This window comes from Carcharodon carcharias, chromosome 4 (genome assembly GCF_017639515.1).
Source record: "Carcharodon carcharias isolate sCarCar2 chromosome 4, sCarCar2.pri, whole genome shotgun sequence".
Classification (NCBI taxonomy): Eukaryota; Metazoa; Chordata; class Chondrichthyes; order Lamniformes; family Lamnidae; genus Carcharodon; species Carcharodon carcharias.
In genome coordinates, this window is record NC_054470.1 from 76,184,023 (window position 1) to 76,472,380 (window position 288,358).

Here is a 288,358-nt window from a genome sequence, read left to right on the forward strand (position 1 = left end):
CTTCCTGGCACCCGGGTGCATGAGTCAGTAGAGGCAAAAATAATTACTCTATAAGACCAAGAGCCCTACCCTCCTACTCCCTTGGTAAAGGGAAGGCAGGTGGAATATTTTTTGTGCAACTTCTGGGGCTATGAATAAAATTTTAAAGCAAATTCTACAAAGGCTCCCTACCTCTCCAAAGATGTTCCCTGACTATCCAAAGACATACACCAAGTTCAGATCTGCTCTTACCAGGCCTACTTTGCACACTTCGAGCTCCACACTCTGAGCTCCCAAATCAGACTAGAGTGGAGACAGCTGATGGGTTAAATGGCCAGCTGCCTCCGTTAAGCACGCACGTGTGAAACCCTCATTCCTGCCCATGCACAAATGGGAAGTGCCATGTTCAGGGGCAGAACTTGTGTTTTTAGGGGTTCTGCTATTTCCGCCATGCTGGAGAAGTTCTCTGCCATGGCAAAAATCCGGGCCCCTATCTTGGTATGGTAGCTTGCATGTGTGCACCTAACAAACACTGGCAGAGTAGGTAGATTATGACATCAATAATGGTGCAATGCTGGTTTGACACCAGCATTACCAAATTCAAAAGCCATGTTCCAGCTAATGCCCTCTCTTCACCCAGAGCTTGAGCATGTGTTCAACAGCATAAAGGAGCCTCCCACCAGCGCTGATTAAAGGGATCATGAACTACATGCACGCTAGTTGTTGAATAGTTTCCATTGGCTGCTGACACAATTCTACAGATTTTGGGAGGGTTTCCATATTTGTCTAAATCTTCGATAACCAGCAGGAAGTTGCCTAGTTGCTGCTGTGTTTCTTAGTTTGAAGGCTTGTGCTGAAACAAATTGGCACTGGATAGGCCTTCCTCTTAGAATTGAGTGTTACCAGGAGAATGAAGAGACATCATGCAGAATAGAACAAGCTACTAGAAGAGGGAGGCGGAGAAGGGGGAGAAGCAGGAGGCATATGAGTGTTTTAAGGGAGAAATTGCCTTTCCTGAACTTCAGTGAGGAACAATGCTTGAGAAGCCTTTACTTTACAGAAGAGATTATGTCTGAACTGTTGCAGCTACAACTGCAACATCAAAGCAGGGCAAGGACCCCATTGTCTGTGGCTGTCAAGGTGTCTGTGGCTGAGACAGAGAATTATTTTGTGAATACCATCATTAATTGCTTCAGCACCAGTGACCATGTCCTCAGAAATGTCCCTTCCCATGACGATTAGCATTGTTTCCTCCATGGGTATTAAAACAGGTTGAGCAGAAGTGTTTTTACTCCATTTGTGCTTTGCTGCTGCCTGTTATTTTGCACCACCTTCTCTTGAAAGAATTAGTGCAATATGTCAGTGAGTATCCTGCAATATGTTTTAGTAATGTGGCTGTCATGGTTGAATAGCTGCCAGATGAGCTGTGAGCAGTGATTGCAAGGCTTGCAACAGTACTAAGTATGTGAGGGTGAGTAGAGCATATGAATGGTAGAGTTGAGTTTTGGTTGATAAAAATTTTTGGTAGATGAGTGATGGGGGTAGAATGAGTGAGACTAGTGGTGTAGGATATGGCATTTGAAGATGAGATCATTCTCCTTGCCAACTTTTGGGAGATATTAACCTTCATCCTCCATTGCATCCATATTCAACAAGCCACACTCCAGGCATTGACCTCCCTCTCTATTTTTTCTCACTGCCTCTGACCATGTGCCTTGTTGCAGCCACAATGTACCTTTCCTTTTAGAAGTGTACCGCCAGACACTCATGACATCAACCCTCCCCCCGCCATACCCATACTAATGCATGCAGCCAATGATGAACAATGTGGGTGGTGCTGACTGCAAACCAAAATCATTTAAACAGCAGGCAGTACATTTGTGCTGCCTGTAATGCTATGAATGGCTGTGGCTAAATTGCGCACTATGATTCCTACACCTTATATCTTCTCCCTCATTGGTTAATATTTAAGTGTCTCTTTTTTTAATTTCATTATTCATAGGCGATAAGCCACCTAATTATTTAAGAGCTTCCTACATATTTAATTTTCTCTCGAATCTCATTCCAATTTTAAAAAATGACCTATTCTTATTACAACAAAATAAAGATTAAGCGATACAACTATTGCAACACTCCTCACTCAGGTTCAGAATAAGAAGAAGGTGTTGATATCAGTTGCTTTGAATGCTGCGAATTATGAGGTAAATGGATTATCATACAACACTAGGATATCAGTGGCGGAGAGATTACCTGTATAAATCAGCAGCTCCATTTACAGGGCAGTACTATAGAGATGCTTGTTTCTTGGTTCAATTTAAAGGGTTCTATACTAACATGTATTCCGCCATCAGTCCTACTTGTGTTATACACTCAGGTTTAACTTTTTTGTTATTTATTTATTCTAATTCAACCTGCCATTACAGCAATTCATAACAGCAAACTTCAAAATAAAGAATGTATTTGTGTTTTGAGGAGCGGTGGATGGGGTTGTAGCGGTAGTGAGGAGGGAGCTAGTGATTGGAAGCTGGAGGGGACTAAATTAGGGGAAGCTAACTTGGGAATTATGGAAGCTGAAACAGACCTGGAGAAATTGAGGTAACGGGGACAATACAACCTTGTTCAGAAGGTAATGGTTAACTGTGTCAAGATGTGTACACATGGGGCAGAATTTTCTGGATGGCAGGGGACGGAGCGGCCGCAGACCCAATCGCCGCTCGCGAACAGCTTTGCACTGCCATTTTACGCAGGCGGGCCAATTAAGGCCCGCCCAGTGTACTTCATGACTCCCATGCATAGTGGGAGTGAGCAGGCGGCTGCGGGCGTGCTCAGCTCGCCTGGTCCAATGGTGACCTGACAGCCTGTGTAAAGGAAGGCCTGGCAGCCTTGGAAAGGCTGCTCGCAATGGCTGGGTGAAGGGCTCTGCAGAGGGGTAATGGAGGTGACGCAAGTCCGGCAGGTAGGCCAATGGAACAGGCCAGGCCGAAGGTAGACCATCGGGACAGGCCAGGCCGGAGGGTAGGGCATGGGCCAGTGTGCCCCTCGTTTTTCCGATGACTGCCTAGCTGCCCTCCTCGAGGAGGTGACAGCATGGCGGGAGGTGCTGGTTCCCCAGGAGGGGAAGAAGAGGCCTCCTGGGAGGAGGTAGCAGAGGTGTTAGGCTCCCACGACGTGGTGTGGCACACCTGGATCCAATGTCGCAGGTGCTTCAGTGACTTGTTGGCTCTGGAAAGGTGAGGACAATATTGGCATTGGTCACTTAACCCAGCAAGCCGGCTTTCTCCCCTGCTGCACCCTCCCCCCAATTTTGAGTGTGGTGACTGCATTGAATCATTGATGGCATGTGTCCTTTGTTGGGTGGGCCAGCAGATATTGCCCATGCCGAAGACAGCCTGAGAGGGTGATGAAGGGAATGTATTGTCCCTACAGCATGTGTTACACTGAGACCCACATGACTGGTGTGAGGGCAACCTGGAGGAGCTGCACCTAGGCGCTGTGTTTGAACTGCAGGAAGTGTCCAAGTTAGGGTGATGACATGCTGGGAGAGGAGCTTCAAGGTGGCGTGGCAGCGATTAATCTGCTGCCCTTTGCACTCCACGCACTTGTGCCTCCTTGCTATGCAAGGATATACCATGTGGTGCCTAATGTGATGTAGGCAGCATGTGGCCAAGGGGGTGGTGGGGGAAGTGGGGAACAGGCCTGCCATCTTTGTGGTGAGTGTTTAGCAGCAGCAGGGTGAGGAAACACTGGAGCCCTGAAATGTTCCACTCTGGCTGGGGTGGGCCGTCTGCGAAGAGAGTCCGTCTACAATTTGCACAAATCAATACTCTTCTCTCATTTTCAGGAGAAGAATGGTCATAATGTTGCAGAGCGTATGAGAGCTGCTGGCAGCCAGGTGCAGTTAGCCATTCTCAGCCGGTTTGAGCAGGAGGCATTGGATTCAGAGAGGTGCCATGTTCCCAACATGGCTTGACCATTGCTTATGGAAGGATGAGCACATAATGATCTGGAGGACAGGGAGGCACATTGTCATTGCCTCCACGTTAACTGATCCAATGTCCTTGTTCTTCCTTTCAGCATCAGTGGAGCAGGGCCGGGAGGAGGAGGCACAGGGACCCCCTCTCACACCTGAGGGCCCTGAAGTCTCATCAGCATCACATCATTTCTGCCAGGCAGGCACCAGTGCAGATACTAGCACTTCAGTGGGACGTGGAATATCAGCTAATGTCCCAGGGCACAGGGTTAAGGGCACTTCACAGTCTCTGGAGGAGCTGGCAGAGACAGAGAGTGCCCATGGCGCCAGCAGTTGGAGGACTGCAGGGAGCCAGGCACATGCTCAGTCAGTGGCTGATGATGTGCCTCTGGAGTCATCCGCAATGCAGCAAGTACAGGAAATGCGGCCGGGTGTATGGGAGCATCTGAGCAAGTTACATGAGGCTATGCTTGGCTTGGTCTCCATGGTGGAGGAGTCCATGCATACGATCACAGAAGCAATGAGCCACATGCCTGAGCACCATGCTTCCTCCATGGAGAGAGTGGCGACTCTCGTGGAGAGGCTCCTCCAGGAGACCCATCAGGACTTCCTGCGGATGCACTCTGGTCAGCAAACCCTCACATCAGCATTGACCTCAGCTGGTCAGTGCCAATGGGGGAGATGGTCTGGGCACCAAATTTCCCAGCTCGGTGCCCATCCATCCATGGTGAGCTGGGAGGTCCGAAGTGACCTTACATCAGCGCAGCAGCTGGCATCTCTGCGTGCAACTTTCAGGGCACTCCGAATGAGGGCGGCAGCTGCTCCACCCCTCTCCCAGTGACCGCAGCATCCGGTAAGGCTGTGCCGACTGGGGAGATGCCAGCTGTGGAACTGGCGGCTCCCTCCCAGACGGGGCCAACACAGGCTCCATGGGCCAGAGGACGACCGCCAAGGTCATCGAGGCCAACAGGAGAGCAGAGTAAGCAGGCTGTCGCAGATGCCACTCTGAGTGATGCAGCAGCACCAAGACGTAGCACCCGAAAGTGTAAACATAAGGCACCTTCGGCACACCAAGGGTTTATTACTGGTCCTTTTGTGTTGGCCTGAGATGGGGTCTTTATGATTGGCTTTGAATTGGAACAACATTGTCATTTTTTTGGCTTAAGTTTCTTTGCTTGTGATATTAAATTCAGACATGTGACCATAGCTGAGGATGGCCCTTTTCTTCCACATGTGCATGGTTTCCAAAAATGTTAGGAGTGCTTTGGGGGACCTTTAGTTTTATTAACAAGGCCCTTAGTTACTGTGAGGACTTTGTTTAATGTCTTATCCAGAACTTGGCACTTCTGACAGTGCAACACTCCCACAGTACTGCACTGAAGTATGCTTTCAATGAATTAATTGTATGTTTATAATCATATTTGCATCTTATTGGTTTTTTTGAGTATTTTGGAAAAGGAACTGCATAGTTAGTAATGAGAGATGTATAGGTTATGCTGGGTAGGCAGAATGTGGAACTGAGGCCACAATCAGATCAGCCGTGATCTTATTGAATGATGAGCAGGCTCGAGGCGCTGAATAGCCTATTCCCTCTCCTAATTTGTATGTTAGTATGTAAGTACTGCTAAAGAGCAGGGTCCTTACTATTAGCACGGCGTAAAAATTCAGCCCAACTGATCCTGCCAGTGATTATGCTCGATACAAGCCTCCTCCCATCCCTCTTCACCTAACCTGAACAGAATAATCTTCTTTTCCTTTCTCCCTCAATGGGCAGAATTTTCTGCCTGCCAGGCGGGTGAGCCTGATCCAATCTCCGGCGGGCGGGGAGCTGATCCCTGTCGGAAAAGCGGGCTCCGTCGCCATTTTACGTGGGCTGGCCAGTTAAGAGCGCATATCTCCCTGAGGCTAAGTGCTGCCTCAGGGAGACCGCTGACTGTTTTAAAAACATTAAAAATAGATTTAAAAAGCCCTTAACATGTCTCCCTCATGAGATGGGACACGTTTATAAATTACTCTAAAACTTTATTAAACTTTTAAAATCCCTACATGAAACCTCATCCCACTGGAGGATAAGGTTTCATGTTTTTTCTAGTTCCTGCTGGGGCTCCTGGCTGATCGGAGGCATGCCTGCACACGCCTGGTCCTGGACTTACCTCCAATGGGGGGAAAATTCTGCCCTTGAGAGAGTACACTCGTGACCCCAGTGAGCCCTCTTATCCTGCCCATGGATGAGGTTTATACAAATGTGTCCTACGCGCCTGCCTGTTGTGCCCGTACACTGACCCGAAGATTGCATGGGCACCAAAAAATAGGCTTCAATTGGTGAGTCAAGGGTCTTAAGTGGCCCATTAATTAATGGCGTGCCTGTAGTGGATATCATCACACGCCCGTCCAATGAAATATTGTGATGGCGCATGGTGACCACTGGACGCTCGCCCGACGTCACCGCGTGTCATTTTACACGCAGATGTGCAGGGCCTGCCCCTGCATGCCAACGGGAAAATTCTGGCCATGGTCTAGTTTGAGTCTCCACTGTAAAACTGAGGAATTGTTGCATTTTCTGATTTGCTATTCTCAGGATGAGACATTAAACTGTGCTCCAGGTGGATTTTAAAGACCCTACGGTAATATTTTTAGGTTCTCCTGGAATCCTGATGAACATTCTTCCTGCAATGAACAAAACAACATCAAATATTAATGAATTCATCATATATTTAATTACAGTTTATGCAGTCTTGTGCTGTGCAAACTGTTTACCTACAAATTCACAGTTCAAACTGACTCATTATATGTAACTGCTTTGAAATATTTCTGTGATGTAAAAAAATGTTTTGTAATTATAAGTGGCTTTTGAGTTTCTGCATCCACTAGATTGCTACAGGTGCAAATAGGTGTCAAGTTCACAAGCAGAAAAAAAAGTACCCGGAGTTTGGATAATGTTAGTCCGTCAAGTCTTTTTAAAACGTGAAGGTACCATCGAGGTAGGTCTTTGGTTCCTCTGAGTTAAGCATCATCAATTCTCTTGGTTTTGCTTCAAGCATAATGTTGTCAGGAATTAGAACCCATTGTTTCCTTTTGAGACTGTAGAGGATGAAGTTCATTGGATTCATTGCATCACCCACCGGAGTACATGACTTCTGTTTTGCTGAGCCAAGAAGATGTAGGCTCCTTTATTCAGCAAATAAACCCTCAAAGAATTGTACCACTACTGAGAGCAGCAGGTTGAGACAGAGATTTCTTGAGGGTTCCCATGCTTTTATCAGTTTATGTAGCTCCATTTGTTTTATGTGTGTCAGCCAAGGCTCAGTGGTAGCACTCTCAGGCCAATTATCCACTGCCTAACGTGAACTTGAGTCATGCTCCATCTTACTGAACAGAATTGTGGATCTTTTCTGTTCATACAATGTCTTTTAAGTAAGCAGTTATTATCAATAGAGAGAATAATGGATACTACTGCTATGTACAAATTTGGAGTGTCTACCTGCCCCATGTTGCAGAGTCTTCTAGCTATCCAGACAAGGTGACCCTCCATTCATAGACTCCATTTGTCCTTCTTTTGGTGTGAGGGGCTTATTCACACAAAAGGTAATTAAAATCTGGAACTGTCTACCCCAAAAAGCTGTTGAGACTAGCTCAATTAAAAATTTCAAAACTGAAGTTAATAGATTTTTGTTAGGCAGGGGCATTAAGGCTTAGGAACCAATGTGGGTAAATGGAATTAAGATACAAATCAGCCTTGATCTAATTGAATGGTGAAACCAATTCCAGAGACTGAAGGCCAGGACCTAACCCTGTTCCTATGTTCTGATTCAGGCATGAATATTAACATTGAGTCAGGCTCACACCCTGACTTTCAGGATAGCCGCTGAACTACTTTAAGGGCTTAAATATCTCTCTTGTTCCTTAATATTTATATATAATTAGTGGGCACCTAGTTACTTTATTCAAGGAACTGTAAATCTACAAATAAAATGTTGGTTACGCAGTTTATGTGAAATTATGTTTAGAAACCACTTTAATCTTCAATGGATGTATATCAAATTTCTGTGACTATTCTTTAAATGGAGGTGTTAACCTATTTATTTAATTGTTTTGTAATGCTATTTTGCTTTTAGATTCCAGCAGTTGCCTTAACTGTGGGAGGCATGTTTTCAATTCCAGGGGTGGTGGAAGCTCATTGTCTATTACCTGAGGGAGTACTGATGCTGACATTTGAAATTAATGTTACTTACATAGCTAGATGTCAAAATCAACACTTCTGCTGGCAGATCTGCAGTGGGTCTTTGCTTTTTTTGAAACACATTATTTTCAGAGAGTAATTGCCAACTTAGTTTTACTTTGTTGCTGGTCTTTGGTTATTTTTTGCAGATTTTGTACTGCCTCATTCCCTTTGCCTAGTTCTGAATTTCTTTGGGTTTTCCATGAATTTCTACTTGTACCTCTTTATCTTGAATGAAAGAAACAGCTTGCATTTATCTAACATTTTTCATGTTTTCAGAACACCATAGAGCACTTCACAGACAATTAAATAATTTTCAAATGTAGTCACTGCTTTAATGTAATAAATGTGGCAGCCAATTTGCACTCAGCAAGGTTCCATAAACAGCATGGAATAAATGACATAATAATCTGTTTTTAGCTGTTGATTGAGGGATAAGTATTGGGCAGGACAGCAGGAGATTTGCTTTCTCTTCGTTGAATACTGGGGTCCCTTATATCCACCTGAAAGGGTAGATGGTGCCTTTATTTAAATGTAATCTGAAAGACAACACGTCTGACAATGTAGCACACCCACAGTACTGTACTGCATTGGACTGTTAGTTTACAGGCTCAACTCACCAGATTATGGTCTAAACCTAAAACTTTCTGACTCAGACACAAGATTGCCCACACTGAATCAAAGCTAACACCTAGGTGAAATAGAGTAACTGGAATTCTTCAAATGAATAGTAAAAGTCAGGACAAGCATACAGCTTTAAATGTAACATGAGTAAATTACAGTTTGTAAACTCAAAATGCATTTGCTATAAATGCAAAATTAAACTGTTGACAACAAAAGCTATTATTTAATAATTACCAAACTCAAATAGTCAGCTAGAGATCTGTTTTTTTTTAATTCTTTGCCAACTTCCTCATTGTCTGAAGGCACTCACTCCCTGCTAAGGTATAGTTTACCTCATGCTGCGTACCTTCCAGTTCTTCCCCAAATATCCATTGTTCATGATCCCTGTTAATGAGTGTTGGCAGACTATTCTAACATGGAACAGAGGGCAGATGGCAAAAGTTCATTCTGTTCATACCTGATGTCCAACCACACTCACTTGTAGCAAAGATCTCTGTACAGTAATCAGGAATTTGAACTCTGGCCAATTTTCTATAACCTAACATGGGCACTGAAGTCAACTGCAATGACCCTAAAATCACCACAGCTGACATCATCTTAGCACAAACTGGAACTGAATGTGAAACTTTTATTGTTCTGCATTGCTCAGCTATCCAATAGATAAATTACTGAGCCATTAGGGCTCCTGTTTATTTTTACAGCCAAGGATGATAAGCAGGTTATATCATCTCAATCTATTTATGTATTGATTTAATTATTATTTTACTGATCTAAATTATCCATCTTTAGAATGTTTCACTATATAAGGTTTTGTTCTTAACCCTTCAACTTCTAATGATACAAATGGAATTTGGTTAATCTCAGCTCTAAATTCTGTCTACCTCAAATATCTGAACAATGCAGCATTGAGCTGTCACTTTGAAGTCATGGTGATAGGGATGGGAAGTAGTCAGCTCCCTGGAAGCTATTCTGCCATTAAAAAGGAACATTCTTGACACATCACACAATGCCAAGTTAAATATAGAAGAGGATTAGAGGGCCACTGTTTTCAGTCATGTCGAATAAGATTATACACTTGAAATGGAATGTTGCATGACCTTTTGGTGCATTGTTCGCCTCTGTCTCTATTTAAATGTTAGACAATTGTCTTCCTTTTGACAAGCTGTTCTGCTTTAGGCAAGTTAAACAGGAAGAGATGTATGCACTTCATAAAGGAGGAGCTGCTATAAAAGAGGACATGGTACCTGGTAAACAAAGTGAGACAAAATCATTCCTTTCTCTGTCTCAGTTTGTATTGACTTCGGGCCAACTTGGGCAGTATGCGCTACAAAAGCATTCAAAAATTTCTTACGTTGAAGTGGAAATTCTTGATGCTCAGACAAAGAAGCAGATTTGTGTCCTGGAAAAAGTAAGTGATTTTCTTTTTTAATTGCCTGGGCTACAGTGAGCCTTACTGGTACTTTACTAGACCTGCCTGTCAGGGAATTAGTGTGCTGATATGACATTGGGTGATTTCAAAAATACATCTTGGGTGTTAATGAGCAATGTCAGCAATGAGGAACATTAGGACTTAAAGAACAGCATTGGATATTAAATAATAGTTTGAATCAGACAAGGATGCTTGTTGATTGTGAAGTAATGATAACAGTATTTATATTGGACTTTGCTCATGGTGGAGATAAAAATAGTGAGGTAAAAATTTGTATTGGTAAAAAGCCAATCAAAATGATCTAACATCACAAAAGTGGACATGTGGAACACAATGTGGAAGAGGCAGTATATGCACAACAGTTTGCATCTGCCTTGGTGGCCTCAACAGGAACCTAATTCTAGCCCAGCTTCTAGCTTTGTTAAAGTGATGGGAGTCCCTCTTGTTCATGGCCCAGGGCTCCAATCAAACATAGGCCAAGTTTTTTCCTATGGTGTGCGGGCTGGGCGGGAGCGGGCAGGGGTGTGCACGGAGCCGATTGCTGCCTGCGATCGGCTGCACACCACCATTTTACGTGGGCGGGCCAATTAAGGTAATGTGCAGCCAATAGCATTCAGTGCTACCTGTGTGGGCAGAGAGAGGAGGGAGAGTTGGGGCTTGCGCTTTTTCGTGCATGCATGCAAAAGAGCGCAGCAATCTCCCTAAGTCATGGAGCTGCCTCAGGGGGATTGAATGTATAACAAAATAAAGGCAGAATCAAATGAAAAATGTATTCAAACATGTCCCCTCATGTCACATGAGTTGGTACATGTTTGTAAAGGTGGGAAAATATATTTACTTATTTTATAAAAGATTCAGGAAACCTCACCCCGCCCGTGGATGAGGTTTCCTGAGAAACGCGAAGACCGCTTGGGCTTCTCACCTGCCCGCCAACCTTAAGGTTGGACGGGCAGCATTCTTAAGGACTTTAATTAATTTCTTAATGGTCTTAATAGGCCCTTAACATTTCAGCGGGCGCACAGCCGACTCCGGTGTGTGCCCGCAAAATGAAGTATTGCGATGGCACAGGACGCACGCCCGATGTCAACGTGCGTCATTTTAAGTGTTGGCGTGTTGGGCCCGCACTCACATGCTGACCGGAATATTCTGCCCATAAACTTTAGATTTCCTTATTAAGCCCTTAACTGTTAATTGACATGAAACTAAGTTGACACTATATGCTGTCTAAAAAACACCCTGAGACCCCAGCATATGAGCACTTAACTGAGTCTCTAGAATTTCACAGTCTGTTATTTGAGTGAAGACGCTAATTTATTTCTTCTATAAAATTAGCAGGAAAGAAATTTCAGCTGAACATTTGAGCACTGATAAGCTGATATATCACAGGGTAATATTCCAACCTTTAAGTTACATTGTTACTTTATTTTTCATGTAATCAGTTTCACACCTATCTTGATAAAAGCAAAATACTGCAGATGCTGGAAATCTAAAATAAACACAGAAAATTCTGGAAGAACTCAGCAGGCCTGACAATATCTGTGCAGAGAGAAACAGAGTTAATGTTTTGAGTCCATATGACTTCTTCAGAGCTAAAGAGATGTAGAAATGCAGATAAAAAGTAAAAAATGTAGATAAAAGTAGAAATTCTACTTCTCTTTAGCTATGAAGAGGAGTCATACAGACTTGAAACTTTGGACAGGATTTTCCCCCCGTTGGGGGCAAAGTTCATGGGCAGGCGTGCAGAGGCGCGTTTCCGATCAGCGCCCTCAATCGGCGTGCGGCGCCATTTTAAGTGCGCAGGCCAATTAAGGCCCGCCCAATGCGACGTCCTTACAGAAGTGCTGTGCGCTCCCTGTGTGGACGAGGGGGAATCCCAAAATTGAGAGTGCTCTCTTTCACACATGCACACGAAAGAGCGCACTCATCTCCCTGAGGCTAAGTACTGCATCAGGGAGATCAGCTGTTTGTGACAGAAATTAAAAATAGAAAAAAAAAATTCCTGACATGACCCCTCATGTGACACTGTCACATGAGTTGGGACATGTCCATAATTTTAACAAAAACTTTATTAAAATTTTTAAACCCTACATGAAACCTCATCCCGCCCGTGGATGAGGTTTCATTTTTTTTCTAATTCCCACCGGGACTCCTGCCTGCCTGCCAACCTTAAGGTTGGACAGGCAGGTCCATTAATTGGTTTAATTACTCTGTCAATGGCCTCAATTGGCCATTGACAGGTCGGCAGGCACACAGCTGATTTTGCTGCATCCCTGCCTACCGGAAAATTTAAATGGGGCGTGGTGACTTTGGGGGTTCTGCCCGTTATCACCACGCGTTATTTTACGCATCAGTGAGTGGGCCCCACCTCCTGCTCACCGACAAGAAAATCCTGCCCAGTAACGCTGTTTCTCTCTCCACAGATGCTGCCAGACCTGAGTTTTCCAGCAGTTTCTGTTTTTATTTCACATCTAACTATATGTGTAGTGGACAGATACATACTAAGTAATAAACCTTTAAAGCTTTAAAGGCCCATTTTAATTGCTTAGGTTAGATTATATAGGAATATAGACCAAATTTATCTAATTTCTTTAGGTTGTTTTGAATTTTAGCAAAAGGGAAGATGCTGGAAAAAGAATGGTGCAAAAGAGTTGCACCATGAAATGGTTTCAGAAAAATAACATTTCTCCTGGTTTGAAAAAATTGGTAATTGAAATCCTGAAGAAGTGTCATTGTAGAACTTACTATGTGAGCAACAACTAAAGATTGTTTTGCCCGGCTGGAGAATCTAGAACTAGAGGGTTTTGTTTCAGGAAAACGTTTCGATCATTTAAGACTGAAATGAGGATGTTTTTTTTTAACTCAGGGAGTTTTGAATCTTTTGAATTCTCTACCCCAGAGAGCTGTGGATGCTCAGTCGTTCAGTATATTCACGACGGAAATAGCTTTTTGGGTCTCTAGGGGAAATCAAGGGATATGTGGATTGGACAGGAAGGTGGAGTTGGAGTTAAAGATCAGCCATGGACTTATTAAATAGTGGAGCAGGCTTGTATTTCTTATGTTGTTATGTTCATACATGAGTCCAATATCTTTTCACGCTCCAACCCTGGAGCTTGCCCGCTTATTGATGCAATCTTGGCTTTTTTTAACAGCACACCCATTATCTTGTCCCTTTCTTTTGCTGGGCATTTATTCATTCTATTGATAGGGTTTTTTATAAATACCTTTCCACTGCTTCACTGAAGAGAAGAATGAAAGAGGGTAGTGCAGTTGAGGTTATGCACAGTGACTTTCAAAAGGTGTTTGGTAAAGCTCTTCAACAGCACCTTCAAGAGCCATGACAATGACTACCTAAAGAACAAGTTCCACCACCTGCTAGTTCCCCTCCAAGTCACACACCATCCTGACCTGGAAATATACTGTTGTTTCTTCATCATCGCTGGATCAAAATCCTGGTACTCCTTACCTGAAAGCAGCGTGGGTGTACGAATACCACACAGATACAATGGTTCAACAAACTGGCTCACCGCTACCTTCTAAAGAATGATTAGTTATGGGCAAGAAATTCTGACCTTCCTGGTGATGCCAATATCCCATGAATGATTGAAAACAATTTGTTGCAGCATCATGCCTGTTTTCAGGCTACAACGTCACAGCAAGCTTTTTTGTTGTGATTGCAAATGCCTACTTCTTTGCCCTCTATTACAACAGAGATTAAACTTCAAAAGTATTTCATTGGCTATAAAATCCTTTGGGTGCCCTGAAATTGTGTAAGCTGCTATAAAAAAATCTAGTTCCTTTTTTGCCCCTTAACTTGTACAATTTAAATCCTGACAGACGAGTAAATGAAATGCATGTGCCAAAAAAGCTGGATCCTTTAACTTAGGTATTGGCGTCTATTGTCATCCCTAGAGTGCTGGCCTTGCAAAGTCAGCACAGAGCAATTGGTATGAAACCTCCTTGGTTAATATGTTAGATACACTAAATGACTAACTTTGCTTAGCCATCGGGGACATGAGTAATACATATGAAGAGGTGATTTTGGGTGATCAGGAGGAAGGCAGATGGTGTGAGCCCATTGACTGCACATTGGATACAACTTTCCTGGTCAAGCCTCAAAGAGTAGGGGTTAAATAGAGTTACCCAAACTGGCAAAAGGTGGGAAGCGGTTTCCCATAAGACTCAGTGCTTGCTCCACAGTGGTTCACCATGTACATAAATAATTTGGACTTAGGAATCAGAAATACTCCTGAGGTCCCCATCACAGATGTCATTCTCCAGTCAATTTGATAGACTCTACATGATATCAAGAAATGGCTGAAGGCACTGGATGCGGAAAGGCTATGAGCCCTGACAATATTCTGTCAATAGTACCGAAGACTTGTGACCTAGAACTGACCATGCACCTAGCCAAGCTGTTCCAGTACAGCTACAACACTGCATCTACCTGGCAATGTGGAAAATTGCCCCAGATATGTCCTGTTCAAAGAAAGCGTGACCATTCCAACACAGCCAATTACAGTCCCATCAGTCCTCCCTTGACCATCAGCAAAGTGATAGACGGCATCAGCGACAGGGATATCAAATGACACCTACTCAGTAATAACTTGTTCACTAAGGCTCAGTTTGGGTTCTGCCAGGGCCACTCAGCTCCTGACCTCATTACAGCCTTAGTCCAAACATGGACAAAAGCACTGAACTCAAGAGGTGAAGTGAGAGTGACTGCCCTTGACTTCAAGGCAGCTTTTGACTGAGTTTGGCATCAAGGAGCCCTAGCAGAACTGTAGTCAATGGGAATCAGGGGGAAAACTCCCCACTGTTTGGAGTCATACCAAAACAAAGGAAGGTGGTTGTGGTTGTTGGAAATCAATCATCTCTGTCCCAGAACATCACTGCAGGAATTCCTCAGGATAATTTCCTAGGCTCAACCTTCTCCAGATGTTTCATCTTTGACTTCTCTCCATCATAAGGTCAGAAGGGAGGATGTTCCCTGAAGACTGCACAATGTTCAGCACTATTTGCAACTCATCAGATACTGAAGCAATCCATGTCCATATATAGCATGACCTGAACAACATTCAAATTTGGGCTGATAAGTGGCAATTAACAATCACACTGCACAAGTTCCTGGAAATGACCATCTCCAACAAGAGAGAAACTAACCATCATCCTTAACCTTAAATTACTATCACTGAATCCCTCACTGTCAACATCCCAGGGATTATGGTTGACCAGAAACTGAACTGGACCAGCCATATAAATACTGTGGTTACAAAAGCAGGTCAGAAGCTGGGAATTCTGTGGAGAGTAATGCACCTCCTGATTCCCCAAAGCTTGTCCACCATCTAAAAGGCACAAGTCAAAAGTGTGATAGAATACTCTCCACTTTACTGGATGAGTGCAACTCCAATAACACTCATGAAGCTTGACACCGTCCAGGACAAAGCAGCCCGCTTGATTGGCACCCTATCCACCCACTTAAACACTCACTCCCTCCATTACTGATGCACAGTGGCTGCAGTGTGTATCAAATACAAGATGCACTGCAGCCACACACAAAGTCTCATTTGACAGCACCTTCCTAACCCACGACCACTACCATCTAGGACAAGGGCAGCAGTCACATGGGAACACCACCGCATGGAAGTTCCCCTCCAAGCTCCTCACCATCCTGACTTGGAAATATAGCGCCATTCCTTCACTGTCGCTGGGTCAAAATCCTGGAACTTGCTCCCTAACAGCACTGTGGGTACACCTACACCACATGGATTGCAGCGGTTCAAGAAGCCAGTTCGCCACCAGCATTCCAAGGGCAATTAGGGATGGGCAATAAATACTGGCCTATAGCTAGCGACACCCACATCTCATTAAAAAAAGTCACAATTTGCTGAAGACACCTATCTGGAGGGTATTGTTAATACTGAGGAGGACTGTGACAAACTACAAGGAGACATTAATAAATTTGCAGAATGATCCTTTTAATGGCAATCGATTTTGTGATAGAAAAGTACGGCTGATGCATTTTGGTAGGATACATAAGTATATATATTTCTTTTTCTCCTTGGAAAATAAGATGCTGAAAGGGTTAGAGGAGAAGAGAAGTCCTTATACACTAATCACACAAAATAGTGGCACAGGTTAATAAAGCCATATAAAAGGTGGACAAAGTGCTCGTAGCCATTTTTAGGAGCAAAGAATTGAAAAGCAGATATATAACTTGTACACTGGACTTTCTCCAGTCCAGAACTCTGAATTCTGGAAACACCAGTTATCTGGAATTCTTTTCAACAGGCCCCACAACTCACAGATTTGCCATTCACCATGGATCCTGGACCTAAGCAGCAAGAGGTAGATGGGGGTGAGTTCAAAGCACTCCTTAACTTTAGAAAGCACTTTTCTGAGTGAGTCCCGCATGTTTGTGCGCAGGCAGAGTCAGGCAAGGGTAACTCATTGACTGACTAATCTGGCTGGAGTGGAGGAAAAGCCAGGAGAATATCTCATTGAACCAGAAAGGTGGGAAGTGGCTTCAAACTTTGCTGTGCTTCTGCTCCTTCCTGCCTGTTGTACAGACTCCTTACCCCAGCTTGGGCAACTCTACTTCACAGGCACTGGCAACTAGACCAAAGAGCAGATGAGAGAGGCTGAATACAGTGTATGTGTGTGTGTATGGAGGGGGCAGAGGGGTGGGATAGGAGGGGGATGTAGGAGAGAGGCATTATGGCATTATAGTGTGTGTGTGTGTGTGTGTGTGTGTGTGTGTGTGTGTGAGTGTGTGTGGGGATATGGGAAGGGGATGTAGGAGAGGCATTACAGTGTGTGTGGGAGGTGGGGATTACTCTGTATGTATGCGTGTGTGTTTGTGTGTGTGTTGGGGGTGGGGAGGAGCAGGGAGAGGAGCTATTTACAATATGTGTGCATGGCCAGGATTTTTTTGCTTGTCAGGTGAGCGCACGCCAGACCTGAACGAGCATAAAATGACGCGCGATGATGCCAGGTGAGCATCCCTACGTCATCGCACACTCGCGTGATATTTCGGTCGGCGGGCGCAAGTGGCAGTCAGCAGCATGCCTACCGACAATTAATAGGCCTATTAGGGCCATTAACGCACCTATTAAATTAAATTTTTCACCACTCGTCCAACCTTATGGTTGGAGGGCAGGCAAAAAGGCTAAGCAGCCTTTGAACATTGTAGGAAACCTCATCCATGGGCAGGTTCCAAAAGAAATTAAAAATTAAATAAAAATTTTAACATTTCATTAATAACATGTCCCTGCTCATGTGACAGAGTCGCATGAGGGGACATGTTTTTTAATGTTTTAAAATTCTTTATTTTTGTTTTTTTAGATCTTCAGCTCCCTGAGGCAGCTCTCTGTGCTTCAGGGAGCTTTTATTCCATACTCGCCCTCCTTCCCCCCCAACCCGGAGGGAACGATCCCTGCAGAATGCCGACAGGGCGGGGTGAAGGGAAGGTGTGTTTGGTGGTGGCATCATGCTGAAGTTGGCAGAAATGGCGGAGGATGAACCTTTGAATGTGGAGGCTGGTGGGGTGATAAGTGAGTTCAAGGGGAACCCTACCATGGTTCTGGGTGGGAGAGGAAGGTGTAAGGCTGGAAGCATGAGAAATGGGCTGGACACTGTTGAGAGCCCTGTCAGCCACTGTAGTTGGAAAACCTCAGTTAAGGAAGAAGGAAGACATTTCAGAAGAACTGTTTTGAAAAGTGGCATCATCAGAACATGTGCAAAGGAGGCGAAGGAACTGAGAGAATGGCATGGAGCCCTTACAGGAAGCGGGGTGTTAGGAGCTGTAGTCGAGGTAGCTGTGGGAGTTGGTAGACACCCTGGTCCACTCCTCCATCACCCCCTACACCTCAACCCCTTCCCATGGCACCTTCCTATGCAATCGCAGAAGGTGCAACACCTGTCCCTTTACTTCCCCCTCCTCACCATCCAAGGGCCCAAACAGTCCTTTCAAGTGAAGCAGCATTTCACTTGTACTTCCCTCAATTTAGTCTACTGCATTCGCTGCTCCCAATGCGGTCTCCTCTACATTGGAGAGACCAAACGCAGACTGAGTGACCGCTTTGCGGAACACCTTCGGTCTGTCTGCAAGCATGACCCAGACCTCCCTGTCACTTGCCATTTCAACACTCCACCCTGCTCTCATGCCCATATGGCCATCCTTGGCCTGCTGCAATGTTCCAGTGAGGCTCAATGCAAACTGGAGGAACAGCACCTCATCTTCCGATTAAGCACTTTACAGCCTTCTGGAATTAACATTTGAGTTCAACAAATTCGGATCATTAACTCTCTCCTCCAATCCCACCCCCTTTCCGATCCCCCTTTTTTTCTAATAATTTATATATGTTTTTAATATATTTTTCTTTTCCCACCTATTTCTATTATTATTTAAAATTTTATTTCCATTCATTGTCTTATCTCCACCTTTTAGCCTATTCCAATCCCTTCCCCCTACCCCACCCCTACTAGGGCTATCTGTCACTTGCTCATCCTGCTTTCTACCCTTAATATCACCATTAGCACATCCTTTAGCTAATATCACCACCGTCAACACCCCTTTGTTCTTTTGTCTTGGCATCTTTGGCAATCTCCTCTTTGCCTCCACCTATCACTGGCCCTCTATCCAGCTCTTACCTGTCCCACCCCCTCAAACAGCTTATACTTCGCCTCGTTTCTATTTTTCCTTAGTTCTGATGAAGAGTCATACGGACTCGAAACGTTAACTGTTTTGCTCTCCGCAGATGCTGTCAGACCACATGATAATGATGGCCATCTTGCCTTACCTGCAAAAAAGCATTAAGAAAGGCAGGGGAAAGGCAGATCAATAGAGAAGCATTTTGAAACGGCCTCAACTCAGGGAAAGACAAAAAAAGGCATCTAATAACAGCTTCTGATCTGCTGTAAAGCAACTAGGCAGCTTAAAGTGCCACACCAGCAGAACAGAAGTAAGAAACCTTCTCTCCTCCCTGTAAACCCTAATTCCAACTACTAAGCTCACCTGTTAAAGCAACATCTGGGAATTCAACAGTGGAAGCCATCATAGCTACAAAGACAACCCTACAACCTCAAGGCCTTCACTTCAGACAAAGCAACATCTCAACTTCAAAACATTTCGGCCTGCACTGAGTATGCCCTAACCTTGATTTACATTTATAAGTATTGTTTGACCTTCAATTTTAACTAATATTTGTGTGTGTATTTGTTAGTAACTTTATCTTTCCTGAGTTAACTTCCAGAGCAATAGAGTGAAAAGCAACTTCTTTCTTTTTTGGGGAAACACCTTTAAAGTGCCCAAAACATTGGTCCAGGTGCAAAAAAAAAGATTAAAAAGGTTGGTACCAGGACTGTAAAATTATACCTATCAGGAAAAATTAAACAGGCTGTGTTTGGGGGGCTTTCATTCTTTCATTCTTTAGAAATGATTTGCTGGGGGCTTTAAGATTTTCACCGGAATCTTATGGCGCTATTGCGGTGGGGATGGGGTCTAAAATATGGTGAGCCATTCTAAACTCTATTGGGCAGAATTCTGCCCTTGATGGGGGCCCCACCGGCTTGGTAGTGGGCAGGCAGCTGATCGCCATTGCCGAAATGGGCGCCACCTTAATTGGCCTGCCCAGCGGGCCGCCCAGCGGGAAGCGCTATGCACTTCCTAAGCGGGCAGGGGAGGATTCCCCAACTGCCAGAATGCGGTCTTTCACGCATGCGCATGAAAGAGCGCACATGTCCCTGAGACTAAGTGCTGCCTCAGGGAGAGCGCTGACAGTGTTTGAAAGTTTAAAAATAGAAAAATAAAAAATTATTAACATGCCCCCCCTCATATGACAATGTCACACGAGATGGGGCATGTTAATAAATATCACAGAAACTTCATTAAAATTTTTTAAAACCGACATGAAACCTCATCCTGCCGGTGGATGAGGTTTCATGTTTTCTCAGAAGCCCGCCGGGGCTGCTGGTCTGTCCACCAACCTTAAGGTTGGACGGGCAGGGCCTTTAATTAATTTAACTACCCTGCAATGGCCTCAATCGCGCTGTCTCCCCGCCTTCCTGAATATTTAAATGGGACGGGATGACATCTGGGTTCCCCGAATGGGCCCCACCCCCAACTCGCCGATGGAAAAATTCAGCCCGTTCAGTTTAGCAGGAACATGAAATCTCACTGCCATAAAATTCCACCCTATGAAACAACTTGATGACACAGACTGGAGAAAATGTTTCCACTGTGTGGGAGATTAAAATGAAAGGCCATAAGTATACGATAGTAACAAATCTAGCAGTGAATTAAGGACAAAGCTCTTTATCCACAGATTAGTTAGAATGTGGAACTGGTCACCACATGAAACAGTTAAGAAAAGCAGCAAGACTCCACTTAAAGAAAAGCTGAATAAACACATGGGGCTAAGTTTTGCCGCCGGCGAGCAGGGGATGGGGCCCACTCACCGACGCATAAAATTTCACAGGATGACGCAGAACCCCCAATGTCATCCCACCCCATTTAAATTTTCAGGAAGGCGGGGGTGCGGCAAAATCATCTGCAGGCCCGCCGACCTGTCAATGGCCAATTGAGGCCATTGACAGGGTCATTGATGCAATTAAAGGACCTGCCCGTCCAACCTTAAGGTTGTCGAGTTGGCCAGGAGCCCCAGCGGGAACTAGAAAAAACATGAAACCTCATCCACCAGCGAGATGAGGTTTCATGTAGGGATTTAAAAACTTTAATAAAGTTTTAGTGTAATTTATAACCATGTCCCATCTCATGAGGAGGACGTGTCAAGGGCTTTTTTTTTCTATTTTTAATATTTTTAAAACTGTCAGCGATCTCCCTGAAGCAGCACTTAGTAAAATGGCGGCGGGGCCCACTTCTCCCCGCCTGCCAGAGATTGGGTCAGGCTCACCCGCCTGGCAGGCAGAAAATTCTGCCCATTGAGGGAGAAAGGAATAGAAGATTATTCTGTTCAGGTTAGGTGAAGAGGGATGGGAGGAGGCTTGTATCGAGCATAATCACTGGCAGGATCAGTTGGGCTGAATTTTTATGCCGTGCTAATAGTAAGGACCCTGCTCTTTAGCAGTACTTACATACTAACATACAAATTAGGAGAGGGAATAGGCTATTCAGCCCTTCAAGCCTGCTTGCCATTCAATAAGATCACGCGGATCTGATTGTGGCCTCAGTTCCACATTCTGCCTACCCCGCATAACCTATACATCTCTCATTACTAACTATGCAGTTCCTTTTCCAAAATACTCAAAAAACCTAATAAGATGCAAATATGATTATGAACATACAATTAATTCATTGTGCAGTACTGTGGGAGTGTTGCACTGTCAGAAGTGCCAAGTTCTGGATAAGACATTAAACAAAGTCCTCATCTGCACTTTCAGGTGGATCTAAAAATCTCTTCCCACTGTCTTGAACTATATTTATCTCTCAACCAACATCACCAACAATGTGTTATTTATCTCATTGATGTTTGTGGGAGTTTGCTGTTTGCAAATTGGTTGCTACATTTCCTACATTACAACAGTGACTATAGATATTGGCTGTAAAGTACTTTGAAACAGCCTGAGGTAATGAAAGGTTCCATTTTAATGCAAGGTCATTTATTCCTTCTTAATATGAAAAGGATTTGTGAAACAAGTTCACAACTCGGAATTTACCAAAGATTGGTTGTGTTGTTAGAGTGAAGATAATCTGTTTTATGATTATGAAATGGCCAGTCAAGAACAAGTGAAATAATTATTTGGAAAGACAAGAAATGTTTGGAAACTGAATTGAAAACAGAAAATGCCCAAAATGACATCAGGTCTCTCAATTAATGACAGTAAAAAGACAGGTGGATGTTTTAATTGGAATTCCTTCATTAGTACTCGGATCAGTTGTATTTTCAACATTTTCTGTTCCAAAATTAAATAATGACGTACTTAAAGAGTAAAATTCTTAATGACTTTTACCTGGATGGACCCTGATATTTAATGAAGATAAACTGTGTGTTTTCCCAGTTAAGTGTCAATTCCAGAATCAGAGAACCTTGAGCATTTGAAATAAAATTGAGGAGCAATCAGTGCTGAAGTACATCAGGAAGCAATTGATGAACATAGCGTGAATGTAGATGTAGGTTATCAAAGACTCTGTAGATTCTGTTTCTCCTGAAATGCATGGGTTGTGCCACATATGGATTATGGAATGTAAGCGTTGAACAAAGTGACTGATAATATACAATATGCTAGCGTAAAGAATAATTGAAATAAATAGCATTGATGCATTTAAGGGTAAGCCAGATTGCATGTGGGGCAAAAGGGAAAAAGAGGGAATGCCGGTAGGAATAACTGAGAAAGGAAAGAGTAGACTTCAGTGGAGCTTAAACACCAGTAGAGATCAGTTGGGCCAATTAGTCTGTTTCTGTGCTGTAGACTCAGTCTAACTTCTGGTCTCCACACGTTCGTACCCTGGAAGATGCATTTGGGGACCCCTCAGAAGTCCCAAGGACACTATGGGAGTAGCCTGGGAAATTTCAAATTACAATAGTAAATTCCCTTGTGTCTGTAACCATGTGAAACTCTGAGTTAAAGTCGAAGACTTGTCCCAGATTTGCACTAAGTGCAGTAGCAGACATGAAAAACGTTGTTTTACCTGCCGGCCGCAATGACGAGTTTTTGTGCCACACCGTCCCATTTCTGGCATGTCCTGCCTCATTAATTATGCATTCACTGGAAACGCTACAGATCACTGGCAGGTGGCCTCTGATTCGCCAACCCCTCTGTAGCCTTTAGTAATCTGGACACCGTATTTAAAGGACGCTCCTGCACAGAGCTGGCTGTCTCTGAGGGATTGGAAGCTGCTGGAAAGCCATGGCTGCCAAAGGGAAGAATTTAGCGACGCCTACCCCGGGTGCCTGCTGGGTGCAGTGGAGGCCTGTCCTGAAATCCTCTACTCCCACTCTGGGCAAAGACTAGCAAGCAAGGTCATCAATCCAGCATGGGAGGCGGTGGCAGCCGTGGTCAGCAGCAATGCCCTACAAAAGAGGAAAACTGCCCAGTGCCGAAAGAGGATGAATGATCTCCTCCGTTCCGCCAGGGTGAGTCATTCTTCTCTTCACTCTCAACTGACACACTCAGAAACCCACCAAACATCCACAGGGCCCTCACTCACTGCCAGTTCAAGGGACATCATTCACTTTCTCACACCTTCATCTGCCCTGTGGATTGTGTCCTCATCCCATCCAAGGCAGCACTCACCATTCACCTATACCAGGCATCCTTACCATGTGGCCTGGCAGGCATCCCACTTACGCACTCTCCATTTGTCTTCATGAAGGACAAACTGGCACACAACTTGAAGGGAGAGGTTGCAGACTGGTGGAGGAATGCCTTACATCACGGCCCTCACAGACTTTGAAAATAGACTCAGATAGCTGGCCAGTGATGATCTAGACCATTCCTGTGTTGACAGTGAGGTCAGCAGCGCTCAACCAACTGAGCATCCAACAGTGCAGCATCCATCAGGCAACCATGCTGTGAGTAACATGTCCCGTTTCACATGCCACTGCCATGCACTACTTATCTCTCTCTGCTTTCGCAGTCACATTTGGGAAGAAGCCGAAGAGGTCCACGACCCAGGTCCTTGACTCAAGGCTGGAAGACATGGAAGAAGAATCTGATGACACCCTAACTGAAGACCCATCACAGCACTCACCATACTCTCCGCCAGTGCAGAGATATTTACTTCGGTGGGACTTAGTCCTAGTGCAGCCTCAGGGGCAAAATCTGGTGAGCACACTACACTATCCGATCCACAGCAGGTGGTGGCAGGGACTTCAGAAGACTGCTGGAGGCTAGAAATCTGCTGAGTTCGAGTCAGATGACTCAAGCCCCTGGACTTGGTCATAACTCAGTTGCTGGAACTGCAGAGACAAGCTTGGAAACATCAGGAAGGGAAGTCCGCTGCACTCCTAAGATTGCAATGCACGATGGCGGAGTCCGTCTGCCCTCAGTCTGAGGTGATAGCGCTGGCATGCCAATGCACCAAGGTCAACACTGGTAGGATGGCAGCTGCCATGGTGACCTTGGTCCAGGGCATTGGCCTTGCATTGCTGCATGGGCTGAAGTCCATTGCTGACACCATAGTTAGCCTCCAACAGTGTCAACACGAGAGGAGTACAGGGCAGCTCGATCTCACTCCAGCTTCCCATTCTCCTCAAGGAGTCAGCCAGGAGCCATCGGGAAACCATAGGGAGGAGATTCAGCAGGTGCACATCCCTGGGACATCCACCAGGGTGACTCCGGGTGCGTCTGGCTGATCCAAATCCTCTCTTTCTGTTACCCCCACAGTTCCAGCTCAACAGGCTGAGGTGGGTGGAGCTGGCCCACAGCAGGATGCCCAAAGCAGGCTGGGGCCCTTGTAGAGGGTGTTGGTGTGTGTCGGCTTCACATCTGTCTTCTGAGCGGTCCGAATCGCTCCTACTCCCTAGGCTCTAGACCTTGGACTTATTTGGGGGTTGTGACAAAGTGCAGCAGACAATTGGTTTTGGTGCAAGAAAAAAAAACTGGGGTTACTGAAGTCACAAATGAACTTATATGATTAGGATTACACTGAGATTATACAGACCTACAAAGTATACTTAGTTAAGAATGGGGAACACATGGCATAATGAGGGAAAATCATGCTACTAATTCCCTTACCCTTGTCCCACCCCCAAAACCCAACTAAATTGAACTAGGAGAGGTCAGGGATCATGCTCACCAACCAGGGTTCCTTGACAGTTCAAAATCTAGCCAGGTAAGCCGATTGCAGTTTTGGGGTATGCTCTTTGTGTCCTCTGGGACCTGCCGTCCCCACATGGTCCTGGTCTGTGGAATCTGCGAAGGTTCTTCAGTTGGGTGGAGGGCGCGGTTATAGGTGATTGAACTTCATGGAGGGCTGCAGTTGCGGCCTTGTTGTCTTCGGTTGAGCCTGCCACCCAATGCCCCTCGCCATGATGTTGCCTGCGGGCCTGCAAACCTCCAGATCTCCTTCCTCCGCTTGGCTCAGCTATCTCTCCCTGCTTAAACTCTGCTTCAACCGCTCCAAGACTGCTCACCCTCCTCCCTTCATAACTGGTGGCCCAGTTATACTATTTTTCGAATTTCTTATCCGAATCCAAATCAAGGTTAGTTCTTTGTCTGATTTTGGTGGGATTCCCCAGGTGATTGTTGTCTCGTTGTTTTTAATGGACTAGCATGATGTTTATCATTGTCTTCCTGGCCCCGTAACTAGTCTTGAACTGCAAGCCATTGTAAATGTGGAGTATTGATAGGTTCGCATAATTGCATTGATTGCCGCCTTCCTGCCTTAGTAGTTAGTAGCGATTATTTATGCAAGATTTTGATGGGCTTTAGTTTCGTGTAAGATGAAGTCTTTCTCTGGGTTGATTGTTTTAAAGGGAAGAATGTGTATTCTGTCTCCTCTCGTCCTAGCCTCCTGTTTGCAGGGTTCTACACTTAACCCAGCAGTTGGGTCCTCTGCCATAAAAATCCAAAAGTGATATCCTTGTTGATGATATGAAAAATGTAGTAATTTTGAGAACCCTTCAGCCCTCCAGGTCTTGGCCCTTCAGAAGAGCCCCACCAAGGTCATCACAGATGGATCTTAGCAGTCAGCAGGCTGCCTCCACCTCCGTTGTGGAAGACGGGGGAGCAAAAGATGTGGTGGCAGGGTTAGGAATAGTAAGGAGATGTGGCTGCACAGATTTAGCTAACATTTTGAAGGAACCTTTGGAAAGAATAAGCAAATGACATTCACAAGGATGTAGAGCAGACTTTACACAGGTCACTCCCTTAATGAAGATTTTTGGAACTCTAATTCTCTGAAAAATACATCAACTTTTTACATGAGATCAAACGTCCAATTCTAACTGTTCAGGAAATTAAATAATGCAATAAGAAATTGATGCCATCGTATCCTGAGCTTTGTAAAATACTAAATATAGCATGAGTAGCACATAGAAGTGGGCTTTAGTCAGCCTCCTAAGTGAATATACAAATCATATCACATCACTGGTGCTTTATCTATAATATTTATATTCCCTGAACTGAAAAACGAGTTGCTTTAGACCAAGAAAGGTAACTGGAATTCTTTTGACCATTCCCTTTTCATTATGCTTTATTTGATAAAAATCTGTGACCTTTAATTCCATTTGTATTCCTGCAAACAAGTGTAGTAAAACAGTTCAACACAAGTGCTAAATTATTGCAGAATAAGATAACTTTAAATGTTTGATAGCTGAAGAAGACACGTTATATTCAAGATAAGTTAAATCTGTTAGCTTTAGAAAATGGAAAACCATTTAGTTTCAGGCAATTAGTCCTTAATGATTGAATGTATGACATAACATCAAAGAGCTTTGAAAATATCATACATGCTCTTCCTTGTTTTAGCAAAGTCACAATGACAATCCCTGTAATTTTGGTTTCTGCTACTACAATGCTAGTTATGAGTCATGAAGGTAGAATAACACACATCACTATGCTGACCATGCAAGAAATAGAGAGCTCTGGAATCATGGTTGTGTCATGAGAAAATTGAATCTATTTTCAGCCTTTTTATCATGATTGCCAGCAATAATGATCCTGTAAGGACTCCATCCCATTCTCTCAGTTCCTTCGCCTCCGTCGCATCTGTTCCGATGATGCTACATTCAAAAACAGTTCCTCTGACATGTCCTCCTTCTTCCTTAACCGAGGTTTTCCACCCACGGTCGTTGACAGGGCCCTCAACCGTGTCCGGCCCATCTCCCGCGCATCCGCCCTCACGCCGTCTCCTCCCTCCCAGAAACATGATAGGGTCCCCCTTGTCCTCACTTATCACCCCACCAGCCTCTGCGTTCAAAGGATCATCCTCCGCCATTTCCGCCAACTCCAGCATGATGCCACCACCAAACACATCTTCCCTTCACCCCCCTTATCAGCATTCCGTAGGGATCGCTCCCTCCGGGACACCCTGGTCCACTCCTCCATCACCCCCTACTCCTCAACCCCCTCCTATGGCACCACCCCATGCCCACGCAAAAGATGCAACACCTGCCCCTTCACTTCCTCTCTCCTCACCGTCCAAGGACCCAAACACTCCTTTCAAGTGAAGCAGCATTTCACTTGCATTTCCCCCAACTTAGTCTACTGCATTCGTTGCTCCCAATGTGGTCTCCTCTACACTGGAGAGACCAAACGTAAACTGGGCGACCGCTTTGCAGAACACCTGCGGTCTGTCCGCAAGAATGACCCAAACCTCCCTGTCGCTTGCCATTTTAACACTCCACCCTGCTCTCTTGCCCACATGTCTGTCCTTGGCTTGCTGCATTGTTCCAGTGAAGCCCAGCGCAAACTGGAGGAACAACACTTCATCTTACGACTAGGGACTTTACAGCCTTCCAGATTGAATATTGAATTCAACAACTTTAGGTCGTGAGCTCCCTCCCCCATCCCCACCCCCTTTCTGTTTCCCCCTTCCTTTTTTTTCCAATAAATTATAAAGATTTTCCTTTTCCCACCTATTTCCATTATAAAAAAAAAAACCACTAGAACTATACCTTGAGTGCCCTACCATCCATTCTTAATTAGCACATTCGTTTAGATAATATCACCAACTTTAACTTTAACACCTATGTGTTCTATTGTACTATTGTCGTTGACATCTTTTGATGATCTGCTTCTATCACTGCTTGTTTGTCCCTACAACCACATCCCCCCCCTCCACCTCTCTGTCTCTCTATCTCTCCGCCCCCCACACACACACCTTAAACCAGCTTATATTTCAACTCTTTCTTGGACTCGAACTCAAGTTCTGTCGAAGGGTCATGAGGACTCAAAACGTCAACTCTTTTCTTCTCCGCCGATGCTGCCAGACCTGCTGAGTTTTTCCAGGTAATTCTGTTTCTATAATGATCCCTTCATTACTTTCCGACTTTCACAAGAACACAAGAATTAAGAATAGGCGTAGGTCAATGCTGCTCGATTCGATAAGATCATTGCTTCAACTCCACTTTCCTGTCTGTCTTGTTGATCAAAAATTCATGTAACTCAGCTTTGAATATATTGAATGCCCCAGCCTCCACTGCTCTATGTAAAGGGAATTCCATAGACTAACAACCCTCCGAGAGAAAAAATTGCCCTCATCTCAGTTTAAGTCTTTAAACTCTGTCCCCTATGTCTACTTTCCCCCACATACTCTCAGCATCTATTCTATCAAGTGCCTTCAGGATCTTTTATGTTTCAATAGGGTCACTTCTGATCCTTCGAAACTCTAATAGATATAGGCCCAACCTGCTCAACCTTTCCTTTAAGTTAATCCCTTCATCCCAGGAATCTGTCAAGTGAACCTTCTCTGAACTGCTTCTCATGCAATTATATCCTTTCTTGAGTAAGACTTGACTTTTCCAACTCTCAGGCTTTTCCAAGTCTCAGGCTTTGGTTTAACAGTTGCACTCCTCTCAGTTCCACTTCAAACTTGAGCTCAAAATCTAGACTGACAGCCTGGTGCAATATTGAATGAGTACTGCACTGATCAAGGCATATTTTTCAAATGGGTCAAGTGGCCTCATTCTGTGCTGTAACCATCCATTGATTGCATGATTATAAATAAGACATTAAACCAATAACCTTCTCAGCGCTCTCAGATGAACATAAAAGGTTCTATGGCAGTAATCAAAGAACGGCAGGAAAGGTCTTCCTAGTGTCTTGGCCAATATTTAACCCTCAAACCAACATCAACGAAACAGTTATTTTTTTTAGGTGTTTATGGGATCTTGCTGCACACAAATTGACTGCTGTGTTCACAACATTACCACAGTGACTACATTTCAAAATTTCCAAAGGTATACATAGATGCAAGTTCCCTTTTTCTCTTTCACTCTCTTCACCAGAATTCTGACCTCCACTCTATATAATCCTTGCCTCTTCAAAGTACCTACTTTTTTCAGCCCGATTCTTGCTGACAAATTAATTCGCATTTCAGTTTTAAAATTAATCCATGGATTCACCTCACCTCACCTCTGCAGTCTTCTCCAATCCTAAATTCCAGCATGTGTTCTGGTATCTTTTGCAGCCAAGCTCATTTTCACCTTTGGTAGCAAACTATTAACCAGCCACAAAATATCAACAAACTACTGAAAGTGGTAGCATTTGTACACCTAGATGGACATTGTCAGATTACTTTCTCTGAATCTTTCAATTCTGAGATCATTGTTGCTCTATTATCTGTGATTATTGTTGCCACTGCTTTGCCTTGTGACCTTGTTCCCTACTTTCAGAGGACTCCTCACCTCCATACCTTTGACCATAGCTTGGGTTCCCAACCATTTTTCTCTTTACCACTATAGGTAATTTGAGGCATTTTTAATGTTGAAAGCACAGCATGAATACAAGTCTCAAAAAATATATATTTACATAGCATATTTCAAGGCTTAAAATGTTGCAAGCTGTTTCACAGTTGGGGTCCAGAACTAAGTAGAGCTATGTGCATAATGATTAAGAAACATGTTGAAAGCAAAATCAAACATTTTAGATCAATTGAATAATTTAATCCAAATTACATAGGTTTGATTGTGAAAGATAAACCAATGTAACGGTTTCATTGATAGCAAGACAAAATAAAAGCAAATCTATACATTATATACTTACAAGAAGGATATCTATCTGTGAACTATTAACCAGCCACAAAATATGAACAAATTACTGAAAGTGGTAGCATTTGTACACCTAGATGGACATTGTCAGATTACTTTCTCTGAATCTTTCAATTCTGAGATCATTGTGCAGTCATTCTCATAGTTCACATGCTGCTCCACCAATAGATGGCAATGTTACTCCATATATACTTCATGTTCACTGGAAAGTGGGTGGCATTTCATTTCTTATTAATATAAGAATTTTATGGGGTTATAAACATGAGATTCATAGGAGACATGTCTCCAAACTAGCCATAATTCTTTATGCGAATTCTTTGATGCTTTTTAAACTGACAACGCACCCAAAGCTTAGCTTTGATCTGCAGAATTCTGACAATCTGATCTAAACCATGACCTAAATCTTCCGAAGAAGCGGTAATCATTGTCGGATCACCGTTCTGCTTGAACATTCCTCCGATTCAATGCTGCTACACATTTCTTTTGAGACTTTCCGAGCCCAGCTTTCCCAGAAACGTGGATTACACCGTCTCTCAGAGTTCCATCACACAGGAGTAGAGTTGAGAGGAAGAAAGTTCACACCCACTTTTTATGGCACTTGCTGTCATATGTTAGGTTTAATGGTTCATTTTGAAGGCTAATGAATGGATGGGTGGATGAATGAATGAATAGGAAAGGAAGATAGGGTGAGTAGTTCAGTGAGGTAGGTAGGTATGTGGACAGGGTGGGTGAGGTGGATAAGTGGGTAGGGGGTAAGCAGGTAAGGTGATAGATGGCTGAGGCAGAAGGTGGGTGAGGTGGTAGGCATGGGAGTGGCAGATGGGTGAGGTAGAATTCGGGTGTGCGGGGTAGTCAGGTTGATCGGGGGGTAGTCAGGTGATTGAAGGGGTGTTGGGCCTGGTCGGGGGTGTCGTTAGTTGGTCGGAGGTGGTAGTTGGGTGGTTGGGGGCTATCAGGGAGCTCAGTGGGGGTTAGTTGGGTTGGATCAGGAAGATAGTCAGGGATCAATATGAGTGATTGGGGGATCAGTTCTGCAGCTATCCAAGAGTTAGACTAGGCTTTAATCTGTATAGTATTTCCTGAATAACTATTCAGATAAGAACATCGGAACTGTCCAAAGTCTCCGACTCTACCTCAGAGTCAGAGACATTCGCGGAAGGTCCCAAGGAGCAGCAGAATTGTCCATCAAAAGTTGGAACTTCCCAGGCAATTCCCCCATAGGTCTGCGTGTCAGGGCTTCCTCTGGGTCACAGAATCACAGTGCCGAAGAGGCCCTTCGGCTCATTGAGTCCGCACCAACGCGTGAGAAACACCTGACCTACCTACCTAATCTCATTTACCAGCACTTGGCCCATAGCTTTGAATGTTATGACAAGCCAAGTGCTCATCCAGGTACTTCTTAAAAGATGTGAGGCAACCCGCCTCCACCACCCACCCAGGCAGCGCATTCCAGACAGTCATCGCCATCTGGGTAAAAAAGTTTTCCCTCACACCCTTCTAAACCTCCTGCCCCTCACCTTGAACATGTGTCCCCTCATGACTGACACTTTAACTAAGGGGAACAGCTGCTCCCTATCCACCCTGTCCTTGCCCCTCATAATCTTGTACAACTCAATCAGGTTGCCCCTCAGTCTTCTCTGCTCCAATGAAAACAACCCAAGTCTATCCAACCTCTCTTCATAACTTAAATGTTTCATCCCAGGCAACATCCTGGTGAATCTCGTCTGCACCCCCTCCAGTGCAATCACATCCTTCCTATAATGTGGCGACCAGAACTACATACAGTACTCCAGCTGTGGCCTCACCAAGGTTCTATACAACTCCAACATGACCTCCCTACTTTTGTATTCTATGCCTCAATTGATAAAGGCAAGTGTCCCAAATACGTTTTTCACCATCCCACTAACATGCCCCTCCGCCTTCAGAGATCTATGGACACACACGCCAAGGTCCCTTTGTTCCCCAGAACATCCTAGTGTCATGCCGTTCATTGAATACTTCCTTATCAAATTACTCCTTCCAAAGTGTATCACCTCACATTTTGCAGGGTTAAATTCCACCTGCCTCTTATCTGCCTGTAGCCCAAAACACTCAACCTCAATGTTAACCACCTGGCCAATCTTTGTGTCATCCACCAATGTACTAATCCTACCCCCTACATAGTCACTTATGTTGTTTATATAAATGACGAATAATAGGGGACCCAGCACAGATCCCTGTGCTACGTCAATGGACACGGGCTTCTAGTCACTAAAGCAGCCTTCTGTCATTCTGTCATCACCCTCTGTCTCCTACAATAAGCCAATTATGAATCCACCTTATTAAATTACCCTGTATCCCATGTGCATTTGCCTCCTTTAAATGTCTCTCATATGGGACCTTGTCAAAGGTTTTGCTGAAATCCATATAAACTACATCAACTGCACTACCCTCATCTACACACCTGATCACCTCCTCAAAAAATTCAATCAAATTTGTTAGGCATGACCTCTCTCTGACAAAGACATGCTGACTATCCCTGATCAAACCTTGCCTCTCCAAGTGGAGATAAATTCTCTCCTTCAGAATTTTCTCCAATAGTTTCCTGACCACTGACGTGAGACTCACTGGCCTGTAGTTCCCTGGCTTATGTCTACAACCCTTCTTAAATAGCAGAGCCACATTAGCTGTTCTCCAGTCCTCTGGCACCTCCCGTGACCAGAGAGGAATTAAAAATTTGGGTCAGAGCCCCTGCGATCTCGTCCCTTGCCTCCCTCAGCAGTTTGGGACACAAATCATTTGGACCTGGACATTTGTCCACTTTTAAGCCTGCTGACACCTCCAATACCTTGTCACTCTCTATATCAATTTGCTCAAGAACCTCGCAATCCCTTTCCCCAAGTTCCATACCTTCATCCTCATTCTCTTGGGTGAAGACGGATGTGAATTATTTTTCCAACACTCTACCAATGTCCTCTGGCTCCACCCATAGATTGCCCCCTTGGTCCCTAATGGGCCCTACTCTTCCCCTGGTTATCCTCTTCCCATTGATATACTTATAGATCATCTTGGATTTTTCCTACTTTTACCAGCCAGAGCTTTCTCATATTGCCTCTTTGCTCCCTGAATTGCCTCCTTAAGCTCCACTCTGCACTTTCTGTTCTCCACTAATGCCTCCACTGATTTGCTCCCCTTGTATCTGTTAAAAGCCTCTCTTTTCCTTCTCATTGTATCCTGAATATCTCTGGTCATCCATGGTTCTCCAGGTTTGTTACTCCTTCCTGTCACCCTACAGGGAACAAGTTGAGCCTGTACCCTCCCCATTTTCCTTTTGAACACCACCCCCCCCCCCCCCCCCCAACTGCTCTTCTGTAGATTTCCCCACAAGTAGCTGTTCCCAGTCTACTTTGGCCAGACCCTGCCTTATTTTACTAAAATCCACTCTCCCCCAATCTAAGGCATTTTTTTGCAACTTGTCTATTTCTTTGTCCACAACAAACTTAAATTGTATGATGTTGTGGTCGCTATCACTCTTCTCAGCAAGGTCGTCCCCCTATTGCAGCGGCAGGTCGTACGGCACATCTCAAGCTACAATAATGCACAACACCCTTGGTGGACTATAATGCAGTGCTTCATCGCACCCATCGAGGCACTGGAACCTAATTTTTAAGATGCCTGTAGTTTGCTCCACCAAAGTACCAAAGTCCGGGTCATGGCATTAGCCTTGTTTTACCATTGCTCTGCTGCAGTCTGAGGCCGCCGCTTGGGTGTCATCAGCCACGTCCTCTGAAGATCCACCCTTGCAGTCCCTCTGAACCATGAAAGATGTCAGGGATCTGAGACCTGTAAAGGATGCAGGAGTCATGGGCGCTCCCTGGGAATTGCATGCAGATCTGTAGGATGTGTTTGTGGGGTTTGCACACAGCCAAACATTCAGTGAGTGAAAGCCCATGCAATTAACATGGTTGAGTGCTTGATGCCATGGAGATCTAAGTGCCACATGAGTGCAGTTGATGGCACCCTGCATTTGTGGAAAACCAGGGATCTGTGCAAATCCAAGTGCTCTTGCTTCCGAGCTTTCCTGATCCCAGGTGAAACGTACAAAGTTCTGTGCTTTTGTGAAGATGGCATCTGTGACCTCCTGTATACACTTGTGTCTGGAAGCTTGCGTGATCCCACATAGGTCACCTGTGGAGCCCTGGAAGGAGCAACTGGCGTAAGAATTGAGCATCACAGCCACTTTCATGGCCTCTGGCAGTGGATGCCCTCCACGTTCCCTTGGAGTCAAATCCTGCATATGTGTCCAACCAGTTCCGTGCGCAGTCTTCTGTGACACTGGTTCTCAGTCATCTGCAGGAATGACAAGCGCTGTCTATAGGCCCTGGGTCTAGCGAAGTGCCTACGAGTAATGGATCTTTGTGGATCTGCAGCAGCGTGAGCGGCAGGCCCTGCTGCCCCTTCACAGAGGTGCTTCTCCTTTTGCTAAGCCAGGTGCCTCTGTCACTTTCTTCTTCTTCTTCTCTGCTCCTTGTAAGCCATGAGGCATACCATTAAATCAGGCTCCTTGATATTGATGTTCTCCTCCTGCAGGATCAAAGAGAGAGATTAAGTCTGAAGACCCCTTCATACATGCAGGAGAGTGCTACCCACCACTTGGATGGCCAGTGAGAAGTGCACCCATTGGTTGTCTGAAACCCGACCAACCTCCACATCACTCCACTTGACCAATTGGCTACAGCTTCTGTCACTGGACTTCATGCTGTGCTCTCAGCTCAGACACAGGCATTCTCCTAACTCACACTGCAAGGCTGTGCTGTTAGCTTGAACCATGGGGGGATACTGGTCTAAACCTTAATAAAGACATTGCAAGAGGCTGTGAGCACCTCCCCCAGTGACTACACCATGATCACCTTTTGCAAGTGGATTCTATATCTTGCCCAGTTGGCCAATTGTTCTGCTGCCCCCTAAAAAGCATGTTAATTTGCACTCTGCAATGGTGCTGCCCTCAGGGTTCTTATTTGAGGTGCCCGCCATGCTAGGGTTGGTGTCAAGGTTGCCTGAGAGTGACGTGTCAGGCTTGCCTAGGACAGAAAGGGCAAATGGAGTGCAGCTGAGCTAACTGAGTGAAGACTTGGGCCAGGATTTTCTCTTTGGTGGGGGGAGCGGGGGGAGCGGGTGAGGGAGCGGGAGCTGGTGCGGGGGGGCATGGACCCGATCGCTGCCTGCAATCGAGTCCGCTCCGTCATTTTGATCCGGCATGGGTGGATCAATTAAGGCCTGCCCAGCGTATTTGCCGACTCCTGCAGATAGTGGGAGTGTGCGGGTGGCAGCGGGCATGCACAGACCATCAGATCTTATGATGACCTGGCAGTCTATTTAAAAGAGGGCCTTGCAGCCTTTTAAGCTGCTCACAATGGCCATTCTAGGCCGCACCAGACGGTTTCGGGTGTGCAGGCCAGGCTGGAGGGAAGGCCAGAGGAGTAGGCCAGGCTGGAGGGAAGGCCAGAGGAGCAGGGCAGGCTGCAGGGTAGGCCAGTGGGGGGTCAATGTGAGCCTCATTTTTCTGATGATTGCCTTGCTACCCTCCTTGAAGAGGTGGCAGCATGGCAGGAAGTGTTGGTTCCCCAGGATGGGAGGAGGAGGACCCCCCACATGACCAAACATGCCTGCAAGGAGGTGGCGGAGGTGGTGAGCCCCCGCGATGTGGTGTGGCGTACCTGTTTTTTTAATTATTTCTTATCTTGATCCAAATCAAGGCAGTTCTTTGTTTGATTTTGGTAGGCTTCCCCAGGTGATTGTTGTCTTGTTGTTTTTAATGGGATTGCATGATGTTTATCATTGTCTTCCTGCCCCCGTAACTGGTCTTGAACTGAAAGCCACTGTATGTGTGGAATATTGATGGGTTTGCATAATTGCATTGATTGTAGTCTTCCTGCCCCTTTGGTTAGTAGTGATTATTTATGCAAGAATTTGATGGGCTTTAGTTTTGTGTTGATTGTTTTAAAGGGAAGAATGTGTATTCTGTCTCCTCTCATTGTCTGGTTTCAGGTAAAAGTCTAAAAGTCATATCCTTGTTGATGATATGAGAAATGTGGGAATTTTGAGAACCCTTCAGGATCAAAGCATCCTGGGTCTCCCTGCCTCCTTGGAGTAGCCCCAGGTCAGTGTCTACCCCCCTCAGCATTTCCCTGTGCATGCTCATTCTCGGAATCACTGCTGGACTCATCGTGTGCAGCCGCGGAAGCTGCGTCAATGTCTTCATCGTCCACTGCGTCCCCCCTTTCCACCGCAATATTGTGAGCCTCTGCAATTGTCCAATAGGTTTGAGGTTCCCTCAGCTTTTTTGGATGAGAGTGGGGAATGCAGGGTGGGTGAGCAAACTGACCATGGCACCGTGGTACAGGAAGCCATCCAAGTGGGGCAGCAAAAAGGAGCATTGTGGTAGTGGGAACATTATAGTGAGGGCGATTGACACTGTTCTCTGTAGCAAAGAACGAGAACCCAGAAGGCTGTGTTACCTGCCCGGTGTCAGGGTTCAGGACATCTGCTCAGGGCTGGACAGGAAGTTGCAGTGGGAGGGGGAGGATCCAGTGGTCGTGCTCCCTGTAGTGACCAATGACAAATGCAGGATAAGGATGGATGCTCTGCATAGTTAGTGTGAGGAGCTAGGCACCAAATTAAGAAGCAGAACCTCAAAGGCTATAATTTCTGGACTATTACCTGTGCCACATGCAAATTGGCATAGGACAAATAAGATTAGAGAAATGAATGCATGGCTCAAAGACTGGTGTAGGAGAAGTGATTTCTCGTTTGTGCAGCAATAGCTCCAGCACTGGGGAAAGTGGGGTCTGTGCCTTTGGGACGTTCTACACCTGAACCATGCTGGAGCTGGTGTCCTTGTGAGCCTCAAAACTAGCGAAGCAAAAAGGGTTTTAAACTGTATAGTGGGGCCAAGAGATCAAATTTGGGAAGATGTGGTAAACCAAAGAGTAGAGACAAAGCAAGAGAGAAAGGTATTAATATGGGAAATGATAGACAGATTGTGACAGAACATATGGACAAGGAGCAGGAGTGGGCCATTCAGTCCCTCGACCCTGCTCCGTCATTTAATAAGATCATGGTTGACCTGATGGTAACCTCAAATCAACATCCCGCCTACCCCCGGTAACCTATCGCCCCCTAGCTTATCAAGAATCTCTCCACCAATGTCTTAAAAATATTCAAAGGCCTGAATATTGCCGTCAGTGTGCGGGGGCGGGCCTGAAGGCTGACACACAAAATGATGCAAGGTGACATCAGGCGTGCATCCCGACATCAGCGCATGTCATTTTGATCTTTCGTTCGGCGGGCGTGCACCGGAGGCAGCTGCGCGCCCGCTGAACTGTCAAAGGCCTGTTAAGGCCACTAAGAAAGTAATTTAGATAATTAACAGTGTTTCCCGTCCAACCTTAAGCTTGGTGGGCAGGCGAAGTGCTCAAGCGGCCTTCACGTTTTTCAGGAATCCTCATCCATGGGCAGGATGAGTTTTCCTGAAAATTTCATAAAATTATTAATTAATTTTTGCACAATTCATAAACATGTCCCAGCTCATGTGACACTGTCACATGAGGGGACAAGTCTAAATAATTTTTAACTTTATTATTTATAAATTTTTATTATGTGCTTTATCTCCTTGAGACAGCTCAGTGTCTCAGGGAAATTTCTAAGATCTTTTGCGCACATATGCGAAAGAACGCAGGCCCCGACTCTCCTTCCTCCCTCCACCCGCACAGGTAGCGCTGAGCACTACCGGCCGTGCATCACTCTGGGTGGGCCTTAATTGGCCTGCCCACATAAAATGGCGGCATGCAGCTGATCGCAGGCGGCACTTGGCTCCACGCCCGCCTCTGCCCAATCCCACCCAGCCCGTCCGACACAGGTAAGTTTCTGGCCAACAACTCTGCTTCCACTGCCTTTTCAGGAAGACAGTTCCAAAAACTCACAACCCTTTGAGAGAAAAAAATTCACCTCATCTCCATTTTAAATGAATGACCCCTTATTTTTTAAACAGTGACCCTTAATTATAGATTCTCTCACAAGAGGGAACATCCTCACCACAACCACCCTGTCAAGACCCCTCAGGATTTTATATGTTTCATTCAAATCAAAGGTACAAAGAGTGCAATTCTAGAACAAATCAGCAGAAAAGGCTAAATGCTACAAAATAATAAAAAGACAAAGCTAAAGGCTCTGTATCTAAACGCATCTAGAGTTCAACACAAAACAGGTTAACTGATAAAGCAAATAGAAATAAATAATTACAATCTGATAGCCATTACAGAGATATGGCTACAGGATAACATAGATTGGGACCTAAATATTTAAGGGTACATGACATTTAGGAAGGACAGGAAATATGGAAAAGGTGGAGGGGTGCCTCTGTGAATTAATGATGGTATTAGCACATTAGAGAGGGATGACCTAAGTTCAAGAAACCAGGATGTGGAAGCAGTTTGGGTTGAGATGAGAAATGATGGAGGCAAGCAGTCACTTGTGGGAGTGGTGTACAGGCCCTCTAATTGTAACTACACCGCAGGACAATGTACAGAAGAAGAGATAATGGGAGCTTGTCAGAAAGGTACGGCAACAATCATGGGGGATTTTAATTTACATATAGACTGGAAAATCAAAGTGGCAAAGGTAGCGTAGATGAAGAGTTCAAGGATGTTTTTAAAATAGTTTCTTAGAACAGCATGTTCTGGAACCAACCAGAGAGCAGGCTATACTAGGTCTGGTATTGAGCAATGAGAAAGGATTAATTGATAACCTCTTAGTGAAGGCACCCCTAGATAGCAGCGATCATAATATTATTGAATTTTACATTTGGTTAACTAAACAAGTTAAAGACAGTCTCAAACTTAAAGAAAAAGCATATAATTACACAAAGATAGGTCGCAGGTCCGAAGATTGGAAAGAATATAAAGAACAGCAAAGAAGACAAAAAGGTTAATTAGGAGAGAAAAATTAGAGTACGAGAGAAAATTAGCTAGTAATATAAAGATGGATAATAAGACTTTCTATAGATATATAAATAAGAAAAGAGTTAACAAAGAGAGCATTGGTCCTATAGAAGGTGCACTTGGGGAATTGATAGTGGAAGATAGGGAGATGGCAGATGAATTAAACAAGCATTTTGCTTTGGTCTTCACTATAGAGGACACAACATCTCGGAAATAGCTGTAAATCGGGAAATGGAAGGGAGGGAGGAACTCGGGGAAAAAATACAATCACCAGGGAAGTGGTATTGAGCAAATTGTTGGGGCTGTGAACTGACATATCCTCGGGTCTGGATGGACTTCACCCCAAGATCTTGAAAGAAGTGACTAATGGGGTAGTTGATGCACTGGTTTTAATTTTCCAAAATTCCCTAGATTTGGAAAGGTCCAATTACATTGGAAAATAACAAATGTAACTCCTTTATTCAAAAAGAGAGGGAGACAGAATGCAGAAAACTACAGGCCAGTTAGCTTAACTGATAAAACAAATAGAAATAAATAAGTGCGATCTGATAACCATTACAGAGACATGGCTACAGGATGACATTGATTGGGACCTGAATATTGAAGGGTATATGTCATTTAGGAAGGACAAGAAGTTAGGAAAAGGTGTTGTGGTGGTTCTGTGAATTAATGATGGTATTAGCACAAAAGAGAGGGATGACCTAAGTTCAGGAAACCAGGATGTAGAAGCAGTTTGCGTTGAGATGAAAAATGACAAAGGCAGGAAGTCACTTGTAAGATTGGTGTACAGGCCCCCTAATTGTAACTACACCGTAGGACAGAGTATAAAAGAAAAGATAATAGGAGCTTGTCAGAAAAGTACGGCAAATCAGAAGGGCAAAGGTAGCAGAGATGCGGAGTTCATAGAATGTCATAGGGAAAATGTTAGATGCTATTATTAAAGATGTTATAGCAGAGCACTTAGAAAAATTCAAGGGAATCAGGAAGAGTCGACATGGTTTTGTGAAAGGGAGATCATGATTAACCAATTTGTTGGAGTTCTTTGAAGGAGTCACATGTGCTGTGGATAAAGGGGAACTGGTGGACGTACTGTACTTAGATTTCCAGAAGGCATTTGATAAAGTGCCACATCAAGGGTCATTGCGGAAAATAAATGCTCATGGTATAGGGGTTAACATATTGGTGTGGATAGAAGATTGGCTAGCTAACAGGAAACAGAGAGTAGGCATAAATGGGTCTTTTTTGGTTGGCAGGAGCTGCCACAGGGATCACTGCTGGGGCCTGAATTTTTTATAGTTTATATAAATGACCTGGATGAAGGGACCGAAGGAATGGTTGCTAAATTTGCTGACAACACAAAGATAGTTAGGAAAGTAAATTGTGAAAGCAGACTTGCAAAATGACATAGATGGATTAAGTGTTTGGGCAAAGACCTGGCACATGCAGTGTAATGTGGGCAAATGTGAAATTGTTTATTTTGGCAGGAAGAATAAAAAAGAAGCTTATTATCTAAATGGTGAGAGACTGTAGAACTCTGAGATTCAGAGCGATTTGCATGTCCTAGTGCATGAATCACAAAAGGCCAAAATGCAGGTACGGCAAGTAATTAGGAAAGCTAATAGAATGTTATAATTTATTGTAAGGAGAATTGATTGCATAAGTAGGGAGGTTATACTTCAGTTGTACAGGGCATTAGTGAGACCGCATCTGGAGTACTGTGTACAGTATTGGTCTCCTTATCTAAGGAAAGATGTAAATGCGTTGGAAGCAGTTCAGAGAAGGTTTACTAAACTAACACCAGGAATGGGCGGGTTGTCTTATGGGGCAAGGTCAGACAGGTCAGGCTTGTAACCACTGGAATTTAGAAGAGTAAGAGGAGACTTGATTGAAACCTTTAAGATCCTGAGGGACCTTGACAGGATGGAAGTGGAGAGGATGTTTCATCTCATGGGAGAATCTAGAACAAGGGGTCACTGTTTGAAAATAAAGGGTCACTCATTTAAGACAGAGATGAGGAGAATTTTTTTCTCTCAGAGGATAGTGAGTCTTCGGAACTCTCTTTCTCAAAAAGCAGTGGAAGGGACAAAATGGCGATGGCGCAAATCTGGGATAATTCCACCCAGAATCTTTACAGTGCAGAATGGGGCCATTCAGCCCATCAAGTCTGCGCTGGTTCTCTGAAAGAGCATTCTACCTATTCCCACTCCCCTGCCTTATCCCTGTTAGCTTGCACATTCTTTCTTTCAGATAGCCATCTTTTTGAATACCTCAATTGAACCTGCCTCCACCACCCTCTCAGGAAGTTCATTCCAGATTCCAGCCACCCTCTGGGTGAAAAAAATTTTCTTCACACCACTTTTACTCCTTTTGTCAATTATCTAGGATCTGTACCCTCTAGTTCTTGACGCCCCCTTGAGTGGGAGCAGTTTCTCACTATTTACCCTGTCCATACCCCTCAAGAACTTGAATACCTCTATCAAGTCTCCTCTCAGCCTCTTTTTTCTAAGGAAAACAGTCCCAATTTATTCGCATATCTGTAGTTCTTTTTCCCTGGAATCATTCTTGTGAATCTTCTCTGTACTCTCTCTAGTGCCTTCACATCCTTCCTCAAGTATGGCGCCCAGAACTGGATGTAGTACTGCAGATGAGGCTAACTAGTGTCTTATACAAGTTCAACATGGCCTCCTTACTCTTGAACTCAATGCCCCTATTAATAAAGCCTAAGACACTATATGCTTTATTAACTACTTCCTCAACATGCCCTGCTATCTTCAATTACTTATGTACATATACACTGAGATTCCTCTGTTTCTGAACCTTCTTTAGAGTTTCTCCCTTTACTTTATACTGGCTATCCACATCCTTCCTGCCAAAATGAATTGCTTCACACTTCCCTGCATTGAACTTTATCTGCCAATTATCTACCCAATCCATCAACATGTCTATCTTTGTGAAGTTCAACACTATCCTGATCAGAGTTGACCATGTTTCCAATCTTCATATCGTCTGCAAATTTTGAAATCATGCCCTGAACACCACAGTCTAGATCATTAATATATATGAGGAAGAGCAAGGGTCCCTGAGGAACTCCATTACAAACTTTCCTCCAATCTGAAAAGCATCCACTGCTCTTTGTCTCCTGTCACCTAGCCAATTTCTTATCCAAGTACATCCCTTCTCTTTTATTCCATGAGCTAGAATTTTGCTCACAAGTCTGTGGTGTGGCAATGTATCAAATGCCTTTTGAAAATCCATAAACGCCACAACAACAGAATTGCCCTTACCAACATACTCTGTCAGCTCCTCAAAAAGTTAGTTTAACCTGATTTTCTCATAATGAATCCATGCTGGCTTTCCATAATTATCCTGCATTTGTCTAAGATTTTTTTATTCATTCATGGCATTGCTGGTTAGGGCAGCATTTATTGCCTATCCCTAGTTGCCCTTGAGAAGGTGGTGCTGAGCTGCCTTCTTGGACAGCTGCATCCACGTGGTGTAGGTACACACACAGTGCTGTTAGGGAGGGAGTCCCAGGACTTTGACCCAACAACAGGGAAGGAACGGGGATATATTTGCTAGTCAGGATGTTAAGTGGCTTGGAGGGGAAATTCCAGGTGGTGGTGTTCCTTTGTGCCTGCTGCCCTTGTCCTTCTAGACAGTCGTGGTTAATGATTTGTTAGGTGCTGTTTAAAGAGACTTGGTGAGTTTCTGCAGTGCACCTTGTACATGGTACACTCTGCTGCCACTGTGCATCAGTAGTGGAGGGAGTGAATGTTTGTGAATGGGGTGTCAATCAAGCTGGCTGCTTTGTCCTGGATGGTGTCAAGCTTTTTGAGTGTTGTTGGAGCTGCACTCATCCAGGCAAGTGGAGTGTATCCCATCACACTATTGACTTATGCCTTGTGATTGGTGGGCAGGCTCTGGGGAGTCAGGAGTTGAGTTACTCACCACAGGATTCCTAGCCTCTGATTGCTCTTGCAGCCGCAATATTTATATGGCTAGCCTAGTTCAGTTTCTGGTCAATGGTAACCCCAGGTTGTTGATAGCCAATTAGTGATTATTGATTTTGTTCTGAACTATAGGGCCCTTCGATCCAGCCACTCAGGGCCCTCATGCCCCATGCCAAGCTCTTCCCTTCCACCCACCCCCTCAGATCTCGCATGCCTCCTATGTCAAGCTGTGCCCTTCCACTCACCCCACGTCCACTCATGTTCCTTATGCCAAGCCCTGGCATTTCCATGCCCATTGACACTTTCTAAAACCAATGAACACCATAGTGTAAATTGTGTGTGTTTAAAAAAAAGCTTTAAAAATCTGTAATCTTTGATCACTTTCTCCTATGCTTGAAAAAAGTCTGGCCAAGCTGATAATAGTGTCATTCATGTAGACCATTTGAAGTTTCACAAACCACAAACACTTGAAGCCATTTACTTATGTCAACAAACATTGTGAATTGACCACCGAGATCAGATAACCTGAACTGTCAATTAAAGAATGTTTCCTCCGTGGAACAAGTGTTCTGATATTCTAATAGATGTCTGTGCTCTCAGCCAAGTGTATATAATGAGGCTTGGCTCATTATGTGCACTGGGGTGGGGCATGAGGTGGCATGGATAGGGAATTGGGAGTATTTGGAGGGTGAGGGGGTGTGAGGAGTGAAGGCTGGTGGGCCTTTGTGTTTCTTTTTCACTAACAAAATCTCACGGCAGCGAGGAGAGTCTTTTAAACAGCTCACCTCTGCATTCAGCAGCCCCTGTGATGCCTCTGCACTTCTTCCCAGGTCAGTTGGCCCAATTCTAGCCCACACCCGATACCCAGCAATACCTTGGTAGGCACTTTCTCCCAAGGTGGGGGGTTGCCGAGCCAGTACTTTTCCCAACTCCACATACCCACCTTGAGGATGAAAATCCTGGCCACTTTCTCTGTGTCCACTCAGTCAAAATCTTTCATTATTTTAAAAATCTCTGTTAAGTCACTCCCCAATTTTACCTTTTGAAGAGAAAAGGATTCCAGCCTGCCACTCATTTCTTGATAGGTATAACCATGCATTTCTGGCATCATCCTGCCACATTTTGTTGACAAGCATCCAAAATCAATTTGCACCAACACAAAAATGCCAGTACCACTTGTGTAAATATTGAGTATAAACAGTTTTTTGTTTTAAACAGTAGATATCAGAACGTCGTAAGAATTTCTCCTCCCCACATTCACATTCTTGATAATTGTCTAACTGAAATAAAAGGACTGCCGTTACTTGAAGTATATAGCTGTCAATGAATCAGTGGCATTATAATCTTTTATGAAAAAGCGTTACCTTTATTTGTGATAATCAAGAAGCTTGACATGCAAAGCTACAATGGTGCAACTGATAACATAGTAAAGCACTTATAGACTACTGTATGTATATTGTTCATAATGGAAAGTGACAAATACTTTCTCATGCTCATGTAGTTGCTCTTCCAGACTTTTAGAATGAATAAAATGATACATATGGCATCACTGTAAATCGACAAAGGAAAAATCATCTATTCGTACCTGGTCATAAGCATCATTAGTCAGAGTATTAGTAATTAATGGTGCAGGCAGAACAAGAATGACTCATAAACATGATTAATTTAGATGGCTTTGGGTGAACTGAGGTAGGATAATGCATGATTAATTCTTCACAGAGCTCTGTGTTTTGATGCATTTATTCCCCCAAGTGAAGCAATGCTATAATACACCTCACATATGTGGAAATAAAAATCATATCCCAAAGATGGCCCTCAGCTGTTTGTTTCTAACAGGTGAGTAAGGCATTTTTTGCAATTAAATGCTAAGGTCTCCCCTAACACTCAGTGTTTTAAACTGGGAAATGAATATTAAATAGTGCAGTGTGAAGTTCTGTCATCAGAAATGATTCCCACTGCTCCTTGTTGATTATTTATCAAAGTTCATCAACAGTCCATTTTAATTTGATTATGACATGTTTTTATTTTAAGAAGAAAAATCATCAAACATCTCTGGTCAGCTTGTGAAATGTTCATTGGATGGACGTTGAAGGGGAATTAGGAATAGTTAAAGAAAGTATGTAAAGGAATTAAGATTATTCTCTGTTGCAGTTTCTAACCTGAAATTTGTCACCGACATTCAATGAAGAAACAGTAGCTTATTGTCACAGGAGAAATAACAATTCCATCAAAAGAAAGATCATAAAATCAGGATCATGATTGGGAGCCCTTTTAAAAATCAGAAAGCAATTTAGTCGATGTTTTATTTCTGTTTGTTTAAATAGTAAGCAGTATCAGGAAAAGGAAGACTGTTATTTGAAAGCATCATTGAGCCTGACAACATGAGAGAGTCGAGTTATTGCAAAACACCTGATATTCTTGGTTCATTTCAGCCATCAGTGCCTTTCCTCGCTCTGTACCTGACTTCCTGCCCTGAAGTTAAGAGCACAAAATCTTATACCTAAAAATAAATTTAGACAAAACAACAAGTTGCATTCATAGGCCTGAATTTTTCAGTTGGCGGGCAGGCTCGGCGGGAGTGGGCTGGCGGGGGTGGGGATGGAGCCAACCGCCACCTGCAATCGGCTCCGCACCGCCATTTTACGAGGGCAGACCAATTAAGGCCCACCCAGCGTAAGATGCGAGCCATGCCTCAGAGAGATTGAAGGGCTTTTGAAATTATTAAATAAATGGATTAAAAATTTAATCAAACATGTCCCCTCATGTGACTGTCATTTGAGATGGGGTATGTTGTGATATTTCAGAAAAATTATTTATTTAATTAATGAAAGCTTTAGGAAACCTCATCCCGCTTGTGGATGAGGTTTCCTAAAAAACGTGAAGGTCGACAACCTTAACATTGGACGGGCAGCATTAACAATTACATTAATTACTTCCTAAATGGCTGTAAAAGGCCTTTTAAATATTGGCAGGCGCGTAGCCGACTCTGGCGCGCACCCGCCAAGCGAAACATTGTGAAACAGCACAATGACGTCAGAACGTACACCCAACATCATCGTGCATCATTTTACATGCCGGTGTGTCAAGCCCGCCCCGGCATGCTGACTGAAAAATCCTGCCCATAGAAAAACATCGCAAAGTGTTTTCATAGATGTCTAAATAGAAAATATCAGTTTTTGAGCTGAAGAAGGAGATATTAGGATAGGTGGAAAAAAGCTTGATTAAAGAGGTAGATTTTCAGGGGGTCTTAAGAGGCAAGGAGGTGGAGAAACAGAAAGGAATTCCTGAGTGTGGGACTAGGTGCCAATGGTTGGGTGATTGGGATGCTTGATGAAGGGGCCCTTTCTGGGGGTGCACTCTAATTTCTTGCTGCCACAAGGTTAAACTGGAGTCGGAGCTGAGAGAAAGGAGGAAGACCTCCTTGAGAAGCTGGCCGTTGGAACCCATGCCTGTTGCTGCGCTGTAACAGGGAAATGTCAGAGTCACTGGCTTAACATCACAGTCGCTGCATTTCAACATCAACACACAGGAATGTGAAATCTGGAATGAAGGCAACCGTTAAAGAGGCACATGTGCTGCATATATGGCATTCCATCAGTGGAGGCCTGTCATGTGCTTTCCAGAATTGGCATTCATAACGGGCCAAAGGGCATCCAGTCATTAATCCTGAGCAACTTATTGTCAATTAGTATGCCAGATCAGAGTTTGGAGCACTGAGCTAGGACAGGTAGCATATGTCATTTAAACCTTCTCCAAGCACTGTGGGATTGAGATGTTAGGTCTCAGGGATGGCATCTTGGTCACCTCGATGTGTGTATTAGTGCCTCGGCTACAAGGCTACATCACCCAGAAGGTCAGTAGGGCCGAAGCCACTGTAGACCATTACAGTTACTTTTGGTTCAAGAACTTCATTATTCTCACCCATTATTCATTAACCTATTCAGTCTATCATGTCAGACAGAAGGACAAAACAATTATGGATTCAGAACCCATTGTTGCTTTTTGAGGGTTCTAATCCAATGGAGGAGATGAAGAAGGGACAGGCAATGCCAAGCACAGCTCCAGGAATAGGTCCTGCCTGAGATCCAGGATGCAGGGAAACCACAGCAAGAAAATGAGGATCAGACCCAGAACACAGAAGCAACTCGCCAGGCCTAGTGTATACCGAAGAAGACTCTCCTATTTACAAATGAGTGAGAGACAATGCCATACATGTCTGTGCTTATCTTAAACTCTGGTAGATCACATCTGCCACATTCTTAGTATGGACCTAATGCCCCGTGGAGTGGGAGGCTATCCCCTGCAGTGAGTTTAAAGGTGATTGCAGTGCTCAATTTCTTTGATCCACAGGGAACCTATGCAGCATCTCGCAGTCAGCAAAACATAGGTGCATAAAGGAGATCACAGATGCTCTCTGTAGCAAGGCACATCAGTATGTGAGGTATGATAGCCAGGCTGTGAGATTCAATGGCTTCCCAAGAGTGCAGGGTGTACCCATGTGGCTTTAAGGGCTCCATGGCAGCAGCCCCTGATGTTTATCAACCGTAAAGGCTATTATTCCATCAATGTTCACATGGTGTATGATCATCAGAATCACATAATTCCCCTTTGAGCCAGATACCCTGGGAGTTGCCATGATTCATACATCCTGAGTCACTCCCAGGTGCCCCAGATATTCGAGGGGCCTGAGTGTCCACATAGATGATTCCTGGGGATTAGTGCTACCCACTGCAATGCTGGCTCATGGTACTTATGTGTTGTCCTCAGAGTGCTTCGGAGAAGAGGTACAACGTAGCTCACAGTTCCGTAATCAAGCAGACCATTGGCATTCTGAAGATGCGCTTCCGATGTTTGGACTGTTCAGGTGACACACTGTAGTACACTCCTGCCAGGGTGTCCCGCATCATCGTGGTGTGTTGTGCCCTTTACAACCTGGTGTTGCAATGAGATGATCCCTTGCCAGGGAGTGAAATAGAGGAGGATCAGAGCTCCTCAGAGGATGAAGACCAGGAGATTCAGGAACCTGAAAAGGATAATGAGGCACAGAACAAAGCCATCGAGGAAGCAAGATGTGGAAGATGTGCCCATGCCACTTTAATTGCTACCAGATTCCAAGAGGAGTAAAGTGAAGGCAATGAGGGATGGCCACATTTCTCCTGGTCCTGAATGCCATTCCATTGCATTGAAAAAGATATCCAACCAGTCAGATCGAGGACAGGTTCAATACTCAGACTTAGACATTCCAGCCTCATAATTGACCAGGCCATGGTCTCTTAGAAGGTTAGCGGTGCACTCTGTATGTGCTTGTTCTCAGAAATGAGAGTCTACACTACAGCAAGAACACTGCGGCAACTCATTTGAAGCAGACTTCACCACTTTAATGAGAAACTACAGTGGCCAGTGAGTGAGGACATGTTTGGGGATTTCCTCCCCCCATCCAGCTATTGTCCTTTGGCTCTACCACTGAGGCGACACAACTGCTGCTAATCATTCAAGGTTGCTGAGCTACCCTTACACAATGGTTTATCATCAGGAAGCAGGGTTGCAAGTGCTTTAACTGCACACTTCCAACAAGGATTTCAATTCATCTTTCATACGTCACACAAGGTTGTCAAAACTATCTTGGGTAAGGTTGACATCACAGGAATGTGAATCTCACAGAAGGACACTATCACGGAGTGGGAGGATGGCTAAACATCAAAATAACAGGATTCCAATGTACATTATCACAGCGCCTTCAGTTGACCAAGCCATTCACATAAACATCAAATGTACTTACAAATGTGCAATATTTTTACAGTGATGTAACACCCATGACCCAAAAGTGATTTCAATATTTTGTAACTTATCTAACCCTACCACTACGCCTGAGTGCAGCTCTGACATCTGCAGCAGAGGTGGAGGCAGCCTGCTAACTGTTACATCCTGATGTCTGTGATAGCCTTGGCGGATGTCCTCTGATAAGGCTCTCCTCCTGAGATTGAGCAGTTGGAGTGGATGGGGTCACAGACAGAGAGGACTCTGAGAGGCTGGATACCCTTGGAGCGTTCTGAGTGGAGGGCCCCAGGGTGCCTGGCTGATGCTTATCCTCCCTGTGGTGCCCAAGGGCCCCTCTCTGACTCTTGGTGCAGCTGGAGGGAGGTCAAGGTACATTGTCCCCCTCTCATGTAGGCATTGATGGTGTCCACAGTGCATGTGGCCATGGAGTCCAGGGCCGAGTGCAAATCCAGCAAAGCCTGCTGGACCAAGATGTCTGTGGTGGTCACCAACCTTCCCATGGTGACCTCAAGGTGTTTGCATTTCAGAGCCATGACATCAGACAGAACATGGACAAACTCCTCAACCCTTCGTTCTCATCGACTCAGTGACTGCTGCATCTCTGCTTGATGCTCTGCTGTCTGTTGTTGCACCTCCAGCATTCAGTTGGTGGCAGCTCACAGAGGCTCATCATCTGACACCTATTCAGTGGCTGGCTTGGATCCATCAGCCCTCCGAGTGCTTGAGACCTGGGCTGTCACTGCCTCTGAATGCTGGGGGTACGTGTCAGTGAGGTGTTTTCCAGCAGGTAATCCTGAGCCTAATCTAGAGCTATGACCTGTCATTAAGCTATTAATGAATATAATGTTTTGGAAAATATTTTTCTTTTTAAAATAGAGGTTTAGTCTGTGGGTGTGCATTAATTGGATTAAAGTCAGCTAGCCTGAGTGCTTTGATGTGTACTAGTTTTGACATGTAAGAGAGATAGCGTGTATTTGCATTTTTTGAATAGAGCATTCAAGAAGTGGGGTGAAAACTTGATGTTTTTCTAGCAGCTACCAAGAAATATGTTTATATTACTAATAAAATTGGTACTATGAAAGGTGAGACAATGAGAATTTGAATTCAATCAGTGATGGTAGATATAGCTTCAGCAGTTTTCGGGTGTGCAGAGCAGAGGCAAAGCGAGAGCAAAAGACAGCTGTAAGCCTCCAATTGGTCCAACTGGCTCCACAGTGAAAAGAACCTAATTTTGAATTTGTAAGGTGAAAATGATTTGCCTGGTATCTGGTTAAGTCACTGTTGCTGTTGCCTTAATGGACATTAGTTTGGGAATTTGTTATAAGTTATGATAGTAGTAATTTAAAGCCATGTGTACATATTTTAACCTGTGCAAATTAATAAAATGTTTCAATTAGTTTAAAGTAAAGCCTCGAGAACTGGTGGTCTGATTCCTGAATTTAGAGTCGCATCTCAAATATAACACCTAAAATTATAAGTTATGACAGTTGTTTAAAATTTCCCTCTGGAAATTTTTTAATAACTCTTGCTTTACCAACTGCATCAGTCATAGCTGACACACCAAGGTGTGTGTCTCTGTGCTGGTGGAGGATGCAGCTGAGCGCAGTGACGGTCCTTCCTTGGTGGCTCCTTCAGCTTTCTCATCCAAGGTGGTCCGAGGACTGGGGCTTTTGTTGGTCATCCTTGTCGGCCTCGATCTGCTGGTGCCTAAAAGAGAGAGAAGAGAGTCTTGGTTCATGAGCAGACAGATAACAAGACTGCATGTGACTCACTATGAATGTCAGGATGTGATGAGTTCAATGAGGTATGATCCATTCCAGGCTGCTGGGACAATCTGATCTTCTCTTCCCCACCGGAGTGATCCCTATCCACCCAGCCAGCTCGGCAGCATCCTCCTTGAACTGCATGAGGGGAACGATGTTGGCTGTCCCTCCCCCGGTCTGGGATCTTTCTCAGCTGTTACGTGCCAGCTTGCCCTGGATGAAGACAAAAGAAAGGAACATGAAGAAAAGGGATGGAGCAGAGGTTGGGAAAGATGCATGCCCCCAGTGTGTGTAGTGAACCCTCCCCAAAAGAGGCTGAGGATGGAGTGAGTAGCATGATAGATGAGACGGGGGTGATGTGAAAGTTTCTATGAGATGATCAGTGGTGATATGTGTCCACTGTTAATGGTTGTGTTAGATCCCTGAAGAGTACATGATGCCATGATGAGAGTTTAATATTGGAGGGAGCTGAAGGATGACTTAGCCTGGTAGAATGGATTAGATCATTCATTCTCTTTCTGCACTGGATGGCATTTTGGGTGCAGTGGCCAGCTGTGCTGACCTGCTCTGCTATGGCCTCCCAGGCCAGAGAGGTGAGGCTGGTACACTTCCTGGAGCTGTACCTGGGATAAAGCACATCCCTATGCTCCCGCACTCCTCTTATCAAGGCCTGGAGGGCATCAAGGTAGAAGTGGGGTGCAGCCTTCTTCCTGCGGCTTGCTGCCTTCTCTCTTTGGTCACCAAACATCTCAATACATCTCCTGAAACTGGGTGGGCTGGAGAGAGTAAGATGCGTGTGCTTCAGGTGGCATTTAAATATAGCACCTTGACCTTTGACCCCATCAGGTAATGGTGGGCCGGACGAATCAGCTCCTGACCACCAAGTGATTCAGAGAGATACTCGCCTGTGCATACTTAATAAGCTTCCAAGCGCAAAACCGGACACCATTTACTGCCATTCCAAGCAATGGGAAATGCGCTGCGAAACCCTCCCGCCACCGCATTTAGTTTCAGGAACATTGAGGGATTCAAAGCTAAAGTAAATCAGTGAGAACAGCAGTCATGAGTGAGTGGCACTTGGTTGCAAAATCGAATATCAGCAGCTTAGCTGAGGTTTATGGAGGGTGAAGGACAGAATTCATTAAAATGTTAAAAAGCCTTTACATATCTCATAATAAACATATGATTTTAATTCATGAGGTGTTGAATAGATTTATCAGTTACTGGTTGTCTGTTTCACCACGATTTGCTTTTTTGCAAACCTTCAATAAAGCCATCTCATTCACTATTAGCTTTACATGTCATCCAAATAACATTCTTTTTAAAATTACTATTTCTTGCAATATAATAAAAAGCTATAATGATAAATAATAAACTTGTCTGTTGAAATTACAATTATTATCAATAAGTATCAGATTCAAAGGAAGCCACTTGACACAGAATTGCTTCGGAGGCTCCGTGGAGTCCTTGAAGTCCCTATCACCCATCATGCTGCAAACAGTAGGCAGCTTCACCTGCAAGATTCAGTGTATCGAGTTCTTGAGGGTCTCATCAAAGCAGGAGGACCTGGAAGCACACTTAGGGTAAAAGATTTCCTGAATAAACAAACATGTTGAAAATTGCCTGCAAAGAAACAAGTGAGAGCCAGAGTGAAGATACCCCTTCACCTAAAAGCAGCTGATGGTCTCAGCTCCACAAAGAAACTGTTTTCACAACTTCAGTATGATCTTCATTGTCCCAGTTGTCCACCAAAGGCACCAAATAAGAGATTCTGAAAGCAGGTGAAGTTGTTCAATGAAGTTGAGAATGAAGAGGTTTTGGAGGAAACAGGGCCAAAAGCTAATCTCTTGCTTCATATTTTACAGATCCTCCCTTCGTTTACGATTGCAGATATAAAGCACAAGTTTCACAAAGCTTGTAAGTAACACTTTGGCTCTCTGATAGTTAAAAGGTGATTATGCAGTTATAGTCCAATAGACTCATAAGTGCAAGTAGAGACCATGCTTGAATAGATTACACAATAAAATGAAAGCCACAGAATGGTCTTGGAACAGAACTAAATGCAGAAGTCCTCATAAGCGTAAAGTTTTGATGGCTGACAATACACTTTAGGATGAACTAATAAGAGAGACAAATCAGAGGAAATTAGATAGTTGGTGAAAATTTGGAGTTTGTCCTCCAGATAAAGGGGCAACCAGACTTGTCATATAGGTGGATTTGTACTGAAGAGGTCCATGCAGGTGGGACTTACAAGGCTAAAGTGAAGCTAGTTGCTCGGGATTTCAAAGACCGACTGGAAAATACAGATCTTAGAGCAGACTTTCCCACAGCTAGTAATACAATCTTGAAAATCTTTTTAGATTTTTCGCCACATATGCATGGGAGTATATATCAATCGACATAAAACCCATCTTTTTGTAGGGAAATACTCTTCAGAGAGAAGTGTTTTTAAAACGACCCAAAGAGGTAGAAGGAAAACTATAGAAACTAAACAAATGCATCTGTGGCCTAAATGATGCTTCCAGGATGTGGTAATTTTCGGTAAAGTTGTTTTTGCTGAAAATAAGTTGTCTTTAACTAAAAGTCCATCTTGCAATGTTTTATTGCTACCAGAAAGGAAAACTTTAAGGTATCCATGTGATGAATGTTGATCACTTCTTATGGGATGGTACTGCAGAATTTGAGAAATGTGCTATTAATAAAGTTAGAATAAAATTGAAAGCTTGGCATGGTTTCGATATTAAGCAGAGTAGGTCTGGAATAACTTTAAATCAACAATCTTAGTTAAAGAGTGTTACTCACATTCCGATTAATCATACTTGGTCATCCTAGAAAGATGATGTCATATCTAAAGAAGAGACAGAGCAATTGCAAAGCTGGATTGGTCTGCTGAACTGTTTGGGCACTCAGACTGAATTTTACGCTCTCCTGCTGATGGGTTTGCAGGCAGGTGGGGGGGTGGTGAGCATAAAATTCCTCGGATGGACTTCCCACCATGTTCCTGCCCGCCCCAGCCTCTCTGCAATTTTATGCTGGGCCAAACGAGGCCTCAGACTTTGCCTCCGCCATTGCCTTATTTGAGGCCCTTCAGTGGATAATTATTGACCACTTAAGGACCATTTCCTACCCAGCCTCAATTTTTAGGTTGGTAGTTGGAGTTCCCATGCACCTCCATCTAACTTCAGGTGCCCCCTCCACCCACTTAACATCCAGTAGCCTCAGGACCTCCCACTTCCCCTGGCCTCTGCCAACACCCCAATCACCACCTTCCACCCCTCCAGGCCTCCCCTATCTTCATCACTCTGAGACTTCCAAAACTTACCTGTTCCTAACAACCCAGGGCTTAGACTAAGGGGGCTGCATGTACTGCAGCTTCTGGTGCTGCATGGACTAGAAAGCTGCTGATCAATCATATTGGCTGACAGCTCTATGAGGCAGGACTTCCTCTCGAGTGAGGGGCAGACTTCCTGCCTGCAGCCAATGAACGCTATTTGGAGTGTGAACTTGCTGCAGGGCAGACAGTGTCGGTGGGTGTGTGTTCCCCATCAACTCTTTGAATGGCGGGAAGGAAATCCCCACTATCCTAAAAATCCTGGCTCATGTTTTCAGGGGCCAGAATATAACGTTCATTGTGCAGGCACGCGCCCGACCCAACTGAGAGTAAAATTACTTGTGATGACGTCGGGCGAGTGTCCCGACATCATTGTGCACTCACGCGATATTTTAGTCAGCGGGGGTGCGCAGGAGACTATTAAGGCCATTAAAGATTTAAATAAATGTCATTTTTCGCTGCCTGTCCAGCCTTATGGTTGGCGGGCAGCCAAAAAGGCCAAGCGGCCTTTGCACTTTTTAGGGAACCTCATCCGCTGGTGGGATAAGGTTTCCAACAGCAATTAAAAATGAAAGAAAAATGTTAACATTTCATTAAGAACATGTTCCTGCTCATGCGATAGAATCACATGACGGGACATGTTTTATAACAAAGAACAAATAACAAAGAAAAGGACAGCACAGGAACAGGCCCTTCAGTCCTCCAAGCCTGCGCCGATCATATTGCCTGTCAACTAAAACATTTTGTACTTCCGGGGTCCGTATCCCTCTATTCCCATCCTATTCATGTATTTTTCAAGCTGCCTCTTAAAAGAACAAAAAAGAGAAAAGATCTTAAAACTCTTTATTTTTAATGTTCTAAACTCTTCATCTCCCTGCGGCAGCTCTGTGCCTGAGCGAGGTTTTCCAGTGCTCACCCACGCACATGTGCAGAGTTGCACTCTCACCCTCCTCCCACCCCACCCCCATCGACATAGTATGTGTTTCATGCTGGGTGGGTCTTAATTGGTGGAAAGAATGGAAATTTTAAAAATGAAATGAGCTGATGCCATTCATCGGCTGTCTGACCATTTTACAAAAATAAATTCACATTTGAAGAAATTGTTAACATCCTAGAGAGGGAATCTCACAATGAAACATGCTTTAACAGCATATAGAGAGTTTATTTTAATTTGTTTTGAAAATTTGCCTATGCATCTAAACTCTAATTTCTATTTAAAGAGAGAGAAGGGAATTGGTTAAATGTATAGTAATTGTGCTTAATTGCAGGCAGGTGTTGGGCATTAAGTGGGCATTCGCTTGTGCCCCTGTAAATACACTCAGCATCTGGTGCTGTGGGTTGTGGGGTGGGGTGGGTTGTGGGTGGGTCAGAGGACCTCCTCTTGGGCAGCTCCTGCGCCTGGCCATTAACAGGTCCAGGCAGTGGGCAGTCAAGGAGTCATTTGCCTGACTGCATGCCTCTCTTCCACAGCTACATCCATGCCTGGTATCTCTGAAGAGGGAGAATGCGGTGTCCACTGATATGCTTGAAGCCTTCCACGATCGTTGGGTCCTGGAGTGGGGGGTGTGGAGGTGATTGGGGGGTGGGTGGCAGGAGTGCAGCATCACCCCCAGGAAGTCACATTTGAATTTAAATTGATAAGTTGCCTTTAAGGTCTTTTTTCATTACAGTGGCTTAATAGTCAAATGTCCCTTTCCCCTTTCACTTGGGGCATGTAATTGGTTTCTGGATGCCAAAGAGAGATATAAATACACTCAGGCTGCAGTGGTGGTTGTTGGGTTAGGAGATGTAATTTGTAACTCTATAAATGCTTATAGAAAAGTACAAATGTTGACTCAAGTTCTATCCTTCACCACCTTATTTTCCGATCTATAACAATGACATTGTGATATTGCGATTTCAGATTTCAGAGTCAGAGTCATAGGGACACGGTTTTGAGCCCATCCCTCAGGGTAAGGAAAAGAGGTGGGTCAGGAGACAGAAACAGCCTCACCAGTTGGTGTGTCAGTACCGCAGTTGCATCCTGCCTCCAGCCATTTCTGTGGAGGTGGGATGGGGGAGATGGCAGGACTACCGACTCACATGCGGATAGTTACTGATCCAGCTCTTTAAGAGCCTATAGGGGTCAATTAAAATAGGCTGATTGGGATTTTCCAGGCAACCTCCAGGTTCCCGTAGGGGGTGGTGGCCAGCTTAGGCACCTGGAAACCGCTTCCTGGTGGTTCCACCCACGCCACAGTGTTAGCCTTTAAGAACCATTGTTTAATTTAAAATATAAAAAAAAATGGAGAGAGGGCATCTTGAAGGGCCTCAAACTTTATTTCAGGCTACTCCTCCTTTCAAGCTGAAAGACCTCTGATTGGCCTTCCAGGTTCGAGAGACCATCTCCAAGTCAATTAAGGGGGCAACCCCATGAAAATCACAAGAAGTGACTTTCCCATGTCCCCTCTGAAGCAGGTGTCAAGCCCAGGAAACAGTCCCGACCTCTGATTCCCATCCTCAGAGAGAAAATCCTGATCATAGAGTCAATACAACACAGAAGTAGCCCATTTGGTCTATGAGTCCATGCCTGTTCTCTACAGAGAACATTCAGGACAACATTCAGGCATGGGCTGACAAGTGGCAAGTAACATTCATGCCACACAAGTGCCAGGCAATGACCATCTCCAACAAGAGAGATTCAAACCACCTGCCCTTGACATTCAATGACATTACCATCATGGAGTCCCCCACTATCAACATCCTAGGGGTGACCTTTGACCAGAAATTGAACCGGACTAGCCATATAAATACTCTGGCTACAAGAGCAGGTCAGAGGCTAGGAATTCTGCGGTGACTAACTCACCCCTTGTTGCCCCAAAACCTGTCCACAAGGTCTAGTCACCACACTTTAGGAAGAATGCCCTCTCTCCAATTTTTAGTACCTTAAATTAAACAATATTCTCTGTTGAACAATCCATTCAGTCCCAACCCCTCATTCTATCCACAAAACCCCGCAAGTTTATTTCCCTCAAATGTCTAACCAATTTTGTTTTGAAATGATTTATCTTCTCTGCTTCAATCATCCTTCTAGGCAGTGAGTTCCAGGTCATTACCAATCACTACATAAAAAAGCCTTCCTCACATTCCTCCTGTGTCTCTTGCCCAAAATCTCAAATCTGTGTTCCCCAGTTGTTGTACCATCAGCTAAATGGAAGAACTTTTTTGTCTCCCTTATCTAAGCCTGTCATAATCTTGTAAAGCTCGATCAAATCTCTCCTCAGCCTCCTTTGCTCCAAGAGCAATACCAGTTTCTCCTGACTTAACCTTGAAACTAAATTCCCTCTTCCTTCGAACCATTCAGATGAATCTCCTTTGCACCCTCTGAAGCACCTTCATTATTCATACACTGTGGTGACTAGAATTAATAGACAGGTTTTGGGAAGACAAGAAGTGAGTTAGTCACCACAGAATTCCCAGCCCTGACCTGCTCTTGTAGCCACAGTATTTATATAGCTGGTTCAGTTCAGTTACTGGTCAATGGTAATGCCCAGAATGTGGATAGTGGGGGATTCTGTGATTATAATATCATTGAATGTCAAGGAGAGATCATTAGAGTCTCTCTTGTTGGAGATAGTCATTGCTTGGCATTTGTGTAGCATGAACGTTCCTTGCCACTTATCAACCCAAGCCTGAATGTCGCCCAGGTCTTGCTGCATATGGACACAGACTGCTTCAGGATTTGAGGATTCGAGAATGGTGCTGAACATTGTACAGTGAATATCCCCACTTTTGACCTTATAAGAGAGGAAGTTCATTGGTGAAGCATTTGGAGATGGTTGGGCCTAGGACACTAGGAACTCCTGCAGCCATGTCCTGGGGCTGAGATGATTGACCTCCTCAACTTTGAGCTAGGTATGACTCCAACTAGTGAGGAGTTTTCCCCCTAATCCCCATTAACTCCAATTTTGCTAGGGCTCCTTGATGCCACACTCGGTCAAATGCTGCCTTGGTATCGAAAGCAGTCACTCTCATCTCACCTCTTGTCCATGTTTGTTCCAAGGCTGTAATGAGGTCAGGTGCTGAGTGGCCCTGGCGGAACCCTAAATGATCACCAATGAGCAGGTTGTTGCTAAGCAAGTGCCATTTAATAGCACTGTTGATGACCCCTTCCATCACTTTACTGATGATCAAAAGTGGACTGATGGGGCAATAATTGGCTGGGCTTGATGTTTCATGCTTTTTGTATAGAGGACAAATCCAGGCAATTTTTCACATTTCTGGGTAGAGGCCAATATTGTAGATGTACCGGAACAGCTTGGCTAAGGGTTCAGCTAGTTCTAGAGAACAAATCTTTAGTACTATTGCTGGAATGTTGTCAGGACCCATAGCCTTTGCAATATCCAGTGCTTTCAGCTGTTTCTTGATATCACGTGGAGTGAATTGAATTGTCTGAAGACTGGCATCTGTGATGCTGGGGACCTCAGGAGGAGGCTGTGATGGATTATCCACTTGGCACTTCTGGCTGAAGATTCTAGCAAATGCTTCAATCTGATGTGCAGGCTTTCCCCATCATTGAGGATGGTGATATTTGTGGAGCCTCCTCCTCCAGTGAGTTGTTTAACTGTCCACCACCATTCACGACTGGATGTGGCAGGACTGCAGAGCTTAGATCTGATCTGTTGGTTGTGGGATCTCTTAGCTCTATCACATGCTGCTTTCACTAACTGGCATGAAAGTAGTCCTGTGATGGAGCTTCACCAGGTTGATACCTCATTTTTAGGTGCTGCTCTTGACATGCCCTCCTGCACTCATCATTCAACCAGGTTGATTCCCCAGCTTGATGGTGATCAGAGAGTGGAGATATGCCAGGCCATGAGGTTACGGATTGTAGTTGATTACAATTCTGCTGCAAATGATGACGCACAGCACCTTATGGATGCCCAACTCAGTTTTAATTTGCTACATCTATTCAAAAGCTATCCCATTTAGCACAGTGGTAGTGCACACAACACATTGGAGAGTATCCTCATTGTGAAGACAGGACTTTGTCTCCATAAGGACTGTGCAGTAGGCACTCTTACCAAAACTGCCAATGACAGGTGCTTCTTTGACAGGTAGATTGGTGAGGATGAGATCAAGTAGTTTCTTTCCTTCTTGTTGGTTCCCTCATCACCTGTCTTAGACCTAATCTAGCAACTATGTCCTTCAGGACTCTGGCAGCTCGGTCGTTAGTGGTGCTACCAAGCCACTCTTGATGATGGACATTGAAGCCCCCACCCAGAGTACATTCTGTGCCCTTGTCACCCTCAGAGCCCTTCTTCCAATTGGTATTCAACATGGAGGAGTGATGATTCATGAGCTGAGGGGCAGGGCAGTAGCTGGTAGTCAGCAGATTTTCTTGCCCATGCTTGAACTGATGCCATAAAACTTCATGGGGTCCAGAGTCAATATTCAGGACTCTCAGAGCAACTCTCTCCCAATGGTATACCACTGTGCCACCACCTCTGCTGGATCTATCTTGCTGGTGGGGAAGGACATGGTGATGGTAGTGTCTTGACATGTAAGGTATGATTCGGTGAGTATGATAAGTCAGGCTGGTGCTTGACCAGCCTGTGGGACAGCTCTCCCAGTTTTAATACAAAGACTCCAGATGTTATTCAGGAGGACTTTGCAAGGCCAACTGGGCCAGGTTTGCCTAGGCCAATGCAGGGTGTTCTGTCTAGTTTCATTCCTTTTTGTAGCCTTTGTACTGGGTTGATACAATTGAGCGGCTTGCTAGGCCATTTCAGGGGGCATTTAAGAGTCAACAACATGGCTGTGGGTCTGGAGCCAAGTGTAGGCTGGGCCAGGTAAGAACAGTGGATTTCCTTCCCTAAAGGACATTAGTGAATCAGATGGGTTTTTACGACAATTGACAATGGTTCCATGGTCCCCATTAGACTAGTTTTTAATTCCAGATCTATTAACTGATTTTAAATTCTACCAGCTACTGTGGTGGGATTTGAACACTGTTACAGTCCTTGGCCAGACCCCGGGATGTGGGAGGGAGGTCTAGTTATAGACCAATAACATTTTGTTTCAAGTAGTAAATGGTTGAGATTTAAAATACCTGCTTTTGGAATAAAGCCACATGATTTCATGGGTTTTGACCAAACAAAAGCACAATTTACTAAACAAGCTTAAAAAGATAAAACAGTTTATAATACCTAACGTTCAGAGCAAGCATGAGGTACATGTGAATTAATAGTCAAACTGTGTTGAACACAGCACACTACAGAAGCAACAAAAGAGAGGTTCAGTGAATTTCTCGAGAAATCACCCAGACATTAGTCCCGCTGTGAGTCAACCAATCTCAAAGAAACTTTGTCTTCTTCATGAGGCTTTTCAATCTCCACCTTTGAAGATCCTTCCTTGGAATTCTCTCCAAATATCTCTCCCACTCAGAAGGCTTTAACAATGGCCCACCTCACAGGGTTTCAAGCTCACCTTCTGAGGTTCACCCTGGATTCCCAAAATGACTCAACACTGGTTCACAAGCACACTTTCAGACCTATGGCCATGCTTCAAAGGGGTGCCTTTGCCTCCAACAACCCACAGTATGGAGTCAGTCTGCGAATTGCAACTCTTTCTTTAATTCAGAGTCAATTTCTTTGCTCCCTTCTTTTAATTTACTGACAGGGCCCAACCCTGCCCCTGTCTCTGTGACACTTCTTGGCTAGCAGACTGCATCAAACTGACTCCCTGAGAAGAGTTGTTCACTGACCCTTGAAGTGCTCTGGGGACCTATCAAAATACTCCCAGAGAGCCCCACTCTTGTTACTGGGCAGGAACCAACGTAACCAGAATTGAAACATCCTGTACCTTTGAATGTTACAATTTCCAGATCAATGGATTTCATGATAACCTCCAGGGCATTAACCTGGACCACAGGATCACTAGCCCAGTGACATTACCGCTACATCACTGCAATGTCAATCCTCTGCCTGTGGGTGCCCTCAGGCTTGCCATTTGCTTCATTAAATGGTCAGATTTCATCATATTTTCATGCCACTTTGACCTCCGTTGCACAGCCACCTCCTCTGAATAGTGGAGATTCTGGCAACACTGCAAAATTACTTTGCTCTTGGAAAATTACTGCTAATTGCCATTTAACAAACTTAATTCATTCACTGCCACTGCCAAGTGGGTTGCCATCACTGCACAAAAATCTGCCTTTGGGAAAAGGAGGAGGAGGCAGGAATATGTTGGGGACCTGGCATGACACATTTTTCCCTGATTTTCAAGGGCCTGGTTAAATACCCCCAGTTTCTCTCTATTTGCCTTATCTGTTCCCTTATTGCACTGAAAACTTCAATTGAATTATCCTTTACCCTTCTAAATTCCAGGGATTGCAACCTTGGTTTGTGTAATTTTTCCTTGTAATTTAACCCCTGAAGGCCTGGTAGCATTCTGGTAAACATACACTGCACTCCCTAAGGCCAATGTGCCCTTCCTAAGGTGTGGTGCCCAGAACTGCTCACAGTTCTTCACATGTGATCTAATCAGGGCTTTGTATAGCTGAAGCATAACTTCTAACCCCATAGTATTCTACTTCTCTAGACATAAAGGCCAACGTTGCATCAGCTGTTTTGATTATTTCTTGTACCTGATCATGCAATGTAATTGAAAATGCTCTGCAGCTGTGTTGTTTGTCTGTTTCATAAATTATTGATACCTCTTGATCATGAGGTGGTTTATTTAATGGCCTGTTCAATTTCCCTCTTTGAATTTTTGATTTTTTTTTTCACTTTTATTCTTTGTGCTATTTAAAGAACAGAACCAGTGGTTTGTGGCTCTGAATCAGTTGGTTTACGTCTTTTATGGTGCTTTATTAAAACAGTGTAATGTTCAGCAATGTAATTTGGTAGAGGCACTCACTGGTTTGTTGAGTGAGAAGCAGCATGATCGTCTCATCTCACTGTCTCTGCACTTTACATGTCATTGTAAATGCACTGAATTATATTCAACCATCATTACTAAAGAGCACTAAAGGGGATCTTCCATCCTTATTTTTTTACTCTTTTCTCCCCGAGGCAGCTCTGTGCCTCAGGGAAAATCTAAAGTGTGCACTCGCACCCAAGTGCGAAGTTCACGCTCGCCCTGCTCACACTCCCTACCCCCCCACTAACCCGCAGTCCTGAGCACTGTCGCTCATGTTTCACACTGGGTGAGCCTTAATTGGCCCACCAGCGTGAAATCACCTTGCGGCCTCAATTGCAGGCAGCGGTCAGGAAGCCAACCACCCCTGCCCACCCCCGCTGAGCCCACCCGACAAGGGTGAAATTCTGCCTGTTGTACATTGTAAATGACTGTTTGAACAAGTAATGAAGTGTTGATCTAATCTTAAATGAAGATCTTCCTTCATTTGCTAGTTGAAAGTGTTGACAAATTAATTTATGGAAGTTATTGGGTGAATGCTTTGTGAAACACCTTGGTTCTGTCCACAAGCATGACCCTGAGCTTCAAGGAGCCAGTAATTTTAATTCTCTACCTTGCTCTTGTTACTACCGGGATGGCAGGATGTGTGAATTATCGAGCCCCAATACTCCACAGGCTGTACCATTAATTTACATGTTTAATTTTCTCACCAAAATGGCCAATTGTGTACCTATACTTTTAGTGCCCATAAGGAAAGAGACTCTGACCAGGCTTCTTTCAAAAACTCAGAGTGATTAATTTATTTTTTAAACAAGACTTCTTTTAAAATGTTGCAAGTACTCATTAACACAGTTGTAATCGGGAAGTATAACTATCTATCTCTTCCTAAAGACTTTCCCCCAGCACACACACACACAAACACACAGACAAACAAAGGACAGACAGATAGAGTCTCCAGAGATGGGCTTTGGAAGGTAGGCATTATAAAATAAAGGGTAAAGTCCGCAGGATCTTGATGCTGTCGACTTGGAGTTCTCTTGTGTGCAGACAGGCTACTGATCCCAGTGGATGCCTGGAAGTTCTCACCACTGGTCTCAGCTTTGCAGGTCCAAATGCAGACTATTTACACTCTGATGAGGGTTCTCTGGCTACAGGTTGATAGCCACACATTATTTGAGGCAAGGTAGAGAGAGGGGGCCAGTCAAGGTAGCCTTCTTTCTCAGCTTGTTCTCCAACAAGACTCCCTTCAAAACAAGCAGGTTCACAACTTAAGTTTTTTCTTCTCTCTCCCATGTGATTGTCTTGTCTCTCTGCTTTTCATTAATTAAAGTTCTTTGCAGTTCAACACAAACAAAGTACCATATAGTTCAGGTGAATTTTTGGAAGAGGCCTGCTTGTTTATACTTCCAAGGTGAACTTATGACCTTTTAAGAGAAATCCCAGGTTAGCACCCACATGTCCAAATCATGCCAAATCCTTCCATTTTGTGAAAAAAAACTTCAGTCTTGAGATGTATGATTCTAATACTCTCACGCTGACATCGTTGTCCTTGGCCTGCTGCACTGTTCCAATGAAGCTCAACATAAGCTTCAGGAACAACACCTCATCTTTTGATTAAGCACTTAACCGCATTGTGGACTCAACGTTGAGTTCAACAATTTCAGGCTATAATTTATGCTCCATTTTGTTTCCCTTTTTTTGGTTGTTTTATTTCTTTTCTTTCGGTTAGCAGCACACCTGCCCTAGGCACACTTTTTGTTTCTTTGTTTCTTTTCTTGCCCCATCATCATTCCCTTGGGCCCTGGAAGATTTAACTTTTCTGTCAGTCAATCTTTCTGTCTTCCACTCTATCGTAGACCTTCCTTTTGTCCTCACCCCTTGCTCAAAGCCAGTTACAAATCTAACTTTTCTCAGTTCTGATGAAAGGTCACAAACCTGGAATGTTAACTCTGTTTCTCTCCACAGATGCTGCCGTAACCTGCTGAGTATTTCCAGAATTATCAGTTTTTATTTAAGTTATGCACTAATTGACTGGCCGAATACTGCTCTCAGGCAAGAGGAGGATAGCTCTAGTTTAGTGCGAGTGCTCTCTCTGCGGAATCAGAAAGTTATGAGTTCATGTTCAACTTCAGAGACTTGAGTATGTAATCTAGGCTGTTACTTTAGCTGTCATCTTTTCAGTAAAATGTTAAATGATATCTTCCTCCTCAGGTGCATGTAAAAGATCCTACGACACTATTGTAAATAAAACAGAGCAGGGGAGTTCTTCCTGCTGTCCTAACTAATACTTATCATTCAGCCAAACTCACTAAAGCAGATTACCTGGTCTTTATCTCTTTGTTGTTTATAGGACTTTGCTGTGCACAAATTGACAACCATGTTTTTTTACATTACAACAGTGACTAAACTTCAAAAGTACTCTACTGGTTGTAAAGTTGCTTTATAAAAGCAAGTCATTCTTTCTACATTTGTTATTTTCTTTCATGTTGAACCTCAATATAAAAGTAGAAAAAAATACAAATAAAGTGCCTTTTCAGCAGTCAGGCATTACTTTGGAAAAAAATGTATTGATTAATGACAAAGAAAGAAGATTGTAGAATAAATGGTTCTTGCACTGGAAGACATTGGCCTTGAAATTGCACTGGAGGACATTAACCCAGTCTTGATTTGAAATTCTTTTTCAATTACATTAATAATAGAATAAACAAATAAAATAACTAGGTAAGCATGTCTGCTAAAACAGCAGTGGAAAATTTTGGGGGAATGAATTAACATTCAGATGCTGGTATCACACAGCCACGATTACTTGCTAAGTAGAATATTTTTCTTATCCCACAATATTAATGGTTAGCTCCGTGAGAAAAGGTAATGGGTAAATGGTCTAAATCAATGCGTCGTGAATTTCATAAGGCCTGCCAGAAACATTGGGCACGATTTTTACCTCGTCGGGCGGGCACGGCTGGCGGGCCTGGGAGCAGATGCAAAGCCATGCGCCGCTCGCGATTGGGCTCCGACATTGATTCCAAGCTGGCTGGGGTGGGGGCGAGAGGAGGGCAATCGCAGATGTTTGCGCATGCGTGCGGATGTGTGCACTGAAAGCTCCCTGAATAACAGAGCTGTCTCAGGGAGCTGAAGATTTTTAAAAATGCAAATAAAGATTTTACAAATGTTAAAAACACGTCCCCTCATGTGACTCTGTCACGTGAGCAGGGACATGTTATAAATGATATTTCAACATTTTAATTTTATTTTTAATTCCTGTTGGAAACCTCATCCCGCCTATGGATGAGGTTTCATAAAAAATCTAAAGGCCGTCTGGCCCCTAGGAAGGGGCAAAAAATATAATCAGAAGAGTGCAGCAGAAATCATAACCAGAATAAGCAATAATGGAAAAAAGTTAAAGTTTAAGGCTCTTTACCTGAATGCACACAGCATTTGCAACAAGATGGATGAGTTGATGGCACAAATAAAAAAAAAATGGATATGACTTGATGGCTATTACAGAGACGTGGTTGCAGGGTGACCAAGACAGAGAACTCAAAATTCAAGGGTGTTCGACATTCTGGAATAATAGGCAATGAGAAAAAGGAGGTGGGGTAGCTTTGTTAATGAAGGAAGGTATCAGTGCGGTGGTCAGTAGTGACACTGGTGCAATGGATCGTGATGTGGAATCAGTTTGGGTGGAAATAAGGAATAGCAGGGGGAAGAAGTCATGTGTGAGAGTTATCTATAGGCCCCCAAAGGACAAAGTAAAAATCAGGAAGTAATGGAGGCGTGTAAGAAGGGTGCTACAATTGTCATGGGTGATTTTAATCTGCACATTGACTGGACAAATCAGATTTCCAGGGGTGACATAGAAGATGAATTTGTAGAGTGTATCAGGGATTGTTTCTTCGAGCAATACATTGCAGAACCTACCCGGGACATAATAATTATGAAAGGGGTTATAGACCAGTTGAGTGAGTGGGCAAAATACTTGGCAGATGGAGTTTAATGTAGGAAAGTGTGAGTTCATGCACTTTCGTAGGAAGAATCAAAAGGCAGACTATTATTTAAATGGAGAGAGTCTCCAAAAAAGTGCAACACAGAGGGATCTGGGTGTTCTTGTACATAAAACACAAAAAGTTAGGATGCAGGTGCAGCAAGTAATTGAGAAGGCAAATGGAATTTTGGTCTGTATTGCTGTGGGGTTGGAGTTTAAAAATAGGAAGCCTTGTTACAACTTCTCGGGGTGTTGATGAGGCTGCGCCTGAAGCACTGTGAATTTAAGAAAGGATATACTGGCATTGGATGCAGATTCACTAGACTGATTCCTGGGATGAAGGGGTTGACTTATCAAAAACAGCAAAACAGGCTAGGTCTTTATTCATTAGAGTTTAGAAGAATGAGGGGTGATCTTATTGAAATGTATAAGCTTCTGAGGGGGCTTGACAGGGTAGATGTTGAGAAGATGTTTCCACTAGTGGGAAATCGTGAACCAAGGGACATAGGGCAGAAACTTCACCCCCGTTGGGGGGGTTATGCAAGGGCGGGCAGGGACGGGGGTGGGCACGAACCCAATTGGCGCCAGGCCACCATTTTACGTGGGCGGGCCAATTAAGGCCCATTCAGAATGACACGTGCCCGGAAGTACTGAGTGCTCCCTGTACAGGTGGTGGGGGGGATTCCCGGAGTTGGGGCCTGCGCTCTTTTTTGCATGTGTGCCAAAGAGCGCAGAAATCACCCTGAGGCACCTCGGCCTCAGGGGGATTAGTTTAAGTTGTGCAACATTGAAGAAAGGTAAAAAAAAATTAAGGACATGTCCCTTCATGTGAATAAAAACAAAAAAACTGCGGATGCTGGAAATCCAAAACAAAAACAGAATTACCTGGAAAAACTCAGCAGGTCTGGCAGCATCAGCGGAGAAGAAAAGAGTTGACGTTTCGAGTCCTCATGACCCTTCGACAGAACTTGAGCCAACTCGGCTGCGTGCCCGCTGAACTGACAATCTAAATGATATAAGGTGACATCGGGACGCACACGTCTGACATCATCACGTGTCACTTTACATGTCGGCGAGCGCGCCCCACCTCCTCTCACCAACCCGAAAATTCTTTCCATAGTTACAGAATAAGGGAATGCTCATTTAAAACTGAGGTGCGAAGGAATTTCTTTTCTCAGAGGGTAGCGAATATCTGGAATTCTCTACCCCAGAGAGTTGTGGAGGCTCGATCACTGAAAGTGTTTAAAGAGGTGGTAGATAGATTTTTGAAATATCGGGGAGTTGAGGGCTATGAAGGGCTGGCACAAAGAGGAGCTGAGGCCTGGGGCAGATTAGCCATGATCTTATTGAATGGTGGGGCAGGCCTAAGGGGCCGAATGGCCTTCTCCTGCTCCTATTTCTTATGTTCTTCTGATTCGTCTGCCCGCCAACTGTAAGGTTGGATGGGCAGTGAAAAATTGCATTCAAATGTGACTTTAATGGCCTGTTAATTGTCGGCGGGCGCACTACCAATTCCCGTGCACGCCCACCTGTGCGAGTGCACGATGACGTTGGGACACTCCCCTATGCCATTGCACATCATATTACACTTGAGCAGATTGGGCACGCGTCTGCCCGCTCAGTGAAATATCCTGCCCATAGAAGCAAAGCAAATAGGAGCAGGAGTAGGTCATTGGCCCTTCGAGTCTGCTCCACCATTCAGTAGGCAGGGTTTTTCGGTTGTTGGATGGGCGTGGATGGGTGGGCTGGGAACAGCCAGGAAATGGTCTGCTGCCCATGATCGCCCCCTGGCTGCAATTTCACACTAGCTAGCTCACTATTGTGTGCTATTTTACGCCTGACCGGGTCAGGCGTACACCCGTCTGCGGGATGTAAATCCTGCCCAATATGATCATGACTGATCATCTATCTCAATGCCATACTCCTGCCCGCTCCCCATACTCCTTGACATATTTAGAGTTTAGAGGTCTGTCTATTTCCCTCTTAAATACATTCAGTGATTTGGCCTCCACAGCCTTCTGTGATAGAGAATTCCACAGGTTTACCACCCTCTGAGTGAAGAAATTTCTCCTCCTCTCAGTCCCAGATAGCCTACCCCATATCCTGAGACCGTGACCCCTTGTTCTATATGCCCCCAGCCAGAGGAAAAATTATCACCACTTCCAGCCTGAACTGCCCTGTCAGTATTTTATACGTTTCAATGAAATCACCTCTCATTCTTATAAACTCCAGTGAATACAAACTTAGTCGACCCAATCTCTCCTCGTTTGACAATCCTGCCATCCCAGGAATCAGCCTGGTGAACCTTTGCTGCACTCCCTCTATGGCAAGAACATGCTTTCTTAGGTAAGGAGACCAAAACTGCACACAATATCCAGATGTGGTCTCAGCAAGACCCTGTACAGCTGCAGTAAGACATCCTTGTTCCTGCACTCAAGTCCTCTTGCAATGAAGGCTGACATACCATTTCCCTTCCTAACTGCTTGCTGCACCTGCATGCTTGCTTTCAGTGATTGGTGTACAAGGACACCCAGGTCCCTTTGTACATCAACATTTCCCAATCTATCACCCATTAAATAATACTCTGCCATTCTGTTTTCCCTACCGAAGTGGATAAGTTCACACTTATCCACATTATGTTACATCTGCCATGTATTTGCTGTTATGATACCAGCTGATGTTACCAGTGGACAAGTCAGATCCAAGGGTGGAACCCGGTTCGATAGGTCTAAACTTTTCATTTTTGTTTAGATACATGGAAAGGAGTCAACTGATAAACTTTTAACAAAAGAATAAAACATTTATTAAACAAGAAAATATGAACCAAATTACGATACTCCTTTGCCTCCAACTATATCTTTACAGATACAGACAGATTTGTAAGGATAACATAAGTTACAAAAACTATCTTATACTCTTAGGGTTCCCAGCGAGTACACAGTCCATGTAAACCAACATGCGACCTGTGGTCAGACATGCCACACTCTGAAACCAAGTGACAGATGTCACCCCAACAGCATGAATCTCTAAGGTAAAAGCAAAAACCTGCGGATGCTGGAAATCCAAAACAAAAAAAAATACCTGAAAAAACTCAGCAGGTCTGACAGCATCTGCGGAGAGGAACGCAGTTAACATTTCGAGTCCATATGACTCTTCAACAGAACTGTTAAAGAATCATACGGACTTGAAACATTAACTGTATTCCTCTTGCAGATGCTGTCAGACCTGCTGAGTTTTTCCAGGTACTTTTGTTTTTGCTATGAATCTATTGTCAAATCCCCCCAGATGATTGCCACACAGCAAGCCATCCAGTCTCACTGAACTCCTTCTTTCACACGAGGGCTTCCAATCTCCGCTTTTGAAGAACTCGCTCTGGAAGTTTCTCCCAAACAATGCTTTCTCTCAGATGGCTTCCACAAGTATCCATCTCCAGGGTCCTGAACTCTCCTTCCGATGCTCCTCTCCCCTGAACCACCACATGCATTTAATCTTCTTTCCATGCACTCTCAAATGCTCAGCCATGCCAACAGAATACCACTGCTTCACATGCCCATGGTAATGAGTTACAGGCTGTCAGCTATCCTCTTAGATCTTCCGGCTTCTTGCGTACCTGTATTGTTTTAAATCTGTGTCCTGCAGCTTTCTTCTCTTTAAGCTTGAAGCTTTTCTCTGCTCCTCACTCTTAACTTCACTTAACAGTTTTCTGTCCTTGCACTTTGACATAACTGTCCTTGACCTTTTTGTCCCAGTCCCTCGTTTGGGACTTTCTTCTTTAGTTTCTGGAACCTGCTCCTGCAGTTTCCTCTCCTGTCTAGACCCTCTGGAATCCTGGCTTCAACTTTAGTTTGGGACTTGCATTCTGTCAGTCTACTGTCCAGCCTCTCTGGAATCCTGGCTTCAACTGAACTCACATTACTTTTCTGTCTCTGTGGGGCCTCCTGTTGCTAGGCAGCAACATAGTTTTTTTTATCTAACCTTGTTTGTTTTGCTTTTGCTTCAAGAATCGTAAAATCTAATTAAAATGCAGGCATCCTTTAAAGTGAAACTAAAACTCGGGTTTCATCCTTTCAACCCACAAATACAGAAATACAGTTCAAACTTAAACATTAAAGATACACCTTATTCCTTACACACCAAAATACACATATACAAAATACACATATAATTACTTAAAACTATCTCTATTTTCTAACATTGCCCACTCAATCAACTTGTCTATGTCGCCATGAGGACTCTTAACATCCTCTTCACCACTCACATTCCCAACTAGTTTTGTGTCATCAGCAAACGTGAAAATGTTACATTGGGTTCCCTCATCCAAATCATTGATATATATTGTGAATAGCTGGGACCCAATCACTGATCCTTGTGATACCCCACTAGAGTGGCATGGAAAGATTTTTCCAATTGACTTCAGCATCTCCAGACCTGGTGGATAAAACATTGACAGATATCTGCACTAAATGATACTCATCAGAAAGTGAGACTATTCAGTAACAGATGCAATCAACATCAGGTTCAGTTTAGAGATGTCCTTCCCTTTTCCCTTATGGAACAATAAACTGCTGTCACTCACTGTCATTGATAACACATAAAGAATGGTTATTTGAGTAAGCTGCAGGATGTTGTGTACATGCATGGATCTGTAGTCACTGGGCAGGATTTTTTGGTTGTTGGGTGGGTGCGGCGGGTGGGACTGGGAGCGGCTGCGAAACAGCCCGCTGCCCACGTTCAGTCCCCAAGCGCGATTTCACACTGACTGGCCAATTAACGGCCAGCCAGCATGAAAGGCACGCTGAGAAGCTCAAGGCAGGGAGCTGCCTCAGGGATATGAAGATTTGTAGAAACAGAAATAAAGATTTTAAAAAGGAGCAAAACATGTTCCCACGCATGACTCAGTCACATGAGCTGGGAAATATTAAAAATTATTTCTAAAAATGTTTATTTTTTATTTATTGTTGGTAACCTCATCCCGCCTGTGGATGAGGTTTCATAAAAAATCCAAAGGCCACCTGGCTGATTCGCCCACCCACCAACTGTATGGTTGGGTGGGCCACGAAAATTTGATTTTAATTAATTAATTAAGGGCCTTAAAAAGCCTCTTAATTGTCGGTGGGCATGCTGCCGACTCTCGTGCGTGCCCGCCGACTGAAATATCACCTGAGTGTGCAATGACCTTGGAACATTCGCCTGACATCATCGCGTGCTATTTTACACTTAATCGGGTCGGGTAAGCGCCTGCCCGCAGGATGTAAAATCCTGCCCACTATCTTCAGAAGAGAAAGGGTGTAAATGGAAGGAAAAATGCCCGGTCCATTACTAATTATGTTTTATGCTATTATTTGCCACCGTCGGATATTTAGTTATAAATAAACATTCCAGATGAGAAAAAGTAGTTTAGATTTTTCTGATCGGGGCTTTAAAACTGCATTAAAATGTGTTTAATATTTTCTTGGGGACATTGTGTTTTGTTTTTTTTTAAGCAGGAATAAACTGAATACTCCTAATTATGAATGCTGTGACACTGAAATCAGTCAAATGATTTAATTAATGTTAAGAAATATTAATTGTTGTTTTTGCCACCCTTGTGTTTCTTATAGGTCCCCAGTGGTATCCTTCACGTGTTGGCCTTCACCTGGAATGCAGTAAGTTTTACTATAACAGCTTGTTATAGAAATTGCTTCATTACAATTTAACATGGAAATGTGATGACAGACACTTATGTCGTTAAATTAATGGCAACTTGATACTAAATTACTTGAACAGTTATTTAAGTTTGAACAGTTGGTGTGATTGGCAGATATTAGCCCTTGTTTTTGAATGGCCCATGTTGGGATCTAGATATAGAAACAAGAGTTGGCCAGTCATCACCTCGAGCCTTTTCTCCCATTCAATTAGACCATGGTTGTTCTGCATTTTAACTCCATTTATCCGCATTTAATCTATACCCCTTGATATCCTTACCCAACATGAGTCCATTGATCTCAGTCTTGAAAATTTCAATTGATTCAGTATCCACTATTTGGAGGAGGTGAGGGGTGGGCAGATTTATTGATTTTCCCTAACCTTTGTGTCAAAATATACTTCCTAACTTCATTCCTAAATGCCCTAGCTTTACTTTTAGTTTTAAGATTATGCCCACGAAAATATTTAATTTCTTTGCATCTACCCTGTCAAATCCCTTCAACATTTTACATACCTCAATTAGATCACCCCTCAACATTGTTACCTCAAGGGAATACAAATCAGGTTTATGCAATTTGCCCTTAAAATTGAACCCTACATGCCTTTGTATAATTCTGGTGAATCTGCATGTATCTCTGCAAGGCTCTTGAGGTCCAAAACCGAATGCAGTGTTCACCAGCTGGAGCTTCGAATTTTTATTTTGTATTTCAATATATTTAGCATCACAGCTGAAATTCCATTAGCCTTTTTCATTACTTTTTCTACCTGTGTATTGTATTGTGGTGAATTTTGTACATGGGCACCAAAATCACACCGGCACTGTGGGTGGTTTATCAATGGCTGCAGGGCAAGGTCTTGCTTGGGGAAGGGGAGAAGTGCCCTCAAGCAAGGGAAGAGGCAGCAATACGAGAGCTGTGGGAAGAGGGTATCCCAGGGTGTGTAGTGGGGCACATGTTGAACTGTGCAAGTGATCTCAAAATGGTGAGGGCTGAGGAGGCAGTTTCCAGAGGAGGTGAGGCCAGATGGACATGTGAGAGTATGTGTGTGAGGATGGGTGGTGATGTCCCTTGAGCTGACAGTGAATGAGATGCCAGTGAATGTGTGATGGGTATGAGTGCATGAATTTAGAGTGATGAGATGGTTGCCATACCCTGGCTGCAGGAATAAGATCATTCATCCTCTATCTGCATTGGATGACCAACCTCTTCTGTGCAGCATTGGCACTGACCGTTGCTGCCACTGCCTGCCAAGCCCCTTCTGTCCCTCCTGCGGCCAGAACAGGGATAAAGGACATTACAGCAAGCCTCCAAGGCATCCAAAAGGCGCTCAAAGGCTCAGTCTTCTTGCCTTTCTGGTCCATGTCTTCTTTGCTGCAGTTCTGGGCTGGAAGCAAAGAGGCGGCTATACTTTAAATGTGGTTCCTGGAGTGATGAAGTGGCGAGGTGACGACATGGCGGGCAAATAAGAGCTCTCCCACCTCGGAAACAGCGTGTTTCCTGGGAATGTATAAATAACACGGTGGGTTTGGGACAATACGGCTTGAAGCACTGCCACTGCGGCTGGTGGGTAAAACCTGCCTGCTACCGCACTTATTGCAAATCTGGGATGATTCCACCCTGGATTTTATTGGCCATAGTTTTACTCAACTCATGTGGTTTATTCATGTTCCTTTGTAACTTCCTGTTTCCATCTACACAACTTTTTTGTGCCTGGAAGAGAAGACATTCACATGCCTCTCGATCTATAAAAGAAGAACAGCTTATCCTGCTGCAATGGCACAAGGAAATGTGTATTCAGTTCTGTAATTTATAAATATAAATCAGATTGCACCATCTGAAAAAATATCATAGAGTAAATATGTTTTTAGAAATTAGTGCTATGAAAAATTATGGCCAGGATTTTTCCCTCTTTGGGCGGGCTTGGAGGGGGCTGGCAGGAGTGGTCAGGAAGACAACCATTGCCCACGATTGGCACCGGACCACGCTTTCACGCTGATGGGCCAATTAAGGGCCGCCCAGCGTGAAACATGCACAGCGGCGCTGTCTGTGCGGTGGGGGAGGTGGGAGAGGGCGAGCACAAACTTTGCACATGTGAGCAGGTGCATGCTGGAAAAGCTCCCTGAGGTACAGAGCTGCCACAGGGATATGAACAGTTGTGAAAGTAAAAAATTAAGAATTTTAAGGTGTTAAAAAACATGTCCCCCTCATGTGACTGTGTCACATGAGCAGGGACATGTTCTTAATGAATTGTTAAAATTTTTATTTCATTTTTAATTACTGTTGGAAACCTCATCCCATCCGTGGATGAGTTTTCCTGAAAAGTGCAAAGGCCGCTTGATCTTTCTACCTGACCAACAACCGTAATGTTGGATGGGTAGTGAAAAATAACATTTGATTAAATCTTTAATGGCCTTAGTAGGCCTTTTAATTGTCAGTGGGCACATTGCCAGCTTCCGCGTGCACCCACCAACCGCAATATCATGCAAGTCCGTGATGACATCGGGAGGCTCGGCCAACATCATCGTGCATCATTTTACACTCGGTCGGGGCGGGTGCGCACTCACCCGATGAGTGTTATATTCTGGCCTATGTTACATAGAAACATAGGGCACAATTTAATGTATGACGTGCGGGTGGTGGACCCTGCAAGTCAGCGCTTAAAATGTTGCGCGCTGACGTCGGGCAAATGTGCCGATGTCAGCGCGCGCCATTGCGATATTTAGCAGGGCAGGTGCGCGATGAAGTGTGACATGCGCCCGCCATTAATTAAAGGCCTTGTTAAGGCCCTTAACTCAGCAATCAATGCTGATTTTGAGGTGCCAGTGCGATCTTCAGCTCAGCGCACAGGCGCAGCGGGCAGGTGGGTAAGTGACTTTTTAACAAAACTCATCCACAGGCGGGATACGTGGGCTCAGAGAGGTTGTTGATGTTTTATCTGAAGTATTTATTGCAGAAAGTGTTTTAAACTTGCCTGTGTGATTGTTACCAGTTCAGATCAATTTCCAACAGCTTTCTCTGTACTTTGAAGCTTCAGCTCACCAGTCTGCAGTCAGTAATCTTTATCGGGCCTGCAGCTTTTCAGAGGCCTCCATTTAGCCTGGGAGTATGGGTTCTGAAATCTCCACTGGAGGCAGCTCCTCTGAGGAGGAAGGGAGGGTTAGAATAAAGAGGAGGCCAGGAGAGGACAATCAGCCTCCAGAGGAGCTACCTTTGGGAGGCCAGGCGCAGGCACAAGGGGTGCAGGGCCAAGAGGTTGTCCAAGGTGGAAAGGGCCACAGAAGATGCCACTATCCTGCTGCCAGGGTATACAGGCAGCGAAGCAGCTACCTCAATATGACTGAGGTGCAGTGCCGAAGGAGGCTCAGACTGTCAAGGGGGACAGTGAACTATATCTGTCAGATGATTGGCCCTGAGATCTCCTCTAACTGTGTGGGTGGACACCTCATGCCAGCGACTCTGAAGCTCACAGTTGCCCTCCACTTCTATGCATCTGGCTCCTTCCAGGGCTCAGTGGGTGATCTTTGTGGTGTCTCCCAATCAACTGTTCACAGTTGTGTCAAGCAGGTTACAGACGCTCTGTTCAGATGGGCATTAACCTTCATCCACAACTGATGGGACCAGGCAAGTCAGGCACATTGAGCCAGAGGCTTCGCAGCCATTGCTGGATTCTCCCGTGTCCAGGGTGCAATAGACTGTACACATGCGGCCATCAAGGCGCCAGCAGGTGAGCCCGGTGCCATCATCAACAGGAAGGGCTTCCACTCCATGAATGTGCAGATAGTGTGTGATCACAGGATGCAGATTCTGCAAGTCTGTGCAAGGTACCCAGGCAGCACCCACAACGCCTACATCCTCAGACACTCCCAGGTGCCAGGGCTCTTCAGTGCTCCGGCTCGGCTGGATGGATGGCTGCTGGGTGACAAGGGCTATCCCCTCATAAAGTGGCTCATGACGCTTCTCTGCCATCCAAGAACAGAAGCTGAGCAGCGGTACAATAGGAGCCACGGCATCACAAGGGCTGTGGCGGAGAGAACTATCGGTCTTCTCAAGATGTGCTTCTGATGCCTGGACTGCTCAGGGGCCACACAACAGTAACCCCAGATCGCATCTCTGTGATAGTGGTAGTATGCTGCGCTCTTCACAATCTTGCGCTGGAAAGGGGGGATGCAGTTGATGATGAAGATCTTGACGCAGTGGATGAGGCTGCACATGATGAATCCAGCAGTGGTTCAGAGGATGAGGACGCACAGGGTGATGATGAGGGGCAGCACGCCGACCCACTACTACACCAAGGAGGCAGGGACATCCAGGACACTTTAATCCAGCGAAGCTTCAGCTAGCTCCACACACATGGATCTGCAGGACCAGCCTTGACTGGCGCTTCCACACGTGGCACTTAGGTGCTACATCTTCCACCTCATCAGCTGCAACTAAGGGCTTAGTACAGAAACATCAATGTCCACTCAAACACTCATGAGATGTCTGTGAAACATACAAATGCAGCACAAAGGAAACACCCTCAGCAATGGTCAGAAATGTGGACTTTATTGCCACCAAAATAAGCAACAAACATCGCTCTGACGCAGATAATGAAACAAACCCTAATCTAGGGCCAACACAAAATTACCAGTGACAAACCTGTGGAGTGCCCAACGTGTCTTATGCTTACGTTTGCGGGTGCTATGTCTAGGTGCCGCTCCTTCGCTCGGAGTGGCTTGTGAGACAGCCTGCTCACTCTGCTTTCCTGTTGGCCTTGATGACTTTGGCGGTCATCCTCTGGCCTGTGGAGCCTGTGCTGGCCCTGCCTGGGAGGGAGTGACCAGTTCCAGAACAGGCACCTCCCCAGTTGTTGCAGCCTCAACAGATGCAACGGTCACTGGCAGAGGGGCAGAGAAGCTGCTGCCCTCATCCGGAGTGCCCTGAGAGGAGCTCACAACGGCGACAGGCAGCTGCTGTGCCGACATGATGTCACATTGGACCTCCCTGCTTATTGCAGATGGATGGGCGCCAAGCGGCGACACCTGGTGCCCAAAAACACCTCCCACATTGCGAATAACCATCTGTGGCCATTAGCACTGTGAGGGCTTGTAGGTCAGAGAGTAACCCAATCAAATGATTACCAATCTGTTGGAGGCCCCTCTCCATGAGAGTCTCCAATCTCTCAATGGAGGAACCTGAAGCTCTGTCCTGAGGTTCATGCCATTACTAACACTCTGCCTGGATTCCTTCACCACAGAGACCAAGTGAAGCACACCCTTATGCAACCCTGCCAGATGCTCCAGCGCACCCTGCCACTTGTCCTGCAGCTGCTGCATGGCTGACATCTCCAGAGGCACATCATTACTGCCCGACTCATGTGCCTGGTCCCTTGCAGTCTTCCGGCTGCTGGCGCCATCGGCACCTTCTGTCCCTGCCATCTCCTCCAACGATTGTGAAGTGCCCTCTCCACTATGCCCTGGTACACTAGCCGACATAATTCCCACCGATGCGGTAGTCACTGCTGCGTTGGTGCCTGGCTCACTGACATGATGTGATGCAAGTTGCAAGTGACGCCCCTCAGGTGTGGAGGGGGGGGCTCTGGACTTCGTGCTGGTGACCATGCTGTGGTGATGCTGAAATTAACAACAAGGACAGTGCATCAGTTAGCGTTCTGTCAGGAGCATCTTTCATCCCTTTCCCCCCAGGCTCATAATACGCTCAACCTTCAAGAACCTAAGGAGACGAACATTGGTGGGGTGGAAAATAGTCAAGTGCAGGCCCAAACATTAGACACGCATACAGACAGGCTGGTCAGTGGCCTAATGAATACCACCTGGAATGTTATATGGATAAGTGTGCGGTTAAGGATTTGGGCAAGACAAACAAGGTAGGGAATACATGAATAACAGTAGGACCGTGGGAAGTCACGACGAATACAGGGACCTTGCTGGGCAGACCCGTTAAGGTAGCAGAACAGGAACATAAGGCGTTTAACAAGGTCAAAGCCAAACTTGCCTTTACTAGCCAAGGAATAGAATGTAGGAAAAGGGAGGTCAAGTTGCAAGTGTAGAAAACGCTGTCGAGACCACAGCTACATTTCTGCATTCAGCTGTGACCTGCGCTTCATGGGAGGGATGGCATTGGAGTGGGGAGAGCGCAGAGGGTCCTGACCAGGATGCATGCTGGCCTGGAGAGTTGGAGTTATGAGGAAACATTACATACACTTGCTGTGGAGCACAGGAGATTGACAGGTCACATTATTGACCTTCATACCGTTATGAGGGGCATAGAACGGGTGGACAGAAGGCAACATTTCCCCTTGGTGCAGGGATGACTAATGTGGTGGCATTTATTTAAGTTGAGTGCCATGAGGTTGACAGGTGAGGTACTGAGGACCTTTTGGACAGAGTAATGTGGGGCACACAGGCTGAAAGGGTGGTGGAGGTACACACCCTCCTAAGATGTAATAAGTCTTTGGATGTGCAGCAGCGATGCCATGGCATGTTAGGCCATGGGGATAGTGGTCACAAATGGGATAAGGCAACTTTGGAAGGTGCTAGAGACGCACCTCCTCAAGGGGCCGAGGGACCTTTATGTATAACCCACACATCTGACTGTATCAGTCTGTGAATGAGCAGTGTTGCTGCATTAATGATTGCAGCAAACATCAATGCTTTGGATGGTGGGAAGACAGAATGGATGGGACTGTGGGCCTCAAATACCTGGTCGCTGCACCCCAGCCTTGCCGACACCTGCCGACCTGGCCATTTGACTCCTCCCCAGCTCCATGGCCTGCTCCTCAAAGGTGGTGAGGCTCTGCGGCATGGCGTACCCACCTCCAGTCTGCTGACGCTACTGGATATTGCTCTCAGTTTTTGCCTGCAGAACAGAGAAGAGGATTTACTGGGGCTGATCATTCATGTACTCTGCACGCGCACGCTGCACCCCAACCACAGTGGCCCTTCTGAGGCCTCCAGCGTTTCCTGTCCACACTTCTGGTGATCAGTTCCTAGAAGATAGTACGGCTGCTCCCAACCCCCTCTCCCAACAGCCACCTTGGACACATTCGGCGTCCATCACTTTGAATAACACATGGATCTTAGCGCCCCTGGCAAGGAGGCGCAACTAGGTGCGGCACTGAGGCCAGCAGATGGCTCTTGGCCACAACACCTTGAGGCTCCCCTTCCACCATCTCATCACCATCAATAAGACATGTGTTGGAGTTCTGAGTATGTGTCTAGCGGCCTCCCCTGCAGGTTGCCCCCAGACTATTCAAATGCAACAAACACCAACATATGCTGCAGGGAGAACCCATCTTCTCCTCAACTACTAAGGCTGACGTAAGCATGGTCACTATCTGTTTGCCCACCCAGCATGCGCCAAATGCCCAATGCAGTATCGACACTAAGGGGTGGGGGAGGGAGCCTCAAAGGCCAAGACTACCTGCTGGGTTAAATGGCCAAGGCTGACATGATACTCACCCTTCCAGAGCGCAACAAATCATTGAAGTGCTTGCGGCACTGGGTCCCTGTGCACTGCACAGCATCTTGAGAACTTACAGCCTCTGCCATCTCCTGCCATGCCTGCCTGGTCATGTGGGGGGCCCTCCTCCTTCCAACACCTCCCGACGTTGTGACGCCTCTTCGAGGAGGGCAGCAAGGCAGGCATCAGAGAACTGAGGGGCACATTGGCCCCCGTTGGCCTACCCTGCAGCCTGCCCCCCTCCTCCTCTGCCCTGCCCTCCTCTAGAGCCCGCTGTGCAGACTGGTTGCTGGCCAAGGTGAACAGCCTAAAGGAGGCTGTCTGGCCTTTCTTTATACAGACTGCTGGTTCCCCATTGGAACCGACGTACATTTGAAATTCCTGCTGTACACAGGAGTCTGCAATGCGCTGGGCAGGCCTTAATTGGCCTGCCCGCACAAATGACGGCACAGCCTGTTTCGCCGGCATAGATCGGCTACGCACCCGCTGCCAAAAATTCTGCCCATAGAAAATATACATCACAGAATGAGACCATTTAGGCCATCCTGTCTGTGCCATTTGAACAAGATCATTTCATATCTTCATACACATTTTGTCCCCCCCTGGGGAATGGTGGGGAAACGTTGGAAGAATTAGCAAACTGATTGTCAATGTGTTGAACAGCATTACAAATGCTCCTGTCAACAAGTCCTGGAGTGGTATTTGAACTTAGGTTTTAGGCTGAGATGCAGGGACACTACCTACTGAGCCAGAAAGCAGCAACAGTCATAAGATTAGTATTCAGCCTAATACAACTTTCCATTGTCCATGAAAATCAAATTACATCCATAAATTACATAGGGGCGTTTTGAACTTTTTAAGGAAGAGCTGTGTATTTTCAAAGAAATACAGGCAAAGACACTGAGCAAAAGATGGCTGATAATGTAAAGTGACCACTTTGTGGAAAATTCCTATGGATTATAATGACAGATCTGTACTGAGAGAAAATGGAATGCCACATCTGAAAAGGTCATATGGCCATCTTCAAGCAGAGACACTTGGAAGGGAGATAGGGAAGATTCAAAAGACAACATTAATCTCCTGTGGCAACAGAGACAAAAGACTGATTTGCACTCCTCAGCAGTCTCTCAAAAATCCATCTATTGTTGACTTATATCTCAGAATGTGTAAATAGTTTTGAGATGGGTGCAAGATAGCTATTTCCCTTCCTGAAATATACAGGAAAAATGGGTTATAAAGATAGCTGGAGAGCAGTGTGGTATGAGATAAAAACAAAAAACTGCGGATGCTGGAAATCCAAAACAAAAACAGAATTACCTGGAAAAACTCAGCAGCTCTGGCAGCATCGGCGGAGAAGAAAAGAGTTGACGTTTTGAGTCCTCATGACTCTTCAATCTCCGCCGATACTGCCAGACCTGCTGAGTTTTTCCAGGTAATTCTGTTTTTGTTGAGCAGTGTGGTATGTTCTGGTGCACTGTGAGAATGATAGCACAAAAAGGCCAATTAGTCACCCCTGCAATTGCAGGCGAAGTCACTTTCTCTCTCTCTATCTCTGTTGCTGGAGGCAAAGCTCAGCAGGAGCCACAATCTAAAGGAAATAGGACAGCTTTTCATCCACCCGACAGATCCAAGTGTCTTCAAACCAACTGTGAAACATTTCTGAACTGTGTGTATATGTGTTGCATTTTTATGATTCTTTTCTTGGGTTTTAGTGGGCAACATTATCCCCCTGTCGGGGGGGATATGCGGGAGTGGGCATGGGTGGGTGGGTTCCCGATCGGTACCCCCGGTTGGGGCCACACCGCCAGTTTACATGGGTGGGCCAATTAAGGCCCGCGCAGCATGACGTACACCAGGAAGCGCTATGTGTTCCCTGTGCGGTCGGTTGGGGATTCCCTGAGCTAGGAGTGCGCTTTTTCATGCATGTGTGCGAAAGTGTGCACAGATCTCCCTGAGGCAAGTTGCTGCCTCAGGGGGATCGGCTCAGACTTGAAACTTTAAATAAAGATCAGGAAAAAATTTTGCTGCCATGTCCCCTCATGTGACACTGTCACATGAGCTGGGACATGTCCATTACTTTTATTTTAACAAATTTTAAAATCCCTCATGAAACCTCATCCTGCCCGTGGATGAGGTTTCATGTTTCTTCAGAAGCCCACCAGGTCTCCTGGCCTGCCTGCCAACCTTAAGGTTGGATGGGCAGATGCACTAATGGGCACAATTTTGCTGTTGGTGAGTAGGGGGTGGGGCCCGCTCGCCGATGTGTAAAATGATGCGGGATGACGTCGGGCGGAACCCCCGACATCACCCCTCCCCATTTAAATTTTCAGGAAGGCAGGGCCGCAGCAAAATCAGCTGTGCGTCCGCCGACCTGTCAATGGCCAATTGGGCAGGCCAGGAGCAGCAGCGGAGAATAGAAAAACATGAAACCTCATCCACCGGTGGGATGTGGTTTCATGCAGGGTTCTAAAAAGTTTAATAAAGTTTTACTGTAATTTACTGAGAGCGCACTGCCTCTGTCACCTCTTGCCATGCCTGCTTGGTAACGTGGGGGGGCCCTCCTCCTTCCATCCTCAGGAAACAACACCTCCCGACAGGAAGGAAAGAAGAAAGACATTGGAGCACAATATTTATAACTGTGTTGTTGAGCCTTTAGTCCTTGTTGAAAATATAAAATGGTGTATGTTCTCTTGGGTTATAATTTTTTGATCACTTTTCTATTTTTTTTTCTATTTTTAATCTTTTTAAAAGTGTAAGCGATCTCCCTGAGGCTGCACTTAGCCTCAGGGAGATGTACGTTCTTTCATGCGCATGCATGAAATCACAAAAGAGCGTACTCACACTTTTGGGGAATTCCATCGCCCCCCCCCCACCCCCCCACCCACACAGGAAGCACATAATGCTTCCTGCCAGACGTCATGCTGGGTGGGCCTTAATTGGCCCTCCCACGTAAAATGGCGGCGCGGCCTGCTTCTCCAGCATGGATCGGCTCCCCGCCCGCCGGAGATTGGGTCGGGCCCACCCGCCCAACTGGCAGAAAATTCTGCCTAATTACTTCAATTACTTTTTAAATTAATATGTCCTTAATAGGTCGTTGACAGGTCACCGGGCGCGCATCTGAGTCGGGAGCTCCACCTGACATCACCCCGCATCATTTTACGTGTTGGTGAGTGGGCCCCGCCTGCGCTCACCGACCAGAAAATGCAGCCCAGTAAGCAACAAACCTACTCATTCTTTGACTCAAGAAAGCCTAGTTAAATTGGCTCCTTCTGAAAAATAAATACATTTGGACTGGGAAAAGGTATCCATGGGGGAAGTGATTGATCCCTTTTAAATTAACCTTGTTAAGACCAACCGAGGGGGTTGAACAAAGAAGGGGAGCCAGCGCATTCCTCCACACCTGGTAGCATAACAAAACTGGGATCCTGAAAATATTTGGGGAAAGGAAAGGTGTAAGCTTGAATTTCTTCCTTTTCTTCTGATGCTTACTAATCTTTGGGTGCTATAAGAATGGCGAATAGTTCTGTTTACCTTCAATAGACACAAGGTGCAGCAAAGTTCCTGATCAGCTGGGCTGGGAAAAAAAAGACATTGGAGGAAAGAACAGTAGGCTAACAAAAGGGCAATGTAACAGGAATGAAAGAAGAAAGACTTTGGAGCAAGACATTTATAACTGTGTTGTTGAGCCTTTATGTCCCTGTTGAAAATATAAAAATGGTGTACGTTCCTCTTGGGTTATAATTTTTTGATCACTTTTCTATGTAAAAGATTTGGGAATGGGTTACACTGAAGTGTTTGCATTTAAATTCAAGTGAGTCCTCAAAGGGTTAGAATCCAGCTGACATTTGATGCTGAAGAAGACTTGTGAAGTCAAGCTAGATTTGCCAATAGGGACAAAAGAGATATTTTAATCTCATATTAGAGCTAGCCAGCAAGTGTCTACACCTAATATCATTGACATGATTCTGTTCATTGAGCTCAGGGGGGATTAGCTGCCAGGGTAGCCTGGTAAGAATCCACTTGCAAAGGAGAAATGGAGGGTTTAATTGACTCTCACCTGACTTCTGATTAGGAGAGAATTCACATGGCACACATCCCTCCCTGTTAATGCAAGGAGAATAAAACTCAAACAAACACAGATAGGAGAAGGGCAGGATGGTCTGTTAAGGGACAGCATTAAAAAAAAGCTAAGAATCTTATTGTAAAACTAAGGTTGGTTAAGCATACGCTGGCATTATTCAAAGCAAGTGTTAATCAGTACAGTAACCCAGGACTAGTTTTTAAGGTTTTTCTTTTCTTATTTGCGATGGATAACAAATTTTTGAATTGTGAAGTAAGTGAACTTTAATAGTATTTTCACTTGCTGGCTGTAACATAGAACAGCAAGATGATTTGCATCTGGCTTCATCTCTAAAATATTTCCATGCAGCCTGATAAAAGATTGCATAAATATATGATAAGATTGGATCACAAGGCCCTTTCTTTATAAACCAAGCCATGCTATTTTACAATTAGATATTGACCAGTTGAGATTCATTCCTAAACCAGGCCACTTAAATGATCACTTGGTGTGATCAGAGCTGTTAAACCCAAGGGAATATTTAAGGCAAATCCCATATCTGTAGCAGTTTGTTAAAGTTAAACTCAAAAGTGGTCTAGTTAAAAAACTACCTGCATGAAAACAAATGTAAAAAGCCCTTCAAATAAATAGATTCTTCCATTTGATGTTAGCATGAAGATGTCTATCTACATTGTGAATGAAAACATATCTTGAAAATCAATGTATCTTTTCTATCAAATATATGTTGCTATTTTCTTGCATTGACTGAAAATGTCTTCCAATAAAACAGAGCTCATGAAAAGGTATTGACATATGCTGATTTTACAAAATATTCTTTATGTTCATACTTCCTGAAGAACAGGATAGATGTAGGGTTGGTATCAGTGTAACAAAAGTGAAGCATTTAAGATGTAGCATGGCAGTGCTTCTTTCATTCTGTCTTGGTATATAAAGGGTTAAAAACTAGTTACAGTTGCAAAAAATCAGTTCCAGCCTAATTTGCTTCAACTGCTGCAAACAGTAGTCAATTTGCTTGTACCTAATATCCAAGGGAGAAATCAAACCAATTCAACATTTTGAGATTTATTTAAAAATGTGCCTGATTGACAACTTTTTAAACTTAGTAGACAATTATTTTGACCTTCTTGGTCCCAGTTACTTTTATGATGGCATTTTATGAGGTACAAAAGGTGGTACAATAATAATTCTAAAATGAAAGGGACTGAACAGAGTATAGAGCCGGAAATGTTGCTTTAAGCATGACAGATAAAGGGAAAACTAAAAGATGTGAAGTAATTAGATCAGGAGAAAAAAATAAGAAAAGTGTGAGAAAAATCATGGCAGCAGAAGACTGGTTAGGGAGCATGGCCCACAGAACTGTTCCTTATACAAACACCCAGAGAATAGGAACAAAGTGAATGAGTTGCAGGCGCAAATTCAATTTATAGGAATTTTCTGGCCCTGCAGCAGTGGGTTCCCACACGGCGGATGTGGCTAGTCATTCAAACGCCCATTGACTTCAGCAGGACCAGAAGATCCCACCGACAGGAGGGGCCACAAAATTGGCTCACTGTGGATCTTCAGCTGCGTGCGCAGCAGGCCCTACTGCCCTTTCTTCTTGAGGGATGTGTTATTCGCTTTGCCAAGCCAGACGCCTCTTCTGTTCTCTTCTGCTTCTTCTCTGGCCTCTGTAAACTATGAGGCATACAACTAAATCACCAGGCTCCATGACCCCGACATTCTCCTCCTGCAGGATCAAAGAGAGAGAGAGACGCATGGGTTAGCTTGGGTGTACTAAGAACCACTCTTGGTTAAGTCAGAAGGCCCCTTCACACATTCGGGAAAGTGCTAGCATCCACTAGGATGGCCAGTGTTTAGTGCACTTGTTGGCTGTCTAAAACCCCACTCACCTCTACCCCACTCCACTTGACCAATCGGCAGCAGCTTCGGTCACTGGACTGCATACAGTGCTCTCAGCTCAGAGAAACAGGCATTCCTCTGATCCACACTGTGAGGTTGTGCTGCTAGCTTAAACTATGATGGATACTGGTCCAAACCTTAATAAAAAATATTTCAAGGGGCTGTGAGCACCTTCACCAGTGACTGCGCCATGGCCACCTTTGGCAAGGGGATTTGTTCAAGGGAATACCAGCTCGGTGTATGCAATTTGTCCTCATAGTTTAACCCTCTAACCTCAGTATTATTTTGGTGAAATGTTCCCTTGTTAACTGCTTCGATCTTTTGCACAAGGCTCTGTTGCAGCACCAAATGTTTCTCTCAGAATATGTTTGGGTAACCCTTAACTCAGGGGTCGTAATGTTTCCTACCTAAAAATCAAGAAGCAAGTAGTAAATGTCGGCCAATTACTTTGCTGCCCCCTAAAACGCACATTAATTTACAGTCTGTGACCGTGGGGTGGAAATTTCTGGAGCATTTCATGCTTTTGCGTTGCTGGCGGGAGGGGGGTGGGGGTTGGGGGCAGAAAAGATTCAGAAGCCCAACCCAAGAATGTCAATGGACCTGCTGCTAAACGGTCTCAGCTGCAGAAGAATGCTCACTTTTGACAAGCTTTTCCAAGCGTGTGGCTACTTCCCTCACCCACCCCACCCCCAACCCCCAGCAATTGCTTGAGTATTTCCTTCATTGTATCTGTGCTGCCTTGCCCCCCCAAACACCCCACACCCTTCTCCCCACCTCACCCTGGTCTGACCCGCACTGGAGCCTTTGTCCCAGCACCGCGCTGAAAGCCAGTCGGGATAAAAGCGACGTGTCTGACCCCCGCGAATACATGGCGCCTCTTCCTTATGTTCAACGGGCAATGCTCACGTGTGCTGCACAACTTTGTGTGCACTCACCTCTGAGTTCCCCTCGAAGTCCAGGTCACCAGGTGCATGCCTTTTAAAGGCAGTCGTGAAGCATGCTGTTCTGAAGTCATGCTGATCGATGTGGGCGGTAAATTTGACATGGGGGATGATTCCGGTGAGCAGGGCTTATAATTAGATGGAAATGTTTTAAAATGACATTCTCGATGTGCTAGAGCGGAAAACGCGACTTGCCAACGACGGATGGTGCAAATGATTGCAAACTGGTTTCACAATGGCGTAAACCGATTTTTGGCCTTCTCACCATTTTGACCACCCCCACCCCCCCCGCCCGCCCTCCATGACACGTGATGCCAATGGAGCCGGACAATTCTGGCCATGGACTCATTATTAGATTGCTACCAGATCCAGGGAAATTCCTTTCTCACTCGGCTAACCAGTTCCATACATTTTCATCTCATGGGAAAAAAAAATTATGATCATGTCATTATGAAGCTGTGCATACTTCAAAAAAAGCTGATTTTAGTGTAAAATGTATATTTTTAAACTATAATAACCAGTAAAACAGTATTTCTTGTTTTCCCTCAGGCAATCTAATTTGCTATTCTCTCAGTTTCCTTTTTTCTTTCATTTTACTTTTTCTAAACACTAAGTACTATTGTATCTGTATCAACCATTATTTTCTACTTCAACTTTTTAGTCTCCTGCCTGCTTGTCTCACTGTGGGTGGGAACAGCATTGACAAAATTGGTCTCAATTGTGTTGAAAACTGGTTCTCATGGCTCGCTGTTCAGCCAAAGAAATGACAAAGAACTCAAGATTGCAGGATAAACAGCACAAGATCAATTGCTTGTGTATTTTTGCAGCAAACAGAAAGAGGCTGTCAACTGTTAACAGCCCCTAAAGTACAGGTGAATGAACATTTTGTCGTCTTTGTGCTGTGGTTAAATATTACCAGTGCATGGTACCAAAGGGAGCACAAGATCAGCAAGTAGGGAGCTCATATCACATTTACTACTTGCTTCTTGCTTTTTAGGTAGGAAACATTACGACCCCTGAGTTAATGGTTACCCAAACATATTCTGAGAGAAACATTTGGTGCTGCAACAAAGCCTTGTGCAAAAGATCGAAGCAGTTAACAAGGGAACATTTCACCAGAATAATAATGAGGTTAGAAGGTTAAACTATGAGGAGAAATTGCATACACTGAGCTGGTATTCTCTTGAACAAAGTGTCTTGGGGTGATCTGATTGAGATTTTAAAATGTTAAAAGGACTTGATAGGGCGCGTTCTCTGTTGGGAAAGTCAAGAACAAGGGCATGTAATCTTAAAATTAGAGTCAAGCCATTCAGGAGTGAAATTGTGAAGCACTTTTACACAAAGAGTACTAGATATTGGAACACCCTCCTCCTAAAGGCTGCTGATACTGGGATAATTTGTGCTTTCATGACTGAGATAGGTAGACTTTGTTGAAAAAGGGTATCAAGGGCAATGGAGTCATGGTGGGAAAATGGAGTTGAGGTAGGATCAGCCATGACCTTGAATGGTAATTGAAGTGGCCTTGAGGGGCTGAATGGCTTACTCCCATTGCCAATGTTTATGTATTCCTGGTGCTTGGCGGCTTCAGCTGATCTAGGAGTGCTCATGCAACATCTAGGGTTGAGAGACATATAACTGAGTTAGAGCTCAGCCAGGATCTGACTAGCTTCACAACTTCTCCTTCAATAATAAGAGTGAGAGACACTAATAATAGGTAAAACATCCAGAAAAGTAGTATGAGAAATGGTCAGCAGAAAAAGGAAAGAGAAGCATTCGGGAAATTGTTTAATTACGTGCTCATAAATGCATACTTGGCCTCACTTTAAAGTACAGTAAGTGTTTACCTGTAGTCCCAGAAGGAAAAGAAAAAGTAAAAATTGGGAAATAAGAATACTTGTCTGAACTGGTCTTGTATGCCTTAAAATGGAACAGCAGTGAAAACTGGAAAATAAGAGTACTGGTCTGAACTGTTTTTTCCTTCTGGGGTAACTGAAGGTATAGCCTATCCTGCTGTCTATCAGGGGTCATGTGATGTTCTGGGAGGCTCCGACCAATGACCCCTAAGCGTGGGTAATCCAGGAGTGGGACTTCCTGACAAGAATCCTGATCGAGCATGTAGTACATGCTCTGTGATAAAGTTTATCTGTTTCTTGTTGAAACCTATCTGCTCCATCAAGTCATTACAATCCCATAAAAATGTTCCAAACAAAAATGATTTTGCCTTTAATCATTTTTATGTAAGATAGACATGACTGCACTTTTCAAAAGTGTTTAACCGTTGTTATTAAAGTTTAGAAATGAAAATGAAATGCTCTGTAGAAAGAGATTACCCCAAAATAATTCACTTTTTAAAGGAGTTCTTAAACTGTTTGAATGTATACTATTTCCTTATTTTTGTGGAAGTCATTTAACTTGCACATGATTTATAAAATAAGCAAGTAAATGTTCCTGTGCAATTGCCAGTGCCAGTGCAAATTATGGACAAAAAACTATGCAAAGAGTGACTTGAACTGATCTTTAAATAGTTTCACATGTTGAGCTGTAGTATTGCCTACACTTGCTTGGTTCTGCGATACATGGATGTTACTTCGTGCTTATGATTCACATGGGGGATTCAAATATGAATAAATCTATGTTTAAACTTTCCATTTGCATTGTATTTTAAAAAGCAGGATGAACAAGGATTGAAGGATTGTCATCATTGCAGCAGCTGCTTAGCATCATCTGCTGCCCCCACTGATGAGACCAAAATTTTGTCATAGGCAGGGTTACGGAAGTGGTGGTAGGAGGAAACATATCCCATTAACATCACATGACACATATGGAAGTGCCAGTGTTCTGTGCTAACACACAATCTAACAGAACATTCATCAGCCAGGCTTCTACGGCCCAGCCATGGCATGTCTCCCTCCGGCGGATGAGATGAGCCATTTAAATCTCCATTCAGTTCGACAGAACAGTAATGTCCCGCCAGGCAGAAAGGGGCTGTAAAATAGTGGCCACATTGTGTGAAAAATGGAAGAGGAGATTCCATATTGTTGTATCAAAGGAAATAAACAACAGATTATTTCAAGAACAAATTAAACCTTAGACTAATAAAGGCCAAAGGAACTAATCAAATCCATGAACCAAATAGTTCTACAAGTTTGTACTTCAAACATTGAAAATATTGCTTTAAGAAACTTACTCCAATATTGTAAACATTCTGTCTATAATGCTCCATAAAGCACAAATGTGCATTTAAATGTAGGGCAGTATTTTACAGCAAGGTTGCGACAGGGAGGGGTCGGAAAATCAGCCAACCGTTCAAAAGCCCATTGACTTTGGTGGGACTGGAAGATCCCACCAGTGGGAGCGGCCATAAATTTCCACCCATAGAGTGGAAGTTAATCCCAGGATGCAGGTTAGAAGATGATGGGGATGGGGGGAGCGGTGAGAAGGCACAGATGGAGAGCCTGTTGCCTTTCCCCACACCCCACTTAATCAGGACTGAGAAAGATTGAGGTCGGCCTTGTCCTCTCTGAGGCCAGTTGAGGCCCTTAAGTGGCCAATTCAAGGCCCTTCTTGGTGGGGCATCGTGTGTCCTTCGGATGTCCTGCTAACAGCAAGGATCACTCCTGCTGAAAACACCCCAGCCCTCCCAACCAGCCCTCCATATCAAGACCCGGTCACCGCTGGGGCCTACTTGAGCAGCCCCCAGTGAGCCTGCCCCACTTACCTCTCTTCCCGAACTCCAGTGCTGGTCCTGATCCCAGGATTACTACTTCCCAGGAGTGGCCAGCAATCCTGGGTGTCCTGCTGGGTCTGAAAAATTGCTGGTCCTGTGATTGGCCTGCAGCTTTTGGAGGCATGATCCTTGCCTTCAAAGGCCAGGTATCCAACAGCAGGCAAGTAAGTGTCTGACTGGCTTTTAATCTCATTGGGGCTCTCGAAGATGGCCGCACAGGGTTGCCACTGATTTTCCAGCTAATGGACAAGGGACAGGGCCATGGCTGCGGTCATTAAGTGCAGCACATACAGCAGACAGCTCTCCACCCTAGGAAGCAAAGTTGGTGTGGAGCTGACCCCATTCCATACCAGCCTGCCCACAACCATAACATGCTGTGGGCAGGCTAGGGCTGAGTGGAACTTCCACCCCTCACTGGGGATGAAGCCCCACCCTCGGCAGCTGCTAGCCAATTGGATTAGCCAGCAGCTCTATCAGTTCCAGCAGCACCAAGAGCACATTAATGGACACTGCTGGAACTGCAATAGGAGGAGGAAGGAGGCCCATGGGCTGCCTGAAAGATACGCCAGGGGTGGTGGGAAGGGAGGGTTTGGGCAGTTCGGGGAGGGGGTTGAGGGAGGTGTGTTTAACCTCCAGGTGGGTAAGAAGAAAGTGGGGGGTGGGTGCAGGGTTCTAGCTTTGGAGGGGCCTCCCCCAAAAGGAAAAGGGCAGCACCTGAAGATAGAACCCCCTTCCTTCCCTCCCTTTGAAGAGATAATTTAAGAAATTGGACTGCCCACTCCCATCCAACTGCCCACACAAAACATTTTATGACCTGGGCAGCATTTTATCAGGGTTAATTGGCTTGGTAACAGTTTAATTGACCCTTGATTATCTATTTAAATATGGTGGGCAGGCTGCCAATTTTGGCACTTACACCAGATTATGGGGTGAGTTCGGGGGTGGGTGGGTGGGTGGGAAAGTGGTGGGGTGGGCACCTGCCTTATTTTACACTCCTCCCTGCTGCTTAAAACAGGTCTGGTGGGAGCACATAAAATGCAGCCCATAGTTTCAGGTTTAAAAGCCAAACATAATTTGCTTATCTTACTGTCCATATTTGCAACTCTCACATTCTCATCTGTTCAGTGTACTGTCTGAAAATTTTCACTTTAGTTTTTCTGAGTTTTACGTATCCCAGCCTATAATTCCTTAACCTTGCATTTGATTGTCCTAAATTGGGGTGATGTGTGATTCATATGACTGGAGATATTGGGGATACAAAGAACTTTGCATGAGCTATTTGAGTTTCTGTGTCCTAATACCACACAGTGCAATTCCATCCAGGCATGGAACATTGGCAGCAAGTTGGTTCAATTTTTAATGTATTTAGCTGTCAAACTGCAGAAGAGCTGCTGCCAACAAGTAGATCCTTGGGTGTCCCTAATGCTCAAAAGTGAGTGCAAAATTGAAACACATCTGTTGAAGATTTTGTTTGTATATCCAGGGAAAAGGTTAGGCTCTGTTATGTCTGCTTTTTAGCTGCTATGTGACCTTCTAACACTCAAGTATTGGGCCTGAGGTGCACAACATACTTCTGACAGGAAGTGAATTGGGTACCATCTTGATAATGGGGTGTTGCAGACACACGCATAGTGATTTCTGGCAGCCTAGTGGTAATATTACTGGATTAATAAATCACAACCTATTTCATGTATAAGGACATCTGTACTTCTTCAGTGTTCACTTGGTGAGAGTCTTTATTGAACTGACCTAAGATGTCTGCCCCCAGAGGCAGTCTCATGGCAGAGTGATGTGACTATGGCAAGCAAGTTAGTCAGCAGAGCATTGCATTCCCGAAACCCAAACATCCCCTTTCTCGTATAAAAAAAAAAGATGCCATCAACCTCCTTTTCATATCAAAAAAGGTCTCAATTTTCCCAGTGAGTAAAAGATACATTTAAATGCTTAGCCCTGGATGACTGTGAATTGTCCAAACTGCCCACTATATACCCACTGTTCTCATGCGTTGTCAGCTGTTTGGTCTACAGTCAGTCTCTGCGCATGCTTGGAAACAGTCTTTAAATCATGTCGGTCTCTTAATGGAATGCGTGCGCATTGACATTTGCTGTTCATCTGGGTGATGTACCTTGTCTGGAGAGTATCGTTCCCGTGGCACTTGTTGTCTTGGTGACTGTTGTTATTCCACTGCCGTTGTTGGGGACTCATTGCCCTCTGGGATTGATTGTAGTTCTATGCTCAGTAGAGCTGGTCAGATCCCTTCTTTCTGACTGCCTGATTACTGTGAAGGAGCAGCTTCACTACTTGTTCAGATATGCCTGCGATTGCGCCAGCATATTTGGTTGTTCACTTTCACTGCATACGATTGAGATGACAATTTCTCTATGCATGTGCCACGTTTCCACATAGGCTGGTTCCTGTTGACAACAGTGAATCTTTGCGCCCTGACTGGCTCTCCAATGCTCAGCTCTGGTAATAGTTTGGAAGTCTCATCAAACTGAAATTTTCTGACGTTTCACCTTGATCTTTTCACTCTCGCCTGTTGCTACTTCTGGTTTCAGGAGCTTTTTAGCTATTGGAAGAGTAGTTTGTGTGCAGCATGACATCAGCCTCTGGACCAGGCCTTCGGTCAGAGTGTTTCTCCACTAAAGGATCACTTTGGAGAGATCAGTGCTAGATTTGCTCAATTTGTGGATGACACCTTTGGCGATTTTCATTGTCACCTCAGCCTTACCATTCGACTGGGGAGAGTGCAGAGATAATGGGTAGAATTTTGCTGTTGGCGAGCAGTGGGTGGGGCCCACTCGCTGGCGCATAAAATGACGCAGGATGACATCGGGCGGAACCCCCGACGTCATCCCCCACCATTTAAATTTTCAGGAAGGCGGGGGCGCAGCAAAATCAGCTGCGGGCCCACCAACCTGTCAATGGCCAATTGAGGCCATTGACAGGATCATTTAAACAATTAAAGGACCTGCCTGTCCAACTTGAAGGTTGGTGGGCAGGCCAGGAGTCCTGGCGGCAACTAGAGAAAACATGAAACCTCATCACCGGCGAGATGAGGTTTCATGCAGGGTTCTAAAAAGTTTAATTAAGTTTTACTGTAATTTATGAACATTGTCACATGAGGGGAACATGTTAGGGAATTTTATTTTTCTGTTTTTAATCTTTTTAAAATGTAAGCGATCTCCCTGAGGCAGCCTTTAGCCTCAGGGAGATGTGTGCTTTTCCGTGTGCATGTGTGAAAGAGCGCATTCTCGTTTTTGGCAAATCTGCCGCCCCTGCCCGCAAAGGGAGGGCATAGCGCTTCCCGCCGGACGTCACGCTGGGTGGGCCTTAATTGGCCCGCACATGTAATATGGCGGCAGGACCCACTTCTCCAGTGGGGATCGGCTCCCCGCCCATCAGAGATTGAGTCGGGCCAGCCCGCCCGATAGAGAGAAAGTTCTGCCCTATGTGTAGTGCTGACTTTCCCAATCCTTTGTGAATCGGCTGAATTCTTCACTTCTCTGGAATGCCGTACCGACTGAAGTGGGCTTTCACACATTCCACTAGTTCTTTCATCATCGTTGAAGTTAGCTAGTCTAACTCCCAGTAGTCGGAATAGTAGTCTACAGTGACAAGATAATCAATCCCTGCCAAAATGAAAAGGTCGACTTCCAGCTTCATCCCTAGTCTGCCTGGGATGTCATGCGTTCTTAATGGCCCTCTAGCTTGTTTAGCTTGGTACTCATTACATACACCGCACTAGTCAATGTGGTCCTTAATCTCACTGCTCATGTTTGGCCAGTAGAACACATCTCTTGCCTTTCTCACAGTTGATTCAGTTCCTTGATGAATTGTATGGATGCACTTCAGCATCTCTCCTCTCATCTCCTTAAGGAAGATGACTCTGAGCAGAATTTTGCCCTTGCTGGGCAGGCGGGCCACACCAGCTCGGCAGCGCGTGGGCAGCCGAACTCCGCCAGCGAAACGGGGCCTGCTGCCATTTTGAGTGGGTGGGCCAATTAAGGCCCGCCCAGCGGCCTGCCCAACAGGAAGTGCTGAGTGCTTTCTGTGCAGGGGTGGGGGGATTCCCCAGCTGTCAAAGTGCGCTCTTTCGCGCATGCGCTCAGAGAAGCGCATTGCTCCCTGAGACTAAGTGCTGTCTCAGGGAGATTACTGACAGGTAAAAAAAACTCCAAAAATAGAGAAATATTAAAATTATTAACATGTTCCCCTCATGTGACAATGTCACACGAGATGGGACATGTTAATAAGAAACACATAAAGTTTATGAAACTTTTTAAAAATGGACATGAAACCTTATCCCGCCAGTGGATGAAGTTTCATGTATAATCAGGAGCCCGCTGGGGCTCCTGGCCTGCCTGCCAGCCTTAAGGTTGGACGGGCAGGTCTTTAACAATCTTAATTAGCCTGTCAATGGCCTTAGTTGGCCATTGATATGTCGGCAGGCAGACAGCTGATTTCGCCATCCGCCTGCCTCCCTTAAAATTTAAAGGGACCGAGATGACGTCGGGGGTTCCTCCCGATGTCATCTCGCGTCATTTTCCCATCGACGAGCGGGCCCGCCCCCAAATTGCCAATGGGAAAATCCTAGCCTCTATTTTCTTTGTACTAGGTGCCATCTTGGGTTGTCAGTTCATCTTGGTATGTCCAAATGCTCTTGTGACCATGGGTGTGCCCTTTATTCTCTCAGGCCATCCTTTCAGCACCACTTCCTGTAGCACTTGTAAAGTTGCATCTTGTTGGGTAGTTCTTTGATTTAAGCAAGGCTCTTGTTTGGCAGTTTCAATGTCTCTGCTGGGTTGATGGCTTCCAGGTCATGTCTAGTTGCTGCTTCACACTAAATCTGGAAGATTTTGCATTCTGTTGTAGCCTCCCCAATTTTCTTCATGGGGAGCGCTGCTCTCGACAGTGTGTCAACAATGTACATCTGTTTTCCTCGCTTGTGTGTCATGTCCAGATAATATCTTTGTAAACGAAATAACATTCTTTGCAGTCACTTTGGAGCAGATAGCAGTGGTTTGCAAAAATATGCTTTGAAGAGGCTTGTAGCCAGACTCCACTGTTATTTTGTCTCTCTCAAGCAGGTAGGATGAAAATGTTCACAGACAAATCAATAGCCAGGCACTCTTTCTCAATCTGAGTGTAGTGTCATTCAGTTTGCATTAGTGTCCTGGATGCAAATGTGACCAGTTATCCTGGCTGCAGAGTTGCTCCCAGACCTGTCACACTGGCGTCATATGGTAAGGTGACTTCGTCATTGACATCATAATACTTCAGCACTGGCACTGTTGTCACCAGTTGCTTGATTTTAGCTGCCTCTTGTTCTGTTCACCAATACCACAGCACATCCTTGGCCATGAGCTTGTGTAATGGTTCACATTCTGCTGAAAATTAGGCAACAATTTTGTTAGATAGTACATGAATCCAACAAATCGTTGCACTGCTTTCACATCTGTTGGTTGCTGCATTGTGGCTACAACTCTCACCATGTCAGGATCTGGGCAAAGACATTTTGCTGTCAATACGTGATCTATGTACTTGACAACAGGCATCTTCAGTAGCAATTTTTTCTTGTTCAACTTCAGATTCAGCTGGTGAGCTCTTTCCAGCAATCGTATTAAATTCTGATCATGGCTTCTTCCATGTATCTCCACATTTATAGACTAGTAGATCATCCACTATGGCATCCACTCCGGGGAGATCACTGACAATCTCATGCTGTCTGCATCGATACTCTTCTGGAACTGTGGAAATGCCAAACGTCATGCACAACCATCTGTCTCTCCTGAACACCATCCAGAATGTTGTTGGAAAATTGCAGCTCCCATCCAGCTTCACTTCCAGTAACCATCTTTCGCATTCAGGATAGTGAATATCTTTGCCTTGGCAAGTTGCGGCAAAATTCCTTTGACGGTTGGCATGGGGTAGTGAGATCTCTACAGTGCTTTATTTAGATCCTTTGGGTCTAAGCATGTTTTCAGCTTTCCAGCTTGTTTCATGCTATCACGCCGCTAATCCAGTCTGTAGGAGTTGTCTCTTTTTTGCTTCTTTTCCAGCTCCTCTATCTTGTCCCTTAGGCTTGACTTGACGGCAGCTGGGACTCTTCTCAGCAGATGCTGAATTGGTCTTACACTCTCATCTACTTCTAGATGATATTTTCCTGGTAGACATCCCAACTCTGCAAACACATCTTTGTACTCCCCTAGCGTCTGTTCTACCGTCAATGGTTTTGTTTGCTGTGACACGTTGTGAATCTCTGTTGGCATATTCAGAGGTTACCAGTCCAAGCTTTAGACTGGCTTCAGTTGAAATGAGTGGCCACTGTGTCCCATTTATGACCTGGGAATCTAGATCTTCCTTCTTGCCATTGCATTGGGCTCTCAGACTAATTTTTCCTCACAGCGTGAGTATAGTCCCTTCATATAGCCTCAAACTTACTTTTCAGAGTTTCATTTTTAGATCACCATGTTGAGCTACTTCGCACAGGTCTGTGAAGGTCATTATGTGCCTAATGCATCAGTATCTATTTGACATTTCTTCTTCACTTGATACTTTCGTTCTGCGGTCATCATTGTAAGAGTCACAAACCACTTGTCACCTATAGACTTGGCTGAACCAATCTGTTGTATTGTGTATAGTCCTTCATCAGACTTTTCTGCTGATATCTCTCCAGTGGCCATCTGTATAGGTTTGTTTTACTTTCTTCTAGTAAAACACTCGTGTGCAAAATGATTTTGCTTCCTGAAGCTAAAACACTGCTTTTCCCATGCTGGGCAATTCTTCTTCTCCTGTTTATGCTGTCTTCCGCAGTATTTGCATCCTGCCCTTTGTCTGCGAATGCTTCTGGATTATTTCTCAGCATAATGTATCTCCTGGTTTGCTCTGCCATACTTACACTCTAGCTGATGTTTCACAGCTTCCACAGTTCTGCACAAATCTATCACTTTTTTTAGCATTAGTTTCTCATCTTTCAATAGATTTGCTGTCACTGATGGGTCTCTCATGCCTAAAACCAATCTTTTAGCTGTCCAAATACACATGATCCTGCGAGCTGTGTTACTGCCATGACGTAAGATTCAATGGTCTCATTTTCACTCTGAATTCTAGATAACTTTCATATGTAGTATTCACTCAGGGTTCAAAATTGTGCATTCAACGCTTTCAACATCTCTGACATCTTTTTTCTTGGCTCATCTGTTAGATTTAGGGCAGTTTACACTGTGTAGCAGTCCCTCCTGAGCAGTGTTAGAAGTGTGGCTACTCTTATTGGTTCAGGCTTGTTAACTAAACCTGCTGCAATCTCATAATTTTGCCATTGTAAGTGGAAAAATGGCTAGTTTTGCCATGCATCATTTTTCAAACGGACTGGAGATGGGATTGGAAAATTCACTGCAGCCATTGTTTACTCACTCAGTAATTTACTTGCAACCTCAGTCTCTTTTCCCTTTGTCCTTTTTCTCTGCAGCCAGTAATTTCGCTCGCTGTCTGTGTGTGCTTTTCTTTTGTCCTTTTTTTACAGCTTTTTTGCAGATTTTTCTTTTCTGTGTGCCTTTCTGAGCTATCTCTCTTGCAGCCCTTGTCTGCTTTCCTTTGTTCTTTTCAGCAGCTTTTTTGCAGAGTTGAACCTTCTATGTTCCTGGGTTGTCAGTGTCTTCTCTGCTCCTTTTGCAGGGTTCACAAATCTATTTTTTTCCTTTGCTTCTGTACACCATGTTTCATGCATAATGACAGCAGTACTTCTTCAGTATGTGCTCAGTGGGAGCCTTTATTGAACTGACCTAAGATGTCTGCCCCAGAGGCAGCCTCATAGCCGAGTCACATGACTATGGCAAACCAGTTAGTCAATACATCATTGCATTTCTAAAATCCAAACAGAGATCGCGACTAATGATTTGGAGACAACTGTTCAAATCCCAGCATGGCGGCTAGAGATTTTATATTAAATAAATTTGGAATAAAAAGCTGGTATTAATATTGATAACCATGGAGCTACCAGATTGTTCTAAAAACCCATCTGGTTCCCTAATGGCCTTCAGGGAAGGAAGTGTGCTGTCTTTATTTGGTCTAATGTTTATGTGACTTCAGACCCACAACATTGTGGTTAACTCTAGCTGCATTCTGAAATGGCTGAGCAAACCATTCAGTTGCTCAAAAGGTGGCTCAGCACCTTCTTAATGGCAATTAGAGGTGGGCAATAAATACTGGCCTTGTCAAAGATGCCCACATCCTATGAATGAATTAAAGTATATATATATACGTATGCAGAGGAGGCAAAGTGCATTGTCTGAAAACTTTGGCCTCACTCTCTTACATGTTCAAAGTATCACAACCCAGATTGACTTTGAAACAACTCCCACCACTCCCTGCAGTCACAATGCACGACTTCTTTAAGAGATCAGGCTGCCTTCAAGTAATGCTAACCAATGCAATATTGAGCCCCCTGCTGATGTGTGCAGCCAATAAACAGCATGGGGAGAACTGGCTGTGCATAGGATTCATTTAATAAAACACGCAGTAACAATTTAATGAGCTGCCAATATTGAAATGAGCAGGTGCAGTTTAATTGCAATTCCTTGCCTGTTTGTGGAGGTTAGCTAATTTCTCCCCTTAGGTGTCTTAGAGTGATGCTTACCTCAAAAGGAGAGGTTTGAAACTGCGGGCGGAGTTTTCTATTTTTGAAACTCAGAACGGTGGCGGACGGGTTTCACATGTTTATCACTTTGCGCAGAATGGCAGGAAATTGCATCCGATGCTATGCTTGCAAGCTCATTAATTATACACAAGCGAATATCTCTCTGAATCACATGATGGGTCAGGAGCTGATTCGTCCATCCTGCAGTCACCTGGTGGGGATGAAGGTCGAGGTGCCATATTTAAACACCAGCCAAGCACAAACGTCTCACTCTCTCCAGCCTGCCTGCCTCCAGGAGACTGGTAGAGATGTCTGCCACCCAAAAGAAGAAGACTGCAAGCCAAAAGAGGAAGGCACTTCAGCCAAAATGCACTCCAGGCCTTGATAAAAGGAGTGCATACACACAGTGATGTGCTTTATCCCAGGGACTGCTCCAAAAAGTATACCAGCCTCACCTCTCCAGCCCGGGAGCCCATCGCAGAGCAGGTCAGCATGGCTGGCCAGTGCACCCAAATTGCCCTCCAGTGTAGGAAGAGGATGAATGATCTTATCCACACTGCCAGGATAAGTCATCCTTCAACTCCCCCCAATATCAAGCTCTCATCATGGCATCATGTCCTCAAAAGGCTACTCTCTTCAGGGATCTCACACAGCCATTAGCGGGGGATACATATCGCCATTGATTGTTTCATGGAAACCTTTACATCACCACTATCCCATCTATCATGCTGTGCACACTGCATTCTCAGCCCTGTCTGCGGATAGCTTAGCATACAGAGGGGATATGAACCTTTCCCATGCCTTCTCAACACATGCCTTTCTTTTGTTTTCACCCAGGGCAGCCTTGCCCATGACAGCCATAAAAAAGTCTAGGGGAGGGATGGGAGACATAATTGCCCTCACGGAATTCGAGGAGGATGCTGCTGAGATTGCTGTGGAGAACAGGGATCGCTCCCATAGGGAAGGGGAGATCAGATTTTCTCAGCAACCCAGTACGAATCATACACTTCATCATTTCATCACATCCTGACAATCACAGTGACATGCAATCTTGTAATCTGCATAAAATAAAAGTATAATACTGTGGATGCTGGAAATCAGAAATATAAACAGAAAATGCTGGAAAAACTCAGCAGGTCTGACTGCATCTGTGGAGAGGGAAACAGATTTAACATTTTGAGTCCGTATGACTTTTCTTCAGGAAGAAGGGTCATTCAGACTTGAAATATTAACTCTGTTTCTTATTCCATAGGTGTTGTCAGACCTGCTGAGTTTTTCCAGCACATTCTGTTCTTATTAGCTTATAATCTGCATGCTTATCAACTAAAAATCTCTTGTCTCTCTTATAGGCACAAACAGATCAAGGCCCACAAGGCTGCCCACCCTAAGTCCCGGCCCCCAGACCACATCCAAAGAGGAAGTTGAGGAAGAACTGTCACAGCACTCACCCATACCCTCCACAACTAGACTAGTAATCTAGAGGCCTTGGGTCATAGTTTCAAATCCCATCATGGCAGCAGGGTTCTGTTTGGATTCTATTAATAAAATCCAGAATTAAAAGCTACTGTCAGTAATGATGACCATAAAACCAATGTTGATTGTTGTAAAAACCCACCTGCTTCACTACTGTCCTTTATGGGAGGAAATCTGCTGTCCTTACCTGGTCTGCCCTACATGTAACTCCAGACCCACAGTAATGTGACTGACTCTCAACTGCCTTCTGAAATAGCCTAACAACCTACTTGGTCAAGGGCAATTAGGGATGGGCAATAAATGCTGGTCTTGCCATTGATGCCCACATCCCATGAAAGAATTTTTTTTAAAAACAGCGCAGAAACACACACCTCAGCGAGGCATAGCACTAGATTAGGCTTGGGCTCACCTACTGGAGAACACTTCACTGACACGTCTCCACAACAGTCAGAGGCAGGGACAGACCAGGTTTCCAGCACCCAGAGGGCTGCTGGGGACTTGGGTCCATTCAGTCCAAGTCAGATGATGAGCCTCTGTGAGTGGCCACTAAATCACTGTTGGAGACACAACGACAGACAGAACATTAGGCATAGATTCTGCAGTCACTCAACAGACTAGAACGAATGATGGAGGAGTCTGCCTGTCTTCTGTCTGATGTCGTGGCTCCGACATACAAGCACCTCAAGATCACCATAGGAAAGTTGGTGACCACCATGGCCACCTTGGTCCAGCAGGTTTTGCTGGATTTGCACTTGGCCCTGGACTCCATGGCTATACACCCTGGTGGGCACCATCAATGTGTAGGTGAGAGGAAGACAAAGCGCCTTGACCTCCCTCCAGGTGCAGCTTCTCCTCAGTGAGTCAGGGTGGGGCCCTCAGGCACCCTCAGGGAGGATGAGCATCAGCCGGACACCCTGGGACCTCCTCTCACAATGCTCAAAGGGCATTCAGCCATTCAGAGTCCTCTCTGCCTGTGACCCCATCCACTCCAACAACTCAGGCCGAGGAGGGTGCATCTGCCCCGGAGCAGGAGACCCTAATCATGACTACCCCCCCCCCAACCCCCACCCCCAGGCCTCATGCCCCAGAGGACATCTGCCAAGGTCATGACAAACATCTACTGCAGCTGCCAGGACTGCACCCAGGCATAGCAGAAGGGTTAGGAAAATTAAGGAATACTGAAATCTTTTTGATTCATGGGTGTGCTACCACTGTAAAAATATTGCATTTTTGATGTTTGATGTTTATGTGAATGGCTTGGTCAACTGAAGGCATTGTAATTATGTGCATTTGAAACCACTTATTTTGAAGTTTAGCCATCGTTTCCCTCAGTGATAGTATTCTTCTGTAAGATTAACGTTCATGGCCTGAATTTCTTCCACGTCAAGCAGGCTGTCTGCGATCGGCTCCGTTCCATGATTTCATGCGGGCTTGCACCTTCTAGCCTCATGAAGCACCAGGCCATGATCTCTAAGAAGGTCAGTGGTGTCCTCTGTACATGTTTGTTCTAGGAAGTAAGAGTCCACTCAACAATGAGAACACTGCAAAAACTCACTTGAAGCAGCCGTCGCCACATTAATGAGAAACTACAGCAGCCAGTGAGATGAGGACATGTTTGGGGATTTGCTCCTATCGTCCAGCTCTTGTCCTTCAGCTCTACCACTGAGGCGACACAATTTCTTCCACGTCAAGCAGGCTGTCTGCGATCGGCTCCGTTCCATGATTTCATGTGGGCAGGCCAATTAAGGCCCACCCTGTGGGATCGCTAGTGGTAGCGCTGAGTGCTACCTGTGTGGGCGGGCAAGGAGGGAGAGCGGGCCTGGCACACAGTTCATGCATGTGTATGAAAGAGCACTTCAATCTCCCTGAGGTCTGGCCGGGTGGTTAACAGTGAGGTTGAGTGTCTTGGGCTACAGGAAGATATAGACGGGATGGTCAAATGGGAAGATAAGTGGCAGATGGAATTTAACCCTGAAAAGTGTGAGGTGATACACTTTGGAAGGAGTAATTTGACACGGAAGTATTCAATGAGCGCATGACACTAGAAAGTTCTGAGGAAGAAAGGGACCTTGGCGTGTGTGTTCATAGATCTCTGAAGGCGGAGGGGCATGTTAGCGGGGTGGTGAAAAAGGCATTTAGGACACGTCTTTATCAATCGAGGCATAGATTACAAAAGTAGGGAGGTCATGTTGGAGTTGAATAGAACCTTGGTGAGGCCACAGCTGGAGTATGGTGTGCAGTTCTGGTCGCCACATTATAGGGATGATGTGATTGCACTGGAGGAGGTGCAGAGGAGATTCACCAGGATGTTGCCTGGGGTGAAACATTTAAGTTATGAAGAGAGGTTGGATAGACTTGGGTTGTTTTCGTATGAAGACTGAGGGGCGGCCTGATCGAGGTGTACAAGATTATGAAGGGCATGGACAGGGTGGATAGGGAGCAGCTGTTTCCCTTAGTTGAAGGGTCAGCCATGAGGGGACACAAGTTCAAGGTGAGGGGCAGGAGGTTTAGGGGGGATGTGAGGAAAAATTTTTTTACCCAGAGGGTGGTGACTGTCTGGAATGCACTGCCTGGGTGGGTAGTGGAGGTGGGTTGCCTCACATCCTTTAAAAAGTACCTGGATGAGCACTTGGCATAACATTCAAGGATATGGGCCAAGTGCTGGTAAATAGGATTAGGTGGGTAGGTCAGGTGTTTCTCACGCGTCGGTGCAGACTCGATGGGCCGAAGGGCCTCTTCTGCACTGTGTGATTCTGTGAGACATGGAAGCCACAAAGCGCTTTTTGAAAAAATTAATAATTAAAAATTCAATGAAACATGTCCCCTCATGTGATTGTGTCACATGAGATGACACATGTTTTTAACTTCAAAGGAAAGTTTTTATTTAATTTGTAATAGCTTTAGGAAACCCCATCCCACTCGTAGATGAGGATTCCTAAAAAATATAAAGGCCACTTTGTCTTTTCACCTGCCCGCCAACCGTTAGGTTGGGCGGGCGGTGTAAACTTCAACTTAATTATCTTGTTCACGGCTTTAATAGGCCTTTCAATTATCGGCGGGTGTGCAGCCAAAAAATGTGTTGAAATATTTATTGGAAGTGTGCAATTAAAGTGCTTGTAACCCTTCTTCCTGATGATACACCATTATGTAAGGGTAGCTCAGCAGCTTTGAGTGATTAGAGGCAGAACAAGCATGTTGACTTTCATAGAGTTCCCCATTACCCTCATGACTGAAGACTACAACACTATCTCCCTTCCCATCCACATTTTCCCAACCCCTCCAATGAGTCCCCATACAACCCTCCTCTCTTGTGCCACACTAACACCCCTCACCTGTCCTATTGCAGACTCTGCATGCATCCCTTCCCAACCATACATGTGGTATCCCATTCAGCCCCTTGTTTGTCTGTGTTTTAGTTTCAAACTCCAGCTTTCCACCCCTCGGTCTCTCCTCTGCCTTCCATTGCTCCCCTTCCTCCTTCACCCCCTTGCGAAGCCTTCCTGCCCTCTGTCTTTGATCGTGCCCCCTTCCCCCATACACCTTGCAAAGCCTTTTTTTTCATTCATGGGATGCAGAAGTTGCTGGCTAGGCAAACATTTATTGTCATTCCCTAACTGCTCTTGTTCAGAGGACATTTGAGAGTCAACCACATTGCTGTGGGTCTGGAGTCACATGTAAGCCAGACCAGGTAAGGACCGGAGATTTCCTTCCCTAAAGGACATTAGTGAACCAGATGGGTTTGTAAAACAATTGACAATGGTTTCATGGTCATCAGCAGACTTTTAATTCCAGATTTTTATTGAATTTAAATTCCACCATCAGCCGTAGTGGGATTGGAACCTGGGTCCCCAGAGCATTATCCTGAGTCTCTGGACTCCAGTGACTATACCATTACACCATCACCTCCCCTTTGCCCACCATGTGCTTGCGATCCTCCCCCCCGCCCCCACCGTACACCCTGCCCCACACACACTCGGGTTGAAATGCTTGTCTCTCAATGCTCAGCCCTGTATGAGTACCATTGCACAATGTGGTCCTTCTGGACAACGGTGGCACCCACCTGGAGCAGGTCACCCCTACACCCACTGCATCACCCGCACTCCAGCCGTAGTACTGATCTCTGACAGAATTTTGTGCCCTGCCTGTGTGTTGCTGCACAGTGGTATCTTTTTGACTATCAAGGCAAGGAGCAGACCAAACCTACAACCCAGCAGTGTAGCATTCCACTGGCATCACAATGAGACCAGTGCAGCGCTGTGGCAGGTAGGCTATGTATATTGCTTTAATCTTGAAATTGCGAGCGAAGTGAAGTCTGCCACTTATTTTCCAATTGAGATTCAGACTGACGTGATTTCCACTGGCAAGATTGGAAGGTGGTACATGATTCCGGTGAGCGGCTGATTTAATAAGCATTCAGGAGATGGGAATGATTACAAATAGAATTCACATCACTAGTCAGTGGAATACCTAACCCGCCATTAACCCACCATTGGAAGAATTGCAACTATTTTTATACCGACAAGTTTCCGACTTTCTGGCTCCTGCTAGATTATCCACTCCGACCCGCCACAAAACTCGACGGGGGCAGGATGGGAAAATTCTGCCCTACAGATTGGGAGAGCCATCCACTCCATGCCACCTTCGCCCCACATCTTCCCATCCAACATCCACCCTCAGGTAATGTTGACAATGTTGAGGGACATTGAGGGACACCATCCTCTACAAAGCTGCACAGGCCCTGGAGACTTTCAGTCCTGACCTTTCAAAAACCCATTGGCACTGGGCACTTTTGGAATAGAATAAATCAAATCCAGCAATAAATTTCCATATATTTTTGTGCACTAAATATGTATGCTGTTCTGATTTAATTCCCCTTGCCTGTAAAAGTCATGAAGCTACCATATATATTCCCCTGCTGGGATTAACAGTAATAAGTCCTAACCACAGAGAAGCTTTAGGATTGTTTTAAATTGTATACACTGTTTTATGAACTAGCTACATGGATTAATGAAAAATATTGCACAACTGGATAGCTTACACAAATCAATTGATTTGATAAATTACCCAGGACAAAGCAAATCACCTGCTTCAATTAGGAGCTATCCGATAAAGATTCTTGCATTTGGCAAAATTATAAAAGCTCAGGGCATAGGGCCGCATTATGGCTTTTAAAAGAAACAGCTTTTCAGGCATACATGTTACTTTCATTTAACAAATATTCAAGTAATAGTGTAAGCGAATTAATTATCTAGGAAAAATCTTACGCATTGGCGCACTTCATATATTAAAAGATCTTAACTCTCGTCAGCCTTTTTCATTAAAATTCCTATGTTTGCATTTATAATGGGAACTGTCTGGCTGTGAAAATGGACTGTGTTATGCCATTGGTGATGGAACAAAGGAAGATCCAAACTCAGAAAATGGTGTGTACCATGTTTGTGGACACTTCTGGCATGGCCTACCTCGCGCCCCATACTGGAAAGTGTTCCGGCTGCTTTGACACACTTCTTTGAAGCTAAGAACACGCAAGTCTACTGAACACCAATACTAATCATTCACAGCTCAACATATGTTCAGCTACAATAGGAACCCCTAACTAGCCATATTTAAAGGGACAGGCATCCAACTTGCAGGCGAGATGCTTTTGATTTACCTCCGCTAATAGGAAAAAAATGGGTAAGCACTGTGGATAATATTGGAGGTGTTGTAGTGAGTTACTGGGTCAGACAAATACTTGTTGCTAATCCAAACTCAGCAACAGTGGGAGGGGGGCCTGCAGTGGGTGGGGGACAGAGGATTTGGTGGCCTGTATACATAAACCGTACAAGGTGTGGAGACTGTATTTCCAGTGCCCTTGGGTGGACAACATGTCAGACAAATAGAACAGAGACTGGAGGGAGGAAGTGTAGGGCTCTTCACAGAAAGCTCTGCCCATCATGGGTTTTCAGGGCACACTTTTTCTACCTTCACCTTGGATCAATGCTTGAAGTCTCTTAGATTCACCAAGAAAATGGTTACATGACTGTGCCATCTCGTTCAGCAGGGCCTTCAACCTCATAGTAACCCCACAGCCACTCCCCAGAGGAATGAGCATCCTCACAATGGCATTATTTCCATTATAAGGTTAGTAGTGGCAGTGTTCGCTGTCAATTCGACAGTTATTGCACTGTGTTCAGTCCCATTCACAATTCCTTGGATAACAGTCAGTCTTACACTGATAAGTAACTGACTAGTAACGGTCATATTTTCTGCTAATTCCCAATGACTTCAATTTTACTGGGGCTTCTTGCAGCACACTTGGTCAAATGATATCTTGATGTCAAGGGCAGTCGTTCTCACCTCACCTCTTGAATTCAGCTCTTCCTTCATGTTTGAATCAAGGCCATAAAGAGGTTTGGGGCTGAGTGGTCCTGGCAAGACCCAAACTGATACCAGTGTGCAGGTTATTGGTGAGTAAGCGCCATTTGATAATACTGTCAATGACACCTTCCATTACATTTCTGATGATTGAGAGTAGGCTGTTGGGCAGGTATTTGGTAGGATTGGATTTGTCCTGCTTTTTGTGGAAGTTACATACTTGAACTATTTTTCATTATGCGGGTAGATACCATTGTTGTAGCTGCACTGGAACAGCTAATTCTGGAGCATGGGTCTTCAGCAGCACTACAATTGGGAGTTGCCAAGGCCCATAGATTTTGCTCTATCCAGTATACCCAGCCATTTCTTGAAATCGCATGGAATGAGTCAAATTGACTGAAGACTGGTACTTGTGGTGGTGTGAACCTCAGGAGGAGGTTAAGATGGATCATCCACTTAGCATTTCTGGATGAGGATGTTTGAGTTTTATTTTGCTTATTGAGGAACATGACTTGGATGGAGAGAGAGGAGGAAGGGGGAAATTTTACAGCATCCAGGGCAGGTGTGTAGCTGCACAAGTGTGTATTTTCATTAAGTGAACTCCCACTAACCCTATATATTCTAAGAGAGTCAGTGTCAGAGGTCACCTGAAGATGTGATCTCAACGTAATTGTATGAATCACCATCTTGATGAATTTCGAGCTCAATGCCCTGATGTGCAACTCAATTTCATTTTTTGGTTCCTTAAACCCTGGGGCTGGTATTGTCTTAAGGTATGGAATTGGAGCATTGAGGAAATAACCCTGAATGCACATGCTGAATATGTGCCTCAATTTACTTCCATTTATTAAATTGTTCAGTGGAGGATCCAACAACTACTCCTGTCCATCAGACTTCCCCTTTAGTTAGTAGTATTATCCCTCTCAGATTTTAATGAAATTGCATATTGTTACTGCTATTAAGCTGATTAATTCAAGTGACTACACCTCCTGCCCCACAGGATGGCTTCCTGTGTGAGATTTATACCAAAATACAAAAAAGCATTAGATTATACTTTATAATTGAATGTGTTACCCTGCACTTAGCAATCAAATAACTGTGGCACCTGGATAGAGGACTAATCCATCAATATTCCTTTTAAAAGGAAACAGATATTGTTCAAAACAAATTGGACTGAAAAGAAAAGTTGTTGAACAAGTTGCTCTACTTCCTTTCCCAATGGTTACTGAGCAGTGATTTGAGACCTGGCTTCAATAATTTCACACATCACTGGAAGTGCTGAAAGTAAGCCAAGCTCTTTTCACTCCTAAGTGGGCCTTTTCCTTCCAGCTCTGCTGTTTCTGCTGTGCAATTAACCAGAAAAGCAGCACACTGGACTGATGCCTGAAGAAGTAGAAAGATTTTGGTAAGTTTGAGCAAGTTTTGGATTTAGCTGAATCTGTTCTTTGGTACCCTATGTCCAACTGTGTACATCAACATTTTTCATTCATCTCTCACTATTCTGGTGGGCCACAATTTCTAAATAAATTATTTGTTTAAATTATTGAATGTATTGCAATTAAGTGTGGATTCGTCTTAGTCCTATCATTGAGGTGATGAAGTAGATAATTAACACTGTCGGTATAATAGAGTTTGATGCCTGGCACCAAATAGTGAATTATGCGTAGGATGCCAGGCAGTATGGTATTGGAATTAGCAACAGTATAGGATACATTTAATGAGGTACTGCTGTCAGCCCAGACTCTTGTTCAACATGGGTACAGATTTGGACAATCCAGAGGTTTAATACACAAAACAGAAAAGGTAGAAGGAGGGGGATACAGAAGGAAGTCATTTGGGTCATAGGGTCAATGCTGGCGCTCTGCAGAAGCAACCTACTTTGTCCAGCTCCCCTGCTTCCTCCCCTTAGCCCTGCAAATCTTTTCTCTTCAGGTGCTTATCCAATTCCCTTTTGAAAGCTATGACTGAAGCTGCCTCCAACCCCCTCTCAGGCAGTGCATTCCAGATCTTAACCATTCAATGCATAAAACACCTTTCCTTATGCTGCCTTTGTTTCTTTTTCCAGGAACCTGAAGTGGATGTTGTCTGATTCTTGACCCTTCCACCAACCAGAATAGTTTCTCTCAATCTTCTCTGTCTAGTTACCTCATGATTTTGAACACCACTATCAGTTTCCTCTCAACCCTCTCTTTTCTAGGGATAACAATCTCAGTTTCTTAAATAATCCACATGACAGAAGTCGTTCATCCCTGAAACGATTCTTGTAAATCTTTTCTACATTCTCTCTAAAGCCTTCATGTCCTCCCTAAAGTATTGTGGCCAGAAGCGTACAACAATACCTGAATTGAGGCCAAATCAGTGTTGTACAAAAATGTTCAACATAATTTTCTTGTGTTTGTACTCTGTGCCTCCATTTTTACAGCCCAAGATTGCATATGACTTTTAACTACCTTTCTAACCTGCCCTGCCACCTTCAATGATTTGTCCACAGTTACCCACAGGTCTCTTTGATACTGCATTATCTTTAGAATTGTATCCTTCATTATATATTGCATTTCTTCACTTTTCCTACCAAAATGCATCACTTCACACTTCCCGCATTAAAATTCATCAGCCATGTGTCTGCCCATTCCACCAGCCTGTCTAAAACCTCTTGAAGTTAATCACTAATCTCTTCACAGTTCACAATATTTCCATTTCTTTTACCATCTGCAAATTTTGAAGTTGTGCCCTCTACACCCGAGTTTAAGTCGTTAATATGGATCAAGAAAAGCAATGGTTCTAGTACAGACCCCCTGGAAACCCCACTATATAGCTTCCTCCAGTCCAAAAAAAATGTTAGGCACAACTCACTATTTCCTGTCAGTCAGTCAATTTAGTATTTAGGCTGCCACTCTCCCTTTTGCTTCAACTTTGCTGACAAGCCAATCATGTGGCTCTTTATCAGACACTTTTGGAAGTCCAGTTAAACCACATTAACTGTGCTTCCCACAGCAATTGTCTTTGTTATCTCATCAAATAACTCAAACAAGTTAGTTAAACACAATTTGCCCTTAACAAATCTTTGCTGTCTTTCTTTAATTACTCCACAGTTGTTCAAATGTAAGGTGTAAACTTCTGGCCTTCACAGACTTCTCTATGGTTCTGATATGACAATTATGAGAATTAAACACAAATGTCTTTACTAGATTTTGTAGGAATACCAGTTAGGAATACCAGTTGGTCACAAATATGTTACAAGAAGTTATACCCAGTGAGCAGTCACCTCCTGTTGATTGTACTCTTCAGGAACTGACTGAATTGCACAAATGCAGTGTCATAATTTCCGAATAAATTATAGGGTACATTTAATGAGGTACTGCTGTCAGCCCAGACTCTTGCTCAACATGGGTGCAAATTTGGACAATCCAGAGGTTTAAAACACAAAACGGAAAAGGTAGAAGGAGGGGGTACAGAAGGAAGCCATTTGGGTCACAGGGACAATGCTGGTGCTCTGCAGAAGCAATCTACTTTGTCCAACTCGCCTGCTTCCTCCCCTTAGCCCTGCAAATCTTTTCTCTTCAGGTGCTTATCCAATTCCCTTTTGAAAGATATGACTGAAGCTGCCTCCACCCCCTCTATACTTTTCTTGCCGAGGTGGGCATGGATGTTTCATCATACTGCCCTATCAAAATCCAAACTAAGTTACAATTGTCCAATAAAATGTTGAAAAATGTATCCGGGAGGTTAAATCCCACCTTAAAACTGTCCATCTGTCTTAAACCACTTTGTATAGTAAAACTTGTTTGTGGAATCAGCTACTCTACATTTCAAAAGAAGACAAATCAACATCATCAATCGATGTCAACTTGTGTCATCATCTTGCTGCTTTCAAACAAGCTTCACACCATTTAAATTAGCTGAATCTCTGTGGTTGGGTTCTATAACCCCTTTGAAACAGACATCAGGGCCTGGATTTTCACTGACTTGGGTTGACCCCTAAGTCCTTTAAAAATAGTGGGCGGGTCTGAATTATGGGAGTCCTGAATCCATTCCTGGGTTGTCTAATTTTCAGGATTGCCTTTAAAGGGTGTGGACTGCTTCCTGTCAGAAGCGCCAATCCGGCACTACTGAGCTGGCCAGTTTCATTGCAGCGATTGGTATCTCCTGCTCCTCAGCAATTTTCATGGAGTCAGGTTTTTAAAGAGTTGTGGTTCACATCGTCTTAGAGAATTCATGAACCCTAGCATGCATGAAGGGACATTTTAAGAGGTAAGTTCAAAGGGTCCCCCTCATGCTCCCTATGCCATATTACATGCCCCCACCCACCCCCTCAGACCCCTCATGCTCCCTATACCAATTCTGCCCTTCATCTCCCATGTCCCCTCATGCCCCCTATGCTAAACCCGCCCCTCCACACACCGCCTCAGGCCTCTCATGCCCCTTATGCCAAGCTCTGCCTTTGCACCCACCCCCAGGTCCTCCCATGCGCCCTGTGTCTATCTTAAAAGCTAGGGGTTACTTTACTTCAAAAAGGCGTTTAGTTTTGCAAAGCATGCTGGTAAGATTTGTCAGTTTCTTTACAACAAAAGACATTCCATATTTCATTCAATCCATAGGGACCTCCTGGGTTGGATAGCCTCGCAAGTCTCAACCATAAGTTTCAATTAAAATAATACTATCACTTCTTACAAAAGTGACCATTAATCCTGCCCTTGGTCACTGTTTCTCAAAGCTTTACCACCATCTCCTCCTCAGCTATCTCCTCTCCTCATTGCAGCATCAGGTTGTGAAGGGCACAGCAGATGACGATGATACGTAATACCCTCTGTGGACTATATTGCAGGGCTCCACCAGACTGGTCCAGGTACGGGAACCTCATTTTCAACATTCCAATGGTCTGCTCCACCAAATTGCGAGTTGCAGCATAAGCCTCGATATACCTTCGCTCTGCTGCAGTCTGAGGCTGCTGCAGGGGTGTCATCAGCCATGTCCTCTGCAGGTAGCCCTTGTCCCTAAACAGCCATCCCTGCAGCGTCTGTGGACCCTGGAAGACATCAGTGATCTAAGACCTATTGAGAATGTAGGAATCATGGACACTCCCTGGGAACTGTGCGCAGACCTATAGGATGCATTTGTGGTGGTCGCACACCGGTTGAACATTCAGTGAGTGGAAGACCTTGCGGTTGACATAGTTGACCATTTGTTTCTATGGAGAACTGAGCACCATGTGAGTGGCACCCTGCTCATGCTGCAATTCGCACTTTGGTGAAGCAATCCATCGGAATGTTGAAACTGAGGTTCCGGTGCCTGGGCCAGTCTGGACAGCAATACAGTCCACAGAGGGTATCATGCATCATCATTGCCTGCAGTGCCCTTCAAAACCTGGTGCTGCAACAGAGAGAGGAACTGGCTGAGGAGGAGATGGAGGAGCTGCACATCACTGACGTAGATTCTCATATTGCATCTGCTGAGGACTTGAAACGTCAACTCTTTTCTTTTCCGCCAATGCTGCCAGACCTGCTGAGTTTTTCTAGGTAACTCTGTTTTTGTTTGGCATCTGTAAATGTCTGACTCTTGTCTGATGGCAGCTCACTTGCGCTCTGTGAAAAAGGTCATATCATGGAGATGCAGCAGGGTAATTTTAACTTCTCCTGATCCTATGGTATCATTCTTGAGCTGAAACCTTCAGGACCACACTGTCACCAGACGTAGATGCTGATGAGATGGTGGGGGCAGCTGCACCTCAAAGGTGCTGGGGGCACACACAGAAAATGGCGGAACTCTGTGCCGCTGTTGCAGGATATTCTGGCAGCTATGAAAAGCCCCATCGAGGTGCAGGCATCACTGATGTGACTCGTGGCAGTGAAGGTACATCTTCAGCATGCTTGGAAAGTTGCATAAAGCACAGGGAGGGGGCACTGGACTGAGACACCTGCCTATATCTTGTGCAGGGACCAAGGTTTCACATCTTGGTGACAAAAACACTGCTCATCAGAATAAGGAGCCATAGGCGAGGAGATATTCTTGGGAGTTTATTAACAAAGTGAACATTATATACAAGTGATTAACACCCATGCCCAGGTTGTGCAATTACATCTTCTTATCTGTCCCTATTTTTGTTAATTTAATTTTATTGTCTTGACTCAAAAGAGTTACGTCTTAACCTTTCTAACCTTGTCGCTACATCTTGGGGCCCCCTCAACATCCACAGCGGAGGTGGAGCAAGCGTGCTGACTGTTGCACCCTGTCTGTGATGTGCTTGAAAGGCATCTTCTGGTGGGCTGAGACCTGCTTTTGGTATCATGCTGTGTGGCAGTGGCACCCTCCTAGGCCTGTGGAGCTGGAGCTGCTGAGGTCACAGGAAGAGGGGACTCAGATGGGCTGGACACTCCCAGAGTCACCTGTGTAGATAGCCCTGGGGTGACAAGCTGCAGATCCTCCTCCCTAAGGGTGCCCAAGGGCCTCTGGGTGACCCCTTGAGGAGACGGGGAAGCAGGAAGTAAATCAAGCTGCCCCACACCCCTCTCATGTTGATACTGTTGGAGGCCAACTATGGTTTCAGCGATGGAGTTCAGCCTGTGAAGCAGTGCAGGACTGATATCCTGGACCAAGGTCCCCATGGCAGCCGCCATCCTGCCAGTGTTGACCTCGGTGTGTTGGCATGCTGGCACTATCACATCAGACTGAAGGCAGACATACTCTTTTGTCATGCCTTGCAATCTGAGGAGTGCAGCGGACATCCCTTCCTAATGTTCCCTAGCTTGCCTTTGCAGCTCCAGCAACTGTGACATGACCGAGTCCAGAGTCTCGTTATCACTCAGCAGATTTCTGGTCTCCAACAGTCCTCCAAGTGCCAGAAACCTGGGAAAACCCTGCTGCCTCCTTCTGTGGATCAGAAAGTGCAATCCACTCACCAGCCTGTGACCCCAAGGCTACTGTAAAGCTTGGTCCCACAGAGGTGTATACCTCTGCGCTCGTGGAGGGTGTGGGTGAGCACTGTGACAGGCCTTCAATGAAGGTCCCTTCAGGTTCTTCTTCAGAGGTTTCTTAGGGGCTTGACTGGAGACCCTGGGCCATGGACCCACTCCGCTGTTTCCCAAATGTGCCTGTGAAAGCAAGGGGAGATAATTAGTGCATGGCAATGGCCTGTGAAACATGATACATCACTCACAGCATGGTTGCCTGATGGATGTTGCATTGCTGGATCCTCACTTGGCAGAGCACTGCCGACCTCACTGTCAGCACAGGAATGGTCTAGATCCTCGCCAGCCAGCTGGATGAGACTATTTCCTAAGTCCACGAGGATCTTGATGTCAGACATTCCTCCACCGGTCTGCGACCTCTCCCTTTTGTTGCATTGCAGCTTATCCAGCATGAATACAGGTGGAGAGAGTGCAAGCAGGACGCCTCTCAGGACAGAATTATCCAAGATTTGCACTAAGTGCAGTAGCGGGCTGGAAAAAGAATATTTTACCCATCGGCTTTTCACGCTGTCTCATCCCATTCCCACCTTATTAATTATGCCTTCCCAGGAAACACGCCATTTTGCCAGTAGGCAGCTGCCAATTCACCAGCCACGCCATCACCTTGCTGCTTCATCATGCTGGGCGCCATATTTAAAGTGCAGTCATGCACACACCTCTCAGTACTTCAGCCCTGGGCTGCTGCACAGGAGCCATAAACCTGAAAGGCAAGAAGACTGCAGTGCCCTGATTCAGTAACGCATTGCTGGAACGTCTTCTGGACACCCTTGGAGTCCACTGCAATCTCCTTTATCTTCGGTCTAGCTGCAAGAGGCCCATCAGTGTCACCAATCAGACTTGGGAGGTGGTGGCAGTGGTGCTCAGTGCAAACACTGCACAAGAGAGGTTGGCCACCCAGTGCAGACAGAGGATGAATTATCTCATCCAGGGTAAGGCAACCATCTTATCACTCTAAAATCACACACTCAAGCCCACCACACATTCACTGGCATCTCACTCACTACCAGATCAAGGGACATCACCGTTCACTCTCTCACATACACCCTCACATCTCTATCTGGCTTCATCTCCTCTGGAGACTACCTCCTCAACTCTCAACCGCTTAAGGCCACTTGCGCAGATCACCATGTCCTCTCACACACCCAGGGATACCCCTCCTTCCACAGTACAGCATGCGCTCTCCCACCTCTTCCCTTGTCTGAGGCCACTTCTCCCCGTTCCCCAAACAAACCATAGCCCTTCAGCCGTTGAAAAGCCACTCCCGCCTTACGGCCAGCCTCATAAGTAGACACCTGCCCATGAGCACCCCGAAAAATGCAGTGGTGCTGCCTGTGAAGCCTGGTACTGATGACCATAAGTGCTGCCGAAAGCCAGGTAGGCAATCAAACCTCAAAGTCCTGAGCAAAGTGCAGCTCACCAGTCGCTTATGTTCAGCTGTGAAACGGGTTGGCGTGCAATCATGCTGACGTGCCTGAATGATCCAGCATAGGGGGTGAATCCAGTGAGCTGAGCTTATAATGCTGTGCAGATGAATTACAGTTAAGTTCCTGATGTGCAACAGTGGGAAACGTGGCCCGCTATTGATGGATGGAGCAGATGATTGCAAATTAGTTTCACGACGTCATGAAACCGATTTTTGGCCTTCCCACATATTGTCCACTCAAGCCCAACATGACGCGAGTGGGCACAGAAAATTCCGCCCTCAGGTTTACGTTCAGCCTCTTCTTAAATGGCTCAAGGCTTCAAACATTCCATGTAGCAATGAGTTCCACATAATCACCATTTATGCTTCTAAATGAGCAACATTTTTCTAATCTTGGTTTAGTTTGACAGTTGCAGTAAAGAAATGGTTACAATGTTCACTCTGTCTTTACTGAAGTTATGACAAAAATATAACACTGTTCCTGGTCTTGCCTGTTCACAGCTGGTCCTGTACTGAAAGAAACCAAAGTCATTAAGAATCTTGCAGCATCCTCCATCATTACATTATACTTCAGAGATCTGGGGACACAAATAAGCTGGATCACGGTAATGTATAACAGCACCTTAGCATTAAGAACCACACTGTCCAATGTAGCCCAACCTATAGAATGGTGTTTTGTCTTCTGCATCAGGTCAGGAGACCATCTACCACCAAGTTCCATGCAGTGTCCAGGGCAAGGTGAAAAATTAGATAAAAGTCCTCCGCTCTTCTAGAGGAAATAAAATCTTGTAAATTGCTTTCTAGACAATCTAAATTGGTTCAGGAGAAAACTTATATTAATTGGTACTTAACTCTTGTATATTGCGATCGCTGTCCCAGCCAGAATTGAGACTAGTTTTCCTTTGAAGGTACATTGGGACATAGGAAGTGTTAGATGAACAAGAATCAATAAATAGAAATACTCAGCCTAGTGCCTAATGAAAAAAAAAGAGGTTTTTACATATGTTGACATTCTGTCCTTGCTTGCAGAAAATGGAAATTGCAGGAATCAATGCAAAACTTTGTTGATGTCCATCACATTTGCCTCATATAAGGGGTATACTTATGTGTTACACAGAGAGGTCCATTTTCTCCATAATTTTCCTTGTGGAACCTTTGCCAAAGAATCAAAAAATTCTGAGGCGGGTAATTCTTATCTCCCAGAAACTAACCTTGGATACTGTCTTTAAGTTAACCTGTTATGAACAGCCCCTGCAAACTAAGCATTACTTAGGTCAGATCTGAAAAAAACTTTTGGATCCCTAGGCTCAGATTGCTGACTCTCAGCAGCCTCCAGACCTGGGTGGATAGTAAATTCTTTTAACTATAGTGCATATGGATCATAACAACTACCTATTTTGTTGGGTTAGTAAACCAAGCTCTCAAACAAATTAAAATATTCAACGACTCTTACAACACTGACATCCATTAAAAACGTTTAAAGGTAAACAACAGTGTTGATGATGGGAATACGGAATTCTGAGGCTTCGTATAATCTTTTGATGGTGATTGCACATCATTTGAATGGCAAGGGTGTAGTAATTTTATTTGTTAATAAAATGGAGAGGCTTTCTGCTGCAGCTCAAATCCCAGTTTGTTTGCAGTGAGTAGGGTCTTATGCTTGGGCAATGTTACGTGGCTGGTAAGATTAGCTTTGCCACTCCAGCTGGTGTTTGATGCCACAAATGAACCTGATGTATGTTGACAAGTAACAGAATAGGCCATCTGTCATCTCAATGATGCACCAATGAACAGTACACTGCCCGATCCAAGTGATGCCTGCTCTTGGCACCTGGAAGAAGCCGGTGGCATAGAAGGTTGAAAATACATTCAGAATGTTGCTCTGTTGATGCAGGACTGGTGATAGGAATTAACAAGGCCTTACACATTGTTCTTCACCCAAATCCAAGAAGTTGTCATGTAGCGAGTCCTGAAGTTTACATCCTATGATTTGAACCTTCAGGGCTATTGTTCGCTGCTCTTGTTGTTTCTCCTCTGCCAAAATATTCAGCATTGAAAGACGTAATATGACATGCCGGCTAACTCATCAGGAGATTTCCAGCAACACGTCCTGCTCTTCTGACAACCAGAATTCTCCCAGACCGCACCAGGCCTTTAACATCTGTCATATTTTGTAGAATTAACCAAAATGTGGGAATGAAGTAAATCTCAACTAATGTCACATTCAAACATTTAACAATCAAATTAAAGGTTGATTCTTAATTAAAATCCATTACAACTTAATATTCCAGGTTCAGGAATAGGAGTAAAAGATCATCAGCTCAGAAATTCCTCAAGTCAAGATCCCAGCAATTATACCTTTATCACACCTCCAGTGTTGACCCTTTTTAGAGCTTAGATGGTTAATAGGAGGGTTCTTCAATAAATTGTGGTAAGAAGGTACCAACCCCACCCTGGTCATTTGTGTGGCATCCACCAGGTACATGTTTAGCATCCATCTGGCCCAAACAGGGTGTAGCTGAGGAAACTGAGTGAAGATTGGAATTTGGTGAAGGGGGAGTTTAAAGTATTATTTTTGTTCTTAAAATCGATCCCAGTCTGTAATTAGCAGTAACTGGAAAGTACTGTATAAACAGGCTAAGTTCTTTCTTTCTTGCAGTTTAGACAGGGTAAACTCACTCTCAGCTGTAGGAGCTGAGTAGATAATTTGCTAACGGGTTGAATCTGGTTACTGTAGCCTCAGTTCAGTTTACTATAAACACAGGGTTCTTTTGTGCAGTCAAGGGCACGTGCGGACGTGCTTCTGATCAACGCCCCAGATCAGAGGCACTGTGCCAATTTACGTGGACAAGCCAATTAAGGCCCGTCCAGCGTGACGTCCGCACGGAAGTGCTATGCACTCCCTGTGCAGGCAGGGGGTGATCCTTAAAATCGAGAGTACACTCTTTCGTGCATGCACACAAAAGAATGCACTCATCTCCCTGAGGCTAAGTGCTGCCTCAGGGAGATCGGGTCTACTTTCAAAAATATTAAAAATAAAAAAAATAAATTTCCCTTACATGTCCCCTCATGTGACAATGTCACATGAGTTGGGACATGTTCATAATTTCCAAAAAAACTTTATTAAAATTTTTAAAACCCTACATGAAACATCATCCCGCCCATGGATGAGGTTTCGTGTTTTTTCCAGTTTCCGCCAACAACCTTAAGGTTGGACAGGCAGGTCCATTAATTACTTTAATTGACCCTGTCAATGGCCTCATTGACAGTTCGGCAGTCGCGCAGCTGATTTCGCTGTGCCCCTACCTTCCTTAAAATTTAAATGGGGCACGATGACTTTGGGAGTTCCACCCGACGTCACCGTGTGTCATTTTACGCGTCAGCCAGCGGGCCCCGCCCCTGCTCACCAATGGTAAAATCCAGTCCTTGATGTTTGGTGAGAAGGGGGCTTGGGAAAGGAGGCATTCATTTCCTTTTTCCAACTTTCTCACCCTGTAGGAATTGGTTCTTACTCTACTATGGTGAGTATCTGGTAAATGAATAAGTTCTATTCTATCCCTAAGGTTTAAAATAGTGCACAAATTGATGGTAAAGTTAATAAAATATATAAGAATCCAACATAAATAAGTGATTAATATAACTAAGTAATTATTTAAAACAATTAAGGATGGCAGGAGAAGTAATGTGTCAAGGCTGCAGCATGTAGGACCTCCTGGATAATATTGTGATCCAGGGCAAACATGCCCTGGGCAAATATTTGTGGTTGAGGAACTCCAGCTCTGAGTCATTGAGCTGGAGGCTGAGCTGCAGACTCTGCGACACATCAGGGAGGGGCAAGCTACTTGGGTGCTTTGTACCAGGAGGCAGTCACACCACTTAGGATAATGCCTTATGATTTAGTCAGTGGCCAGGGACAGAAGGGGGTGACTGCAAATGAGGCAGTTGAGGGGACCCAGAGGGCTGAGGTGCAAGTGTATGAGCCTCTGCAATTGTTCAATGGATTTGAGGTTCTCTCAGTTTGTTTGGATTAGAATGGGGGCTGCAGGGTGGATGACCAAACTGACCATGGCACCATGGTACAGGAAGCCATTCAAGTGGGGGGAGCAAAAAGGAATGTAGTAGGGACAGCATAGTGAGGGGAATCAACACTGTTCTCTGTATCAAAGAGCGAGAGTCCAGGTAGCTCTGTTGACGCCCGGTGCCAGGGTTTGTGACGTCTGCTCAGGGCTGGAGAGGAACTTGCAGCGGGAGGGGAAGGATCCAGTTGTCGTGGTCCATGTAGGCACCAGTGACATCGGTAGAGCTAGGAACGAAGTTCTATGTAGAAAGTATGAAGAGCTGGACACGAAATTGAAGGGCAGAACCACAAAGGTTATAAACTCTGGATTATTACCTGAGCCATGTGCAAATTGGGTACATAAAATTAGAGAGGTGACTATGTGGCTCAAGGACTGATCTGGGAGAAGTGGGTTCTGGTTTGTGGAGCACTGGCAGCAGTACTGGGGAAAATGGAGGCTGTTCCGCCTAACAAGGGAAGTAGAGAGGGTTTTATACTTAATAGTGGGGGCAAGCGATCAAAAGTGGAAAGGTGTGCTAGAGAAAGCATAGAGACAAGGTAAAAGAGGAAAATAGTAATGTGGGAAATGAGGGTCAGTGAATGGCATGGAGGGACAGAGAGAAAAAACTGAAGAATGTACCAAGAATCAAGGCTAGATGTCATAAAGATAACAAGAAGAATAAACTAAAGGCTCTGTATCTTAATGTGCGTAGTATTCATAACAAAGTAATCAAATTGATAGTGCACCTTGAAGTAAATCAATATGATCTGATGGCCATTATGGAGACATGGCTGCAAGATGACAAGGATTGGTCCTGAATATTGAGGGATATAAGACCCTCAAGAAGAGTAGGAAGCCATGTAAAGGTGGAGAGGTAGCACTGTTAATCAAGGATGGGATTTGTGCAATTGTTAGAGATGACCTTGGTTCAGGGGATCAGGACACAGAATTGGTTTGGGTGGAGATGAGGAATAGTAGGGGAAAGAAATCACTAGTGGGAGTGGTCTATGGGCCCCCTAACAGTAACCACAATGTAGGACAAAGTGTACAAGAAGAAATATTAGATGCTTGTGACAAAGGGAAAGCAATAATCATAGGTGACTTCAACCTACATATAAACTGGAAAAATCGGATTGGCAGTAGTAGCCTGGATGAGGCGTTCATAGAATGCTTTCAAGATATTTTCTTAGAGCAGCAAGTTCTGGAACCAACCAGAGAGCAGGTTAGATTAGACTTGGTATTGTGTAATGTGATAGGATTAATTAATGGCCTCAAAGTGAAGGCATCCCTAGACATCAGCGACCACAATATGATTGAATTTTACATCCAGTTTGAAAGGAAGAATAGTGGGTCTAAAACTAGTATTTTAAGCCTAACCAAGGGCAACTATGTGGGCATGAAAGCTGAGCTAGCTGAAGTGAACTGTGATACTTGTTAGGGGAGAGATTAATAGACAGGCAGATATTTAAGGGGATATTTCAGAATACTCAGAATAAGATTGAAACCTGGAATGAGTGGATTGTCATATGAGGATAGGTTGGACAGGCTGGACTTGTTTCCACTGGAGTTTAGATGAGTGAGGGGTGACTTGATTGAAGTATATGAGACAGAAACATAGAACCATAGATACTAGGAGCAGGAGTAGGCCATTCGGCCCTTTGAGCCTGACCCGCCATTCATTATGATCATGGCTGATATCCAACTCAATAGCCTGTTCCCGCTTTCTCCCCATACCCTTTGATCCCTTTCGCACTAAGAGCTATATCTAACTCCTTCTTGAAAACATATAATGTTTTAGTCTCAACTACTTTCTGTGGTAATGAATTCCACAGGCTCACCACTCTCTGGGTAAAGAAATTTCTCTTCATCTCAATCCTAAATGGTCTACCCCATATCCTCAGACTATGACCCTGGTTCTGGACTCCCCCACCATCGGGAATATCCTCCCTGCATCTACCCTGACTAGTCCTGTTGGAATTTTATAGGTTTTTATGAGATCCCCCTCATTCTTCTGAACTCCAGCAAATAAAATCCTAATAGACTCAATCTCTTCTCAAATGTCAGTCCCACCATTCCAGAAATCAGTCAGGTAAACCTTCGCTGCACTCCCTCTATAGTAAGTACATTCTTCCTCAGATAAAGAGCCCAAAACTGCACACAATATTCCAGGTGTTGTCTCACCAAGGCCCTGTACAATTGCAGCAAGACATCTCTGTTCCTGTACTCAAATCCTCTGGCTATGAAGGCCAACATACCATTTGCCTTCTTTACCGCCTGCTGCAACTGCATGCTTACCTTCAGCATCTCATTGCACATTCCCCTCTCTCAATTTATAGCCTTTCAGATAATAATCTGCCTTCCTGTTTTTGCTACCAAAATGGATAACCTCACATTTATCCACATTATACTGCATCTGCCAAGCATTTGGCCAATCACTCAGCTTGTCCAAATCGCCTGAATAGTCTTGGCAAGGTGGACATGGAAAGGATGTTTCCTCTTGTGGTGAATCCAGAATTAGTGGGGACTGTTTTAAAATTAGGGGTTGTCCTTATAGGATAGAGATGAGGAGAGATTTTTTTCTCCCAGGGTGTTGTGCAACTTTTGAACACTGCCTCAGTAGGCGGTGGAGGCAGGGTTATTGAATATTTTTAAGGCAGAGGTAGGTAGATTCTTGTTAGGCAAGGGAATCAAAGATTATCGGGCTGGATGGGAATGTGGAACTTGAAATACAAACAGATCAGCCATGATCTTATAGAATGGCAGGCTCGAGGGGCCGAATGGCTCACTCCTATTTCATATTTTTATATGTTCGTATGTTTAGCACTCGCCTGGCTATGCCCAGTACCCCTCTGACCCATTCTCAGCACTCACCTGTCTCATGTTCAGTGCCACCTGACTCATGCACAACACCTGCACCACGGCCATGGAAACTCCAGTCATGGTATTTCACAATGGGAAGTGGTTTCCTAGTCATCCACCTCACTCCAACCTCATCCACGTTTTCCTCAACTAAACTATGGGTGACAATCTGACGCAATGTTTTTTTTTAAACAAAATTTATGTCTTCTTGGCTCTAGTCCACTTACCTGACTTGGATCCCGGGCGAAGCCGGTGCACCTCCATGCACATGACATTCCAGTTTTTGCACAAGTGTCAATTCCCATCAGAGGAGCAAGAATAGAATCTCCAACATTAGGGAATCTTTGTCTATCACCTGCCCCAAGACATCTGTTATTAAGATTTTTTATCTCTAAATACTTTATGCTAATCTATTAACAGTTACTGATAACAGTTATTGAGCATCTTGTGTAAATTATCATTTATCAAATGAACTGCGTGCAGAAAGTTAGAACGAGGATTCGTTGGCGGTTTCAATATTTCCTTAACATTTAATAACTGTAATCAACAGATTAATTATTAGGTGGCTAATTTTGTCCATGTATTTTCTGATATTTTTTGAACTTCTAAAGGAAAGCTTTTAAGTTATTAATAACTAGCCATTTCTGGAAATTGAATAATTTCTTTTTTTCTTATTCATTCTTGGAATGTGGGCTTCCCTGGCTGGACTAGCATTTATTGCCCATCCCTGGTTGCCCTTAAAAAGATGGTGGTGAGCTGCCTTCTTGAACCAATGTAGCCCATGTGGTGTAGATACACCCACAGTGCTGATAGGAAGGGAGTTCCAGGGATTTATCCAGCAACAGTGAAGGAACGGTGATGTACTTCCAAGCCAGGATGGTGAGTGACTTGGGGGTAGCTTCTAGGTGGTGGTGTTCCCCCATCTATCTGCTTCCCTTGTCTTTCCAGACGGTAATGGTCATGGGTTTAGAAGGTGCTGTCTAAGGAGCCTTGGTAAATTCCTGCAGTGCATCTTGTAGATGGTACACACTGCTGCTACTGTGCATCGGTGGAGGAGGAAGTGAATGTTTGTGGAAGGGGTGCCAATCAAGCAGGCTGCTTTCTCCTGGATTATGTCAAGCTTCTTAAGTGTTGTGGGAGCTGCACTCATCCAGGCAAGTGGAGAGTATTCCATCACATTTGTAGCTGGTGGACAGCCTTTGGGGAGTCAAAAGGTGAGTTACTCACCCAGGATTCCTAGCCTCTGACCTGGTCTTGCAGCCATATAATTTATGTGGCTAGTCCAGTTCAGTTTCTGGTCAATGGTGACCCCAAGGATGTTGATAGTGCGGGATTCAGTGATGGTAATGCCATTGAACATCAAGGGTCGATGGTTAGATTCTCTCTTGTTGGAGATGGTCATTGTCTGTCACTTGTGTGGCACAAATGTTACTTGCCACTTGTCAGCCCAAACCTGGATATTGTCCTGCTGCATTTGACATGGACTGCTTCGGTATCTAAGAGTCACAAATGGTACTGAACATTGTGCAATCATCAGCGAACATCCCCATTTCTGACCTTATGATGGGAGGAAGGTCACAATGAAGCAGCTGAAGATAGCTGGGCCGAGGACAGTCTGATGTAGCAAACCACCCTAATTGTAGTTAAATAGGGAAGAGAGCTTAACCATCACACCAGGGCTCTGAGGTTAGGAAGAGATAAATTAAGGATGATTTTAAAATTTGATGTGGGTTGCTGAGACCACAACAGGAGTATTCTGTCCAGTTTTGAGAACCTAGTTTTTAAGTGGATATCTTAGATGTTACATGTACGGTTTACATTGGGAGCACTGATATGGAAAGACAGTGTACTATAAATGATTCTGAAAAGTGTGGATGAGCAGCAATACCTTGGTGTCCGTATAGACCCTTAAAGGTTGCAGAGTAAGCTGGAGTAAATGACAAGGTAAAGTAGTTAAAAAAAAGTATTTTGGTTTATAAAATAGGAATAGAATATATAAGCAAAGAAATCATGGGTGGAATTTTATGGCCCTGCTGCTGTGCAGGTGGGCCGCAAAATGTGGCGAACCATTCAAAAGTCTGTTGACTTTGGTGGGACCATAAAATCCCACTGACTTAAAATTCCTGTAATTTTCTAAATCACTGGTTAGGCCTCAACTGGATAACTATGAAAAATTCTGGCCACCACAGTTTAGTGAGGATTAAAAGGCCTTAGAAAGGTACAGACGAGGTTCACAAGAATGTTACCAGGATTTTACCAAGGATGAGAAACCCCACTTGCCCCGTAAACTAAAATATTAAAGTCTTTCATCTTCCATGAACGTAGAAACATGGAAGTTGGTTCTTTAAAGAGTCCAGGCCCACAGGACTAAATCTGATCCCTCATTGGTAATCCCCAGATTAGTCCATATACACCAGTCAGAGAGCAACTATTTTCCAGTTTTCTAGACCTCGAGCATTAAAGCAAATCAAATCATCTTTGAATAAAATGAACAGGCAAGGGTTTCACAGGCCAAAGGAAAAGAGCTCACAGGCTGGTTTATTTCACAAGCTACCTCTTGGACACTCCGGGTGAAAAGTAATTATAATTTGTATAGTTAAAGGAGTAGCACAAAGGAGTTGTACTGAATCACTCTTGCCAATAGTTCAGATTCATTGTTGCCTGCCTAGAAATCTTGATACAATTATTTTTTCAAATAAATCTTTTCTGAAACCTCAAAAATAGCCAATGAAGCTGAAGTACATTGCTTCTCTTTTTAGGTGTTTCTGACAGAATATACTGGGTGTCTCTTAATCTACCTGTTGTTTTATTTTCGCTTACTTAACCTGTATGGTATGGAGGATATAGACCATTGCAGCCGCCAGCCCGTGGTGCAGTAAGTAATTTCTACCTTTTTCTTTTATCACTCTGAGGTTTCTGATGTGCCTCTTGATGGTGTTATTATAATAATATAATACCTTGAGCTTATTTACTGTACAAGACACAAAACACAAACCTCTCATAAGGGATTAGGTAAACACCTTGTGAGATTATTTATTAAGACTAGACACATGAGAACATGTATACATAGTTATAAAAATTTAAGACAGTAGAGCTGTGTGCATGCACTGTTCAAAGCAAAGGTGAAACTAAGGCTGGATCACCTGACAATTTTCCCTTCTAGTTATGTCATGATGCTATCCATTAAAAAGAAAGGGGGTGGTGTAATATGCCTTTAAAGATACTTTCTCCCTTCCAAAGAAATATAAATATTTACAATGCATGTTCCTGGTTACTTACCATTACGTAAGTACACAGAACTGATGAATCTATGAGTCTCTAAAGCATATAGGTAATCTGCTGGTATGCCTAGATCTTGTGATGGTAACTTTGTCTGGAGGTTTCTTTAATCGCTCACAGTGATCTGTAGGATTGTCATTTTTGGATGTTGTTCCTGGTTGCATTTTGACCTTGTCCTAGATGCAAAAGTTCTGTATGGTGGTTGAGGAGCTGGAATGAATCTGATTTGTCCTCAGTTACGTCTCACCATTGCACCTTCGTGTGTAATCACTTCATGGGACCTTAGTTCCGAACAAATCCTTGTCACCTTAGCTGGTTGTCAGGTACCTTCTGTGAGATCCTGGAAGTAAAATTGTGGTCCTAACTGTAAACTTGGCAGTTCTGTGCCCACATTTTCATCATGTATGTTGGTCATCTTCTCTAGGTATTTTCAAAGTTGCTTTCTCGTTTCTGAGAGAGTACAATGAGTAAGAGCAGGTAATTTTTTATGCATTAGTTTGCCAAACATGAGCTCAGCCAGTGATGGAATAGTTGCACTTAGAAGTGGCACTCTCAGATGTAACATTGCAATGTGTAGGCATTGCTTAGCCTATGTACATTTGAGAATTAAGGATTTCATTGTGCAACTCATTCATTCAGCTAGGCTGTTAGATCTAGGGTTATGGGGAAAAAGTAGTGTGATTGATATTTCACTTTTCACACATATCCTGAAATGGCTTACCAACAAATTGTGGACTGTTATCCATAATGATCCCGTTTGGCACACCAAATAACTGAAAATAACACTTAGGCCAGAATCTTCCATTCGGTGTGCAGGCACATGCCCGACATGCTGGAATGTAAAATGACATGTGATGACATCGGGCCTGCGTCCTGACATCATCGGGAACTCGCGCAATATTTCATTTGGCAGGCGCACGCTGGAGTCGGCTGCGTACCCGTCGATAATTGAAAGGCCATTAACAAGGTGATTGAGTTGAATTTTCCTCTGCCTGTCCAACCTTATGTTTGGCGGGCAGACGAAAAGGGCAAGCAGCCTTTACGTTTTTTAGGAAACCTCATCCACGAGCAGGATGAGGTTTCCTTAAGCTAATACTAATTAAATAAAAACTTTCTTTTCAAAATAAAAACATGTCCCATCTCATGTGATGCAGCCACATCAGGGGATAGGTTTCATTAAATTTTTAATGTCTTTAGCTATTTTTTTTTAAAGTGCTTCAATCCCCCTGAGGCAGCTCCGTGCCTCAGGGAGATTGAAGCACTTTTTTGTATGCATGTGTGAACTGCACATTGGATCAAACTCTCCCTCCTCCCCCCACCTGCACGGGTAGTGCTCAGCGCTACTGCTTGCGATCCATGTGCGGAGCTGATCGTGGGCAGCAGTCGGCTCCACGAACGCCCCAGCTCGCTCCTGCCGAGCCCATCCAATGAATGTAAAATTCTGGTCATAGAGTGTATGCAGCAGTGCTTGAGGAATTGTGCAATTGTCATATAATGGGGCACTTGCTAAAGTAGTCGATGATCGCGATGAAGTCAGTGCTGTGGACATGAAAGAGGTTGGATACAATTTTAAACCAAGAATGGGTAGGAATTTCATATGTAATCAGTGGTGCTTTGTGCTGACCTGACATATGCTCTTGACATGCCTCACACTTCTTGATGATGATTTCAATGTCATTATTCATACCCCACCAATAGAGTGTCTCTCTTGCATGTCCTCTTGTCCAATTATGCCCATGTGTGAGTGATGAAGAATATCAGGTCACGAAGCTTTTAGTATGATGATTTGCCTGCCTTTAAAAATGACCTAGCTCATTCTGATAAGGCCAAAATGGTTTCACGTGTTCGTGGACATGCTGAATTGAATCAGGCCATCCTTCAATGATTTTCCACAACTTTTGCTGCCTCTTCTCGTAGATGCTGGCATTTGCGTTGGAGAAAATGTAACAGATAAATTGACAGTCTTGAATTCTCCTGCAAGTGTAACATTGAAACTCCCTTGAAACTGGAAATTTTGTCAAAACGTTCTAGCTATTTCAATATTAGGTCATGAACTGAGGTGATAGGAGTAGTTCCTGAGGTTGATCTACCAGGCAATGCCTGACTGATCCCATGGATTGTCACTAGTGTGAAGTCACAACATGCCAGTAGACCAGCAACTCTGGTCCTTTAGTTTCCACAATGTAGAACATTTTTGACATCCAGGTGGATTGATTGTGCCTGCACTGCATGAGTATGGATCCTGCACAAGGAATTAGTGAGCTGTTGTACGCTGAAAGTTGCACAGGGGATATGTAGTGGATACATGTCTTTTAGAATTCACAGAGGTAGTATATTGACACTTGCGCCTGTGTCAATCTTGGCCAATAATGAATATTAAAGAGCTTTCTTGGGACAGATAATTTTTCAAGCATTTTGGATGGTGTAATGGCATTTACATTTTCCACGAGATTGATGGTGTGAAACATATGTTCACCACCCTTTGTCTCGTGCACACCATTGTCATTTTCTGGTTTGTCAATCACCTCATGTATATGTTTCTGGTGGGATATTGGATGGTCATTCTTATTGCTTGACGGTACCCATTATGTAAGGTCTGTTTGGATCAGTGCACGGCTCTTTGTAGCTGCACCAGCTTTTGTTCTAGTGCACTGCTGCTGCTAATGGCCCCTTCTGCCACATGCCTTGCAGAATTCTTGGCGCATGCAGAAGCTACACCTTCCACATGTCTTGCTAGGTTTAAGGTCTGGTGAGTGCGTCAACAATCAAGGTTGTACTAAGGACCATAAGCATTGTCGACCTGCAAAGATTGTTTCATATTTATATCCATCCTTGAGGAAATCTTTGTTGCTATATGTTTTAGGCTTGTCTAGCAGATCTTTATGGAACACTTCCATGGGAGTGGAAGCGATAACCAACTCAGCATTTCTGTCTGCTAGCTCTGCATATGAAAAATTACAATATGTACCCTTTTCTCTCCATCTGCTAATGAAATGTTCTATGGAGCTGTAGGCACTTGTCAAAACGACACAACTCTGATGACATGCTGATGAAAATGGAAATTTAACCCGGTTATGAACTGGTCTTCCGATGTAGTCCATATACAAAAACAGAATTACCTGGAAAAACTCAGCAGGTCTGGCAGCATCGGCGGAGAAGAAAAAAGTTGACGTTTTGAGTCCTCATGACTCTTCCACAGAGCCGTAGTCCATATGTTGTGGGGACCCTTTGTCTCTTCATCTGTTTAACCTTGAGGCGTTTAGCCTGTGCAGACCTTCATTCCCAGTAACTAGGTGAATTTTTATGGCTTGCTTGTCTGGTTCCGATACACCTGAATCAAGAAACCATAGATAAAAACAAAAAACTGCGGATGCTGGAAATCCAAAACAAAAACAGAATTACCTGGAAAAACTCAGCAGGCTGGCAGCATCGGCGGAGAAGAAGAGAGTTGACGTTTCGAGTCCTCATGACCCTTCAACAGAACTGATCTTTCTTTAAAAGGAGAGGGAAATATAAGCTGGTCAAACCAGCTTATATTTCCCTCTCCTTGTAAAGAAAGATCAGTTCTGTTGAAGGGTCATGAGGACTCGAAACGTCAACTCTTTTCTTCTCTGCCGATGCTGCCAGACCTGCTGAGTTTTTCCAGGTAATTCTGTTTTTGTTCAAGAAACCATAGTTCTGTATCCTTTTAAAATATTTTGAATTTGGTCAGTAGGTCAGCTGCATTCCAATTAAACTGGGGAATTTTGCGGAATTTCTGACAATATCCCTTTGACCTCCTTCTTCTGTGGTACCTGGGATGAGTGTCACTATAGCCCCTTTCATACACTTTTCCAAAAATCTATGCACAAAGACGACTTGTGGTGGGAGTGCACCACAGATTCATGGCGTATTTACTTTTGATTCAATTTATTGATCAGCAGCACCTGAAGACACCTATCATAACCACAACCTTCTCTGGCCCAATTTTTATGACAGTTTTTCTTTCTTTGTTTGCTTCTTCATTGCTTGCTATCGAGCTGGCACCCAAGGAGCCCTGGAAACAACCGCAGGTGAAAAAATTCAGTGGCAGCGTCACCTTGAAGGCCACTGACATGGGGTTCCCGCCAAATCTACATGGCTGCAGGTCTTGCCGCACAATCCCACACATCTCTGTGACCGCTTCCTGGGACAACATCTCTGTCAGTCATCTCTGGCATTACCTGTCCGCCATTTACAGATAGTTAGTTGGCTGCCAACAGCTCTCCTTTGTCTCATCCTCTCCTCCATGCCCCTGAGGTTACAAGAATATTGGGTGTACCAGATCCACAGTGAATGGACCATGTTAATTGTGTGATGAAGGCAGGCAATGAATTAGGACCATGTTAATTGTGTGATGAAGGCAGGCAGTGAATTAGGACCATGTTAATTGTGTGATGAAGGCAGGCAATGAATTAGCACCTCTGTGTATATGGCTCTCATCCATGCTGAGCAATGAGATTTTCATGTCCTCCCATGGGCCACATCCAAAACTCCTCCCAAACCTCCCACTTCCTCCTCATTGCCTCCTATTAGTTGGACTCCTGCCAATATAATCATAAGTTCGGAAAAATGTTATCCTGTTACAATGACAGTAAGCATGCCATCTCTTCCGCTTAACCCTACCCCCTTCACTGTAGACATTCATCCTTGATCCTATACCCTCTCTCCATCATCCTTGATGTGGCCTTACAATCTTTTGACTTGCAGTCTGAGACCTTCCATTATTTCTTCCTCCAGCTGGACCGGCCCTCTTACTGCATCAACCTCCTTGCTCTGTAACTGTGGACTTTCCCCATGACAGATGTCTTTCCCTTCAACACTCAGGGGGTGACATTGGACAGACAGAACCCGTCCTTTACGCCCCTCATTTTGCATTTCCTGATGGCCCCCCTTCCGACCACACCCAAGACTGCAGGCACTAACATATCCTGACCCAACCCCACTTCCTCGCAGCTCTTTTGAACCTATAGATGCCCTTAATCCAATCCTCCTCATGCCAAATCACCCTTGCTGCTTCAAACCCTTTATCCAAGCTGCCTGTCTCCTGCCCTGAACCACAGGTTTCCACAAAAACAACAGTTCACCTCTGTTCACCTGAGACCCAAATGGACAAACTTGACTGGTGCATGCCACCGCTAAACAACCATGAAATCAATACCATGAGTTTCTCATGTGTCACTGGCTTAATATTGAAGGCAGGACTTAATTTGAAAAAGTTTTAAGACAACGGGTGGCATTTTCTGATCCTGCCTGCCACAGAGGTTGTCCAGTCCTGCTGAAAGTCAATTGACTTTTGGCTGGGCTACCGAACCTCCCAAAGTGGGTCCCTCCATGATAGAGCCAGAAAATTCCAACCAATGGGTATTCATGGGATGTGAATATATTGAAAATGGGGACCCACCACCAGATGGCAAGAGGCTCATCCCACCGCTTCAATGTTACTGACTTAATTCTACATCTCAACCTGCCGTCAAGAAACCGAGATTTTGGCTCCTGCCTAATTAAGTCTGCCTCAACCGTCACATTTCCCGTTCCTAGAGGCCCCATTAAATAACTCCCATGTTCTGGTGGATTGTAACTGGTGGGTTGGTGTCTTCTGCAATATGTTGCCTCATTGTCTTGACCTCCAATTATTGCTGATCCTCTTTGTCATTCATAACAATGGTATAGAGATGTATGCCCACGGGGAATGCCATTCTGTCTCCAGACTTCTTTTGATCATGTTGCAGAGAGGTGTGAGGCTGTAGGATTGTGAGGAGGTCAAGTGCGAATCTTAGCAATGATGAAGCAGGAAATTCCTGGGCATACCACCACCAGCTGAATGGCAGCCCTCTGCAGGGCATGGGGACAAGGATCTTCAAAGCTACCAAAAGGGTTGATAAATTTGTATCAACTGCATTAGTGGCACATCAATGAAGTATAAGCGGCATAATGCGTTAAGTGGGTTTCCTCAATCTTTCTTTCTTAACAACATAAGTGCTGAAGATGATGAGGAAATTCAGTACCTATGAATTATTATTGCTGCTTTTTGAAAGATTAAGTTTCCAAACACTTTTGGCTTATTCAGGTATTGGGCAATGCTTGCATGGTGGTTTATGGTCTATCCATTTTTGTATCAACCATATAATGTGGGGGTGTGACAAGGCCCTCACTGAAGGACATCAATGAAAATGAAGCCTTGGTAATGTTTCTGATTGTTTTGATAAATCAACACCGATATTTTTAATTTGCTGCTGTTGATAGATCCACTGTGATGTTTTAGAATTATTTTTGACAGGATTCACTTGGCAATTTGGATCATTGGCAAGAAGTTCCGTTTATCAGATTGGCCACAGAACAAAACTTAGGTTTGATCGACCATATTATAATCTTTCTAAGGTTTCCTCATTTATTTTGCATAAGGGCATACTTCTTTAATGACAGAGGATATTCAACAGAGATAAATGTTTCGTGAGGATGAACAAATAATTATGTTTGGCTCTGCTTTCTACAGACAAAAGTTAATGATCAGAAGCACACCATAAGTTTTTCTTTTAGAACCCATTCATTTGGACTAGCATGTTCAAAATACTAAGACTAGTTTCTCTCAGCTTTTTCATCAATGATTGAAGTGAAGTGAAAATCCATTTAAACATAAAGAGCTGCTTATCTCAAAAACCCAGATTGATTAAGAGCATCATACATAAAGAAAAAAAAGAAAACCTTTAATTTCTAGAGGGCTTTTTGTGACCTGATCACATCTCAGCCGGTGAAGTACTTTTTTTACAGCTAGTGAATTATTTTTGAAGTTTAATCACTTGTGTAATTTAGGGCAACAAATTTGTGCCCAGAAAGGTCCCATGAAAAGCAATAACATCTATTTTAGTGATGTGGGTTGAAGGAACAAAGTTGGACAGGACGCCAGGGGAACTCCCCTGCTCTTTTCCAATTGTGCTGTAGGATTTTTGATATCTACCTGATAGGGCTGATGGGGCCTTGGTTTAACAGTTGACCTGAAAGATGTCACCTTTAACAATGTTACACATGCTTAGTACTGCACTAAAGAGCCAACCTAGATTAAAGCACAGTCCAATGAGACCAGAAGACACTAGAAACCCTGGAGGGCTCCAGGTTCACCTGGTTTTACAGTTGTCCATCAACCACTGTGGTTAGAAAGCTTCTGGGAAAAATAAGGGCAAAATCCATGACCTGAAAGAAGAAAGAGATCAATGAGAAACATTTGGAAGGTTCCCAGAAAGGAAAAGATCACCAGAAGTCAGGAAAGATATTAAAGTGAAGCAGGGAGAAAGGGGAATTAACAAAATGGATCAGCCAGAAATGAAGATTAGATACACCTGCAAATTTGTTATGGTGCCGAGCCAAGAGGATTGGGAAGGGAAAATCACAGTGAGAAGGTGGGAAGGAACAGAGTGGCGGCTACAAACAAACTTTAATCCTCCTGAGTGGAGAAGTGCAGTTGAACTCTTATGCTGCAATTCCATGACCATGGCTGCAGGAAGATAGGCAAGAGAGAGATTAGGGACAGAATTTAGTGCCCTCCCCCGCCACCCAGAAGGGAAAAACACTAAATACTGGGAAATAAGGATACTTGTCCGAACAGGTCTTGTGTACCTCAAAATGGAACACCAGTAAAACTGGGAAATAAGAATACTGGTCTGAACTGCTTTATACCTTCTGGGCATTTAATTGGGCAGGAGAGCGGCGGGTGGGGACATGGCTGTCTTCCTGCCTCCACCCTGATTAAGTTCATGGCGGGAAGGCCTATGGATGGCCATTCCATCTCAAATTGAGGCCCTTAAGTGGACAATTAATGTCCACTTAACAGCCTCATCCCACCACAGCTGGAATTAACCCAATGTTGAAGGGGGAAACTTGCCATGCTGGGGTCACAACAAGCCAATCCGTGTTAGGTTGCTTGCGGGTCCCTGGGGTGGGAGAGCCTCATTCAAAGGCTGACCGACTTTCAAAGTGGCTGCCCCACAGTGATAATACCCTCCAGGAGGCCTTAACAAGCTCAGTGTGGGATTCCCGCCCCTCAGTGGAAAGAAGTTCCTTCCTTGAGAGCTGTCGGACAACTATTACAGTCCCAGCAGTGCCAGAACTTAGTAGTGGGGGCTGCTGGGACTACAGGGGATAGCATGGATACTGGAATCAGATATGTCTAGGATTTTTGGGCGGGCAGTGATTGACTACACTAGAGTTGGATGGAAGGGTGGTGTGTGGGGCGTCAGAATTTGGAGGCCTGGGGAGGGAGGCACAAATAGCGGTACCATCTTGGGGTAGTGCCTCAGTGCACACAGAGCACCCAGAAAGAAGATACCCCTCCCCACCCACTTTCCCTCATGCAGTTTCACCCAAGTTGGTGAAAAAGCAGCCTGCCCAATCTTGTCAGCCTTTCACTGCCAACCATATTATGGCAGCAGAGGTGGGACTAGATGCTTAACTGCCCCTTAATTGGGTCTCAATAACCTAAAGGTGGGTGAACTAGCCCTACCCACCCACTGTATTTTGGGGAACAGTTTGGGGGTGGGTGTGAAAGCGGTGGGCTCACCACCATCATATTTTACATGCCCCCCTGCCAAAAACACACCTAGCGAAGGGTGCGTAAAATTCAGCCCCCGAATTGGGGGATGGGTAGCCTGACATAAGGGAGGCCCAAGGCATCCTTATGAGTCCAAATGCACACTCAAACCTCTACTGGCCCTCAAAGAGACCTAAATTAAAACTTTGAAAACTAAACTCCTGGGTCTCTTCTCGTGCAGGATTCAGCTCCAAAGAGGCTTGCCTAAGGGATAATATTGGTACACGCAGAATGGCAGCGGGATTAGAGTGGGTATGTGACTCACATCATTTTAACTTGCTCCCCCTCCACCTGGTATCTGCCAAGTGTGGGTAATTAAATTTGAAGCCATTGTTCCAAAGCATTTGGGGAAGATAAAAAATTTGGAGAATGCTGGAGATCAGCTTATTCACATTAGGGGTGAAATTGCCCCACATTTGCACTAAGTGCAGTAGCAGGCGGAGAAAATGACATTTTACCCGTCGGCTGCAATGGTGGCTTCTCACTCCGTATTGTCTCAAACCAGCCGCATTAATTATGCATTCCAGGGAAACACGCCATTTCCATGGCGGGCGGGCTGTCACCTCGCTGCTTCATCATGCCAGGCGCCACATTTAAAGCGCAGCCACACGCACACCTCTTCCAGCCCAGGACTGCTGTACTGAAGACAGGATGGTCCCGAAACGCAAAAAGACTGCAGCCCCCTGCTTCAATGACATGTCCCTTTTGAACTTCATGGAGTCCCACCCTGATATCCTCTACCCCATCTCTGGCCGCAGGATGGGCAGCTGCATCACCAATCCAGCACGGGAGGTGGCAGCAGCAGTGGTCAGCGCCAACGCCCTGCAAAAGAGGACAGCCAACCTGTGCTGCTACAGGATGAATTGTCTCATCCGTTCCACCAGCGTAACTCACTCTTCTCCTCACTCTCAACTCACACACTCACAAACCCATCACACATCCACAGGGATCTCACACCTCAAGGGACAACACCACTAACTCTCGCACACACACTCCTATCTCCATCAGGCCCATACTCTCTCGAGCTCACGTCCTCATCTTGTCCATGGCTCCGTTCACCACACAAACACTCCACACAGTGCCATGTGCCCTGCTCACACTCTCTCCATCTGTTTCCATGCAGGAGAAACCTGCTCACATCAACAGTGAGAGGTCCCAGACTGGGGGTGGAGTGCCCCAAATTAGGCCCCTCACTCACTTTGAGGAATTTGCCTTTGTGCTGACTGATGAGGATGTAGACATGCGGTGATGGTGATTTCAGCGGCGAACATGCTCATGAGGATCCTGCACCACATAATTCCTCTCTCAATGCAACTGTGAGTGCTCTCTCTTCCTGATTTTGAAGCTGCTGATGTACACTAATTATCTCTACTTTGGTTCACAGGGAGCTCTGCCAGGTGACCAACATCTTCAGCCAGCCAATCCCTCAGCTCCATCCACATCCTCACCTCCAGCCAAGGGGACACCTCCTCTGTTGAGGAGCTGGAAATAAGCAGCCTGGAAGACCCATCACAGCACTTACCACACCCTCCACCAACACAGAGATACATACCTCGGTGGGACCTAGATCTAGAGCAGTCTTGGATTCACAATCTGGTGGTCACCGCATGGACACGTGTCAGCAGCAGGAGAAGGCAAGTTCAGCTGAGCTCCCCAGAGCTCGGAGGACTGCTGGGGGAGAGACATCTGTGAGGTCCAAGTCAGATGACGAGTCTCAGGATTTGGCCTTCCAACTCATCCTGGAGAGTCAGCAGGAGTGGAAACATCACGCAAAGCTGTTGGGAGCCCTCAGTGGAGTGAGAGGAGTGTATCCACCTGCTCACTGGTGAAGTGGTGCCCACATGAGCCCAGATGGAGGTCTCCATGGGGAGGATGGTGGACGCCATAGAGACTCTAGTCCAGCAGAATGCAGAGATGGGTGCAGACCTGCACTCCATCGCAGTAGCCGTGGGTGAGTTATTGCAGTGGCAATGCAAGAGAGGATCGGGGCACCTTAACATCCCTCCAGGTGCTCCTCCCCCTCAAGGAGTCAGGCCAGGCATCTGAAGGGAAGAGAAACGGCAGGATCCGTGTCTGCCTCCGAATCCCCACCAACCACCCTCACCATCCCTTCTACCACTACCGTCAAACTCTCACCCTCTCACCCTACTACCTCACTCTGACCTCGTTCATTCTCATCATTCCACACCCACCCTCAGCTCGCTTCCCAGGAGGCAGCAGTGGGCTCATCAGAGCCCTCCCTTGTACATTCACCTGGGTATCCCCCCGCCCCCACCCCCCCACCGCCTATGGACCTCTTCCCCCATTCCTCCATTCCCCACCTCCCAGATATTTCCCCTTGGTCTTCCCTCCTCCCAGACTATACCCCCATTTAGCCCTTCCCCTTTCTTGACCCATTCAGAAACTCTTACTTCTTCCACCACCTTTAGTCCTTCCCCCCTCCTGACTATTTCCTCCAGGCTTTATTCTTCCTCCAGCACTACTCCTTCCCCCTTCTTGCCCCCTTCAGGCACCATTACTTTTTCCACGACCTTTAGTCTTTTCCCCTTCCCAACTCCTCCATCCACCCTTACTTCTTCCTCCAGCATTACTCCCTCCCCTCACTACACTCCTTCCTCACCCCAGATTCCCTCCCCTATCAACATCCCTTCACCCCCTGGACTCCCTGCCCTCTCTGCACTCCTTCCCCTCTCTGAACTCCTTCCCTTACACTTTCCATCCCCTTACACCTACCTTCCCCGTTGCCATTGTCTCCCTTGTTTCCCGTCCTCCCTCCATACTCCCTCTCCCTCCCCCAAACCTTCACCCCCACGCCTTCATTCCCCCCTCCCAACCTCACCTCAACCTGACAGCTGTTCCACTCCCAATTGATCCTAAACCTTCCTCTCCTAGCCCCTGGTACATCTTCCTCTCCCAAACACAGTTGTACCTTCCTCTCCAACCCCTTGACCATCATCCATTGTGAGCAGACCCTCAAAAGTGACTTTCCATCTTCTGTGAGCTGCTTCACAGCAGAACTATGTCCATGAAAATCCACCCAGCATGGTCTGGACATTCCTCCAGTGTGTCATTGCTGTCGGGCTCCAGGATCTTCTGCTCCTTTGATGTCCGCGATGTCAGAAGGCTCTAGTTGTAAGCCCAGACTTCAGCACATCACACTTGTCAAGACATGTTCTGCACCAGTGTTCAATCACGCCAACGTTGGTGGATGATTCCAGTGGGCTGGCCTTATAATAATATGCAGATGTATTACAATGAGGTTCCTGATGTCCGATGGAGGCGAATGCGGCCCGCCATTGATGGGCTGAGCAGACGATTGAAAACTAGTTTCACAACTATGTGAAACCAATTTCTGGCCTTCTCGCCATGTTGTCCGCTCACACTGCTGAGCATGCGGAGTACCGAAAATTCTGCCCTTGGTTGAGGGAACAGTACTCCAAAATGCAAAGGTAGAAAGTACATATTTAAGAATTTAGAAAAAAAAAAATCTTTGGTAGCTCCTTGACGTGATTAATTTAGTAAAATGTGAATGAATGCTTCCTATGTCATTATCTTCAGTGCTATCCTTTTCTTACTTACCTTTCTGTATTAGTTCATTGCCCTGTCTTCCTCCAAAACCAAGAAACACAATAATGTTTGCAGAATTCTCATCTTTTGGCAGCTATGTTCTTCAGTGTTCAACAAGGCATTTTTGGCCAGGCATTGTCCAATGGTCAGGAGTGAACTAACTTCAATTTGTTTTACATTTGTCTGCAGAAGCGCATGTTATTAATGAAACTTGATAGGCCCCAGTTGCATTGGTCTGTTGATTAAATATTGTCTGGAAAATAACCTAATCATGGAAAGACAAATATGAGTTGATAGTTATTGACAAGCTGGCCAGAATTTGAGATTTTGTGGGATTAGACATAATCAAGACCAGTAAACCGGTTTCTTTCAAAATGTACTTTTATGTCAAAAAACCCTGTGTTTGTTAGCTGAAAATTCCTGTGCATACTGAAGGGACAATTCCATCAGTTCAATTTGTCAGCAGTGAGCCGAGCACATTGGCCATGCATGTCCCATGAAACAACTAATTGTTAGAAAATCATCTGCATCAGCCAAGGCTTCTCAACAGCATGAACTTGGAAAATAATCCCAATGCATGGCTTTTGGAGCACACAGATGCTCAACATGGCTGCCAACTCTTCCACCCAGCCCTTCCTGCAATGATCGATTTAGATCCAAAAGCAAGCAGTTTCCATCCTCCATCTCCTTTTCTAACCTGGCTAAAAGCTACAATTATTGTGTGCAGACCAGTTGAGGAAATTTTGACCTTGAAATTTTTTGCATCCATTTTATGACCAAAAATGGGTGCAACACGGATCTGTTTCAGTCATCATCCTGCACCCCAAGGACACCTCATTCAACTTTGGGCTGGGTGTTTGCAGACACCGAAAAATTATTTCAAATTTGAAAAGAAGTGTTTTTGCAAAATCTATTTGCATGTCTAACAAATAGCATTTATGTGGCCTCTACAAGCAGAGTGTTTGTACATGTGTACTGATTTTTTTAAAGAAGCATTTGGGAATATTGTGTGCAATAAGTGAATTGGCCGCAGTAGAGTATGCAGTAGATGTTCAGGACACTAACCATGTTTTCATTGCTGATTTGCGTCATGGGCTTGAGTCCCATCGCTCAGTTTCTGCCCTGGGCACTCCTTGGTATTTGAATACAACATGAAGTTTGATTGCTCGGGATCAGTTGATATTGCTAAATACCAGCCGGAATTTAGTGGTCCTGTCGCTGCAGGGATGGAGCCATAAAATGCACCGAGCCATTCTAAACTTCATTAACTTCAGCGGGACCATAAACTCCTGCTGTCTTACAATTCCAACCATCATCACTTTCAGCATATTATCATGAAACTTGAGCAAGACAGGGGAGGCAGAATTTGACTCTAAGGATGGAGCAAATATATAAAGTTATGAGAGAGAATGAATTAATGACAAGATAATTTTGAACTGATCAGAAGTCCCTGCTGGGACAAGATTCATCTACAGTAAGCTAACCTGAGAGACTTGTTTATTTCCATGTACTTGCACCCTTCCCGTATAGAAGAGTGTCAAGTAGTGGAAAAATTTGCAAGTTGATTAGCAATCTGACAGGATACAATATGAATGATCCTTCCATGTCCACCACCATTATTAAATCAATCAGTATGGTTAGACCTATATGATTGGAGAATTTTCTGGGCTGACACAGCCCACATGATGAAGTGTATTCCCTAGATCCACCAGACATCTGAATCCCCACTTGATGCCAGCACAGAATCCAGTGTCAGAGCTCCAATTTCCACTGACCAGGGTGGTCGAGAACCAGATTTCAACACTGCAGTGCCTGACGAATAGAAGACCACAACCATTAAGCCACAGGCTGACTTCCACTTGAGAGAATGACTGCTTGTTAGACAGATGTGTGTGTTATGAACTGTGTTAATGAGCAGGTTAGAAATTGGATGATTAGACTGTTTCCCAGAGTTTCAATGGGATCCTTTTATGACAGATAAAGATCTCTCCTTTATCTTGGGAGATTATATTGCCATCTGTGACTAATGCCTTTGGCTCAAATGAAGTTTAAGTTTCTGTAGAATTTGTTCGCCTGCCAACTGGAGACAATTTCTGGAATCAAATATACCATCCAGATTCCAATATAGTGAGTGGTACGACAGAAACCTAGATTTAAGTATTCGTATAACATCTCAAGTGACAAGAAATGGGCATTCAATCCTGAATCAATAGCAATGTACAAACATCTTTACAAATGTATGCTTCCTTTCCAAATTACTTGTGTATTTTCTCTTCCTCCACCTTGTCTTTAAGCTTGGCTTGCATCTGCCATTCTCTTCACTACATCAAGCAAATCTTCGAAACTCTCTTTGTGCACAGCCTATCCAATGGAAACACTGCTCTAAAGAAGATGCTGAAGGTAAGCATTAGCACAGCTCAGTACTCAGTCATTAGCAAATCTTATATGCTATATTACACTTTCATTTTTCCCACTACAGCAGTTTAATAGTGCAGTCACACTGTTTTCTAACATTATTCCTTTCTTCAATGCTTTATCTCCAAGATTGGATTAAAATCCAATGATATCAGGAGGTAGTTTCAATAAATCTTTATCTGAATCATATATGGTGAAGCTTTAAGTTTTGTTTTTCAGAGAACCGTTACAATGTCATGAAGGACGGCGCTGATGCTGACTAAAGGATAATACAGAGCACAGACTGGCATGTAATCTGTCTTTTATTTCCCAGAGGATTTATCCCATTTATTCTCAAAAGAAATGAGAGGCATATTGCTTTGCACGGCCAGTTTTTGCTACATATATATGTTAGGCTTTTTTCAATAAATAAAAGCAAGCTGTTTAGAGCCTTTTCAATGAAAGTCTGGTACAGTTTGTAATCAAAAATGGGCATAATGATTTACATATATATGTTACAAAAAAGTAGTTTTCTTTGCAGGTTTAACTGCATGTTTTGTTAATGCAATAAAGCAATATGGGTGAGAGACAATGTGATCTGCAGTGTCATCTCACTGTAGAAACCAGGGCTGGAGTCAATAAGAAGCCATCAAATGTTATACAAACAGTTAAAATCCTTAATATGCCACCATCTTTTAGAATGATTGGAACACAGAATTAACTTAAAATACGGAGAATATATGAAAGGTTTACTTTTAACGGAAAACATTACAATGTATTCCCTTACTATATTTTATAATTTGCAACATTTTATATTTGAAAAAAGTAGATACAGTTAAACAGTTAAGTAAGAGAGTTTATTACTCCTTAGTAGAAACATAAGAATTGATTTTAAGTTGGGAAGGTTTGATGTGTGGGAGCCAGGCAGCAGACCCAGGAACATGAAGGAACATAGGAACAGGACTACGACATTCTGCCTTTTGAACCTGTTGTGCCTTTCCATTTAATTAGATCATGTTTGGTGTGATTCTTAAATCCATTGACCTATCATTGGTCAATATCTCTTCATAACTTTGTCTAACAAAAATCCAAATATCTCAGTTAGGGATTTTTAAAAATAAACTTCCTCAAAAAGCTGAGGTTAGAGAGATCCAGATTTTCACCATATTTTGTGTGAAAATGTGCTTTTAGACATCTGGCTCTAACTTTAAGATTCTGTCCTCTTGCTCTGGACTCCCCCTCGAGGAAATAGTTTTGCCCTATCTACCCTAAAAATCCTTCAAACATCTTAAAGCACTCAATTAACTAGCTCTACCACCTTCCATACTGAAGTGCTGGCAGGATTACAAGCCTTGTCTATGTAACTGAGACTCAGAAGTTAACCCCTTTAACCCCAGCATCATTTTGGTGGATCTGCACTCCCCTGCCACCTGAAAGTCCAGCATATCATTCAGGAGTTGTGGTGCCCAGAACTTGTACTACTTCAGCTTAACCATAGATTTTTACAACTGCAGCATATGTTCTGTTATATTTTTATTATTCATAAAGAACTAGGAACTAATTATAATATGAATATATATCCCAGGCTGCCACATTCACTGTTGTACTGGAGTCATTTGCCAAGTAACAACGTTCTTTAGATCTTTAGGTCATTAGTGTGTATCAGAAAAAGCAATGGTCCCAACATAAACGCCTGAGGACTTCCACTACAAACCTTCCACTAGTCGGAAAAGCATTAACCACTACTCGCTGTTTCCTGTCATTCAGCCAATTTAGTATCCATATTGCTATTTTCCTTTTTATTTCATCAGCCAAAACTTTGCTCACAAATCCACTGTGCAGTGCTGTATCAAATGCCTTTTGCAAGTCTTTGTATACCATATCAACAGCATTGCCCTCATTAACCCTCGCTGTCAGATCTTCAAAACACTTCAGCAAGTTAGTTAAACATGATTTCCCCTTAAGAAATCTATGCTGGTTTTCCTTAACTAACCTGACCATTGATTTTGCCCCTAAATATTGTTTCTCGAAGTTTCCCCACCATTGACATGAAACTGACTGGCCTGTAGTTGCTGGGCTTAATTTTATACCCTGTTCTGAGCAAGGAAGACTGAAAAATTATGGCCAGTGCCTTGAAATTTCATCTCTCACTTCCCTCAGTATCCTTCAATTTCATTTGGTCCTGGTACCTTATCAACTTTAAGGACAGATAGCCTATACAATGCCTCCTCCTTATCAATTTTAAACCCTTCTAGTGACTGAATTACCTCTTCCTTTCAGCATGTACTAGGCAGAATCTTCTTCCTTGGTAAAGAGAGGTTCAAAGTATTAATTTGGTGTGTTAGTAATGACCTCTGCCTCTATGCATAAATCACTTTGTTGGTCTCTAATCAGCCCCACTCCTCTTTTTATCACCCTTTTCCTATTTATAGGCTTACAGAAGACCTTGCAATTCCCTTTTATGTTATCTGCCCGGCTCTTTACATACTCCCCCTTTTCTGCTTTTCTTTCTTTTTTCACAACCCCTCTGAACCTGTTATATTCTGCCTGGTGGGGCAAGGAAGAATGTCCCAAATCCATCCCCGCCAGAATGGGGATCAAACCCCATGCTGTTGGCACCAATCTGATCCGCACCAGCCATCCAGCCAACTGAGTCAACTGGCTCCCCCCCAAGGAGTCCAAGTTGCTGTGGCAACATACACTTTTATGTGTATGTTGTAAACAGCCTGGACTATGATAAGGATCGTGGAGGCCCCAATTTCTTTCCATCATGTGGCTAACCAAGAATCTCTCTGGCTCTTAATGCCTGTCCAACAACAATGGTTTATGTTGGAAGGAATTACAAGCTGATACTCAACATGTTTGGCTGTGTTATGAATGCACCTTCCTTGGCCATCAAGTCCTGGAGTAGGACTTAAACCTGGAGCTTCTGGCACAGAGGCACGGATGTTAGCACTTCACCACAAGACTTGGGATTAAGCTAAACACAGACAAAAACATTGTGAAGTTGAGAGAATGCCATGCATTCGGTCTGATACACACACCTAACTGAGTCAAGCTAAATCCTGAAAAAGTCACAGCTGGGACTGACCTGAGATGGAAATTCCAAGAAACAAGAAAGAGTTGAGAAGTTTCCTTGCTTTGATCCAGTACTTGGGCTCTTTCATAACTCATGTCAGACTGCACAGTAAACCTGTGAGAACTGATGAAAGAAGATGTTGATTATCAGTGTCAGAGTCACATGAGAGAAGTTTCAACAAACGTTATGAAGTAGCCTTCAAAGAGACAAGCCTGTCACAGAAGGAAACTTGTCACTCTGCAATTAGATGCTTCTTCAATATGGACTGGGAGCAGCCCTGGTACAAGAGGGAAAACAGATATCACTCACACCCTAAGCTGTAACATCAGCTGAGACCAGATATGTCAACATAGAAAGAAAGATTTTGATAGTCATGCATGGATGTAATGAGTTCTATATGTACATCTCTATGGGAGAAAGCTTATAGTGGAGAGTGATCATCATTCAATCGAGCAGATATGCAAAAAAGAATCTGTGTTAAGTACCAGTAAGAGCCAGAGATTAATCTTGAGGCTTCAAAATTACTATTTCACTGTGAATTAAGCCAGGGAGAGAAATGGTGCTAGCAGAGGTCCATCTCAGTTGCCATGGGAAAAACATGAGATATAAGATCTGGGTGTAAAGATTCATCACCTAGTGAATGGAACACCACTGAAACTGAATCAAATTAGAGATGAGACCAGCAAATAATAAGAGTTACAAGTGCTCTCTCAGCAAGTGATCCAGGGTTGGCCTAAGATATAGCAAGCACAGCCAGCAATACAGCAGTATTTGTCTATCAGAGATGGCATCATGCTATCAGATGGCATTCTGCTAGCCATATCCAGACCAATCTTACTCAAAACGATGCAGGAAGAACCACTCCAGAAGATAGACAAAGGCCACATGGGAACGGAGAAGTGTAACCTCAAAGCCAAGTCAGCTGTGGGCGGGATAGGCATCTGCAAAGGCATCGAAAGAATGGTGTATACATGCAGTGTATACCAGAAGTACAAAAATACACAGAAGAAAGAGATGATAGTAACTGAAGTACCACCCAGACCATAGCATAACGTGGGAGCTGATTTATTCACATTCAATGAAGAATGGTATTTGTTGTTGCAGAATACTACTCAATGTTCCCTTTTATCTGAAAGGTGAAAGATTTGAGAGCTACAAAAAGCATGTAGCAGAACTATGAGTTCTGTTTGCTGAGCAAGATATTCCTGAAAGAATAATGTCTGACAATGGAGCCCAATTCACTTCCAGAGAAGTTAAGGAATTTGCTGAACATTATAGGTTTAATGTCATCACCTCATCACTACATTGCCCAAGGAGATGCAGGTTTATAGAAAAATAATTCCAGATGGTCAAGTGAACCTGCACAAAATTCTGAGAGACAAAGGAAGTTCCACTCCTTGCCTTATTGTTACTCCAATCTGCACCTCTCAAGCATGACATGAAATGGCCTGCAGAACTGTTGAATGTAGAAATTATAAGACAATTCTGCCAAGCAAGATACTCCCTCCAAGTGACCAGGAGGAAGTAAGGCAACAAGTCACTAATGTACAGGTAGAAAGGAAGTTCCAGTAACACTGGTACCAGCTGGAAATAAGAACAGTTCAGAACTGGCATTCCAGTAGAAATTACTAGTGATGGTACCAGTAAGCTGGATGGTGGTGCCAGCAATTCTGGCAGGCCAGTAGGAAATGCCAGTAATACTGGTGATATAGCTAGTACTGGTCTGAACTGGTTATTTTTCCAGTTTATCCACTGGTCTTTCAACTGAAGTCAATAACTCCCCCTTCCAATGTATATTTTTTTGGATGGTAATGCTCAATATTAATAAGTGTGATTCTGCAGATTGTCAAACAAAATACTCAGAATAAAAGTATGCATAAAAACTGTACAAATTTTATTGTGAAAAATGCCAAGCACACAAAATTAAAATTCCTCATTGATCACAGGGGGGAGAAAACACTCATAATGAAAGTTTCAGTAAAGAGTCAACAACTTTATTCCTGGAAAAGAAGTGAGAAAACACAAATATCTCTTGCGCATTATCATAATGCTGATTGATTTCAGGTCGAATTTGCTCACAGTTCAGATCCATTATTTTCTCTGTTATATAACTGATCAGCTTGCTTTGCCCCTTTGAGACCTCATCCTTGCTCAACCCCTTCTTCAAATGATGAGTGAAATGTGCTGCAGATGGGGAAAGAAAAGGTAAAACATAAGCTTTGATTCATTTAAACTGTTAAACAAATAGCAAGTTTAGTTGTCCTCTGGCCTGTCATGCATGCCCACTGCTGCTCACTGAGCTCCAGACCACCCTGCAATTGAACCTGCAGGGGCTCAAAAAACATGGCAGTGGTCTGCGTGCAAGATCTGTAATGCAGACTAAATTACAGTGCATATCAGACTGCATGAATGCAGATGATGTATGTCACCCCCTGTGATATCCACCACTTTTAAGGATGCATTGTGTGTGAATTGGCATGGGTTTTATCGGGAACATTCAGAAAATCATTCCTTCCCAACTATTAGAGTGTAAAGCACCTCTGCACATGCACTAGCCCCAGTTGTGTGAATAAATGTGGGTATAGCTTCAATCTTGCAGGCCTGGGCAGGGTTGTTGCTCTGAGAGACATGGGCATGGGCTGCAGTGTCCCCACACGTGATTGCTGTGGGCCTCGGGCTGCAACAGAAAGCAAGTGAAATAGCGTGTATGGCTCTTCAGCACTAAAATAGCTGTTGCATAAGGATTGCAGTTATCTAAATGCATATACTCTGCTTGCAGTTGCTGAAAAATTGCTCCTGGAGTCTACAGTTGAGCCTCAATAGCTCCTCCAAACTTTCCTGGAGGCCTTGATTGATCCCGGAAAACTCCTCCAGCTTCTGCTGGAGGGCTGCCTTGTCTGCCTCGAACCTCTGAATGATCAGTAGTTCTTCCCAGTTCTGGGGGTTTCTGCACAATCTTCCGGTTGCATTGCTGCCTTGGAAGTACTAGCTTTATTACTTTTGGTCACTAGATGTTGGAACATCACACTTCTCAATTTCTTGCGTTGGGTGGCATGTGTTCAGGCAATTTTATCCTTCTATCAGAAAAAAGTAATTTGGTATTCACAAGGTTGTTGGCATTTTTGATGTGAGCATGCTTACAAGCTCCATGCACTATTTGCTTTTAGGCAGATACCCAGAAGGAAAAGTAATTCAGACCGGTACTCTTATTTCCCAGTTTTCACTGGTGTTCCATTTTAAGGTATACAAGATCAGTTCAGACCAGTATTCTTATTTCCCAGTTTTCACTGTTTTTCCATTCTGGGTAATTGTTTATGTAGGTCTATGAGAATACAATATTAGCTAACGCGATGATAAACAGTAAGTAGAGAGCTGCACTTGTATCCTGGTCTCAGTAGCATCTTCCAAAGCCGTCTTTGCTTGAAGGGTTGTGAGGGGTACATCATTGGTACTGGCCACTCTCTACAGTGATGTCCCAAACATTTGGGAATTGGATGCATGTTGATTCCTTTTGCTCCTTGAGACCTTCGCTGGATTCTGTAGACGAAGAGAAGCCTCAACATGTCTCAAAGACACACTTAATTTGCAATGGCCTTGAGCACAAAATTTCAGCTTTTCCACTGAGATTTACCTCCAAGCAAAAGGATCTGTCCTAAAAGACATCATCCGAAATCTGGTTCTCCTTGCCCGAATCGTAGCCAATCGAGGTGCCGCCCCTCACCTGGAGTCAGCTTATCTTATACACCTTTAACTCATAGTGGGTCTTGTGCAGGACAAAATCCTGCAGACTTGCTTATCATCCAGGAATCGGACGTAAGCAAACTTTGCTGCACCAGCCATTCTTGGTTCCTAGAGATATGGATTGGATTGATTGGAGAAATCATTGCCAAAAATAAGCTCTTTTCTCCTGTGTTTCAAAAAGCATGTCTCCATTATCCCCACTCTATGACAGAATTTTGCCCTCTGTTGGCGTGCAGGCCCCACCAGCTCGGCAGCAGGTGAACAGCCGACCCCTGCCACCGAAAAAGGGCCCATCGCTATTTTGAGTGGGCGGGCCAATTAAGGTTTATTATGCGCTTCCTCTGCAGGGGGGAAGGGAATCCCCAGCTGTCAAAGTGTGCTCTTTTGCGCATGTGCGCGAAAGAGTGCACTGCTCCCTGAGGCAAAGTTCTGTTTCAGGGAGATTCGTGACAGGTAAGTAAAGACTGAAAGTAGAAAAATATTAAAATTATTAACACGTTCCCCTCATGTGACAATGTCACACGAGATGGGACATGTTAATAATAATGCTTAAAATTTATTACATTTTTAAAAAACAGACATGAAACTTCATCCTGCCAGTGTCTGAAGTTTCATGAATAATCTGGAGCCCGCTGGGGCTCCTGGCCTGCCTACCAGCCTTACGTTTGGATGGGCAGGTAATTAATTATCTTAACTAGCCTGTCAATGGCCTCAATTTAAAGGGACCGGGATGACGTCAGGGATTCCTCCCGATGTCATCCCGCGTCATTTTCCCCTCGGCAAGTGGGCCCTGTCCCCAAATCGCTGAGGGGAAATCCTGGCCTATATCTCTCCTCAGCTAACCAATCCCCCCTTCCCACCTGGAGGGCTTTCTGCCCCCTATCTCTCTTCAGCCTTCAAACTCTCCTCCTCTCTCCTTCCACCTCCAAGCTGTCACCTCTCTCTCTCTCTCTCTCTCCAGTCTTAACTCTCTATCCCCTCTCCCTCCAGCCTCCAAACTCTCCCCCTCCCTCCAGCCTCCAAAATCTCCCCCAATACCCCTCTCTCCACTAAACTGTCCCCCATCCCACTCCCTCCAGCCTCATGGCCTTGGGCCCCAATGATGCAGCCGAATTCCAGGGCCTCTCCCTGATTCAGGCCTCCCCTGGGGGAAAGAGTAAGGGTGAAAGGGTAAGGGGTTGGGGGGGGCGGTGGTGGTTGGCCAGTGGAAGCAGCAAGTTAAGAACTGAAAGAACTTCTTGCCAGAATTACAAAGTCAGTGATTGAGTAAAGAGGGGTGAGAGAAGCATTCACTGATGTTTGGTGAATTGACAGTGGGTGCAATATAGCTGAAGACGGCTGAGAAGTACTGGTACCTGAACTGGTGGCCACTCGGAAACTGGAAGCCTCAACTGGAATTCAGAATGGTTCAAAAGAATTGACAGTTTATTAGTCGCTTCCATTAAAATCCAGTTGAGACCAGTTAAGCACCAGTTAGTGTCAGTTCAGCCCAGTTCAGGCTTCAACTGCTCTGAACTGCTTTTTCCCTCTGGGAAGGTGATCAGCATTTCAACAAGCATGCTTGTTCAAAAAGCATAATTTACCGAAAGGACAAACTGTATATGTACAGGAGCCAATTATGAAAACCTGGAACCCACAAAAGTTGTTGATGAATCTGAGACTCAAAGGCCATATAGCATTGAGACCGAAACTGGTAAGCTGATGCGGAGGAGCATCATTCAACCTACACCTGAGCCAGAAGAGTAGAAAAGATTATCAACCATACCAGCAATATCACAAACCAATGAGGCAATATCAACAGCATCATTAACAAGTGGTGCAACATCAACAATGTCACTATCATGTGACACATTAGCAACATGAAGCATGACACTTACAACGCCAGGAGCAACATGCACAAAAACACCTGTGCAGCATGCCAACTCACTACTAATAGTGATGAACGCCAAATATACAAGATAGAGACACAATATCCTACCACCCAAGTAAAAACATGAATGTTTTTTTCCTGAGAAAACAATCTATTACAGATTTTTAAAGGGTTCTGTTTATTTATAAAAGTCAATTGTTAATCTTCTTTACTTCAGCAAAATAAGTTAATGATTGATATGGAGGCAATGTATATTTTTTAAAGAAATAGGGAAGCTACATTAGTAAATTATTCGTAAAGGACCAGGAATTCATTTTAAAGTGAACATATATCTCAGAGTGCCACATTCACTTCACTGAAGTCATGTGCTGAGTAATAATGTAACAATCTGTCATTCCACCAGCCACATGGAGAGCTGAAAGAAATACACTCAGTGAAGCTCCAGCATTTTAAGTCTAAAGTGTAATTATGTCCAATTTATGGCAATCAGAAGACATAATGCCTTCTGCCCCTTGTGTTCCAGCCCGCTTGAAATAAAAGCCTGCATTCCATTAGCCTTCTTATTTTTTTGTGCCTTCCCAATTGCTTTTCACAATGTTTGTACATAGAACCCTATAAATCTCTCTGTTCACCCATAGTTCCTAGTTCCATTTAGAAAATACTCTGTTTTGTCTTTCTTAAATATAAAATAGATGACTTCACACTTCTCAACACTGAATTCCATTTTGCGTAGATTTGCCCGCTCACTTAATTTACTAAAGTCCTTTTGCAACGTTTTGCTACCATCCATACTATTTACTGTGCCACCTAACTGAAGGTAGTGAGATCAGGCCTATTTTAATTTCAGGATCTGATTTACATTTTTTAAATCAATCTCTTGCCCAAAGCTGGCTGGAAGGCTGTCAGGGCCAGGAGCAAACGTGGGAATTAATGTGGAGCCTTATGTCGCTGAGGGTTGAGGAGATCAATTTCCAGCATAAGGTGAGTGCTGGGGAGGGACTTTCAGATGCCAGTCAAGGAAGAAGAGGCAAAGACAGTGTTGGAAACACTCCAGCTTCCCCTGGCCCATAGGGTTCCACATAAATTCACATTTTTTAAACCTATCTTGTTCTCATCTGGCCACTGTACAGACTGCCACACCACAGTTGAGTTGTGCTGACTTTGTGCAGGCCTTCTGAATCTGCGAATTAATATGAGATTGCAATGCCAATGGTGTCATCAGGCTGCAGCTTTTAGATTGAAATCAGACCCCTGCCTGTCAAACGCAAAAGCATTGGCTGTCTTCACAGTCGATGAAGGTAACATATCACTGGGCAGAAATGGTGCAGAGAAATTTAAGTGTCCATGTATAAGAATCATTAATGCTAGTGGACGGTCATGAAGAATAAATAAAAGAACTCATGAAATGCTAGTCTTTATCTGAGGAGCTTTGGGATACAAAATAAGTTTTGTATAAAGCTTTGGTTGAGCTTGGATGATATTAACCCCACATACCTATTGTTACTATTTAAAATTGACTTCATAGGAACAGGGAATATCACTTGGCCCAACATGCTGGCTGAACCATTCTGGTAAACTTTCAATTCAAAGTTTGCTGTCTTTTCTATATTGCCAGCTTTCATAAATAGGTTTCCACCTCCCTTTTACTCACATCAGTGGATTTTACAGCTACAATGTGCTACAGTCATGCAAGCATTCATCTGGGGGAATTTTTGCTGCATTGAAAGTTAAGACAGATTACCTTGAATTCCAAGAAATTACTGTTTAGAAAGTGTTGGCTGAATTTCACAGGTCCCACTGGGCAGGGGATTCAGCATTCCGAAACTTGTGGTACTTAGTTTATCAGTCTGTCCTCACTCAAGATTCACAACCCCTATTTTGCTGGAGGTCTGTAAATCATATATTAGACCCTGTAAAATTTCAGGTACCTCATGAAAAGAGGCTCTGGCTTTTGGTACAAGTCATTGAGTTGCTTAACCAGTGTTTCTTGAAAGGACTGCTACAGATCGTTCACAGGGACAGCAGAGGCAAGGGGTTCTTTTTATATGGAAAGGGACAGCATCAGTGGCCCAGCCACCGTTGATCTCTTCATTCTCTCTATCCTGATTGTCATTTATCCTTTCAGCTGCAAATTCCAGGACAGCTCCACAAAGGAGCCGAAGAATTTCCCACACCTCCCCCCTCCCATTCATCAGTAAACTGCTTGGGTGCACTACCTCAACACTTGCAGCTCATTGATACCACACAAATGAATCCCCAGCATTAATAATCTGGCCTTTCCATAAAGGCCTGCTTCAATACCCACTCTGTGCCCATGCAATGAAAGTTAAATTGTTCTCACCTGATTTCGAGCAATCCATGTTGATAACACCCCTTCAACAGAGATCAGAAGAAGAGGTGCACAGGCACGAACCAGGGTCCTCAAATAGACAATATAAAACCAATATCTCAGCATAGGAAATCATGTTTGATACCAGCTTATCTTCAGTGCTTGATGAGATGTCCATTCATGAGTTGAGCATATAGTTTCCCCAAGTTAACGTGTACAACATGTAATATTTAAAGAATCAGGAAGACCCTACCAGCTAGGTGAGTTATCTTTTCTCAAAGCATTTTCCCTTGGTAACTGGTAAACTGAAATATTCATATAATCAATATCAGTATACTGACAGTGTAAGGAGGATAAACAGAGCCACTATTAAAGGAAAGGTTGAAAATCTAATTTGCTCCCCAGAAGGCAAAATAACAGTTTGGACCAGTGCTCCTATTTCCCAGTTTTTACTGATGTTCCATGTTAAGGTATACAAGACCAGTTCGGGCCAGAATCCTTATTTCCCAGGTTTTACTGTTTTTTCCTTCTGGGTCTGAGGCTAAGTTTTCACTCAAGGCTAATGAGCAGAGAAGGTGGATCATTTAAAGGGAAGGTAATACTTGGGCAAATCAACCTTGATCCAGGATCTTCAAAACGGAGAGGAGGCAGTGATGAATAATTCCATGGACCAGCTTTCATTACCCACTCACATTCCTTGAAGGCATTGGAATATCATTCTTTTCATGAGGTGCAAATATTAATTAGATATTATATAATTATTTTTATTTTATTTTTAAATAAACTAAATGGGTACTCAGCAAGGGAAAATAACTAGGTTTAAATTGTTTTGAATTGCACACAGTAATATTGCAAATTGGAAGGTCAGACAATGAAGGACAGAAAATTTAATTTAATTTCCTCACAAAATATATTGATCAATATTTCTTCATATTGATAGATGCAGGCACTTGAAGGAATAATGACGTAAATCACATCTGCTTTCAGAAACTGTATCAATCAATTTTGCTGATTTTAATTGTTAAAGCTGATAATATTTTCTTGAAGATCAACTTGTTTCAAAGCAATTTTAAAGCCATAAAGAGTGTTTAAGAATATTGCTATTTTTTATTTCCAGGGCTGTGCCTTTTATTGGGGATTCACCATTTGGATGGCTTATTATATCAATCACCCTCTATACACACCTCCCAGTAGGTACAGCATTTATTGCATGATTTAGGATTCAGCTGTCAAGAATTGTTTTCCAATTTTATGTTTCATTTTAGATTTTGCAAATGCTTATTCAATAAGTAATTCAGCGAATAAAGTGATTTGTTTCATCCATGTGCCAAAGATGCTTATACCAGTACTATAATTGATAGTAATCAGTGAAGTATAAATGATAAGGATTGTGATCACTATCCCCAGTTGTGGAGAATTATACAGTGACTACCCTTCAAAAGTAATTAATCAATGATGAGGTGCTTTGGGACATGCTGGCGACATCATATATGAAAGTGCTTTCCTTTTTGTCTCTTTTCTTTACATTTACTTTGTTTATTGTTAGCTTATTGAAGGTGTTAGATTTCTTTTGAATAGTGCTTGATGGTCCCATCAACTATATTGAAGTATGCAACTGTGGACAAGTACACCTTCCATCCAAAGTAACATATTTTGATTTGTTCTGGACAAGAAAGTTTTATTGTAAGGATAAGTTTAGGGGAATATCATGCCCACCAGTCTACAGCTGTTCAGACAATCTAGGGAAGTGGGAGGTGTAATTGGACAGCACTCGCCCAGCATTCTGGCTGGAGTATTTACTTGGACACAATCAGTGCCAGTCAAGTAGGAGACAGATAGTGCAGTCTTCAAAGGAAAACAGAAAATGCTTAAAATACTCATAAGTTAGGTATCATCTGCGGTGAGAGAATCAGAGTTATCATTTCAGGTCAATGACATTTCATCAGAACATAAATAAATTATCAATATAACAGGTTTTAAACAAGTACAGAGGCAGGAAAAGTGTATGTTGGGGCTAAAATAAAAGCAAAAATTGCTGGAAAATCTCAGCAGGTCTGACAGCATCTGTGGAGAGTGAAAAAGAGTTAACATTTCGGGCCGTATAACTCTTTAGAGCTAAAGCAAAGTAGAAGTGTGATGGATGTTGTACTGTTTAAAAGGGGGTGGAGCAAGTGGAGCAAGATAGAAGGTCAGGGATAGATGGGAACTAAGGAGAGATCAACAAAGATGTAATGGACACAAGACAAAGGGAATGTTAATGGTAGTGGTCAGGACTAAAGAAGGTGCTGATTGTGGCAGAATGTGTTAATAGAAGAACAAAGGTGAGCACTTTGTGAAAGCACAACATAGGGAGGAATTGTATGGCCCCTTCTCGGCGGGGGTGGGGCTGTAAAATGCGACAAGCCATTCAAAAGCTCATTGGCTTCTGCGGGACTATAAAATCCCGCCATCTAAAATTACGACCATAGAAACAGCCATGGGGGGCTGCGGTGAAAGGATAAAAAATGAATGAATCAATAAAAATAAATAATAAAAGTGAAAAGACATTAAAATTAAAATTGACAAAAAAAAATTGCTTCCAATTTCCATGCCTCTCTTCCCTTCACATTGGTCCATCTCCGACACTTCCCTTCCTTGACCTCTCTGTCTCCATTTTCAATGATAATCTGTCCACCAATGTTCATTACAAGCCCACCGACTCACACAGCTACCTCGATTACAGCTCCTCACACCCTGCTTCCTGTAAAGACTCCATCCCATTCTCCCATTCTCCCAGTTCCTCTGCCTCCATCGCATCTGTCCCAGTGATGCTACCTTCCAAAACTATGCTTCTGTCATGTCTTCCTTTCTCCTAAACCGAGGATCCCCCCACTGCCCCCCTGTGATTGACAGGGCCCTCAATCAGATCTCCCGCACCTCTGCCCACACCTCTTTGCTTTCTTCCCAGAGCCAGGATAGGGTCCCTTTTGTCCTCAATGTTCACCCCATCAGCCTCTGCATTCAAAGGATTATCCTCTGCCATTTCTGCCAATTCCAGCATGAAACCAACGCCAAACACATGTTCTCCCCACTCCCCTGTCAGCATTCCATAGGGACCGTTCCCTCTGGGACACCCTGGTCCGCTCCTCCATCACCCCATCTCCTCATCCCTTTCTCATATCACCTTTCCATGCAACCGCAGAAGGCACAATATCTGCTCCTTTACCTCCTCCCTCCTCACTGTCCAGACACTGTCCAAACACTCCTTTCGGGTGAAGCAGCACTTCACTTGCACCTCCTTCTCAGAGCTATTATTATATGGGGAATTTTGTTTGACAAGGGGAGAGGAGGCTGAGCTGTTGCATTGAACTCAGGGGCAGAATATTAAGCTCGGCAGGTGGGCGCATACACAACCCAGCCAAGTGTAAAATGACTCTCGATGACGTCAGGCGAGAGCGCCAATGTCATCATGCAGACCTGCGATATTTAGTTCGGCGGTTGCATGTCAGAGTCGGCAATTAAATTCAAACTTACACTGCCCAGCCAACCTAATGGTTGGCGAGCAGGCAAAAAGGCCAAGCGGCCTTTGCACTTATTAGGAAACCTCATCCAAGGGTAGGATGAGATTTCCTAAAGCAAATAAAAATTTCAAATAAAAACTTTACACTTGAATTAAAGATATGTCCCTGCTCATGTGACAGAGTCACACGAGTGGACATGTTTTATGACATTTTTATTTTCTTTATTTTTTTTTTATAAACAGTGCTTCATCTCCCTGAGGCACAGAGCTGCCTCAGGGAGAATACTCAGCATTCATTCACACGCATGTGCAAAGTTTGCGCTCCGCCCGTTCGCCCTCCTCCCCCCACCCACACAGGCAGTACTGAGTGCTGCCTTTCATGTCTCATGCTGGACAGGCCTTAATTGGCCCACCAGCATGAAATCGCTGTACAGTGCTGATCACGGGCAGCGGTCGGCTTCCTGAACGCCCACACTGAGCCCGCACGCCAAGGGCAAAATTCTGCCCCAGGTGGCGGTTGCCCAGGAAGTTTGGGACATGGCTATCCGAGGAAGGGAGGTCAGGTTGTGGCGGCCGTAAGAAGGGTCGTGGGGGACAGAGGGAGGAAGCTAGATCACAGAGGGAAGGTCAATCTCTGCTGAAGGCAGCTCAAGCATGATAGAGAGGCAGTTAAGGGTGGTCGAAGACAGGTCAACGGTGAGGCTAGGGGAATTGTGGGTAACTATGCAGGTCAAGTGCGATAGAGGGAGAGTCGAGGATGATGGTTGGCAGGGGTGGCAGACAGTTGATCAAGGGTGATGGTAGGTGGCTCGAGGGTCAGAGATGACAGGGGCTAGAGTGATGAATGGAGGATCGAGGGTGATGGAGAGAAGGTCAAAGGTGACTGAGTGAAGTTGCAGGGTGATGGTTTGCAGCTCCAGGGATCCACGTGTGGCAGGTGGGATGTGGGTGGCAACAGTTCAAATTCAAAATATCCTATCAGGCAGGATTGCAGGGAGTGGACGCCTGTCCAGATTACATTTAAATATGGCGCCCAGATCATCAACCACATGAGGCAATGGCAGGGTTGGGAACTCACTGCCCACCCACATTGCACAATTGGCCATGCTCTTTGGGCTGCCATGTGATTGCGCTTGGCCAACCGCCTCTCGTCCACTAAGAAGTCCCACTCACTTCCAGTCCCCTGGCCGAGAGATTCGCTGCTGCAACAAGATTCCATAAAGGGAATCTTTCAGGTTGGGTTCACTGTTCATGTTGCTGCCAAATAAATCTACCATCGTGGGAAATCAGGGAGAAAGGTCTTCAGTGGCAGGAGTTACAGATACACAAAGTAAGATGGTTGTGGTTGTTGGAGGCCAATCATCTTCAGGACATCACTGCAGCAGTTTTTTAGGGCAGTGTCCTGGATCCAACTATGTCCAGCTGCTTCATCAGTGACCTTCCCTTCAACATGAGGCCTGAAGTTCTGATGGGTACACAGTGTTCAGTCTCACTCAGATAATGAAGCCATCTGTGCCTTCATGCTTGGGCTGATAAGTGGCAAATAACATTGACGACAGGCAATGACCAGCTCCAATGAGAATTAACCACCTTCTTCTGATATTCAAAGGCATTACCTTCACTGAATTATCCATTATTCACATCCTGCAAATCACCATTGATCAGAAAGTTCACAAGGTCAGTCACAAATACAGTGACTGCAAGAGCAGATTAGAGGCTGGAAATTATGCAGCGAGTATCTTACCTCCTGACTCCCCAAAGCCTGTCCGTCATTTACAAGGAACAAGTCAGGAGTCTGCTTGAATACTCACCACTTGCTTGGATAAGTGCTGCTGCAGTGACACTAAAGAAGATTGACCACATTCAGGTCAAAGCAGCCCACTTGATTTGTGCCCCATCCATCACCTTAAACATTCCTTTCCCCCACCACAACTGCACTGTAGCAACAGTATGCACCATGAAGCCTCATTTGACAGCACCTTTGGAACCCATGACCTCTACCATCTAGAAGGACAAGGATGGCAGGTGCTTTGGAAAACCACCATCAGTCAAGTTCCCCTTCAAGTCATACAACTTCCCGACTTGAAAAGATGTTTATCATTTGTTTGCTTTGTCAAAATCCTGTAACTCTCTGGCTGACAGCACTGTGGATCTACCTACACCAACTGCAGGGGTTCAAGAGGCAGCTCACCATCACCTTCTCAAGGGCCATAAAGGATCAACAACAAATAATGGCCTAGCCAGTGACACTCACCTCCCATGAATGAATAAAATAATAATAGTAATTGCAAAATGAAACAGGAAATGTTTTACAAAGACATATAAGGAAAGGGTTGCTCAAGATAGGATCATTGAGACTTTACGCATGATTTTTACTTCATCGCGCGGGTGCAGTGGACAGGCCTGGGAGCGGGCGTGAAACCAACCACCACCCGCGATCGGGCGCCGGCTGCGATTTCACACTGGCTAGTCAATTAATGGCCGGCCAGCGTGAAAGGTGCACTCAGAGCCTCAGCACTGCTGGGGTGGGGGTGGGCAAGCGCTGAATTGTGTGCATGCATGGGAATGCGCTCAGTGAAAGCTCCCAGAAGGCACAGAACTGCCTCAGGGAGCTGAAGATTTTTAACATTACAAATAAGGAGTTGAAAAATAAGGAAAGCGTGTTCTCTCATGTGACTCTGTCACACGAGCAGGGACATGTTAAAAATGAGTTTTAAAAGTTTTTATTTATTTTTTAATCACTGTTCAAAACCTCATCCCACTTGTGGATGAGGTTTTGCAAAGGCTGCTTGGCCTATTTGTCCGCTTGCCAACCGTCAGGGAAAAATTAAATTAAACTAATTAATTAATGGGCTTTACAGCCCTCTTCTTTGTCGACGGGCATGCTGCCTTGGCCCGTGCCTGCCGACTAAAATACCGCATGAGTACATGATGACAATGGGGCGCTCGCCTGACATCTTCACGTGCTATTTCACGCTCATGTGTGTCAGGTGCACGCCCACATGCCAAGCTGAAAATCCTGGCCTTTATTTTCAAAAATAAATGCCCTCAGTGTGTCATTTTAATAAAATTGAAAATGGACTTTGTGCAATAATCTAAAATCAGCTTTAGTGAATCCGGACAGTAAAATTCAAATCAGATGTAAAATGGGCTGTAAATTTGCTATCATATGTTACTATGTCACACAAAGTCAAAGTCAAAATTTACCCCATTGTATTTTCAGGGGAGACTTTTATTTATTTGCTACAGTGGGAAACAGAGGGAATTTTCTCCCAAAGTAACTCGTTAATGAGACCCTGTTTTGCAACTTGCTGCATTACTCATCCATTGAAAATGGATGTATGTTGAAGTAGCTGCTCTCTATGAAACCTTCTTACAAAAAAAATGCTCATAGCTATAATGGATGTCATAAACACAATTGGACCAGCCACAATAAATGCCATGGCTGCTGGAATAGGTCAGGGGTTTGGAATTCTGCAGTGAACAACTCACCTCCTGACTTCCCAAACCATTTCAGCTACCTACAAAACACAAGTCAGGGATGTAATGGAATGCTCTTCACTTGCCTGGTTGGCTGCAGTTGTAACAACACTCAGGAAGCAACATCATCCAGGTCAATAGAGCCCAACTGATTGGTCCATCACCTTAAACTACTCCTCCCACCACTGTCACAATATGGCTGTAATGTGTACAATATAATCACCAAGCCCCTTTTTCTACACATCCTCCCAAACCCATGAACCCTACCGGCTGGCACAAGAAGAACAGGTGATGCATGGGAACGTTATCACCTCCAAGTTCCGCTCAAAGACAAACCATCCTGACTTGGAAATATTTTGCTGTTCCTTCATCATCACTGGATCAAAATCCAGAAACTCCTTCCCTGCCAACATTGTGGGAGGACTTTCATCGGACGGAGTATAGTGGTTCGAAAAGATGGCCTACCACCACTTTCTCAAGAAGAGACTAGGGATGGGCAATAAATTCTGGGCTTTTTAGTGATATCCAATTTCCCAGAGTGGATTATAAATAATGCCAAAAGGAAAAAGATCTACATTAAAAACATTTTGTATTACTTCCATCGTCATATTAGTTAGAGCTTGTTTGTTATTATTCTAGCAAGTTAGGACTTGCCTGACAATCTTTAGCTTTCTTTGATGGAAACACATACATATGGACAATACAGGATCCACAAGATTAAACATGACCACAGTGTTAATCTAATTAGCATAGAGTATATTTTATACAGCACTGGAGACAGCTTAAAGCTATACAGACCTTTCTTATGGATATTAGAATTTATTTTGTGGTAATTGTTTCCCTTCTCTGCTCCCTGAAGACAGGAAATCAATAGCAAAACAGTAAGTCAGGGTCCATAAGGAATTTGCGGTGATAGACAGTTATTGTGGAATGCGTAGGAGGTGAATAATGTTATCAGAGGCAATAATGAATAACTAAGAGGATATTATTTTGAAACTAAGTTGAGTGGCAGATTGTCAATGACAAATGTTGCTCATTATGGGTGCGGGAATGTGAATTCCCATGACCCATGGATCTCCATGTCTTAGGCTGTTTGTGGGATCAGCACAGGATGAGTTAAAACAGTTTTAAGTTCTGATGAGCAGGAATACTTTAGCAAAATTGAAGGAATGTACGAATGGAAAGGTCACTCTTCCATTTCTTAAGTGTCTGGGCAGCTTGTTTGGTCACTATTTAGAGTAATAAGCTGATTAAAGGGCTTAAGTGGACCATATAACCATGGTAAATGAATCATCGGGAGAGATTGAAATGAACAACTTGGCCCCATACTATCAAAAGCCTGCTTTGTTTGCCTTTTAATCTATTGTAGTTTAGTTTTAGTGTGCATGGAATGTAAAGATCAGAGGTAAAACTAATATAAGCATTACAACTGTTTGCTATAGTCAAGCTAGAATGAAAAGTCTTGGTACCTGAGCTCTTATAGTGAATTGTGAACTCAACAACAAAGAATCATAGGGGGCAAAATTTTCCTGTTGTCGTGCCAGGGCAGACCCCGCATGTCCGCGTCCTGACGTCACTGCGTGCTATCGCGATATTTCATTGGGCGGGCATGCGATGATGTCCTATGCGCACCCACCATTAATTAATGGGCCAGTTAAGGCCCTCGAGGCACCAATCGACTCCGGTTTTTTGGCGCCCATGTGATCTTCAGCTTGGTGCATGGGATCAATGGGCAGGCGGGTAGGACGCATTTGTATTAACCTCATCCACGGGCGGGATAAGAGGGCTCACTGGGGTCGCAAATGTGCACAGTCAAGTATTTTTTGATGGAAGTTTTTGAAACTTGCCTGTGTGATCTGCAGTATTTCAAAACACATATCAGCTACTGTGTCTGGACTCTTAACCTTCAGGTCAGCACTCTGCAGTCAGGAATCTTTTCTGGGCCTGCAGGTTTCAGGAAGCCTTCCCTTAGCCTGGGAATGGGAGCTGAACTGTCCACTGGAGGCAGCTCCTCTGAGGAGGAAGGGAGGGCTAGAAAGGGGAGGAGGCCAGGAGTGCACATTCAGCCTCCAGCGGACCCACCTTTGGGAGGACAAATAGACACAAGGGGCGCAAGGCCAAGAGGTAGTCCAAGGCAGAAGGGGCCACAGAAGACACCACTATGCTGCTGCCAGGGTTATACGGGTAGCGAAGCAGCTACCTCAACATGTCTGAGGCACAGTGCCAAAGGAGGCTCCATCTCTCAAGGGAGACAGTCAACTATATCTGTCAGATGATTGGGCTTAAGATCTCCGCTAACTGTGTGGGTGGACACCCCATGCCAGTGGCTCTGAAGGTCACAGCTGCCCTCAACTTCTACACCTCTGGCTTCTTGCAGGGGTCAGTGGGTGATCTTTGCGGTGTCTCCCAATCAGCTGTGCACATTTGTGACAAGCAGGTTACAGATGCTCTGTTCAGCCGTGCATTGACCTTCATCCACTACCGCTGGGACAAGGCAAGTCAGACACAGCGAGCCAGAGGCTTCACAGCAATTGCTGGCTTCCTCTGCTTCCATGGTGCAATAGACTGCACACATGTGGCCATCAAGGTACCAGCAGGTGAGTCCGGTGCTTTCATCAACAGGAAGGGCTTCCACTCCATGAACGTGCAGATAGTGTGTGATCACACGATGCTGATTCTACATGCAAGGTGCCCAGGCAGCTCCCATGACAGCTACATCCTTAGACACTCCCAGGTGCCGGGGCTCTTCAGTGCTCCAGCCCGGCTGGATGGATGGCTGCTGGATGACAAGGGCTATCCCCTCATAAGGTGGCTCATGATGCCTCTCCGCCATCCAAGAACAGAAGCTGAGCAGCGGTACAATAGGAGCCACGGCACCACAATGGCTATGGTCGAGAGAGCCATTGGTCTTCTCAGGATGCACTTCCGATGCCTTGAACACTCAGGGGGTGCACTCCAGTAACCTCCAGATCGTGTCTCGGTGATAGAGGTAGCCTGCTGTACTCTACAATCTTGCCCTGGAAACGGGAGACGCAGTGGATGATGAAGGCATCGACTGCGGCTGCACACGATGAGTCCAGCAGTGAGTCCGAGGATCAGCATGCACAGGGAAATGCTCCAGGAAGGGTGGGACACCCGGGAGGCTTTAATCCAATGAACTTTCAGCTAGCATGCCACAGATGGATCAACAGGACAAGCCTGGGCTGAAGGCTCCATACCCGATATCTAAGTGCCAAATCTGCCAGGTTAGGAACAGTCACTAAGGGCCTTGTTAATAAAGCTGAATGTCCAACAAAGCATTCATTACAGTTTTGGAAACCATACACATGCAGAAGAAAAGAGGCACCCTCAGCCATGGTGACATATCTGAATTTATTATGTCAAACAAATCAACTTATTCCAAAAAAAATGAGGATAGTGTTATCAAAAAAAACAAATCATAGGGACCTCACCTCGGGCCAACACAAAAGCACCAGTGAAAAACCCGTGGTGTGCCTAAGATGTCTTATGTTTTTGTTTCAGGGTGCTACGTCTTGGTGCTGCCCCATCGCTCGGAGTGGCATCTGAGACAGCCTGCTGACTCTGCTGTCCTGTTAGCCTCGATGAGCTTGGCAGTCATCCTCTGGCTTATGGAGCCAGTGCTGGCCCCGCCTGGGAAGGAGCTGCCAGTTCCCCAGCTGGCATCTCCCCATTTGTCGCAGCCTCACCAGATTCTAGTCACTGGGGGAGGGGCAGAAGAGCTGCCGCCCTCATCCAGAGAGCCCTTACAGGTGCCCGCAGAGACAACAGGCAGCTGCTACGCCGATGTGAGGTCACTTCAGACCTCCCTGCTCACCATGGATGGATGGACACCGAGCTGGGAAAGTTGATGCCCAAACCATCTCCTGGCTGACCAGCTGAGGTCAATGCCGATGTAAAGGCTTGCTGATCAGAGCGCATCCCCAGGAAGCCCTGACAGGTCTCCTGGAGGGGGCCCTCAATGAGAGTCACCACTCTCTCCATGGAGGAGGCATGGTGCTTGGACATGTGGCTCAATGCTTCAGCGATTGTCCGCAGAGACTCCTCCACCATGGAGACCAAGCCATGCATAGCCTCATGCATCACCCTCAGATGCTCCCGCACACCCGGCCACATTTCCTGCAGCTGCTGCTTTGCGGATGCCTCCAGAGGCTCATCATCAGGGACCGACTGAGCATATGCCTGGTCCCCTGCAGTCCTCTGACTGTGGACGCCATGGGCACTCTCTGTCTCTGCCAGCTCCTCCAGTGACTGTGAAGTGCCCTCACCGCTGTTCCCTGGACACTAGTTGATGTTTGAATTCCCACCGAGGCGCTAGTATCTGTGCTGGTGCTTACCTGGCAGAGATAGTGTGACACTGGTGAGACTTCAGGCCCCTCAGGCGTGAGAGCGGGCCTCTGCTGCACCTCCTCCCGGCCCTGCTCCAATGATGCTGAAAGGAAGAACAAGGACAGTGGATCGGTTAACATGGAGACAATATCAAAGTGCATCCCTGTCTCCCGGATCATTGTGCGCTCATCCTTCCATAACCAATAGTCAAGCTATGTTGCAAAATTAAATCATTTAACAGTCAGCAGTGTTATGGCTGTTGGGTGAACAATGCTGACCTCACTGCTGGGCATACATACCTGGCCATGGCACCCCAGCCTCACTGACACTAGTGGACCTTGGTGCATGGTACTTCTCCAGATCTAGGGCATCCTGCTTGAAGCGGCTTAGAATGGCTATCTGCGCCTGGCTGCCACCAGTCCTCGCACACTCTGCCGCGTTATGAGCATTCTTCTCCTGAAAATGAGAGATGAGCATTGATTAGTGAAAATTGCACATGGACTCTGTTTGCGCACGGCCTACCCCAACCAGAATGGGACGTATCAGGGCTCCAGAGCCTCCTTACCCTGCTGCTGCCGAACACTCACAAAGATGCTAGGCTTGCTTCACACACCCGCCCCCCCACCCCACCGCCTTGGACACATGCTGCCTACATCACATTAATTGGCCCGCCCACATAAAATGGCGACGTGGACCATGCCCGCTCCCGCTCCGCCCGCCTGCGTCAGCTCTCGCTTCGCCCGCCCCCCCCGCCAAACAGAAAATTCAGCCCATGATATCAAAGAATCAAATGATCTTATAATTTGATTTGACTGAGTACTCATATTAGCTTGTCTAACGTGAGCTTGGTATCTGATTCTGTAGTTGTTATAACTGATATCTGTGTTTAAAGTAACAACAGTAAATGGAACAGGAAAGCAGTCCACCATGTGGTTTTCCCTCACAGTGAATCTGTTTTTCAGGTTTTGCAGAGTCCCTTTTGTTAGTTTAAGATAAGTGATAATACTGGACCAATAAATTTATTACTTAAAGTTAAACTGCAGGTGGCAAACATCTTGTATTTTCATAAAAACAGGAAGAGCTGGAAATACTCAGCAGGTCTGGTACTACCTGTGGAGAGAGAAGTAGAGTTAACATTTTGGGTCAAATATGACTTCTTCAGAATTGAAGGAAGATAGAAATGTGATGGTTTTGTACTGTTGAAAGAAGGGAGGGCAAGGAAGTACAAAAGGGAAGGTCTAGGATAGGGGCAGAAGTCATGTGTCAGTCTGAATCTTGTTTTTCATGTTCTTTGCTTTCGGACTGAGCTGTTCATTATTTTTTCTTTCACACTCACTCTGGACAAATGTTTTGGTTCTTTACTACAACCATCTTCACTCACTTTGCCCTAGTCCCATGTCATCTTTGTCATTTAATCTCTCCTGCCCTTTACCTGCTCACTATCCCTCTTGCTACTCCAATCACCTCCCACTCGTGCCCACTTCCTAATCCTTCACTGCCCCTCTCACTGCCATGCTTTCAATCCCAGCTCACCTCCCACATGCCACTCTGCTCCCAACCCTCCACCATCCCTCTCACTGCCTTGCTGTCCACCCTGCTCCCAACCGCTTGCCACCCCACTCCCAAACTCTCGCCATCCCACTTGCAAACCCTCTCCTGAGCCCTTGCTGCCTCACTTGAGGCAGGCAAGGTGGCGAAAGGGGTGGTGAGAGGGCTCAGGAGTGGGGCTGCGAATGGGAGGTGAGTGGGGCAGTGATGGGTTTGAAAAGAGGCAACGAGAGCATGGATAGCAAGGCAGTGAAGAGTTGTTGGGGATTCAATAGGTGCACAATGACGATATCGGCAGTGGGAGAAACTGGGCATGCACCAGTTCTGTGTCAAGGGTTACAGTACACCCAGTTTAGTATAAACTGATTTCTTGATCAGGGATAGCAAACATCCTGACCAAGTGAAATCTTCTGGTGATGCAGGGTTGAAGGACAGAGGCAATTGGACAAGGGTGTGTGGACATATTCAATACCTGGATCGGGGGAAATTTTAACCTGCACTGTGGGGTGGTGAGGGTGGGGGACAGTCAGGGGGTGGGGGAATGTGGTGGGAGGTGTGTGTGTCAGGGTCTGTGAGGCATTAAAGATGGAAAATATGGTGGCATGTTGGAAACCAGACATGACTCCACTGAAATCTGGATTTAACTGGTATGTGTTTCAAGGCAAGTGGAAAGCACCCATGGGACAAGGAAGTTAGCAATTATCATATGCAAAGTAGCAATTGATTGAAGATTTATCCCTGTATTCAGGCTTTAACTGTGAGCACACAGGTTTCCTGAATGGTTTGAAACTCTCCAGGGTCAGCAAGATAAGAGCACAGTGGAGATTGACAGGGCTGTGAAAATGGCAGTCTGGAAAACCTTCAAATACTGAACTATGGAACTACTTCCTTGTCTAAGCATTTGGTCACAGCACTTGGTCTGAGAATTTTCTATCACTGGAGGTAAGTTCCAGCACTTCTGAGGTCTTTTCTGCTTGGACTTTACTCACCTTTTTCTGCATTTCTTAGCTTTCAGAGCAGCATGGGAGAAGTTTATGCTGCTCCAGCTTGGACACTTGGTGAGGAACAAGAAGAGAACGAGCAACACCAACACTAATAGGAGCAGCACTGGCAGAAGCAGCAGCTACCTTGTCCTCAGCCAATTACCCCTCCACAGATCAACGGTGATGGACTCAGAGTTCGAGCTCAAAGTGGGCAATACCACCAGCACATGGTATACAGACGGAGGATCTGCTTTCTGGACAAGACTGAGCAACAGTGTCTTAGGAGGTTCAGACTCCTTGGCAGTCTCCTGGAATAAGACCTTCCAAGTGGGCCAGCTGGGGATGCATTGCCAGTGGCCCTCAAGCTCACCACAGCCCTGAATTTCTTTGCCTCCAGCTTGTTACAGGGATTTGCTTGTGACATCAGCAGAATTTAACAAACTGCTGCACACAACAGCATATCCCAGATGACCGATGCCACGTTTGCCAAGGCCACCACTTATGTCCACTTTACTACTGTTGAGACCAATCAGAATGAATGGGCTTTTGGATTTGCTGCAATGACTGAATTCCCAAAGGTCCACAGAGTCATAGACTGCACTCACACGACAATTAAGGCACCTTCATGTTATCCAGGAATATTCACCAAATTGAAAGGGGTTTCACTCCATTAGTGCCTTGCACAACATCACACTGCAGAGAGGAGTGGAACTGCAGGAGCAGGAAGGTGAGGGTGCCCTCCAGAGTTTCAGAGGAGGAAGGGCAGCAGGTGGAGCCTAATCTGACCAAGGTTTCTGCAGCGGTTACTGAGCTGCCAAGATGCCTGAGACAGACTCATACAAGCATGATTCAGCCTAATGCTGAGAAGCCATATGGCACACCAAGCTGAATCCACCTGCTCCTCCCCAACCCCCACCCCCCACACCTCTTCCAAGCACAAAGCATCCCCACAGTCAATTTTCCTTCTGTCTCATTGGGTGGAATTTTACCAGCACACTAAAGCAGCAATGGTGGAATGCATTTTGAAATTGGTGCATTGGAGCTGACGCCCAACATGTTAACATTATTTGTGTCCATGCCTGCTATGCCATCAGAATGGAGAGGAACCCCATCCACAGAATGGCCAGTGACCACTGCTGTGATCCTTTGGCAATAGCTACCTCATGGATGGGGCGATTTAATAAAGGTGGCTTCACTGGGCACACCCCATCCACTACCCCATGTGCCTCCTCCAGGGATCTGCCAGACTTCCCCTGCAGCAAGGGACCCATTGGTAAGACACTGGTGGAATCCCCAGTTCGGCCCCAACTGGCCAGTTAATTCACACTAATTGGCTACCTGCCTCTCCCTGCTGGGGACTCTGGTATTCGCCTGCATCTGGTAAGATCTTGCCAGAGGCGGGAACAAATGTTCCAACAAATTCAAAGGGTGCCTCCGTGTTGAGGTACTCATGTGCTCTCCTGCCTGTTGTAGCAGCGTACAATGATGGGACAGCCAGTAGGGCATCGCTGCAGGCCCTTCTATTGACCCAGGAGGTGCTGGCCTGCAGAGGAGTCTTCTCAATTCGTTGCCTTTAGAAAGATCATATAGGTGGGTGACCAGGCATCACCAGTGAGGTTGGGACCTACTTTTCACCCCAATTTCTGAAAATCTTCAGAGGTGTTAAAATTCCGCTCATTGATACCCGTTGTGCATTATTGATCAAGCAATTTTCCTCCAGACTAGTGGCCACTTGGCAGGCAAAAGGCAACAATGGAGGCGACTGGATAATGAAGAACTGAAACAAATAGTTGAATGTTACCAATTTTACCTTTGGAGATGGGCTAGGAAGCAGGGGCGTGGTAAAATCATAGTGGAAGGTGCCCGGAGGGTAGCCGACATGCCCCTGCCACCACAGGATATTACCAAAGGTGGGAACAAGACTGGCCTATTGACCGCCATTTTACCAGGATGCCAGAATTTTCTCAGCACAAGAATGTACCTCTGCCAAGTGGGAGCCCACCAGTTACATCAAGGAGCTCTCCCAGTCGCTTCCCAGCGGGATCTTCCTCTCCAATGACTCCATGGCCCATAGAGAGCCCCATCAGTGACAATGTCCACCCATGTGGCCCTGAAGCTGTCACTGGAGGCTTCACCCCTGCCATAGCCAGGGCCTGACTGCCCAGCCTCAGCACATCAACATTTTTTTATGTCGACCCTTAGGAGGCCCCACATTATTTTGGAACCTTCTCTTTTTCCTTACAACACTAACTGCGGCGACATCTATTAATGGTACGGTCAAGTTTGCAAAGCTCCTGGCCCTCTGTTTGGGTCGGCAGATTGAGGAAGCAGGCAGCCATCCTTAATGGATGATAGTCTAAGTGGTGGCCTCTTAATTGGCTGCCATCAGTAAAATTGCTGCTGCTGGGCTGCTGTTGGCCTGTGCAGTCTTGGGACCCATATTTGGTCCCAACGGCATGGCATGCTGGTTTCCAATAAAACTCTGGCCAAAGTGTAGGGGTAACAAGCATTGCCTATAAAACTGACACAGTGGCAGACTTGTAAGCACCCAAATGATTATCCTTATGAAACTGCAAAGTCTTTCTCTTCCATTCCTATTACCTCGACATGGTGCTTCCCCTGTGGCTTCAGCAAAACTAGAGGCTGTTTATTCCCTTTATCTGACTGTTGAGATGGTTGCAACCAACATGCTCTGTGTTGAAACAGCCCTGCCTGCACTTGTATGGGGCAAGGCTCAATCATTGGGACAGGAGTCAGCATGAGTCGTGTCATAAAGCTTTCTCATAGTGCATGATCTCTTCTGAGGATTCCCCAGCCTCCTTCTGCAACATCTCCTGCAATACACTTGAAGGGCCTGTGAGAAATGATAGGCATGATATAGAACTGGCATAGGGAAAGGTTCAATGTCAACATTGTGCAGATATTCATTTGCAGTTAGTGGTGTCAATAATTCAACATGAGTGATTGTTGTGTGTCATGAGGCAGTGCGATTTCTCATTCTGTGACCAGGAGTTTGGGAGACCCACCTCTCCACCTCCAATGTCAGTACACTCTGTTACTATAGAATCATAGAAAAGTTACAGCACAGAAGGAGGCCTTTCGGCCCATCTTGACCATGCCAGCCCGAGGACACCCAAGTGCCCTTTTTAATCCCACCTTCCTGCTCCTGGCTCATGGCCCTGCAGTTTACAGTACTTTAGGTGCAGATCCAGGTACTTTTTAAAAGAGTTTAAAGTTTCTGCCTCTACCACCAACTTGGGCAGCGAGTTCCCGACATCCATTACTCTCTGCATAAAAAAGTTCTTCCTCATTTTCCCCCCCACCATCTGCCACATATCTTGAATCTATGTCCCCTGGTTCTAGAATTCTCCATCAAGGGAAACAATTTTATCCTGTCCACTCTATCTATTCCCCTATTTACTGATCTGCATCATTTTATCCTCTGCAGTGGTCAGGTAATTAATGGGGGGACCAGCTGAGGAGTTGACCAAATTCAGCCTGCCTCTAAACCATTGAGGAGTAAGGGTGTAGGTGACATCTGACAAGGTATAAATAAACACATAAACAATTAACATCAGTATCTGTCAATACATTCATTGGAACATCCTTATCAGATATTTATATGTGCCAAGTTTATAGATTTATGAACCCCTCATATATCTAGGTGATCTTCTTATGAGTGCTTCTACAAGTACTCCCCTTGCTCTTGCAGCTGGAATGGAGGCAGCCTGGGCTACCTCATGGTCTGGCAGACCTCATCTAGCTGCCTAAGGCTTGGAGGGCCTTGGCATGCTGAAGGTGTCCTGCTAGGGCAGGACCATCACCTCCACCAGCACCACCACCTACCCCCCAACCACCCCCCCACCCCCCACCCAACTCCCTCCTCCCCCCTAGCCATTGGAGGTGCTGGGGTCACAGCAGAGTGGCTAAGGAGCCGTTGTCCACACCAGGAGCACCCTGAGAGGAGCTCCCAGATGTGGAAGGCAGCCGCCTCTTCTCCCTTTCAAGGCACACTTGTACCTCGCTACTGATTTGAGAAGGCCAAGCAGCTGGTGGATACTCCGGGCGCCTATTCCCCCTCTCGCTTTGCCACTGCTGCATTGAGCTCATGGGCAAACGATGGTTTGCAGGTCTCCATGTATCTCTGGCCTACTGGATCTGCTTCTTCTTGTCGTCTCATGGGAAGAATAGCTCTTGCCTTTACCTTGCAGCCTGGAAGAGAACGTCGGGGGAGGTGTTGTTAAACCATGCGGTCACCTGGTATCTTCCCTCTGGCAGTCTCCTGCATCAGCCTGATTGTCTCCTTAACTCTCCGGTTGAGCCACAATTCTTCTGTTGGATTCAACACTGGTCAGCATCTGGGATTCCTGCAATGAGCATTGGATCAGTCTCTGTGGTTCCTGGATTGAGCACTGATCAGCCTTCAGTTTGTAGGAATCTACTCCTGAGGAAGTGCCCCTCTCAATTGCTGCTGCAATATTTAGAGCATTTGAGACTGGCCTGAATGCAAGGCTGGCAGACCTTTACAAATGTAGCCAAAACCTATGCCTCCACCAGCTGATGCTGAAATAATCGCCTTGTTGTCCAACATGCTACACCACTGAATGGGCCTCATGCCACCTGGCCAATAATTGGCCGGCCACCATGTTATCGCAGTCTGCTGGTCCCATTTCTCCTGTGCCACAATGGCACCCACTTCCTGGTCTGCTGCTGAGGTCTGCACCATGTCTACTAAATTCAGCCATAGTGTGGTTGTTGGTACTTGAATAAAAAATGCCTTTCCTGTCTTGATGAGATAATTGAACCTCAAATAGCATTGTATCCATGGGCGGTGTACCACATTCCTGCCGTTAGCCTCCCAGACCACTTCCAACCACACCTGCTTGGCTTCAGAAGCTGGTCCCTTCCTCCCATTCTCTGGGGAGAGCACATCTCTGCTTGTCCTTAAACTGCATGACCTTCAGAATGCCCAGAGAACCAGGGGCAGCCTTCCCATGTTGAAACTTCATCATTGCAATTTCTCACTGTCCTAATAGTTCTATAATAGATCTCTTCTTAACCATACCGGAGTCCCTTTAAATAGAAAGCCTTTATCTATTAAGCGTATGTTGGCATCATGCTCACCTACTCCAACTGGTACAAAAACCCGGAAGTGGGATGTTTGTACTGTGCTATAGAAGTGGATTTTACCCGTCCCTCTGACCCAAAAGTCGGCCAGTGCCTTGCCAACATGAAATCTGGCTGCTCAGCAGCAATAATATGCTGGAGAGGGACTTAATTGGATCAGAGTGGTAAACCCCGGCCTAGGGAACTGCAGGCCAATCTGACCAGCCGGCAGCTCTAAAGTCCCAGCAGCACCAGATGCAAATAATGGCCGTTGCTGGGACTACAAATAGTCCCCACAAAGAAGTGAAGATTTCTCCCAGCCTTCAGGTAGGAGCAGGGATTTTGGGCAGCCATGACTGGGAGAACACAGCAAACAGAATGAGGGGTTTAGTGTTCAGGTGAGAGATGCTGGACCTCTGCATTACTAGAGGTACATGTCACAGGGGTGACATATAACAAAACTCGGGAAGCAAAGAAATCAATTTCCAAGCAGCAAGGAAGTTTTGTTGCAGTACAGAATGAAGAGCTAAGAGATGCAGAAATAGGGGACATACTGTTCCATACCAATTCTGGGCACCTTAGGAAAACTGCCCAGAGAGAGTGCAGAGAAGATTTACTGATGTGATTCCAGGGATAATGGACTTCAATTACGTGGAGGAACTAAAGGAACTGGCATTATTCTCTTTACAGGAGAGAAGTTTAAGGAGAGACTAATTAGCAATGTTCAATATTAGGAAAGAGTTGTATAGAATACAAAAGAGAAAACGTTTCCAACAGGGTGGAGAATCAGTAACCAGGAGACACAGATTGAAGATAAGCTTATAAAAGAGGGGGAGATGATGAGAATTCTTTTTCACAGTGAGGTGTTATGATCTGGAAAGTACTGCCTGAGAAGGTGGTGGAAATAGGTTAAATCGTAACTTTCAAAAGGACATTGAATATAAACTTGAAGAAGAAAGTGCCTGCAAGACCAAGGGAAATAGCAGGGAAGTGGGATTGATTCGTTCAAATAACCTGCATAGCAGAATGTGTTGAATGGACTAACTCTGTACTGTGTGATTCTCGTGGGGAAAATTTTAACCTGAGTGAGTGCTTAACGGGTGCGGGTTGTGGGGGAGGAGTTCAAGCAGGAAAAATTCCGAGCACATCAGGAAGCCGTGTCCAGGCTGCTGTCTTCCAGGTTTTACCAAGGTGGGAAAAGAGGTGGACAGTCAACCTGCTCCTAAGAGGCAGGTTGGCATTTTAAATGCTTTAATGAGGCTGGCAACCTCTAGCAAACCAGGGGCTGAATTTTCCGTTCGTCGGGCAGGCGGAGCTGACCCATTCACGGGCGAGTGCGGAGCCAATCGCCATCGGTGATCTGCGCCAGGCCGCCATTTTGCGCGGGCGGGCTAATTAAGGCCCACCCAGCACTTTACACAAACCCAAGAGCGGGATTTTAAAAATTGCGGCGGGCTTGTACAGACCGCTGGTTCCAATGGGGAACCAACAGTCTGTATAAAGAAAGGCTAGGGAGCCTCCTTTAGGCTGAACACCATGGCCAGCTCCAAGTGCAGGCGGTCTGCACCGCAGGGTCCGGAGGAAGACAGGCCAGAGGAGGAAGGCAGGCTGCAGGGTAGGCCAGCGGGGGGCCAATGTGCCCCTTGCCTCTCTGATGCCTGCCTTGCTGCCATTCTCGAGGATGTGGTAGCACGGCGAGAGGTCCTGTTTCCCAGGATGGGAGGAGGAGGGCCCCCCACATTACGAAGCGGACCTGGCAAGAGGTGGCGGAGGTGGTCAGCTCCATGGATGCTGGCCAATCATGGACACAGTGCTGCAAACGTTTCAATGATTTGTTGCGCTCTGGAAGGGTGAGTATCATGTCAGCCTTGGCCATTTAACCCAGCAGGTAGTCATGTCCTTTGAGGCTCCTGCCCCCCATCGTCTTAGTGTCATTACTGCATTGGGCATTTGGCGCACGCTGGGTGGGCAAACAGATAGTGACCATGCTTACATCAGCCTTAGTGGTTGAGGAGAAGATGGGTTCTCCCTGCAGCATATGTTGGTGTTTGTCGCATTTGAGTAGTCTGGGGGCAACCTGCAGGGGAGCTGCTAGACACATACTCACAATTCCAACACATGTCTTATTGACGGTGATAAGATGGTGGAAGGGGAGCCTCAAGGTGCCATGGCCAAGTACCATCTGCCTCCTTGCCATGGGCAATAAGACCCGTGTGTTATTCAAAGTGATGGACGCCGAATGTGTCCAGGGTGAACGTTGGCGGGGGGGGGCGGGGGCTGCCGGGAGCGGGGGTTGGGAGCAGCCGTACTATCTTTTGGTGACTGATCACCAGTAGTGTGGACAGGAGCCGCTGGAGGCCTCAGAAGGGCCACTGTGGTTGGGGTGCGGCATGCATGTGCAGAGTACATGAGCGACCAGCCCCAATAAATACTCTTCTCTGTTCTGCAGGTGAAAACTGTACACAACACCCATGAACGTTTGCACACTGGTGTGGTAGCCAGGCCATGCTCCACATACTGACCCAATTCGAAGAACAGGCCATGGAGCTGGAAAGGAGCCAAGTGGCCAGGTCAGCAGGTGTCGGTGAGGCTGGGGTATAGCGGCCAGGTATTTGAGGCCCCCAGTCCCATCCACTCTGTCTCCCCACCAGCCAAAGCACTGGTGATTGCTGCAATCATTAATGCAACAACACTGCTCATTCACAGACCGATACAGTCACAGTCAGACATGTGGGTCATACACAAAGGTCCCTTGGCCTCTTGAGGATGCGCATCTCTAGCACCTTCCAAAGTCACCTTATCCCATTTGTGACCACGATCCCCATGGCCTAACATGCCATGGCATCACTGCTGCACAGCCAAATACTTATTGCATCTTAGGAGGGTGTGTACCTCCACCACCCTTTCAGCCAGTGGATCCCACATTACTCTGTCCAAAAGGTCCTCAGCACATCACCTGTCAACCTCATGGCACTCAACTTAAATAAATGCCACCACGTTACTCATCCCTACGCCAAGGGGAAATGTTGCCTTCTGTCCACCCGTTCTATGCCCCTCATAATGGTAAGAAGGTCAATAATGTGACCTGTCAATCTCCTGTGCTCCACAGCAAGTGTATGCAATGTTTCCTCATAACTCCAACTCTCCAGGCCAGCGTGCATCCTGGTCAGGAACCTCTGCACTCTCCCCATTCCAATGCCATCCCTCCCATGAAGCGCAGGTCACAACTGAACACAGAAGTGTAGCTGTGGCCTTCACAGCATTTTCTGCACTTGCAACATGATCTCCCTTTTCCTGCATTCTATTCCTCGGCTAATAAAGACAAGTCAGGCTTTGACCTTGTTAAATGCCTTATGTTCCTGTTCTGCAACCATAACCGGTCTGCCCAGCAAGGTCCCTGTAATCGTCCTTACTGTCCACGGTCCTAACATTTCTCCTGTATTCCCGTACCTTGTTTGGCTTGCCAAAGTGCATAACCTCACACTTGTCCACAGAACATTCCATGTGGCATTCCTTAGGCCATCTGACCAGCCTGCCTGTATGCACATGTAATGTTTGGGCCTCCTCTTGACTATCTACCACCCCACCAATGTTCGCCTCCTTAGGTTCTTGAAGGTTGAGCTCATTACGAGCCTGGGGGGGAAGGGATGAATTGTGTTACTGACTGAAAGCTAACTGAGGCACTGTCCTTGTTGTTAATTTCAGCATTACCATCACATGGCCGCCAGGAGGACGTCCAGAGTCCCCCTTCCACACCTGAGGGGCGTCAATTGGCATGAGTGTCACAACATTTCAGTGAGCCAGGCATCAGCGCAGTGACTACCATATCGGTGGGGAATATACCATCTGCAAGTGTCCTGGGGCACTGCAAACTGCAGGGGACCAGGCACATGCTGAGTCCAGTAGTAATAATGTGCCTCTAGAGATGTCAGCCATGCAGCAGCTGTAGGACAAGCGGAAGGGTGAGCGGGAGCATCTGGCAGGGTTGCATGAGAGTGTGCTTCACTTGGTCTCTGTGGTGGAGGAATCCAGGCAAAGTGTCAGTAATGGCATGAACCTCATTTCAGAGAGTCAGGCTTCCTCCATTGAGAGATTGGTGACTCTTTTGGAGAGGGGCTTCCAACGGATTGCTCAGCACCTGATTGGGTTACGCTCTGACCTCCAAACCCTCACAGCGCTAATGGCCACAGGTGATCATTCCCAATGTGGGACATGTTCAGGGCACCAAGTGTCCCAGCTCAGTACCCATCCATCTGCGTTGAGCAGGGAGGTCCAATGTGACCTCATGTCGGCACAGCAGCTGCCTGTCGTCGCTGCGAGCTCCTCTCAGGGCGCTTCGGATGAGGGCAGCAGCTCCTCCGCCCCTCTGCCAGTGACCGTTGCATCTGTTGAAGCTGTGACGACTGGGGAGGTGCCAGTTCTGGAACTGGCCACTCACTCCCAGGAGGGGCCAGCACAGGCTCCACGGGGCAGAGGACGCCCGCCAAGGTCATCGAGCCCAATAGGACAGCAGAGTCAGTAGGCTGTCTCACAAGCCGCTCTGAGCGATAGGGCGGCACCTAGACATAGCACCTGCAAACGTGAGCATAAGGCATGTTAGGCACTCCACAGGTGTATCAATGGTGATTTTGTGTTGGCCCTAGATTAGGGAATTTATTTTTGTCAATGTTTGTGGATGAGAATAAAGTCCACATGTGTTACCATGGCTGAGGGTGTTTCCTTTGTGCTGCATTTGTCTGTTTCACAGACATCTCATGAGTGTTTGAGTAGACATTGATATTTCTGTACTAAGCCCTTAGTTGCAGCTGATGAAGTTGAAAATGTAGCACTTAAGTGCCACGTGTGGAAGCGCCAGGCAATACTAGTCCTGCTGATCGATTTGTGTGGAGCTAGCCGAAGGTTCATTGGATTAAAGTGACCCGGATGTCCCTGCCTCCTTGGTGTAGTAGTGGGTCGGCGTGCTGCCCCTCATTGCCCTGTGCTTCCTCATCCTCTGAACCACTGCTGGATACATCATGTGCAACCTCATCCATTGCGTCAAGATCTTCATCGTCAACTGCATCCCCCCTTTCCAGCGCAAGATTGTGCAGAACACAGCATGCTACCACAATCACAGGGACACAATCTGGGGGGTACTGGAGAGCCCCCCTGAGTGGTTCAGGCATCGGAAGCGCATCTTGAGAAGACCAATGGCTCTCTCCATCACAGCCCTTGTGGAGCCGTGGCTCCTATTGTAGCACTGCTCAGCTCCTGTTCTTGGATAGCGGAGAGTCATCATGAGCCACCTTCTGAGGGGATAGCCCTTGTCACCCAGCGGCCATCCATCCAGCCAAGCTGGAGCACTGAAGAGCCCTGGCACCTGGGAGTGTCTGTGGATGTAGGCGTCATGGGAGCTGCGTGGGTACCTTGCACATACTTGCAGAATCTGAATCCTGTGATCACACACTATCTGCTTGTTCATGGAGTGGAAGCCCTTCCTGTTGATGAAGTCACTTGGCTCACCTGCTGGTGCCTTGATGGCCACATGTGTACAGTCTATAGCATCTTGGATGCAGGGGAAGCCAGCAATGGCCGCGAAGCCTCTGGCTCAATCTGTCTGACTTGCCAGGTTGCAGCGGATGTGGATGAAGGTCAATGCACCTCTGAACAGAGCGTCTGTAACCTGCTTGACACAATGTGATTGGGAGACACTGCAAAGATCACCCACCGAGCCCTGGAAGGAGCCAAATGCATGGAAGTGGAAGACAACTGTGACCTTCAGAGCCACTGACATGGGGTGTCCACCCACACAGTTAGGGGATATCTCAGGACTAATCATCTGACAGATGTAGTTGACTGTCTCCCTTGACAGTCAGAGCCTCCTTCGGCACTGCACCTCAGACATATTGAGGTAGCTGCTTCTCTGCCTGTATACCCTGGCAGCAGGATAGAGGTGTCTTCTGTGGCCCCTTCCACCTTGGACTACCTCTTGGCCCTGTGCCCTTTGTGCCTGTGCCTGTCCTCCCAAAGGTGGCTCCCCTGGAAGCTGATTGTCCAATCCTGGCCTCCTCCTTATTCTATCCCTCCCTTCATCCTCAGAGGAGCTGCCTCCAGTGGAGATGTCAGAACCCATATCCAGGCTAAATGGAGGCCTCCAGAAAGCTGCAGGCCCGATAAATATTCCTGACAGCAGACTAGTGAGCTGAAGCTTCACAGTACAGAGAAAGCTGCTGGAAATCGATCTGAACTGCTACAGATCACACAGGCAAGTTTAAAACACTTGCTGCAATAAATGCTTCACATAAAACATTGACAACCTCTCTGAGCCCACATGTCCCGCCCGTGGATGAGTTTTTTAAAAAAGTTACTTACCCGCCTGCCCGTTGCACCCGTGCACCGAGGCGAAGATCGCACGGGTGCCTCAAAATCAGCATCGATTGCCGAGTTAAGGGCCTCAACAAGCCCTTTAATTAATGGTGGGCGCGTGTCGCGCTTCATCGCGCACCCACCCAACTAAATATTGCGATGGCACGCAGTGAGGTCGGGATGTTCGCCCGACGTCAGCGCGCGCCATTTTAAGTGCTGACATGTGGGGCTCGCCCCCACCCCCCCCCAACCCCGCGCGTCACCCAGAAAATTCTGCCACAGGTTTGCAAATTTTACACTGGGCAGCCAGGTTTCCCAGGCACCTGGAAATTCTAGAGCTGAAGCAAGGTGAAGACAGCAGTGGAAAGAAGGCAGGTGCCTTTACAGCACTACTTGTGGGGCAGGAGGAGCAGAAGTGCTTCCCACTCCAGACTCCCCAAGCCCCCCTCTATCAGAATCCCACCCTACCAAGCTGGGATCAGACCTACTTGGCCCTGCAGCATAGGCCGGAGTACTCCTCTAAGCCTGTCAATCAGGCTGGCATACAAGTGGAAAACCTTTCAAGGCCAATAGACACAAGCTGTGGCGGTAAAGCTCCATTGCATGTGTAGAAACCCAAACTTTTGTGTTCCCTGACTGAAACTCCACTGACTTGCTTCCATAATCCACCCCAGTGAATATCCAGAATTATGATTCTTTTAAAGGCAGGAAGGATGTAACTGGAGTTTGACAAGTTTAAATAGATGGGCCCCATTATAAATGTAAATGTCGAAATCAAATGGAAAAGAGGTTGACGGAGAATTATGACAACAACAGAAAGCAAAATGCTGTAATTCATTTTTGAATTAATGCCGGTTTCAAAATTCACAAACAGATTTAACAAGGAGCTAATGCAGTTTTGGTTATGAGCTGCAATTTTAACTCAGCCAATTGTTCTGGGATGACCAATCAAATTTCAGTTTTTGAATATTAAAATGGCATACATCACGAAAGTCATAATTAGGCCAAGCTCTATTCTTGCCAATTATTATGATTCAAATTTCATTTAAATTGGCATAAGCAATTTAGTATCACTTTTGTGTTGTTACATGAACCCATCAGGATTAAGATAATGGGCCATAATTTGCTACAATAAGGTAACTATCGACATGTGCCATTAGTTAGACTTTCTCTTATACATTTAGGATTTTACGATAGTTACATGATAATTTTTCTGCAAGTATGAGCCATTAGCACTACTGCAGTGAAAAAATAAGGTTCAATTTTGACCCTACTCACTGGTCGGGATTTCAATTCTGAGGTCAGGACCCCGAGATCATGTTTATTTCACTGCACTAACAACTTGCATGCATCGTTAATTCAACTGAGAATTAACATAATTTGCCCAGAGTCGCTTTCGTTGTGTAATTAGCAGTGATGGGTGCAGGAAGGAGGCAGAACACAACAGCAGGCCCAATTTCTAAAGGGGCTTGTTCCCAAACTCACACTTAAATAATAATCCAGGCCAATGATTGGAAGACCCATTGGATCAGGCAGACACTGATTTTAAACCGGGTCTAATGGGGGCAATTTTCCCCTACCCCGCAAGTTGGAAACCTGATGGGATTGGGTGCAATGTTGGTTTTACAACCACTCGATTTTACTTTTCATTCACGTCAACAAGTAATATTGCGTGAGTATAATATTTTTAATTGACAAGTTGATTAAAATTGCCCCCAAAGCAGCTGTAATTTTCGAGAACAGGGCAGGCAACAAAGTATTCCTTTTACCAATTAGATTGAATGATTGTACAATAAACTGTGTGAAGACTGAAAAGTGAGTGTAATTTAGAGAAGGTGAACGTAATGTCAAATCAGGTACAGAAAGATAAATAATAGGGAAAGAAAGTTTGAATTAAGAGAGAGAAAAAATGAGACAAGAAGTAAAAAAAAATACATTTAAAATCTGAAAGAATTCGACTTCACACTTAGACTTGAAATGACAAGACTTAACTTTCTGTGTTGAGCTTAGTCCATATCTACCATGGAGTTGGTTGATATCATTCCATCTGAGAGAGATATGGGAATGAAACCAAGGAACTTTGGTGAGATTAGATAAGATCATCTGCTGCTCTTCTTTTGATGGCTGAACAAGCTGATTCTGGAAAGACAAGCACAGCAATTTCACAGCAACCGATGCATTTTAATAGGGAGACAGACTGCGAGTTGCCGTTTCTGCAAGGATAATAGTGGAGTGGTGCAACTTGACCAACAGCTTTTGGATATCCGTCTTTAATTGTGCGTCTGCACCATACCGGAACTTGCTGTTTCATTATCCAGCGTTGTAAAAATGTCTCTTTAGCCCTGTTCACCGCCATATAAATGAATCTTGCATCATCACTTTTAAAACCACCACAATGGCCTGAATTTTACAGCCCTTTCTGTCCAGCGGGATATTATGGTCCCGTCAAGCTGGATGGAGCTTTAAATGGCTCACCGCATCCGCTAGAGGGGGACAGTCCTTGGTGGTGCCGTAAAATCCTGGCCAATGTCTCCATCTTACTTCTGTCAAATATTTTCTGTTTGAAATATCAGGAATTATTTTTATCAGATCCTATAGAACCCTCCACACAGCAATTTAAAAGTAATGAACTTGCTTAGAAGCAGTGTAGTTTACTGATGTAAGTGATTTTGTTGTGTGTCCCATAGTTGGATGATGGATGTGAAAGATTATGATGTTTTATTATTTTATTTTCCAGGCTTCGGCAATAGACAAATTTTTCCAGCCGTGGTCTGTTTCCTGGTACGTACAATGCCAATTTTTATTCAAGATGAGTGCCCTGTGCTTTAACCATTTCACTTTGCATTGCTTATGACTTTCCCTCATGCATTTTACTGTCATTTAAACAGATATAATATATATTTGAGACAGCACATCCTGAAGAGAGAGAGGACTTACATCCCATGAGTTCTGGCTAGATTCAAACTAAGGTCCTAGAACATAAAAATGTTTTAACCTGTGCTGTGGCTGAGTTTTCCTTGAGATTATTTAAAAAATGAGCCTGTGAGGGATGATGTTGGTGTGATCTGAGCTATATGTTGAAGTTAATACAGGTCTTTAGAATGTTTCAGGTGGATCTACTTATACAGCTATTACTTCAATCAAAAATACATGCCTCCATTTTAACATTCTCTTTAAATTCCTCATGGTCTCGCCCTCCTTAACTCAGTCACCTCATCAAGCCGTATAATGGTCTGAGGAATCAGCTTTCATCTAATTCTGGCCTTCTGTTTTATCCCCAATTTCCTTCAGTCATCCATTGGCAGCTGTGACTTCAGTTGCCTAGACTTCATGCTTTGGAATTCTCTTCCTGTGGAGGTTGTGAATTGAAGTTCTGCTCCAGGACTTGAGCACAAAAATCTAGGCTGATGCATCATTGCAGTACAGAGGGACTTCTGCATTGACAGAAATGCAGGGCAGGATCTTCTGGTCAGTGAACGGGGGCAGGGCCCGCTCGCCAATGTGTAAAATGACACGGGATGACATCGGATGGAACTCTCGACGTCACCCCATTTCATTTCCATTTTCAGGTCGGCAGGGGCGCAGCCGAGTCAGCTGTGCGCTTGCCGACCTGTCAAGGGCCTATTGAGGCCATTGAAAAAGTAATTAAGGTCATTAATGGACCTGCCCGTCCAACCTTAAGGTTGGTGGGCAGGCTGGGAGCCCAGGTGTGCTACAGAAGAAGCACGAAACCTCATTTGTGGGGGGGATGAGGTTTCATGAGGGTCTTTAAATTTTTATCACATCTTTCAATAAAAGTTATGGACATGTCCCAACTCATATGACAGTGTCACATGAAGGGACATGGCAGGGAAATTTTTTAAATCTCTTTATTTAAAGTTTTAAATCAGAGTTGATCTCCCTAAGGCATCACTTAGCCTCAGAGAGAATTGTGCGCTCTTTCGTGTGCATCCGCCAAAGAGCGCACTCCCGGCTAAGGGAATCCTCCCACCGCCCGCACAGGGAGTGCATAGCGCTTCTGAGCGGACATCACGCTGGACGGGCCTTAATTGGCCCACCCATGTAAAATGGCGGTGCACCCCTGATTGGTGGGTGCCGATCAGAGGCGCGCCTGCCAGCCCCCATGCCCATGCCCGCACTTTCCCCTCCCCCACCGATGGGGGAGAATTTTTCCCGTAGTCTTTTGGATGAGGCATTAAACTGAGATGTCATCTGCTCTCTCAGACATGTGTAAAGTGTCTCATTTCACTATTTTGAAGAAGTGTAGTGGCAAGTTGGGGAGGAGGGGAGGGTGGTGGTGGGAGTGGGGGGTGTTATTCTTGGTGTCCTGCCAATATTTATCCCTCGATCAACATTATTATCACATTGCTGTTTGTGGGAGCTTGCTTTGTACAAATAGACTCCTGCATTTCCTACATTATACTTCAAATTGGCTGTAAAGTGCTTTTGTACACCCTAGGCGGAATTTTCTGCCTGTTGGGCAGGCGGGCCTGACCCAATCTCTGGTGGGTGGGGAGACGATCCCCACCGGAGAAGCGGGCCCTGCCGCCATTTTACATGGGCCGACCAATTAAGGCCTGCCCAGCGTGACACCCGGCGGGAAGCACTGTGTGCTTCCTGTGCAGGCAGGGGGGGTACTCCCCAAATGCGAGAGTGTGCTCTTTCACGCATGCGCACAAAAGAGCGCACATTCCCTGAGGCTAAGTGCTGCCTGACACTTTTAATAATATGAAAAATAGAAAAAAAAAATCCATAACATGTCCCCCTCATGTGACAAATGTCACATGAGATGGGACATGTTCATAATTTACATAATAAGTTTACTAAACTTTTTAAAACCCTACATGAAACCTCATCCAGCCAGTGGATGAGGGTTCATGTTTTCTCTATTTGCCACCAGGGCTCCTGGCATGCCTGACAACCTTAAAGTTGGACGGGCAGGTCCTTTAATTGTATAATTGATCCTGTCAATGGCCTCAGTTGGCCATTGACAGGTAGGCGGGTGCCCAGCTGATTTTGCTGCACCCCCTCCTTCCGGAAAATTTAAATGGGCCAGGATGATGTCAGGGGTTCTGCCCGATGTCATCCCACATCATTTTACATGTCGGCAAGCGGGCCCCCGCCCCCTGCTCGCCAATGGCAAAATTCTGCCCTCTGTCATTCTTTTTCTTCCAGACCACATTATTATCTCCTCCTTTAAGATGCTCCTTAAAATCTGTCTTATTCACTTGACCTAATTCTTCATTGTAGTTTGGTGTGATGTTTTATCCGCTAATGCTCCTGTGAGCTGCTGTGGGACATTTTGGTATGTGAAAGATGCTATAGGGACCAATTAACTCAGTTGACTGCCTGGGTTGACTATGGTCCAGAATAAAGCAATAGTGCAGGTTTAATCCCTGAACCAACAGAGGCAGTGTCAGGGGCCTGCCTCTTCACCTTTCCCATTGTGGTATCATGGCCCACAGCATGGTTGTCAACCCTCAGACACCGAGAACACTACATAAAGAGAAACAGAGAAAGGTACCGGATAAATTGATGTTGTTGTTGATATTTCTCCCTAATGTGCATGGGCGACACTCAATTTCCAGGTGCAAAGAAGAGAAAAAGGGACACAAATCTGTGAAATTAGGCCTGACCTTCTTTATTCTAGCTTGGACTTCTCCCAAATATGTGAAGGGGGGGCACAGCTATACCTGCAATTGGTACAGACTCCATATAGGTATGGAATTAAGATGGCCGAGAATACGACCAGTCCTTTTTCTTGAAGTTTCCAAGAAAGTTGTCCAGATAAAGAAACCCAGAGGAAAAAGCCATTGACCATTGCAGGCAGATAGCTCTCAGATCAAAGATTCAGGGGGGAGCAGGCATCAAGGGGAAGAAAGTTCAAACAGATAAGTAAGTCTTTTTTTATCCGAACTTGAGGTCAGGTGACTGACTTTCTGTCCCTAGGCTCTGGGTAAAGGCACCAGTGACAGGGAGGCAGGGGCACGTTCAGATCCTGCACATGGCTTGAACCCACAAATCTGGATGGGTTCAGATCATGTGCAGTGTATTTTGGATGCGCTGTATCTAGTGTCCGGTTGTGAAGGAATGGGGTTGGGTTACAAGGGTCATGAGCTGCTTAATGGAGAGAAATGTATTTTTCTACTATATTGTTGAATCTTACTTGGAGTTGGTGAACTTGGCCATAGCCTTTGTCTCAAATCTAAACACAGCACAGCTGGCTGGCAGTTAGGAGCTGCGCACTGGTCTGGAACTCTGTGGATTTGAACACTTGTTGTCAGAGATGATGTTCCAGTAGCCCACACTTTATTCATAAATGGCAGTCTCCAGATTTATACTCTGCACTTAAAGCTCTGGTCATTTACTTTGGCAGCATGCAATATGTCATATCTTCATGAAATTCATGACCTTGGAGAAAATGGCATTGTCCAGGTGAACCTGAGTCATCACACTTTGTCGATGAAGTAACTAGCCTTCCTTGAACCTAGTGTTCTTGACACCTGTTGTCATGAAACATATGCAAAGCAGCTTCAGCATTACTTACAAAGTAATTCTTCATGGTTTAAGGACAAGCCTGAGGTAACCAACTTTACTCCATTTCAGATCCAAAACTATATTCAGCCTCTCCTTTTTCTTACTAATTTAGAAACTCTTTGCCACTTTGTAGAAGTGCACTGAATTAGTTAAACAACAGGCGTTATCTGGAGGTGGAAGCCTCGTAATGCCCATTTTTAGAGCATATTTTTAATAAATTGCATATAGCTTACACGTTTTGTTGCGTCATCATCCAGTGAAGATCACATTGTAGCTACAGGTCCATTCCTTGAGGTTGAATGGTTGAGTATCTTAGCAAACTAACAAGGTTTAGTGTTCCACTTGCCCTTAAGAAAAGTTATTTTATAAGGAATGGTAGGAAATTGGCAGCAAGCACAAACAGTAAAATAATTAAGGACTGAGATGTGAAAGAGTGAAAACTTGCCTGATTCATAACTGTCACCTGACCCAACAACGCTAGTTGGAGCCTTAATATAATTCACTAGTATCATTTGTTTCAATTATGTTTGAGTTGAATTTTATGAGAGATTTACTCTGCTTTATTTCATTTTTGTACCAGTATGGACTGGTATTTTCCATGTAATTGATAACAGTGATCACACAAAAGGATCAACACTGGCAGGCTTCAATTAGAATATAATGAGCACAATAATATGCTTTCAGTATGTCAACTGACAGGCACTTTGAATTTATTGGGAATTACATGTGATCTCTGAGTGTATGGGCTCATGGCACAAAAACATCTATAAGTAGTTTAAATGAAGAAATGGGGAAAGGGTAAGGTCCTTGTCAAATGTTGCTTATAATGCTCCTATGAAGTGCCTTGTTGCATTAAGGGCACTATAAGTACAGGTTGTTGTTGTTGTGACAGTGATATATCCCACTGATTGGTGCTAGGTAATGTGACTTGGTATTGGCAATCTTTTCATTTAATTCATACAAAAGCCATAATGGTGGTGGTTATTATCCATAATTCTTACTCTGGTTAAAAAAGATCTATAAACTTATGGAGTGGTTTCACTTGTACTAAGGGGATTTGACAACAATAACTACTAGCTTGACATGCAAACAGACATTAACACTTTCACAAGATCATCTGTTATTTTGTCACAAGACTACAGGAATCAGATACCCCATTACTGTGTCAGATATTGTTTTTCTTCTTATTTTACATATACAAGAATATAGCTTAAAGCAGAAGTCTATATGAACTTGAATTCCTATTCATCATCTGCATTTTATCACCATCTCCCTTTTTTCTCAGTTTTCTCTCCTTCCTTCCTCTTCTCTTAGTACCACAAGGACAGTTGGACTTTGTTGCTGAGTCCAAATGGTCATTCGTCACCCAGGGTCTTGCCAATGTGTTGCTGACAATTTATTTTACACTGTGAAGCATCACAACCAAGCCCAAACTTACCATCAGCTGACACTCACACACAGGCCCCTTCCAAAATGGCTTGGGTAACAGACTAGCAGGCTTCCTCTCCCTAAACTAAAGATACCAGGGTCAATTTTTGGAAACCTTGGCCAGGATTTTCAGCTTGGCAGGAGGACATGTGAGGCAGCAGCACACCCGCTGACAATTAAAAAGCCTGTTAAGGCCCTTATGGTTGATGGGCAGGCGAACAGGCCAGGAGGCCTTTGCATTTTTTGCGATATCTCATCCACAGGTGGGATGAGGTTTCCAATAGTAAATAAAAAAACAATAAATCTTTTTAAATTTCTTTTTAACATGTCTCCCTTCATGTGACTGAGTCACATGTGGGGACAGGTTTATATTAATTGTAGATTCTTCATTTTTCGTTTATAAAATTTTCAGCTCCCTGATGAAGCTCTGTGACTTCAGGAAACTTTCAGTGAGCTCACCCCCGTGCATGCGCAAACTTCAGCGCTTGCATTCCTCCTGCTCCCACCCCAGTAGCACTCAGGCTCTCAGCGCACGTTTCATGCTGGCTATATGTTCATTGAGCAGCCAGCGTGAAATCACGGTTGGGGCCCAATCGTGGACGGCGGTCCATTTTGCAGCCACTCCCAGGCCCACCCACCGCGCCCACTCAATGAAGGGAAAATCCTGTCCCTTCTGTCAACCCAATCTGGGTCAGTTATTTCAGCAAAGGCCTTTCTTAACTATAGGTCATCTACTCACTATTGTGGTATCTTGCACATGTACCTTTAAGAGGCCGTATCTTAAACTGCTGTTAACCACTACCACCTTGACACAGGATGTGTTGTATTAATCCCATCACTCAAATTCAGTTTAAAGCAGCAGCATTTGATGTGGGATGTGTCATCCACGGTCTCCCAGTTAACATTGTATGTATATAATCTTATCTTCAAATAAAAAACTCACATTATTGTTTCACTAATCTGTGTTGTATGATTGGCATGGTGGCAGTGTGGTTTTTGAAGAATTGACTGAGTATTCAAGCCTCAACCCTTTCGCACCCAGCAGAAGAACTGGTGTGGAAGTGAAACAGCTATAAATAACACATTGTTTATAAGTGATTTTGCAGTACTATATGAATCCTGCACAATCTACCTTTATTCTGGGACATTGCACCAGCCTGCAAGCACCAGATCCAGGTAAGATTATTTAAATTTGGCAGAGCTTAACTGGGATAAGCCTACATGTTGCGAAGTTTGTGCAGGAACAGACAGTAAATGGACCCCTCTGGATGGTCTAGATTTAAGAACTCCAGAAACAGAAGAGAATCCATGACTGATTCAGACAATTTCCTCAGTAGGTTGGGGAGAGATTAAACACTGGATACTGGGCTAAGGGAGAAGAGTGCCTCCAGTAGCAGCTCCCAATAGATCCTAATAGCCAGAAGAAGCCTGTAAAATGTATTTTTTTATTTGATTAATTTTCCCCTGTGAAGCCTGCAGTATATATTCACACCAAAATCACTGTTTTATGTGCAGAACTTAAGTAAGCCTAGGAAAACCAGAAGTAGCTTAAACGTGCCATCATTGAAGACAAACAACAATCTATGACCAGCTAAGGCAGTGGCTACATAAAGTATTGCAACTCAAGGAGCTAAACAGGTTGAATAGCTGCTCCTGTTTCAGATCTTCTTCTTCAGTTCTCTGCGCCTGATACATGGTGCTGTGACCTCCAGCATGGGTGGGCCAAGGAGCCAAGTTTCCAATTCCCCCTGCTGGAATAGGGAGCAAACCCCATGTTGTTGGCACCAATCTGGTCTACACCGGCTGTCCAGCCAACTGAGACAACTGCTCCCCCAAGAAGTCTAAGTTGCTGTGGCAACATATACTTTTACATGCATGTTGTAGCCTGGACTATGGATAGTGATGGTAAAGGCTTTAATTTCTTTCCATCACATGGCTGACCAGAAATCTCTCCTGCACTGCCTGCCACTGGCATATGTTGGAAGGATTTACAAGATGTTACTCAACCTTTTTGGCCACGTTATGAATGCACCTTTCTTGGCCATAAAGTCCTGGATTGGAACCTGAACCTGAAGCTTCTGGCTCAGAGGCAAGGATGCTACCATTGTGCCACAAAACCTCCTCCCTGTTTCAGATAGGGTCTTAGTAATCTTGCAAAAAGCCACACAATTGGCAGAATTTTCCATGCCTGCTGGCATCAGGCATGTTCAGCAGCATGAGCGGACAATATTGTGTGAAGGCCAAAAATCAGTTTCACGACATTGTGAAATCAGTTTGCAACCATCTACTGTCATTAGCGGGCTGCATTTCCCACCATTGGACGTCTGGAACCTTAATGTAATACACCTGCATGTCATTATAAGCCCAGCTTGCTGAAATCATTCCCCACATTGGATCATCTTCCCACACCTACAGGAAAACACATGTTTCACAACAGCATTTACATGGCAAGCTGCACTTCACAGAATCACAGAATTTTAACGGCACAGAATGAGGCCATTAGGCTCTCCAAATGAGCATTATGACCTACTGCCATTGCCCTATCTTTTCTCCATGCCCTTGCACATTGTTTCTATTCAAATAATCATCTAATGCCCTCTTGAATGCCTCAATTGAACCTTCCTTCACCACATTTCCAGGCAATGCATTCTAGACCTGAACCAATCTTTGTGTGAAAAGTTTTTTCTCAGGTTATGTTTGCTTCTTTTGCAAATCACTTTAAATCTGTGGCTTCTCATTCTTGATCCTTTTACGAGTGGGAACAGCTTCTCCCTATCTACTCTGTCCAGCCCCGTCAAGATTTTGAACATCTCTCTCAAGGGGAACTTCAAGAGGAACTCAGAGGTCAGTGCACAGTAACGTCGCACAATGCTCGCCTGTTGGACTTCAAGGTTCAGGTGCATTGCAAGGGATGGAGGGGTCAAGAGCTGCCTGACGGTTGAGGGTAGTGCACAAGCACATGCGGGTGGGGGGAAGGGAGTTGGGAACAGATTAGGGAAACCTTGTATAAAGTCACCATTCCTCCACAGCTGAGACAGTGCAGACGCAGCCACATTGATATACATGGAGTCGGACCTCTAGCTTATCTGCCCACTCAAGCAATGCAGGGACACGAAAGTGCCAACAAATGCTAAAGAACTTTTCACTTCTTGGGCACAGACTACAAACTAATGAGTGTTTTAGTGGACTGCAGAACAGTTGGACAACTGGGCAAATTGTACAATCTCCTTGCGAAAGCTGTCCGTGGAGCAGTCACTGGTGGAGGTGCAAACAGCCCCTTGCAATGTCATTCCGATTTAGACAGTCTCCCCCATGGTTCAAACTAACAGTGTTGCATTGCAGTGTGGGTTAGGGGAGTGAAGAGCCATAGAGAGCCATTGCTGGTTTGCTCCTAGTTAGACCCAGGGCCTACAGATGCCGCCTTTCATTCCTGCAGATGACCGAGAATCAGTGTCGCCAAACACTGCACATGTCTAGGGAACTGATCGGACACATCTGCCAGCTGCTAAGGATTTGGTGCCATGGGAACATGGAGGGAATCCACTGCCCAGGGCCGTGTAAGTGACCACAGCACTCAATTTTTATGCCAGTGGTTCCTTTCAGGGCTCCACAGGTATCTTTGTGGGATATCACAAGCCTCCACCTACAAATGCATCCATGAGGTCATAGGCACCACTATTGCAAAGGCATACAACTTTGTACATTTCACCTGGGACCAGGGAAGCCAGGATTTGCCCAGATCTCAGGTATCTCACGGATGCAGGGTCGCATTGACTGCACTCATGTGGTGCTCAGATCTCCAACACAACAAGTGATCAACTATGTTAACCACCAGGGCTTCCTTTTGGTGAATGTGCAGCTTGTGTGCGGCCAGCACAAACACATCCTGTAGGTGTGTGCTCAGTCCCCAGCAAGTGTCCTTGACTCCTACATTCTCAGTTCGTCACAGATCCCTGACACCTTCCAGGGTCCACAGAGGCTGCAGGTGTGGCTTCTCAGGGTCAAGGGCTACCTACAAAGGATTTGGCTGATGACACCTGCGTGGCTGCCTCAGACTGCAGCTGAGTGAAGGTATAACAAGGCTTATGCTGCAACTCACACCTTGGTGAAGCAAGCAATGTTGTAAATGAGGTTCCAGTGCCTGGACTGGTCTGGTGGAGCCCTGCAACATATCCACAGAGGTTGTCACGCATTGTCGTCGCATGCCATGCCTTTCACAACCTGGCGCTGCAACAGCGAGACAAGCTGGCTGAGAGCAGATGGAGGAGCTGGAGGTCTCCTTGGATGGGGAGGACATCGACTGGGATGAGGGTGAGGACATCCTCGAAGGCAACAATGACGGCAATGAAACCATCGCACTGACCAGGTGAGGCAATTGAGCTCAGGAGGTACTCACAGCTGCTTGATTTATGGAGAATGATGACGACAGTGGGACACTCCATAGACCTTCACATAACCTCTGTTTAATGTCTGACTCCTGTCTGGCTGAGGGAGTTTATTTGCGCTCTGTGATCAGGGTCATGTCATAGAGATGCAGACTTGAAACTTTAAATACACCTGATCTTTTATCAGCCTTCAGCACCTGACCCCTTCAGTCACTGGACACAGGTGCTGAAGAGATGGGGGCCAGCCCCACCTTAAAGGTGCTGAGAGCACACAGAGAGAATGACAGAACTCTGTGACGCATGCCCATGACATTCTGGCAGCAATGACAAGCACCATTCAGGTGAAGGCCTCAGTAATGTGTCCAGTGAATGAGGCCCAGACCATCAGTTTGGTCTGAAGGCTGCACAAAGCACAGGAAAGAGGCCCTGGACTGAGACACTTGCTTTTATCTTGTGCAGAAAGAGTGAAACGATCACTGCTCATCAGAACAAGGAGCCATAGGCAGGAAGACATTCTTGGGACTTTATTTACTATGGTGAACATTATGTACAAGTGACCAACATCCGAGCCCAGGCTGTGCAACTACATCTTTTTAACTTTCCTAACCCTGCCGCTACGTCTATTTGCTCCTCTGACATCCACAGCAGAGGTGGAGGCAGCCTGCTGACTACTACGCCCTGACTGTGATGACCTTGGCGGGCGTCCCCTGGAGGGCCAAGACCTGGAGGGGCCCGGCCTGCTGTGTGGCAGTGGCACCCTCTTTGTCCTGTGGAGCTGGAGCTGCTGGGGTCACAGGAAGACGGGATTCAGATAGGCCGGACACTCCTGGAGTCACATGGGTGGATGGCCCCAAGGTGTGCACCTGATCCTCCTCCCTGTGGGTGCCTGAGTGACCCTGGCTGACTCCTCCAGAAGGGGTAGCTGGAGTGAGATCGAGCTACCCTGCACCCTCTCACATACACACTGTTGGAAGCTATCTATGCCCTCAGCGATGGCGTTCAGCCCGCATAGCAGTGCAGAAGCGATGCCCAGACCAAGGATTCTATGTAGCTACCATCCTACCAGTTGACCTCAGTGCATTGGCATGCCAGCACCATCACCTCAGTCTGAAGGCGGACAGGCTCTTCCAATGTTCCTTGAAATCTGTGAAGTGCAGTGGACATCTCTTCCTGATTCTCCCTTGCGTGCCTTTACAGCTCTAGCAACTGAGTTATGACCGAGTCCAGAGGCTCGTCATCTGATTCGGACTCAGCAGCTTTCTGGCCTCGAGCAGTCCTCCGAGTGCTGGAGACCTGGGAAGTCCCTGCTGCCGCCTGCTGTGGATCAGACTGTGCAATGTGCTCACCAGCATATATCCAGAACCAAAATTGTATCAAGTACAGACACCAAATGGCATGACAGTGCAACAAAACTGATACCAAATCAGAACAATACCCCATCCAGAAACACTGAGCAGTCTTATTGCCAATAGAGCATGGTGTAAGACACAGCCCAAACAAGGCATCCGTAATCAGCATTCTGAAAATGCACAAGTCTCCAAACAAGATCACCGTAAATAAATCTGGATGGATACTTTTCAAGGATTTGTAAAATTATTGTTTTATATAATGGTATATTCAGACACAATGTTATTTTCTTTTGTTGTCACATAAATGTCATATTTCATTATTTAAAGGTAAACTTCTAGCTTAGAAAAAAAGGGGGCTGTTGCGATATGATGTACTGAAGAGAGTGTATTTAAACTGCTGCCAATCACTTTCACTTTGACACAAAATGTGATGTATCAGTCCCATGATTTGAACTCAGTCTAGAAAGCAGCAGTCGAGGTCAGATGTATTATCCAGAGTCTTCTAGTTAACATTGTATGTGTATGGTCTTATCTTCAAATAAAGAACTCACATTTATGTTTCACCAATCCTTGTTGTATGATTGGTATGTTTACGTAAAAAGAAGAACGTAACACCCACTGCTTCAGTAAGCTGAGCACTGAGGGAAACCCTGACCATACTTTTGAAAAGTCCATCTCAGAATAAGATTTAACTCAAACTTGTATAAATGGATAAATTTAAGCCCCTTTCCCCAATTCTCCAAGTATAACAAGATTGTTAATTTTGCACTGTTGTAACACACAGCATACTGGCAGCTTTAAGATGTTGTGGAAATGCAAAGGGAGATTTAATTGAATTTAGATGGACAGTTGGTAACAGAGCTAGGTCTGAATTTATGATGGAAAGCACAAGGTTAATTTCTAACACTCTAAAAATACGATTTGCTACTTTTATGAACTAAGCAATTGGACAGGTCCCAGAGGCAATTATTAGTTGACAGATGCTGCTGCCTCTCAGTCTTGTGTTAAACTGGTTCATTGCCTCAGAGAAAAAACATTCATGCACCAATTTTAGGAAAAAAATATATTTATTTAAAAATGATTATACAGGATAAACATAGATTAATCAAAATTGTTGCTGTACAGTACACAGATGTGACATATATTAGTAAGAATTGTATTCATGAACATATAGATATAGTTTGATCACTGTCTGTATTAACTGAGTTTTTATGTTAATTTTTTTCAAGAAAATCATAGGGTGATAGTGGTCAATGGCAAGCATACAATGAGGATAATAATGAATTAGCACTCTGCTTTACATTTCAGCGTATTTTACACTCTGCCTGGTTTAGAAAATGGGCTGTCAATTCATTTTCAGCCCACTTTGTGTGACTGACATTGAACAATTTTACCCCTTGAATTTTAAAATGAATGCAAACAGTTGGAAGTATCCCTCAGTTTCAAAATGGAATATTGTTTGAAGGATCAGGTACTGCAAATACAAACAGCAGGCATCCATTCGCTGCAGATATTGTTTGGTATTCTGGACATGAGTGGGAAGAGAGGAAGACTATCTGTTGCTTCCACGTTAAAAATAAATTTAAAAAAACATATTTTCATGATCTTACTGGTTAAGATTAATTAAAACATGAACATGGTATATCCAGTTATAAATGATGAATGAGACAAATAAAATTACTCCAAAATTTGTGTAACCATATAATGGCTCACCTGGATATGTTTGGCCTTGACAATGGAAAGTGTTCTATTCACCAGCATGAACATTTCTGACCATTAAGAGCACAAAATTTAAATAACATTGAGTAAGGATGAAATAAATTAGAAAGTCACTTCACTGCAATTGGCATGTTATTGCAGTTAATGTGCTAGTGCCTACTTTAAGACTGAACTTTCTATGCACAGTTGCTGAGTCAAGGGAGTTAATCAGAGATGAGAAGGAACCACATGAGTTTACAACCCAGCTTGTCGACTGTACACTAGGGCAATTCAAAACTAATTCCAATACCCTATTTTTGCCCCATCATCCTGTATCATCTTCTAATTCAAACCATTTATCCAGTTTCCCCTTTAAAGATGCAATGGTTTATGTGTCAACTATGACCCATGGCAAAGTATTCCGCACTCCAATCACCTTCTGTGTAAAGGCATTTCTCTATTGTCTCTCCTCCTGCTCACAATTGAAAACTTATGCCTACTCATAACTGGCTCCCCTACCAAAACAAAGTGTTTCCCTATTCACTCTACTAAAACCCTTTTCTAATTTAAAACACCTTTATTATATCTTCTCTTCATCTTTTCTATTTCAGCAGAAAGAGTCCAGCACTTGAATTTCAATAGGGGGTCAGGAACCTGACTTTTCAATAGCTTCCCAGTCCCAATCTCATGCCACTTTTGCACTGCTCACGCAATACTATCTTCAAATGTAGATGTGCTAATAAGGCCAGAGGCAATCTCCGTACCGCACCCAATTAATAGCACCCAGCACTACCAGAGATGCCTGCTAAACATGATCATCAAAGATAAATGGCCGTGATAGGGCCTGCCATTACCTTACAGAAGAGAAAAGGACATTGAAGAGCCAACAGCCTAACTGTGCAGAAAGGTAGCCAAACAGCCAACTAAAAGGCACTGCATCTAATCCAAAACAAAAGCACCTAGTGACAATATTTTTCATCATAAAAGAAAATTACATTATTGTTCCCCAAATTGAACACAACAGATGTGCACTTATGTGCAACAGACAGTTCGCGTTTGGTGATTTGCTAATTGAAATTCGCTTTCTGGCCCTCCCTGGCCTGTTAACAAACTCATCAAGAAGCTTGATGGGCAAGTTATTGGAGGAGAGAAGGTTCCTGATTGCGCCCCCCCCAACCCTTACCCTTGCTTTGAAAATTCCAGCGCAATCTGAAGACACCGCAACTCTGCCATGCCATTGCTATTTTCAAACCACACTCACTCCCATTCTCTCCCCCACGAGCGATTGAAGTCTTGCTCCAGTATCTCCTCATAACTGCAGTTTTTTTTATTTCTGCCATAACCTTGAAGAATTAATTTTGTATGCTGTCTATTGCTTTAATGTCCTTCCTGGAATGAGGTGTCCTGCACACGGTGTTCTAACTGTGGCCTAATCAATGTTTTCTACAAACTTAGCAACATTATCCCCATTATTTTCACTGTCCTTGCTTAGCATGAGCAGCTGCCTATATCAGACAAGCGGCACTAATCATTAGCATTGGAGTCAATTACAGAGGCACTGCTTGTAAAAAGTTTTGGGCAGCTCAATAAATTATTCACACCTCAATAATCTTCATGTTTTTATCAATTTAAAAAGCTCTGCAGATTTCTACAGTTGGTCTTCAAGCAGCCTTTTGCATTTTGTTAAGTACAATTACATTAGCGATGAGATTTGTCATATTGTAGAGGCAGTTGCTAAGTAGAGACTTCAGGCATTCTACATCAAGCATGTATGTTTAAAATACTTTGTAATGTTTGATTTTTGGTTTTCCGGTTCACTGTGTACAATAGGCAAATCACAGTAATGTCAATGCACTCATTAAATGTGGTTGGGCAGTAGTTACTTTTTTTTTACAAATCTATTTATAATAACCAAAGTGCTGTTGGCTTTATCCACCTACACTCCCAATTTTCAGGGACTTATATATTTGAACCTGCTAGTTTTCTCTATTTCTCCATTCCTTTCCATTGAGCGGATACTGCTACTCCTTGCTTTTCCCCCCAGTTATATTCCATCACATTTATTGGCATCAACTTGCAACTGGAACTTGTTTATTTACTCCTCTAAACTGCCTGTATCTTAATGAAATATTTTACAGTTATTGCTCAGTCTTTATCTAACCTATTCCTTTTCTGTTATCTGTTATAATTTGACATTGTGCTTCCAATGTTTGAAAATTCTATGAGCAATAAGGAAAGCACCTGGAATTGCAGGAAACCTATTGGCATGAGAAGGAAATTGTTTAGGAGGTAGGAGACAAGCCAGGATATGTACTCCAGTTGGCAGTGACAGGATACAACAAGTGATGCCCCCAGGGATCAGTTTCTTTATCAATGGCTTAGATGAAAGAATTAGGAAGCTCTATATCCAAATTTGCTGATGATACTAAGTTAAGTGGCACAGGGAGCAGTGTAGATAGGAGCAAAAAATTGCAAAAGAACATCAGTAGATGAAATGACTAGATAAGACTGTGGCAGATGGAATATGCTATGGGAAAACATCAGATCACCCAAATTTGGACCTAAGAAAATTAGATAAACATATTTCCCAAATAGTGAGAAATTAGGAACAGTGGTGGAGTGGAAAAAATTACATGCTCATGCACAGAAATTACTAAAAACTAATGGACAGGTAAGAAAATAATTTAAAAGGCTATTAAAATGTTTGTTGTTTTAGGGGGCTGGAATACAGTGAGGTGCAAGTTATGCTGCAGTTGTGTAAAGTTCATTTTGGACCACATCTGGAGCACTATATTTAGTTCTGGACACTACACCTCAGGAAGTATATACTGACCTTGCAGTGCAGATTCACCAGAATACCACCGGTGCTAAAAGTGTTAAATTATGAAGCCAGGTTGTGTAGACTCAGCTTGTATCCCCATGAATATACAGATTTCTAATCCTTCTCCATTCAAAGCAACACTAACACTCATGGCATATCTCCACCGAGAAAGAGAGGGTAAATTGGATGACAAGAGTTATGATCTCCCTATCACTCCTTGCTACATTTGTGCATTTCCTACTGATTGAAATGGTTTTTTGGCCTTCATCATCAGGAGTAAAGATGTCTTGCTGCAATTATATAGAGCATTGGTGGGACCACATTTGGAGTATTGTGTTGTTTTGGTCTCCTTACCTAAGGAAATAAATACTTGCCACGGAGGGAGCTCAATGGAGGTTCACCAGACTTATCCCTGAGGTGGCAGGATTGTTTTATGAGGAGAGATGGAGGAAACTGGGCCTGTAATTTCTAGAGTTTCGAAGAATGAGAGGTGATCTCATTGAAATTTTCAAAATTCTTACAGAGCATGACAGGATAGATGTAGATGGGATGTTACCACTGGCTGGTGAGTTCAGAACCAGAAGCAACAGTCTCAGAATAAGGGGCAAGCCATTTAAGACTGAGACGAGGAGGAATTTCTTCATTCAAAAGGTGGTGAACCTTTGGAATTCTCTACCCCAGAGGGCTGTGAGAGCTCATATCATTGAGCATGTTCAAGCCAGAGATGAATAGATTTCTGGATGCTAATGACATCAAAGGGTAGCGCAGGAAAGTGGTGTTGAGGTAGATGATCATCCATGATCTAATCGAATGGTGGAGCAAGCACAACAGGTTGAATGGCCTAATTCCGCTACAATATTCCTATGCTCCTATGACACTAGAATGATATTTTCATGCTGACCTTTCTAACTGGGGAATGAGATATTGTACAAAGAGCAGTAAGGAGGAAAGTATAATTTAGGAACAATTAGGGACATTGTGGATTTCAATTGATCTATGTTATAATTGCATTCGTTTAGTAAACTAGAGTTCCCTTATTTGGTATTTTAAGTCATACATTAATGGTCAACATCTTCATTAAAATACTAAACAAAGGCATTGTGTACAAATGCATTCATGCATTTATTACCAAGATCCCACATCCTGGGCCTGTCGGGTGGGCAGGGAGCCGATCCCCACCAAAGAAGCAGGCCCCGCCGACATTTTACGTGGGCAGGCCAGTTAAGGCCCGCCCAGCATGATGTCCACCGGGAAGCGCTATGCACTTCCTGTGCGGGCAGGAGGGGATTCCTCAAATGCCAGAGTGCACTCTTTCGCCCATGCGCACAAAAGATCGCACATCTCCCTGAGGTTAAGTGCTGCCTCAGGGAGATCACTTACAGCTGCATATACATTAAAAATAAAAAAATAATAAAATCCTTAACATGTCCCCCTCATGTGACAATGTCACGCAAGATGGGACATGTTCATAAATTTCACTGAAACTTTAATAAACTTTTTTAAACCCTACATGAAACCTCATCCCGCCAGTGGATGAGGTTTCATGTATTTTCAGAAGCCCGTTGGGGCTCCTGTCCTGCCTGACAACCTTAAGGTCGGACAGGCAGGCCTTTAATTGTTTTAATTATCCTGTCAATGGCCTCAATTGGCCACTGACAGGTTGGCGGGCGGACAACTGACTTTGCTGTCCCCCCCCCACCTTCCTAAAAATTTAAATGGGGCGGGATGACGTTGGGGATTCCGCCCGAAGTCATCCCGCATCATTTTGCCCCGCCCCCTGCTCGCCGATGGCAAAATCCAGCCCCTTGTTTTCAATTCATTACAGAAAGTTCCCAAAATAATTAAGTTTTATTAAAACATTCTTGAAAAAGAAGCTTTTGACCTGCATTTTAATCAAAGACGAGCATTGAACTCATAGGGTAGAATATTCTGGATGACCTGCGGGTGGCGGAGCCTGCACGTCAGCGCTTAAACTGTCGCGCGAGTGTCCCGATGTCAGCGCGCGGTATTACGATATTTCGGTCGGCGGGCACGCTATACTGCGGGACACGCGCCCGCCATTAATTAAAGGCTTTGTTAAGGCCCTTAACTTGCCAATTGTCGCCGATTTTGAGGCGCCTGTGTGAACTTCGGCTCGGCGCACGGGCCCAACGGGCAGGCAGGTAGGTGAATTTTTTACAAACCTCATCCAGTGGCAGGATACGGTTTGATAGCAGTTTTTCAAAAGTTTAATAAAGTTTTTGTTTATTTCATTAACATGTCCCATGTCGTGTGACATTTTCACATGAGGGGGACATGATAATGAACTTTTTATTGTTCTATTTCTTATATTTGCCAGCCTTTCAGTGATTTCCCTGAGGCAGCACTTCGCCTCAGGGAGATGTGCGCTCTTTTATGCACATGCTCGAAAGAGCGCACTCTGACAGTTGGGGAATCCCCCCCCCAACCCCCACCCCCACCCCCACCCCCCAACCCACACAGGAAGCGCATAGCACTTCCCGTTGAGTGGCCCGCTAGGCAGGGCCTGTTTCGGCAGCAGCGATTGGCTGCCCGCTCACTGCCGAGCTGGTGGGGGGCCCGCCCGCCCATCAAGGGCAAAATTCTGCCCTATATGATTCATTTTGCTCTAAATTTTTTTTAAAAATCAACCAGAGATAAATCTAATTTAAAAAGCATTTTGAATGCTGGTTTAAAAATATTCACCATTATAATGGATTCCTGGGATCAGGCGCCCACTGAAGTAAAGTTCCAATTCAGCCACTCTGGAGAAAAGCTGACAGTCTGGCTATTTTGATGACTCACCCAGTTGCTGACAAGCTGCTTCTTGAGTAGAATCTCTAATATTGCAGAAGGAGAGAGAGAATAAAAAAGGAACTGAACCCTTCCAAAGTGGCTGTTGCTGTGAAATGGTCTGTGCTGGGCAGGGTAGCAAGTCATAGGTATATTTGTACTTCATGGAATATTAATGTATGATTCTTCCTACAGGGCAGGCCATAATAAAATTCTATTTTTGGAGCCCCAAAGTGTGGTTCCTTTTATAGGTTCAATAATTTATGAATAGCCTCAGACTCTTCAGATTTTTTTTTGTCATTTTAAAGTGACAAAAAAAAACTGAAGAGTCTGAGGCTATTCATAAATTATTTAACTAGTGAGGTTAATAAAAATAGATTATGATGAACCTACCTGATCCAAAATAAAAATTAATGAGACATTTTTTTGGAGGAAGAACTGATATCATAAGTGTAAAGTTTACTGCTTATTTGTATCGAAAAACTGTTTCAATGCAAGGAAGAAAAACAAAATTTAATGACTGGAATTGAAATTTATTCCAATTCATGCAAACTACTGACTACTTCAAAAGATTGTTCTACTAGCATTGCAGTGTAAGTATTGCCAATCATGTGCAAATGGCTATTTGTAAGATGACTCCAAAGGAGTGTAAAATTGGGCAGGGTGGGTGCGGTTCTGATCCGACATCCTATTTCCACTGGGGAGATTTGTATAGATTTGGGAATTCTGTATCTGCATAGAAATGAAAGTGATTTTTGTATTGCTGCAAAAAGGCAAGGATTATTTTCTCTTGTATTAAAAATTGAATAATTATTTTCATATATTAAATTGAGATATGTGTCACCATATGGTGCAGTTGGCTTTGATATGTGTAGCATATTAAAGAAACAAAATTAACATTTATGGTTCCTTCCGTTGCATACTTTCCAAAAGAAATGTATCACCGCAAAGTGGGTGAGTCAAAAATACAGGATTAGATCATTAATTTGATTCAAAACAAGCTCCTTTTGTCATGAGGCAGAATGCATAAAATCTTGGTTTATGTATTTACTTAAACCTATTATTTGTTTTAAAGAAAAAGCTATGGTCAAAGCCAACAATAATGAACGATAAATATCTCTGCCTTTGAAATGGACCATAATTCATGGGGAAGGTATCCCAGAAGTGTCGAGAAGAGCTATTTATCAGATCTTAGTCCTGACCTGGAAAAATTCTCAATTCAACTCACAACATAATTACATCTTCTGCAAATGTGTAAGATGCTTAATTCCACTAGTGCATTATGCATGGTTTTATTGATTAACTGCTGAGTTATTCAAACCAAATAATAATTGTACCCTTCCCTTTAGGTCTGTGGAGCTGGAAATTATTTTACAAATGTTGCCTTAGTTCAGGTGCATAAAACAGGTAAGGACAGTTTTCGTTCAATTGTCAGTTATAGCCAGTAATTAAACTATACTAGCTTGTAGTAACCTAATTAATACCAACACATTTTGTCTTTTCTCTTTCCTCTTAGCAAGATCTGATATCCTGTCTGATTGGAATTGAGTGATTTACAAATGGTCTTGAATTTTAAGGCAGGGCAGTGATGGCAAAGTGACAATTCTTATACCTCTGAGTTGAGTCACAAGATTGTGGGTTCAAGACCCAGTCCATAGATTTGAGCATATAATCCAGGCTGGCACTTCAGTGCTTGTGAGAGTGCTGCACTGCTGAAGCTTCTGTGTTACAGATACAACAGTAAATTGGGGGAGGCGGTGATGTAGTCGTAATGTCACCAGACTATTAATCCAGAGGCCCAAGCTAATGCTCTGGGGACATAGGTTCAAATCCCACCACCACAGCTGGTAGAATTTAAATTCAGTTAATAAATCTGGAATTAATAAGCTAGTCTCAGCAATAGTGACCATGTCACTAATTGTCGTAAAACCCAGCTGGTTCACTAATGCCCTTTGGGGAAGGAAATATGCCATCCTTACCTGGTTTGGCCGACATGTGACTCCAAACCTCCTAAATGGCCTAGCAAGCCACTCAGTTGTCAGAATGAAACCGGATGGAACATCTGGCATCCACCTAGGCACCAGAAACATCTGGTGGCTTGTGCTAAAAATGAGAGAGCTAACAGGCTAGACAAGCAACAGTCTGACATAGTCATACTCATGCGGCTGATTTTTTCCGTTGGTGAGCAGGGGGTGTGAAAATGACGTGGGATGACATCAGGGGGATCCCCCGATGTCATCCCTCCCCATTTAAATCTTCAGGAAGGCGGGGGCACAGCAAGATCAGCTGTCCGCCCGCCAATTGAAGCCATCGACAGGATAATTAAAACAATTAAAGTCCCTGCCCATCCAATCTTAATGTTGGTGGGCAGGCCAGGAGCCCCGGTGGGCTTCTGAAAAAACATGAAACTTCATCCACCAGTGAGATGAAGTTTCATGTAGGGTTTAAAAAAGTTTATTAAAGTTTCAGTGAAATTTATGAACATGTCCCATCTCGTCCCATTGTCACATGAGGGGGACATGTTATGGATTTTTTTATTTTTCTATTTCTAAAGTTTATAAAGCTGTCAGCGATCTCCCTGAGGCAGCACTTAACCTGAGGGAGATGTGCGCTCTTTCGTGTGCATGCGCGAAAGAGCACACTCTCGCGTTTGGGGAATCTCCCCCCTGCCGCACAGGAAGCACATAGCACTTCCCGGTGGACGTCATTTAAAATGGCGGCAGGGCCTGCTTCTCTGGCGGGGATTGGCTCCCTGCCCCCCGGAGATTGGGTTGGGCCATGGAATCATACCTTGCAGAAAATATCCTAGACACCACCATCCCAATCCCTGGAAATGTCCTGTCCCACCGGCAGCACAGACCGAGCAGAGGTGGCAGCACAGTGATATACAGTCAGGATGGAGTTGCCTTGGGAGTTCTGAATATCACGTCTGGATGTCATCTCGTGGCATCAGGTCAAACACAAGCAAGGAAATCTCCTGCTGGTTACCACCTATTGTCCCCCTCCCCCATCTCCATCAGTTGACGAATCGGTGCTCCTCCATTTTGAATGCCACTTGGAGAAAACACTGAGGGTGGCAAGGGCACAGAATATACTCTGGGTGGAGGACTTCAATGTCCATCAACAAGAGTGGCTTGGTAGCACTGCTAATAACCAAGCTAGCCAAATCCCAAATGACATTGCTGCTAGACTGGATCAGCAGCACGTGGTGAGGGAACCAACAAGATGGAATAAACTACTTGAACCCATCCTCACAAACCTACCTGTCACAGATGCACCTGTTCATGACAGTGTTGCAGGTGTGACCACCATACAGTGCTTGTGGAAACAAATCCTCCATCATGTTGTGTGGCACCACCACCGTGCAAAATGGGAATGTTTTCAAACAGATCTAGCAACTCAAAACTAAGCATCCATGAGGCGCTGTGGGCCATAGCAGAATTGTATACGAACACAATCTGTAACCTCATCTTAGCAGCATATCCCCCATTCTACAATTATCATCAAACCGGGGGATCAGCCCTGGTTCAATGAAGAGTTCAGGAGGGCATGCTAGGAGCAGCACCAGGTATAGCCGAAAATTAGGTTTCAACTTGGTGAAGCTGTAACACAGGACTACTTGCGTGCCAAACAGCCTAAGCAGCTTTGATTGAAAGAGCTAAGCTATCCCACAACCAATGGATCAGATATAAACTCTGCAGTTCTGCCACATCCAGCCGTGAATAGTGGTGGACAATTAAATAACCAGCTGGACGTGGAGGTTCCACAAATATCCCCGTCCTCAAAGATGGAGGAGCCCAGAACATCAGTGCAAAAGACAAGCTTGAAGCATTTGCAACAATCTTCATCCAGAAGTGCTAAGTGGGTGAACCATTTCAGCCTCCTCCTGAGGACCCCAGTAACATAAATGCCTATCATCAGCCAATTCAATTAATTCCACGTGATATCAAGAAAAGGCTGAAGATGTTGGATACTGCAAATGCTTTTGGGCCCTGACAACATTCTGGCAATTATACTGAAAACCTGTGCTCCAGAGCTAGCTGCATCCATATCCAGGCTGTTCCAGTATAGCTACAACACCGACATCCACTCGGCCCAGTCCTGTCCACAGAAAGTGGGATAAATCCAAACTGGCCAATGATGGCCCATCAGTCTGCTCTCGATCATCAGCAAAGTGATGGAAAGGGTTGTCCTTTAGTCAAATGGCACTTACTCAGCAATAACCTCTTTACTGACAGTCTGCTTGGGTTCTGACAGGGCCACTCAGCTCCTGACCTCATTAAGCCTTAGTCCAAACAAGGACAAAATTGTTGAACTCCCAGAGTGAGGTGAGAGTGACTGCCCTTGACACCAATGCAGCATTTGACTGAGTGTGACATCAAGGAGCCGTAGCAAAACAGGAGTCAATGAGAACCAGGGGGAAAACTCTGCACTGGTTGGAGTCATGCCTAGCATAAACGAAGATGACTGTGGTTGTTGGAGGTCAATCACCTCAGTGCCAGGACATCACTGCAGAGTTCCTCAGGATAGTGTCCTCGGTCCAACCATCTTCAGCTGCTTCATCAACAGAAGGTCAGAATTGAGGATGTTTGCTGTTGATTTCACACTGCTCAGCACCATTTGTGACTCCTCAGATACTGAAGCAGTCCATACCCATATGAAACAAGACCTGGACAACATTTCGGCTTGGAATAATAAGTGACAAGTAATATTCATGCCACACAAGTGCCAGGCAATGACCATCTCCAACAAGAGAGAATCCAACCATCTCTGCTTCACTGACATTCACTGGCATTACTGTCACTGAATCCCCCACTATCAACATCTTGGGGATTACCATTAACCAGAAACTGAATTCGACCAGCCATATGGATACTGTAGCCATAAAAGTAGATCAGAGGCTAGGAATTATGCATTGAGTAACTCAACTCCTGACTCCCCATTCCCTGTCCACCATCTACAAAGCACAAGTCAGGAGAGTGATGGAATACTGTCCACTTGCCCGAATGACTGTAGCTCCAACAATACTTAAGAAACTCAACACCATTCAGGACAAAGCAGCCCAATTAATTGGCATCCCATCCACCACCTTCAACATCCATTCCTTCCACCAACGACGCACAATGGCAGCAGTGTGTACCATCTACAAGATCACTGCAGCAACTCACCGAGGCTCCTTTAACAGCACCTTCCAAACTTGTAACCTCTACCACCTAGAAGGACAAGGGCAGCAGATGCATGGGGAGACGACCACCTGGAAGTTCCCCTCCAAGTCACACACCATTCTGACTTGGAACTATAGCGCCATTCTTTCACTGTCATTGGGTCAAAATCCTGGAACTCCCTTTCTAACAACACTGTGAATGTACCTACATCACGTGGACTACAGTGGTTCAAGAGGGCAGATCACCACCACCTTCTCAAGGACAATTCGGGGTGGGCACTAAATGCTGGCCATGCCAGTGACACCTACATCCCGTGAAAGAATAAAAAGAACTGCTTTCTCAGGTAGATCCCTGACATTGTTTTGAAGACGAGCAGACCTGTTGAAGTCTTGACCTATGTTATTCCTCAACCAATGTCAATTAAACAATTTATTTGGTCTATATTTCATAGCTGTTTGTGGGATCTTACTGTATATATGACTGCCATGTTACACTGCAATGGTGACTTCGTCAAAAATATGGATGCATTAGCTGTAAAGTGCTTTCAGACTGGAAAGGTATTATTTAAGTGCAATGTTTTTGGTGTCAAGTGTCTTAACATTTGTATTTTGCTTTTCTTGAGGTATTAAGAATCATTTTATAAGGCCCACATATAATCCCTTCACGTGGCTTTTCAAATTGGTCTCCTGCCCGAACTACACATATGAGGTAATGAATTATTTTGTCATTTCATTGTTTCAAATAATTTAGATGACTGCTATAGACTGATTTGTATAATGTTGTCTGCCAAACCCATACTCTACCTTCACAATATGTGCATCAGGAATGTATTCTAATTACCATACAAAATTTATCTGTAGAAGCACAAATCATCAAAAGGTTGCAGAGGCAGAATCACTGGCATCTGAAAGCAAGGAAAAACTACCTGTTACCAATTGCACACCTTTTTCCCTTGAAGTCCCACTGTCCCTTACAGCCAGTTTTGAATACTGGATCCCAGGTACTAACAAACCATCCCATACCCAACATTTGAATGGAGAAAACGTGAGAAGGATGGTGTAAGCAGCTAATTACCTCACCTTGCATAGCCAAAATCTGAAGCAAAAACAGGAAATGCTGGAAAAACTCAGTAGGTCTAGAGTATCTGTGGAAAGAGAAGCAGAGTTAACGTTTTGAATCCATATGGCTCTTCTTCAGACCAGCTCTGAAGAAGAATCATACTGACTTGAAACGTTAACTCTGCTTCTCTCTCCACAGATGCTGCTAGACCTGCTGAGTTTTTCCAGCATTTCCTGTTTTTGTTTCAGATTTCCAGCATCCGCAGTATTCTGCTTTTATATTGCCAAATATCTGAACTGGCATGCCTTAGAGGCAGGAGTGCTCAATGTAATGCATCCCTGAATGGCTTTCCTTCAATGCTCTTCCCAATCCACTTTAAACCGCTCATGGGGAGGCAGGAAGTTGAAAAATTAGAACTCTGCCTTTATTAGTTACAGCAGCAGGAAAAGTTGTATGCTGTTATCCATGGAAAAGTTTGAAGAACATTGGTATCTATAGATCAGTTTTATGATTTAAGTTAACACATGCTCTCTTACTTGCTGCAGATGGGGACCTGGATTAGCTTCACCATTATGACCCAAACACTTCCAGGTAAAACACAAAACTATTCACTTATAGTACCAATGGATTAAAAGACATTTTCATGCAGGAAAGAGATGCACATATGTCATTGATCTTACCTTGTTTTCTTTTCAGTTGCTGTCTTTTCCCTGATGGTATCTCTCCAGCTGATTTTCTGGGCTCAAAGAAAGCATTGCAAATATCAGAAAGATTTTAAAAATTATCCCAGCTACAGAACAGCTATGATTCCATTCATATTATAAGAGCCTGAAGTCAGTGATGTTGATTTTGGCTTTGTGCGGTTGTTAAAATAGGTGACTGTAAATCAGTAGCCAATTTTACATTTCTTCTGATGGATTTCAATGAAAATAAAATGGGGAATAACTACAAGAGGGGCCAGAGATTGCTGGAAAAATAAACAGTTTAAATTGTGCAAATGGAACAACATCATGAAACACATGAGGAATTTGAGGAATTATCTTTTGCCAAGATAATAGCAGAGCAGAGCAAATCATCGAGGAAATTTTGGAAATTCACAGTTCACACATATCTCTTCCTCACCATAAGTTGCTGAATTATTCACACACTGACCTGGACTTTGTATGGAGAATAATGTTGGGGTTAGCTACGGTTAATATTGTTACAGAGAAAATTAGCAGTAACTTCCAGCATCCTCACACATTGCTATGCTCCTCCATTGGGTGCTCTGTAACAATCCTCATCAATATCAATTTCAACTGCATTGAAATAATTGCACTGGTGTGTACTTGGGGTGCTCCCCACTAATTTAAAATAAACAAAGTAATATAAAAATCACTTCATAAAACCATTATCCTTTTAAATCGTCATGCAACTGTCAAAATAAATAAATTCACAATCCCCTGACAACGTGTTACTCTTGGCTCATAAGAAAACCTGAAAAGTAGCTTTAAATCCTCACTTCTGGATGTCCTCTGGCTCGGGATCCACGTCCTGACAGGTTTTCCATAACAAGGAGCTGATGCTGTTGGCCCATTCAGGACTCAGGTTGAAATTGCAGATTCGGCCTGGATGATATCATTGAAACTGATCTGCAAATTTAAAATGGGAAGCTGCTTCCCTCCTGCCAGTGTTCGGCTCACCCGCTCATGGCAATGAGTTATTATTCGGAGGTATCAGGAAGGAAGTGGGATTTGAAAACGTAAGTGACACATGTTATTTTTTGGACAAACTGCCTGGTTTTTATCAGATGGTGCGGGGGGTGGGCGGGGCAGTTAAAATTGGGTGCATGGCCCTTCTCATGTTTCTTACTTCTCAAAATAAATTATTTCCCAGACATATGACTGTAATGGTTACAGCGACCATGACTGCCTCCATGTCGGGCACCATGTAAGCTGGAGCAGGCACCACCTCACAGTTTGCCATCTACTGTTATTTAAGGGAGGTGACTGATGTTTAGTAAGTCAGGAGAGAAGATATTGTATCCTATCTTTCCAGAGAGAGAGCATTTGGTTTCTCAGGATAGTGGTCTGAGTGCAGGGTGCATTGACTGCACACACTTAGCTTTGAGTGCAACATGTAAATTCAGAGATCTAGCAATGTTTACCACTCCATAAGTATGTAGTTGATACTCAGTGTATCACACTCATCAATGCAGCAGTTCTGATGTCTTTATTCTGCTCCAGCCTACTGTAATATCAGCATGTGAGTCACTAAGAGAGGCCAGAGGGTGTTTCCTGGGTAACAAAGATTATTTGTTGGATGACCCTGGTGTGCCACCCAAAGATAGGTGGGCAGCATGCACATAACATGAGTCAAAAGAAAAATGCTAGAGATGCAACAATGAAGTTTATTTAGCAATTTCTTTTAGACTTTAATATTAGGGCGGAACAAGATATTATACTGACAGTGACCTATGGTCCTAATCGTATTTGTTTGAGACCAAAAATGTCCAATTAGCTGAGTCCTTTGTTTGAAAAAGCCTGGCCTGGCAGCGCTAATCTTCTTTAAACTTCTTTCAGTAATTTTTCATCAGTTGTTGGGAGGTGGGGGCGATGGTTGGGGGTGGTTATTTATCCTCCAATGTTCAGCTGGATTCAGCAGTGTTATTATTCTTCCAATATAAAACCAGAAAATGCTGGAAAAGCTCAGCAGGTCTGGCAGCATCTGTAGAGGGAGAAAGAGTCAACGGGCTGAATCTTCTGAGGAGTGGCATTGGATTGCCACTCCACTCCTATTTACTTAACCTGAGCTGGAACTCAACATTCATCGCCCAGACTTCCAAACCAGACCTCCTGAGAAATGTGGAGCGTACCTGCTCCTGGAGTCCTTCCCTTGTAGTGTTGGAAAGCTGGGAGAAGCAAAGACATACCCCCTGTTAGCTGGCTTATGCTAGTAAGTTTAAATGTCAAAAAAACACTTTGACAAGCTAGGAGAGAAGGTAAGTGTGTAAGCTATGTGGGTGAGGGCATAGGGTGGCAGGTGGATGGGTTAGGCTATAGGTTGGGAGGTCAGTGGGTGAGCAGTTAGGGTGGCAGATCAATGAATGAGTGGTTAGGGTGGCAGGTAAGTGGGTGAGGGGTAAGGTGGCAGATAGGTGGGTGAGGGCATAGGGTGGCAGGTGGCTGGGTTAAGAGATAGGTGGGAGGTCAGTGGGTGAGCAGTTAGGGTGGCAGGTCAATGAATGAGTGGTTAGGGTGGTAGGTAAGTGGGTGAGGGGGTAAGGTGGCAGGTGTGTGGGTGAAGGGGTAAGGTGGCAGATAGGTGAGTGAGGGTGTAGGGTGGCAGGTGGGTAAGTGAGGGGTTAGAGTGGGTCTGAGGTTAATTGGGGGGTCAGGGGGTAGTCAGTGTGGTTGGGGGGTAGTTGGGTGATCAGGGGTGTCGGGGGATAGTCGGGTCACGGGGGTAGTCAAGGGTTTCGGGTAGCTGGGTGGTTGGTGTGATAGTCGGTGAGGGGTGGGTGGGGGTGGGGGGACCCCAGTAGGAAGTCGAGGGATCAGTAGTATAATTACCCAGGAGTTAGTGCTGGTTTCAATCCTTCTAATTCTTCCTAGGTAACTGTTCTGCTAAGTGAGTTGCAACCAGCTGAAGACTATTACTTTAACTCAAGAGTTTTGGAGGTTTCCTGATGCAAGGTAATGGCCTAACAGAAGTTGAAGCTTCCTGTACAATTCCTGCAGAGATTTTGAGTTGGGACCTCCGAGTTGTCCCCCAGCACATCTTCGGGAGCATACCTCTGTGGTACGACTGTCCAGAGACCAGAAGATCTATGTCAGCGTTTCGAGACCAATATGACTCTTCTTTGGAACTGAAGAGATAGGGCTACTGACCTACCTAGGGATGCCTACTGCTTTTCAGTTCCAAAGAAGAGTCATATTGGACTCAAAACATTAAGTGGAATTCTCCAATGCCCCCTGCAGTGGGTTTAATGGTGGGCAGGGTGTAGCGAATGTGGCGGGGTGATCCAGAAATTAGTTTCACACTGGCGTGAAATGACAGCGGGATCTTCCACTCCTGGCCTCCATGGCAGGGTGAAATTCCCATCGAGGTCGGTGTGAAACCGATTTGCATCCCGTTAATGGGATGCAGATGCAGGCCTGACTGGAATTGACACCCATACCGACCATCCACACCGCCAGCGGGAAATCACGTCCATCCAGAACAGGACTGGACTAACACGGCATGTACATATCAGGATTTACCTGATGAAGGCCTGAGGCTGCCTCCGGAGATCAGGATAAAGGCCTCCAGCAACAGTGGACCCTGGAACATGCAGCAGTGGATGCGGGGGGAGCATCTATCAAGTGGATCTTCCAGCTTCAGTGTGTTTGGGGAAGCCCATCTTCTTTCTTCAGGGGGCCCAACTTCTTATTTCAACAGTGCATCATTGATGTCTGGACACTTTTCAAAATGGTGACCGGATATGATAGTGGGGCATGAGATATCCAGCCCACCCCACCATGCAAAACGTCAGAAAGCCCCCAGCTGCATAATTAATGAGGTTGGGGTCGTGTGATAGGGCATGAATTCCTGGCAGCCTCTGTGGCAGGAGCTTGGCCTAAATAGCCAAGTGGTTATGGTACTGGGTTTGTAACCCCAAGATCAAGAGTTCAAATCTCACTCTGTGGCAGGGAACATTGCCCGTCCCCGCCACAGACAGGACTTAGTCCCAGATGGGAGAATTCTGCCCATTAACCCTATTTCTCTCCACAGATGCTGCCAGACCTACTAAGTTTTTCCAGCATTTTCTGTTTTTATTTCAAACCTCCAGCATCCTTGGTGCTTTGCTTTTACTTTAATATTCTTCCAAATGAGTTTGTGTCTTATCTGAAGTGGTCAAACCTGATTAATCCTCAAGTTCTGTTCACACATTTTTTAAAAAGGCTTTCATTGTCCCACACAATGATTTTGTTCAATTTGATAGCATTTTCTGGGAAAATACAATTAGCTTTAACAGAAATGAATGGTTTTCCAATTGAACTATCCTCAGTCTCTCAAAGCATGATTGCAATTTGATCAAGTATTAGTATTAGTTATTTTAGTAAAGCCATTACTGCCTTACAGTTGGCTGGAGCATTGAGTTCCAAAATGGCATGGCTTGCATCAAATCAATGTTACATGCTTAAATACAGAGACAAAAGCAAAAAATTGCAGATGCTGGAAATCCAAAACAAAAACAGAAACAGAAATACCTGGAAAAACTCAGCAGGTCTGGCAGCATCAGCGGAGAAGAGCACAGTTGACGTTTCAAGTCCTCATGACTGTTCAACAGAACTAAGTAAAAATAGGAAAGGGGTGAAATATAAGCTGGTTTAGGGGATGGTTGGGGGGGGGGGTGGGGTGGGGGGGGGGGGTGCACGGTGGGGGGGGCGCGGGGGGCCTCCGCCAATGCTGCCAGACCTGCTGAGTTTTTCCAGGTATTTCTGTTTCTGTTTTTGTCAGTATTACATGCATGATCTGCCCAATCTGCATACTTCCAGTGAATAATCCCTTTGGACACCCTAATGCCCTCACCAAAAGGTGCAGCTAGCACCATAAGTTTGCATGCCCCAATGATTGTTATTTTGAGGCAAAATGGCATTCCTAGTGCCAAAAGTGTGTGCTAAGGAGCGAAATGTTAGAACCATTTACTATGGCCAAGCAAGTTTTTCAGTTTGGGTTCCAAACAGGCATGATATCAGCAACACATCTGATCAGCTTGCCAAATGTGGCAGTTGAAGGTTCGGTTCACTTACCGGTCTGGGCCGCATTAACATTTAGTCAGTGAGCCGCAAGCACCAAACTGCTGCCAGATTGCTGGTTTCCAATGGCAGAAAACCATTTGGCCAAACCTGGTAAGCCTCTCAGAGGGCAGGGGCAGAGGTCATTAGGGTAAATCATCATAGGAATGGGCCAATAACAAGTCAAAGAATTTTTCTTGGGTATTTATCCTCTCATTGTCCACAAAATCTTTAAGGTATAAGAGCTTAAGATTTTGGAGAGGATGTAATCATCCTGTCATCACTAGGAGGAAGTATTCTGCCCATTTCCCTTTAATTGGGGACCTACAGCAAGCGTAGAACTATTCTTTGAATGACAGTGCTGGGCACCCAATTAAAGGGTGAAGATTGCCAGATTAATGAATTAGGTGTGCAGATGGGTGCACAAGGACCCACCAGGCACTCAACTGATAGTGGCACAATTTTCAGGTGAGGCATAGATAGCTGACAGTTAAATATCTCCCCTATGGTGACATTTAATGTGTTTGTATGGGAGGAGTTGCGAATGTGATCTTTTTCCATTATTTTTACAAGGTCCTAAAGAATTTAAAACCTTTGAACTTTATTGAGTTAGTGTGTGAGCATAATCAAGGATTATTATAATTTTACAGAATTGCAGCTGTACATCATTCACCATTGCTTCTTGTATCAATTACTTTAAATCTATGCCCTCAGGCTCTCAATCATTCAATCAATGGGAACAATTTTTTTCTTTTCCCTGTCTAGGCCTCTCATGATTTTGAATAATTCTATCAAATCTCCTCTCAGCCTTCTCTTCTTCAAGAAAACAGTACCAAGTTCTCCAATCTCTTTTCATAACTGAAGTTCCTCATCCCTAGAATCATTCTTCTGAATCTTTCCTGCACTCTCTCCAATGCCTTCACATCTTTCCTAAATTGTGCCGCCCAGAACTGGACACAGTACTCCAATTGAGGCAGAACTAGTACTTTATACAGGTTTAACATAGCTTCTTTGGTTTTGTAATCTATGCCCCTATTAATAAAGCCTAGGATGCTCCATGCTTTATTGACCACTCTCTCAATCAGTCCTTCCACCTTCAATGGTTTATGCACATTTACACCCAGGTCTCTCTGCTCCTTTAGAATTGTACCCTTTATTTTATATTGTTTCTCCACATCCTTCCTACCAAAATGAACCACTTCACACTTCTCTGCATTAAATTTCATCTGTCACATGTCTGTCCATTGCACCAATCTGCCTATGTCCTTTTGAATAAAAGCAAAATACTGTGCGTGCTGGAAATCTGAAATAAAAACAGAGGATGCTGGAAAACTCAGCAGGTCTGGCAGCATCTGTGGAGAGAAAGACAAAATTAGCATTTTGAGTCCTTAAAACCCTTCTTCAGAGGTGAAGAGAGGTTGAAATGTGATGGATTTTATACTGTTTAAGAGGGGTTGGGGCATCTGGAGAAAAATAGGTCAGGGATAGGTGTGGATTCAGGAGCGATTGACAAAGGTGTCATGGACACAAGACAAATGGAGGGTTAATGGTAGTGTTAAAAACTAAAGAAGGTGTTAATAGTGGCTTAAAGGTAAGATAGCAGATTGTGTTAATAGCCGAACAAGGGTCAATGCTCTGCGAAAGCACAACATAAAAACAAGTGACAGATGGCCCTGTGGGGTGGGGAAAAGAATGAATTAATTGCAATGTTCCAGTGAGGCCCACTGCAAACTGGAGGAACAGCGCCTCATCTTCCGATTAAGCACTTTACAGCTCCTAGACTTCACATCGAGTTCAACAACTTCAGACTATAAACACTGTCCTCCAACTTGACCCCTTTCTTTAATCCATTTCCCCCCCCCCAAGGCAATTTGTCACTTATTATGTTTTCCTTTCATAAAGCGCTGACTCCTGTCCTGCTATTAACACATTCTGCTATATCACCTTTATGCTACTATCAACACCTTCTTTAATCTTTAACACTATCATTAATGCTACCTTTGTCTTATGTCCATGACATCTTTGCCAATTTCTCCTGAGTTCCCACCTATACCTGACCTCCCACCTATCCCTGAGCTTCTATTTTGTTCCACATGCTCCACCCCCTCTTAAACAGTATAAAAATCGATCACATTCCTACCTCTCTTCAGCTCTAAAGAAGAGACATACAGGCTTGAAACGTTAACTCTGTTTCTCTGTCCAGAGATGCTGCCAGACATGCTGAGTTTTTCCTGCATTTTCTGTTTTTATGTCCTTTTGAACTTCTGCACAATCCTCCTAAGCTCCTGTGCGTACAGTACTGACCTCCTTCACTCAATGCTGCAGATGAGCTCTGAACAAGCAGCCTGCTTTGTTCTAAAGGTGGACTGTCTTTTAAAAGGGAAGATAGAAAAAAGATTGCAGCAACGGAAATTTTTACACCAGAGCACACAGAGGGATCCAGAATGCGTGTAGCAAGGCATCAATGGTGCAGGTAGGCAGGAGGAGTGAGGGGTGGTGGTGTCAGAAGACCCTTAAGGACCATCCTTAGAAGGGAGTGGGAGCAAGAATATCAACTTCCAGTGTCTTAACCCCAGGACTTGGTAGTCATGCCACAAAAAGTCCAATGATCTCATGTGGGTAGGTCAGGTCAGTCAAGACACCTACATTGCACCATTAATCTCTCATACTGCTCAATTCACCACACCCCCATCACTCACCCAGCATCACTTCCCAACACTCAGGGATCATGCCTAACATCTAGAAACTCCACCTTAGTCTCACGCATGTACCAATGTGCCAGCCTCACACACACTTCTCACTGCCTCCACATGCTTCTAGCCATTTAGTTTTGGCAGGCATATCTCCCATAGTGCTACACAGCCATGTCTTTCGGGGCAAGGAGTTACACAATAGAAAGGAGTGGCTGAGTAGAGTCAGTGGGAGACAATTAACCCTTGTCAAGAAGATATAATAATTCTCATAAGGTTATTGGAATTTACTGTAAAATAGAGTAATAGTGGGGTGTCTGTATGTGTGTGTATGTGAGAGATTTTTAATTAAATTAGAGGCAGTTAGTCTAGGTGCTTTGATCTAAGACGAGAGGTTAGGTTTGAAATGCTAATTAGATAAACATGGGAAAGTTTAGAAACATAGGTGTCAAGGGAACATTTGCATTTTGAAATAGACCAGACCAGATTGTTTTCAAAGAAGGGGTGAACTGTGTCATCTAGCCGGGTGAAGTTTAGGAACAACGTGTTTATTTTTTCTAAAGATTACTGGTAAAACTTAGTGCTATGAGAGGGTTTTATTATCAGTGAGATAAAGTCCAAAGACATAGTGAAACAGTGGGTATTTGCATTCAAAGAAAAAGATATGTTTAAAGAAGGACCATGGGCTGTGTGCAGGGGAAAGCATTTTTAAGATCTAACAAGTGCATGAAAAAGCCTTCAGCATCTATGCCTCAAGCTGCTGTCTTCAAAGGGCTGGAGTGAAGAAAACTCATTTGGAAAGCCACTTGTTCAGGATATTATGTTTCTTTGCCTGGGTCTTTCAAAATCTAAGTGTCTTACTGCTACATGAACAAAAGTGTAACTGGAAGTTAGATTGATTGGGGGATTTAGAAGTTATCAAAGTAGTTATTTGTAGATCTTTGTATGTATTTAAAGTAATTTCTTCTAGTAATAAATGTTTAATTTAGTTTTGTAAAAACCTATAAAACTTGGCAGTCTTATTACTACTGAATTCAGGGCACACATTTCAAAATTTATGCAAATTGCAAAACAAGTTGTGGCAGCTGTTTCAAGTTTCCCTTGGGATTTGAACAACTCAGCATTTACCATCGGCTATGCCATAACCTAGTTGGGGGCTCTTTGCGGGATATATTTGAAGTTCCTTGATTTTTTTGGAATTGGCAAATCTTAAGTTTATGGGTACGAGAAGCACTTTGTATTCAGGAATTGGAGTGAGCTTTTTTGTAGTGGTAAAAGTGCAAATATGGCTTTGGCAATTGCTCAGACTTGTTTGGGAGTTGAAGCATTAACTTTGGCTAGTTAACAAAAGGTAACTAAAGTTAAGTTACTGGAATTGGCAGAGAAATTACAATTGAGATTACCTGCAGGGGCTAGGAAAGCAGATATAATTGAAGATATGGCAAAGAATTTAAAGTTGAAAATGATACTTGACTCTACAGAGTCACAGCTGGAGGTAGTGTGACTTCAATTAGAAATGAAGAGGCTTGAATTTGAACAAGCAAAGGAACTGAGAAACTTGAATTGGAAGAAAATGAAAAGGAAAAAGAATTGGAAATGAAAAAGAGGAACACAAGGCAGCAGAAAAAGAATGGGGAAAAGAAAGATTATTTTAAAAAGAAATGGAAATGCAAAAAACCAAGGGAAAAGTTAGCAATAGAAGAGAGAATTAAGGAAAGAGACAGCGAATATTGGTTTAAAGGCTGGGAGTTAAAAAAAAGAGACCTCAGATTCTGAGGAAAGTTCTATGATGAGAAAACATTTAATTTAAAACCCAGTGGGGAGATGTTTAAATTTGTGCACGCTGTTCCAAGGTTTGAGGAAAAATATGTAGAAGCATTCTTTATTTCATTTGAGAAGATGGCTAAACAGATGAAATGGCCACAAGAAAACTGGACATTGTTTATACAATCCAGATTGGTGGGTGGAGCACATGAGGAATTTCTTCGCTGTCAGAAAAAAATATTTTTGGAAATAAGTTGGGGAGGACAGATTTAGCTATACATGATGTGTCTGTAGAAGTTGCATCTTTGGTAAGGCAACATCCTTGTGATAATTTTGCTGATTTAATCTATAAGTACAGAAAGAAATTGAATTCATGCTTCAAAATTACATAATTGAGTCTAGTTGCAGTAACTGGAGTTCACCTATTATGCTGAGTACCAAAACCAGATGGAAAAACAATGATGTTTGTGGACTATCAAAAGGTGAGTGCGGTGACAAAAGCGGATTCATGCCCTATACCATGGTTGGAGGATTATATTGTGAAAGTGGGACAATCAAAATTTATCACAAAGATTGACTTGCTAAAAGGGTATCGGCAAGTACCATTATCGGAGAGAGCAAAGGAGATATTGGCTTTTGTGATGCCAAATGGATTTTATCAGTTTAAAGTCATGCCATTTGTTATGAAAAATTCACCTGCGACATTTCAAAGACTGATGAACAAAGTAATTGCAGATTTAAGCAATTGTGCTGTGTATATTGATGACTTGATAGTTTTCAATCCTACATAGGAGGAGCATTTACACCATCTGGAAGAATTAGTTACTCGATTACAAGAAGCTAATTTGGTGATGAACTTGACTAAAAGTGAATTTGCAAAAGTGCAAGTTGGGTGTCTAGGCCATACCATTGGGCATGGTAAGGTGGCTCCAAAAGATGTGAAAGTCAAAGGTAGTGTGGATTTCCCTGTGCCTACAACAAAATGAGAAGTTTTGAGATTTCTGGGCATGAGTGGGTTTCATCGGAAATTTGTACCAAATTTTAGCAGCGTGGTTGCTCCTCTGACTGAACTATTAAAAAAGAGCAAGAAGTTTCAATGGATGCATGAGTATCAGAAGGCATCTGACAGTTTGAAAACTGTATAAGCTTTGACACCAGTTTTGAAAGTACCCAATTATGCCAAGAAATTTAAGTTAGCTGTTGACGCAATCAATTTGGGATTGGAGCTATACGATTACAAGAAGATGACACTGGAATTGAAAAACCAATAATGTACATTTCACAGAAGTTGAATGCACAACAGAAAAGATATTCAACGATTGAAAAGGAGATGTTGGGTTTGGTGTTAGCATTGCAGCGTTTTGATATCTATGTGGTAAACGATTCATCAGAAACAATTGTTTATGCAAACCACAATCCTTTAAACTTCCTGCACAAATTTCAAGACAGAAGTGCACGGCTATTTAGATGGAGTTTATTACTGCAAGCATCCAATCTACAGATTATACGCGTCGCTGTACGAAAGAATCTGATTGCAGATGCTTTATCAAAAGTTTGAAGCTTAAAGGGAAAATTGGATATTTAAAAGCCTGGACTCTGAACTGGAATGGTTTCTGTTGATGCAAAGGATTGGTACATATAATGTTATGTTAATGCATGCATCTGGTAATGTAATAGTGTAAGTATAAAGAAATGTATAGGAGATAGTATAAGATAGGTTAATAAAAATGAAGCCATCTTTTTAAATCATCACGGTTCATTTTTCAATATGAGGGGAAATATAAGAAAATATAATAATTCCCATAATGTTATTGGAATCTATTGTAAAATAAAGTAATAGCAGATGTGTTTACCTATCTTTGTGTTTCTATGTGTGTGTGTGTGTGTGTGTGTGAGATTTAATTGAATTAGAGGCAGCTAGTCTGGGTGCTTTGACCCAAGAGGAGAGATTTGAAGTGTTAATTAGAGAAACATGGGGAAGTTTATAAACATTGGTGTCAAGGGAACATTTGCATTTTGAAATAGACCAGACTGGATTGTTTTCAAAGAAGGGGTGAAATGTGTTCCCTAGTCAGATGAAGTTTAGAAACAGCATGTTTATTTTTTCAAAATATTACTGGTAAAACTTAGTGCTATGAGAGGGTTTTATTATCAGTGTGATAAAGTCCAAAGGCATAGTGAAACAATGGGTATTTGCACTCAAAGAGAAAGATATGTATAAAGAAGGAGCATAGGCTTTGTGTAAGGGAAGGCATTTTTGAGATATTACATGTGCTTGAAAAAGTCTTCAGCTTCTATGTCTCAAGTTGCTGCCTTCAAAGGACTAAAGTGAAGAAAACTCACTTGAAAAGCCATTTGTTCTTTGTCTGGGTCTTTTAAAATCTATGCGCAGATCAGCATCATGGTGTCATCGTCTTTCAATGATCAATGAGGAATCCAGCCTGGAGGTCGTTGTCGACCTCCCTGCTCACCATTGATGGATGGGCACCTAGCTGGGATACTGGGTGCCTCATCCATCTCACATACATACACTGACCACCTGAGGTCAGTGTCTGTGTGGGGGCTTGCAGGTCGGAGTGCATCCCTAGGAACCCCTGATTCTGTTCCTGGAGCATCCTCTCCGTGAGAGTTGCCACTCTCTCTATGGAGAAGGCATTGCGCTTGGCAATGGGGGTCAATGCAGTGCTGATGCTCCACAGGGTCTCCTCCACAACAAAGATCATGGCATGCGTATCCTCATGGATCTCCACCAGATCCTCCCGCACACCCTGCTGGACATCCAGAAGCTGCTGCCTAATGGATGACTCCAGAGGCTCATCATCAGCCTTCGACTGAGCATTGTCCTGGTCTCCAGCAGTCCGCCGACTGCCGGCACTCTGGACACTCTCTTCCTCCGCCTGCACATCAAGCGAGCGTGAAGCGCCCTCACCAATGTGCACCAAGATACTAGCCACCAAATTAATGCCCACTGAAGTGCTGGTATCTGCACTGGAGAGGAGGTGTGATACAGGTGCTTCTGGAGCATGGTGATCCTCCGGTGTCAGGGGTAGGTCCTGGAAGTCCTGCGCTTCGCTGCTTGGTGGCAGATCTAAGGGAGAAGAAGGACATGTCATTAATTAAAGTCATCACACTGTCACTGTGCATGCCAGGCACCCTGGTGAGACAACGGATATCTGCGTCATGGTGCCATTGTCTTTCAATGATCAATGAGGAATCCAGTCTGGAGGCTCCCATCAATGATGAGACTACACAAAATTGTTTGCACCATCTGTAACTCCCACCTCAGTGCACTCATACCTTCGTCTGACACCCCAGCCTCACTGCAGCTGGTTCACTGAGGTGCATGATGCCTTTTGAGCTCCAAGGCTACCTGCTCATATCTGGAGAGGATGAGGAGGTGTGGGAATCCTCTGCCAGTCCGTGACCTCTCAATATTGTTGTTGGATGTCTTCTCCTGAAGAACAGAGGAGCATTGATTAGTCCACTCTCTACCCTCAGCGCCTTTGCAGCCTGGCAAATCCCAGCTGAGGAGCACCTTGCAGGGCACATCCAAGTGGCAGTCCTTGAGTCACGGGGCATTCAGTCAAAACAGCCAGGGCTCACCCACTTGGCCAGCTCCAGCGTCACTGACAGTTGGCACTCAGAATCTAACACCCCTGAACTACACAGGAGATGGCCAGCCCAAAACACTTCAACTGACCCATGCCAACACGGTACTCACCCTTCCTGAGCACAGCAGGTCATTAAACACCTTCCGGCACTGCACCCAGGCGTGTCACACCATGTCATAACTGCTCACTCAGGCTGCCATCTCCTCCCATGCCCTCTTTGTGAGGTGTGGTGGCTTCCTCCACCCATCTCTGGGACAAGGGTGTCCCTTCTGGCAGCCACCTTCTCCAGAAGGGTGGCGAGGCACGCATCGGAAAAACGAGAGGCCGAGTGCCCAGCCGACCTCACCTCCTGCTTGGCGTCTACATTTTTGTTTGCAGCCATGTCACTGCTGCAACTCTGATGCAGGTAGGCTCTCTTGGGCTGCCTGTGTTGTTTTTGAACAGGCCCCTGCCCACCCCTTCTCAAACATTCTGCAGCCAACGTTCACGCTGGGTGGGCCTTAATTGTCACGCCAGCATGAAATCGCGGTTGCAGCCAGATCAGAGGTGGCGGTCGTCTTCCCGGCTGCTCCCGCCGAGCCAGCCATACAAAGCCAAAATTCTGCCCTATGCGTCTTAATGTTGCCTTAACGAAAGTGTAACTGGGAGTCAGATTGAGTAGGTGATTTAGCAGTTATCATCATGGTAATTTGTAAATCTATGTATGCATTTAAAGTAATTTCTTCTATTAATAAATGTTTAATTTAGTTTTCTAAAAACCTATAAGAGCTGGTGGTCTTATCACTACTGAGTCCAGGGCACGCATCTCAAAATTTATACAAATTGCAAAACAAGTTGTGGCAGTTGTTTCAAGTTTCCTCTGGGATTTGAACAACTCAGCATTTACCATCAGCTATGCCATAACAGCCTATATCTTCTGATCCCTACAGAGGAGATAGTTCTCTGCACCTCTGGCTGGTTACGGACCCACAGTATCCAATGTCACTGAGAACATTGAGCATAATGGTATCTTTCTGCCCTGTCAACCATCCATGGTGGTTGACAGGGCCCTCAACCGTGTTTGACCCACCTCCCGCTCCTCTGCCCTCACACCTCCATCTTCCTCCCAGAACTATGATAGGGTACCCTTTGTCCTCACTTTTCACCTCACCAGCCTCCACATTCAAAGGATCATCCTCCGCCATTTCCGCCAACTCCAGCATGATGCCACCATCAAACACATCTTCCCTCACCCCCCTGTCGGCATTCGGGCGTTCCTTCCAGGACACCCTGGTGTCCATCACTCCCAACACCTTAACCCCCTCTGACAGCACTTCCCATGAAAGCGCAGAAGGTACATCAGCTGTTCCTTTACTTTCCCCATCCTCACTGTCCAAGGGCCCACACACTCCTTTCAAGTGAAGCAGTGCTTCAGTTGCACTTCCCTCAATTTGGTCTACTGTATTCGCTGCTCCCAATGTGGCCTCCTCTACATTGAGGAGACCAAACACAGACTGGGTGACTGCTTTGAGCAACATCTTTGGTCTGTCCGCAAGCATGCCCAGACCTTCCAGTCGCTTGCCATTTCATCACACCATCCTGCTTTCATGCCCACATGCCCATCCTTGGCCTCCTGCAATGTTCTAGTGAAGCTCAACGCAAACTGAAGGAACAGCACCTCATCTTCCGACTAGGCCCTTTACAGCCTTCCAGATTTAATATTGAGTTCAACAACTTCAGATCATGAACTCTCTCCACCATCCTCACCCCTTTTTGATCTCCTTTTTTCAAATATTTATTTTTTAATTTTGATATATATATTTTTTTTCCCACCTACTTCTATTCTTATTTTTATTTTTAAAATTTGTTGTCATTCATTGTTTTATTCCCACCTTTTAGCCTATTTCGATCTTTTTTCCCACACTGTCCCCACCCCACCCCGACTAGGGCATCTGTCACTTGATCATCCTGCTTTCTACTCTTAATGTCACCATTAGCACCTCCTTTAGCCAGTATCACCACCATCAACACCCCTTCAACCTTTAGTTTATGACATATTTTGCAATCTCTCCTTTGCCTCCACCTGGCCTTCTATCCGGCTTCACTTGTCCCACCCCGCTTAACCAGTATATATTTCACCACATTTTTACTTCTCTTTAGTTCTGAAGAAGAGTCATAAGGACTCGAAATGTTAAATCTGTTTTTCTCTCCACAGATGCTGTCAGACCTGCTGAGTTTTTCCAGCAATTTTTGTTTTTGGCCCAGCTCGCTCTAATTTTTCCATCTGGCATGATGAGCCAGCTGCTGATGGTGTGGCCATGGAGCACTTGCTTCTCAACCCATCTCCACTTCCTTCACAAGAAGCTTCTCTTTCTGAGTTTCTACTTTCAGACACTCAGGAAATGCTGCCTGTGCAGTCACAGCAGCCCAAGGGGGAAGGGAAAGAGCCACATTGCAGCACTGGTAAAGAAGACCTGTTACTAAATTTGACACTTGCAGCCACCAGTTCAGACACAGGCACAGTACTTACTTTGGAGGCTGGCAGTGACTTGCAATCAGCACATAATGAGTCATTACATACAAGTAAACTGCAAGTAGACCATGGATTAAGAATGGTTTGTTTGACAACTTACCAGAGGGTGAGGTACCAGAAAAGTACTGCAGCACAGGACACAAGTGGAGACCTCGGTGGGGTAGCAAGCACAAGAGCACTGAATAGGTATGCACACCAAGATATTGGGTGCATTGGCTGGCATGCCAGGCAGTTTCATGTCACTGTCAAGGAGCATGGAGAAGTCTGGCTCCAATTTAGACAAGGACACTGCAGAGCTTGCTCTCTCTGCAGCTTCTGTTCCATCTCCCTGTTGTGTTACAGACCCAGATGTACTAGCACTGCTGCCCCCATGCCTGTTGCAGCCTTTATGCGAACAAGTCACCTACTCATCTGCCATCCCTGTGAGGATGTGAGAGCATTCTCTGGCAAATGAACTAAAATAGCTCCAAAAATATTCAAGTACTTTAGCACAGTTTCCAATAGAAAAAGTTCCAATAATTTAACTTACCTACAATCAGGATGTCTGGTCCTTTAAATAATGATAGTGCGGAGCACATCTTGCTCATTAATATTTCTTTTTTCAAGAACAACATGGGCATTATCAAGTCCTGGGTTTGTTCAATTTTGGTATTCTGGCACTGTACCAACTCGTTAGGCAGTAGGAGGTTAGGATAGTGCCAATTCAATGTGTTTGGAGAAGTGCAGGGTATGCAGCTCAGTTTGCCCATATCACTAAACAACGCCATGGAGGCCATCAGATAGCCGGCTGCTACATCAGGGAATATAAGGCAAGCAAGGTAGGACTGTGTGGTGCTGCTAGAAGTGACACTGTGCAAATTAATTTCATGGCTATGACGTTGTTCACATTTTACTATAACTATATTAATCAAAATTAAAAGCTCTATCTAAAATCAAACTTTCAAGTTCTGCTTTCAAGAGCCAACCAACAGCAGAAATCAAGACCTCTCCCGCGACTTATTCGCAACACGTAAGATACTGTGGTAATCTGAGGTGCAATACACCTTTAAGCGAATGTGAGCAGATTGAATGTATTACCCAATTGCTATGCAGCACATGTAGCTTAGAATAGGGTCTAGGTGGAGAAACACACATGTGTTCGTGCTCTGTTACTTGTGTTAATAAACAGCATGTGCTTCATCTTAATTGATCCCTGCATCTGCAGTGTTGTTTACCAACTCACTCACCGGTAGATAGGCATGCAATCATTTTCACTGAGCAAAGCGACCTGACAGAGGAGGAACATAACAGATACCTAGAAACGTATCTTCATCTATACAATACACTCACCTCAACATGGACTAAACTCACTGAAAAACTCAAAGGGACAGAAAGGAAACATAAGAAAAGTAATTTTAAAAACAAGCAGAACAAAGGGATATTGTATCCCAGTTGTGTTTGGGAATTATTGCATTAATCCTTGAGAAATTAATGAGTGAACAGCAGGATCGGTGTGCCAAATGTACAAACATTTTTGACCCTTAAAGTAGAGAACTAGTGGTGTGGCTATCTTGATCAGAAACAGTGGAATTACAACACAAAAAAAATCAAGGTCCACCTGGTTCAACTCCCAGCACCCTGGTAATCACATGATACAAGGAGGATGGAATTGTTGATTGATCATAATTGTCATAGCTGCTAAAGTGAATTGGCGTGTCTGAAATTGAAGGTGGATGGTGAGAAGAAATAAGCTTCCAAGAAGGGAGCCAAGAAAGCCTTAAAGAAACTGACAGCAAAGGGCAGCAAGAAGCGGCGAAGGTCGAGGAAGGAAACTTATTCCATCTACATCCACAAAGTGATGAAGCAGGTTCACCGGCATCTCCTTCAAGGCCATAAGCATCATGAGCTCTTTCATGAACGATATTTTCGAACGCATCGTGAGTGAGGCTTCCCGCCTGGCCCCTTACAACAAGCGCAGTGCCATCAACTTCCGGGAAATCCAGACCGATGTGCGCCTGCTGCTGCCCAGGGAACTGACCAAGCACACCATGTCAGGAGGGACAAAGGCAGTGACCAAGTACACCAGCTCCAAGTAAAACTCCACAATGGACTGAAAAAACATTCAAATTAGGTTAAGAGATCGATCAATAGGGATGCAGTGGCAAATATTTAAGGGGATATTTCAGAACACACAGAATAGATACATTCCTATGAATAAGAAAAAAGTCTAAGAGATCGACACACCATCCATGGTTAACTAGAAAGGTTAAAGATAATATCAAGCTTAAAGTAAAAGCAAATGATTGTGCAAAGACAGGTGGAAGGCCATAAGATCAGACAAAATATAAGGAACAGCAAAGGATGACTAAAAGATTAATAAGGGGGTGGAATTAGAGTACGAGAGAAAGATAGCCAGAAATATAAAAACACATAGGACGAGTTTCTATAAATAGCTTAAAAAAATGAGTTAACACAGTAAGTGTTGGTCCTATAGAAAATGAGTCTGGTGAATTGATAATGGAAAACAAGGAAATGGCAGGTGAATTGAATTTTGCATCAGTCCTCATTTTACAGGATACAAGTAACACCCCAGAAGCAGCTATAAATCAGGAAATGGAAGGAAGGGAGGAACTCAGGAAAATTACAGTCACCAGAGAAGCGGTACTGAGTAAATTGTTGGAGCTGTGAGCTAATAAGTGTTCGGGTCCTGATGAACTTCATCCTAGGGTCTTAAAAGAAGTAGCTAGTGAGATAGTTGATACATTGGATTTAATTTTCCAAAACCCCCTAGATTCAGGAAAAATCCCATTAGATTGGAAAATATCAAATCTAACTCCACTATTCAAAACAGGAGGGAGATAGAAAGCAGGAAACTACAGACCAGTTAGCTTAAAACCTGTCATAAGGAAATGTTAGATGCTATTATTAAAGAAGCTATAGCAGGGGACTTGGATAAGTTCAACATAATGAGACAGAGTCAACACGATTCTGTGAAAGAGAAATCTTGTTTAACCAGGTGAAAGAGAAATCTTGTTTAACCAACTTATTGGAGTTCTTTAAAGAAGTAACATGTGCTGTGGATAAAGGGGAACCGATGGATGTACTGTACTTAGATTTCCAGAAGGCATTTGATAAAGTGGCACATCAAAGATTATTGTGGCAAATAAATGCCCATGGAATAGGGGGTAACATATTGGCATGGATAGAAGATTGGTAGGCTACCAAGAAGCAGAAAGTAGGCACAAATGGGTTGTTTTCCGGTTGACAGGTTGTGATGAATGATGTGCCACAGGGATCAGTGTTGTAACCTCAGTTGTTTACAACTTATATAAATGGCTTGAATAAAGGAATGGATGGGATGGTTGCCAAATTTGCTGATGACACAAAGATAGGTAGGAAAGTAATTTGTGAAGAGGACATAATGAGGCCACAAATAGAGATAGATAGGGTAAGCGAGTGGACAAAGATCTGGCAAATGGAGTATAATGTGGGAAAATGTGAAATTGTCCATTTTGACAGGAAGAACAAAAGAGAAGCATATTATCTATATAGTGAGAGATTGCAGATCTCTGACATGCAGAGAGATCTTTAGCGCATGAATTGCAAAAAGCTAGCATGCAGGTATAGCAAGCAATTAGGAAAGCTAACAGAATGGTAGCCATGTTTAAAGGCCAGCCACAAGCACAGCACTCATTGTTTCCAGCTCACCACTGCTGCCCACAAAACATGACCCTCAAAGGTAAAAAGACTGCAGCTTCCTAGTTTAATGACTAGTCCCTTGAGTGACTACTGAATGCCAAGGAGGCCCACAGGGATGTCCTGTACCTCCACTCTGGCAGCGGTGGTCAGCGCCAACGACCTTCAGAAGAGGACAGCCACTCAGTGCCACAAGAGGATGAAAGATCTCCTCTGTTCTGCCAGGTAAACCACTCTTCTCATCACTCTCATTCACACACTTACTAACCCATTACACATCCACAGTGCCCTCACTCACTGCCAGTTCAAGAGACATCACCATTCACTCTTTCACACACACAATCATTGTCCTCATCCCATCCATGGCACCATTCACCACCCACATAGGCCAGGCACATTTATCACCTGGCCCGACAGGCGTCCTGCTTACACGTTCTCCATCTCTTTCCATGCAGGACAATCTGGCACACAACAAGAAAGAGAGAAGTCACAGACCAATGGAGGAATGCCTGAAATCAAGGTCCTCACAGACTTTAAAAACAGCCATCCAGCTGACCGGCCAGGGTCTGCACCATTCTTCGGCTAACGGTGAGTTTGACGATGCTCTACCAAGTAAGGATCCAGCAGCGCAACATCCATCAGACAACCATTCTGTGAGTGATGTTTCCTCTTTCACATGCACTAATTACCTCTCTTTGCTTTCACAGGCATATCTGCCAAAAAGGCAACAGAGTCCATGACCCAGGGCCTCCAATCAAGCCCCGAAGAAACCTTTGAAGAGGATCCCTCCCTGAAGTCCCATCACAGCGCTCTTTCACACTCTCCACCAGCTCAGAGACAGACACCTTGGTGGGACCTAGCTGTAGGGTAGCCCTGGGGTCACAATCTGGTGAACACATTGCATTGTCTGATCCACTGCAAGTATGGCAGGGCCTGCCCTGATGTCCGGCACTCATAGTGCTATTGGAGGCCAGAAATTTGCTGAGTCCGAGTCAAATGATGAGCCTCTGGACTTGGTCATGTCACAGCTGCTAGAGCTGCAAAGGCAAGCTCAGGAACATCAGGAAGGGGTGTCCGCTGCACTCCTCAGATTGCAAAGCATGATGTAGGAGTCCATCTGCCTTCAGCCTGAGGTGATAGTGCTGACATGCGAATGCACTGAGATCAATATGGCTGCCGCCATGGAACCCTTGGTCCAGGAATTCATTCCCGCACTGCTCCATGAGCTCAACTCCATCGCTGATGCCATATTTGTCTTCCAGCAGTGTGTATACGAGAGGGGTGCCGAGCAGCTCGATCTCACTCCAGCTATCCCTGCTTTTCAAGGAGCCAGCCTGGGGCCCCCAGGGATCCGTGGGGTGGAGGATCAGCAGGTGCACACATCCGGGCCCATCCATCCAAGTGACTCAGAGAGTGTGCAGCCCATCTGACTTCCCTCTTCCTGTGACCTGAACAGCTCCAGCTCCACAGGCCGAGGAGGGAGCCACTGCCACACAGCATGACCCTGAAAGCAGGCTGGGGCCCTCCAAGTTTCGGCCCTCCAGAGAATGCCCACCAAAGTAATCACAGACAGGGTGTCGCAGTCAGCAGGCTGCCTCCACCTCCGCTGTGGATATCCGGGGCGCACCAAGATGGAGGGGCGGTGTTGGGGCAGTTAAGGTAAATTAGTTGCACAGCCTGGGCACGGGCGTTAATCACTTGTTCACTATTGTCAATAAACTCCCAAGAATGTCTCCCTGCCTATGCGTCCTTGTTCTGATGAGCAGTGTTCTGGTCATTCAGATGTGAAACCTTCCTGCACAAGATAAAGGCAGGTGTCTCAGTCCAGGGCCTCTTCCCTGTGCTCTGTGTAGCCTTCAGACCAAAGTGATGGTCCAGCCTCACATTCCCTGGAAACATTACTGATGCCTGCATCCCGACGGTGCTAGTCATTGCTGCCAGAAAGTAGTGAGCAAACACCACATAGTTCTCTCATTCTCTCAGTGTGCTTTCAGCACCTTTGAGGAGAGGCTGTCCCCCATCTCTTCAGCATCTGTGACCACTGATGCTGTGCTCCAGCTCCTGAAAGGCTCAGGTGCTGAAGGCGGACAATGGATCAGGTGCTTCTAAAGTTTCATGGCTGCATCTCCATGATGTGACCCTGATCACAGAGCACAAGCGAGCTGCCCTCGGCCACACACGAGTCAGACATTCTCAGAGGCTATGTGAGGATCTATCGAGTGCTCTCACTGCACGTCTTCATCATCTTCCACAAATCTAGCGGGAATGATGGCCTCCTGAGCACGCTTGCCTCGTCCAGCCAGTGTAAGAGCTTCATCCCCATCTTTGTTGCCTCTGAGGACCTCCTCAGCCTCATGCCCGTTGGTGTCCTCCTCATCGGAGGAGATGTGCAGCTCCACCATCTCCTCCTCAGTCAGTTCATCTCCTGTTGCAGTGTCAGGTTGTAAAGGCGCAGCAGATGATGATGATTCATGACACCCTCTGTGGACTGTATTGCAGGACTCCACCAGACCAGTCCAGGCACCAGAATCTCATCTTCAGCATCCTAATGGTTTGCTCCACCAAGCTGTGAGCTGCAGCATGAGCCTCATTATACCGTCGCTCTACTGCAGTCTGAGGCTGCTGCACGGGTGTCATCAGCCACGGCCTCTGTGGGTAACCTTGTCCCTGAGGAGCCATCCCAGCAACTTCTGTGGGCCCTGGAAGACTCCAGCGATCTGTGATCGTCTGTGCATGTAGGCGTCGTACAGACTCCCTGGAAACTGTGCGCATACCTGCAGGATGTGTTTGTGGTAGTTGCACACCAGCAGCACATTGCGGTTGACGTAGTCCACTGTGTGTTGTGATGGGAATCGGAGTGCCGCATGAGTGCAGTCAATCACACCCTGCACCTGTGGGAAACCTGAGACCTGGGTGAACCCAACCACTCCTGCATCCTACCTGTCCTGGTCCTGGTCGAAATGCACAAAGTTGTGTACCCTTGCAAAGATGGCATCCGTGACCTCATAAATGCATTTGTGGGTAGAGGCTTGTGAGATCCTCCAGAGGTCACATGTGGAGCCCAGAAAGGAGCCACTGGTGTAGAAATTTAGCACCGTAGTCACTTTCATGGTCACTGGAATAGATGCCCTCCATGCCCCCATGGTGCCAAATCCAGCTGGCAAATGTGACCAGCCAGTTCTCTAGACATGCACAGTCTTCGGTGACACTGGTTCTTAGTCACCTGTAGAAATGAAAGGCGGAGTCTATAGACACTGGGTGTCACTAGGCGCCAGCCTGCGACAGTTCACTGTGGCTCTTGGACAGCCTGTGCGTGAGCCCCAGCTGCCCCTTCTTCCTGAGGTTGCTGTTCCTGCCTCTGCGCAGCCAGGAGTCTCAGTCACCCTCTCCTCTGTCTTCTTCACTCTCTGTAGGCCATCAGGCATACAACTAGTTCACCAGTCTCCATGATCCTGATGTACTCCTCCTGCAGGATGAAAGAGAGAGACACACAGTTAGCATGGATGTACTAAGAACGTGTTCTGGTTAAGTGTGACGCTCCCTTAACACTTCCTGCAGAGTGCTGACTGCTACTTGGATGGCCAGGGGTTATTGCGCTGCATGGCTGCACTGTTAGCTTGAACGATGGGGAAGATTAGTCCAAACCAGGATCCTGAAATTGCAAGAGGCTGTAAGCGCCTCCAGCAGTGACTGCTACATGGCCAGCTTTAGCAAGGAGATTGTACAACTTGTGCAGTCCAACTGCTCTGCTGTCCACGCAAGTGCTCATGAATTTACAGTTTGTGCTAAGGAGGGATGGACCTCTGGAGAACCTGGTGGTACTTTGATGCCTCTGCATTGCTTGCGTGGGCAGATAAGCAAGGATCCCGACCCCAACCATATCAATGTGCCTGCACATGAACTGTCTTATTTGCAGAGGAATGGTCACTTTCTACAGGTTTCCCTAATGCGTGGCCACTTCCCTCACCCTGAATGCTTGTGCACTATATTCAAAGGCAGGGCTGCACTTGCCCCCCCTCCCCATTCCCCCTCACCCTAACAAGTTGCCTCAGAGGCAGGGCTGCACTTGCCCCCCGGTGCCCCTCACCCTCAAAAGTCACCTCTGAGGCAGGGCGGCACTTAACCCCAACCCTCCAGAGCTCCTGAAGCCTGCAAAGCAACAGGTGACCCTGGTGAGCTCTGCAAAATGTTGCTGCGCACTCACCTCCCAAAGTGCAGGCCGCCTCTGTGCTGTTGTCAAACACACTGGTGTGCTTTCCCGATCCAACGGGGGTGCAAGAGCCTGGCGGGAGGGGTGATATGCTGATGTGTTACAATGAGACTCCCGATGACCAATAGCAGGAATAGCCTTCGGCTGGCTGAGCAGACAATCACGACCTGCCTTCCCGCCATTGTGAAACCGATTGCGCCATATTGTCCGCTCTCGCCACCTATCACACCTGCCGCCAGCAGGCATGAAAAATTCCACCCATCAGAGGTGGAAAGATTTTTGGTAAGCAAGGGGATCATAGGTTACAGAAACATAAAAAAATAGCAGCAGGAATAGGCCATTCGGCCCTTCGAGCCTGACCCGCCATTCATTATGATCATGGCTGATCATCCAACTCAATAGCCTGCTCCCACTTTCTCCCCATATCCTTTGATCCCTTTCGCCCCAAGAGCTATATCTAACTCCTTCTTGGCCTCAACTACCTCTGTGGTAGCGAATTCCACAGGCTCACCACTCTCTAGGTGAATAACTTTCTCCTCATCTCAGTCCTAATTGGTCTATCCTGTATCCTCAGACTGTGACCCCTGATTCTGGACTCCCCCACCATCAGGAACATCCTTCCTGCATCTAACCTGTTTAGTCCTGTTTGAATTTTATAGGTTTCTATGAGATCCCCCCTCATTCTTCTGAACTCCAGCGACTATAATCCTAACCAACTCAATCTCTCTTCATATTTCAGTCCCGCCATCCCAGGAATCAATCTGGTAAACCTTCGCTGCACTCCCTCTATAGCAAGTACATCCTTCCTCAGGTAAGGAGACCAAAACTGCACACAATATTCCAGGTATGGTCTCACCAAGGCCCTGTATAACTGCAGCAAGGCATCCCTGCTCCTGTACTCAAATCCTCTTGCTATGAAGGCCAACATACTATTTGCCTTCTTTATCGCCTTCTGCACCTGCATGCTTACCTTCAGCGACTGGTGTAAAAGGACAACCAGGTCTCGTTGCACATTCCCCTCTCTCAATTTATAGCCATTGAGATAATAATCTGCCTTCCTGTTTTTGCTACCAAAGTGGATAACCTCACATTTATCTTCATTATATTGCATCCGCCATGCATTTGCCCGCTCACTCAGCTTGTCCATATCACACTGAAACATCCTTGCATTCTCCTCACAGCTCACCCTCCCACCCAGCTTTGTGTCATCTGCAAATTTGGAGATATTACATTTATTTCCCTCATCTAAATCATTTATATATAAAGTGAATAGCTGGGGTCCCAGCACCAATCCCTGCGGTACCTCACTAGTCACTGCCTGCCATTCTGTAAAAGACCCGTTTATTCCTACTGTTTGTTTCTTGTCTGCCAACTAGTTTTCTATCCATCTCAATACACTATCCCCAATCCCATGCGCTTTAATTTTACAAGCCAATCTCTTATGTGGGACTTTGTCGCAAACCTTCTGAAAGTCCAAATAAACCAGATCCACTGCCCCTCATCAACTCTACTAGTTACATCCTCAAAAAATTCCAGTAGATTTATCAAGCATGATTTCCCTTTTGTAAATCCATGCTGACTCTGTCCAATTTTGCCACTGTTTTCCAAGTGCTCAGCTATTAAATCTTTTATAATGGACTCTAGAACTTTCCCCACTACCGACGTCAGGCTGTCTGGTCTATAATTCCTTGTTTTCTCTCTACCTCCCTTTTTAAATAGTGGGGTTACAATAGCTACCCTCCAATCTGCAGGAACTGTTCCAGAGCCTGTAGAATCTCAGAAGATGACCACCAATACATTCTAGGTTCACTTCCTGAAGTACTCTGGGATGGAGATTATCAGGCCCTGGGGATTTATCAGCCTTCAATCCCATCAATTTCCCCAACATTATTTCCCTACTAATACTGATTTCTTTCAGTTCCTCCGTCTCACTAAATCCTGTGTTCTCCAACATTTCTGGTATGTTATTTGTGTCCTCCTTTGTGAAGACAGAACCAAAGTATATATTTAGTTGGTCAGCCATTTCTTTGTTCCCCATTATAAATTCCCCTGTTTCTGACTGTAAGGGACCTACATTTGTCTTCACCAATCTTTTTCTCTTCATATACCTATTGAAACTTTTACAGTCAGTTTTTATATTCCCTGCAAGCTTACTCTCGTACTCTATTTTCCCCTTCTTAATCAATCCCTTGGTCCTCCTTTGCTGAATCCTAAACTGCTCCCAATTCTCAGGTCTGTTGTTCTTCTGGCCAATTTGTTTGCCTCCTCCTTGGATCTAATACCATCTCTAATTTCTCTTGTAAGCTATGGTTTGGCCACCTTTCCTGTTTTACTTTTGCGCCAGACAGGAATAAACAATCGTTGGAGTTCACCCATACACTCATTGAATGTTTGCCATTGCCTATCCACCATCATCCCTTTAAGTAACATTTCCCAATCCAGCATAGTCAACCGGCACCTCATGCCATCGTAGTTTCCTTTAATAAGATTCAGGACCCTAGTCTCATAATCAACTATGTCACTCTCCATCTTGATGAAGAATTCTATCATATTATGGTTACTCATTGCCAAGGGGCCTCGCACAACCAGATTGCCAATTATTCCTTTCTCATTACACAATACCCTGTCTAGGATGGCCTGTTCCCTGGTTGTTTCCTCAACATATTGGTTCAGAAAACCATCCTGTACACACTCCAAGAATTCCGCCTCTATGGTATTGTTACTAATTTGATTTGCCCAGTCTATATTCAGATTAAAGTCACCCATAAGTACAGATGTTTCTTTATTGCATGCATCTCTAATTTCCTGTTTAATGACATTCCCAACATCAGCACTACAGTTTAGGGATCTATATACAACCCCCACTAATGTTTTTTGCCCCTTCGTATTTCTCAGCTCTACCCACACAGATTCCACATCGTCGAAGCTAATATCTTTCCTCACTATTGCGGTAATTTCCTCTTTAACCAGCAATGCAGCTCCACCGCCTTTTCCTTTTTGTCTGTCCTTCCTAAATACTGAATACTCCTGGATGTTCAGTTCCCATCTCTGGTCACCCTGCAGCCTATATCACACCTGTGTACATCTATTAGTGCGGATAATTCATCCACTTTATGTGAATGTTCCTTGCATTAAGGCACAAAGACTTAAGGATTGTCTTTTTAACATTACTTGTCCCGTTCCCACTATTTTTCACTGAGGTCCTGTTTGATTCTTGCCCTTGATTTCTCTGCCTATCACTTTTCTTATTCCCCTTTCTGTCTTTTGTTCTTGTCCTTGATTCCCCCTCCTCTGACTCCTTGCATAGGTTCCTATCCCCCTGCCATTTTAGTTTAAACCCTCCCCAACCAAATATTCCTCCTTGGACATCAGTCCCGGTCCTACCCAGGTGTAACTTGTTTAATTTGTACTGGTCCCACCTCCCCCAGAACTGCTCCCAATGTCCCAGGAATCTGACACCCTCCCCCTCACAACATCTCTTCAGCCATGTACTCATCTGATATATCCTGCTATTTCTACTCTGACTAGCATTTGGCACTGGTAGTAATCCTGAGATCACTACCTTTACTCCTCCCCTGTGCAGCAGAGCCAACCGTGGTGCAACAAATTTGGCCTTTGCTGCTTTCCCCTGAGAGGCCATTCCCCTCAACAGTATCCAAAGTGGTATATCTATTTTGCAGGGGAATAGCCACAGGAGATTCCTGCACTTTCTGCCTAGTCCCCTTGCTCTGCCTGATGGTCACCCATTCCCTTCCTACCTGTGGACTCTTAGCCTGCAGTGTGACCACCTCTCTACGATACTCTCCACCTCGCGGATGCTCCACTGTGTCTCCAGCCTCCGCTCCAGCTCCGAAATCCGGGCTTCCAGGAGCTGCAGCTGGAGACACTTCCCGCACACATGCTGGCCCTAGGCACTGGAAATGTTCCCAGCTTCCCACATAGATCAGGAGGAGCACACCATGGCTTTGAGCTCTCCTGCAAGACTTACCCCTTAAAATTAAATTAAACCTTTTGGAAGATATTTACTATCAAATAATATCAATTACTTTTGGGCCCTTCTTTCCTGCTCCTTGTTGTTACAGAATATAGCCCTTACAAACGATAAACCACAAAATAAGACCTTAAAAACTATAAGGTTATTGGGGTTAGGCAGGATGTGGATTTTGGGTTACTATTAGATCATCCATGATCTTATTAAATGGTGGAGCAGGCTCGAGGGGCTGAATGGCCTATTCCTGCTCCTTGTTTGGATGTTCATATGTCAATCTCTAGCAATAATTTTAAGGCAGACCCAGGAATAACATGAAGGAATTCCCCGTGCTGGTGTGTTTTGGAACCATGGGCAGCATCTAATGCTCTTAGTGAGGGAAAGCTTGGAGGCTGGAAGGGCATGTAATTAGGCAGGAAACCCCGCCACCTTCCTGCCTCCACCAGAATTAAGTTTTGGGCAGGAAGGATCCTGGTTGCCCTTCCTGCCCCACTGCCTACTGGGTCCCATAAGTGGCCAGTTATTTACCACTTAAGTGCCTCATCCTGCCGCCAGCGATATTAACCCAATGGCGGGCAGGCATGTGCATGAGAGGTAAAACTGTCCGTCCAGCTTGTCACCTCCATGACCCCTTGATCAAAAGCAGCCAGTGCCTGATTGAATGTCACAAATTGGAAAGGGAGGTTCTGTAAGAGCCACCCCTCCGCTCTCCCAGTAACCCTCACACCACAACCCGCTCCCTTGCACCCCCCTCCCCCCTCCCGCACTACCCCTGCCCACCCTGCCATGGCTACATTAGTCACCTATGGCCTGCGTCACACTGCAATCCTGGGACTTCGGTACATGCTTTTCTTGCTGCAGTCACTACCTTCCCTGTGGCGTTGCTGAGCAAAAGAGCTGCTGGCCTCTGATTGGCTGGCATGGCATCTGCCCTCAGGGTCTTGATTCCAGGGGAATGCCCACTGCTGGGTCTCGCCACTGCCTGATTGGCTTGTGGTTTGGCAGGCTTTCCCGAAAAGCAGTAGTGCGGGTCTCTCCCTGACTCTCCAACCAGCAGGCAAGACCCTGATGCCTCATCAAGATTCCACCCAACAGCTTCAAAGTTACCTTTTTTCCTCCCAAGCATGCTACACTTATCATAACATGCCTCAAAATATTCTATATCCCAAAATTATTTTGTGCAAGATAGCTCTCCAGTTTGCAGCTCTGAATATCAAAATAGTTATGTCTCCTAAAAATGATGGCCTTCCAATACTGACAAGAGGTTTAGGCAGTAAAATAACAGAAGAGTGTAATAGGTTCTGAGAACAAACCCTCATCAGCTCTACATTCCATTGTAGTGGAATGCTCAACAGTTAACTCAAACTCCAACAGGTACCATGTTCTGTAAAAGCTTCAGATACTCTGCCTGCTTGGAAAGGACATGGTCAGAAGAGTAAACTTACCATAATTCTGCACAAGATACTGCATAACTTGAGGATTTCAAAAATCGTGAGATGTAAGATATTTTCAGTTATTTTTCATTGAGAAAGCTTGGTGGAATGCACTAAAGTTTTAGAGTAGAAGAGATTATCAAAATGGCATAAGTATTTGAAACAATGCAGTTTCACCCTTTTGGATAGGCTTGAAGATATCAGGTTACTGGCATCAATTTTTCAACAAGTTCGAGGAGAGGGAAGAGGAAGGAATAACACAGTAATTCAAGGGACGTGCTATTGACTTTTCAATAGCTGTTAAAAGGGGCAATATTGGTTTGACCACCCATTTATCACATTACCGATTTTACTGCTGTAGAAACAAAAATTGAGAGTGGTGTTTAACAAGTAGCTGAGTCAATAACCCATTTTTTTACAGCAGGCACAAATTCAAAATTATCCCTGGTCAATTTCTCAAGATATTGGGCTTGATACCACATTACTTTAGAACTGAAACCACACTCATAAACCAGAGCAAGGCATTAGTGAATATTTATGATGACATTATCAGCTTTCCTTCCGAATTTGAAAGGTTTCATTTAAATATATTACCATGTAAATTAATACTCCTCCAATTCACAATAGGCAAAAGCTTGCTTCTGTTGGTCCTGGCTGCCCAACTCAAACAAAGCTGCATCCCAGTACTATATAACTTTCTAAATTGGTTTGGGAGTTCCAGGTTAAGACAATTGACTTGGAATCCAAAAATATGAAAAGCTATTTGAAACTCAACCACCAGACCTCGAGAGAGAAGAAATAGACTGCAGGTTTTCTTTCAAACATATCATTTTAACAGTTTTGTAACCCATCTATCTCAGGAATTGATAGCTGAAGGAGAAGAGCTCAAACTGTTAGAATATCATGCAAAGTTACTTGACTGTGAGAAAGTTTTGATACCAATGCTGTTTTAACTTAGAGCTTTTCCACAAAAACAAATTTGAAAATAGTATTAAGACAAAAGCAAAATATGGAAATCTGAAACACAAACAGAAAATGCTGGAAAAGCTCAGCATTGGGACTTCTCTTCAGCTCTGAAGAAGGATCATATGGACTCGAAACATTAACTTTGTTTTTCTCTCTCCACAGACGCTATCAGACCTGCTGAGTTTTTCCAGCATTTTCTGTTTTTGTTTGAAATTAGTATTGTCCACTTTACTGTCAGAAGTAATTTTTAAAACCTCTTTTTGTAAGCCATACTATTGGTTGAAATCACTTAGATATCATGTACATTGTTCTTAGGGATTTTTTTTTATTGCCCACTATCCATTGATTACTAATGCAGTGATTATTAATGCCAACAGGAAAAACAAACACTTTTGTAAGTTAGGGGTGTTATTACTTAGAGAGAGGAGAATATAAAATATCTTTAGACCATTCGCAACCTTGCCATATTTGGCACTGAGATAGGTTTCCGGCCACTTAACTGCTTATCATCAAGACCACTTACTTGACCTATGTAACTATGCCGACTCATGGGCCTGAATATTTCCGTCAGTGTGCGGAGGCGGGCCCAACACAACGATGTGCAAAATGACGCACGATGACGTCAGGCGTGTGTCCCGACGTCATCGCACGTCATTTAGATCTTTCATTTGGCGGGTGCGCGCCGGAGTTGGCTGCGCCCCTGGCGAACTGTCAACGGCCTACTAAGGCCATTAAGATACCAATTAAAGTTATTACCAACGCTGCCCGTCTAACCATAAGGTTGGTGGGCAGGCGAAGAGCCCAAGTAGGCTTCACATTTTTCAGGAAACCTCATCCATAGGCGGAATGAGTTTTCCTGAAGCTTTAATAAAATAATTAAATAAATTTTGCAAACTGTACAAACATGTCCCAGCTCATGTGACACTGTAATATGAAGGGACATGTTTAAATAATTTTTCAGATCCTTTATTGAAGATTTCCGTTACCAACTTACTCTCCCTGAGGCAGCTCTGTGCCTCAGGGAGATTTCTGCGCTCTTTCATGCAAGCCCCGACTCTCCGTCTTCCCCCCTCCCGCACAGGTAGCACCAACTGCTACCTGCCATGCTGGATGGGCCTTAATTCCTTAATTGGCTCGCCCACATAAAATGGCGTCGCGCAGCCAATTAAATGAAGAGAAGTATGAAGTATATTTTGGTATGAAACATGAGAAGAGGCAGTATAAAATAAAGGATACTATGGTGAAAGTGTACAGGTGCAGAGGGACTTGGTTTAGACAAATGTGGAAGGACAGGTTGAAAAAGTAGTTAATAGGATCCTAGGCTTTATAAATAAAGGTATAGAGTACAAAAGCATGGAGGCTATGGTGAACCTTTACAAAATACTGGTTTGGTCTCAATGGGGGTGTTGTGTCAAATTCTGGGCATCACACTTTAGGTTGGATGTGGAGGCATCCTGCCCGACACAGGTAGGTTTCTGGCCATAAAATCATAAATGGTTACATAAGAGAAGGAAGCCATTCAGCCCATCATTTCCCTGCTGGCTCTCTGCAACAGCAACTCAGTCTCACTCATCTGATCTTTCCCGTAGACCTGCAAATTTTTTCTATTCAAATAATTATCTAACTTCCACATGTCACATTGAGTTCTCTTGCCAATCATCTTAAGTTGGTACCCTCTGTTTCTTGACAACACTTTTTATCTACTCTGTTCAGATCCCTCATGAATTTGAACACCTCTGTCAAATCTTCTCTCAACCTTCTCCTATCCAAGAACAGCCCCAGATTTTCCAATCTATTCACTTAAATGAAATTCTTCATCTCCGGAACCATTCTTGTAAATCTTTTCTGTGCTTTGTCTAATGTCTCTACATCCATCCTAAAGTGTGATGCCCAGAATTTGATACAACACTCCCATTGAGACCAAATCAGTATTTTGTAAAGGTTCACCAAAACTTCCATGCTTTTGTACTTTATACCTTTATTTATAAAGCCCAGGATCCTATATTCCTTATTAAGCACTGTTTCAAACCGTCCTTCCACATTCATGAGGTGTGCATCTATACCAAGTCCCTTTGCTTCTGCACCCTTTCACCATAGTATCCTTTATTTTATACTGCCTCTTCTCATGTTTCATACCAAAATATATGACTTCAAAGTTTCTCATCATTTAATTTTGGCTGTCATGTGTCTGACTAATTCAACAGGCTCTCTATGTTCTTTTGAAGTCTATCACTATCCTCCTCACAGTTCACAATACTTCCAAGTTTTGTAACACCTGCAAATTGTGTAATTGTGCCTTGTATACCCAAATTTAAGTCATTAATATCAAGAAAAGTAGTGGCCCTAGTACTAACCCCTGGGGAACAGCACAGTATACATTCCTCCAGTCTGATAAACCAAGCATTCACCACTACTCTGTTTCCTGTCACTCAGCCAACTTTGTACCCATGCTGCTATCTTATTCTATAGAATTGATTTTGCTGACAAGCTGTTCTGCAACACTTTATCCAATACCCTTTGGAAGTTCATGTACAACAAATCAATTGCATTACCCTCACTAACCCGCTCTGTTGCCTCATTAAAAACTCTATCAAGTTCGTTAAACATGATTTGCCTTTAACAAATCCATGCTGTCTTTCCTTAATATATCCACACTTGTCAAATGACTGCTAATTTTGCCCTGGATTATCACTTCTGAAAGCATTCCCACCACTGAGGTTAAACTGACTGATCTGTAGTTACTGAGTTTATCCTTACATCATTTTTGAACAAGGGTGCAAGATTTCCAATTCTCCAGTCCCCTGGGGCCACCCTTCTATCTAAGGAGGTGGATGGTGAGGACAAGGGGAACCCTATCATAGTTCTGGAAAGAAAGTAAAGGGGTGAGTCCAGCAGTGTGTGAAATTGACTGGACATGGAGAGCCCTGCCAATCACATTGGGTGGGAATCCTTAGTTGAGGTAAAAGGAAGGTAGAGACAGAGAAACTAGGAGAATGGAACAGAGAGTTCTTACAGGAAACAGAATGTAAGGAAGTGTGGTCAAGTTAGATGTGGGAGTCTGTGGGTTGTAGTGGATATTAGTTGACATTCTGTCTATCTCCAGAAGTGGAAACAGAGAAGTCAAGGAAGGGAAGGGAAGAGTCAGAGAAGGATGAAATGAAACGGTGGACCAGGGCAGCTTCTGATCTTCCGATGGAAGGTCTTTGACCTGAAACATTAACTCTGTTTCTCAATACAGATGCTGCTGAGTAATTTTCAGCATTGCTTGTTTTAATTTAAGCTAAGTAGAACACTGGAAGAGATAAAGAGAAGAAAGAGGTAAGTAGAAAATCAAACAGCAGAGTAGGAAAGAATTGGGGAAATATACATTTGAAAGGTGAGAGGAACTGGTTGATAGAACTAGGATTAATGAGAAGAAAAATAAAGCACTAAAGAATGACAGAGATTTAAAAGACCAAAAAGTATGTAGAAAATTAGGACAATTAGAGGAAAAGGTCAAATGAAAGCAAATGCCATGAGAAGCTGAGAAAACAGGAACTGAAAAGATGGCAAGTGGTGAGAAGCAGCACTAAATTTTTGCATATTAATATTTATGAATAAAAAATGCTACAGATTAATCCTTTCCAAAAGCCTAATGTAACAGTCTGCAGCTGACCGGGGGACATTTTCAGGATGCAGCCTGGAAGAAGGGGAGGGATGATGAGAGGTAACACAGAAAGCTCCTGTGGGGCACTAAATTCAAAGGGATGATGAACTCAATTTTCACTTTCTCCAACCATGTTCCTCTGCCCCACCTTCTTACTATTTTAGTTGTTGACCAATGAGAGATGTTAAAACATGAAGACATTTCAACATATTTTCCATGCCATAGACAAACCCCACAATGTAGGTTTTGAAAGTTCTCTCAGTGACACATTTCACACTTCTCGTACAGCTGGCAGACTTGAGAAATTCTTCTGCAAAAATATGTTTGTAGCATTAAGAAGTTATATTTGCCTACTTTTTGTACAATGTTTTCATTGCAAGATTTCAATAAGTTGCCAGAGTGAGATTGAGTGATTGCTCCATGCAATATAAGGTCAACAATGATGTCTCAGAGATGATATTGGCTATTTTCTCGAGGCAGGTTGTGACAAATGCCCATCTGGTAGATGTGTTCTGCTAGGCTCAGTCTTGGGAATCTTGAGCTTCTTATTGCAAAAGATAGCTTATGAGCCCGCCAATCGCGTGCCCAATGAGCGCAAAATTCACGCCTTAGCAGATTAAAAAACACATTCCAAATCTTTCAAGACATGTCCTGGTGTATAAACATCCACCTTAATTTAAAGCTCGTCCACATAAGCCGGCAAAACAGGGAGAGTTAGTGGGAACCCACAGTAATGATTAATGTGATCTGCAGGGCATGGCCAGCTTTGTGGCCGGGGTTGGCTTCTAGTGTGATGACTTTTAGCTTAGCACAATGATTAATCCAGAAACTCAATTTGCCCTGAAAATAATTTGCACTTAAATTACTTTGATCTTTTGTGTTGATTTGGTTGATTCTGCAACTTAATAGAAACTCCCATCCATTAAGTGCTCAATTGCATTGATAGTTTAACTTGCATTAAAATGTTCTGGTGCACCACTGCTTCCTGGGATGGAAGGGTTGACTTGCCAAGAATGGCTAAACAGGTTAGGCCTTTATTCATTAGAGTTTAAAAGAATGAGGCATGATCTTATTGACATGTACAAGATTCTGAGGGGTCTTGACTGGGTAGATGTTGTGCAGATGGTTCCACTGTTGGGGAAATCTCGAACTAGGGGACATAGTTACAGAATAAGGGGACACTCATTTAAAACTGAGATACGAAGGCATTCCTTCTCTCAGAGGGCAGTAAATGACTGTAGTTCTGTACCCCAGGGAGTTGTGGAGGCTAGGTCACTGAAAGTATTTAAAGAGGAAGTAGGTAGATTTTTGAAATATCGGGGAATTGAGGGCTATGAGGAGCTGGCATGAAAGAGCAAATCAGCCATGAATTGAATGGCCGGACAGGCTTGAGGGGCCGAATAGCCTACTCCTGCTCCTATTTATTATGTTCTTATGCTCCTAAAACTCTCCAGTGAAGGTTGAGGCAGAGTCCTTGAATATCTTTAAGGCAGAGGTAGATAGACTCTTGATAAGCAAGGGACTGAAAGGTTAGCAGTGCAATTGAGCACTTAATGGACAGGAGTTTCCATTAAGTTTTCCATGCTTCCTAAAACTCTCCAGTGAAATCAAGGCAAGCAAACTGTGGAAATTCTTGGGGCTCACTAAAATGCAGGCAAATAGAGCAATAAATATTCAGTGCATGCTCACAGTTGTTATTTTTACATACCACAAGGAATGGGTTGATTCAGAGTACTTGTGCTGAAAGGTTTATTTCTGCACATTGGAGGTGTGAGACTCAGATCAGGATGAGTGCCACATTGGTTGCCTTAGATTGGACTTTGAATGAGGAGCAAGATGACCATCAGCAGCGGCTGTGGTGAAACCTGCAGGTGGACATCAGAGACGGAAGCAGCAAGAGAGAGAGCTGGGCAGTTCAGAGGAAGCAACAGAAGAATTGAGCTTGCAGCAGGTACTGCCTGTTTTACAGGGTATACAGGGAGAGGCTAAACTTCTTTGACCTCTCAGAAGTTCAGTACTTCTGGAGGCTGAAGTTGCCATGTCAGATGCAGATGTTGGCAGACATCTGCAGTCAGCTAAAAGAAGACCTGTTCCCTGTTAGTTCTGGGGGTCACACCTTACCGTTGGCTCCGAAAGTGACTAGCACAATCAACATTTTACCACCACGTCCTTCCAGGGCTCTGCTAGAGACATAGACAAGAGTTCCCTGTCAGCTGTACATGAATGCATAAGGTAGACATTGACCTGTTGCTTTCCAGGTCTAGCAATTATGTCAGTTGTGCCTGCAATGATCCCGATTCAGATGCAGGGTGTCATCGACTGCACATATCTAGCAATCCATGCACATCCAGATCAACCAGGAGTTTTCTTAAATCACAAGGTTCCACTCCATCAATGCACAGCTGGGTTTCAAATAAATATTTATGTAGGTATACTCCATATTCCTAGGAAGCTGCCACGATGCTTTCATATTTCAGCAATCCAATCTGTTTGATACATACAAACATACGAATTAGGAGCAGGAGTAAGTCACTCGGTCCCTCGAGCCTCATCCGCTATTCAATAAGATTGTGGCTGATCTGATTTTAACCTCATATTCCTACCTATTCCCAATAACCTTTCAGTCCATTGTTCATCAAGAATCTATCTAACTCTGCCTTAAAGTTATTTAAGGACTCTGTCTCAACCACCTTTTGAGGAAGAGAATTCCAAAGTCTCAAACCCTCTGAGAGAAAAGGTTTTTTCTCATCTCTGTCCTAAATGGCCTAATTCTGAAACAGTGACCCCTAGTTCTAGATTCTCCCACAACAGGAAACATCCTCTCCACTGCTACCTGTCAAGTCCCCTCAGGATCTTATAGCTTCAATCAAGTCAACTTTACTCTTCTAAACTCCAGCAGATACAAGCCTAGCCTATCCAATCTTTCCTCATAAGACAACCATCCTATTCAAGATATTAATCTAGTAAACTTCTGAACTGCTTCTAATGCATTTATATATTTCTTTAAATAAGGAGACCAATACTGTACACAGTACTCCAGATGTGGTCTCACCAATGCCCTGTATAACTGAAGCATAACCTCCCTGCCCTTGCAATAAATGATAACATTCATTAGCTTTGCTAATTACTTGCTGCAGCTGCATACTAAACTTTTGTGTTTCATGCACTAGGACACCCAGACTCCTCTGCATCTCAGAGCTCTGCAATCTCTCACTGTTTAGATAATATGACTCTTTTTTATTTGTCCTGCCTGAATGAACAATTTCACATTTTCCTACATTATACTCCATTTGCCAGATCTTTTTCCACTTAACCTATCTGTATCTGTTTGTAGCCTCCTTATGTCCTCTTCACAACTTACTTCCCTACCTTTGTGTCATCAGCAAATTTAGCAACCATACCATCCAAATCATTTATATAAATTGTAAAGAGATGAGGCCTAGCCTTTATCATTCCTCAACTCTACTCAAACCGCTACAATATTCTGATTCCCTAAACTTAGGCCATCCCTCTCTGTTGCGTTAATGTTCTCTTTAATTAACAGAGCCATGCCTCCACCTTTTCTTAACTTCCTATCCTTCCTAAAAGTCACATACTCTTCAATGTTCAAGTCCCAATCTATGCCAACCTTTAGTCATGTCTCTGTAATGGTTATTAGATAGTACTTATTTATTTCTATTTGCACTATTAGTTCATCTGTTTTCTTTAGAATACTTCATGCATTAAGATACAGGAACTTAAGTTTTGTCCATTTATTATTTTTGTAACTCTCTGTCCCTTCCTGTGATGGTCTGTTCATCATTTCCCGTATTAAAACCTTCCTCTCTGACCTTCTCTCTACTCTTTCACAAGAACACTCCTGCATGATTCAGGCATAGACTGCCCCAACAACACAGCCCCCATTTCCCCAGTGCCACATGAATTGGAACTATTTCTCCCACACCTGCCTTTGAGCCATGCATTCATCTCTCTAGTCTTATTTGCCCTATGCCAATTTGGACATGGCTCAGGTAAAATCCAGAGATTATTACCTTCGAGCCTTTGCTTCTTAATATGGCACCTAGCTCCTCATTCTGACTATGCAGAACCTTCCTTGTTCTGCCTGTGTCATTGGTAACTACACGGCCACAACAACTCAATCCTTCCCCTCCCACTGCAAGTTCTCCTCCAGTCCTGAGCAGATATCCCTAAGCCTGGCACGGGGCAGGCAACACAGCCTTCTGGAATCTCGTTCCTAGTTGCAGAAAACAGCGTCAATCCATGTCACTATACTGTCCTCTACTATGTTCCTGCTTGAATGGCCACCTGTACAATGGTGCCATGGCCAGCCTGCTCATCCACCTTGCAGACCTCGCTTTTGTCCACACAGGCTGTGAGCACTTCAGACCTGTTTGACAACAGCAAAGCTGAGGCTCCTCCATGACTGTCTGATTGGTCACTTTGCCCGCCTCACTCATGGTCACATCCACCTGTCCCTCACTGCTGACCAAAACAGATGATCCTATTCTAAGAGGTGTGACCGTCTTCTGGAACAAAGTGTCCAGTTATTTCTCCTCCATCCTTATAAAGCGCAGTGTCTGCAGTTCAGCTTCCAAATCAAAAATCCTGATCCGGAATTCCTCTAGCTACTTACACTTTCTGCAGCCATCTTTCTTCTGGATCACCTTGGCATTCAAACGCTCCCACATTCCACCACTGCAACATAAGACCTGTGCTGCCATTGTTGCTTATGTTATTTAGTTCATTTCATGTAATTACTTTCTTAATTAACTTAGAGTAAATCCTATGTAAGCTATAATTTACTGGGCTTTTAAATGCGAGTACCACTGGTAGCTAAAAATTATATGATTCTTAACTACACAGGTGTGTGTTTTAGGTGGTTATTTTAATTAGTTTATTTTCATTTTGAAGTTTTAGTTGTTTTTTATTTATAGATCTACCTTAACTCCCATGTCCTAAGCTGCCTATTAACACACTGCCCCTAACACTAAGCACTTAAGCAATTAAGCACTTACCAGCCAATCAACTTACTATCAACTTGCAATAGTACAGTTCCTTTGTAATGTTAAACCTCAGGAATAGAATAAACCTTAATGTAATGACTTGACAGAATAGACAGGTTTCAACAAGAAACAGATAAAAATTATTACAGAGAGCTTTTCAGACGTTACATGCTTGTCCGGGATTCTTGTCAGGAAACCCCGAGCCCTGGATTACCTGCACTTAGGGCTCTTTGGTCAGAGCCTCCAAGAACATCACGTGACCCCTGATAGACAACAGGAAAGGCTATACCTTCAGTTACTACATTTCCTCCCCCTTTAGTTTTTTACAGTTTCTGTTTACAGAGAACATTTACATGTATACAATTTCAGGTGATTAAAGATTAAGTCTCTGAGGTGCTTTCCTTGTTCGATTAGAGCGACATAGCTCTACCAGTTGAGGTTCCTCAACAGGATCAACTTGATCAGGAACTGCAGCACAAGATACATCATTAGAAAGTGGCAGCTCTAGGTTAGAAAACCCTACAGAGACATTGGGCATGCCTATTCTAGGTTGATCTGTTCACCTCAGGAATTGATGGTCCGATGTTAATCACAGGCGGAATACTTGGTTGTTGGAATGTCTCTGTATCACGAATATGGTCCATATGTTTCAAACGATTCTGTCTTCCAATTCCGCCTGGAAGGATAAGGGACCAGCCTCTAAGGCTGGAGCCCATCAAGTAACAAGTTCCAGGAACTGTACAATGTCCACTTCTGAAATTTTGCATGAAGACAGTGTGAGCTTTGCTATGAATATTGTGATGCAATTTTTTGATTACTCTGATTCCTCTCTAGCTCCCCTCTAAGTTTGGAAACACCAGACTCAATCTTGTACGTAGGCAGCGTTTCATCAATAATTCAGATGGTGTTGAACCTGTAGTTGAATGTGGCATTGTACAATAACTGAGAAAAAAGTAGAAAAATCAAGTTTCTAGAGTACCTTCTGATAACTTCTTTGTTCCAAATTTGAAAGTTTGCACAGCTCTCTCAGCTAAAGGGATGGTAAGGGGCTGTTTTAATATGTCTGATTCCATTTAAATTCATGAACCTCTGAAACCCTGTATTGGGAAAGACTGTATTTTTATCAGAAACAGCGGTTTCCTAAAGGCCACGTGTGCTAAAACAATGACGCAGCTTCTTGATAGTTACGCTCGATGTTGGTGATGTGACTTCCTATACATCCAACCATTTAGAATGCACATCTATGATCAACAAAAACATGGTACCTAAGAATGGTCTTACATAATCATTATGTAGTCTAAACCAGGGTTGACCAGGCCACTCCCAAGGATGAAATGGAGCTGATACAGGCAACGTCTGTTGTTGCTGACAATGGAGACAGTGCTTGACCTTGCTTTCAGTGTCACTGTCAATGCCTGGCAACCAGACATAGCTTCGTGCAAGCATTTTCATATTTGATATGTCTGAATGTGCACCATGAAACTCTGTCATGAATGGTTTTCTTCCTTGCGAAGAGATGACAACTCTTGCTCCCCACAACAAAATCCCACCTTGACAACTTACCTTTGTTTTTCTGGCTTGGAATTGTCTCCTTTCAGATACAGGCTGCAGTGCTTCTGGGTAAAACCTTTCCTACAATTTTAGGGGGTCACTTGATTGTATGGACAAATTAGTCCTAAATGCAGGTAATCTTAGGGGTGGAGCTTTCTAGTTGTGGACCTGGTTCAAGCTTGTAGCTGTTTCACGAACTCTGTAAATAAAGTTATCTGTTTCTAGTAAGGAACCTGTCTGGTACATTAAGTTTATTACAATTAGTGACGAGGATGGGATAGCTCTGATGCTGCACCTCGCCTTGTGAATGTGAGTACATCAATTCTTAAGGAAAGTGGCACTAGTCATGCCACTCTTTGGCAACATTGACCCTTATGACTTGTCCATTGGAGGACTGGAGCCAGCATGTAGAGCGCCTAGGTCTGAAATAACAGAAGCAGAAATTATTCTTTTAAGTGTCTGCGGTAGCAAGATATATAACCTCATCTGTAATCTGACTGCTTCGGATGTGCCTAGTTCTAAATCCTTTAACAAGCTGGTGGACCTCATGAAGACACATTTTCAGCTGAAGCCATCAGTAGTTATGCAGAGATTTAAATTCAACTCCAGGGTAAGGGCCCTGGTTAGTCAATCACAACTTATATCGCGAAGTTAAAACAGTTGACTGAGCACGGTAACTTTGGAGATACACTTAATGATATGTTGTGAGATCATTTGGTTTGTGGTGCATACGACAACGCCATTCAGTGCCGTTTACTTGCAGAAGTTAATATTATTCTGAAGTGCACCATGGAAATAGCACAGGCAGGGACTCGCAGGCTTTACAGAGCGTGCAACATGGCACTGTTCTTCGGTTGGGGCGGGAACCTGCCGCTGGGCATGGTGCAAAAACCAAAGGGGCATCCACGAAGCAGGAGACGGACTCTACTGCTGAATAAATGAAAAGGCATACTAGAAGCATCTCAACAGCGATTCAGAAATTAATCTGTTGCCGAAGTGGGAGAAGCCATGTACCGGAAACCTGCGGATTTAAGGAGGCAGAATGCTACTACTGTCATAAAAAAGGGATGTTATAAAGCAATGCAGGGCTAAATCGAGACAGCCAATCAGACAGCAAGCCAAGATGATTGAAGTGCACGATGTAAATGAACCTGGAGCTGCTGATGCCGATATCTATTCCCTATACTATCTCAAGGCCAGGAAAACTGAAATAACCACCGTCACCCTTCAAGTGAATGGGAAGCCTCTAGTCATGAAGGTTGACACAGGAGCATCGAACACAGTGGTGGGAGAATACATCTTTAAGTACTCAAGTGAAGGTACCCTGCCACTGAATCTGGAGCAAACCACAGCTCAGCTGAAGATGTACACTGTAAAGACAAAACAGGTAAAAGGCATCACCACTGTACCTGTGTCCTACAGGTAACAGACAGCCCAACTTCCACTGATCATTGTAACGGATGAAGGACCTAATCTTCTGGGCTGCGATTTATTGCAAAAAAATTAAGCTCAACTGGTTAGAAATTTTTCAAGTAAGAACAGAAGGAATTCCTGATATTCCTGACTATCAATAAAGTACAGCAGCGTATTTCGTGATGAATATGGAAAGATAAAAGGCCTACATGCAAAAATGTATGTAGGCTCAGAGGCAGCACCCCAGGTCCCTTAAGACCAGACCTGTGTTTATGCCCTAATGGAGAAGGTGGATGCAGAATTGTGCTGCCTAGTGAAGTTAGGAATAATCTAGCAAGTCCAATTTTCAGAATGAACATGCTCCCATAGTCCCTGTGATGAAACCAGATCAAACTATTTGCATTTGCAGAGACTGCAAATTAACCGTGAACAAGGCTGCTAAGTTAGATAAATATCCTGTCCCGAGGATTGAAGATTTGTATGCTAAGCTAGCTGGAGAAAAATCCTACACCAAACTGGACATGAGCCATGCATACCAACAGCTAGAGGGGACACCACATCCAGAGGGTATGTAACAATCAGCATACACGAGAGCCTGTTCCAATATACATGCCTATCCTTTGGTGTATCATCTGCCTGTGCAATCTTCCAATGGACCATGGAAAGCCTATTGCAAGGAATTCCCTCAGTACTAATGTACCAGGATGACGTCCCAATCATAGGGTCAATAGAAACCAAACACTTGGCCAACTTGGAAGAGGTTTTGAGGAGATCTTTGGCAGCTGGTGTATGATTCAAGAAAGAGAAGTGTACTTTCCAAGCGACTGAAGTCACTTACTTGGGTCATTGAGTGGATGCCCAGGGGTTACATCCAGTAGAAGAGAAAGTAAGGCCACCAAGGAGGCACCCGCCCCTAATAGTGTCACTGAATTCAAGTCTTTTTTGGGTATGATAAATTATTATTGTTGCTTCTTGCCAAACTAATCAACAGTGTTAGCCCCTTTACACTTATTATTGAAAATGGACCATTGATGGTCATGGAACCCACAACAAGAAGAAACCTTAGTAAAAGTCAAGAAGCTATTACACTCATCATGTCCATTAAAGCATTTTGATCCATCGAAAGATTAACTTGTGATGCATTTCCCTACTGGGTAGCAACTGTGTTGTCACACAGGATGGAAGATGGTTCCGAAAGGCCAATAGGCTATGTCTCCAGAATCCCCTCTAAGCCACAAAGGATTATTCACAACTTGAAAAAGAAGGGTTATCAGTAATATTTGGAGTAAAGAAATTCCATCAATATCTGCATGGTCGATCATAGTGTCAGACCATAAGCCACTCATGCGTTTATTTAGTGAAGATAAAGCAATTCCGCTGTTCTGGCCTCTGCCAGAATCCAATAATGGGCTTTGATTTTGCCAGCTTATGAGTACACCTTTATGCACTGTCTGGGTGTGCATATTGCAAATGCAAAGGCCCTCAGTCTTCTTCTGTTACCAGATAGCCTTGTACATGCTCCAGTGCCACAAGAAGCTGTACTTGTACTGAATTTCTTGGACCCTTCCCTTGTTTGTGTGAAGCAAATACAGAATTGGCCACACCGGGATACAATTTTATCAAAAGGCCGAGACCAGGTATTGCAAGGATGGTTGAATGCACCAGCCTCTGAAGAGGTAAGACTACTCCATGCCCGTAAAACTGAGTTAAGTTGTCAAGATGGATTTTTGTTGTGGGGATCAAGAGTTGCCATCGCTTCGCTAGGAAGAGAATTACTCATGACAGAGAGTTTCATAGTGCGCATACAGGCATTTCGAAGATGAAAATGCTTGCATGAAGCTATGTCTGGTGGCCAGGCATAGACAGTGATATAGAAAAAATGGTTAAACACTGTCTCCTGTGTCAGCAACAACAGTTAACAGAAAGAGCAGTGCAAACCTTCAAAACAGGAATAATGATGTTATTTGAAGGAACGCTAGAAACTAGGATTTCACGTTTTCACGAATCTCAACAATTGAATGACTCCTCATGCAACTACAGGTTCAACACCATCTGAATTACTGATGAAATTACTTCATACACGGTTAAGTCTGGTCTTTCCAAACTTAGAGAGGAATGTAGCGAAGAACCAAAATAGTCAGAAAGTCAGTCATAATACTCATAGCAAAGCTCGAATATTTACTGTGGGAGAGGCAGTTTTCATGCAAAATGTTGGAAATAGTCCTAGTTGGGTTCTTGGTATAATTGTCTCTGAAGCTGGCCCTTTGTCATACCAAATGGAAGTGGAAGAGAGGATTGTTCCAAACCATGTGGATCACCTAAGGAGTAGAGAGACATTCCAACAACTACTTATTCCACCTACAATTGAACCTTTAATCCCCGAGGTGCCAGATTGGCCTAGAATAGGCATATCTGATGTCTGTGTTAACTCAGGATTAAATGATTCTGAACTTCCAAGGTCTAAGGATGCCCCTGATGCTGCAGCTCCTGATCGTTTCGATCCAGTGGGAGAATCTCAAATCGTAGAGCTACATCGCTCTAACCAAATTAGAAAACCACCTCAAAGACTAATCTATAAATGCATGACCTGTATATATATGTATATAATGTGGATTAAGATATTCTTGTAAATAAGAAGTGTAAAGAAAAATTAAAGTGGGAGGAATGTAGCAATTGTGGGTAAAACCTTTCCTACTGTTTTAGGGGTCACATGATTGCACTGACGAATCAGCCCTAAGTGCGGGTAGTTTTAGGGGCGGAATTTTCTAGTTGCGGACCTGGTTCAAGCATGTAGGTTCTTTAAGAGCTCTGTAAATAAAATTATCTTTTTCAAGTAAGAAACCTGTCTGACACACCAAGTTTAATACACAGGTGAATTTGCCTACCCTTACAAAACAAGGCCTCTAACTTTTGACAAAGTTGGATCAAAATTCATCCAATTTCTAATTTGCTTCACACACACAGGTGAAGAATCCAAGAAATTCAGTACAAGCACAACTTCATGTGGCATTGGAGCATGTATAATACTGTCTGGTAACAGGCGACAACTGAGTGCGTCCAGATTTGCAATATGTAAGCCAGAACAGTACATAAAGGTATACTCATGTGCAAATAATATCAAAGCCCAATGTTGTATTCTTGCTGATGCTATTGACAGAATGGCCTTATCCTCATTGAATAAACCCATTAATGGTTTATGGTCAGGCACGATGGTGAAATGTCATCCATGCAGGTACAAGTGGAATTTCTTCACTCCAAATATCACTGATAAATCTTCCTTTTCTGGCTGGGAATAACCCAACTTAGCTGTGGAGAGGGTTCTCGGGACATAGTCAATGGGCCTTTCTGATCTATTTTCCATTCTATGTGATAACACAGCTCCTACACTATAAGGAGAAGCATCACATGTTAACACCAATTCTTTCGATGGGTTGTAGTGTAACAATGAACACGACAAATGCAACAGTTTCTTTACTTTCATAAAGGCTTCTTCCTGTTGTGAATTCCATGACCAACGGTGATATTTTGTTAACAACAAGTGTAATGGTGCCTATACAGTTGATAAGTTTGGCAAGAGGCGGCTATAGTAGTTGATCATACCCAGGAAAGATTTGAGTTTGGTTACATTGGACGGTGAGGGTGCATCTTTTATTGCCCGAACTTTCTCTTCTACCGGATGCAAACCTAAGGTGAAAATCCTGTGAACCAGGTAAGTAACTTATAGTGCTTGAAATGTGCATTTTTCCTTCTTTAATCGTATGCTGGCTTCCATGAACCTTCTTAGCACCGCCTCTAGGTTGGTCAAGTGTTTGGTCTCAGTTGACCCCGTGATCAGAACATCATCTAGGTATACTATCACTCAGGGAATTCCTTGCAAAGGACTCTCCATTGTCTTTTGGAAGATTGCGCATGCAGACAATACTCCAAAGGGTAGGCGAATGTACTGATAAAGGCCCTTGTGTGTGTTAGTAGTCACATATTCTCTAGATGTGCTATCCAGTTCTAATTGTTGGTAGGCATGGCTCATATCCAATTTAGTACATGATTTGCTTTCAGCTGGCTTTGCATGTAAGTAATCTACCCTTGGAATGGGGCACTTATCTAGTTTTGCTGCCTTGTTTACGGTCAATTTATAATCCCCACAAATGCATATGGTTTGGTCAAGCTTCACCACTGGAACTATGGGTGCTGCCCATTCCAAGAATTAGACAGGTTGGAAGATGCCCAGCTTTTCTAATCGGCACAGTTCTGCATCCACTCCGTCCTTCAACACATAAGGCACAAGTCCGGCCTTAAAGAAATGGGGTATCACTTGAGGATTCACATATATTTTTGCTTGCAAGCCTTTTAACTTCCCTAATTCATCCCAAAGTATACTGTTGTATTTCCTTAATAGTTCAGGAACTCCTCCTATTTTCAGGTGAAATATCTCAGACCAGTCGAGCTTGATTTTCTGTAACCAGTCTCGGCCTAGAAGGTTAGGTCCTTTTCCTGTCACTATTATCATTGGAAGCTGGGCTGCCTAACAGATACAGGTACTGTGGTGGTGCCATTTACCTGAATAGATTCTCCAGTGTATGTCTTCAATTCAGCTGTTGTCTGCTCCAGATTCAGTGGCTGGGCACTCTCATTTAGATATTTAAATGTGTGCACTCCTACCACTATGGTTGAGGGTCCCGTATCCACCTCCATTATTAGTGGCTTCCCATTAATTTGAATTGTGACAGCGATAGGTTCGGTTTTTACAGTGGTACAGGGAATATACGAGGAATAGATGTCGGCATCGGCAGCTTCAGGTTCTGCTATATTTTTCAATTCAGTCATGTTGGTTTGATGCTTTACGAGCTGTTTTGGCTTTGCCCTGCCGAACTATGTTATCTTTCATATGGCAGTAATGGCATGCTGCCTCCTTAAATCTACAGGTGTCCCGTCTGTGGTCACCCCCAAATCTTTAACAAGTTAATACTGGAGTCGCTGCTGAAGTGTTTCCACTGGGCCTTTTCATTTTTCTAACATGCAGTAGGTTCCCACCCCACATGATGAACAGCGCTATGTTGTATGTATTGCAAAACCTGTGAGTCTCTCACAGCACCTTCGATGGTGAGGGAGATTTCCAGGTTACTCTTTAAGTCAATGTCAGCCTCTGCGAGTAAACGGTGCTGAATGGCTTAATCTTGAACTCTGCAAACTAATCGGCCCTGCAGCATATCATTGAGTTTGTCCCCCAAGTCCCAGTGTTCTGTCAACTGCTTCAACTTCACTACACAGGTTGTGATGGACTCTCCTGGGGCCCTAACTCTAGAATTAAACTTAAGACTCTGCATTATTATTGATGGCTTTGGTTTGAAATGCGTTTTCATGAGGAACATTAACTCAGTAAAGGACTTAAAATCAGGTGCATTCAGGACCGTCAGGCTGCGGATGAAATTGTATGTCTTGCTACCACATGTACTCAAAAGGGTTGCTTTCTGCCTTTCCTCCATGATAACTTTGTTCGCTATGAAATAAAGCCCAAGGTGCTCTACATATTGCCTCCAATCTTCCATAGTCGCATTGTAAAGGTCTATTCTGTTGAAGATTGGCATGACTGGTGAGAAGTCTTTTTTTAAGAGGTTTCATGTACTCACGTTAACAAGGCGAGGAGCAACGTTAGAGCTCTTTTACCTTGTTGCCAAATGTAGTGACTTGACAGAGCAGACAGGTTTCAACAAAAAACAGATAAACTTTATCACAGAGAGCTTTTCAGATGCTACATGCTTGATCAGGACTCTTGTCAGGAAGCCCCGCCCCCAGAAAACCCATGCTTAGGACTCATTGATTGGAGCCTCCAAGAACATCACGTGATCTATAGTAGGAGGGGCTATACCTTCAGTTACTACACTTAACCAATTACTAGATACTCATCAGATGGTCACCAAACAGCTAGCTTCTTCTCCAAGAAATCAAACTGCTTCTTTGCTTTGATATCACTCTTTGTTTTCTCACAGGTTTCAATTTCCTGACTGCCCCTCTACTCGCTCTGTTTTCAGACTCCCAAATTCCTCTTCTATTGTGCTGCTTTCAGTCTCCAGACAGCCTCTCTTCTTGCACTGTTTCCTATCTCCTGACTGCCTTTCCTCTCGCGCTACTTTCAATCTCCCGACTGCATCTCCTCTCACGCTGTTTTTAGTCTCCCGACTGCCTCTCCTCTCACCCTGCTTTCAATCTCCTGACTGCCTCTCCACTCGTACTGTTTTCAACCTCTTGACTGCCTCTCCTCGCTTTGTTTTGACCTGAAGGCATGGCTGCTAGGAGACAAAGGCTACTTCAAACCTGGCTGATGACTCCAGGCAGAAACCCAACCAATGGAATGTAAGAGCAATAAACCAAAAACCATATGCCAACCAGATTTGTTACTGGGCAAATTATCACAATGCTCTTGATGGCGCTTCTAGACAGACCTGATTATTCCGTTTAATACTCACAAGCCAGTGCCTCCAGAGTAATCGTGGTGTGCTACACTCTCCAAAATATTGTGTAGCAATGATGGTTGGAGCCACAGGAGGAAGAAGGCGCCTACTATAGATCACCTGCAAATAATCCAAGGAGTGATAAGAGGAAATGGAAGAAAATGGTGACTCTAGTGCAGCACCAGCTACTCAAATTGCTACCCTGTAAATCAGTTAGTTACCACCATTGGACCCATGTAACAATGAATCTCAATGGCCACTCTCAGTCTCCCTGACTCCATCCTTCAAAACGTACTCCAGGCATAAAGCAATCCTTCAACCGACCAAGCACCCTTTGCACATTGCCCTATTGGTCCTTCTCAATTTATGTCTTCTCATACAACAAAAAAACAAATAATAAGATGAGTTGTCACTAAGCAGCCAAAAATAGAAAACATAGAAAGTGATGCATACATTTTACAAGACTCTGCTAAAGAACGGAAACTTAACACCCATATGCAAAGCCTGTGCAAAGCTTCACTCTACTGTTGTCTACTGCTCCTATATGGTGCACCCTGTGTGACTTCAGCAGAGATAGAGACAGGTTGTGAGATACTTTTGGCTGATGACCACTGGGTTTTGAAACTCATGAGGGCCCTACCAAAACTGTTCCAATGGCCCCTCTGTAGAGCCACATTCAGTCATTCGGAGATGAGGCAGCATGTGGGCCGTGGATTAGGGATTGCAATGGATGGAAAATGGAATCATTTTAAGTGCAATCCCTGCTTCCATGGCCCATTTACCATAATCCCTTTCATAGCCCAGCTGTGGCACTTTGGTGCCAATTAGTGGCATGCTTTAAGGCTAAGGCAGAGCTGTCTATCATCCTATTTAAGCTCCTGATACATTGACATCCAGAGTAAATTCAGCTATGGTCAAAGCCTGCATGGTCTCATTTAATTGTTATGATTGATGTACCACAAAGTTGGCCATTCCAACCATGGAAGAAGACATCCTTACAGTGCCCTGTCACATCAACCCAATCATGATGGAGACAGGCACTTCCTCGCAGACTGCAATCATGGTCAGTGAGCTTGGAGGGCCTGTTAGTGCATCATCCTCTGCAGTTGCTTCATGATTCTCTTTCTCATGGATGGCTCAATATCTGTGTCCAGCTGAGGAGAGTTTGGAGAGGGTTTACCCTTCAAGGCAGGTTCTCTTCAGTTGTCCCTCCCACCACAGTTTAGTCTTGCTCACTTGTGAAGTGTGAGTCACCAGGTAAAAACCCAACCATCTGTCTAACCTGAATAAAAACAAAAAAGGCTGGAAAAACTCAGCAGGTCTGGCAGCCTCTGTGAAGAGAGAAATAGAATTAACATTTTGAGTCCAATATGATTCTTCTTTGGTAGGTCCGAAGAAGAGTTATATTGGACTTGAAGCATTATAACTCTATCTCTCTCCCCAGAGAGGCTGCCAGGCCTGCTGAGTTTTTACAGCACTTGTTTTTATTCAAGTTAGACAGATAGTTGAGTTTTATGGCATTTTCTGTTTTTTGTTTATTCCATGGGCAGAATTTTGCATTCGTTGTGCAGGCATGCCTGATACGCCAGGAGGTAATATGATACACGATGACATTGGGTGTGCGACCAAGTTCATCATGCTATTTTGCAATATTTCATTCAGTGGGCATGCGCTGGAGTCGGCTGTGTGCCCGCTGATAATTGAAAGGCCTATTAAGGCCATTAACGAACTAATTAACTTCAAATTTATTCTGCCCATCCAACTTAACAGTTGGCGGGCAGGCAAAAAGGCCAAGCGGCCTTCACGTTTTTTAGGAAACCTCATCCACGAGCGGGATGAGGTTTTCTATACCTAACACCACTTAAATAAAGTCATTATATTCAAAATTAAAACATGTCCCATCTCATTGTTTTTTATTCATTCATGGGATCTGGGCTTCACTGGCTGGGCCAGCATTTATTGCCATCCCTAGATGCCCTTGAGAAGGTGGTGGTGAGCTGCCTTCTTGAACCGCTGCAGTCCATGTGGTGTAGGTACACCCACAGTGCTGTTAGGGAGAGAATTCCAGGATTTTGACCCAACGGCAGTGAAGGAACAAGGATATATTGCCAAGTCAGGATGGTGAGTGACTTGGAGGGGAACTTCCAGGTGGTGGTGTTCCCATCTATCTGCTGCCCTTGTCTTTCTAGGTGGTAGTGGTCGTGGGTTTGGAAAGTGCTGTCTAAGGAGCCTTGGTGTATTCCTGCAGAGCATTTTGTAGATGCTACACACTGCTGCTACTATGCATGGGTGGTGGATGTGGTGCCAATCAAGCGGACTGCTTTGTCCTAGAAGGTGTCCAGCTTCTTCAGTGTTGTAGGAGCTGCACTCATCCAGGCAAGTGGGGAGTATTCCATCACATTCCTGTCTTGTGCCTTGTAGGTGGACAGGCTTTGGGGAGTAAGGAGGTAAGTTACTCATCGCACAATTTCTAGCTTCTGATCTGCTCTTGTAGCCACAGTATTTATATGGCTAGTCCAGTTCAGTTTCTGACCAATGGTAACCCCCAAGATTTTGATGGTTGGGGGTTCAGTGATGGTAATGCCATTGAACATTAAGGGGCGATGGGTGGATTCTCTCTTGTTGGAGATGGTCATTGTCTGACACTTGTGTGGCGCGAATGTTACTTGCCACTTGTCAGCCCAAGCCTGGATATTGTCCAGGTCTTGCTGCATTTGGACATGGACTGCTTCAATATCTGAGGAGTTGCGAACGGTGCTGATCATTGTGCAATCATCAGCGAACATCCCCAATTCTGACCTTATGATGGAAGAAAGGTCATTGATGAAGCAGCTGAAGATAGTTGGGCCTAGGACACTACCCTGAGGAACTCATGCAGTGATGTCCTGGAGCTGAGATTTCTGAGCTACAACAATCACAACCACCTTCCTTTGTGCTAGGTACGACTCTAACCAATGGGGAGTTTTCCCCATGATTCCCATTAAGTCCAGTTTTGCTTGGGCTCCTTGATGCCACACTCAGTCAAATGCTGCCTTGAGATCAAGGACAGTCACTCTCACCTCACCTCAGGAGTTCAGCTGTTTTGTCCTTGCTTGAACCAAGGTTGTAACAAGGTTAGGAGCTGAGTGGCCCTGGCAGAACCCAAACTGGGCATCAGTGCACAGGTTATTGCTAAGTAAGTGATGCTTGATAGCACTGTTGATGACCCCTTCCATTATTTCACTGATGATGGAGAGTAGGCTGGTGGGGCAGTAATTGGTAGGGTTGGGTTTGTCCTGCTTTTCATGTATAGGACATCCCTGGGCAATTTTCCATATAGCTGGGTAGATGACAGTGTTGTTGCTGTACTGGAACAGCTTGGCTACCTGCGTGGCAAGTTCTGGAGCACAAGTCTTCAGTACTATTGCCAGAATGTTGTCAGGGCCCATAGCCTTTGCAGCATCTAGTGCCTTCAGCCGTTTCTTGATATCCCGCGGAGTGAATCGAATTAGCTGACACAGTCACATGAGGGGCCATGTTTCATTAAATTTTTCATGTCCTTATTTCTTTTTTTAAAAGGTGCTTCAATCTCCCTGAGGCAGCTCCGTGCACGCATGTGTAAACTGCACGCTAGGCCTGGCTCTCCCTCCTTCCCCACGCTCATGTGAAATCACGGTGCGGAGCCAATCGCGTGTGGTGGTCGGTTCTGCGACCGCCCCCGCCTGTTCCCGCCGAGACCACCTGACCAATGTAACATCCTGGCCCAGATTTCCAGCATCTGCAGCATTTTGCTTTCATTATATGAGTATATTGGCATGTCTCGACCTGATGGACACAATGGCAATGGTGAGCAGCACATCTTGAAAAGCTTGAAGAAAGAGGATTGCAGCTTTTCAGCATCCTCTGTTCATGATGAGGCTTCTCCCTTTTTAGTTAACCTCCCAATTTCTCCAAATTCCATCTTTGAATTGGCCCTTTAAAATACCAGAGTTGAGATTACGTCCTGTGTGTCCTCATCATACCTGCTACCGTGCATTCAATGGAAAACTCAGAAGGAATACTGTAATAAGGTGGCAGTGCAGAATGCCACAGATAGGGGCACTGAAATTGCTTCTGGCATCCCCATGCAATATCAGTACCCTCAGCAGCTTTCAACACGCCACTAGGTAGTTACTATCTAGTGTCCAATCACTAGGCCTGTCAGGAGTGGGTTCACCTGTATGGAATGGGTTCAAACTCTTCATCTTCTGAATTAAAGATAGGAATGGGAGCACTAAGGGAAAATCTCACTGCAGTAAGTGATGCATTAAACAAATTTAATCGCTGGAAAGTCATCACAGTTATCAGATCTCAGAATAGAAAGTAGTCTGTTTTCAAGAAATGCTGCTTCTGCTATTCAAGGGTTGGCAGTGGCTCCTGAAGGGTTTTACCTGATGAAATTATTAATTTGTTTCCAGAGATGAATCTTTTCCAATTTATAGCATTCAAAGCACATTAATTAGGACAATAAGCCCAAACAATATAAGATGATTGGCATCTCAGTCTTATTCTATTTCCAGACAGTCATTAGGTAAATATTGATGGGGACAGGGCTTAGAAGTAATAAAATGGCACATTGAGGTGGGTTGGGGGTAATGGGGGTCTAGATTGCTTTATGGAGGCAAGTCCCAAATTTAACTATTATAATGAGATGTTTCTCACATTTTATCTCCATTTTAAATTTTATGCTGGCCAGGTGGATTTCTGGTTGCCTACCTGCTTAAGATCCAGGCAGCCTCTCAACTTAGCTGCCTGTGAACAAAAAAATACAGAGGAAATAAATTAAATAAGGTCCTGCCATGAGATCCTGAAGGGCCTCTGGAAAACCATGGACCTGATGTTCATGCCAGAGGTGTGGATTATAAACAGGCCTATTCTCTGCCATTGTGGTCCTGTCCCCATTTCAAGACTGCCAGAAGGCGAGGTCTGCCAGAATTTCAGGCCCCAAGTGACCTGGAGACAGGCCTGCTGCTAGAGGCAGAAATGGAAGTGGGCCATGTCCAGAGCTGTCAACTTAAAAGGGAGACCACTGCTCCTAAAATCATCGGCCTGGTCCTCCTAATGCAATCAACAGCTCATCCGTATACAGTTAAACCTTCTGATCACTTTAAGCCCTTCATCCCACCTCCTTACCCCACTCACTATCTACTCCCCTCACCCCTTTGCCTCCTGACCTTCTCACACCATCACCTCCTCACCCTTACCTCTTGACCCTCCGACATTATCCGATTTATGAACAGAACTCACAAGCTCTATTATAACAATTGGAAGTCATTGAATAGCTCAAAACACACCCTGAGTAAACAAGCAGACTTCAGAACTGCTAACACAACAGGTGTCTACACTGAATGTCCACTGGGACCCCCTTGCCAGTGCCAGGTTATGGAGAGCGTAGCATGCCACCACAATCAGTGACACCCACTCTGGGGGGTATTGCAGTGTGCCCCCTAAACAGTCCAGGAATCAGACATGCATCTTGAGTAGACCAGTGGTCCGCTCTACCACCACCCTTGTGGAGGCATGGCTCCTGTTATACCACTGCTCGGCCTCTGTTCTTGGGTGATGGAGAGGTGTCATGAGCGACCTTTTCAGGGGATAACTCTTGTCACCCAGCAGCCAACCACCAGTCGGGCTGGAGCACTGAAGAGCCTCAGCACCTGGGAGTGTTTGAGGATGTAAGCATCATGGGAGCTGCCAGGGTATCTTGCACAGACTTGCAGAACCTGCACCTTGTGATCACACACTATCTGCACGTTCAAGAAGTGGAATCCCTCCCTGTTGACAAAGGCACCTGGCTCACTCGCTGGCACCTTGATGGTCATATGTGTTGTGTGCAGTCGATAGCACCCTGGACACGGGGGAACCCAGCAAGCGCTGCAAAGCGTCTGGCTCATTCAGTCTGGCTGGCCTCGTCTGTGCGGAAATGAATGAAAGTCAATAGCTGCCTGAATAGAGCTTCTGTCACCTGTTTAACGCAACTGTGGACAGCTGAGTGGGAGACTCCACTCAGGTCTTCCACTGATACCTGGAAAGTGCCGGAGGCATAGAAGTTGAGGGCCACTGTGACCTTCAGAGCCACTGACGTGGGGTGTCCACCCACACACTTAGAGCTGATCTCAGGTCCGATCATCTGACCAATGGGGTTAATGGTCTTCCTGGAGGTACAGATCCTCCTTTGGCATTGCACCTCATATTGAGGTAGCTGCATCGCCGCCTGTATACCCTGACAGTAGGGTAGTGGTATCTTCTGCGACCCCTTCTGCCTTGGACTTCCTGCTGGCCCTGCCCACCCTGTGCCTGCACCTCTCCCCCCATAGGTTGACCCGCTGGAATCTACATTGGGAGACCTGGCCTCCTTCCCCTTTTGCCCCTCTGTTCCTCCAAAGAGGAGGTGACTCCAGCAGAGACCACAATCCCCATTGTCAGGGTTATGTATGGCTGTCTGATACTTGGAAGGGCCCACACGGTCTGAATTGTCCGGGGGCATGGCAGGGACCAATGACTCCTGAAATGAAGCCTAGAAATGCTCAGAATGAAGCTCTGAAGCAAGATGAAGCTATTCAGTTCACATTAGCAACCAGCAGCACACGATTTCCAAAATGCCTCATTACTCACATTGACAATGCTGCTGACCCTTCTTACCATGCTCGTGGATGAGCTTTTGCAAATTGTGGCCTGCCCGTTTTGCCTGTGCGACAGCTGAAAAACCTCACAAGTTACATAAAATCGGCAACAATTAAGGTGTCAAGGGCCTTAACTGCCTCTTAATTAATGGCAGGTGTGGTTCCATCTCCCAAGCACGCCCGCCAACCAAAATACTGTGGGAGCGCGCGTTGACTTCGGGATGCTCAACCGATGTCAATGCACGTCATTTCACGCTCGAGTGAGTCTGACGCGCGCTCTACTGCCAAGCGAAAAATCCTGCCCATGGTAAAAATACATTGTGTCATTTTATTTGTCTGTACATGTGGGTTTAAAATATTCTATCACCACTCTCAGGATGACAGGACCTTTTCAGTAACAAAGCTGAAGTTTACTTGACTGATTTTTATTTGAAACTATATTTTAAATAGAAGTCTTAGTAATCCATATTGATGGTGAGGCAGTAATGAATGATGAGGCAGATCTCTCAGGGATTTAACCATCAGCTGAAACAAATGAATTCTCAACAGCCATTAAGGGAGGAATCTCTGGTTACTACAGAGCACCAGGATGAGTAACATCCAATGTCAGAAGTTTCAGTGAGGGAATTATTTTCCAAGTTTACAATTATATGACAATGCAACCCTGTAGAAATTCCATTATGGTATTACTATGAAAGAATTTCATACTCAAACAGCTCAATCAGCTGTCAAAACCCAAATATGTACAGGATTTTGAACATCAAGGGGCTGAAACCCATTTCCAAAGGGTTCCTAACCAACAGAACACAGTTCCCAGTGCTTTCAGTCCTCAGGAAACAAGGAAAACTAAACCATGAACTTGCGAAATATATAAATCTCAGCAAAAATAATTGTAAAGATAACTTATATTTATATCTTACTTTTAATATTATAAAAAATCAAAGGTGCTTCACAGGAGCATTATAAGATAATTATTTTGTTTTCTTACCTTGACTGACTATTCCCCACCCCCCCAACCACACTCAGAATGTCAGGTCCTTCCCTCGTTCATTTTCCCTCTAACCACATAAGAGACGATTTAATCAGATGGTCAATAGTTTGGTCGAAGAGGTAGGTTTTATTGAGCATTTTAAAGGAGTAAGGAGAGGTAGAGAGGGTAGAGAGGCAAAGAGGTTCAGGGACAAAATTGCAGAGGTTGGAGCCGAGGTAACTGAAAGTACGGCCACCAACAGTGGAGCATTTAAAATCAGAGATGCTCAAGAGGCCAGAATTAGAGAAGCACAAATATCTTGAATGGTTGTAGGAGATTACAGAGATAGGGAGGAGCAAAGCCATGGAGGGATTTAAAAACAAGGATGAGAACTTTAAAATCAAGACATTACTTGACCAGGAGCCAAGGTAGGTCAGCAAGCAAAGGCATGATAGGTGAATGGGACTTGCTATGAGCTAAGGTACGGGTAGCAGAGCTTTGGATGACCTCAAGTTAATGCAGGGTAGAATATTGGAAACCAGCTAGGGGTGTGTTGAAATAGTCAAGTGTAATGGTAATGAAGGCATGAAAATGAGATGAGACAGGTGCAAAGTCAGGTGATGTTATGGAGGGCAGAATAAGTGGGCTTAATGACGGCACAAATATGTGGTCAGAAGTTCATCTCTGGTTCAAACATGACACTAAGGTTGCAAACAGACTGGCTTAGCCTTACTTGCCAGGAAGAGAGATAGAGTTGGTAGCTGGGGAAAGGAGTTTGGAGGAGAAACAATGGTTTCAGTCTTCCTTTTAATTGGAGGAAATTTCTGCTCATCCAGTACTGGATGTCAGATAAGCAGTCTGATAATTTAGCACTAGTGGAGGAGTCTTGAGAGGTGGTGGTGAGGTAGAGCTAGGTGTCTCAGTGTACATGTGAAAACCAACGCTGTGCCTTCAGATGATGTCACTGAGGGGTTAAGTGTAAATGGGCAGTAGGAGGGGGTCCAAGGATAGATCCTTTGGGAAAACCAGAGGAAACAGTGTATGAGCAGGAAAAGAAGCAATTGCAAGTGATACCTGGACACGATTGGATAGGTGAGAATGGAACCACAGCCAAAAGCAGCCTGAACACTAGCTTCCTGTGCAGTTTCATAATTATACATGCAATACTTTTTTGTTTTGCTAATTTAAAACAAAATCTGGCTCACGTTCCATGTTTTGATATTTGATATGGATACGGTATAGAAACAAAGGTAATGTTACTGTATCAACAATCTGGAAGCCAGGACTTAAAATCCAGAGATTTATATTTTAGTTGAAGATAAGACTGTATACATACAATGATAACTGGGAGGCCATGTAGACATGACTGCCCTGTAGGTTTGCTGCTGTCTTCTGTCTACAGAGTCATGGGATTAGACATCACATTCTGTTTCATAATGGACATTGATGGATAGCATTTTAAGATTTACTTGCTGAAAGGTACATATGCATCAGATCATAACAAGGCAGTTTCAAAATTTGAGTTTCTTTTAAAAATTCTAGGAATAAAAAGCTTTCATCTGCCTCCCAGTTATCATTTTATGTATACAGCCTTATCTTCAGCTTCTGTGCTGTAACCATTTCATGATTCTTGACTTTTCCTGAGAGTTGCTGTGGTTAAAACTGATGCTGGGGAGAGCTGAGTGTAGGTGAATCATCAAGGGGCATAGGGGTCTTGTGAAGGAGAGTGATTAGTTGCTCATCAGAATTCATTCCAAGAGCAAACATTGGCTTTTAATTTTTCATTCATCAAACTTCCAAGATCCCTTCATCACACCTTTAAAAATATTAAACTTAGAAAAGAACCCTTCATATTTCAAAATTTTGTATTTTAACCCGGATTGCAATAGCAACAGAAAGTTAGAACTGGGAATCAACTCTCCATCGGATCAGAATACAGAAGGGAATATAGATAAATAGGAACATTCAGTGCTGAGACAAGCCTTTCCATAGGGCAGGGGCAGACAGTAGAGAGCATGTTGAGGGTTGGGGTTGCAGAGAATACTAACAGGAGGCTGCACTAGACATACCTGCCCCTCCAGAAGGCAAACCTGACCCTCCACAAGACATACCTATCCTTCCACAAGACATACCTGTCATTCCACAGGACACAACTGCCTCCTTACAGGACACAGCTACCTCTCCACAATACATACCTGCCCCTCCACAGGACACACCTGCCCCTCCACAATACATACCTGCCCCTTCACGATACACACCTCCCCTCCGCAGGACACACCTTAACCCTCCAGAAGACACACCTGCCCCTCCGCAGGGCACAACTGCCCCTTCACAAGGAGCACTTAACTCACCTCATGCAGTTCCATCAGCAAGCTAGATGCCGATGTCAACAAAGGTTGGGAAATTAATATTCCAAGTTCTACACCATTTTTAAAACGCAGAATAGAACAGGAGGCGGAGGGGCCCTGATAATAAAAGATGACATAATGAGACATTCATGAGAGAAGAATCTTGGCTCAGAAAGTCAGGAAATAGAATCAGTATGGATGGAGATTAGGGATAACAAAGGGCAGAAAGCACTGGTCGGAGTGGTTTAAAGGCCCTCTAACATCCCACTGGTCAGAGCATTAAAATGAAGTAATTGTAGCTTGCAACATAGACAGTGAAATAATTGTAGGGGACTTTAATCTGCATACAGACTGGAGCAATCAAATTAAACAAATCAAATGCTTCATGGCAGTTTCCTGGAGCAACATGTTGTGCAACCATATCAGGATTTTAGATGTAATATTGTGCAATAAGGCAGGGTTAATTAATAATGCCACAGTAAAAGATCCGCTGGAAAATAGTGATCATAATAAATTGAACTCCATAGTAAATTTGAAGATGACATATTCCAATCAGAAACAAGAATCTTAAACTTAAAGTCAATTGCTTAGGTATAAGGGGGAAGCTGGTTAAGGTTGATTGGGTAAATAGGCTAAAAGAAATAATTCAAAATGTTCAAAAAAATACGTTCCATCGAAAAAGAAAAACTAAGCATAAGAGATTCAACTGTGGTTTACATATGAGATTAAGAATAGGATTAGGTTAAAAGAGGAAGCTCATAATGTTACAAAGAATAGAATCACAGTATCTTTATAGTGCAGAAGGATGGTATTTGGCCCATCGAGTCTGCGCTGGCTCTCTGAAAAAGTATTCCACCTAGTCCCATTCCCCTGCATTATCCCTATAACATTGAATATTCTCTCTTTTCAGGTAGAAATCCAATTCCCTTTTGAATACCTCGATCGCACTTGCCTTCACAACCCTTTTGGGAAGTTTGTTCCAGACTCCAAACTACCTCTGGGTGAATTTTTTTTCCTCACATCACATTTACTCCTTTGCCAATTATTTTGAATCTGTGCCCTCTGGTTCTTGATGTTCTCTTGAGTGGGAACAGTTTCTCACTATTTACCCTGTCCTTATCCCTCAGGATCTTGAATACCTCTATCAAGTCTCCTCTCAGCCTTCTTTTCTTCAAGGAAAAGAGTCCCAACCTCTCCAATCAATCCTCATAGCTACAGTTTCGTATCTCTGGAATCATTTTTGTGAATCTCCTCTATACTCTCTCCAATGCCTTCACATCTTTCCTCAAGCATGGTGCCCAGAACTAAACGCAGCAATCCAGACGAGGCTTAACTAGTGCTTTATACAAGTTTAGCATGACCCCCTTACACTTGTACTCAATGCCCCATTAATAAAGCCTAAGATACTTTATTAACTTCTCTCTCAACATGCCCTGCCATCTTCAAAGAGCTATGTAAGTATGCCCCTCTGTTCTGCACCTTCTTTAAGGCTCTCCCTTTATTTTATGCTGTCTCCCAATATTTTTCCTGCCAAAACAAATCACCTCACACTTCCCTGCATTGAACTTCATCTGCCACTTGTCTGCCCAATCCACCAACGTGTCTATGTCCTTTTGAAGTTCAAGATTTTCCTCATCACAGTTGACATTTCCAATCTTCAACTGCAAATTTTTAAGTCATGCCCTGCATGCCACAGTCTAAGTCATTAAAACATATCAGGAAGAGTAAACATCTTAATACTGATCCCTGGGGACCTCCACTACAGACCTTCCGCCATTCTGAAAAACAACCATTTATCATTACTTTCTGTTTCCTGTCACTCAGCCAACATCTTATCCAAATGCCTACTTTCCCTTTTATTCCATGAGCAAGAATTTTGCTCACATGTCTGTTGTGTGGCAGTGTATCAAATGCCTTTTGAAAGTCCATGTACACCACATCAACAGTGTTTCCCTTATCAACCTTCTCTGTTACCTCCTCAAAAAATTCCAGCAAGTTAGTTAAACAAGATTTTCCCTTAATGAATCCATGCTGACTTTCCTTAATTATCCTGCACTTGTCTAAGTGATTATTGATTTTATTCCTTACAATAGTTTCTAGAAGTTTCCCTACCACTGAGGTCAAACTGACTGGCCTAGTTGCCAGCTTTATCCTTGCACGCCTTTTTGAACAGTGTGTAACTTTTGAAATGCTCCAGTCCTCTGGCACCTCTCCTGTGTCTAAGGATGACTGAAAGATTATCATTAGTGTATCTGCAATTTCCATTCTCAATTCCCTCAGTACCCTTGAATGCATCTCATCCAGTCCTGGTACCTTATCTATTTTAAGTAAAGCGGCTAGAGAGTGAGATAGCCTTCGGGGATTCCTGCAGTATATGACTGTTTCTCTTAGATGCTCTGGTTGTCACCCATTCCCTCTCTGTCTGTGTACTTCTTAGCTGTGGTGTGACCACCTCTCTAAACATGCTTTCTATATAATCCTCAGCCTTGCAGATACACCACAGAGACTTCAGCCACTGCTCAAGTTCCGCAACTCAGAACTCAAGTTTCTACAGCTGGCAACATTTCCTGCACCTGTAGTCATTGAGGTGACATTGTGCCTGCATGACTTCCCACATCCCACAAGATGTACATTCCACATGGCCAAGCTGCACTGACATACCTTAAACTTTATATAATGCATTTACTGCAGTATTTATTCTAATTTACTAATTAATTTTAATTATTTTCTGAATTAATTTGGAATAATTCCTATGTATACTACCATTTACTATGTTTATTAAATGCTAGTATCACCCACAATTACAACTAAATTATATGTTTCTTAATTACACGGGTATGTGTTTTAGGTATTTTTTAAAATTATTTTATTTTAACTATTTTATTTTAATTATTTTATTTCATTCTTTTTTATTTTAAAGTTATTTATAGATCTACCTTAGCTGTTGTATGCTAAACTGACACTTAACACACTGTCCCTTACTCTAGGCACTTACCAGCCAATCAGCCTACTGGTTTTCTGTGATGTCACAGTTGTTTTTTCCCACTCAGTTTCTTCTGAAGCTGAAATGCTCCCAGTTCCTGACCTGCCTGTGCAGTAGGAAAGGCCATGCTCTGATCCTTGGGCTCGATTTGTGCTGCTCCCACTTCCCAACCTGCCTCTACTCCACTCCCAGGTAGGAACAGCCATGCTCCGATCCCCGGGCACTATTTACGCTGCTCCCAGTTCCCGACTTGCCTCTGTTCTACTCCCAGGTTGGGAAAAGTAAGTCTAAGAATTGGGAGAGTTTTAGAAACCAGCAAAAGACCACTACAAAGTTGAAAAAAAGAGAAAAGAATAGAATATGAGAGTAAACTAGCCAAGGACGTAAATATAAATTGTAAGAGCTTTTACAAGTATATAAAAAGGAAGAGAGTAGCTAAAGTTGATCCCTTAGAAGCAGAGACAGGATTTGAAAGCTCTGTGCAGGATCAGGAGCAGCCCTGGGGAGCTGAGAAGGTGGTACAAGGTGACGGTCTTCATGCTAGAAAGGATTGAGGCTTAGAAGATGCCCAGAGAAACATTTATAGCTTGGAGTGGCTGGGGAGTTTGGAGCTTGGTGAAATCCAGGGATAGTGCCAGCCCAGTGAAGCTGGCTGGCTATGAAATAACTGAAATTGTGCCAATAAATAGAGGCTGGAGTGCCAACTTAGAAGGGGGAGGCGATGGAGTAGTGGTATTGCCACTGTAATGGTAATCAAGTGACTTAGGGTAACACCCTAGGGACCTGGGTTCAAATCCCACCACAGCAGATAGTGGAATTTGAATTCAGTAAAAATCTGGAGTTCAAAGTCTAATGATGATCACAAAACCATTGTCGATTGTCATAAAATCTAATGCCTTTCAGGGAAATAAATCTGGTGTCCTGATCTTCTCTGGCCTAAATGTGACTCCAGATTCTCTTTGAAATGGCCTAGTAAGCCACTCAGTTTTATCAAACTGCTAAAAGCTAAAAGTCAACAAAAGGAATGAAACTGGATGGACCACCCGGCATTGATCAAAGTACCGGAAATGACAATGGCAAACACAGCCCTGCCTTGTTGGCCATGCAAAATCCTCCTTACTAACATCTAGCGGCTTGGGCCAAAATTGGGAGAGTTGGCTCACCAGCCAAGCAACAGCCTGACAGAGTCAAACTCGCGGAATCATACTTTACAGATCACCTCCCAGGCATCACTATCATCTGTATGTCCTGTCCCACTGGTAGGACAGACCCAGCAGATGTGGCAACACAGTCAGGAGGGAGTTGTCCTGGGAGTTCTCAACATCAACTCCAGCCCCTGTAAGTCTCATGGCATCAGGTGAAACATGGACAAGGAAACTTCCAGCTGATTACGCATAGCTGAGTTTAAGGAGGAGGAATGTAAACATTATGGTATTATTTAGTGTGTAATGTAGATTTACGAATAATACTTGTAGGCAAGATCACATTGTCTGTAGTAACCAATAGGAGAGTAGCACAGGCTACTGTCAGTGTAGAGATAGAGTTGGAGTTGAAAGCATATGTTTAGTTGCTGTTGAGTATGTTGTAAACAAACTTAATGTTTCCATCCAAGAAGTGATTGCAGATCAACTCAACCATTAATAATATAACTTGACCACCCTACAACCCTATTACCATAAAAGTTTGTTGATTGACTTTCGATTTTGCTGTCCATTTTCGTGTTGATCTTGTGGGGAAAGAAAGAGGCACACTATTGCTTTCATTGTTGTTCGAAGGCTGTCTCTGCACACTGCCTGCTGCTTCTGTGTCTCCCCCTTGAGTGAGTGCTTGGCACCCTTCATGCCCAATGACACCTTGTCAATTCGGTTAATGGTCAGCCCAAAGGCATGCTATTGACAGCAGACCACCATAATTGTCATGAGCAGTTATCTAGGCAAATACTGCTTAGGACTCCTGACCTACCCAGGCACTGACAATGCGATGTAATCACCCTTATTTTCTTCTCTTCCACTTGGCATGTACACCCATGTGAATAACTATGCCACTTCATTATTACGCTGTTGATCCTGCGGTATCAAATCCTAAGCTACAGCTTTAGCAAGTGGTCCTATGTCACCTATCTGGCAAGCCAGTAGTCTTGTAGAATGTGATAGACCCTCTCCCTTTGCTCCAACCCACCCAACCCCTCCTCATAAGAAAATCCCTCCATACCCGGGATCAACCTAGTGAACTTTCTCTGGATTGCCTCCAATGCCAGTGTTCCTGTACCTTTGTACCTCACTGATTTGTGCTCTGCAGAGTTGATGATTGCTGCTCTCCTGCTCCAGCATTGCCATGTTGCTGTGCACCACAGTTGGAAATTGCAATTTCATTGTCACAGTGTTCCCAGGTTGTGTGAGCACAACCTTTGGAGCCTGAGGTTGGGCCATTGTTCTTTGCTGTTGGTCATTCTCATGTCTTCCACTCAAAGTATAATGGTACTTATCCGAAGGTTTGGCTGGTCTGACCAAAGAGGAGCTTCTGCTGCCTGCAAGTGAGTTGGACAAACTGGCTCTGCAAAGAGTGAAGGCAATTCAGAATTGCAGTCCCAGTTGAAAGTCTCTTCACTGGTGAACTTCTAGGGAGCTTGCAGTTCGATGTATTTGATGACAGAGGTTGTTTTGACATTTTCTACTGTGTTGAGGAGGTTAAGGGCAACACAGGCATCCCTGCTTAAGGGGGAAAAGGGTTGGTTTTGGATGACCTACAAAATTTCAAATATTTGCTTGTCACCATACCAGAGCAGTTCTAGGATCTATGCCCATGACTGGAGTTCAGATTCCTCCAGGGCTGTAGAGTGGTCTGTCTGTCATTCATAGCCAGGTATCTTTCAGCCACAGTTCATTATGCAAGAGGACCATAACATTGGCACCCATGTCTAATTTGAAATTGGTGAGGTGACCATTTACAGAGATGTCAACATTCCAAAAAGAGAATCCAGAACCTTTGATCTCATCCAAGAAGCATGTTTGAACTTCTTCCTGGTACGGTGCCTCAATCTAGTGGACTGTTTTGGGATCCTCTGCACATCTTGATGTCTTAGACTTGCTCAGCTTTCCAAAGTGTTCCAGCTGGTTGCAGTTGAAACACTGCACAGAGATTGCTGGACATTGCTCTAGTCTGTGAAGTCTTTTGTCTCCACAGTGCTGACATGGTCTCTCATCATCGTGTGGCCTGTTTGGGTATTGCCTTCCTTGGCCTGGAATATCCCTGTCCTTTTGTTGCTTTAAGAGCTGGACAGTTGGTGTTGCTCCATACCATTGCTTAAACTTGCCACCGAATATTGGTGTTGTTGGCGAATTTCAGACTACCTGACTATTTCTAGAGTTGAATATTCCTTTGCCTGTAGAATGTCCGAAAGGGTATCATCAACCACGCCAACTGCTATATGGTTTTGCATGATCTCTGATTAAGGTCACTGTAGCCTTCAGCCAATCTGTATAATTTGTTTACGAGAAGGTCAACGAGTTCTCCAGGCTGTAGGGCTCACTTGTTGAACTTTGCTTGCTCTAAAATTTTATTATTTCTTAAACTAAAGTAGATATTGAAGGATTTCAGAACATAGTTATTTGGTAATACAGAACTTGAGTATTGCTGAAAAAAGAGACATTAAAACTTTTTGTCTTGCATTCATCAGGACTCTTCACAAGAATGCCAATATAGAGGGAAAACAACAGATTATACTGTATGAGAACAGAGTACTGATTGGTTGGCAAGTGCACTCTGATTGGTAGAGGCCATGGAGAGTGCACCAGTGATGTGACTGGAAGTTAACTACCAAGTATTGTTTGAAATTTAAACCAAGCAGCTTGACCCTGATTGATCAAGGCATTTCCCTGAGGAATGAGTCTGTCACTTATGTTGTTTAGCTGAAACAGGTTCCATTTGTGTACATCTGCAATCATTGATGAAACAGCTGAAGATGGTTGGGCCTATGACACTACCTGAGGAATTCCTGCATTGATGCCCAGGGATTGAGATGATTGACTTCCAACAACCGCAACCACCTTCCTTCGTGTTAGGTATGACTCCAACCAATGGAGATCCCCATTGACCTCAGGTTTACTAGTGCTCCTTGATGTCACACTCGGTCAAATGCTGTCTTGATGTCAAGGGCAGGCACTTTCACATCTCCTGTTGAGTTCAGATCTTTTGTCCATGGTTGAACCAAGGTTGTAATGAAGTTAGGAGCTGAGTGATCCTTGCAGAACCAAAACTGAACATCAGTGAGCAGGTTATTGCTGAGTAAATGCTGCTTTATAGCTCTGTTGATGACATTTTCCATTACTTTATTGATGATCGGGAGTAGATTGATAAGGTGGTAATTGGCTGCATTGTATTTGTCCTGCTTTTGTGTTCAGGACATTCCTGGGCAATTTTTCACATTGCCAGACAGATACCAGTGTTGTAGCTGTACTGGAACAGCTTAGCTAGGGATGTGGAAAGTTCTGGAGCACATGTCTTCATACTATTGCCAGAATGTTGTCAGGGCCCATAGCCTTTGCCATATCCAGTGCTTTCTTGACATCATGTTGATTGAATTGAATTGACTGAAAACTGGCATCTCTAATGCTGGGGACCTCAGGAGGAGGCTGAGATGGATCATCCACTTGGCACACCTGGCGGAAGATGGCTGCAAATGCTTTGTCCATGTCTTTTGCACCCTCATGCCGTTCTCATATTTAATTGTCCACCATCATTCACAACTGGATGTGGCAGGATTGTGGTTCTGACCTGATTTGTTAGTTGGAGTTTGCTTAGCTCTGTCTATAGTGAGTATCCTTTATCCATAAATCCGAAAACCGAACACATCCAAAAATCATGCTTTGTGTAAACCTCATTGATCTTTAACATGGATTTTGTTGTATGTCTGCACTGTTTACTTTGCAATTTTTGTGATGACGTGTCAAAAAGAAAGTTATCACAGGTACCCTGTATTTATTATTCAGTGATCCATCTTACTTTTCTAGCCATTTTATTTACTTTAGACTATAGCTAGTTTAGGCTTAGGCTTTTGTACTGTAAGTTTATATGTGGTACCTGAAAACTGAAATTATCTGAAATGTAATTGGCCCCGAGGGTTTTGGATAAAGAAAACTCAACCTGCTTCAGCTGTTTGACTTGCAAGTTGTCCTGTGTTGTAATTTCACCAGGTTGGTGTTATATTTTTCAGTTTGCCTGATGCTGTCCCTGGAATGCTCTCCTATTCTCCTCATTGAACCAGGATGGGTTTCTTGGCTTAATAGTAATGATAGAGTGAGGGATAAACTTTGCCATGTGGTAACAGATTGTTGTTGAATACAATTCTACTGCTGCTGATGGCCCACAGCGGCTCATGGATGCCCAGTTTTGAGCTGCTATATCTAATCTGAATCTACCCCATTTAAGCATGTTGGCTGTGCCTCACAACAGAATTGTGGGCATCCTAATTGTGAAGACAGAACTTTGTCTCCACAAGGACTGTGTCGTGGTCACTCCAACCACTACTGTCATGAATAGACACGTCTGCAATGGGTTAGGTTGGTAGGGATGAGGTCAAATATATTTTGCCCTTCTGTTGGTTATCTCACCACCTGCTGTAAGCTCAGTCTGGCAGATATATCCTTCAGCACTAGGCCAGCTTCATCATTAATGACACTGTCAAGCCACTGTTGCTGACGGGCATTGAAGTCTCCTACCCAAAGTACATCCAGTGCCCTTGCTACCGTCAGTGCCTCTTCCAAGTGGTGTTCAATGTGGAGGAGTACTGATTCATCAGGTGAGAGAGGACTGTAGATGGTAATCAGTAGGAGGTTTCCTCACTCACGCTTGACATGATGCCATGAGACCTCATGGGGTCTGGAGACAATGTTGAGGTGTAGGTGATTTTATCTCTTTCTTAAGTTCAACGATCAAGAATTACGATTGACACAAACTCATACTAAATCCAACACCTTTATTGAGAATTTTAAACAAAACAGTTTCAATTATATCATACAGTTACCCTCAGCTGGTCAATCTGAAATGACCGTAAGTCATTTAGGACTGATCTTTGATGCTTCCTGTTTGGTTCGATAGGACTCTTCCCATTGATATATATTGCTGTCTTCTTTCTTGAGTGCTCCTGTCTGGGACTTTGTCAGGGGTTTACATAGAGAATACAATTCATGGAAGAGCTCATGCACAATTATCTTGTGGATATGGATCGGTTAGTTGAGTGCATGATTGCCTGTTGGTCGATTAGCGTATTCCCAAATGTCTTCCCATTGGCTTAGCCATATAAGGACTTCTTCCGATCCCGCTATGATTACCTGTCTGGTATCAATTAGCCTCCATGGATTTCACTTAGTTTTTCTGTGATTAACAGGCCTATTCAATTCAAATTGTTCAATTCATCAGTATTTCTGCTGTTATAAATGTAATTGCCAAATTTGCACAATCTGTTTTCCCATAACAACCATTGCTCTGAACTTGTAGCCAGTCCCTTAACCTTTTCCTTACAAGGATTTCAAGGGGTATTAGCTCCAGAATGTGTAGCCATCTCTGGTCAGAATTTTACAGCCCCATTGGCATCAGGCAGAATGGTGGGCGGGGACATACAATATGGTGAGAAGGCCAAAAATCGGTTTTACGCTATCGTGAAACCAGTTGGCGATCATCCGCTCCACTCGTCAATGGCGGGCTGCACTTCCTGCCGCCACAGGTCGGGAATATCATTTTAATACATTTGTGTTTAATTATAAGCCCTGTTCACCGGAATCATCCCCCCCTTGTCAAATTTACCATCCACACCAGTGTGACTTCAGAACGGCATGCTTCATGGCTGCCTTTAAAGGCATGCACCTGGTGACCTGAACTTTGAGGGGAACTTGGAGGTGAGTCGACACAGCCTTGCACAGCACTCACAAGCATTGCTTATAGGATATCAAGGAAGAGGCGCAAGTACTCGTGGGAGAACAGGCAAGTTGCTTTTTCCTGGCTGGCTTTCAGTGCAGTGCTGGGGCAAGGGCTCCAGTGTGGGTAAGACCGGGGAGTTGGAGGGGGTGCAGGGAGTGGGTTGCAAGGCAGCACAGACTGAAGGAAATATTCAAGCACACAATGGGGGTGATGGGGGAGGCTTGTCAAAAGTGAGCATTCTTCCACAGATGAGACCGTTCAGCTGCAGCTCCATTGACATGCTTGGAGTTGGGCCCCTGAAGCTTTTCTGCCCACACAAGCAATGCAAAAGGGGGAAAGTACCAACAAAAGCTCCAGAACCTTTCACCCCTCAGGTACAGACTGCAAATTAATGTGCCTTTTAGGGGGCAGCAGAACAATTGGCCGCCTGGGCAAGTTGTACAATCCCCTTGCCAAAGGTCGCCATGGCACAGTCACTGATGGAGGTGCTAACAGCCCCTTGCAATGGCTTTATAAAGGTTTGGACCAGTATCTATTATGATTCAAGCTAACAATGCAGCCTTGCAGTGTGGGTTAGGAGAATGTCTGCGCCTGAGCTGAGAGCACAGCATGCAGTCGAGTGGCTGAAGCTGCTGCAGATTGGTCAAGTGGAGTGGGAACAAGGGGCTTCGGACAGCCAATGGACGCAATACACATTGGCCATCCAAGTGGTGACCAGCACTCTCCTGAATGTGTGAAGGGATCTTCAGACTTAACCAAGGGAGGTTCTTAGTACACCTATGCAAACCCACGAGTCTCCCTCTTTGATCCTGCAGGAGGGAGAACATCAGGATCATGGCGCCTGGTGATTTAGTAGTATGCCTCATGGCTTACAGAGACAAGGGAAGGAGAAGAAGAAGAAGTGAGTGGTGGAGGCGCCTGGCTCGGCAAAGGCAGGAGCACCTCCCTCAAGACGAAGGTTGGCAGGGCCTGCTGCACACGCAGCGGAAGATCCACAGCGAAATGTTGCTCATAGGCACTTCACTAGACCCAGGGTCTATAGATGGCTCTTGTCATTCCTGCAGATGATTGAGAATCAGTGATGCCGAGGACTGCGCATGTCTAGTGAACTGGTCAGTCACATATGCCACCCGCTGCAGGATTTGGTGCCATGGGTCATGAAGCGTATCCATTAAAAGTGACCCTGAAAGTGACCGCAGCATTCAATTTTTACACCAGTGGCTCCTTCAAGGGCTCCAAAAGTGACCTGTCGGGATCTCACAAGCCTTCCAGCACAAGTGTCTCCAGGAGGTCACAACTACCACCTTCACAAAGGCACAGAACTTTATTTATTTCGAGCAGGATCAGGAAAACCAGGAAGCAAGAGCGCTGGATTTGCCAAGATCTCAGGTTTCACACAGGTGCAGGGTGCCATCGACTGCACTCACCTGGCACTTAGATCTCCATGGCAACAAGCAGTCAACTATGTCAACCACAAGAGCTTCTACTCACTGAATGACCACCATGAATGCATCCTGCAGGTCTGCGCGGGATTCCAAGGTAGCATCCATGACTTCTACATCCTTAGCAGGTCTCAGATCCCTGACATCTTCCAGGGTCCAGAGAGGCTGCAGGGTTCCTTCCCTGGGGACAAGGGCTACCCACAGAGGATATGGCTGATGACACCTGTGTAATGGCCTCAGACTGCAGCAGAGTGACGGTAAAACGAGACTCATGCCTTGACCTGGACTTTGCTGGAGAAAATTATACTTAATTTTGAAAATGTGGTTCCAGTGTCTTGACAGGTCTGGTGGAGCACTTCAATACAGTCCAGCGAGGGTGTCGCACATCATTGTCGCTTGCTACAGGCTCCACCTCCTGGTGCTGCAATGGGGGGGAAGGACCTGGCTGAGGAGAAGATGGAGGAGCTGCACCCCTCCTCCGGAGAGGAGGACGTCAAAGAAGATGATGATGATGAAGTCCTCAAAGGTGAAGATGCCAGCAATGACGTCATCTCACTGGCCAGGTAAGGCAGGCATGCTCAGGAGGCCCTTCTCACCGCTAGATTTATGGAGGTTGATGTCGCCATGCAGTTAGGACAGCCCTGACATCTTCACCTTGCACCTGGGAACATTTGACTCCTGTGTGGCTGATGGCAGTGCACATACCCTCAGTGCTCAGGCTCATTTCATGGAGATACAGAGAAGGCCCTAATAGTTGCAAGATTCCAGATGTTCAGTGAGGACACTCCATAGATTTTCAAATTGCCTCTGTGAATGTCTGACTCCTGTCTGGCTGAGGCCAACTCGCTTGCGCTCCGTGAACAGGGTCATACATAGAGACAGAACCGTGAAACTTTAAATGCACCTGATCCTTTGTCAGCTTTCAGCACCTGACTCTTTCAGGAGCACAGTGTCACTGTTCACAGATGCTGAATGGTTGCAAGGGACAGCCCCACCTTAAAGGTGTTGAGAGCACACAGAGAAAATGATGGAACTCTGTGATGCCTGCCCACAACATTCTGGCAGCAATGACAAGCACCATCAAGTTGTCCAGAGAGTGGGAAGCCGGACCATTACTTTGGTCTGAAGGTAACACACTGCACAAGGACAAGGCCCTGGACTTAGACACTAGCCTTTATCTTGTGCAGCAATCAAGGTTTCACATCTGAGTGATTTTAGCGTTGCTCATCAGAACAAGGACCCATTGGCAAGGGGACATTCTTGGGAGTTTATTCACAGTGGTGAAAATTAAGTACAAGTGATTAACATGCATGCCCAGGCAACTACATCTGATTAACTTTCCTAACCCTGCTGCTATATTTTGGTGCTTCTCCAACATACAAGTGGAGGTGGAGACAGCCTGCTGACTGCTATGGCCTGCTTGTGATGACCTTGGTGGACGTCCTCTGGTGGGCAGACACGTGGAAGGCCCCAGCCTGCTTTCGGGGTCCTGCTGTGTGGCAGTGGCAGCATCCTCGGCCTGTGGAGCTGGAGCTGCTGGGGTCACAGGAAGAAGGGATTTGGATGGGCAGGACACTCCCAGAATCAACTGGGTCGATGGCCCCGGTGTGTGCACCTGCTGATCCTCCCTTCTATGGGTACCCGAGGGCCGCTGGCTGTTTTCTGGAGGAGAGAGGGTAGCTGGAGTGAGATCAAGCTGACCCACACCACTCTTGCGTTGAGACTGTTGGATGCCAATTATGGTGTCAGTGATGGATGTCAGCAGTGCAGGACCAATGTCCTGGATCAAGATCTTCATGGCAGCCGCCATACTACCAGTGCTAGTGTACTGGCACGCTGGTGCTATCATCTCAGCCTGAATGTGGATGGACTCCTCCATCATGCCTTGCAATCTGAGGAATGCAGCGGATATCCCTTCCTGATGCTCCTGAGCTTGCCTTTGCAGCTCCAGCAATTGAGGTATGTCAAAGTCCAGGGGCTCCTCATCCAACCCGGACTCAACAGATTTTGGGCCTCTGGCAGTCTCCTGAGTGCCAGAAACCTGGGAAATCCCTGCCGCCGCCTCCTGTGGATCAGACAGTGTGATGTGCTCACCAGATTGTGGCCCTGAGGCTACTCTAGAATAAAGTCCCACTGTGGTGTGTGTCTCTGCACTGGTGAAGGTTGTGCATGAGTGCTTCAGTTAGGGTGTCATCAGCTTCTTCTTCCGAGGTGTCTTCGGGACTTCAGTTGAGGACCTGGCGTGTGGACCCTCCTTGGCTGTTTCCCAAATGTGCCTGTGAAAGCAAGGAGAGATAATTGGTGCATGGCAAGGGGCTGCAGAATAGAGGAACTGCCTCACAGCATGGTTGTCTGATGGATGTTGCACTGCTGGACCCTTACTTGGTTGAGCAGTGCCGACCTCCCCGTCAGCACAGGAGTGGTCGAGGTCATCACCAACCAGTGGATTACTCAATTTTCAAAGTCTGCGAGGACCTTGATGTCAGACATTCCTTCATCAGTCTGCAACCTCACCCTTTTGTTGTGTGCCAGCTTGTCCTGCATGAATACAGATGGAGAGAGTGTAAGCATGACTAATGCCAGGCCAGTTGAGAAGGGTGCCTGGCATGTGTGGGTGGTGAGTGACGCCATGGCCAGGATGAGGATACTATCCGCAGACCAGTGAAGGTGTATGTGAGAGATTGAATGGTCATGTCCTTTGAATTGGCAGTGAATGAGACCCCTGTGGATATCTGATGGGTCTTTGAGTGTGTGAGTTGAGAGTGATGAGAAGAGTGACTTACCCTGGCAGAATGGAAGAGATCATTCACCCTCTTTCAGTACTGGGTGACAGTCCTCCTTTGCAAGGTGTTGGTGCTAACCACCCCTGCCACGCCTCCCATGCTGGGTTTGTCACTTTGCTTGCTGGTCTTCGCCTAGCGTGGGTGTAGAGGACTTCATGATGGCCCTTCACTGCGTCCAGTAGGTGCCAAGGGAGGTGTCACTAAATTTGGGGGTAGCATGTTTCCTCCCTTTGGCAGGCATGACTTTGCAGCAGATTCTGAGTGTTAGCTCTGTGCAGGGTCACCCTTTAAATGGGACACCTGGACTGCTGAAGGCCTGAAGTGATGGCGGGGTGGGAGAATCAGAGGCTGTTCTGCCAATGCTTCAGCGTATTTCCCCTTATTCTGCATTATTAATGAGGCGGGACAATACGGTGCGAAAACCCGCTATTGCGGCCGGTGGGTATAATGTCCATTATCTTGCCCACTAGCACACTTTGTGCAAATCTGGGATGATTCCAACCCCTGCTGCACCTGTCCTACCAGTGGGCCCAGAACATATTGAGGGATGGTGATAAAAGAGTTCAGGACATTGGCTGTAACATATGATTATATGAGTGTTCTTATGCCGAGTTGTTGCTTGACTAGAGTTTGGGAGATTTCTCCCAATTTTACCACAAGTTCCTAGTAAAAAGGACCTTGCAGGGTTGACTGGGGTGGATGTGCCTTTGTTATATCCAATGCCTAAGTTGATGCTGGATGGTCCATCCTTTTTTAAATTATTATTTTGGAACGGTTTGATACAAATGAGTGTTTTGCTAGGCCATTTCAGAGGGCAGTTAAGAGTCAATCACATTGCTGTGGGTCCGGAGCCACATGTAGGCCTGTCTGGGTATAGTCTGTGTATAGAAGGCAGATTTCCTTACCTGAAGGAGATTTGTGATCCAGGTGGGTTTTTATGACATCTTGGTATTTTCATGGTTATAATTACTGAGACTAGTTCTTTATTCCACTTTCATTTAATTACAGTAATTGAATTTAAATTCTTCCAGTTGCTGAGATGGGATTTGAATTCATGTGGCTGGAGCATTAGTCTATGTTAATATTATTAATAATATAAAATAAAAACAGAAAAATGCTGGAAATACTCAGCAGGTCAAATAGTCTCTGTAGCGACAGAAAAAAGAGTTAACATTTCAGATCTGTGACCTTTAGCTTGCTAGTCCAGTGACATTGCCACGAAAATACCATTATCTTCATTATTATATTGTAAGCAATGCACTTTCACTATTAATTACTGGATTTAAATTTTGGTGTCTTCCTCACATCAAGCTGCTTGTCAGTTTTCACATTAATAACAGAGTACGTCATTCAGATACAATGTGCGGAATTTTGTGCTCCAGAGACTAAGTGCAGTGGCAGTCGGGAAAGTAGGCGCAGTTCCCACCAGCCGGCGTCGTGGGGGTTGCCAAGCCAAATCGTCCACTTTTCACCTCACTACATATGCATGAACGAGCAGCATATCGTATCTTATAGCGGGGCGGGCTTGGATTCACCACACCACCGTTACCTCATCATATTTCCAGATGCTATATTTAAATGGCACCCATGCACACATTCACTCTCTGCAACCCAGGACTTGTTGTGGCAAGCACCAGAATAGCCCCCAGAAGAGACAAGCATTGTGCATCCAAGTTCAGCACCAAGGGACTGCCTCCAGACAGTCAAGGATTGGTGAGAAATCCTTTACCCTCTTTGTGGGAGCCAGAGTTCCACCAAGTTCACCACAAAGGCTTGGGAGGAAGTGGCCAGAGCGGTCAGTGCCTGTGGTCCTCAGAAGAGGCCACATACCATTTTTGAGGAGCAGACAGCATTTCTAGCCAGCAAGGAGAGGGAGTGTTCCTATGCAGAAGGTGAGATCGGTGTCTCCCAACAAACCAGTGAGGCCCCATTCACTAGTCTTTGCCCACCTGCTGAAACTGTGAGTGCTATTTAATGTAAGTGCCTATCCAGCCAATCACTAATTATCTCTTTTCTCTATTACAGCCACCAGCAAGAAAAGGAGGAGGCACAGCAGCAGACAGCACATCAGTCCCAGCCCCCAGACCACCTCGGATGAGGTCCCATTAGATGTAGACCTGTCACTGTGTTCATCTGAACCCTCCAGAGGCTGTCAGCAAATTAGAACGGAGGGTGAAGGAGTCTGTCCATGTTCTGTCAAATGTCATGGCACCAACATGCTAGTGAATTGAGGTCACCATTGAAAGGGTGGCGATCTTGGTTCAGCAGGTTCTGCCGGATATCTACTTGGACCTCCACATCATCGTTATAGCTATGAGTGGGATCCATCAGGAGCCCCTACCTCTCAAATAAGGGATAACCCTTAGACACCCCAAGGCAATCCATCCAGGACTCTGCTGGGCTGTCCAGCCATTTCAAATCCCCTGTACCTGTGATCCCCCCAGCAACTTCAGCTGCTCAGGCCAAGGAGGGTGCACCTGCCCCACAGCAGGAGATCTACAGTAGGCTGGGGCCCTCCAGGCCTCAGCCCTCCAGAGGATGCCCACCAAGGTCATCACAGACAACAAGGCATAGCAGTCAGCAGGCTACATCCATCTCTGCTGTGGATGTCGGGAGTGCACCTAGATGTAGCGGTAGGATAAGAAAAATAAATAAATATTGAGGGCACAAAATAAATATTGAGAGCACAAAGGTGTTCACTCACTGTATATACTTTGCATATCTGTTAATATATTTTGCTTATCTGAAAGTCTCACCTAGTGAATGGCTCTTCTATCTGATGCAATGCTCCGAGATCATAAAAATGTAAAGGTGCCCCTCTCCTCACTTATCTCCCATCATGTCCTTCAGGTCTTTATATCAATGACTTAGATGAGGGGAGTGAAGACATGGTAGCTAAACTTGCAGATGACACAAAGATAGGTAGGAAAGTGTGTTGTGAAGAGAACATGAGGAGGTTGCAGATGGATGTAGATAGGTTGTAAATGGGAAAAGATCTGGCAAATGGAGTTTAATGTGGGAAAATATGTAGTTGTTCACTTTAGTAGGAAGAACAAAAAACAGAGTATTACTTAAATGGAGAATGGCTGCATAATTCTGAGGTGCAGAGTGATCTAGGTGTTCTAGTACATGAGTCACAAAAAGTTAGTATGCAGGTGCAGCAAGTAATTAAGAAGGCTAATGGAATGCTACCTTTATTACGAGAGGGATTGAACATAAAAATAAGGTTGTTGTGCTACAGTTATACAGGGCATTGGTGAGACCGCACCTCGAATACTGTGTTTGGTTTCGGTCTCTTTATTTAAGGAAGGATATACATGCATTGGAGGTGGTTCAAAGGAGGTTTACTAGATTGATACCTGGGTTATTTTATGAGGAAAGGCTGGACAGACTGGGCTTGTTTCTACTGGAGTTTAGAAGAGTGAGAGGTGATTTAATTGAAGTATACAATGTCCTGAATGGCCTCGACAAGGTAGACATCGAAAGGATGTTTCCTTTTGTGGGTTACTCCAGAATTAGAGGGCACTGTCTTAAAATTAGGGGTTGTGCTTTTAGGACAGAGATGGGGAGAATTTTTTTCTCTCAGAGTTGTGTGGCTTTGGAATTCTCTGCGTCAGAAGGTGGTGGTGACAAGTTCATTGAATATTTTGAAGGCAGAGGTAGATAGATTCTTGTTAGGCAAGGGAATCAAATGTTATTGGGGTCACATGGGAATGTGGAAATCGAAACACAAGATTAGCCATGATCTTATTGAATGGCAGAGCAGGCTTGAAGCCGAATGGTCTACTCCTGCTCCTTTTCCTTAAGTTTTTATGTTCTTATGTCTATGGTGTTTCGCACAATCTCAGTGAGTCACTTTTCTGTTCACAACACTAACATGGTGGTTCAGCAATGCATCTCTTAGACTTGTGTCAGAGGATCATATCATATGGCCTCAGGAGTATAGGTTGTGCAGTTTTGCTTATTCTCCTGATGCTGCTGCACTAAAGTCTGCTGTATGTGGGATCTTATAGATTTTAATCGTGGCTCACATTAGAGTCAATATAGCTTGGGACCTCCGCACCAATCAAAGGGGCGGCAGGGAACTAAGAACAATGGAATCAGAGCAGCGCAAATCCATTATCTTTCAATGGCCTCCAGGTACTGTGTGTCATGCTTGGTTGTGGGTTACATTTCAAGTAATGGTTGGGAACTTATGCACTCATGGGAAACTAGCGTGACGTCATGACCATGTGTCCAGCTAGGCATCATCCCACTCACCACCTATAGCAGCTCCCACTCATCACGTGCATGATGCAGAGCTATGGATATAGCTATGGACATAGCTAAGGACATCACTTGGTGACTCCTGAAACATCTGCTAGACAGCCACAAATTTGCGGGATTAGAGGTGTGTGCTGTTTTGCAACTGGAGATCTGGCTAGTGTGACTTGACAGAATCCCTGAGCTAGCTCTCTGGTGGGCAATCAACATGGTGATCTGATCATAACAATGTCATCAGTGTCCCAAGTTTCCTTGTGTATATCTGAAACCATGGAATAAAAATGTGGAGGCTCAAATGGGATCAAATCGAAGCTTCATTACATCCGATGTTGCTCTTTATTATCAACGAAATTATGAAGTAATGCCTAAATGCACTGTCGACATTTACTGGGCCATCTCACACCCAGATGCCAAGGCAGCGCTGGACAGGAACTTGGGAACCTCCAGACAAAGGCTGGGTCATGAGTACTTGTCAATGATCAGATGATGCTGAACCCACAACTTCCAGGTCCACACACAGACACCTCTATGGTTCCTAATTGGCCCTACTCATTCCCTAGTTATTCTCTTGCTCTTTATATATTTTAAAAACACCCTTTCTACCTACCAATGCTTTCTCATGCACTCTCTTAGCTTTCCTAATTTCTTTTCATGTTCCGCTCTGCACTTTCTATACTCCTCTAAGAACTCCGCCGTATTGATCCCTCAGTATCAGCCATAAGCTTCCCTTTTTTTCTTAATCCTAACCTTTATGTCCTTTGACATCCAGGGTTCTCTGGACTTGGTTCCCCCCATCACGAAGCTATTAATGTAAATAATATTATTGTAAAATATTTTTCTTTTAAAATAGAGGTTTAGCCTGTGGATGTGTCTTAATTGGATTAAAGCCAGCTGGTCTGGGTGCTTTGAGGTGTACTAGCTTTGAGATGTTAACAGAGAAGTAGAGGTGCATTTGCATTTTGTTGAGTAGAGCATTCAAGAAGTGGGGTGAAATCCATCACCTAACTAGCAGAGACCAAGCAATATGTTTATATTACTAATAAAATTGGTACTATGAAATGAGTTTTATTGTTCGAAGAGGTGGAATTCAAAGAGGCTAGTGATACAATGAGAGTTTACATTAAATGAGATGTGCTGGATATAACCGACAGTAGTTTTGTGTGTGCAGGGCAGAGGCAATGTAAGATCAAAGCAGCTGTAAGCCTATAACTGTCTCCATGGGAACCAAAGTGAAAAGAACCTAATTTTGAATTTGTAAGTTGAAAATGCTTTGCCTGGTGTCTGGTTAAGTCTATGGGTTGCTGTTGCCTTAATGGAAATTAGTTTGGGAATTTGTTAAAAGTTATGATAGTAATTTGTAACCATATAAATATATTTAATTTTGTGTACATTAATAGATGTCTCATGTATTTTGATATGAAACCTCTCAAGAACTGGTGGACTGATTCCTGAATTTAGAGCTGCATCTCAAACATACAAAAAAAAAATAGGTTATGACAGTTATTTAAAGTTTCCTTCTGGGATTTTTAAATAACTCAGCTTTACGAACTGTTGGGTCAACTGTTTGTCTTTAAGGGAACATATTTGCCCTGTACTCTCGCTATTTCCTCCTTAAATGCCTCCCACTGCTCTGACAAAGTTTTATCTGCAAGTAGCTGCTCCCACTTGGGCCAAATCACATCTCAACTTAGTAAAATTAGCCTTTCCCCAGTTTAGAACTTTTATTCCCTGTCCAACCTTATCCTTTTCCATAACTATCCTAAATCTAATTGTGCTATGTTCAGTATCTCCAAAATGCTCCCCTACTGATATGCTTTCCACCTGCCCAGGCTCATTTCCGATTATTCAGTCCAGAACTGCCCCCTCCCTTGTTGGGCTTTCTACATACTGGCTGAAAATGTTCTCCTGGGTGCAACTTAAGGATTTTGCTCCCTCTCTACCCTGCACATTAAAACGATCAAAGTCAATTTTTGGGTGGTTAAAATCCCCGACTATTACTGCCATATTATTCTTACACTTCTCTGAAATTTGATTACATATTTGATCCTTTATCTCTCCCTGACTGTTTTGGGGCCTATAGTAAACACCCATTATTTCTACCCATATGGCTTCATTTGAAGATCCCTCCAAGATATCATCCCTCCTCACTGCTATTATTAATTCCTTGATTAATATTGCAACCCCTCCTCCTCTTCTCTCCCCATCTCTATCTTGTCTAAAAACCTCATAACCAGGAATGTTGAGCTGCCAATCCTGCCCTTCTTTTAGCCAAGTCTCGGTCATAGCTATGATATAAGGTGTGCTTATCTGTGCCCTCAGCTCATCTGTCTTATTCACCAGGCTCCTTGCATTAAAATATATTCGATTTAGCCTCACTTCTTTCTTATCTAGCCTATGTTTTCTCTCCCTTCCAGACTCACCTACTAGTGTTTTAATTTTTAATCCCAGCTCAGCTTCTCTTCCCTCTTAACTACTTTTCAGGATCCCAGCCTCCTGCCAGTTTAGTTTAAATCTGCCCCGACAGCACTAGCAAACCTCCCTGCGAGGATATTGGTCCTGTTCCTGTTCAGATGTAACCTGTCCAACTTGTACAGGTCCCACCGCCCCCTAGAAATGGTCCCAATGCCCCAGGAATCTAAAGCCCTCCCTCCTGCATTGTTTCTCCAGCCACGCATTCATCTGCTCTATCCTTCTATTCCTATACTCACTATTGCATGGCACCGGGAGTAATCCAGAGATTACTACATTTGAAGTCCTGCTTTTCAATTTCCAATCTAACTCCCTAAAGTCTACTTGTAGGACCTCATTTCTCTTTCTTCCTATGTCATTGGCCCAACATGGACCACGACCTCCGATGGTTCTCCCTTCAGAGTGACCTGTAGCCGTTCTGTGACATCCTTGACTCTGACACCCGGGAGGCAACATACCATCCTGGAGTCACGTCTACGGCCACAGAAGTGCCTGTCTACTCCCCTCATTAAGGAATACCCTATCACTATTGCCCTTCCATACTTCTTCCTCCCGCCCCAAGCAGCTGGACCACCCACAGTGCCATCGCCTTTGTTCTGGTTGGCCTCCACAGAGGAACCGTTATTCTCAACATTTTCCAAGGGTGAAAATGGTTTGCGAGCAAGATGCACCTCGGGGGATTGCCTCACTACCTGTCTGATCCCCTTCTTTCGACTGGCGGTCATCCATTCCTTCTCTGCTTGCACTTCCTTAAGCTGCAGGGTGACCACATCCTGAAACATGCTATCCATGAACCTCTCAGCCTCTTGAATGCACCGGGGTTCCCCTAGCTACGGCTAAAGCTCCAAAACCTGGAGCTCAGGTTGCTGTAGTCGGAGGCACCTCCTGCAGACATGGTTATCCAGACCACCAGGAGTGTCTAGGATGTCCCACTCAGCACAGTATGTGCAAATCACGGCACTGAGCTCCCCAGGCATATCTTAACTAAATAGAATATGGGCCCTTGTTTTGATTTTACCCCTACTCCCTACTTGAGTATAGAGTAGATACTAGATCCTCTGGGTGCTGCTGACTGCCTGTACCAGGGTCCTCCTCACGCACCCTCTTCTAGGTGCTGCTGACTGCCTGTCCCAGAGTGATCCTCTCACACTCTCCTCTCCCAAGGCACTGTATCTTGCTCATCTGCAAGTATAAAAGGCTTCTATGGTACACTCTGGGTCGGTCGCGCCAAACGCCTCCATGGAATTGGTCTCTCCTCCTCAGATTCAGGGTCTTCATGGGCCCCATTGATCCATGTTCTTCAGGGCCAGGCCCTTCCCTTTGCCCTGCCTGAAAGCAACAGGCTCTTCTTCTCCTGCTCAGTTGCATGAGATCCATGAAAAAGGCAGCATTGCCTGCTGCCTCCATTCTGCACTCCTTCTCATCTCTGTAGAAAAATTGAACAGAGACATGATTGAACATTACCCTGCAATGATCACCTTCCATCGCTAAGCTAGAGAGTCATTGTGAACCCTTGGACTTTCCTTATTCCAGACATTGCATCCGCAGATCCTTTCTTGCAGATGTTGCACAGCCTTAAGGATCCCTGGAAGCTGACCACCCCCAACTTCCGCCTGCCCCTAAAATGCCCCAGGCCTGACAGCATGTTCACAAAGGGCTTAGATTTAGATGAGTGCAGCCAGGTGCTGAGCCTCAGCCAGGACACTGTCAGGCTGCCGTCTTTGGAGTAGATTAGAGCCCAGACTCACTAATATACTGACTATAATCATTGAAGTGTGTCAAGCCTGAACGTCTCCACTACAATGTATAGACGTCTTTGGAGCATTTTGCATTTGCACTTTAGCCGTTGCCCCTTTACAGTTGGATCCTTTGACCTTTGCGCATTCCTATGAGAGTGATAAATGGTCATTCAAACCCAATCAACATTTGACCCCAAGCCATAATGGATTCTTGCAAGATCCCTCTGAAATGGCATAGCATGCCATTTAGTTCAAAGGCAACTAGGGATGGGCAATAAATGCTGGCCTTGCCCCAAAGCTCACATCTCATGAGAGTGTCCCTTCAATCACCCCAAAGTGCAGCAGTTGACTCCTTCCATAAGCCCTCAGACCCCTCCCCTTGCGATTTTCTCTCCTAGGGTTATTTTTCAATACGTCATTCCATCAGCTGTTGAAACGGTGCTACTCTGCTTCTATTAGGACACCAGCCTCCAAACCTGCCCCTACCCCTGCCATGATCATGCAAGTCTCTCCGATCATCCTGGAAGAGCATCATGTGAAAGATTGCTTCCCCCTGATTACACTCCTGCTTCCCTCTCTAATCCTAGAGCCCATTGCCTTTCTTGTAGATATCCTTATTCTTCCCCGAACCATTTTCTGTGGATGGCCCAATGCTCTATGTTGACCTGATCCCTCCCTATCTTGAGGCCCTATGCACAATGATCAACCAAGACCATCCCCACCATTGAAATCATCAAATTCCCCTCTTTTAGTTACCAGTTCCCCACTTACAGGCTGCAGATGCCTCCCCTGGCCGTGACTGTGCCATCAGTGGTCCAGTACCAAGCCACCAACTCCCAAGGACCCAAATGTATGAGAGAGTGACCATGCCCTGCACACCATGCTATGCAGGACTGAATCAGGACGGACAGGCCTACCCCCCTCCCCGGACTGGGACAAGGACATGTGTGCCAGGCACAGCCTTGTGGTGTGGTGCACACTGCCCCAGGACTGCCTGAAGCTTAGGTCCCCTCTTCTATTCACCACCCCACCCCCAGTTATGTGTCTCTGTCCACCCCTTCCCCCCTAACGCACACCCCCAACCTTCCCTAGTTAAGCGTGTGCCTTCCGCCCTTCCCTTGCCTCTATCTAGCCTCACTCACCCCCTACCCCTCTCCCTCCAATCAAGCTTATGCCTTGCAGCCGCTTCCCTTCCCGCTGATCTTGCCTGATCAATCTTGGCATGGAGCAGCCACAAGCATACAGCAGTGAAAGGGAGGCGAATGCTGCATGCACAAACCTCAAAATCGCCAGGTGTACGTCAGTTATATTGGGTCGTGATTCACGCTGGTCTAATTATCCTTTGGCATGGCCATTTGACTTGGAGGGGGTGGTGTGATTCTGGCAAGCTGGATTTTAATGAACATTCATGAGATGCATAACATGTAAATGGGGTTCCCAACATGGCACGGCAAGCAACTCGACCGACCATGAAAGTTGAGAGTTAAAAATTGCAATCCATTTTTATGCTGCTGGGAAACTGACTTTTGGCTGCACTCCTGCTCGCCTTGATGCCCGCCACTGGTGGGACCGGAAAATCCTGCCCAGTTATTTTTCAGCAAATTCTGGGTCATTAAGTAAAAGACAAAATCAATGCTTTAACTTCATAAATGTCGATCAGACTTTGTTTGCCTTATGGTGACTCCCTATTATTTTTGATGTAGTTCTGAGGGATTTGTCTTCACTCTGGTAGCTGGGTTATGTACAGCACTGGACATTCTTACTGCATTAATTACCAGTGTCAAATCATAGGGCAGGAATTTACCTCCTGCAGGCCGGCATGCACCCGACCCAATAGTGCACAATGACGTCTGTCACAAACATCTCAGTAGCATTTATTTGTCACTCATTCGTGGCTCAGGAAGAGATAGTGAGCAGGTTGCAACCACCAAAGAACTCAAGGCGGAAATGTCCCAGATTTGCACCAAGTGCGGTAGCGGGCGGATAAATCAACCTTTTCCCGCATGCCACACTGGCGGATTTTTATGCCATATCATCCCAAACCTGCCACATTTATTACGCATTCCCGGGAAACATGCCATTTCCATGGTGGGCGGGCTGTCATTCGCGTCAGCACACCGGGCGCCATATTTAAAGTATAGCTGCGCCCACACATCTCAGTGCTTTCATCCCAGGACTGCTGTAAAGAAGACATGGCCCCGAAAGGCAAGAAGGCTGCAGCCCCCAGGTTCAATGATGCGTCCCTTGAGCATCTTTTGGACGCAGTGGACAATCGCCGTGATGTCCTCTACCCTCAATCTGGCTGGGCAGCAACGTGACCAATCCAGCTTGGGAGGTGGTCAGTGCCAACACACTTCAAAAGAGGACAGCCACCCAGTGCTGCAAGAGGATGAATGATCTCTGTTCCACTAAGGTAAGTCACTCTTCTCATCACTCTCAGCGCACACACTCACAAAGCCATCACACATCCACGGGCCCTCACTCACTGCCAGTTCAAGGGCCATCACCATTCACTCTTTCACACTTGACTTCATTGTCCTCATCCCATCCATCTCTATTCATGTATGACAAGCTAGCACACAATAAGAGGGAGAGACCACAGAGCAGTGGAGGAATGCCTGAAATCAAGGTCCTCACGGATTTTGGAAGCAGAGCCATCCAGCTGGCCCACGAGGATCTGGACAGGTCCTGTACTGTCATTGAGGTTGGCAGTGTTCTACCAAGTGAAGATCCAGCAGTGGAACATCCATCAGACAACCATGTTGTGAGTGATGCGTCCTGTTTTACAGGCCACTGCCATGCACTAATTACCTCTCCTTGATTTTGCAGGCACATCCTGGAAAAAGCCAATGGAGCCCTTGACCCAGCGCTCCAGTCAGGCCCTGAAGAAACCCCTGAAGAGGAATCTGGAGGCACCTTCCTTGAAGTCCCATCACAGCGCTCACCCATACTTTCTACCAGTGCAGAGACACACACCTCGATGCGACCTAGCTTTAGAGTAGACCCAGGATAACAATCTGGTGAGCGCACCACACTTTTTGATCCACAGCAGCCGGCGGAGGAGACTTCTGAGGTCCCCAGCAGGACTGCTGGAGGCAGAAATTTGCTGAGCCAGATGACGAGCCTCTGTACTCAGTCATACCTCAGTTGCTGGAGCTGCAAAGGCAAGCTTGGGAACATCAGGAAGGGATATCTGCTGCACTCCTCAGATTGCAAGGCACGATGGATGAGTCCGTCCACCTTCAGGCTGAGGTTATAGCGCTAGCATGTCAATGCACCATGGTCATCACTGGTAGGATAGAGGCTGCCATGGAGACCTTGGTCCAGGACTGCTGCGCAGGCTCAACTCCATCGCTGACGACACTGGTGGCCTCCAGCAGTGTGAAGATGAAAGGGGTGCGGGGCAGCTTGAACTTGCTCCTACCCCTTCTCCTCAAGGAGTTAGCCATGGGCCCTTGGGCACCCATAGCCGGAGGATCAGCAGGTGTACCCCCCCAGGGCCATCCACCCAGGGGACCCCAGGAGTGTCAGACTCATCCGAATCCTCTCTTCCTGTAACCTCAGCAACTCCAGCTCCACAGGCCAAGGAGGGTTTCACTGCCATAAACAGGCCCCCGAAAGCAGTCCAGCGCCCACCAGCTCTCAGCCCCTCAGGGATGCCTGCCAAGGTCATCACAGACAGGATTTAGCAGTCAGCAGGCTGCCTCCACTTCCACTGTGGATGGCTTGGGAGCACCAAGATGTAGTGGCAGGGTTAGGGAATTTAAGAAGATGTATTTGCACAGCCTGGGCATGGGTGCTCATCACTTGTGCATGCTGTTCACTAATGTCAATAAACTTCCAAGGATGTCTCCCTGCCTATGGCTCCTTGTTCTGATGAACAGTGTTTGTATCACTCAGATGTGAAACCTTTCTGCACAAGATAAAGGCAGATGTCTCAGTCCAAGGCTTCTTCCCTGTCCTTTGTGCAACCTTCAGACCAAAGTGATGGTTCAGCCTCACACTCCTCGACATATTACTGATGCCTGCACCTCGATGGTGCTTGCCATTGCTGCCAGAATGTTGTGCACAAACATCACAGAGTTCCATCATTCTGTCTGTGTGCTCTCAGCACCTTTAAGGTGGGGCTGGCCCCCATCTCTTCAGCATCTGTGACCAGTGATGTTGTGCTCCTGAAGGGCTCAGGTGCTGAAGGCGGACAAAGGATCAGATGTTTTTAAAGTTTCACCGCTGTATCTCTATGATATGACTCTGATCACAGAGCGCAAGCGAGTTGCCCTCTGCCAGTCAAGAGTCAGACATTCTCAGAGGCTCTGTGAAGATCTATTTGGTGTTCTCATTGCATGTCGTCATCATCCTCCTGCAATTGAGTGATTATTAGGGCCTCCACTGCATCTCCAATACAGGAGCATTCTCACGTGCACTACCATAAGCCTGACTCCAGTCAAACATTCATAGATGCAACGTTTGGATGTATGGTGTCTTCTCACTGCAGGTCGTCATCATTCTCAACAAATCTAGCAGCTGTGAGGGCCTCCCAAGCACGCCTGCATCATCCGGCTAATGCAAGGGCTTCAAACCATCATCGTTGCCTTT

General features: G+C 44.6%; 1 protein-coding gene across 4 annotated transcripts; it reads left to right on the forward strand.

Annotated features, from left to right (window-relative positions):
* Positions 1-9,923: 9,923 nt before the first annotated feature.
* On the forward strand, positions 9,924-214,604 carry LOC121277388 (trans-2,3-enoyl-CoA reductase-like). Of its 4 annotated transcripts, none has more exons than XM_041186798.1 (13): positions 9,925-10,200; positions 52,226-52,277; positions 71,173-71,217; positions 114,723-114,826; positions 123,898-124,013; positions 138,881-138,986; positions 151,117-151,189; positions 178,045-178,088; positions 197,665-197,722; positions 202,111-202,188; positions 203,085-203,130; positions 203,236-204,280; positions 213,544-214,604. In XM_041186798.1, the coding sequence occupies exons 1-10, from the start codon at positions 9,925-9,927 to the stop codon at positions 202,134-202,136; spliced, it is 900 nt and encodes a 299-aa protein (XP_041042732.1). In that variant the 3' UTR covers positions 202,137-202,188; positions 203,085-203,130; positions 203,236-204,280; positions 213,544-214,604. The 4 variants fall into 4 exon arrangements, with proteins under 4 accessions (XP_041042733.1, XP_041042734.1, XP_041042732.1 ...); XM_041186797.1 differs by having other exon boundaries at positions 9,929-10,200; positions 202,103-202,188; XM_041186799.1 differs by lacking the exons at positions 203,085-203,130; positions 203,236-204,280; positions 213,544-214,604 and adding an exon at positions 197,391-197,569 and having other exon boundaries at positions 9,924-10,200; positions 202,103-202,135.
* The last annotated feature ends 73,754 nt before the right edge of the window (positions 214,605-288,358 follow it).

Coding starts and splice junctions, on each gene's coding strand:
- LOC121277388 (XM_041186797.1), top strand. CDS start 9,988: ATGTATGCACTTCATAAAGGAGGAGCTGCTATAAAAGAGGACATGGTA. Junction 71,218..114,722: donor TGGCCTTCACCTGGAATGCA/GTAAGTTTTACT, acceptor GCCTGTTCACAG/CTGGTCCTGTACTGAAAGAA. Junction 138,987..151,116: donor CTCTAAAGAAGATGCTGAAG/GTAAGCATTAGC, acceptor TTTTATTTCCAG/GGCTGTGCCTTTTATTGGGG.